This window comes from Microcaecilia unicolor, chromosome 11 (assembly GCF_901765095.1).
Source record: "Microcaecilia unicolor chromosome 11, aMicUni1.1, whole genome shotgun sequence".
NCBI classification, from domain to species: Eukaryota; Metazoa; Chordata; class Amphibia; order Gymnophiona; family Siphonopidae; genus Microcaecilia; species Microcaecilia unicolor.
The window spans coordinates 93,634,786-93,923,143 of record NC_044041.1 but is presented as its reverse complement, the minus strand read 5'-3'; the positions used below and the strand labels follow the sequence as shown (position 1 = coordinate 93,923,143).

Genomic DNA, 288,358 nt, shown 5'->3' with positions numbered 1-288,358 from the left:
TGAGACCTTACCGCTAAGTCAATGGGTGGCGGTAAGGTCTCAAGTTGAAAATGGATTCAGGCTGGATTTAATTTTGCTGCATGTCCATTTTCAGCCACAAAAAAGGCCTTTTTTCCAGGCGTGTCCAAAACACGCGCCTACACCAGCACAGGCCACTTTTCGGCGCACCTTAGTAAAAGGGTCCCTTAATTCTTCCATGGAAACACTGGAAAACTCACTCCAGGAGCGATCAGCTGGCCAACCTTCTTTATAATCGAGAATGTAATTTTTTTCTATCATTGTTAACATTATGATTATGCAAAACGACAAAAAGAGTCTCAATCTTCATTTTAAAATAATCAGACAACCGATCAGCACTGGGTGATAGCTCTTCAGGCTTTTCATGAATATGTGATACATCAACTAGACTATTTACTACCTGGAACAATTTGCTCGTATTAGAGATATCTCTAATAGTAACAGTAGAATAATACTCCTTCTTTGCAAAGGCTGTGGTCTTCTTCTACCTATTTATTGCCTAACTCCACTGAACCTTGTTCAAAATTGATTTTTCCTTCCTCCATATTCTCTCCAATAATCTACATCATCCCAGACCCCCCCCCCCCCCCCAGGCCTATCTTACAATACCTGGCAGTCTAGTGGTGTAGTTGGGGCAGGAGTGATCTCCAGTTACTCCTGCCCATTCCGCCTGTACTCTCAAAATGGCTGCCGCAACTGAGTCATCACTCCTGCCCCGACTACACCACTAGACCACCAGGGATTGTAAGGTAGTCCTGTGTGCAGGGCCGGTCAAACAGGGCTCCACACTCCTAGGGGCCTTGCATCTCTGGCTTGTCTGTCCTCCCGTCTCGGAATACCTCCCTGCTCTGTACCTTAATGTGCATCTCCATTTCAGTAGAGAGTGACAGACAGCGGCAGCAATTTTCACATCCCGTCAGCTGCCGAGCCCAGAGCCTCCTCATTGCTGCGTTCCGCCCCCTTTTGATGTCACTTCCTGCTTCCTCAAGGGCAGAACTCAGCAGCAAGGAGGCTGTGGGCTCAACAGCTGATAGGATATGAAAATCACTGCTGCTGTCTGTCGCTCTCTACTGATACATGGTGGATGCACATCAAGGTATGGGGTGAGGTGGGGTTCCGAGAGTTCTAAACCTCCTTGTACATTTTGATAAATTATGGCTTACGGTGGCGGGCAGGGCAGAGGGGCCCACTGAACTGGTCTCCACAGAGCCCCGCAATTGTTAAGACCGGCCCTGCCTGTGTGTGTGTGTGTGGTGGAGGTGGTGGGGAACTACTCTTTGTATTCTTTTTCTTGTTCTGCGATTGCAAGTAATGCAGTTATGATCTTGCACAATAGTTTATATGGTAAACAGAGTGCTCCAAATAAATGCTTTTGATACAAAATTTTAGCTGGAATTTAAGTCTGTAAATTCAGGATAAGTTCTTAGGAATTAGCCTCTCTGTGGAGTTATGCCATCAGCTGTCACTCCGAGTGTGGCGCAAAGTCAGTTTTTATTAACTGTGATCCGTATGTATGGAGGCTATTTTACTTAAATGTAAAATACGGTATTTCATTATTTAAATTATCATATTCTGGCTTGGATATTGTAAGTTAAGCAAAGGGATACAAACTGAAGCTCTGAAAATCCCCAGCAGCGCTCACAGTTCACATTCACACATCCAAATTTGAGGTTTCGGTTTTGGCTTCGGCTTCAGCAAAAACCAGACAATGAGTTTTGGCTGAAGTTTTGGTTTCGGCCTAAAGCTTTCAGGCAGTTTTAGTGGCAGTTTTGGTTTCAGCTGAAACTGAAAAAAAGCAGTTTCAGATGGCCTCTGTCTAGAAGGCAAAGAATTTACAGGTCAGCTATTTCCAGCTCTGACTGAACATAACATTATGCACCAAAGGTGAGTGGGGTTAAATGGGCAGTATTCACAATGGAGAAGGGTAGTTAGTGGGGTTCCTCAGGGGTCTGTGCTAGGACCGCTGCTTTTTAATATATTTATAAATGATTTAGAGATGGGAGTAACTAGCGAGGTAATTAAATTTGCTGATGACACAAAGTTATTCAAAGTCGTTAACTCGCGACAGGATTGTGAAAAATTACAGAAGGACCTTACAAGACTGGGAGACTGGGCGGCTAGATAGCAGATGACGTGTAATGTGAGCAAGTGCAAGGTGATGCATGTGGGAAAAAAGAACCCAAATTATAGCTATGTCATGCAAGGTTCCACGTTAGAAGTTACGGACCAAGAAAGGGATCTGGGTGTCGTTGTCGATAATACACTGAAACCTTCTGCTCAGTGTGCTGCTGCAGCTCGGAAAGTGAATAGAATGTTGGGTATTATTAGGAAAGGTATGGAAAACAGGTGTGAGGATGTTATAATGCCGTTATATCGCTCCATGGTGCGACCGCACCTTGAGTATTGTGTTCAATTCTGGTCGCCGCATCTCAAGAAAAATATAGTGGAACTGGAAAAGGTGCAGCGAAGGGCGACTAAAATGATAGCGGGGATGGGACGACTTCCCTATGAAGAAAGACTAAGGAGGCTAGGGCTTTTCAGCTTGGAGAAGAGACGGCTGAGGGGAGACATGATAGAGGTATATAAAATAATGAGTGGAGTGGAACAGGTGGATGTGAAGTGTCTGTTCACGCTTTCCAAAAATACTAGGACTAGGGGGCATGCGATGAAACTACAGTGTAGTAAATTTAAAACAAATCGGAGAAAATATTTCTTCACCCAACGTGTAATTAAACTCTGGAATTCGTTGCCGGAGAACGTGGTGAAGGCGGTTAGCTTGGCAGAGTTTAAAAAGGGGTTAGACGGTTTTTTAAAGGACAAGTCCATAAACCACTACTAAATGGACTTGGGAAAAATCCACAATTCCAGGAATAACATGTATAGAATGTTTGTACATTTGGGAAGCTTGCCAGGTGCCCTTGGCCTGGATTGGCCGCTGTCGTGGAAAGGATGCTGGGCTCGATGGACCCTTGGTCTTTTCCCAGTGTGGCATTACTTATGTACTTATGTGAGCCTTGGCCCCTCACTGGGTCTGGATTTCCCAGCCGAATGGATTCCCTGCTAGCTGCAATACCTTTTAACCAAGGATGCCAAAGACTGAGCAGATGTATAATATAGAAAAGTTTTTTTTCTCGCGCCTTTTTTTTGTTTATAATGCTTTGCAGCACCAGGCAACTCAGTTTTGCCATTCAAAATATTTCGCTGTAAGTGTGCAGTACAACGAGATACATGAGCAAGCTTGCTCCTACAACACTCTTTTTAAAGGTAAAACAGTTTTGTTTTCTAAGTGTTATCTACGTTTTCAGACATTGCTGCCTTTTATTGATTTGCAGTTGCTTTTATGCATTCCTGCCCACCCTCTGTAACAGTTGACTTGTAAGTTTTTTTAAAACAGTTCCTGCTTTTTTCAGCTCCACTTTTGCTTTGTGCCAACTCTCAAATATACCACCTTTGTGTTTTTTTTATTCAGTAGGACATTATAATTTATTTTTTCTTATTTTTTGCTTCTGATACCTGTACAATACTGGGGTGTTCTTTCGAATGCTCTATCAGTTCATTTTGGTTTTCCTTCGTGGAATCTTTTTTAGGTTCCTTTTTCATGGTTTCAGATTGTTTAAACAACATGGTTTGTCTAACATTTTTTCACTATACTTGGGACACACTCTCTGTAACAGATTTTTAAGCAAACGATTTTTCATTAATATCTCTCTATATAAAACGCACCTCCAACGTTCTAATGAAGCCTCAAATCTCCAAACATTCTAAATTTGTAGTTGTATAGATCGCTGTTCCTCCATGAGTGTCAGCCCCGCCCTCACGTCACAATGTGATGACGTCGAGGGCGGAGCAATGACACTCAATGAATCGGATCGCCCACCCGTTGCTACGCGACAAAACCTGATGTCAGACGCATCACGAACCTATGTGAATGACCTACAAGAAAGAAGGGAGGACTACCATCGCCCCGAGCCAGCCTGAACGTGCGAGGGAGGGACGGAGGGAGACAGGCAGGCAGCCTGAACGTCAGAGGGTGGGAGGGAGGGAGCGAGCCAGCCAGCCAGCCAGCCTGAACGTGGGTGGGAGGAAGGGAGGAAGGGAGCCAGCCTGAACATGGGAGAGGGAGGGAGTGAGGCCCACGACCCTGAAAGGCGGAGGGATGGGGGACCATAACCCTGAAGCTGGGAGGGGGGGGCCTCTGCCGCACACATTCATTCTTTCTCACACACACACTCTCAATCTCACACACACACTCTCACACAGACAGCCTCACTCTATGTCACACACACACACACTCGCACATTCACTCTGTCTGTCTCTCTCTCACACAGTCACTCTCACACACACTCTCTCAAACATACACACTCCGAAGAAAACCTTGCTAGCGCCCGTTTCATTTGTTACGGAAACGGGCCTTTTTTACTAGTTTTATATAAAATTCATTATATTTTACTTATTTGAAGTCAAATTATTACCTTATTTTTCAATCAGACCATCTTTTCCTGAAGATTTTGCCATCATTACTCGTTCAGAAGTCTGCAGATAAGGTCAGTGCCATTATATCCACAATTATTCATTTACACACTAACATTACTCTGCCTCATACATAATAACTTTTTCACCCATTACGTTTGCCATTTAGTGTTGTCTTTTGCTATGGTTTTCAGTTATTTTACAATTAAACTACTCTAATATGTGTACATACATGTTTTGTATTTTCAAAAGTATATATTAGTATAAAACCAATACAGAGGGGATCCAAGATGGCGGTCGGGAAGGACGTGTGAGCAGCAGCTCCCGACCAGCTAATGATCTCTGCGAGTGAGAAACTTCTCCATTTTTAGTATGGGGAAGCGAAAAGGGAAGCCTAATTTGCCTACCTCCACAGGCAAGGTTAATCCCTCTTCCACCCGACAGTTGACCTTAGTAGAGTCGGGTATGCTGCCTCCGGGGATTCGAGTCGACGCTTCGAGGGGTCCTCTGGAAACATCAGACCTCAGCGTAGAGGGGGTGACATTGAGTCCCCCTTCGATGATAACACCTCCAAGACCGGGAGGAGACACGATGGCTCGGTGGGAACAGCCGGTTGTGAAACCCGGAAGTGGAGCTCCAGCGGCTGTGCGTGGAGACCCCGTAGCTACATCGTCGCCTACAGAAACATCAAACCGGGCAAGTACGGTGATACCATCTCCCATACCTGTGAGAAGTCGGGGTGAACCTTCTGTGAGTCTTGGAGAAATTTTAAGACCATCAGTTATCACTATGGAAAGTATTTGGGACGCGATTCAGGGTTTAAATGCCACATTACAACAAGTTGCAGGCTCTTTGCATGGAGAAGTGGTCGAGCTAACACAGGCCCATAACGTTCTATCGGGAAAAGTGACGGAGCAGATTACCAGGATGGACTCCATAGAACATGAGGTATTATGAGTTAAAACTTCCACGGTTGCTGTTATTAAGGATAATAACTTCCAAAAAAGGAAAATGGAGTATATGGAGAATCAAATAAGAAGGTGTAACTTACGTTTTTTGAACTTTCCCAAATCTCCCCTTGTCTCAGCCAGAGAAATGTTAAAGAAATATTTTGTTAAGATTTTGGGTTTATCCTCAGATAATTTTCCTCCATTAACTAAAGTGTTATATATTACAAGAGCAGGAGTGGGAAGAACAATTCAAACAATTCAACCTGATTTAAATCTAACACAATTCCTTGAGAGTTCACTGGAAGCTATTACCGAAAGGACAACATTGCTGGTATCTTTTGCTCTCGAGCTGGACAGAAACAATATATTTAGACTTTTTTTCCGCCATATTGATACCCCTTTCCTTGGATCTAAAATACAAGTTTTTCCCGATCTCTCTAGAGATACTCAGAAACGAAGAAAAGAGTTCTTAGCTTTGAAAGGAAGGCTCCTCCATTTGGGAGGGACCTTTATACTTAAGTTCCCCTGTAAATGTTATATTTCTTTGGAATCTAATAATTATTTATTTTTTGATCCAGGAAAGTTGCTTGAACTTATTGTTAGTAAAGAGTAATTGGGCATTAACCCTGGTCTATACGCTATATCGGCTGTGTCAACCCTAATTCCTTCCATCCCTTAGTATAATTTTGTTCTTTTACACAAAAGTAATTGTGTTATAAATACTTTAAATTCCTAGCTCTTGGATCTCTTATAATGTGGACTAATTGAAATTATATAAATTGCCTAGTTAAATATATTGTTCTCATATTTTTTTTTTCTGTAAATTCTAGGATTTATGTATTTTGCATAAATGTAAATTTAAAATTTATAAATAAAGAAAATATAAAAAAAAAAAAAAAAAACCAATACAGAGATACACATTTTATTTAAAATTTCCTTTGCATATGCACACCATTATTTTGCTTTTGTTGTTTTTAATTATTTTTTAATGTACGTAATGTTGCCGCAATAAATTTTATATGTATTTATATGCATTTAAATATTCTGCTTTTGGTTTTTAACTCTGTTATTTTCTATATATGTTTTAAAATTAAAATATAATGTTTTTTTATTATGTTATTATTACACTTTAGATACACCTTACTATATATTTTAGCATATGTATGTTATTTATTAGTGTATTGTTTTTATAATTTTCATTTATTTACATTTGATCATAGACTCCTGATGCAGGCCTAACTGCCGAAACACAATGTTGTTTCGCGTCTTTTCATTTTAATAAACTTTTCTATATTATACATCTTCTCAGTCTTTGGCATCCTTGGTCGTCCTCCCACTTTTATTTTATATTGTTGTTTTATGTGGGGTGTCTTGAGTTCTCCGTCTTTTGGCGGATTTGTTTCTTATACTGTAACCAGGTGCCCCTAGGTGCAGCCAAGGATAGAACAATCTCCTCCAGCCACAGGCTCCCGGCACAATGAAGAAATATATGTCCATGAGTAACTTCAATCTTAAGGACTTTTATTCCATGCAGGTTTCTAGTACACAGTTCCAACAGCAGCATAGCACACACCAGGATTCAATACAGGCTTACAGGCTTCAGTCTGGGCTCTTTATCCAGTGCACAATAAACAGTAATTCAATTCCCAAGACAAACAGTTCTTTCAGTTCATCATCACAGTTCAGTCACCAAGCAGCATTTTCTACCTTCTATCCTCTTTACCTTCAGGAGAGTTCAATATTTTAGGGACTTCCCCTGCATCAGCTTCACAGTGAATTCAATACTTTTGGGACTTCTTCTTACCCCAGGATTTTCAGACTGCAGATACTTCCCAGACTTCAGTACTTTAGGGACCTCCCTGCCCAAGGGTTTTCAGCCTGCAACTGCCTCTCAGACTTCAGCTCCTCTCTCCTGAACTGAACTGGTGGGACTCCTTCCCACCTGCCTAATCAATCCCTGGCTTCAGCTACCACAACCAATCATTCTCCTTCCATTAGCTTCCTCACACCCAAACCAGCTGAGTTAAGCATTAGACTGAGACCAATGATGAGCTCCTGCACACAGGGTTTCCTAACTCTCTTTCCGCCTAGTGGCAGCCACTCTACACAACCTGCCAGCTTATACCCATGCCTTCCCTGATTGCAGCTAGTCCAGTCCGGGTTCTTCATCTCCCCCTCTGGCTCCTGCAATGCCTTCTGGGACTTGTATTTCAGACTGAAACTGCCTTAACCCAACTATCCTGGAGGTGACTTTATCACAATACCTTTTAACCAGCCAGTGAAAGAATCCTCCAGACTGCTAACTCCAAACTCCGTTCCTTTTATCTTGCTGCACCATATGCCTGGAATAGACTTCCTGAGCCAGTACGTCAAGCTCCATCTCTGGCCGTCTTCAAATCTAAGCTAAAAGCCCACCTTTTTGATGCTGCTTTTAACTCCTAACCCTTATTCACTTGTTCAGAACCCTTATTTTATCATCCTCACCTTAATATTCTCTTATCTCTTGTTTGTCCTGTTTGTCTGTCCTAATTAGATTGTAAGCTCTATCGAGCAGAGACTGTCTCTTCGTGTTCAAGTGTACAGCACTGCGTACGTCTAGTAGCGCTATAGAAATGATAAGTAGTAGTAGTAGATAGGATGAGGTCCCCGGGACCTCATCACTCTCCTTCTTTACAAGTTGTAAAGGCTGTTACAGCCTCAGACGCTCAGGAACCTCATCCTCTTTGAATGGTTCTTACATTGGTCAATTAAAAGATATTACAGGAGCCTGGTTCCCTCAGAACTCTGTTCTATGTGATTGTGCTGCTGATTGCCCATGTAAGTGGAAAGGGACCTGAGGGTACTGATTTGCAATATGGAAACTGGTTTTTGTTTTGCCAAATGTCTTTCAGCATCATTAGAAGCAGTACAATGTTGTTGTCTATGGGCTAGCAACAGAGAGTGTTCCTATATGACATGTTTATTGCATACATATTTGGCATTTTTAATTTCTTATATGCTGCCCGCAAGCCCAAAAGCCTTCACAGTAATGTACATTCTGATATAGTAGGCATTTTTCTGTCCCTGAAGGGCTCACAATTTTAATTTGAACCTGATGCAATGGTGGGTTAAGTGATTTGCCCAAGACCACAGAGAGCTGTAGTGGGAATTGAACTGACACCCCCTGGTTCTCAGCCCCCTGCTTTAACAATTAGGCTTCTCTTCCAGCATGGCAGTGCCTGTTAATTGATGCCAAGAAGCATCCTTTCTATGCAAAGCTTTTGCTCAGGATCTTAGGACCCTGCATGTTAAGGGCTAAGCAGTAGAAATATGTTTATATGCATGCAAGAGGGCAAGGAGAGTTGGCCCAGAGGCTGGAACTCATTCCAAGAAGGGAACCCATTTTGTTTAAACAATATCCTACTTTTAGCAGCATGGCGCTGTGGCTTCAGCATGAGGAGAAATTAATTTACTCTCGTTCAAGGTTTGAAGTAGCAGTTCTGCAGAGTGAAAGGCTGTTTAAAGAATAGCAACCAATGCCACAAGAACCATCTGGCTCATGTTTCCATGTTTTGGCTTCTTCTCTCCTGAGGGGCCTTCAACAAGCTGTGTTGAAGGCCCACCTTTCTCCCCCCCCTCTCAATTTATGTAAGGAGGGTCCTGGTCCAAGAGAACCCCCCTCCCCCGGCTGATCAAGTTTTTAGGTTTCCATATTTTTTTTTTGTTACATTTGTACCCCGCGCTTTCCCATTCATGGCAGGCTCAATACGGCTTAGGTACTTATTTTGTACCTGGGGCAATGGAGGGTTAAGTGACTTGCCCAGAGTCACAAGGAGCTGCCTGTGCCTGAAGTGGGAATCAAACTCAGTTCCTCATTTCCCCAGGACCAAAGTCCACCACCCTAACCACTAGGCCACCACCCTAACCACTAGGCCACTCCTCCACTGTGTATGCCTGTGGTATATTTGCATATTGCAACAGGGGGTCTTAGACCCACCATATGCAATTACGACTCAAACATACGATAGAGAAGCTGGAAAATACTTCAACTGAGATGCTCCCATGGACTGGGTCAAGAACCACTGTACTAGATGGACAGCGTTTGCTGTAGAAGGAGAAGAGGCTGGGGGGGGGGGGAATGATAACTTTTAACAATGGTAAGTAAACGTTAAAGGGTCACCTAAGTCTTTGCCCTGGACCTGCCTGGCTTCATCAGGGCCAGCATAAGCATTAGGCAAGATTAGGTGGCTGCCTAGGGTGGCAGCTTCTGAGAAGCAGTAAATAGCAGCAATAGTCAAAGCAAAACACCGGATCCTGATAGTGACATAAGACCATCAACAGGTTCTTTTGCCTGTAGGAAGAGTGGGCAATTTTCAAATAGCCTGTTTACCAGGGTAAATGATTTTTGGGAAATTGCCCTCATTACACATACAAACCAAAGTTTAATATTTAAAGTGTGAAGTCCAATTAAGCATTTTTACAGGAATGTTGTGGGAAAGGTGGCGTTAGAATGATCATGATTGTTGAGTTTAATTATCAAATTCGGTGGGAAGGGGGGAAGAGGGGAGCTCGACAGTTAATGGAAGGTTGGGGGTAAGACTGAACTGAAAAGTTAATTAAGGGGGGGGGGTTAAGGCTGCAGGTTTGCCTAGGGTGTCCAATACCTTGGCAAGATATAGTGGAATTAGAAAAGATGCAGAGAAGGGCGACGAAAATGATAAAGGGGGTGGGACAACTTCCTTATGAGGAAAGGCTAAAGTGGCTAGGGCTCTTCAGCTTGGAGAAAAGGCGGCTGAGGGGAGATATGATAGAGGTCTATAAAATAATGAGTGGAGTTGAACGGGTAGATGTGAAGCGTCTGTTCAAGCTTTCCAAAAATACTAGGACTAGAGGGCGTGCGATGAAGCTACAATGTAGTAAATTTAAAACGAATCGGAGAAAATGTTTCTTCACTCAACGTGTAATTAAACTCTGGAATTCGTTGCCAGAGAATGTGGTAAAGGCGGTTAACTTAGCAGAGTTTTAAAAAGGTTTGGACGGCTTCCTAAAGGAAAAGTCCATAGACCGTTATTAAATGGACTTGGGGAAAATCCACCATTTCTGGGATAAGCAGTACAAAATATTTTGTACTTTTTGGGGATCTTGCCAGGTATTTGCCATCTGGATTGGCCACTGTTGGAAACAGGATGCTGGGCTTGATGGACCTTTGGTCTTTCCCAGTATGGCAATACTTATGTACTTATGTACACTGTGTTAATACACTTGTTTGTGTCTTGTTTGAAGGCCCTCTACTGTTTAATTGATGCTGGGTATTTTATTATGATTACCAGTAAAAAAAAAAAAGGCCCGTTTCTGACAGAGAGACAGAGTGTCTGTGTGTGTGAGACTGTGTTTGTGTGACAGAGAGATAGAGTGTGATAGAGTGTGTCAGAGAGTGTATGTGAGAGACAGTGAGTGAGTGTGTGCCCCACCCCCCTCTTGCAGGGCCCCCCTCCCCACCCCCACCTCTCTGGTCTCAGGACCCCATCCCCACCTCCCTCTCCCCTGCCCCCCTCCAGCCATCCATGTCCAGCGACCCTCCCCTTCCCCTGCCCCCCTCCAGCCACCCATGTCCAGCAACCCTCCCCCCCTGCGCATGAAACCCCCTCGCCACCCACAGCTGCCACTGGTAACGCTGTCCGGCCGCTGCTGCTTCTCCTGTTGAGCAGCAGCGGCCGCTACAAAAAGAAAAAAAAAACCTTAAATGCTTTTTTTGTTTTTTAAATATGCAAAAACGTGTGTACAAAAATATATATATAATTAAATTCTTCGCTTTTGAACGCCCAAACTGACAGCAAGAATTCAAATCACTTATCTTAGCCTGCTGTCCAGTTCAAATGAAGGGTGGTACTTCCTTGCTTCCAGAAAAACTGTCATGCAGCCCCCAACACAAGGGCAAAATGTGCACCATGCCAAAAAACGAAGTTTTAATTCAAACTAACGTCACTACAAAAAGGTGTCTAACATCCAAATGCTGGAAGGTTAACTTCCCACTGCCTTCCGGGACTGCATGACAGTTTTTCTGGAAGCAAGGAAGTACCACCCTTCATTTGAACTGGACAGCAGGCTAAGAAGTGATTTGAATTCTTGCTGTCAGTTTGGGCATTCAAAAGCGAAGAATTTAATTATATATATATTTTTGTACACATTTTTTTGCATATTTAAAAAAACTAAAAAAGCATTTAAGGGGGTTTTTATGTCTATGATTACTTTTTGAGCTGTGTGCACCTGAAAAGTGAGAGTGTTGCCACAGGAGTGTATGACACATTTTCCCCATTTTTTGAGAAGTCACATATTTTGGTCTTCACTGGCGGACATTGGGTCACTGATGAGAGCCAGGTAGGAAGGAAGGAACGAATGAAGAGGGAGACCACTCATGATGTTTTATTGCAGAGAGACCATGTACGATGACTATCCAATGAGATCTATAAGGATTAAAAGGAGAATAACCATGATGAGTCCCTGTAAAGAGCCAGATGGCAATAAGTAAGAAGACACCAACTCAAGATAAACTCTCTAATGAGAGCTTAACAGCCATGAGTAAAGACAGACATTACTCTTAATGGTTCCCTGATGAGGGCCTGATGGATGAAAGTTAAGAGACTACTTATGATGAGAGCCAGATGGGAAGCAGAAGAGATGAATCTCACGAGTTTCCTGGGAAAAGCCAGATGCAAAGGAACAGGAACAGATGACTCCCTGATAAAAGCCAAATAGAAAAGAACAAGAAAAGGGGCAAACCATATGAGATGACTCCTTGTTGACAGCCAAGGGGCTAAGCAGCAAAGGCTCAGAAGGGCAGAGAGCTGAGAGAGTTTCACAGGAGGTAAACCTTTGCTTGTTGCAGAACTGTCTTACGTAAAGAAAGACTGAGGAATCTGTGAAGGGCTGGGAATAAACGAAACAGACAGTAAGCAGCGGATACACCAGTGCAAAGTAAATCATGATCTGGCCAAGCCCCGGAATGACATCCCTGCCCCCAGGATCCGTAGGGAGAACAATTAGTTATTTATTTAATCCATTTTTGAGTCACCCTTTCTGAGAAAATCAAGGCGGCGTGCAGAACAACCATATATCATGATTACAATTAAACATTAAAACAGTACAGTTAAGACATCACAAAAATAAAACTAGCCCATGATTAACAGACTATAAAAACACTATCACCACATGAAAATAATCCGTCTCCAAGAATTCATCTACCCAAAATCTTCTCAAAGGATGAAAAATTATTTGGGGTGGGGGAGCCAGTTTTGAAAAGGAGTTCTAGTGGCTAGCAAATTTATAACTCCTTAAGCCATTAATTTTTCAAAGGCACTACACAGATAGTGGCAGTGAAAACTGCTATAATCACTGTGGAACTATCAGAATAGGAACAGGATGGATTTTCGGTAGAGTGAGGATGGGAACCTAGAAATATATTTATATATTTGGCAATATTTAGCTGTGGGCAAAACTGAAATAAGTTACTTTAAGGGCAGCAAAACTCCTTGTAAGGAAAGTAAATGAAAGTAATAGGAGGAAAAGGCTACTTTTGTTCTCAAAAATAGTAGTTGAAAAGGTAAGGAAAAAGAGGTCAGCCTTCATAAACCACAAGAGATCGCAGAAAGAGGAAGACAGGTTGAAAATATCTGGAAAAGCAGAGAAGCTGGTAAAGTAGTCAGGAAAGCAAAGATGCAAATAGAAGAAGAAAAAAAAACAACAACAATACAGCAAAATGGAGGACAAGACATTTTTTTTAGATAAATTAGTGTTAGGAGGAAGTGCAAAAGCGGCAGTGTGAGACTCAAGGGTGAGGTGAAGGAATATGTAGAAGTTGATAAGGATAAAGTGGAATTGCTTAAATAGAAGCAGGGCTTTTGGTGCCACAGTTTAATTGCTGCTATTTGAGTGCAGTCCTTTGAGCACCTATACTTTGTGGCACCAGACATTTGGGCACAGAAATGGCAGGTGTCTAAAAGTCCTCTCTCAAGTTATTCTCCTCTCCCCTGCACCAACCTATGAGCAGGCAGGATTCCTGGCCCATCACTCAGGTGGCAGTCCTTGGAGCTTAACCTCAGGAGAAGGCGGGGGCTACGCCAAGGAGCAAACTGGAAAAAGGAGGTGATGATGCCCCTGTAGAAGACTCTTGTGAGACCTCAGTTAGAATATTGTGTACAGTTCTGGAGATTGTACCTTCAAAAAGATATAAATAGGATGGATTCAGTCCAGAAGGCAGCTACTAAAATGGTCAGTGATCTTTGTCATAAAGCATATGGAGACAGACTTAAAGATCTCAATATGTATACTTTGGAAGAAAGGTAGAAGAGGGGAGATATGATAGAGACATTTAAATACCTACGTGGCATAAATGCAGAGGAGGTGAGTCTCAATTGAAAAGAAGCTCTGGAATGAGCGGGGTAGGATGAAGGTGAAAGGGATAGACTCAGAAGTAACCTGAGGAAATACTTCTTCATGGAAAGGGTGGTGAATTTGTAGAACGGCCTCCTGGTGGAAGTGGTGGAGATGAAAACCGTATCTGAATTCAGAAGAGCTTGTGACATGTACATAGGATTTCTAAGGGAGTGCTAGGGAGAGTAGATTGTATGGATGGGCAGACTGGATAGGCCATATGATCTTTATCTGCCTTCATTTTTCAGTGTTCCTATGTTTATAACCTGCCTATCTAATCATCCTTTTAAATTGGGTACAATGAAACATAAATATTCACACCATTGCAAGTCCCAAATCAAATCAGAGCTTTTAACCTAGAAAAGGCCTGTTAAATATTAGCTTCTTTAAGAAGCCTTCTTATCTGTCATTCATTTTTTGACAGAATTTAAACCAGTGACGTGGCCAGAAAGCAATTTCTAGGTGGGCCCATGGGTGGAATGGATGGGCACATGCGTTTTTCAACCCCCCCCCCCCCCCCCCAGGGTTACCATATGGCTCCAGAAAAAGAAGGACACATTGATCCAGTCCGAGTTTTGCTTCCATTGAAAGCAATGGGAGTAAAACCCAGACTGGCTCAATCTGTCCTCCTTTTTCTGGAGCCATATGGTAACCGTACCCCCCCCCCCCCCCCCTCACAAGTGTAAAAAATTTGTACTTTGTCAGCAGCTGAAGACATCCTCCATTGTAACACTGTGGTTGTCGGCGACCATGCTCCCAGCCACCAGCGTCGGCCCTCCATGCATGCTCGGTTCTCATGCAACCAAAGAACGTAAAGGACATTACCTGACTCTTCTTCCCCCACCCCCCTCCCTCTAAGTTTCCCCCAGTTGTACCTACCATAGATATACCTTATTTACTACAATATCACCTTGTATTCATTCATACCATGTATTTGTTCAGACCGGAATTGGCTAACGCCGTTAACGGTAATATGTAAGCCACATTGAGCCTGCAAAAAGGTGGGAAAATGTGGGATACAAATGCAACAAATAAAATATACTGAGCATGCACAGGGTGTTGGTTTTAGTCGCTGGGAACAGGGCCGTTGACTGCCACGGTATACTGACAGCCTGGGAGCTCCAGCAGAGGATGTCTTCAGCTGGTGGGGCTTGGGGATCCCTGCAAGTTATACCGATGATGCACGTCACTGCTGGGTGGGACTGAGCTGAAAGTAGACAGGCCCAGGCCAGCTCAGGCTCATCTGTAGCTTCGCCCCTAAGCTAAATCTTGTGCCAATCAGGATAAATTTTCTGCTTGCAGTATGCGAAGGTCACATATAGTAATATTCATCATCTCGCACCACAAGCAATTTAACCGGGCAGGAGCCTTTCCTCCCATTTAAATCGCTTTGCATTGGATGGTTGGAGTCTAATCTCATCAGACAGACAGGAATGATGATGTTCATTATGTGCTAGAAGGGAGTCAATTTTGTAAGTTGCATATATGTATCAAATTTTCATATAACTTGCAATTTGTGTTCTTTAATAAATGTCTTATTTAGATGAAAAAAAAAAATAAAGGCATATAGCGCAGCACTGAAATTTACAATACAGCATTGCAAATAAAGCAATCACTGACAAAACCATTAACACTCCTCCCCTTCCCAGATCCCTCAAAACTCCCTAACCCCCCCCCCCCCATCCCCTCCTAACAGAGAGAATGCAAAACCAAGGAGATTTAATAAAACAAACAATCGAAACCTCACAAGTTTGCTATTGTTTTCAATAGCGTTTGCTATTAATTTGGACATACCAAAATAGCGGCAAGCTCCTCCCACTGCCTTCTGGCCAGATAATGGGCCAGATAGGTTCATGCTGTCTCCTGTCATTAATCCTCCTTGGTTCCTAGTGATTGAAAACATAATATTGAAGTACCACCTCCCAACTTGCTGCAATTTAGTTGAAGGACACCCACTCAGCTTAGAGGGAGCAGTGCTCACAGGTTTAAGCACACACTGTCACAAAGTTACAAGAGGCTAATTTTCTAACAGGGCAACTAGCACATAGCCCTTTTACTAAAGTGCAGCGCTAGCATTCAGCATGTGCTGAATCCGTCAAATCCGCCCCTTTCTTTCCGAGCACTCTACCAAAACCCTCATCCACACCCTTGTCACCTCTCGTTTAGACTACTGCAATCTGCTTCTTGCTGGCCTCCCACTTAGTCACCTCTCCCCTCTCCAATCGGTTCAAAACTCTGCTGCCCGTCTCATCTTCCGCCAGGGTCGCTTTACTCATACTACCCCTCTCCTCAAGTCGCTTCACTGGCTCCCTATCCGTTTTCGCATCCTGTTCAAACTTCTTCTACTAACCTATAAATGTACTCACTCCCCAGTATCTCTCCACACTCGTCCTTCCCTACACCCCTTCCCGTGCACTCCGCTCCATGGATAAATCCTTCTTATCTGTTCCCTTCTCCACTACTGCCAACTCCAGACTTCGCGCCTTCCGTCTCGCTGCACCCTACGCCTGGAATAAACTTCCTGAGCCCCTAGTCTTGCCCCATCCTTGGCCACCTTTAAATCTAGACTGAAAGCCCACCTCTTTAACATTGCTTTTGACTCGTAACCACTTGTAACCACTCGCCTCCACCTACCCTCCTCTCCTCCTTCCTGTAAACATTAATTGATTTGATTTGCTTACTTTATTTTTTGTCTATTAGATTGTAAGCTCTTTGAGCAGGGACTGTCTTTCTTCTATGTTAGTGCAGCGCTGCGTATGCCTTGTAGCGCTATAGAAATGCTAAATAGTAGTAGTAGTAGTAGTATGTGCTAATTGCATTAGCACTTGCTAAACTTTAGTAAAAGGGCCCCATATGTTGCATAATTGCCCCAGGTTCACACGTTTACACCTGCTCAAAGGCAGGGTTAATGTGCGTGTTTGGGGGGGAGGGGTGAAATGCTATTCGATGTGCTGGTCCCTTATTAAGTAACCCCCCCTCAAAATAGTTCTATAACCAGTGCTTACATTTATGCACGTGAATGTTTAAAATGTTAGCATATATTCACATACATGCTAGTTATTCTGCAAATACTAACTTAATTTGCATAGTAATCGAGGAGTCCGAACTTGGCGGATTGAGACCTTCAGGGTGGCAGCCCGAGGGGAGTGTGGAGTTGCTGGAGGCCTGGCCCAGATGGTGTTGAGGTACATCGGGGGTGTGAAGTTCTCTCTGGGTTCTGACAGAGTTGCAGGGCAGTCATGAGGGTTAAGCATGAGTATTAGCCCAGATATGTATTATTGCTTATGATAATCTGGAGAGCAATACTAATTACAATTGAGTGTAAGAAGACCAATACAGTGGAAACTATCAGTTAATAAATGTTCCAGTTATTTTAATCCTCTGAGTATCGTGTGGTTCCTGAGTGAATGAGCTGACGGAACCAGAGTGAGTAAGTGAAAATATCATGCAGTGCCTCTCGAGCTAGCAGGACCAGGTTACACTCTGTAGGGAGATTGTGGGCTGAAGAAATGTTCTGCACTTCTACGACACTTCACAGTGTCTTGTCTTGTACATTTGCTGTTTTGTTCCCGGAAATCTCACAGGTACTTTATTCTGTTCTTTCCTAGGTTCAGACTGTAAGCCCTGCTGTCGGGAGTTTGGTAGTATTCCAAACTGCATCACACCAGACACCATCTCTCCCACGTTAATCCCCGAAGATGAAGTCTTTTTCTCCCTGGCTGAGGAAAAGGCAAGTGTTATAGCAGGAGAATTTCCTGTTCTGGGTTGCAAAATAGGGTGGGGGGAGGGGGGATGGAGGTACATTTGATGACGGCTGGGGGGACTGGGGGAGGGGCTGGGGAGCTGGAGTGTATGAGAGGAGAAGCAAGCAAATCACAACTTCTTTTGCCATACTGAACATTCATTAGAACATGGGTTTGTGTTATGGTAAATCTGGAATCTATACAGGCTGTGATACCTGATTTTAGAGCAAGACCTAGCCAGAAATGATGGTCAGTGGTTATCCATGTTCAGGCCTCCACAAAGCATGAAAGTCTGCCTCCAACTGAAATTGGATCCAGCATCAAAATCCAGATGTAGGCTTTGTGGTTGAGGAGGAGGGCTGTTTCTGTTGCTTCTTTTCTTTCATGCATGGTCATTGGTGGTAGGTCTTAAAATACTGCTGCAACCATTCCCTTGAAGAGTTCTAGCATCTGCTTTTTCAGAACCCTTCCAGCCATTACAGTTCAGCAGACTCAGACCTTCCAAGTCTCCCGCATTCAGTGGGAGACTCCCGCTGATGCAGGTCATCTCCTGCACGCCCAGTGGGGAGCAAAGAACTCCTGCTGAGCAGCCTCCCCTTCCATCAGCTGCAGGAGATACATTAATAAAACATCATCTCCAGCTGCCACAAGACCAGTCTTGTGATAAGAACTGCAAAATCTCACAGCTCTCATTGTAAGACTAGTCCCGTGGCAGCAGGAGATGACGTTTTATTAAGGCATCTCCTACTGCCCACAGGGAAAATGAGTTGTCCTGCCACTTCTGAGGTCTGTCAGGGGGTGGAGCCAGGAGGTGGAGTGGGCAGGTCTAGGGGAGTGACTAAGCAGAGTGGGGCAGAGCTGTGGACATGGCTGGGCAGTGGCTTAAAATCTACCTCTTAAAGGTCAGGCGCCCTTGGCTGCTCTGCAGACTGGTTTTTCAGCACAGCACAGCACAAAGCAAATGTCCCACTGTTCAAATTTCAGTTTCTGTTTGGATAAGGAGGATCAGTCAGCTACATGTAGGTGATGTCATCCAGTGGTGCCATGGATGGAAGCATTCTCCCAGAGCTCAGGAAGACCTTTTGAAATGTCCCTCTGAGCATATATGCATAGGCTGTCTCCTGAAGCCCACCCACTTCCTCCCTCAGTCTTTCTTGTCTGCATTGCTTAAAGATGGACCTCATCTCCCCCAAGCTTACCTGCAAGAAAATCTCCAGTTTCCATTGGGTTGACTCACTTGAATCTTTCAAGGCATCTGCATTGAAAAAAAAAATCAATGGGGAGCTCTTTAAGCATGTTGGATCCAAAACTGGGCAACAAAAAAATGCTCAGGTTGCTACAACAACCAAACCACAGAAGTGGGAAGCACAACAATGTCCTATGAAAAGTTACAGTAACAGGAGAAGAGTGGGAACAGAATCAGGCTCTTCAAACAACAGAATAAAGATGTCCAACGTAGATATACAATTTATTAAAGGATGGCTGAACATGGTACCATTATCTGGCACTGAAAGTGGAGGAGTAGCCTAGTGGTTAGTGCAGCAGACATTGAACCTGGGGAACTGGGTTTGATTCCCACTGCAGCTCCTCATGACTCTGGGCAAGTCACTTAACCCTCCATTGCCCCTGGTACAAAATAAGTGCCTGAATATATGTAAACTGCTTTGAATGTAGTTGCAAAAAATACCACAGAAAGGTGGTATATCAAGTCCCATTTCCCTTTCTTCAGGAAGACACATTTACCAAAACTCCTGAAGAAGGCACTTTCAGTGTCAAAACATGCTACCGTGTTGAGTCATCCTGTAATAAATTTTATATCTACATTAGACATCTTTGGTCTGTTTTTTGAGGACCCTGATTCTGTTCCCACTTTTCTCCTGATCCAGGGTTGCTACAGCGCATGAGCTCATCTGACTCTCATCAGCTCTGCCTGGTCCTGCACGTCACAGATGCCTGTTCCCACTGCAAGCGCATGTTGCAACAGATGAGGAGACACGGAAAGCAGGAGGACTGTGGCCCTTCTGACTGCCGTGGCCTCCCCCAGCCTTGCTTTTGACCAGGCCAATCCCGGCACCCAGCTGGTACGGCTTGGCTTGGCTCATTAATTTCCATGTCGCCAAGATGGAGGGGCAGCCCTTCCCAATGACAGCGATTGTAGCACAGACCTTGACTCCGCCCCTTGGGGCTGGGGAAACTTTACTTGCTCTGTCCCATCTTGTCAGTACAGCCAGCTCTGCCCTGAAATCCTTCGTGGCACTGACTGTGCCCTGCAGCTCCCATGCTTCCTGTAGCAGATTGCAGCAGGAAGAATGTGAGGTATTCCACAGAGCAATCTGCCTCTAGCCTCCTCTGCCACAAAAAGAAGAGTGCCAAGCATATAAGGCCCTCAAACTCCTCCTTCTTTTTCTCTTCATCAGTCTGTCCCAGACTACAATCCATTTCTCCAGCATCCCCTGTGCCTGCCTGTAAAACGCCAAAGTAAGTAAGGGTCAGTGGTGGCATTTTGCTCACAAGCCCTTTCAATGCTGTATTAGTGGATACATTCTTTGCCTCACTGTCTCTTATTCATATCTGTGGCTGAAACTATTTCTTTGACTCCTAAAGCAAGCGCATGTGGCACCGAAAGGCAGGTCTGTGTTGAGTGACTCTTAGCCAATATCTACAACTAAACCACTTGCTTTGGAACAACATTGGTCTACCTTCTTCTTCTTTTTGTCGTTTGTACTGTGGTTTAAAGTTTTCACATAATAGATTGTAAAACATTTTTGAGAAAAGGGACAGCGTATTGAATGTTTTGGAAAATGTTTTGTATATATTAGATATAAAAGTCTCCTCTTAAATTAGCAATTTATTGAGTCATGAAGAAGCTGCTCAGCGATAAGCCTGAAGATGCTCAATGATGTTTATAGGTAAGAGATAAACCTTGATATTTTGAGCTTCTGAAGTATTTTCCACCTACTTAAATAGATTAAAGTCTGAAAACATTGAAAAATAAGCAATCTTGATATTTTGAAGTAATTCCTTTATGACTGGGTTTGTTCATAAGAGTAATAGCTTGCACTGAGTTTGTTGGAAGATTTTCAGTAGAGCAAGTTTAAATAGACATTTTTGATTAGCAGTCTTTTGAGTTTACGTTTCAACATTTTTTGTTGAATAATGATTAGTCATCATCAAGTTTGTAACAAACTTTATCCCAAACCCAACCTCCCACCACCTGACCCCACTAGCAGCCATCCTCAAAGACCCCCCTCCCCATCCTAGCCTCTGATAGCCTAAACCCACCCTTAAGACAACAAAGGCCGGGAGACCTGGTTTCTTCTAGTCTCCCGAACCCTGAAAGGCGTAAGAAAGCCCCAAACCTTACTCCCATACTGCCCCCCATAGGACACCCAAACTCTTACTCTCTTCGCTAACCTTTTAGGAGTGCAATTTATTAAGCAACGGACCTCTGCCCACAGAGGACTCCCAAATAAGCAAGTATCTCTGCAAATGCAGATGGGAAGAGGAGGCATCCGAAGCCTCCCGTAGGGCCAGAGCAAGTACCTGATTCCTCCATCCTCAAAAGGAAGGAGCATCTGAAGAAACCCAAACCTGCAACACACACTTAAGAACTACCAGCCTCAACTTTCGGAATATAAGAAACTTCCCTTTCCCTCCCAAGGTCCTAGCTTCCACTGCACCCGACAGATAGAGATGAAAAAACAATGCAATTCCCCCCCCCCCCAAAAAAAAAAAAAAAAAAAATTCTAGACCTTCGCACAGCTCCATACAGAGTTAAAAAAGGAATTTTCTGCTACAAAGCACTTAGGGCATTGCGCAGAAGGCAGAAACTCCGACCGATACAGTTGCAACTGAGAGATATAAGCCCTGTGTAAATGTCTAAATGCGCTTCCTGCAAAACAGTCATTACTACAATTTGGAGTGTCTTTTTCAACGCTAATAGTGCTCCCAACTACTTTCAGCTTATTCAAATCCTTCATCCCCATGCGTTCACTATGACCATCTTTTGAGTTTAATTATCAAAATTTGATAAATGTAATAGAAGGGGATCCAAGGCTGAAGGCTGACCTTGAGTACCGCTATCGTTACATGGAAGCTGGCTTTGTCATAAATGGCAGAATTGGATGGGCCGAATTCTTGACCCACTCAACATCAGCAATTTGGGAATGCTGGGGGCAGCAGAGGTATTTGGTCTTCCCAAGCAAAAAGGTGTTTTACTGCACCTGTCTGACTTGGTCTTTCCTTCTCTTTACACTGCCTCTTTGAATTCCACATGGATTCTGGGGAAAACCTCATGCTTTTTAATTTTTTTATAAATTGCCTAAGTAGTGGAGAATAACAAGTGAGAAATAATAAGTTAAAGCTGATAACAAAATGACAAAAAACATACAAATATCAAAATACAAACATTACATAGAACAAAAAAAGGGTGACATCAAAGAACAATGAACAAAAAAGTGAGAACTGCTTTTGTTGTACTTTCCTCCTTCTGTTTGTTTTCCTGTTTGACATCAAAGAACACTGGGACAAAAAGAATCTGCAGACGTTGGCACCCACTGGAATTAAAAACCTTGAAAGACTGTTTCCCTCTGTTCACTGTACATGTCAGTATGGCCCAGTAGCAAAGTGCACAAGAAGTGAGGAAGGAGCAGCTTGACAGTGCACTCAAATAGAAACCAAGAGCAAAAGCATCCCTCAGTGCTTGTGATTTTCATTTTGAGGGAGCAGAAGCACCAGAGCTGGATAGGTTTCGCATGAACAAGGCTGGGGAGAGAAGACCACCTCAATGGTATGTAACTGCTTTCTGGAGCTCAGTCTTTCTAATGGTGTGAGAGATCACTTCTGTCCAGAAAACAAATGAAGCCCCCTCCCTAAGGATTTCCAGCTAGGGAACTGGGCTCTTGATTTCTCCTGCAATCTTAGCCATAGTCTACCTGCATGCCCTGCATGCCCATAGTTAGAAGTTCTCAAAGAAGATTTGGTAAGAGCAGGAAGCAGATTGCATTAGCTCCCACTGGAATGTCCACAAGAATTTTGTCATTAAACTTGAGGAAGCCCTAAGCTCCATGTTAAGTATGCAATCTTGAGGCGCTTTGGGAAAATGTTTATGGAAACGATGCAGAAATGTTTGGTAACCCTGGTTGATTCCACTGCTCAGGGCCAGTGAAAGGTTATTAGGTACCTACGCAAACCTTCAACTTTGAACTCCCTCCAATAAACTTTTAGGCCCCTTGATGCTCCAACAATCATGATCAACCAACACGACCCTTCCCAGAATAATCTGGGTTGAGCAGCATATGAAGAGATTACCTGTGCTGCAGTCAGACCCGTGTGGGGGACTCTACCAGAGCTGCTTATCTGCCTTCATTTTTCTATGGGCTTTAAAGACCATATGCCCTATCCCATCTGCCCAACCATGCCATCTACTCTCCCTTTCACTCTCTTAGAGATCCTATGTACTCGTCCCAAGCTCTCTTGAATTCAGATACTGTTTTCATCTCCACCACTTCCACCAGGAGACCATTCCACAAATTCACCACCCTTTCCTTGAAGAAGTATTTCCTCAGGTTACTTCTGAGTCTATCCCCTTTCACCTTCATCCTATGCCCTCTCATTCCAGAGTTTACTTTCAATTGAAAGAGACTTGCCTCCTGTGCATTTATGCCGCATAGGTATTTAAATGTCTCTATGACAGGGCCGTGCCAACACGGTAAGCGAGGTAAGCATGGCAGGGGGCGCCTCCCTCTGGGGGCGCCGCCGCACCATGCTCACCTCGCTCGCTCTCCCGCTCCCATTGTTCAACTTCCCGCCCTCTTCTCCCCCCCAACATCCCTTTTCTTTTTTTTTCTTTTTAAATTTACCTCCGTGGCGGTCCAGCAGCGCAGCATCAGTGAAGGAGGTGGCGCTCCTGATGTCTCTAGCCTTCCCTTCGCTGTGTTCCGCCTTCTTCTGACGTCAAGGAAATGACGTCAGAAGAAGGCGGAACACAGCGAAGGGAAGGCTAGAGACATCGGGAGCGCCGCCTCCTTCACTGACGCTGCGCTGCTGGACCGCCACGGAGGTAAATTTAAAAAGAAAAAAAAGAAAAGGGATGTTGGGGGGAGAGAAGAGGGCGGGCAGTTAAACAATGGGAGCGGGAGGGCAGGGGAGAGACGAGAGCATGGATGCAAAGGGGGAGGGGAGAAGAGTGCGGGCCAGGCCAGGCCAACTGGGACATGATGGGACATGGGAGCGAGAGGAGCATGGATGCGAGGGGAGGGGTCATGGAAGGGAGAGCGGGGAATTGCTGGATAGGGATTAATGGAGGGTGACAGAGGAGCATGGATGGGAGGGGCAGGGCTCAGGGAGAGAGGGGAATTGCTGGAAAAGGATGAATGGAGGGGGCAGGGGACAGAGGAGCATGGATGGGCATGGATTGGGAGGACAGGGCTCAGGGAGAGAGGGGAATTGCTGGAAAGGGATGAATGGAGGGGGCAGGTGACAGAGGAGCATGGATAGGCATGGATTGGGAGGGCAGGGCTCAGGGAGAGAGGGGAATTGCTGGATATGGATGAATGGAGGGGACAGATGGGCATGGATGGATATGGATTGCAGGGAAGGCTCAGGGAGAGAGGGGAATTGCTGGATAGAGATGAATGGAGGGGGCAGGGGACAGAGGAGCATGGATGGGAGGGCAGGGCTCAGGGAGAGAGGAGAAATTGCTGGACATAGAGGGGAGGGAAGAGAGATGAAGGAGATGAAATGAGGGAAAAGGAAGAGAGGAGAAAAACTGCACATGGATGAAGAAAATAGGCAGAAGCTGAGGACCAGAAATGAAGAAGAAAGGAGGAAAGGAAAGAAATAAATGGAAAGGAAGCCCTGGAAACAGAGTTAAGAGGACAGATAGCAGCAGAATCAGATACTGGGCCAGCATGATCAGAAAAAGAAAGTCACCAGACAACAAAGGTAGAAAAAAATCATTTTATTTTCATTTTAGTGTTTGGAATATGTCCACTTTGAGAATTTACATCTGCTATCTTATTTTGCAATGTATAGCAGTTTGTTTCTAAGAATATTGCTGACAATTCCTGTCAGTGTGGCAAGTGGTGAGCGATCATTTTCACGGGGGGGGGGGGGGGGGGGGGGGAGGGCCGCCGCCGCCGCCGCCAACTGATAGTCTGCAGGGGGGGCGCCAACTGTTAGTCTGCAGGGGGGGCGCCAGAGACCCTAGGCACGGCCCTGCTCTATGATATCTCCTCTCTCCCACCTTTCTTCCAAAGTATACATATTAAGATTTTTAAGTCTGTCCCTCATACGCTTTATGACAAAGACCACTGACCATTTTAGTAGTCACTCTCTGGACCGACTCCATCCTGTTTATATCTTTTTGAAGGTGAGGTCTTCGGAATTGTACACAATATTCTAAATGAGGTCTCACCAGAGTCCTATACAGGGGCATCATCAACGTCTTTTTCCTACTGGCCCATTCCTCTCCCTTTGCACACAAACATCCTTCTAGCTTGCGCAGTTGTCTTTTCTATCTGTTTGGCCACCTTAAGATCACCACATATGATCGTACTCAAGACCTGCTCCTCTTTTGTGCACAAAAATTCTTCACCCCCTAAACTATACTGTTCCTTTGGGTTTTTTTTTTTTTTGTTACATTTGTACCCTGTGCTTTCCCACTCATGGCAGGCTCAATGCGGCTTACATGGGGCAATGGAGGGTTAAGTGACTTGCCCAGAGTCACAAGGAGCTGCCTGTGCCTGAAGTGGGAATTGAACTCAGGTCCTCAGATCCCCAGGACCAAAGTCCACCACCCTGACCACTAGGCCACTTTTTGCAGCCCAAAATGCATGAATCGTATTTTTAGCATTAAATCTTAGCTGCCAAACTCCGAACTATTCCTCAAGCTTCACTAGGTCCTTCCTTATGTTTTCCACACTTTCAGGGGTGTCTACCTTATTGTAGATTTTGGTATCATCCACAAAGATGCAAATATTACTAGACAGCTCTTCAGCAATATCGTTTACAAAAATGTTAAAAAGAACTGGCCCAAGAACTGAAACTTGCAGCACACCACTGGTAACATCCTTTTCCTCAAAATGAGCTCCACTTACCATAAGGGAAATTGAAGGGGGCAGGGTTCTGGCGTTCAGTTTTAGGTGCCTTTTCTTTCCTGGGCTGAAGATCCATGTGGTTTAGAAGAGGAAAGTACAGTTCCCAGACAGCTCCAGGTCATTGGGAGGGCAGAAAGCATGTACAGCACTGCAAAAAAAAAAAAATGCATTGAGACAAAAATCATAAATACATGGCCAGATTTCAGCTGCCACCTGCTTCAAGGTTTAAAAAAACCCAAAACAATAAATAAAAAAAATATCCTATATAATAAAACTCACCCTCAACGTTCTGAGAACACTGACGTCACTGTCAGGTCCTCCGGGCACTTCCTTCCGGTTCGAAGCCTTCGTGGTGGTGAAGCCACCGAAAACACTGTGTTGGGGCCCCGCCCTCGCGTCAAACGTGATGATGTCGAGGGCAGAGCAATGGCATCAGTGGCTTCACAACCAACGATGCTGCAGATTGAAGGTGGCGTGCCGAGGTCCGCAACAATGGCGGCCAGTGCCATCAGAACGCTGAAAGGGGTGAGTAGGGAGGGGGGGGAGGTTCGGAAGGAAACCGTGCTAGCGCCCGTTTCATTAACGCAAGAAACGGGCATGTTTTACTAATATAAACATAAAGCACATGTAGTAGCTATGAAGATCACCGAACCATCAAATAATTCTACAAAGATTTCTCTGTCTCTATTAAGGCAGACTTTAAGACATTAATGTTGCTCACCATCTACTCTTTGTTTAAAAAAAAAAATATTCAACCCTTGATGCATGTGGTAGCCGAAACATGACAGTGTTGGGTTTTATGTGGAATTTGTTTTAAATTGTAGCCTGCCTATTTGTCCTGATGTTGCCCAAGGAGAAGGGAGGTTGGTGTCTGTTAGATCTTAGACTTTATAATCTGGCGCTCAGCACGTGACTGGATTAAATGTACATCTTGTTACAGCCCAGGTAGATTGGAAATGTTTATATTTTCTCCCCTTTCTGGTATTTATTTACTACATGCTAGTTTGTTGCTTTTGGGAGAAGGATTAGCTAGTCATGTGGTTTGGGTGTATATTTGAGGTATTTGGAAAAAATTGTGCCATGCCTTGCGCTGTAATCCATTAGTCACAACACTACTCTCTTTGGTGGAGAATTTAACTTTTAGACCAGTCATGGACAGTGCTGTTTTCTTATGTTGAAAGGTTCAGGGTCTTTGTTGGGTAGGCCATTTCTGTGATGCTCGGGGGAATCTTCTTCCCTTTGAGACATTATGAGACCTTTTTGAGCTATCTGCATGTGATTTATTTGCATTTCTTCAGGCACGCCATTACATTAGGAGTCTAATGGTAGAGGGCTTGAGGGCATTTTTGGCACAGGCTCTTCATCAGTGTTTGGGCCTGGAGTAGGATAGAAAGTTGTTGGCATATTTCTGGAGGGAGGGAGGTGGAGACGGGAATGCTGGATCTCCTCCCTGATCTGGCCCTAGACCACTTGGCACGGACCTAGTCAGGAGAACTTGGGGGTGTGGTGACAGGGGACCTGCTTATACGTAATTTACAGGATATTCTGCTTTTGTCTATCAATATGCTAATTTGGGAAATAGCCTACAAATTTGATCTTCGTACCCACATTTCCCACGGAGGGCCTTCCAATGTGGGATGAATACTGATGATAATTGCCCTAAGTGCCTTGGGCCATCATATGTTCTGGCAATGCTTGCTGGTGTCATGACCATGGCCTGCACCCTGGCTCATTTCCTGTCTTGGCGATCCTCTGTTGTGCCTTGGGGGCCCTATCTGCAGCGTGCCATGTCACCTGCACCATTGCCTTGGGTGCACTGGGATGTGCTTCTCTGCTCTCCTGTGCGGGCTGATGCTGGGAGCACCTAGGCATGTGTGCGCGCCGGAAGCCCCTCCTTTTAAGATCCAGCAGTAAGAAACTCCAGGGGATGCTTTCCTGCTTTGTCTGCAGCTGAGCCCTATATAAGGGCATCTGTATCTCTACTTCAGGGCCTTCGCAAGAGGTTTTCTGGAGCTGTGCTTTGCCTCGTGTGTCTTCAGCCCTATCTTGTTCCAGCTTAGCCTTGTCTTCAGCATCTGCCCAACCTTATCTCCAGTTCCAGTCCTGCCTTAACTCCAGTTCAAACCCAGCCTTGTCTCCAGTTCCAGTCCTGTCTGGACTCCAATTCCAGCCCAACCTTATCTGCAGCGTCTGTCCAGCCTTGACTCTAGTTCCACCCCAGCATTGTCTTCAGCATCTGGCCAGCCTTGTTTCCAGTTCCAGTCTTGCCTTCTCACCTAGTTCCTGCCATGCCTTGCGTCTTAGTTCCTGTCTGGTTGTGTCCTCTGTTCTTACCTTATTTGCCTAGTCATGTCTGGATCCAGTTCTAGCCTTGTTTGCTTTGCCTTGTCTGGGTCCAGATCTATTCCTGCTTGCCTTGCTTTGCCTTGTTGGATTCAGGTATAGCCTTGTTCGTCTTGCCCAGTATAGCCTTGTCTGTCTTGTCCTGTCTAGCTTTGTCTTGCCTAGCTTTGTCTTGCCTTGTCTTCAGTAAAGTCCTACCTGCCTTGTTTCTGCCAAGCCTTACCTAGTATTTTGCCTAGTGCCCTGACAGCTGATTCAACATGTTTGGAAGCAACTGATTGATTTTCTTGTTACAAAACTAGGCACTAGTTTTTCTTTCACACCTGAGGGTATACTCTTTCTGGGTGGTGATGTTCTTACTCTTTTGACTGAGGATGGGGGGGGGGGGGGGGTGGGGATTTTCCTCTGCAAGACCTTGACAATGAGGAAGAAAGCTATTTTATTTTGTTGGAGGGATTCTCAAGCCCTACTCTTGTCCACTGGCATCATATTTTATTTGAGTTAGCTTTGCTGGAACATTGAGATCCTGGCAATATATGACAGACTTGATCGACCTACCAACCAACCAACCAAAAACACAACCGCATCAGCTCGAAAGTACCTAAACCTCAACTTTCCAAGCTGCAAAGGACTAAAATACAAATCTATTTACGCATCCAGTTTTTCCTATATCAGCACACAACTGTGAACCGCTCTACCAAAAGCCGTGAAAACCATGTACGATCACCTCCAATTCAGGAAAAAACTAAAAACTCACCTGTTTCAAAAGGCATACCCTCCTGACCCAACATAAATGCCTGAACTACGTGACACCACAACACTACAGTTCGTAATGATCACCAAACAATTCCTTCTGTTCTTGTTCTCCTTCATGTGGTTCCCACCTCATGAACCCTTATGTGGTTCCCACCACATGAACCTTTTCCTACCATAACTTAACCTAGTATTTGTTTACTCCGGAGTCTACCAACACCTCTCCGACACCATGTAAGCCACATTGAGCCTGCAAACAGGTGGGAAAATGTGGGGTACAAATGTAACAAATAAAATGAGTATTCATTGTAGATTTCCTAAAAGCTTGACTGACTGTGTGTGTCCTGAGAATCACTGACCTAATGAAAGCTCTATTCATTTTTAGGGCGGCAGGGCTACCATCTCATCCCAGGGTTAGCCAAACAGGCAAATCCAGTCCTGGTTCTGCCTCCATTGTGTAATCTGTTGGGTTGGTCGTGAGCCCTTGGGTCCTGGCCGAGGCCAGTGGGATGCCGACCCAGGCCAAGGGGAGACCGACCCACCACCACACACCCCAGCTACACAATACCCCTAAGCTACCCCTCCCCGCAGTCCCTCAGGAAGAAGGGAAATAGGCAAACAGGCGGGCCTCGTGGCCGAACCAGAACTCACGCACTCAGAGCCACTCGTGTGGGCCTCACGGCCGAACAGGAACCCAGACACACACAGGGGGGGGTGAAAGAACCCAGAGGGCCCCCCCGGGACCCCAAAATGTCAGATACGCGCTGAATACCAGCGATAGGGCAGAGGGAGAAACAAAAGAACCAGAGTGGCCCACGCCCACCCCGGGGACTAGCGCAGGGCAGGGGAACTAACACATCAACCCCCAAAAGGGTTAGGAAGCCCCAGGCAGAAGCCAGAGGAACCAGACACAAAAGGAAGGCAAAAGGCCTTTGCCCCAAACCCACAGCAGACAGAGGCAACCAGAACACAAAGGGTTAAGCTTGTACAGCCAGCAGGCACACCAGAGAGAGAGAGAGAGCTCCCTAAATCAACAAACAAACAGAGAGAACAGGACGATAGAACAAACACACTGTCAGAGACAGGGACACAAAACACACAGTACACAAAGGGTTAAACTCACTGAGCCAGCAGGCCGGGACACTGGGAAGAGAAATCCTTAGAGTAAACAAACAACCAGAGAGGACGCTCTCAGACAAGTAGCCTAGCTGAGACGAAAGTTGAACAAAGCCCAGTCCCCACTGAGGAAAGAAATCCCTGAACAGGGAACTCAGATCAAAGTCAGAGCACAGAGCACGTTCTGACCAAGAGCTGCGGCTTTCAAGTCACCACAAGAGTGTGAGTAACGCCAAAGCAAGGCTGGGAGTAACACGCAGGCTTAAGTAGACTCACAGATGTCAGCACAAACCCTGGCAGCCAATCAGAAGAGACGCCCCCCCCCCCCTCTCTCCCTGCCAAGCCGGCAGAATCATAACACATTGCATGTAGAGAATTGTAGTTCTGACTTTATCCCCCACTGACAATACTAAGAAAATTCAAACTATAAATTCCTTCATGCAGTGGGGGCAAAATCAGGTTTACAGCAACCTGTTTGATTGATGTGGGGTGAGATAGGCTGCAACCCTAAGTGGGGCCTGGGAATCAGAATTTGTGCTCAGGATGTTGTTGTAATTCAGCTACAACAGAGTCATCCCTCTTTTTGGTCAACTGGTGTCAACACAGTCTTCAGGAACCAACTGGCCTGTTGGGTTTTCAGGATATCCTCAATGAATATGCATTTACTACAAAATTACAGGGGTATATCTGCAATAATTAGCCAAACCAAATCTTACGTATCCTACTAAATTGAGTAATATACCATTTTTACCTCTTTTTCAATAATAAACTTCACATATACTTTGTTCAACTATTCAATTTGCATATTTTATCATTCAACTTTTTCAAACAATAAATACAATAAATACCAATACAAAAAAAATATACAGAAAATACAAACTCCAAAAAATACCAAACAGATAATGTCCGACGTTGTCCTCTTTATCAGATTGATTAAATCAGTTGTAGTATAAATCCTTCCGTCTTTTGCACAATTAGGTTAAACATTTAACCATAATAATAAGTCATTCCAAAGTCCTTCTGTGCAAGAACCATGTAGCATAAATTAAAAATTTCACTTGTAGCTTGATCGAAAACACTCTGTTCCCAGCTTCAAATTGTTCACAGCTGAATCGGAAGTCCAGATTCAAACAATTCTATCACTGTCGCACATCATATGAAAGGTGTTCCAAACATTCACATCATATGAAAGGTGTTCTCATGAATATGCATGAGAGATATTTGCATGCAATGGAGGCAGTGCTTGCTAATACATCTCATGTAAATTCATTGTGGATATCCTGAAAAAAAACAACTGGCCAGATGGTCCCCGAGGACTGGGTTGAAGACCACTGGTCTAGACCAGGAGTTCTCAACTCAGTCCTCTGGACATACCAAGCCACTCTGGTTTTCAGGATACCCATAATAATTATGCATAAGATAGATTTGCATAGAATGAAGGCAGTGCATGCAAATTTATGTCATGCATATTCACTGTGGATATTTTGAAAATCAGACTGGCTTGATGTGTCCTGAGGATTGGGTTGAGAATCCCTGGTCTCTAGACACTTTGAAACACCAGTGTCTTCACTTAACTAGTTCAGCAAAAATTTGGCAAGTTCTGGTTTTGTGTCCCACTGCATGCATATGGGAGTTGGGAAGGGATATTGAACTTGGATTGTCCCGTCCTAAAAGCATGGGAGCAGCTGGTAACTATCTGATATGTCAAACTGGTATACCTCCCTATCCCAAACCTTCTGGACCCTGGTTATATTAGCGATATGAACATTCATTGTGGAGATCCTGAAAACTTGATTGGCTATTGGGGAAGGGGTGCAGGTATCACCAGGACAGGTTTGGAAAGTTGTACACTACATGGTCAAGAGTCGCTCTAAGAAGCTCCAAATCTCAAGGATGAACTCAAGCCACGCCCACTCTCCAGGTGCTTTCCTAACAGGCGGAGCTTAAGAGACCCTTTTACTAAACCTTAGAAAGCGTTAATGTAATTAATATGTGCTACATGCTAAGAAACCCATATTATACCTATGGACTTCTTAGCATTTAGCACACACTAATTCCGTTAGCACGTGTTAAGCTTTAGTAAAAAGGGCCCCTAAGTAAAAATTTGCATACAATTAAAATGATCAGGAAACATTTTAAGCAGTGACAAGTTAAGCAGATATTTTTGGTTGGAGTCCAGAGTCTCCCTGCTTTGAGCCTTTAAACAATAGCCATGATCACAGGCCCAAGAAGAAGGTGGCCCTCCCTTTATTCTGAACATTCTTAACATTAAAAAAACAAACAAACCTGAAAGTCTTTACAAGCTATATAAAGACTGAAAGCCCAGCTGCTCGGCAGATTTCACAGTTCACCACTTCCTAAATGACGTTTCACCATTACATTGCAATTATCAATTCCCCCAAGACCTGCCTTTTCTCACTTCTCACTATGAGTATCTTTCCTGTTTCTCTGTCCAACCTCCAACTTAATGGTTTTGGGGACATTTGTAAAATTCATAACTATATTCCCAAATCTTACTCCTGCAATTTCAGGTCTTGATGATAACGATCGTGCCTTGTCTGGTAGAATGTTGATAACAGTCAGAACTTGCGGACCTTTATGCTTGTAGAAATGCCAGTTCATTAGGGGGTGGGCTGAGCCAGTCCTAGTTTTAGTGCTACTCAAGCAGAGGTTTTCAACCCAGTCCTTAGGGTACAACCAAGTAAGTTAGGCTTTTCAGGATAGATATCCTGCAAACCCCGACTGGCTGGATGTGCCCTGAAGTCTGGATTGAAAACCCCTGCGCTAGTGCATTAATGGGTTTGCAATTCTGATTTCTGTAAGAAAATTAGGAAATGTCAAAGGTCATGGATGCACTAAGGCAGGGGTAGGCATACCCAGTGTATGTGAATGTAACTCCCCTTGAGCTACTACTGAAAAAGGTGTGAGCAAAATCCAAATAAATAAATGAATAAACCTCGGTCCTTGAGAGCCACAACCCAGTTGGGTTTTCAGGATTTCTCCAATGAATATGCATGAGATCTATTTGCATACAATGAAGGTAGTGCATGCAAATAGGATCTCATACATATTCATTGAAAATATACCTCCGGGATTAAAACTATTCAAGAATAGTGTAAAGTATCAAACCAATTACAATCTGACTAAATTCAATATTAATAATATATAGAAACCTCCTATCCATTCAATATAAATGCATTCTATAACTAACAAGATTTGTATTTAATAGTGCTGGTGCTCAGTATATAAGTACATAAGTGTGCCATACTGGGACAGACCGAAGGTCCAGTATCCTGTTTCCAACAGCAGCCAATCCAGGTCACAAGTACCTGGTAAGATTCCAGAACAGTAAAACAGATTTTATGCTGCTTATCCTAGGAATAAGCAGGTGATTTTCCCAAGTCCATCCTAATAATGGCTTATGGACTTTTCATTTAGGAAATTAGCCAAACATATATTAACCCTGCATTCCCACGTTCTCCTCCCTCAGAGATATCGTGATAAACAATGACAATCATTGCACCTGGGTCTAATGCTTTGTTCTCAAAATTATTCAAATATAATAAAATGGAAAAAACGTATCTTTATGTATCAGCTCCAACATTGTGACTCACAATATTATGTCATATTTCTGAGGGTTGCAAAATATTCCCCTGTGTTGAAATGCTCCTGATGGAACTGGAAAATAACCTTTAAACTCCTGAAGATTAGCAAAAAAATGCTAACTGCAAAATGTCCAATCTATGTCTTCCTGTAAGAGTCTCTCAATAAATCAATCATTCTCCTTGTAGTCCAAATCTGTTCCATATATATCCCAGCAAAAACCAAAACTATTAAATTCACCAACTGTACCTGTTCAGATTGCTCTTCCAATAATTTTCATATTTCCATTCCAGCAAAAGAGCTTCCTGAAAGTTTAAAAAATCCCCTTCACTTTACTCAATCTTGACATGGATCCACGTTTCGCTAATAGTGTCATCAGAAGACCAAACTGAAAAGAACAAAGTAACAATTTTTCTACTCTGAAATATGTAGTTGAAACCATACTTAATGGTTGCTCCACAGGATAGGAACCCTTAGCCAACAAACATATGGTGCATTTCTGTGAGAACGCCTTCACATGCGCAGTTTAAATCACTGGGTTTCTTAAAGGGTTAATCCCACAAACATAAATTCTATCAATCAGTCAGTAATTGATTCCATTCTACTTCCTTATTAAACCCTGCTGGGATAACTGTATTCTAAGAATATATAAGATGTTGCTCCTTGTGTATCAATAGTTTCATTACATCCCCTCCCCGTATTGAAGATTTTTTATATCAGCACTACAAACTGCAAATCTTTCACAGAATGTGAGGCTTGACACCAATGTGAGGCTCGAAACTAGAGGGGTTGCCTCCCGCTGTAAGCTAATATTGCTGAGATGTTGTACAATTCCCTGTTTAATTTTCTGTGTGGTCTCTCCTATATACCATAAGTGGCACTGGCATTGAATCTCATATACCACCTACTGGGATTCAGAGTTTATGACACAATGATGACATTGATCATGTTCTCCCTGCTGTTGAGGAATATCTCTGAAAGCTCTTTGAACAGGCATCAGTTCTCCCAAATTTTGACCGCTAGTAAATGCAAAGCCGGGCATATCCTCAAAACTTTGATGCAGGGATAAAATGGGCTAATGCTTGCATATAATCTGACAAATTTTGTGAACAGAGGAAGAATACACGTGATCCCTTGATGTTCATGTGTTTCTGGTTTCTTCAGCATCCAACACCATTTGTCATTCTTAGCTTTTTTTAATATTTATTTAATCACTTTCAGGCTTATTTTCAAAAGAGAAGGGCGCCTATCTTCCGACACAAATCGGGAGATGGGTGTCCTTCTCTCAGGGTCGCCCAAATCGGCATAACCGAAAGCCGATTTTGGGTGTCCTCAACTGCTTTCCATTGCAGGGACGGCCAAAGTTCACGGGGGCGTGTCAGCACCATAGCAAAGGTGGGACTGGGGCGTGCTTAACAGATTGGCGTCCTCGGCCGATAATGGAAAAAAGAAGGGCGTCCCTGACGAGCACTTGGCCGACTTTACTTGGTCCATTTTTTCTTACTCCCCCAGTGGTCACCAACACCCTCCCACCCTAAAAATAAATAAATAAATAAATAAAACAAAAAAAGTTTTTTTGCCAGCCTCAAATGTCATACTCAGCTCCATCACAGCAGTATGCAGGTCCCTGGAGTAGTTTTAGTGGGTGCAGTGTACTTCAGGCAGGCGAACCCAGGCCCATCCCCCCGTACCTGTTACACTTGTGGTGGTAAATGTGAACCCTCCAAAACCCACCCAAAACCCACTGTACCCACATGTAGGTGCCCCCCTTCACCTCTTAGGGCTATGATAGTGGTGTACAGTTGTGTGGCATGGGTTTTGGGGGGCTCAGCACCCAAGATAAGGGAGCTATGCACCTGGGAGCAATTTGTGAAGTCCACTGCAGTGCCCCCTAGGGTGCCCAGTTGCTGTCCTGGCATGTCATGGGGACCAGTGCACTAGAAATTCTGGCTCCTCCCATGACCAAAGGGCTTGGATTTGGTCATTTTTGAGATGGGCGTCCTCAGTTTCTATTATGGCTGAAAACCGGGGACAAACATCTCTAAGGTCGACCATCTCAACATTTAGGTTGACCATCTCTAAGGTCAACCATCTCAACATTTAGGTCGACCATCTCTAAGGTCGACCATCTCAACATTTAGGTCGACCATCTCTAAGGTCAACCTAAATGTTGAGATTTGGGCGTCCCCAACCGTATTATCGAAACGAAAGATGGACGCCCATCTTGTTTCGATAATACAGGTTTCCCTGCCCCTTCGCGGGGCCATCCTGCGAGGATGCCCTCAGGAAAACTTGGGTGCCCCGTTCAATTATGCCCCTCTTTGTGTGGATACCATCTCTGTTTGAACCTCTGCCACATAGTTCTGGTTTATTGTTCAAACTGTTGAATATGGGGAAAGAGGGAAGGGAATGGGACTTATATACCACCTTTCTGTGGTTTTTCCAACTACATTCAAAGCGGTTTACATATTATATACAGGTACTTATTTGTACCTGGGACAATGGAGGGTTAAGTGACTTGCCCAGAGTCACAAAGAGCCGCAGTGGGAATCAAATCCAGTTCCCCAGGATCAGAGTCTGCTGCACTAACCACTAGGCTACTCCTATGGGTAAACAATCTTTTTACCAGAAGGAATTGTCCTGTGGGAATGCTCTTCAACTTTCTGGGATGATGGCTATTATAGTGCAATATATATGTTTATTTCTTAGGATTTATTTACCACCTTTTTGAAGGAATTCACTCAAGGAGATGTACTATAAGAATAAATCAAACATGAGCAATAGACAATTACACAAAATATATAGAAATAGGGAAAATGCAAATTTACAATTATACCTCTTAATTACCAATCACAATCATGAGATATAAGCTGATTTGTTAACTATATACATACCACTTTAACTTAAATAAAATTAAAGTATAAACTAATACTGATAAAATTGATGTTTTGGTGGCCACCCTTTTGTATGAATCTGCATTTGAGTTTGCTTAATTTATAGGTACATGGTTAGGGGAGAACTTAGCACGTCTCCTATGACTGAGAACGCCAAAGTGTGATGATGGTTCTCTACTCAGCCAGTCACTTTATTTATGACTGACGTGTGAACTGAGCACTTTTCAAAAATTGAAAAGAGAAAAAAAAATTCTTTGTTAGTATTAGTATATACTTTAATTTTATTTAAGTTAAAGTGGTATGTATATAGTTAACAAATCAGCTTATATCTCATGATTGTGATCAATAGACAATTACAGCAGTAAAAAATATTCAAACAACAATACAAAATACGGCATAGTATAAAAAGTAAGGTGACTAATTTTTAAAAAGTTGCACATGAGGTCAGAGAGATGGTTAATATATAGATAAGTAAGAGAATAAGAGGAGTTAGAAAGTAAGGAGATTAATTTAAAGAAAGATGCACATGGGTCAGAGAGATGGCAGTGGCGTTCCTAGGGGGGCTGACACCTGGGGCGGATCGCCGATGCGTCTCGCCCCCCGGGTGCAGCGCCCCCCCGGCAAAAGGACACCCCCCCTGGTGAAGGAAACCCCCCCCGGGTGCACGCTGCTGGGGGGGGCGTGCCGCGCGCCTGTCCGCTTCGGTTGTTTATATGCTCCCTCTGCCCCGGAACAGGAAGTAACCTGGGGCAGAGGGAGCACAGAACGAACGTAGCGGACAGGCGCGCGGCACCCCCCCAGCGGTGTGCACCTGGGGCGGACCGCACCCACCGCCCCCCCCCCCCAGAAACTCCACTGAGAGATGGTTAAATATTATCTCAGCTAGGGTAGGAGCTGATAAATGTGGAGGGGCATAATCGAACGTAAACGTCTATCTCCATGGGCGTTTATCTCCAAGAACGGGTTCGTGAAGGGGCGGACCGAACCGTATTTTGGGGAAAAATAGACGTCCATGTTTTATTCGACAATTTGTGAGCTGGGCATTTTTGTTTTTCAGCGATAATGGAAAATGAAAGCGCCCAGCTCAAAAACGAATAAATCCAAGGCATTTGTTCGTGGGAGGGGCCAGGAGTCGTAGTGCACTGGTCCCCCTCACATGCCAGGACACCAACCGGGCACCCTAGGGGGCACTTTAAAAAAAAAAAAAAAAAAAAGGTAAAAGAGCTCCCAGGTGCATAGCACCCTTCCCTTGTGTGTTGAGCCCCCCAAATCCCCCTCAAAACCCACCACCCACAAGTCTACACCATTACTATAGCCCTAAGGGGTGAAGGGGGGCACCTACATGTGGGTACAGTGGGTTTGGGGGCGGTGTGGAGGGCTCCCATTTACCAGCACAAGTGTAACAGGTGGGGGGGGGGATGGGCCTGGGTCTACTTGCCTGACGTCCACTGCACCCCCTAATAACTGCTCCAGTGACCTGCATACTGCTGCCAGGGAGGTGGGTATGACATTTGAGGGTGAACATAAAAAGTTGTGAAACGGCATATTTTTGTGGTGGGAGGGGGTTTGTGACCACTGGGGGAGTCAGGGGAGGTCATCCCCGACTCCCTCCAGTGGTCATCTGGTCATTTAGGGCACTTTTTGGGGCCCTATTCGTGGAAAAACAGGGTCCAGGAAAAGTGCCCTAAATTCTCGCTAAAAACACATATTTTTTTCCATTATCGGCGAAAGGCGCCTATCTCTGATTGGCCGATAACCACGCCCCAGTTCCGCCTTCACCACGCCTTTGACACGCCCCCATCAACTTTGTCCGCATCCGCGACGGAGTGCAGTTGAAAACGTCCAAATTCGGCTTTCGATTATACCGCTTTATTCGTTTTTGTGAGATAAACGTCTATCTCCCGATTTGGGTCGCAATATAGGCGTTTTTCTTTTTCAATTATAAGCTGGATAGTGCTTCTGTCCATAGGCTTACGGTAAGCTTTTGTAAAAAACAAAACAAAAAAAAACTGTTCATCACTATAATATATTTGAATATCCAAAAATTCCACCAGATTGCCTCCTACTATGGATATAAATTTGATGTTGGGATCACATAATAATAATTTATCCAAATATTAAAAACATTCCTTTTAAAGATTCCTCCTTCTCCATCCAAACAAGAAAAACATTGTCAACGAATTTTTTCCATAAAATAATAGAGCCTTGGAATCTAGAATGGTAAGCATATTTATTCTCAAAGTCGGCCATGTATAAATAGGCCGCAGTTGATGCCACTGTAGCCCCCATGGCCACTCCCTTGACCTGTAAAAAATGTTTATCCTGAAATAATTCTTAGTTATGACTAACTGTGCCATATCATTCAACAACTTTCTATGGCCCACTGATGTTTGTAACCCCTCAATTTTAGAAGCTATTAATTTTAAAGCCACTGTTTGTGGGACATTAGTATACAGGGCCACTATAATAGTCTGGGTACAAGGGAGTCTCGGTTGTTCTAATTCCAATATTCAGTGTGAGGAATCAGTGATCCAAGTATGGTGAAAGGGGCTCAAATAAAGAGCCCCTACCAGTCACTCACGTTTTCAGGACATCCCCAATGAATATTGGAATTATTGGAACAGCAATCTTGACGGGTACAATTGTTTAATTAAATCATTTTGGTCTTTGCTGGGATATATTTGATTCAAGATTAAACAGAACAGATTTGGACAACAAGGAGAATGATTTATTGAGAAACTCTTACAGCAAGATGTAGACTATATATGTATGGACATTTTGCAGTTTGCAGGGGTTTTTTTTGCTAATCTTCAGGAGTTTAAAGGACATTTTCCAGTTCCATCAGGAACAATTGAACACAGGGGATTATTTTGCAACCCTCAGAGATATGACATAATATTGGGAAGCTCCATGGAGCCGATACACAATGATACGTTTTTCCATTTTATTATCTCTCTATATAAAACGCACCTCCAACATTCTATGAAGCCTCCATAACTCCCAACGTTCTAAATGCATGGTGGTGAAACCCACATCTCCTGAATTGACATCACCTACTTCCGGGTTCGTCACAAGCAGAAGTGACCAACCACACGAGGTTTCTGGGCTTCAGAATGTTGCAGGTGCATTCTATTAAACTAGTAAAAAAGGCCCGTTTCTGACACAAATGAAACGGGCGCCAGCAAGGTTTTCCTCGGAGTGTGTATGTTTGGGAGAGTGTATGTGAGAGTGACTGTTTGAGAGTCAGAGTGAAAGTGTGAGTGTGTGAGAGAGAGAGTGAGTCTCTCCCTGAGCCCTGCCCTCCCAATCCATGGCCATCCATGTTTCTCTGTCACCTGCCCCCTCCATTCATCCCTATCCTGCATTTCCCCTCTCTGCCTGAGGCCTGCCCTGCAATCCATATCCATCCATGCCCATCTGTCCCCTCCATTCATCCCTATCCAGCAATTCCCCTCTCCCTGAGTCCTGCCCTTCCAATCCATGCCCATCCATGCTCCTCTGTCACCTGGCCCCTCCATTCATCACTATCCAGCAATTGTCCTCTCTCCCTTAGGCCTGCTCTGCAATCCATATCCATCCATGCCCATCTGTCCCCTCTATTCATCCCTATCCAGCAATTTCCCTCTCTCCCTGAGTCCTGCCCTCCCAATCCATGCCCATCCATGCTCCTCTGTCCCCTGCCCCCTCCATTCATCCATTTCCAGCAATTCCCCTCTCTCCATGGGCACTGCCCCCTCCATTCATCCCTATCCAGCATTTCCCGTCTCTGCCTGAGGCCTGCCCTGCAATCCATATCCATCCATGCCCATCTGTCCCCTCCATTCATCCCTATCCAGCAAGTCCCCTCTCCCTGAGTCCTGCCCTTCCAATCCATGCCCATCCATGCTCCTCTGTCACCTGGCCCCTCCATTCATCCCTATCCAGCAATTGTCCTCTCTGCCTGAGGCCTGCCCTGCAATCCATATCCATCCATGCCCATCTGTCCCCTCTATTCATCCCTATCCAGCAATTTCCCTCTCTCCCTGAGTCCTGCCCTCCCAATCCATGCCCATCCATGCTCCTCTGTCCCTTGCCCCCTCCATTCATCCCTTTTCAGCAATTTCCCTCTTTCCCTGAGCCCTGCCCTCCCAATCCATGCTCCTCTGTCCCCTGCTGCCTCCATTCATCCTTTTCCAGCAAGTCCCCTCTCTCCCTTCCATGGCCCCCCCTCGCATCCATGCTCCTCTCTCTCCCATGTCCCAGCCTGGCCCGCCCTCTTCTCCCCCCCCCCTTCGCATCCATGCCCCCCCCCCCCTTCGCATCCATGCATCCCTTTTTTGTTTTTTTTATTCTTTTTAACTTTACCTCCGTGGCGTTTCCGGCAGCGAAGCGTCAGGGAAGGAGGCGGCGCTCCCAACGTCTAGCTTTCCCTTCGCTGTGTTCCGCCTTCAAAAAAAGGCTAGACGTCGGGAGCGCCGCCTCCTTCCCTGACGCTTCGCTTCCGGATTTGTTTGTTTAGACGCGAGGGCGGGGCAGAGACGGCTGGGTGGCTTCACACCACAAACGCCACGAACCCTACAGCCAGGGAGTGACGTCAGATGGCTTCAGAACGTTGTCCTCATTAGAACGTTCACGGTGCGTTTTATTATATTAGATAGGATTGGTCAGTTCCTTGAAGCACAGCCAGAGCTCAGTGTCCTGCACAGTAACACTCAGACACCAGAGAGAGAGAAGGGGGGAGGGGGCTGAAACAAGAGAGAGGGAGAAAGGGAGGGGGGGCCTGACACCAGAGAGGGGGGGGGGGAGAGTTATCTCTGTCACACATACACTCTCTCTCTCACAGTCAATGTCTTTCTCTCACTCTCACACACTCTATGTCTCACACTGTATCACATTCACTCTCTATGTGTCACACAGTCACTCACACACTCTCTTGGTCTCATACACTCAGTCTCACAGAGTCTGTGTCTCACACACACTCTCTCTCTCGCACACACTGTATCTGTGTGAAACACACTCTTTCTCACACTGTGTCTCACATACGCACTTGCACACACTCTCATTCTCACGCACACACTCTCATTCTCACACACACACTGTCTCTCTCACAGACACACTCGCATATTCACTCTCTCTCACACACAGTCACTCTCACATACACTCTCTCAAACATACACAATCCAAGGAAAACCTTGCTAGCGCCCATTTCATTTGTGTCAGAAACGGGCCTTTTTTACTAGTATTTGAATAATTTTGAGAACAAAGTATTAGGCCCAGGTGCAATGATTGTCATCGTTTACCATGTTATCTCTGAGGGAGAATGTGGGGATGAACTGAGCACCAGCACTATTAAATAAAAATATTTTTAGTTATAGAATGCATTTATATTGTGTAGATACAGAGTTTCTAGATATTATTAATATTGAATTTAGTTCAGATAATCAAATTATAATTGGTTTGATACATATTCATTGTGGAAATCCTGGCTTGTGTGACAGGCCTCTGGTGGCCACGGGCCCGCTCCACACAATTTTCTCTCACTCGGGGTTCTGTCTGGAATCTATTAATCAATAGCTCCAAGGACTCCTGTAATATTAACTAGAACCAGTCCTCAATGTGTAGCCCTTAGCATTCAAAGGCCCACTCCTCCTGATCTCTGTGAACACTGCCTAGGTATCTACAGCTAATACCTCTACAGCTACCGTAACAGCTTAAATCAGCAGCCCTCCACCAATAGGCATTCAAGCTTTGCCTCTATGAAAAAGAGCTCCAAGGAAACTCTTATGTGTTGATGCCCCCTTGTGGTGTTTATCTTGTATCATTGACTCACTACCTAGGTTCACAAAAGCTTTACCTCTAAAAAAAAACTCAAAGACAATTCTATACAGTTTTCTGTAGTCTGTGTCTCAACCTTTGGGCTCCTCTTTACCTTTAGGGTGACCTCCCTCCACACCCTGCTTCTTAGGGTACGCTCTCTCTCTTCCCACTGGTAAGCAATGCCTCTGTGTCTCTTTCCTTATTCAGGTTTGTTTGATGGGGAAAACATTCCTATTTAGAGAGTTCTGGAGTATATGCAAATTAGACACATTATCATACTCAGCCCCATGCACAATGCTTTACCAACAACTTTGGATACATGCCAATATAAAGTCTTTCACACCCTCTTTTCCAGGTCTCTCACAGTCAGTGGTTGGACTGAGCCCCTCTTCATAGTGCACAGGGGTCTCAGTCTAACAGCCTCCTCCCCTGGACATGACTTTTAATTATCACCCTGATTTTACAGTCCTGTCCTCCACCCCAAGGCTGTTAGTCCAGTTTAACTAGCATTCAGTTCCATCAGGCCCAATGTTCTTCACATTTTGGCATCCTTAGCAACATATCAAGGTAAGCACCTTCTTGCTCCTGCTTAATACAGGTGCCTTTTCTTTCTGTGCTGGTTCCCTTCAATTCTGTGGACCCTTAGCCAGATTTCTTCTGCAACTCCTCCTCCTGAAGGTCTCTTTCTGTTCAGGTCCCTCTCCTGTCTGGAGGTGCTCTTTATATAGGGCTGCTAATAATCCTTCTCATCTATTTAGGCCCCTCCCCAGAAAAGTTCAGTACCTTCTTCCAGTGCCTTTTCTTAAAGGGGAAACCTCTGCTATGGGTCATCTCCGGCCCCTATGTTCCTGGCCTTGGCTGGAGCTCCCTCTAATTTTTATTTATTTTTTATTTTTGTTACATTTGTACCCTGCGCTTTCTCACTCATGGCAGGCTCAATGCGGCAGGCAATGTAGGGTTAAGTGACTTGCCCAGAGTCACAAGGAGCTGCCTGTGCCGGGAATTGAACTCAGTTCCCCAGGAACTAGGACCACTCCTTCAGGTCATTACCCTGGTGTCCCATTGGAGTTTTCTCTAGTGACATGACATTTTCCAGTATTTTCTCTAGGAGAGTGCTCTCTGGCGGCCTTCTCAGGGTACGGTAGTCCTGTGTTTATCACACTGGGTTATGACCCTCAAGGACCAAGGTTGCCCACCCCTGCACTAAGACAAAACCAGGCATGGAAGAGTGGCTTAACAGAGCAGGGGTTCTCAGCCCAGTCCTCGGGATACACCTAGCCAGTCAGGTTTTCAGGATATCCACAATATGCATGTGATGGATTTGCATACAATGGAAGTAGGGCATGCAAATCTATCTCATCCATATTCACTGTGAATATCCTGAAACTCTAACTGGCTAAGTGTATCTTGAAGACTGGGTTGAGAACTAGTGGGTTAGAGCAGTGGGTTACAAGTTGTGAAGCTCCCGGCCACTGGGTGATTCTGAAATGCAGCCCTCTGCTGGCAGGGGTCTCACTTGCCAGTCTCCTTGGAGTTCCCTTGGCTCCCAAGCCAAGCTATGTATTGCACTTGGCCAGGCAAACTGCTCAGCCACAGGCAGTTCCCATCAAAGCAGTTCCAAACCAGCAGTAGTAAATCCCGGGTAACTCCAGCAAGCCCAACACAGAAGCAAACAGTTAAAAACAAAGTGGTTTCCTTAACCAGCTGTGTTTTATCCAACCACGTATGTCTGGATATTCAGTGCTGGTGCCTGGACATGGTCCGGCTTTGAATATCTGTGCATAAAGCCGGCAGTGGGGAAAAAAAACGCTGACTGCCACGGTTGAATATCTACTCCTTAAAATATTTGTATTCTGTCAACCCCCCCCCCCCCCCCATGGTTCCACATCGATAACAGATTAGAGAATGACATGGGGATAAAATTTGTCTCTGTCTCCGTCCCATCCCCATGAGCTCTGTCTCCGTCCCCATCCCATCCCCGCAGGCTCTGTCCTCATCTGTATAAGCCTCGAACACTTATGATTTTATATTTAAATCTTTTTATTAAAGTATAAAAAGGAACAAAATTCTGTACAACTGTTGTTTATATATCATAAATAGAAAACAAGGATAACAACGAGCAACTATAATACCCCCCCCCCCCCCGCCATCTTCTATCCTTTCAACCCCAATGATAGCTGACTTTTATTACCCCAAGGAACCCTAATTCACTCTCTTAAAATTTCCAGGGGTACAAAATACAACCTGCTCTGTATGCCTAGTGGGGGAGAAATTTGCCCTTTGAAGCACTGTTCTGATATTTTAATCTGTGGATGAATAATGCGTCATCAACACAACAGGATTCAGTCTTCCACAATCCTTCCCACTAGAAAATGTCCTCTCAGAAGATGTTCTGGTAGCAGGAATGCACAGGATCCCCCATGCAAGTTATGCCAGTTTTGGCCAGCACTTTTGCTTGTTTTTCCAAAAAATCAAAACATCGTTGTCTGCATTAGAGAATGACAAGGGGATGGGGCCAAAGTTTGTCCCCATCCCTGCGGGCTCTGTCTCAATCCCCGCCCCGCCCCCACAAGCTCTGTTCCTATCCCCATCCCCATGTCATTCTCTATAACAGATCATACATGATACCTTCAGAGAAATCCTGTTCCATTTACTAAAGTCTCTGGAGTTAGACATAATGAGATATCATGTGATAGAGCTTGTGATTCTTATGGGAAATAACCACACTGCATCATAAGGTAACTGATGACACTGCTACTTAGGACACTGGATGCCACAGGAATTAATTTCTGGTTAAGAAATGTAACTAATCGGATACTCCATTTTTCCAAACCCCCTCCCCAGCACACACACACTAAGCAGCTGCTCCCCTCTCCCACCATTTCCTGTTTGACTTCTTTGTAAAATGATCAGACACACAACAGGTTATGTTTGTGTTAATAGGGGTTTGCTGTCAAGATTTTTTTTCAGGGATAGAACTGCTGATTGATTGATGGGTAGAGAAAAGGTCAGGCCCCCTACTAATGTTTGGTGAGTGAGACCACCCACATATAGTGATGAGATATGCTTCTACTATTTAGCCACGCCTACTGTTCTGAATCTTGGGTTAGTCAGGGTCTTGTGTAGGGCAACCAAGAATTCCAAGACTTGAGGGACACACTGATCGTCTTATTCCGTTACAATGCATAAGGATGTTGTGCGGCTTTTGATAAAAATCACAGTTGTGAATCCTTGCATGCCATTGGGTAAACTCAGAAAGGATTAACCTGTCCCTTTTGACACAGATTTTTCATGTCTGAAGTGGAATACATACCAGGACATTAAATCAAGCACCATGGGCCCCTTTAAAACTCATTCTAGGGAGTGGTGGATCAGCATGGAGGTTTTAATGATGAATAGCTTAGTGGGTGGAATGAAAGGGTAGAACCACAAGATCTTCCCAATTCCAAGACATTCAGGCCAGCCAGTGGGAGATGGTTCCAAAAGTGGCTGAGCTGATATGATATAATCTGTGTCTACTCATTGAACAGCTTTTCTTTCCATTCCTGCTGGCTTGGGTGCAGTTAGGGAACTATCTTCTGAATAAAGGTAAGGCGACTTCAGTATTACCATAGCGTTTGAGGGAACTCATCCAATAGTGGACCAGGATTGAAAAGGTGTACCTAGACTCACTCAGCAACTGCTGGAGCTCCACAGATTGGGTTCCTGGAGTTCTGTCAGCTACCTTGGTTTCCATGGGAATAAATACATTAATATGTATAACAAATACCTTCACGACAGCTTCCGTCCATGGAAGATTTATTGCCCAGAATAGCAACATCTCCCTCTAATGTGCTGTTGGTGTAGGCAGGTGATCGTGGAAGTTGTGTCTCCTCCCTCCCCTCCCCCCCCCCCCCCCCCCCCACCAACCCTAGATCTTGCCCTGGGGTGAACTAACAACCTAAAGATTGGCTGCTGGTTTTGCATCTATGGACTTGTAGATTTCCTCTAAGACAAGTTGGACTACAATCCTATAGAAATTACCAGGTTAATACAATCACCTTCCTTAATTGCTAGAACACTTAAAGTCACCACTGGGAGCCATCTGATAACCCCCATATTGGCTGCTGTATTAATGAACTCTTTACTAAACCGATCTTCCCTCAGCAGGATGATTCTTCAGTGGATCTGGATGAAAGCACTGTGGATCTGATAAGCAGCAGTGAGGACATCACTTCCCTTGACCCCCTTCTGCAGGGAAGCGAGTATTATAAAGACTTGGGCCTTCTAAATGTACCTCAAACCATCACATCGCAAGGGATGACTACAGGGCTCTCCTCAGGCTTCAGTTCATCAGTGGATGAGCACAATGCGAGCTTAGAAAAGAAGGGGGTTGATTTAACCTACCGCTCAGTTTTCAGTTGTCCAGAGAATTATGGGAAAGATAGCTGTCCTTTACTGTCCCCCTGTCGTACTGTGCCCCAGGATAATGGCAGCAACAACGCAGGTCTGCCTAGCCCAGGAAAGCAAGAAGAAATAGACAAAGACCAGGAGATGTTTCCCATCCTGGTGAGATCTATGTATCCAAGGAGATACAGCTGGGAGAGTGCAATGTCCCCTACGGAGAACATACGTCGGTAAGTACCTGTGTGGCAGTAGCAATCAAGAAAGCAAATAAAATGTTAAGTAAAAATAGAAAATAAAACAGGAAATAATATAATGCCTCTGTACTGAGCTGTGGTCTGACCGTATCATAATCATTATGTGCCATTTTGGTCAATCCAACTTAAAAAAAAAAAAGACAAAAAAGCTGTGAAAGATAAAGAGTGAGGCCGCAAAATGATAAAGGGAATAGAATGGTCCCCTATGAAAAAAGTCTAAACAGATTCAGACTGAGGAAGAGAGAGCTGGGAAGGGGTAAAGCAGAGGTTTATAAAATCAGATGGAATGGTCCCCTGAGAGAAAGCTGGGAAGTTTTATGAAGTCAGGAGTGGGATGGAATGGCACCTTTCAAATGCTACTAGAAGGGAGAGGGGGACTGGACCATACCATACCATCAGGGATCTTATATTCCGCATTATTTCACAGGATTCTACCTGGATAATAAAAGAATAAACCTAAACAGTAGAGGGAAATTACAAAATATAGTAATACACCATTAATAAAACATACTTAACGTCATTTAGAATAGAGATATGTTTCGAGAAATTTCTGAAATAGGAAATAGATAGGTAATACTCTAACCTGCCAAGGGAAACTATTCCATAATCTAGCTCACTGAAAGGGAAAAGACAGTTCAACCTGTTTCTTGTATTCGATTCCTTTAAGGGAAGGGAAACTGAGTTTCATTTTGTGAATCCTGTGTACTATTAACTGATTACTAGAGAAGTGTAATATCTTAGTAACACCTTCAGAATTCAATCCGTAAAATGATTTAAAAATCAAACAGCCTATTTTAAAAGCTATTCATGCATTAACTGGAAGCCAACGTAAAGAACCTAACAAGGGGTGTAATTCTGTCAAATCTACCCAGACTAAAAATGAGCCTAGCTGCCATATTCTGCAAAAGCTGCAGCTTTCTCTGCAACTTTGATGACAGAGTACAGTACAAAGAATTGCAATAATCCATCTGAGGAAGGAGTATAGATTGTGTAATAATTTTAAAGCTTTCCTTATTCAAGGATGGTCTGATAGCTCTGGGGCAGTTTTAAAAAGAACTTTGTAGTAAGGTGGTTAATTTTGGATTCAAAAGTCAATTTAGAATCTAAAATAGCCCCCAAACTCTTGCTTCTTTTTCAAAATGTAATATTTCTCCTGTGTCCAAAATTAATTCTCAGGTTGGCAACGAGTCAAAATTACCAAACCATAAAATTTTAGTCTTCATTTGGTCTTCATGAAACTAACAGCTAGCAGATTTAAAACAAATTGGAAAAAGTATTTTTTTCCACTCAATGTCATGTCCCCTACCTCAACGCAAGCGGCGTCCTCAGGCTATGCGGGGTCCCGTCGACACGCACACTTGACTGGCACTGCCTGAGCTATGTGTGTGTAGTCCTTCTCTGGGTTTGTTCAGAGAGCGGTGGTTGCAGGCTCCTTAATTGCTTTGCTTTCATGCACCTGTTTCTGTTCTCTCTCTGCCTGGCTTCCAGGCTCCTTGATTGCTTTGCTTCCATCTACCTGGGTATGCTCTCCCTCTGCCTGGTTCCCTTGCTTCTCTCCTATTGGTCTTCTGGTTCCTCCTTCCCCTGCTCTTGTCCTATGGCTGTGCCTCTTCTCCCTGCTGGTCCCTGCTGATGTCAGACGCCAGCACTTTATCAGCTGAGTTCTCCCTGGACTCGATGCTTCAGCTTCTACTTTGGTAGGTGTTACTTGCTCAGTAGTGTGCTTCTCCTCTACTTTGTTCTTCGTTGCTGACTTTGCCTATACCTGGATTACTCTCGTGTCTGCTGCCTGCCTACTGACCCTGCCTGTACCTGGATTACTCTCGTGTGTGCTGCCTGCCTACTGACTCTGCCTGTACCTGGATTACTCTCTTGCCGGCTGCCTGCCTATTGACTCTGCCTGTACCTGAATTACTCTCTTGACCTGCTGCCTGCCTTCTGACTTTGCCTGTACCTGGATTACTCTTTTGCCTGCTGCCTGTCTGGCCGTCATGTTCATCACCCCGCTTCCTGCTCCATCTCGTAAGCCCTGCAGGCCGCCCGCACCTAGGGACTCAACCTCTGGGGATTGGCTGTCAGCGCAGGTGAAATCTGGGGTTTTCCAGCCGCCAAGCAGAACCTGGTCTGAGTACTAGGCTCGGCAGTGCTCTACTTGGTACAAGAACTCACAAGTCTGACACTCGATGAACAATCAAGCTGTGGAATTTATTTCCAGAAGATGGTCAGTGCATCCAGAAAAGGGATTTGGACAAGTTCCTAGAGGAAAAGTCCATAAATAATTATTATGCAGGTAGACTTGGAAAGCCAACCCTTATCCCTAGGCGTAGGAGCCAACTTTTCAAAATTATTGGGGGTGCTAAACCAAGTGGAAATAACCACTCCCTGGACACATACAAGGAATTTTCTCAATATTGGAGGTGCTCGTGCTCAAGCACCCACAGAGCCGGCTCCTATGTCCCTAGGTGTGAGCTGCAAGGAACAAATATTTGGGGTCTGCCATCATTTCCTAGTAACAACAAGGGCCACTGTGAAAGACAAGATGCTGGACTCAGTGGTCTGATCCTTTATGACACATGTTCTTAGGTCTATGAAGGCTTATAAGTAATGGCATCTAGTTAGATTAAACTGTGAAAATAAGTCAAACAGCTGGATCCATATGGCAGGCTGCATAGATCATTTGTTTGGATCTTTATGTGGTGATGATGGTGGGGAGTGTGGCACATTAGGAAAGAGGGATTAAATGTGGGGTGGTGGGACTACGGCACAGAGTGAGACAGGAGAGCTGACTGTGAGACATGTGGATAAGTTGTTAAACAAAAATAAAATATAGTCAAACTACGAGGTAAGACAAGATATTAATAATTATCACCAAGGTGTGGAAATGTTCCCTGTGGAAACAGCTGGATAGTTCTCTCTTCCAAGAACATCGTAAACTGTATATTAGAAAAAAAAATCCTGCAGTCTCTTTTGGCAGCCAGAAGAGATGAGTGATTAGCCTGTGTGACTTAGGCTGTACTATGTCTTCCAAATTGCTGCACGGACCTGCCAGCAAGACCAGAACTTCAGATCCAAAAGGCCAGCTTTCCTCTCTCCCTCCTTATAGGGTGTCCGCTGAGATGATGAAAGGCCGGCTAGGATTCTGGCTCATCCTCAGCAGGCAGCGGCTTCACTTCTCTGAGCTATTAATAATTCTGCCTTTATGCTGAGGATTCTTATTAGTTTGTGTGGAGTATGGGGCATGAAGACAGGCAGAATAAAACCCAGGTCAGGGTGCCAGAACCGGACTAATGCTGGATAACAGTGGATATAGGCAGCTATAAGGGATGGGAGAACCTAGGAGGCTCTGAATGGTGTGATTACCATTTTTTAATGAAATGTTCCTGATTGACAGCTCTAAAAAAAACTCAAACATTCTGGACTTTGGGGTTGATATTCAAAGCAATTTAAGTGGCCAGAAACAGTGGAGTGGAGGCCAACTGAATATCGGTTAGGTTCAGTATCAAAACCAACCTGAAAGCCATTATTCAGTCTTGTTTTGATTTCGGCTGAATATGCCTGTGTCTTTTCAGCTGAAACCAAAACTTAATGCTGTGTCCCCTGCTCATTCCCTAGAACAGGGCCAGCCCCTGCTCCCTCTATCCCCCTCTCCAAACAGAAATAGCCCCTCTCTCTCTTCCTCCCAAACAGAGGTAGCCCCCCCGGTCTTCCTTACTGGTGGTCCAGTGGCATAGTTGGGGCAGGAGTGATCCCTAGTCGTTCCTGCCCATGCCAGCTCTGCTGTCAAAATGGCTGCTATGACCTCCAGTGGCAGTCTTGCAAAACTGCCACTAGAGGTCACAGCAGCCATTTTGAGATTAGAGCCGCCATGGGCAGGAGCAATCCCCAGTCACATGAAGAGTCCTAGGAGTAGTCCAATGGTTAATGCAGTGGCCTGAGAACTTGGGGGACTGAGTTGAATTCCCACTGCAGCTCCTTGTGAACCTGGGCAAGTCACTTAACCCTCTATCACCCCACATACAAAATTTAAATTATGAGCCCACTAGGAAGCACCTGCATATACTATATATAAAGCACTTTGGTTGTATCACAGAACAGTGGCATATCAAATTCACGACCCTATATCTCTTTACTACCACTGGATTGAAAGATAGATCCGGGGGAAGGAGGGCTATGTGTGGAAGAGAGGCACTGGTAGGGGGGTCCAGGAGGGGGCCACTCCCATTCATGAGCCAAGACTGAAACTCTGTAGGGGCTGTAGTGGCTAGTTTCAGGTTTGGCTTCAGTTTGGGCTAAAACTGAGCAACGTATTTTGGTCGCAGATTTGGTTTGGCTGAAACAGAAAAAAGTGGTTTTGGTCACCCTCTACCCCTGACCTTTCTAGCCCTCTGTATCCCTCCAAGCTCTGTATCCATATGTCCATCCCCTGAGCCCTCCAGCCCTAGAGGTAATATATTCTGTATCCTTGAATCCATCCCCTGAGCACTCCAGTCTAGAGTTGACAGGTTCTTTATCTTTGTGTCCATTCTTGTACCCCTGTGCCTATTCCTCAGGGGTCCTGAGCCTTCTAATATTAGAGGTGACAGTCTCTTTATTCCTGTGCCTATCCCCTGTGTCCTCCAGTCCTAGAGATGTTACTGTATCCCTTTGTCCAATCAGAAGTCCTCTAGTCCTAAAGGTGATAGGCTCAGCACCCCACACCCCCACACCGATCTCCTGAGCCCTGCATTCCTAGGAGATGAATTGCTCTATATTACTGTATTAATCCTGTGAGAAGGTCCTGAAGGTGGCAAAGAGGCATATTTTCAAAGCACTTTGGGAGGCTAAGTTCCATAGGTTTCTATGGAACTTTGGGAGGCTAAGTGCTTTGAAAATGAGGGAGACCTAGACAAATTGGCAATCTTGTGTCTCTGGGGACTGAGCAGGTTTGGGAACAAATTCACGAGCCATGTCCTCCATCCATGAGATGGCCACCTGTACGATAGTGTAAAGCACTTGGTTATTCTGATTAAATAGAAAGGGGCTGCATAAATTCATTTCTCACTCTGCTTGCCTTTTAATCCCTTTCCTAAGGTTAAGCCTGGATGCCTCAGAGATGGACAGTGACGGGGAGGATGGCAGTGAGCGGCCACCTGGTCTTTGCCCCACTCAGTCTCTGAATTTGCCAAAAGGTGCATTTGAAGCCTGGAAAGAGTGTGAAAGAACCCGGAGTGTGGAAATAGCTACCATTAGTACTGATCTGCATCAAGTAGACGCTGGTGGTGACCGGGAGAATAAGGTAACACCATCGATGGTCCAGTGACATCTTGCAATAATAATCCCAGTTAACAGAGTCACCAATTATAAAGATAGGGGCCAATAGTCAGACCATGAGAGTTAGACTGGCTAACTCCCGTGGTTGGTGCTAAGCCTGTATATTCAATGTTGGGCTGTTTCCGGTGATCGGCATTGATTTGGTTTATTTTTTTTGCTGGTTTAAAGATAACTGGCTAAGTCGGTATTCAGAAATAGCCAGTTACCTTTAAACTGGCCAAAGATATACTAGGGGGGGCCCTTTTACTAAGCCGCATAGGTACGCGCACCCACCACTTGTCAATTTTGAGTTACCGCCCAGCTACCGCATGGCCCTTGCGGTAATTTCATTTTTGACGCGCGTCTGCTACGCACGCTGGAAAATATTTTTATTTTCTGGTGCACGGGCGGTAATCGGCATTTTACACAGATAGACCATTACCGCCCGGTTACCGCGTGAGACCTTACCGCTAGGTCAATGGCTGGCGGTAAGGTCTCAGACCCAAAATGGACGTGCAGCAATTTTCATTTTGCTGCACGTCCATTTTTGGCAAAAATTTTAAAAAGACATTTTTTACAGGTGCACTGAAAAATGATTCTGCGCGCGCCCAAAACATGCGTCTACACTACTGCAGGCCATTTTTCAGTGCGCCTTTGTAAAAGGGCCCCTAGGTTTTCACGCGGCTATTTACCTGCATATATTGCTCTGGAACAAAACTTTTTCCACCGTTTTGGCCAGAAATATGTGTAAGCCCCTTTTTTGGAAGTGCCTAGGCAAACGCCTAGACACTGCCCGAAAGGTGGGAGAAGGGGCACATAAGTTATTTATTTGGTGGGACCAGGGCCGGGGCCAATCTTAAGGCTGGAAGGCTAAGCAAGCAAGGTATCAGACTGTCCATCGACACAAAACTCCAGACCACATCATGAGCTAACTTAAAACTGGAAACTTTACTGTACTGTCATTTGATGAAGCACAGGAATAATGAAAACAAAAGTCAAACCAAACACCAAATTATTTACAGCGAATATCCATTTATCCTGCTCACACTTCTTATATGCTAAGGCTACGTCAGGTAGGCTGATGATATTCAGGGAGTTGACAGCACAGTTCAGTGAGATTTACATTTTAAAACAAGTTGATGACCACATGCATTACTTAAATACCTTTTTGCTGCTGTAGCCTGTTACATAAGTACATAAGTATTGCCATACTGGGACAGACCGAAAGTCCATCAAGCCCAGCATCCTGTTTCCAGCAGTGGCCAATCCAGGTTACAAGTACCTGGCAAGATCCCAAAACAGTAAAATACATTTTATGCTGCTTATCCTAGAAATAAACAGTGGAATTTCCCCAAATCCATTTTAATAATGGCTTATGGACTTTTCTTTTAGGAAGCTATCCAAACTTTTTTTAGACCCCGCTAAGTTAACTGCTTTTACTACATTCTATGGCAACGAATTCTGGAATTTACATGTTGAGTGAAGAAATATTTTCTCAGATTTGCTTTAAATTTACTACTTTGTAGCTTCATTGAGTAACCTCTAGGCCCAGTATTTTTGGAAAGAGTAAACAAGCAATTCACATCTACCCGTTCCACTCCACTCATTATTTTATAGACCTCTATCATATCTCCCCTCAGCCATCTTTTCTCCCTAGCCACTTTAGCTTTTCTTCATAGCGAAGTCATCCCATCCCCTTTATCATTTTTGTTGCCCTTCACTGTACCTTTTCTTATTCCACTTTATCTTTTTTGAGATACAGTGACCAGAATTGCATACAATATTTGAGCTGCAGTCGCACCATGGAGCGATATAAAGGCATTATAACATCCTCATTTATGTTTTCCATTCCTTTCCTAATAATATCTAACATTCTACTTGCTTTCTTAGCTGACGCTGCACACTGAGCAGAGGGTTTCAACAGATCAACGATGACGCATAGATCCTTTTCCTGGTCAGTGACTCCTAATGTGGAACCTTGCATTACGTAGCTATAATTTGAGTTCCTCTTTTCCACATGCATTACTTTGCACTTGCTCACATTAAACGTCATCTGCCATTTGGATGCCCAGTCTCCCAGCCTCATAAGGTCCTCTTGTAATTTTTCACAATCCTCTTGCGATTTAACAACTTTGAATAACTTTGTGTCGTCAGCAAATTTAATTACCTCACTAGTTACTCCCATCTCTAGATCATTTATAAATATGTTAAAAAGCAACGGTCCCAGCACAGACCCCTGGGGAACTCCATTATCTACCCTTCTCCATTGAGAGCACTGACCATTTAACCCTACTCTCTGTTTTCTATCTTTTAACCAGATTTTATCCACAATAGGACACTACCTCCTATCCCATGACTCTCCAATTTCCTCTGGAGTCTTTCATGAGGTACTTTGTCAAACGCCTTTTGAAAATCCAGATACACAATATCAACCAGGGAAAGGAGTAGCCTAGTGGTTAGTGCAGTGGACTTTGATCCTGGGGAACTGAGTTGGATTCCCACTGCAGCTCCTTGTGACTCTGGGCAAGTCACTTAACCCTCCATTGCCCCTGGTATAAAATAAGTACCTGAATATGTAAACCACTTTGAATGCAGTTGCAAAAACCTCAGAAAGGCAGTATATCAAGTCCCATTTCCCTTTCCCCTTTATCCACATGTTTGTTCACCCCTTCAAAGATGTTTTATTATCTTAAACTTCCTCCACTCTGCCACAGATGTAGTGTCCGATAGGTGTATGGGTTGTCTGGGTGGGGAGGCTGAATGTCCAGAGACTCCCCTTACTTCTTCCACAAGAGAGTATGGAGTGGGAAGCAGTGGCGTTCCTAGGGGGGCTGACATCCAGGGCGGATCGCCGATGCGCCCCGCCCCCCCGGGTGCAGCGCCCCCCCCGGATGCAGCGCGACCCCCCTGCGAAAGGACACCCCCCCCCGCGAAAGAACCCCCCGCCTGGGTGCACGCTGCTGGGGGGTGCCGCGCGCGCCTGTCCGTCGTTCATTCCATGCTCCCTCTGCCCCAGAACAGGAAGTAACCTGTTCCGGGGCAGAAGGCGCATGGAACGAACGGCGGACAGGCACGCGCGGCACCCCCCCCAGCGGCGTGCACCCAGGGCAGACCGCCCCCACCGCCCTCCCCCCCCCAGGAACGCCACTGGTGGGAAGGGTCCCCAAACCTCTTCACTATAGCAAGCCAGCACCAGATTTCAGATCCCGTCACTTGCCCCAGTCTCTGAACCCTTGCTCTTTGCAAGTTCTAATCGGCTGGGTATAGACAGGGTCAGCTGCAGGCACTGGCAGGAATGGGGCTGTCACTTGACAGGTATGATCAGTGGCAGGAGAGGTTCCAAAGATAGGCTTTTGGTGGCAAAGTCAGAGTTTAAATCTTCCTTGGGGGAGTATACTACTGCCACTAGCAACACCCATTCAAAAGGTTCAACTCCTCCCCTGCGTCTAGGCTTCCTTTTCAGAAACTGCTCTAATCCACTGGCTGGATCTGGTACCATAAGGTCTGAGTATCCCTGCACTAGAACAGGTGCAGTAAGCACATAGGAAAAAACAGCAGGTCAGAAGTGTAGCCTGGAGACCCAGATGGCTAAAAAATAAAATAAAAATAAAAAAACAACAACAACAAAACACAAGCACCAACCATTTACTCTTATGGGCTGGCAAAAAAGAAGGCTGCCAGCCACCATTTAGATACAGCCACTGATGCACTGTTAGGAACAGCAAAGGGGAAAATACATACAGCTATATATTGTATATTTTCCCTTACTGTTATATACATAAATACATAAGTGCATAAGTATTGCCATACTGGGAAAGACCAAAGGTCCATCAAGCCCAGCATCCTGTTTCCAACAGTGGCCAGTCCAGCGTGGACTTTCTCTGAGCCTTAAGGAAGTACAGTTTTTTTAAAACACTTTTAGAAAGAAACCAAAAACATGCTTATTCCCCATGGGGTAGGTACAGGGATACGTTTGGCTGTGTTTAAGTGGACAAAACTGAAAACTAAATACTGTTTTAACAGTATGTACAAACCACACCGAACAGATATTCATTTGTAAGAGTGGTGCAGAAATTGTATAAGAAATAAATTAGTGTGCCTTCAAAACTGTAGGGTATGCAAAATCAATTTAATACATATTAACCTACAAACTAATGCACATACAATGAATTTGTGAGTGATTAAAAGTTCTAATGCATGTCAAAAGATTTGTATTAAAGAGAAGGTGTGAAACAAACCAAAGATAACTCCTGCAAATCTGGAAAAAGTCGGAAAATCCAATAAGGAGCCAAAACTTTTTTTTTGCTAGTGCCTGTCACTTCAAAGCATTTATTTTTAGTGGCAGTTAAAGGAGGTGATGCCAAGGTATGTGGGAAACAACATGTCACAGTGCTTTGCTCTGTTTTCAACCCTCAGTTAAAGCAGGTACTTTATTTTCCATGTATCAAATCATTTTTAAAGAGAAGCTACTCTGGTATTTTCTTTGTGGAAAAATGCTACAATATATATGTGTACAAAAGTACCCTCAAAACATTTAGCTCGTTTTCTGGTCCTTGTAAGAACCTCTGGCACCAGTTATCCACTGCTAACAAGCAATGCCAGCTGGTGAGATATCCCCTAGAACAGAGATAGGCAACTCCAATCCTCGAGAGCCCCAGGTGTCAGGTTTTCAAGATATCAACAATGAATATGCAAGAAACAGATTTGCAAACCAAGGAGGCAAGACATGCCAATCTATCTCCTGCATATTCATTGTGGATATCCTAAAAACCTGATGCCTGGGAGGGATTCTTGAGGACCAGAGTTGCCTACCCCTGCCCTAGAATCCCAGAGACACCAAGGGTGGCCCATCCCAAAGCTGGAGATTTACCAGTGCAATGCTGGAGATGTAAAACCAATGAGCGAGATTTCTGTCGTGGACCCCTGCATGTCTTAAACCAGCTCTAGCATATGTACATGCCAAAAACTGACATATTCTAATCAATAAATAGAAAATAACATTTGTTTCTGCCTTTGTTGTCTGGTAATTTTACTTTTCTAATTGTGTTGGTCCCTGTCTCTGCTTTCTGCCTCTATCTTCTCTTAACTGTCTTGCCAGGGTCTCTTTGTTCGGCACTTCTTTTCTCTCCATGTCCACCATCCATCTTCTCTCTCTGTATCCCTATCCACCCTACGCGGCATCACCTCTGTGTCCTTGCCCCTATCTTGCCACCATGTTGAGCATCTCCCCTCTCTGTGTCTCTATTCTTGCCCTGTCAAACAGAACTCTTCTGTGTCCCTATGCCTGTTCCCCTCCCCAACATACCAGCATCTCTTCCTCTCCCTCCTGTCCCCCGTCAGGCCAGCATCTCTCCTTCTCTTCTTTTGCACCCCCACTCCCCAGGGGTCCAGCAATTGTTCCTCTCTCTTCCCTCACTCTTGTTCCATCTTCCCTTTGGAGGTCCGGCATCTCTCTTCCTTCTCTCCCCACCATCCTGGCATCTCTTCTTCTCTCCCCCCCCCTCCCTATAACTATCCTGGCATCTCTTCTTCTCTCCCCCCTCCCTCCCCATCACCATCCTGGCATCTCTTCTTCTCTCGCCCCTCCCTCTCCATCACCATCCTGACATCTCTTCTTCTCTCACCACTCCCCCTGACACTCTCTCCCTTTTCTTCCCCTACTCCTGCAGCCTGGCCCAACATCTGACTTTCCTCGCTGAGGCTCCCGAGGTCTGCCAAACTTTCTTGAAGCCGCCACCGGTAGCGCTGAACAGATGCTTCTTCTGGCCAATGCAGGGGCCTTTCTTCTGCCACTCCCGCCTCTTCTGACAGTACTTCTGGTTTCTGGAGGCAGGAGAGTCAGAAGAAAGGCCCCTGCATTAACTGGAAGCAGCATCTCTTCAGTGCTACCAGCGATGACCTTAAGCAAGTTTGGCAGACTGCGGGAGCCTCAACCAGAAAATTGATAGATGCTGGACCAGCCTGCTGGAGTGGGGGCAGGAAAAGCAGAGGCCGACAATGTGTGAGATTCACACACTTATGTGCTTGATCTGGAGGCAGGGTTCAGATGTGGGTATCATATGCCAAATGCGTGTGACTTGTTATATGTAGAATCCCATACTGGAGGGCACACTGCAGAAAGCATAGGGAAAAGGCTTGAGGCAATCCTGAAGAAGGCTTCCAACTGGTGTGGACTCTGTACCAAAAGTTATATGAGTACACTAGAGCAGGGATTCTCAACTCAGGAGACACCTAGCTAGTCAGGATACCTACAATGAATATGCATGAGACAGATTTGCAAACAATGGAGGCAGTGCATGCAAATTTATCTCATGTATATTCATTATGGATATCTTGAAAAAACAGACTGGCTTGATGTGTCCCAAGGACTGGATTGAGAATCTCTGTTCTAGAGCTGTGCTTTTCAACCCTGTCCTAGAGGCACAGCTGGCCAGTGGAGACTTCAGGATTACCACAATGAATATGCATGAGATGGGTTTCTAGTATATGTAAATTTCTCATGCATAGCCATTGTGGTAACCCTGAAAACCCGACTGGAAAAAGTTAAGATGCACTGCTCTAATGGAGAAGAGAGTTAGGGGAAAGGGGATATGATGGAGACATTCAAAAATCTCAGAGGTAGAAATTGATTCCCCACTGGGCTCAAACATCAATCAAGCATCCCAGTGGTGTGTGGGAGAGTAAACCATAACCCCCATAAACCAAAGAGAAGGCAAAAGTGCAAGAGGTCAAACACCTACATAACAGTACTTAAAAGATCACCTCATTGCCACACCAAAACTACCCCCAGACCACCCTTGGGAACTATAGGACTGGTGAATGCCAGATCAGCTGCAAAGAAATCCTCGGTGATCCACGATGCCATAAATTAACAGCATCTTGATATCCTAGAAATAAGTGAAACCTGGCTAGATGAAAGTGGGGGTTTACCACTGGCTGAACTATGCCCAAGAGGTTTCAACATCCAACATCAACCAAGACCAGGAAGACGGGGTGGAGGGGTAGCAGTCTTGGTTCGAGATACAATCAAACTGCGCAGAATATCCATCCCCCAGCTACATGAATCTGAAACTCTTTTAATACAACTTGAAGACGAGAAACCAATCTGGCTGCTCATGGTTTACAGAGCACCTCGTAATAACACATTATCTGTGCAAGAACTCCTAGACTTGATTACTCAAGTGACCCTGAATTACCCTAGGCTGGTGATCATGGGAGACTTCAATCTACACATCACCTTGTATTCATTCGTACCATGTATTTGTTCAGACCGGAATCGGCTAACGCTGTTAAAGGCAATATGTAAGCCACATTGAGCCTGCAAAAAGGTGGGAAAATGTGGGATACAAATGCAACAAATAAATAAATCAAAACCACAGATACCACCACAGCTGCCTTCTTGGACACGATGACAGCACTAGGATTCTCCAACCCACAAAAAGGGTCACATACTAGACTTGGTATTCTACAAAGGGGTGGATATTTTCTGGAATAACAGTATTGAAATAACACCCCTATCATGGTCAGACCATTTTCTAATTAAATTCTCCATAAGTGGACACCTAAAACAAATGGCACCTCCCAGAGTTTGGAAGGAGATCAGAGACAAAAAAAAGCTGACTGCTGAGAATTTCCTAGAGGCTTTGGACTAGCCACATGTGGATGAAAAGACAACAACAGTGTCAGAACAAGTTGACATCTGGAATACACACTTAGCCAAGACCTTAGAGAAAACAGCACCACTAAAAAAGGTCTTATGCCCCGTCTTATGCCCCACTTACAAACGCTCACCTTGGTTTTCTCCAGAACTTCGGATCCTTAAATGCGAAGGATGGAAACTGGAAAGGAGATGGTGCAAATCTCGCCTGGATGAAGACAGACTAAACTGTAGGAAGCACATGGCAAAGTACCAACAAGCATTAACAGCTACCAAAAAACAGTATTTCTCGCAATGCATTGCACAGGCTGCCAATTCAACCGAGCAGTTGTTCAGTATAATAAACAGCCTACTGCAGCCCCCACAACAGAACCAGCCTGCCCAGTCTAAACTGAATTGCAATGATTTTGCTGCATACTTTGCCAACAATATTAAAAGTCTCCACCAGGATTCACTGACAATCTCACCCAGTCCCCAACCAGTCAACCAGGGGTGCACAAACTCACCGCCCCCCCCCCCCTGACAGAGACAGATGGGACACTTTTAACCCAATGACAGAGGAGAGCCTTGACAAAATCTTAAGAGACCTTCGACCAACTACCTGCTCCCTTGATCCCTGCCCATCAAAAATAGTGCAGCAGGCAAGTATGGGCCTCATAGAAGGCGCTACAAAAATTGTGAACACCTCTCTTTCTAATGGGCAGCTACCAACAGCATTAAAAAGGGCAGTGGTCCACCCTCTGCTAAAGAAAAACAACCTTGATCAGGACAAACTTGAAAATTACAGGCCAGTATCCAACACCCCGTTTCTAGGGAAACTCATAGAACAAACAGTCTGTGTTCAACATATGACTGGTTAGAAAAGAGAAACTGCCTAGATCCATGTCAATCTGGATTCAGACCTGGTTATGGTACAGAAACGGTCCTTGTATTCCTACTAGATGATCTTCACAGAAACCGAGACAAGGGATTCACCTCAATGTTAGTATTGCTTGATTTCTCTGCAGCTTTTGACACCATGGATCATGATATCATGCTTGCACGACTGACAGAAACAGGTATCAATGGAATAGTACTTGCTTGGTTCAGGTCCTACCTATCAGACAGGCAACAATCCATAATGTTTGGCAGCAACATCACCACCATTGACACTGACAAGGATCGATACTGTCACCTATTCTGTTCAATATCTACCTCAAACCACTAGCTGAGCTGATTTGGTCAATGGACACTCAGTTCTACATCTATGCGGATGATGTGCAGCTACTCATACCCATTGAACCTGACTTACCTACAGCCTTGAATAAACTGATTACCTGTCTAACGTCAATTCAAGAATGGGCTAAACACAACAAACTTTCCCTGAACCCAAATAAAACCGAGCTTCTCTGGGTCCAGTCCCTAATACAAGTGGATACATACCTGACATCAAAATCCCTTTTGGGAAGTATGAACTTCCCCTCAAAACACAAGTCAGAAACCTTGGAATACAAAAGAAATGGCCCTGAGTACCTGAAAAATAGGATGATCTCCACATACCGCCAAGGACACTAAGGTCCTCCCAAGGACTTTCAGTAACCACACCCTCTCCAAAAGACATTACACAATGTGATACCCGCAAGCGAGCCTTCTCTGGAGTAGTCCCCACACTCTGGAATGCACTGCCTGAAAGGCTGCGCTTAACACAAGACTATCTCTACTTCAGGAAGCAGGTGAAAGCTTTGCTCTTCAACCAGGCCTTTACTGGAAGAAGTAACTAACTCGTTAGTCTCACTCACACACACAAGGAGTACTCAGGCTACATATACTGCAGCAGGACATGTTTATCCACTCCTACTCTAACTGAGATAACATTTAACCATTTCTCTGACCTCATGTGCAACTTTCTTTAAATCAATCACCTTACTTTCTAACTCTTCCTACTTTCTTACCCATCTATAAGTTACAACTTTGCCTTACCCTTCACTACCAATTATAATGTTCTATTACGTATTGTGTAGTCATTGCAAGTAGTATACCATGCCATACTTTGTATCGTTTTTGAATATTTTTACTGCTGTAATTGTCTATTGCTCATGCTTGATCTATTCTTACTGTACACCGCCTTGAGTGAATTCCTTCAAAAAGGCGGTAAATAAATCCTAATAAATAAAATAATAATAATAATATATACACGTCTAATCTAAGAGTAAGTAGGAGACGGTGGAATCGGATCAGATAGATCTGATTCCCATTCAAATGGAATCTTCTAATAAACAACCAAACCAGCTCACTATGGACAGATTAGAGCAGGTTGCTTTTAAAATGCTTTTTTAATCTTTTTGACTCACGGGAGATTCCCACATCTGTTTGGGGCATGGCTGGAGAGCATGTTTAAATGCTGTAAATGAGTTTGGACCTGCAACAGTCCATGCAAACATGACTCGGCCTAGATTTGAAAATGCTAATATACTGCTAAATATGTCCATTTTCAAACTACGTGCATCGCTGTAAAGTTCACAGCATTTTTAACAGATGAAGTTTGCACCAGTTTTCATCGTGAATGTCCACAGATTCTATTCTATTCTCAGCATTTCTAGCCCACCTTATCCCAAATGGTCCAAGGTAGATTATAGAGAGAGACCAGACGATAACTAGGAAATTGCAGTTAAATTACATTTTTAATATACAAATTAGGTCAACATTATTTAAACATTTTTCCAAATTAAATACTTTTGAAAAAGAAAAGCCTTTAATTGTCTACAAAAAAGAAAACTAATTAGATTGCTGTTTAATATGACAGATGCTCTCTTTTTGAAAATTACTGAAGAGAAAAGTGCCTGCAGACATTTGCAATGTCCTTGTCTGTTTATTTATTTACATATTTTGTGCATGTACTTTTTCTGAGTAAAAATAGGATGCCTGTTTTGAAAATTAAGAAATGTGTGTCTTTCCAACTCCAGTGACGCCATATACAGGGTGGGAAACTTTCAGAAAGGCTATTTCCAAGGGTAAAGCATTGACTGTGAATTGCTGTTTTGTATGGGGGGGGGGGGGTTCCTGCTGAAAGAGTTGATGAACCTAGAAAGATACAGGGACGATCAGATTGCGTAATGTGTATTTCTATGTGTGTGTTTGTATGCATGAGTTGATAGTCCATAGATGTTAAAAATACCAAAGTTTCTTTTATGGGTTTTTGTTTCTGTTCCCTCTTGGATTTTTCTTTTGCCGTGGTTAGGAGTGTGATAGCAGTGGGAAACGACTGCGATCCAAATCGGTCCCCTCGACACTGAATAAGATTTCCACAGGTGAAGTCTCCCATTCGCTGGCCTCCTCCTGCCCTGTGGCTGAAGGTGCGTGTTTTTGTAATTTTAAGCCACAGCTCTGTCAATAAATTTTGTAAATATTCACCAGTAGGCTGACCACCTAACTTTAAATGGATAAGGAAATCAGCTTAAAGTTACTTAGCTTTTCAATGATGTAAAACATACAAGCTGGTGTCAAATATCCACCTATAACACCATGTGGATCTCATGTCCATTTACCATTATATCTGACTAGTGGAGCCAAGCCCGTTCGTCAACAATGAAACGGGCCCTAGGAAGGCTCTCGAGTAAGCGTTTTTTTCTCTTTCCCCTGTCCTCCCCTCCATGTCCAGCGACTCTTCTCTCCCCTCCCATCCCAGCCCATGCCCTCCATGTCTAGCGATTCTCCTCTTCCCTGCCCTCCCATCCGTGTCCCATGATTCTCTCCTCTCCTCCCATCCATGTCCATCGATTGCCCTGCCCTGCCCTCCCCTTAATGTCCCGTGATTCTCTTCTCCCCTCCATGTCCAGCGATTTGTACCTCAACGTTCTCTGGCTGGCTGGCTTCCATTCCGTTCGTAACATCCTGACGTCCAGCATTCCCTTCCCTCTCACTGTTCCACTCTCCTCTGACATCATTACGTCTTTACGCAAGGACAGGACAGTGAGAGGGAAGGGAACGCTGGAGGCTTGCTGACGTCAGGAGATGTTATGAGCCCAAACAGCCAGCCAGCCAGAGAACGTTGGAGGTACAAATTATTATATAGGATATGTGTTCAGAACTGGACACATAAGTTATGGGAGGAGGAGTGACCTAATGGTTAGTGCAGTAAGCAAGTTCAATTTACTTGGGCAAGTCACTTAACCCTCCATTGCCTCAGGTGGGACAGGGAAACTAGCTGCATATAATGTGTACAGCACTGCATACCATCTAGTAGTGCTATAGAAATGATTATTAGTAGTAGCCATAACATTTATTTATTTATTTATTTGTTGCATTTGTATCCCACATTTTCCCACCTATCCGCAGGCCCAATGTGGCTTACATAGTGCAGTAGTGGCAGTCGCCAATACCGGCAAGAACAGATACAAAGTGAGGTTAAGACAGGCTAATGATCAGATTTGATAGACATATTGGGGGTCAAGGGGAAGAATAGGTTAGGTTATGCCCAACATAAACATTTATATTGATGTATTGATGTACTGCGGGGTTAGGCATTTAGGTTGAGTCGTTGGAGTATGCCTTTTTGAACAAGTAAGTCTTTGGGAGTTTCCGGAAGATTAGGTGGTCGTATGTTGTTTTCACAGCGGTCGGAAGCGCATTCCATAGTTGTGTGCTAATATAAGAGAAGCTGGATGCATAGGTTGACTTATATTTATGTCCTCTGCAGCTTGGGTAGTGGAGATTTAGGTATGCTCGAGTAGATTTTGTTGTGTTTCTGGTTGGTAGGTCTGTAAGGTCTCTCATGTAAGCCGGGGCATTGCCGTAGATGATCTTGTGAACCAGAGTGCATATTTTGAACGCAATACATTCTTTGATTGGGAGCCAGTGCAGTTTTTCTCGTAAAGGTTTGGCGCTTTCGAATCTTGTTTTTCCGAATATAAGCCTGGCTGCTGTGTTTTGAGCAGTTTGGAGTTTCTTTATGATTTGTTCTTTACATCCCGCATAGATTCCGTTGCAGTAATCTAGATGGCTTAGTACCATGGATTGCACTAAGTTGCGAAGTATTTCCCTTGGTTTCACTCGTTTGAGCTTCCACATTGAGTTAAATATTTTCTTTGTTGTGGCTTTCACTTGGCTCTCCAGTGTAAGATTTCAGTCAATTTTAACTCTGAGAATTTTCAGGCTGTCTGAGATAGGGAGGGTGTGGTCTGGGGTGTTTATGTTGGTGGGTTTGATTGTGTTATAATGGGATGTGAGGATGAGACAGTGTGTCTTTTCAGTGTTGAGTTTTAGTTGAAATGTATTCGCCCAAGAGTTCATGATGTTCAAGCTGAGTTTGATTTCTTCGGTAATTTCCATTATATCATTTTTGTAAGGGATGTACAATGTGACATCGTCCTCATATATGAAAGGGTTAAGGCCTTGATTGGATAGGGACTTGGCTAGTGGGGTCATCATTAGGTTGAATAAGAGCGGTGATAGTGGTGATCCTTGAGGTACCCCGCAGTCTGCTTTCCATGGTGATGAAATGGTCGATTTCGATTTCACTTGATAGGTTCTGGTCGTTAGGAAGCCCTTGATCCAGTTAAGTACACTTCCAATAATCCTGAAATATTCTAGCATGTTTGGTAGTATGTTATGGTTCACCATGTTGAATGTGCTAGACATGTCGAATTGTAGGAGAAGTATGCTATTGCCTATAGCGATTTCTTGTTTGAATTTGGCTAGAAGGGTAATTAGTACTGTTTCAGTGCTGTGGTTGGAACGGAATCCTGATTGAGATTCGTGTAGTATTGAGAAGTTGTTTGTGTAGTCAGTGAGTTGTTTGGTAACCACGCTTTCCATCAGTTTGATTACCAGTGGGATTGAAGCTACTGGGCGGTAGTTGGTGATATCGGCTGTTTTTTTCTTGGTATCTTTCGGTATTGGGGTGAGTAGGATGTTGCCTTTTTCCTTGGGGAAAAGCCCATGTTGAAGCATGTAGTTTAAGTGGGATGTGAGGTCTGCTATGAAGCGGTGGGGAGCAGATTTTAAAAGGTAGCTAGGGCAAGCATCCAGTTTACAGTGTTTTTAGAGAACCTATTAAGTGCTTGATTGACTGTTTTGACAGTAAGGGGGGCGAAGCTTGACCAAAGTCTGTCTGCTGGGTATTCGCCGGGGGTTGGGTCAAGACATTTAGGACTAAATTCTATATATGGTGCCTAAAAAATCAGCACAAAAAAAAAAACAAACACCTAAATTTCAGCACAGTTTCTAGAATATGCCAAGTGCCTGTCCATATGACTACATTTAGTTGCAGGCAGTTAAGCAAAGTAAAATGTCGACACCTAAATTAGGCGCAGACCAGGTATATTCTATAACAACATGCATAGATTTTAGAAACACCCACAACTTGCCCATGCCATGGCCCCTTTTCAACTATGCAACATAGAATTTACACGCATCATGTTACAGAATACGCTTAGGGCCCTGTTTACTAAGCTGCATTATAGGTGTGTTAACATTTTTAACGTGCGTTAACCATGTACACGTGTTAACTGTGTATGCACCTACAATATCCATATAGGCGCCTACATGGTTAGTGCGCACGTTAATTGTAGGCATGTTAAAAATGCTAATGCACCTTAGTAAACAGGGCCCTTAGACTGTTGTGCGCATAAATTCTAATTAATGCCAATTAGTGTCAATAATTGCTTAAGTGGCAATTATCGGCACTGATTGGCTTAACTAATTAAGTTGCATGCTCAAATACAGAATACAACCAAATTTGTGCACACAACTTAAGTCACATTATACGGAATCAGGGGGTCAGTGGTTAAATTTCACCCCTAAAACCACACCTCTTTTTGGCCTTTTAGGGAACTTTTACTAAGCTGTGTAAGACACTAATGCATACCTAACGCAGGATGTGTTAATGACATTTGCATGTGCTAAGCATGCAGTATTTAAATTGTTTGTAATTTTTTTGCACAGGGTGTGTCAGGGGCAAGAATGGGCAGAGAGTGTGGAAGCGGTAATCCAGTTAGCGCATACATATTACCATAGGGTTAACTCAGGAGCCCTTATCACTTCCTAAATAGAAGATGGTGAGGGCTCCCATGTTAATTTTTTTTTTAATGGCCACATGCTACTTTACATAAGTGTTACCATACTGGGACAGACCGAAGTTCCATCAAGCCCAGCATCCTGTTTCCAACAGAGGCCAAAACAGGTTACAAGTACCTGGCAAGATTCCAAAACAGTACAATATATTTTATTCTGCTTATCCTAGAAATAAGCAGTGGATTTTCCCCCTGGTCCATCTTAATAATGGCTTATGGACTTTTCTTTTAGGAAGCTATCCAAACCTTTTTTTTTAAAACCCTGCTAAGCTAACTGCTTTTACCACATTCTCTGGCAATGAATTCCAGAGCTTAATTACACGTTGAGTGAAGAAATATTTTCTCTGATTTGTTTTATTTATATTTATTTATAGCATTTATACCCCGCTCTTTCCCACTTGATAGCAGGTTCAGTGTGGCTTACAGGGTATGGTACAAAGTATCACAGAGATAATACAAAGTATCACAAGGATAACCCAGTTATAGAGATGCGTGGGGGAGAGGATTGGAGTATGGGTGGTGCTATTGGTGTGGATTAGGTTTGAGATTTAAGTTGGGTTGTTGGGGTAGGCTTGTTTGAAGAGGTAAGTTTTCAGCAGCTTTCGGAAGGGTAGATGTTCATTGGTTGTTCGGATGTGTTGGGGTATTGCGTTCCAGAGTTTGCTGCCTATAACGGAGAAGTTGGATGCTTAATAGGTTTTGTATTTTGAGGCCTTTGCAATTGGGAAGATGAAGATTGAGATATGTTTGAGAAGATTTGGACCCGTTCCTGGCTTGTAGGTCTATCAAGTCGGCCATGTAGCTTGGATATTCGCCATGGAGGATCTTGTGGATCATTGTGTGGGCTTTGAAGTTTATGCGTTCCTTGATAGGGAGCCAGTGAAGTTTTTCACGTAGTGGTGTTGCACTTTCAAATCATGATTCGCCAAAAATGTACTACTTTGTAGTTTCATTGCAAGCCCCCTATCTTAGTATTTTTGGAAAGAGTAAACAAGTAATTCACGTCATTTTTTAATAGATCTCTATCATATCTCCCCTCAGTCGTCTTTTCTCCAAGCTGAAGAGCCCTAGCTGCTTCCAAAATCATAAACAACATGAATACAGTGGAATTCTGGGCATCAGCCTTCAAGCTGAAACTAAATAGGGGGAAAAAACACACTGCCTGATACTCTCATCCCCACACAATACTGTCTATTTCACAACCATCCACGTCTTGGGAATGCCCTTCCCCATTTCTGACAAACTGAAAATTCTAGGAATTACCATAGACCGATGCTTATCCTTTCAAAACCAGGCTGCAGCAACTACAAAGAAAATGTTCCACTCAATGTGGAAACTTAAACATACAAAACAGTACCTGCTAAGAGATGTCTTCCGTATTCTGGTCCAAACCATGGTCCTTGCCCATGCGGACTACTGCAATTAAATCTACTCTGGGTGCAAGGACAAATCCTAAAGAGGGTAAGGATCCGCAAGATCCTACCTTACCCTCCACTTCCCTAGATGCCAAGGCCTCAAATAAAAATCAGCATATGCCACCAGTTTCCCATACAGTTCCCAAGCTCTGGAACACACTACCAAAGTCCTAAAATTGATAGACACCTACCTGACCTTCTGAAAACATCTGAAAGCCCATCTATTCAGAAGATTCCTTCCCACTTACCCAACGTAACCAAAGCAGACCAACGGAAATCAATACATATATTTGACAATGACAGAACTAAACTAAACTTCTGGTACTCCAAACGACCCCACACACCTTAACCTTGACTTCCACATGGCAAACCGTTTGCAAGAAACATACAACTGCCAAACCCTAAACGAACGTAAACCTCATTGTTCTATACAAGTTACAACCACTGTTCTACTAAGTTACAACCAATGTATCCGGACGAACGTCAGCCACATTGAACCTACCATTAGGTGGGAAAACATGGGATATAAATGCAGAAATAATAATAATAATAAGTGGTGTCTTGATTTAGGTGTGGTATACAGAATACGCTTAGTTGATTTCCTAGCGTTTAAAACTAAATGTGGTGTAAATCTTGGCACATAGATTTAGGCACAGAGGGCCATATTCTATCACAATGCACGTAAATTTTGGAATGCCCACAAAATGCCCATTTCCCTGCCCATAACCAATGCCCCTTTTTGCCTGCATGCATTAGAAGTTAGGCGCAGTGTGTTACAGAATACGCTTAGTGAGTTGTGCGTGTAAATTCTAATTACTGCCAATTAGTACTCATTATTGCTTAAGTGCTGTTATCAACACTAATTAGCTTATTAAGCCAATTAATTTACACATGTTGTTATAGAATACACCTAGGTGCACTATATAGAATCTGGGGATAATTTACCAAAGTTATGCATTCACCTGGCACTGATTTAACACAACAAAACAGGCTTCGGTGTTTCTAACTGTCAAGATCCTTAGCACCAGGAATCTTTATGGATCTTTGTGACTCATTTTGGAAGGGGAAGTGATTAGATTAGTAGATTTGGGAATAAAGTAGAGGGGGCCCACCTGGATGTCAATAAATCCTTTGACACTGTTTTCTCATGGACTGGTGCACAAGAGTGACGTGCCAGAACTTTTCTGGGGGTGTCTGGTGAGACCTCTTGAATACTGCCTTCAGTTCTAGAAACCATATCTCCAAAAGGACATTAACAAGGTAGAGGCAGTTCAAATGTTCCCCCCCCCCCCCCCACCCCGACCTGTAGTATAAACCACAGACTCAGGAAAAGGTCACCCCTCACTACAGTTCTAGTAGTGACACCATGGCTGAAGATCAAATGTGATGGAAAGAGGGAGGGAGGGAGAAAACTGCAGATGAAGTACAATCTGTGGCAGCCCAGCAGCAGGCAGGCACAAAGGCGCAGATTGGGTGGAGTGGACCAGGGGCTTCTAATCTGCTGACATCCTCTGTGTTTGCATGTTTTCACACTCACGTCAGTGCCTGTTAAGTTTGTTTTATCAAATTATATATTGATTTTTTTCAGAGCACAGCATGCTGGCGTGTCTCATTTTTGTACCCAGACTAGTATTACATAACATCAAGACAGGACCAAACAGAAAGATATTTGTATGTTGGTTTTAACGGCTGTCCTTCCGAAGTACCTTTTATTTATTTATTTATTTTTCAACAGGTATAGAGCCTCCTGCACTGGTAAAAGCTGATAGAGATCATGTGGAACCCAGGCACTTGTAAGGATAATTATCACTTTCATTAAGGCTGTCTGAACATTGTCAAAAATGCTAGACAGAAGATAAACAGCTTTGGTGTACTGTTCCCTGTTTTAAGCCCTTTCATTCCTCTTTGCTGTTCCTATTGCTTTTTCAACTATTTTCTGTGTGAAAAGTGGAATATTTTAAAGGCTGCTTCGTGGAAGGCTTCCATTGCTAATACTGGTTGAGAGCTGTGGTGCAAATCAAAAGAAAGGCAACTCAGCAGGATGAATTTAGTCTGTCGCTTCTATTTACCTATCGTAATTGTCAGTTCCCACCAAAGTGTCCCTTTAAGAGCTGAGGAAAGGTGGAAGTAGCATGTTATCATCCCATGGCACCACCTAGTGGGAGGCTTAAAGAATGCATGTTTTCCTTCCTAATATATACATCCTGCTTCCGTCCTCCAAGAGCTGTGCTAACAAGGATTCATATTATGGGGTCCTTGTACTAAGCCGTGGAAAGTGCTAGTGCATGCTTTTCTTACTGTGGGGTGTGCAAAGGCATCCTGCAGCAAAATCACAATATATGTTTGCAAACCATGGGCTAAAAAAGATTTCTGAATTTTTCTTCGAGGGGGTGTGTCTGGGGGGCAGAGTGGGAGTGACAGTATAAGTCAACGCAGCCACATTACCATGCAGTGATTAGTGCAGGATTAGTGTGCAAGCCCTTACCACAGTTGGCGGTAAGGGTTCATGCGCTAATTTTTATTAATGGCCATGTGCGAATGACAACATTAGCTCATGGCCATTAATTGGGAAAATGGAAAAATCAGCCATTTTCCAGCTATGGTAAAAATGGCCTTAGCATGAAGGAAAAACCCACATAAGGATGCATTAAGGTCACTTTTTACTGCAGGTTAGTAAAAGGACCCCTATATTTTGTAGGCCCCACATACAATTTTATATTAGCAATTACTAGTAGAATGCATCAAGTCATAAGAAAATCAGACTGGCTGAGTCCAACTTTAATAACATTCATTTTTTTTAAAATTGTTATTATTGCTTTTTCTTTAAATAATAAAGCCGGGTTTGGTTTGTTTCAAGCAATATTCTTTTTCTGTTAATAGCAGTCAAATTATCAATTTGGAGCCTATCTCAGTCCTTATAGTTAGCAGCGTTTCTACCTTATATGGTGCCCAGGGTGGAGCACACACATCCCCTCCCCCAGGTGGAGGGTGCACCCCCTTGGGCAGTGCACACACACACACACACAGTACACCCCCCTCCTCCATGCAACGAGGGGGCAGAGCAAGCGCATGGCTGTCGGCTCTGCTGGTCCTTCACCCTCTGGCATCAACTTCCTGTTCTGGGACAGAAGATTGGCAGAGCCGACAGCAGCATACCTGCTCTTTGCACCCCCTTGTTACCGGTACCCAGAGCCTCATCCTAGGTGCGCTTGAAGTTCATATCACATGCTTATAGCCACCCTGGTTGTAGTACCTTGTGAAAGCTAATATAATTGGAACTGCCACGGTTTTATATATTGTATTTGGGGCACACTGACTGGCATCCTGATCCACAGTCAGAGCTGGGAAGCCCAAGACTGGCTGGGCCTGGAAAGTGGATCCCATAGCGCAGCTCTTAGAGAACAGAGTTCAGACATCTTCATCATGCAGTGGGAAATCATCATGTCTGCCTATCTCTCACAATGGATATTACTGTATCTACGCAAAGTACCGCTCTTATAAATTAATTATTATGTTTTACATTTCTTTGCCAGATTAATGGTGCAACAGGTCCTCCAGGAATTAAAACAATATCATGGGTATGTCTTTTTTTTAACTTGGGAAGGTAAATGGTTAAAAGCACGTACATGTAGATTAAATTAAAATGTAGAAAATTCAGAACATTCCTTTGGAGGGAGGGGGCTGAATCATGGCTTTAAAAGTGGCTCTGCAGGTAATGGAGGATGGCTTGTTGAATGGTGTCTTGAACTTACTGCCAAGGATGGACAAAATGCAGAATCCAGGCTGATGGCAGGGTCAACTCTGTCACATTGGGTTGTGATGGTGGTGGTGCCCCTTTCCAACCACACCATCCCAAGACAGAGGGTGCGAGTAGTGTAGGTTGAAGGATGAGCGGCCCTCCACATTTAAAAGCACTTTGGAATCCCAGTTGTATTCCTTGTTGCATGGCATTCTGGGTGACTGCACTGCTTGCCCTACCTTAAAGCCACTCCTCTTTTCTGCTAGCTGTTGGCAACTCAACGCACATTGGACATATTTGGGAGATTAGGCAGTGGAATGGGGAAGGAGCCATTGGGCTTGTGACTTGCCAGTATTATTCTCAACACAGTATCAGCAACTAAGAGCTTGGGAGCAGGGATGGAGATTGATTTGTTTAGCCTCTCTTACTACGAAGGTGTTCTGCTGCCCCTGATGCAGTGGGATAAAGCAGATAGAGCTCCAAAGATTGCAGTGTGGTGCTTTGTTATCCAGTGCCGAGTTCTGGCAGCCACCTCATTCCTAGAGAAAACAGAACCCTCTGCAGTCGGTGATTTCTTTTATTGGACAGATATAGGCTATCTCAGATGTGGCTCCTAACACCTTCAGCAAGAGTCTTACTTAAGAAACTGCTTGGGAAGAAGCTATGAGGAAAAAATATTCAGCACCAGGTCATACCCAGATACTGGTTCTGAAGATCTGGCTACACCCGGAATATCAGTCAGTGCTACTTAATAACTAAATATCTGGCCTGGTCAGTGGGAGTAATATGGGTAGGAGCTGCTATGACCTGGATAGCTCCCTCTAAATATTAACCCCATAATTTTTACTTCTGTGCATTCAAGTGCACTAATATAGCAACCAATGTATTTCTGTGAATTGTTTTTTTATTATTAATGGGTTATAAATGCTGTAAATAAACAAACAAATGGCATTAGTTTAATCATACTCTAAGGGGCCCTTTTTTCTTCATTTTATAGCAAGGTGCATCGCCACGCAGTGCCCGGTTACTGATGGGTTACCGCAGAAGCCCTTACTGCCATCTCAGTGGGTGGCAGTAAGTGTTCTCCCCTCCCCCCCCCCCCCCCCCCCGGCATGACCACGCAGTAAGAATAATCTTACTGCACGGCTATTTTTTAAGGGGCTTTTTACCCACTACGGTAAAAAGGGTCCTGGCATGGGGGAGGGGGGGAGGTTTGGGGGGATAGGGGGGAAGGGATGGGGTAATGGTTAAACTTTCGGTTGATGACAGCTTGGCCATTTTAGTGTCATTTTGACTGCCTCGCGAATGTTATATCTTTGTTTTTGTATTTGACTTTGTTTGTCATCAATAAAAATTGTTGAAATATAAAAGCCAAAAAAAAAAGGGCCCTGGCACAAGGGAAAAATAGCCTCCGCTGCTACCACAGGGCTCTTTTTCCTGTAATTTAATAAAAGGACCCCTAAATGCATAATGGGACCAGTAGTGCTGATTTCAACGGGTGGAATCAGGGACTACAAATCCCACACTGCACTGGGGATGTGAGTTAAAAACTAGGACTAGCCTAAAATGTTTCTGCTGGAACTGATTAAATAGGCAGGTCTAAATGTGGGATGTTGCATGTTTCAATAAGAACGTTTTTAGAGCCCCCATAGTTCTATAAGGTTTACCACAAGGCTCAGTGACGGGTACTTGCTTGCCTTCAGCTCCCATCCTTTTGGCTTACTGTGACAGATATCAGCTGGGAAGTTTTTTGAGGATTCTTTAATTATAGGTTTGCCCTAGAAAAGAATAACTCCTATCAGTATCCCTCATCAAATCCATTTCTCTCCACAGAGCGAAGCAACGAGTCCTTTCACAGGAAGGCACTGAGGAGTCCAAGCAGAACCTGACCTGGTTTGAGTTCCTCTCAGACGAGTGAGTGAGCACACCTGCTGCCAGCTGGGTTAGGCTGATCTGGGTCAGGCTGCCAGCTCACCTGGATGATCACAGAGAGGAGGCTGATCTTGGTTCTGATCTTGCACCATCATATGCAAGAAGAAGTAGATCCTACTCAGCCTCTGCATTCACAAGGGAGCTGACTACTACAGCCGCCTCTCTGGGGTCACTGGTAGGGTGAGCTGGCAACACCAGTTCCAGGGTAATATGAAGGATGGGCAGACCATGTTGGGGTGCTGATGACGGGGGGAGGAAATCAGAGATGAATGGGAACAGACACCTTATGGTTGAAGGTAAGTAAAATATTGTCAGTTTGCAACTTTGTTGGATTTTTGGTTTAATCAAGTATTGACAATGAATGTGACTATGCTGCAAACAAAATTATAAAACCAAGATTGCGGTATCAAATATAACTGCCTCTAAGTGGCTAGCATTATGGCAGAACATAAGAGTCACCATACTGGGACAGACTGAAGGTCCTTTAAGCCCAGTATCTCGTTTCCAACATGGCTAATCTGGATCACAAGCACTTGGCAAGATCCCAGAACAGTAAAACAGATTTTATGCTTCTTATCCTAGAAATAAGCAGTGGATTTTCCCAAGCCCATCTTAATTATGGCTTATGGACTTTTCTTTTAAGAAATTATCCAAACCTTTTTTAAACCCTGCTAAGCTAATTGCTTTTGCCACATTCTCTAGCAACGAATTCCAGAGTTTAATTACACATTGAGTGAAGAAATATTTTCTCCAGTTTGCTTGAAATTTACTACTTAGTAGCTTCATTGCACGCCCCCTAGTCCTAGTATTTTTGGAAAGAGTAAACATGAGATTCACGTCTATCTGTTGCACTCCACTCAGTATTTTTATAGACCTCTATCACATTTTCCCCTCTATCTACTGATTTGAGTCCTTATGATTTGGATCAGATCTGAATAGTTATGTATGTTTATGCATGAGGAGGCTCATTTTCAAAGCACATAGACTTATGAAGGTCTTTTCCAAAGGCACGCTAATGTTTTTAGTGCAAACTAATGATTAACGTGCACTGCATGCTAGAGACGCCCATAAGAATAAATGGGCATCTCTAGCATTTAACGCACGCATGTTTAACACACACACTAAAAACGCTAGCGCACCTTTGGAAAAGGGAGCCCTATGTGCTTTGAAAATGAACACCTTAATATCTCATTTTAACTCATCTTTGCTCTAAGAGGGTCACTTAAGTTACAGCATGCAGCTGATAGGAATAAACAAGGTACTGCAGCAGCTAACACATGCTAACCATTAGTAAAAGACCCTCTAAGACATGTGGAAGGGCATTTTCGATAAAATGTCTTAGTCCAATTTTGGATGTTTTGCTAAAAACAGCTAAAAATCAAGTGGCAAACATAGCCAATTTCGAATCGAAAACATTTATCTTTTTGATTCAAAAATTGCCTTTTTCTAGAGATTTTGTGCTCAGTGCATTTTTCTTTTGGAACCATTTGGGGGGGGGGGGGGGGGGAAGAAAACCTACAAGAGAAAATGCCCCAAAATCAGCCATTGGGATGTCTGGGGGGGCCATCATTCTTATGAAACTGGCCACACAGACATCCCGGCAGAGCACAGGGCACTGCAGTGGACTTCATATAAAAGGTCCCAGGTACATATCTCACCATAACTCCCTTATATTGTATGGTGAACCCTCCAGAAACAGAGAAAAACCTACTATACACCACTACAATAACCCTCAAGCTTGCAGGTGTCACCTATGTAGGTACAGTAGATATTTAGTGGGTTTTGGAGGGTTCACATATTCCACCACAAGTGTACCAGTTATAGTGGGATATGTGCCTGGGTCCCCTTCTCTATAGTCCACTGCATCAACCACTAGGCTACTCCTGGGACTTACCTACTGATCTAATAGGAATGGTCATCATATCTGAAGCTGTCATAGAGCCTGGTATGCACTGTCACTATCATATCTTAGGGATGGGCGGGGGTCTATGACCACTAGGGAAGTAAGGGGAGGATTATGGCTTAATCCCTCCAGTGGCCATTTAAAGAACCTTTTGGTCACTTATTTGTGGTTGAAACAGGTCTAGCCAAAAACATCTTCATTTTGGCCCTACGCGTTATCATTTTGCCCCATTGTTGCTGAAAAACATCTTATCTTTTTGTGCCATCCGGGGTACCCCCAAAACACACCCTTGACACGCTCCCTTGAAATTTGGATGAACTGTGGAGAAAAATGTCAAAAATCGGAGTGTCGAAAATTGCAACTTGGACATTTTTGAGAGAAAAATGTCCATCTGCTACCTTATAAAATTTTTAAAAACATTTTTTTGTTTTGAAAATGAACCCCATTATATAATTACAGCATATAGTATAAATACATTCCGCATGATATTCAATGCTATTTAACTGGCCAGGAACGGGTCCTAGCAGGTTAAATAGCGCTTAACCAGCTATCTATGAATGTTCAGTGGGAGATAGCTGGTTATCTCCTGCTTGAATATTCGTGGTAAGCACTTAGCAGATAACTGGCTATAATGTGCGATATAGCTGGCTATCCACTAAAATTCAGCACATTGTTGGCTACGTTTGGCGGCCACATTGGGCCGCCAAAGTTAAAGGCCAACTTAACCAGCTAGCGCTGAATATTGACTTGAACCATTAAGTTGGCCTGGCATTGACTATCTGGCCTCAGTGCCGACCATTGGAGTCAGCCCAACTAACTCCTTGCGGTCTGAATATCGGCCCTGTGTAGATATATTTTAAAACCCAACCATAAATAGAAATGTCAGATAATAAAACATTCCATAAAGGACAGCTGAAAAATTCCAAGAGTCTGATATTCAGTTTGTGATGGTAAGTGGCTTGTATCCCATGAGCTGAAATAACCCTGGCTATTCAATGCCAGGGCATGTCCAGCTTCCAGCACTGAGGGGCCCTTTTACTAAGCCGCGTAAGCACTTATGCACGCCCAACGCACGCCAATTCTGAGTTACTGCCTGGCTACCGCGTGGCCCGGGCAGTAATTTCATTTTTATGCGCGTCCACTATGCACACCAGAAAATAATTCTTGGTCTTGGCTATCGAGATCATTAGCAAGGTACCCACATCATTTGTCCTCATTGTCTGTTGAAGGCATTTCCCAAGTCCATTAAGAATTGCTCGCTCTTGGTTTGTTTCAGAACGGAAGGCAATGAGAAGATCTACAAAGCTGAAAAAGGGACAAAAGTGAAGAGGAGGTTAAGTTCGCTGAAGAATCGAATGACGGGGTCCTGGCAGAAAGATAAGGTGAGAGGCTAAATGGGAATTACTGGATGTGAAGAGGAGTATTCTACCACCAAAGGATGTTAAAATGTCAGAACACAAAACAGGCTGTACACAGCAGCATTAAAAAGTACATTTCTCCATCCACCACGCACACCAGGTCAGGTTTTCAGGATTTCCTCCATGAATATACATGAGATCTATTTGCATACAATGGAGGCAGTGCATGCATATAGATCTCATATATATTCACGAGGGAACATCTGACTGGATTGCAGCCCTCAAGGACCGAGGTTGGACAACTCTGGTTTAAGCCATCCAAAAAAGAGCAAGACGTTTAACCTTGTCAATTAAGAATGAGCTGTTCAGATATACAGCTAGAGTTATTAAAGGGAACGGAACTTCGATATACTTCCTTTCTGTGGTTGTCAATTAAGAACTAGCTATTCAGTTATACAGCTAGAGTTATTAAGGAGGAAAGGGAATGGGACTTGATATACACCTTTCTGTGTTTTTTGTAATTTACATGGTATATACAGGTACTTATTTGTACCTGGGGCAATGGAGAGTGACTTGCCCAGAGTCACAAGGAGCTGCAGTGGGAATCAAACCCAGTTCCCCAGGATCAAAATCCACTGCACTAACCACTAGGCAACTCCTCCAACATGTACTGCTGTGTTAGTACATGCTAAGACACACAATAGCATACTTTGAAGGGTAACGTAATAATAGGGTGGCTGACTTTTAGGGGACATCTTGTTCTAACTGCATACACTGAGATATATATATATATATATAGATATAGATAGATATGTAGATAGATAGATAGATAGATAGATATAGATATCACAGAAAATTAATTAGTGTACTTCAACTTTTTTTAAAAGCTATCTGGCCAATATTCAGCTGGCAACGGTTAGAGTTTTTATGTCTGTCACCAGCTGTATTCCCAGATATTCAATTCAGCATTGAATATTCAGTTGTAGATTGGCCGCTAAAAACTTATGTGGTTAAGTGCAATATTCAGCCCTTAACAGCATCAGATGAACCACATAAGATAGGACTGCTTTTTATGTGGCCTAATTTATATGATTATCTTATGCTATTAAAGGCTATGTATCAGCACTTAACTGTGCTGATTCCACCCCCGGAATGCCCGCAAGTTATTTATTTATTACATTTGTATCCCACATTTTCCCACCTATTTGTAGGCTCAATGTGGCTTACATAGTACTGGAGAAGCCTTTGCAGGCTCTGGTGTGAACAAATACAAGGTGATGTTGTGGTAAGATCAAGTTCATGTGGTACAGCCATATTAGGGAATCGGAGAACGGAAGAGTTGTGTTATGTCCATTACGTGCTTTAGTTTGGTTGTGTTGCAGACATTAGGCATTTAAGTTGGATCGGTAGGGTATGCCTTTTTAAACAGGTTGGTTTTTAGTGATCTCCGGAGGTTTAGGTGGTCGTACGTCGTTTTCAAGGCTTTTGGTAATGCGTTCCACACTTGTGTGCTTGTGTAGGAAAAACTAGATGCGTAAGTTGTTTTGTATTTAAGTTAGTTGGCAGGGGTGGACTGACCATTGTGACCAAGGGTCCAGAGGCTCTAGGGGCCCAGAGGCTTTCCCCCCCACCCCACCGCCACTGCACACTATAGCCCCCCCCCCCGAGTCTCATTGGGCCCTCTCCCGTCCCACCTTGAAGAGCCATGGTGGTCTAGTGGCCTCTGCTAGGGCAGGAAAGAACACTCTTTCCTGCCCACTACCACTATTCTGCCCAGCGTGTCCATGTTTTACAAATGGCTTCCAAGATACATTGTGGAAGTCTCGTGAGACTGTCAAGACCCATTGGAAGTCTTAGCACCTATTTTGAAAACACAGCAGAGCCAGGCAGAATAGCGGTGGTGTCAGTACATAGATTTGCCATGCGTCTTTTACCACAGCGGGTTAAAGGCTTTTTTTTTTAAAGGGAAATGGCCCTGTGGCAAATGAACCACTTGCTGTATGTCCATTTCCCATGGGAGCCCTTATGACCACCCATTTAGAAGGTGGTAAGGGCTCCCACACTACCCCAGTGGTAATGCTCGATTATCATCAGATAAGCCCCTGGCACTAGAAAATAAAAATGCATTTTCTAGCACACAAGGGCCGGGACTACCGCCAGGCTCCTGCAGTAGCCCAGCAGTAGGCCTGACTTGCTGTGTGCCAACGCGGCGGTAGCCCTACCACCCTTAAGTGAAAGGGCCCCTTTCACATAAATAATGTACACCAAGGGTATCCCAGTGCCGAAAAACCTTATTTTCCATGCCAGGGCTAAACATTGCATTACCTTGAATGGGAAGTAAATCGGAAGTTTCAGCTGGGATTGCCCAATACGTTCTAAGATCACACCAGATGTCACGCAAAGGATGGACTAGAATACTATGTGGAGTGGAGGAGTGGTCTTGCAATCAGGAGGTGGCCAGTTCAAATCCCTCTACTGCTCCTTGTGATCTTGGGCAAGTCACTTAACCCTCCATTGCCGCAGGTACAGACTTAGATTGTGAGCCCTCCTGGGACAGAGAAATATCCAGTGTACCTGAATGTAACTCACCTTGAGCTACTACTGAAAATGGTGTGAGCAAAATCTACATAAATAAATATGTTTGATATGCAGTGGAAGCTTATGTGTAGGTATTTGGAGCAAATAAGTGAAATGCCATGGTTGAAAATAACATTGTTCCAAAAGCAAAGTGTAAACCTGCCACTCCAGAATCTAGTCAGCCAAATGATAGAGCAAACAGGCTTGATTACATTTTGTAAGATCAGGTAATCCCAACCCATCTGTATGCCAAGAACCGATTAATAATCAAAAGGGGGAGGTTGGTTTCGAGCCTTCCCAACAAAACTTAGTAAGGAGCTTTTGCAAAACCCTAAGGTCTTTTTTCAAAAGTCTTAAAGGCAATATCTGTAATGTGTATAGCCATCTCAGAATTGCCATCATTTGCAATAGCTGGATCCTGCCATGAAGATTAAGAGGAAGGTGCCTCCAGTCTAACAGCATGCCAGATATGGTCTGAAGTAGTTTATCCACATTTAACTGATAAATCTGTGAAGTATGAACAGTCAATTGTATGCCAAGATATCGGTAAGCCCCATTAGCCCATTTCAGTGGAAAAGAACCAGGCCATGAGGTTCTGTGTTGATCCTGAGAGGCCAACACCAGTAACTTGGTAAAGTTCAGCTTGAAGCCCGAGTAGTCCCCATATTCCTCAAATGTTTCCGTTAAGGTGGGCGGAGATTGGTGAAATCTTAAAGTGAACACCATTATTTGGAATCCCTTGTATCTCCAGGTGCAATTTTTATATCTATAATTAGAGAGTCTAAGGTGAGCACAAATAAAAGAGGAGATGGGGACAACCCTGTCTAGTACCCCTATGAATTAAAAAGGGAGAGAAGCAAATACCATTAACATTGTGAGTAGCCTGGGGATTAGAGTATAAGACCTTTGTCACATCCAGAAAAAGACTGTAGAAACCATAAGTGTCCAAAACTGTAAACAAAAAGTTCCAGGAGGCTCGATTAAATGCATCAAAACTGATAAGCAGAAAAGGCGTACTATGTCTCTAAACCTGCTCCAATGAGGCTCTAATAATTTTGGCAGCAGTGTGGCCTCGCACAAAGCCAAGCTGGGACTCAGCAACCAGCATTGGCAGGAGCCTAGCAAAGTGATTTGCCAAGATTTTGACCAGTAATTTGGTTTTGTAATTTAAAAGAGAACTAGGTTGATATGATGAAGGATTTAAGGGGTCCCTACCAGGCTTAGGTAAAACAATCTGTGCTTTTTGTAATGAATCTAGCATCTGCTGGGTCTGAGTAATAGCGGTATACATCAGTAACCAACAAGGAGCCTATGGCAGCCGACAATATTTTGTAGAATTCGGCTCTAAATCTGTTGGGTCCCGGTGCTTTACCCAATGCACTAGTTTGAACTGGAAATTGGACCTCTTCCAAAGTAATAGGTGCATTCAAGAGTGTATGCTGCAATGAAGTCATGGCACGTAAGTCTAAGTTAGTCAACTAAAGAGATCCAGGCACGTGGTCTACTTGGACCGTAAAGGTTCTCAAAATATTCTCGAAAAATGGCATTAATTTCTACATCAGAATGTGTGGTCAGACCAGTTGCCCTATTAAGTTGTAACACTTCTTAGGCTCCATCTGAGCATGAATCATTTCATTTATTTAGATTTTGCTGACACCTTTTTCAGTAGTAGCTCAAGGTGAGTTATATTCAGGTACACTGGATATTTCTCTGTCCCAGGAGGGCTCACAATCTAAGTTTGTACCTGAGGCAATGGAGGGCTAAGTGACTTGCCCAAGATCACAAGGAGCAGCAGCAGGATTTGAACCAGCCACCAAATGAAACATAAGCCGCCCACACTTATTCTCATAGAGATACAACTAATATTTGTAATAAGCTATGGACTTAATCGTCCTTTGATGTTTCATGTGTTTTATTTAAGGTTTTAGATAGTGCTTGTCCTGAATATTTACCTTCTCATATTCAATTTGTTACTCTCATTAGGATTAGATGAACTATTATTTATTTATTTATTAGGATTTATTTACTGCCTTTTTGAAAGAATTCACTCAAAGCAGTATCCAGTAAGAATAAATCAAACAAGCAATAGATAATTACAGCAGTAAAAATATTCAAACAACAATACAAAGTATGGCATAGTACACTACTTACAATGTCAACACAGTATATAATAGAGCATTTTAATAGACAGCATAGGGTATAAGCAAAGAAGGAACATATTGATAGGTAAGAGTAAGAGGAGATAGAAAATAAGGTGACTAATTTAAAGGAAGTTGCACGAGCCAAGAGAGATAATAAAATGTTATCTCAGCTAGGGTAGAAGTGGATAAATATGTCCTGCTGCAGTATGTGCAGCCTGTGTCATTCCTTGTGTATGTGAGTGAGACTAACAAGTTATTAATATTCTCCTTTTGCCTCTCCTTCTGTTAAAGGTTGGAAGAGATTTAAGATATCTGACATGTTGCTTATTTATCAGGCTCCTAAACTCTCACAAGAGATCTCTGTATGGTTTGATCAATTTTATTCTTATCAGGTTTCAGAAGAAATATGGTTTAGGAAATGTTTTGGGTTAATAGTTATTTCATATTGTATTTTTTTCTGTAATTCCCAGGAGTATGTAAGGTATTTCTTGGATTTGTGAACTGCTTAGAGCTATATGGTAGTAGCAGTATACAAGATGTTATGTTATCATAACCAGTTTTGCAATTCTGTATCACCCTTTTGGGAATCTGCCCTACAGTACTAATGAATTTAGTTTAGGGTTAGAACATTTCAATCTCAAATTTTTGATGACCCAAGCAGATTAGTTGGTACTGAAATAGCATGAGTTTTGAGAAACCAGTAGAAATATTGAGCAATCATCAGGTATTCATAAAATACACTGGCTTTTGTGAAATACTTCTAAGCTCTTTATGGATTTGAAAAAGAAGACATTTGCCACAAACCTGGCTTTTCATGTAGACAAAACTACCCATCAAGCTGTCCCTACTATCATACTCCTTATCTTGACTCCACATGATGCCCAGCTGTTCCCAAAGGTAAAATTATGTATCATACCTGATAATTTTCTTTCCATTAATCATAGCTGATCAATCCATAGACTGGTGGGTTGTGTCCATCTACCAGCAGGTGGAGATAGAGAGCAATCCTTTTGCCTCCCTATATGTGGTCATGTGCTGCCGGAAACTCCTCAGTATGTCGATATCAAAGCTCCATCCGCAGGACTCAGCACTTAGAGAATTACACCCACAAAGGGACACTCTGCCCAGCTCACCACCGCCGAAACGGGGGAGGGGAATTAACCCAGCTCATCCCCACACAAGTGGGGGAGGGGAATCCGTCCAGCTCATCCCCGCGGAGCAGGGGAGGGACACCACTCCGCCAATGCGGGGGGATCTGGCTTATCCTGCAACTGCGGGAGGAGCTGACTGACTCTAACACCGCCGAAGCGGGAGGGGTACAAAGCTGCCCTACAGCCGCACGAAGTGGGAGGGAGCGCCGGCAGAATTTAGGTCCCAATCCAGCCCCGAAAAACGGAGGGGAGAGGAATGCAGCAGCTCACTGTAACACAAAATCGTCTCAACTCCTGAAGAATCCAATTGAAAAAACTTGAACACTAAGTCCTCCTGAACAGGAACTGAAGACTAAACTTGAACCTAAAATGCAACCAGAATAAAAACAGTACCGATATCTGGGAGGGGCTGTGGATTGATCAGCTATGATTAATGGAAAAAAAATTATCAGGTATGATACATAATTTTACCTTCCATATCATCATGCTGATCAATCCATAGACTGATGGGATGTACCGAAGCAGTACTCACCCAGGGCGGGACATAGAAATCCCTGACCGCAACACTGAAGCTCCAAACCGGGCCTCCGCCCGAGCAGCCACAGTCAAGCGGTAATGCCTGGAGAAGGTATGAGCCGATGCCCAAGTTGCCGCCTTACAAATCTCTTCCAAGGAGACGGACCCGGCCTCTGTCATCGAGGCCGCCTGAGCTCTAGTGGAGTGAGCCTTCAGCCGGATAGGCGGCACCTTCCCCGCAGCCACATAAGCCGCTGCAATGGCTTCCTTGATCCATCTTTCCACTGTAGGCTTAGCAGCCTGCAGACCCTTATGAGGACCTGCAAACAGGACAAACAGATGATCCGACTTCCGGAAATCATTGGTCACTTCCAAGTATCTGATGATGACTCGTCTCACATCTAGATATTTGAGAGCAGAGTACTCCTCTGGGTAGTCCTCCCTACGAAAGGATGGGAGACAGAGCTGCTGATTCACATGGAAGCGAGAAACAATCTTGGGCAGGAAGGAAGGCACTGTGCGAATAGACACTCCTGCCTCAGTGAACTGCAGAAAGGGCTCTCGACATGATAGCGCCTGGAGCTCGGAAACTCTTCTGGCTGAAGTGATAGCCACCAAAAAGACTGCTTTCAACGTCAGGTCTTTCAGAGATGCCCTCGACAAGGGTTCAAAAGGCGGCTTCTGCAAGGCTCTTAGCACTAGATTGAGATTCCACGCAGGTACCACTGAGTGCAGAGGAGGGCGCAGGTGATTAACTCCCTTGAGAAAGCGCACCACATCTGGCTGCGAAGCCAGGGAAGCACCCTTCAGGCGGCCCCTGAAGCAAGCCAGAGCCGCTACCTGGACTTTAAGGGAACTGAGCGACAGGCCTTTCTCCAGACCTTCTTGCAGGAACGCCAACACTGAAGAAATTGGAGCAGTGAAGGGAGAAAGTGAGCCTGCCTCACACCACGATGCAAAGGTACGCCAAACCCTGGCGTAAGCAGTAGAAGTAGAGCACTTCCTCGCTCTCAGCATAGTGGCGATGACCTTGTCTGAGAAGCCCTTCTTCCTCAGACGCTGCCGCTCAATAGCCAGGCCGTAAGACCAAAGGGGGAGGGATACTCCATCACCACGGGACCCTGATGCAACATACTGAGGAGTTTCTGGCAGCACATGACCACATATAGGGAGGCAAAAGGATTGCTCTCTATCTCCACCTGCTGGTAGATGGACACAACCCACCAGTCTATGGATTGATCAGCATGATGATATGGAATCACTGCTGATGACATTAGGGATACTGAGGGCTCCTGCAACCAACTAGTAGTTATGTGACTGAAAGCTTAAAAAAGCTTCACAGTTAGTTATAAGTGATGTGATAACTGAAACAGTCTGTGGATTAGCGGCTGCTGAAGAGAGCACAGGCAACTGGGAGAGCTGTTCTACTGGTTGGAGACAGCCAGAAAGAGCAAAGGTAGTTAGGAGAGCTCTTCTAATTGCCAAAGGCTGTGGGAGGGAGCACAGGTAGCTGGAAGAGCTTTTCTATTGGTCAGAGGCTGTGGGAGGGAGCACGGGCAACTAGGAGAACTGTTCTATTGATCAGAGGTCACAGAAGAGAGGAAGGCACAAGTAGCTGTGGCCAGGAGAACTCTGCTATAGGTTGAACCTAGCCCTGTTTTCCATAACATCAGCAAGAAGGGAAAAACATAGCTCATCAAAACTAAGTCCAGAATGATTATATTTGTTCTGCTAAACCTCAAACTCATTAAGTCACAGTTTCATAACATTTTATCAGAACAATTCCTACTGTCTTAAATGGCAAGAGCCACAGGAGTATAAAGTAAACCTCTTCAGAGAGAGTTCTTTAATTTTATGCTCATAAGACTTAAGTCTGTCTTTTGTCTGCTTTTTTCCTTCCTTCTTTCCCCTCCCCTCTTTAGGGTAAGAACAAAGAGCCACAAAGAGAAAAAGAAAAGGAAAAAGAACCGAGGGGGAGCTGGGACTCTGCACATGGCCACAAGCTGGTGCCAGGAACGTTTTCAAGCAGCAGCCAGTGCACGCTTTGTGGCAAATCTCTGCTGAGTAAAAATGGGCTGCAGTGCTTGTGTGAGTACCCACCCATCACCAGACCATCACCCCTTCCCCCTGCATGCCCTTCCCAACCTATGTCCCAGCCATAATCCTTCCAACATTCCCTCCAAGCCACACAGGATCCCTCCACTGGTGCTCCTGTTCAGTGGCGTAGGAAGGGGGGGGGGGCGGTGGGGCAGTCCGCCCCGGGTGCACGCTGCTGGGGAGGTGTCCGCTCCGTTGGTTCCTTGCTCCCTCTGCCCCGGAACAGGTTACTTCCTGTTCCGGGGCAGAGAGAGCAAGGAACCAATGGAGCCAACGCAGCTCCCAGCGACGTAGACTCGGGGGGCGGATCGGCCCTCCCGCCTGCCTCTTGCTTTTAAATCAATTAAAAATGCGCTCTGGGGGGGAGGGTGCGCTCCGAAGGGGTGGTGCGCGCCAAGTGGGGGGGGGGGCGCCGTGCTGCACCCAGGGGGGTGCGCAGCGACGACCCGCCCCGGGTGTCAGCTGCCCTCACTCCGGCACTGCTCCTGTTGGCAGAAGCAGTTCTCCATTATCATGTTATCAATTGCAAAGGTTGAGCAGGTCCTTTAGGAGTCCGGCAGAACTTGCCTGCCCCTTGTGACTGAAAACATGACATTGAAGAACCGCTTCTGCCAGCTGGAACGTGGGCAGAAGACTCCTGCGTAGTTTGCAGGGAATGTTGTATCTTTCAGCTTCAAACTCCAGTGGACCCTGGCTGAACCCATTCTGCATGGCTTAACAAGGCTTTCCACAGTGAGCACTGCTTTCTTTACAGGTTTGTAGATTTGGTTGCTATAATTAAAGACTATCAATCATTAACATTCCCCTACAGAATACAGTAACAAACAGAATGAACTAGAATGTGACAACAGGGAGGACCCTTGTCCCTATCTAGTGCCACAGTACACAACACAGTCTATTACTGGCAAAAAGCAGGAGGTTTCTGTATGGAACAATGAGACTCAAGGCTATGTTTCTGTAGCTGATCTGTACCTTCTGGGCCATATATGTTCAGTAAGAGCAGAATGAAAGAGAGATGTTTTTGTTTCCCCCTTAGCTTACTGCAGGAGAAGTGATTCTCAAGGCTGGATGCGAGGGAGGTAAAGCCATCACATTTGTATTAGGGCCCCACTTTCAAACTTAGAAGTTCCTATTTAAAACAAATAAATGCACACATATTATAATTACCAACTGTGGCAATGTCTATGCCAGTATACATATATGGGGTACCTCCAGAAGCAGATTTGGATGCGTAATGAATGATAATGTATGTGACCATCTCTGGAAAAAGGAGACTAAAGTCTCCAAAAACAAAAAATGAAGTTTTAATGAATTCTCTTAGAGCAAACTCTTTGTAATACAACAGTTCAAACCCCATCCTTTATGTGGAAAAAAAAAGTTAAAGAAGTTCAAACATGTAACTTCTTCAGTTCAGACTGCTTATGGACCCATGATATGAAAAATTGGGCATTCTCAATATCTTGAATCCACTTTAGTCACCTTTTCCAGATACAGTCACATATAGAGGGGTAGTTTCGCTATGATCTCTAAATCTAGTTTTGGATGTTTTGGGAAGGATGTCTAAAAATCTGGTAGCAAACAGCCATTTTCAAACCAGAAAAATGTCCAGATTTTGATTTGAAAATGGCTATTTGCTAGCTGTTTTTGTGCTCATAGTGTATTTTTAGGACCATTAAAAAAAAGGTCCAAGGGAAAAACACAAAGCCATTGGAATGTATGGGGACCAGCATTCTTAGTAGACTGGCCACACAGACATCCCAACAGAGTAGTGGGGCACCCTAGGGGGCACTGCAGTGGACTTCACATAAAAGCTCCCAGGTAGATATCTCACCATTGTTACCCCCTTATAATGTATGGTGAGCCCTCCAAAACCCACCAAAAACCTACTGTACCCAACTGTACACCACTACAATAGTCCTTATTCCTGCAGGTGTCACCTACATATGGGCCCAATAAGTTTTTGGTGGGTTTTGGAGGGCTCACACTTTCCACCACAAGTGTAACAGGTAGAGTGAGATGTGGGCCTGGGTCCCCTTCTCTACAGTGCACTTCACTGACCATTAGGCTACTCTAGGGACTTGCTTGTTGCTCTAATAGGACTGGCTATGACATCTGAAGCTGTCATAGAGGCTAGTATATACGCTTTCTTTTACATCTTTGGTGGGTGGAAGGGAGTCAGTGATTACTGGGGGAGTAAGTGACGTGGGGTCATGCCTCAACCCCTCCTCCAGTGGTCATTTAGGGCACCTTTTTGTGACTTAGGAGTGATTGAAACAGGTCTAGACCAAAATCTCTAATTTTTAGCTGTGGATGTTTTCACTTTGTTCCAGTGTGGAAGAAAAATGTCCAAGTTTTGGGAACACCGATATCCCCTCCCCAACATGCCCCCTTGTGATTTGCATGCAATTCAGAGAAAAACGTCTTAAATCCGAGTTTCGAAAATCGTGGATGTGGTTGTTTTTCAGAGAAAAATGTCCAAATGTTACTTAATGCCGTTTTTGAGATGTTTTCTCTTTTGAAAATGAGCCCCTATAAGTCTCTAGTTATCTGGCAAGCGATAGCTGTATAACAGCATCTGGGCGCCAAAGTTCTGTTATAGAATAGCAGCATAAGTTGACATCAATATGTCTATATTTTGGCACGCCCACTTACGCTGCGTCAGTAGCAGGAATAAATATATTTCTCCAAGGACAAGCAGGCTGCTTGTTCTCACGACTGGGTTGACGTCCACGGCAGCCCCCACCAACCGGAACAAAACTTTGCGGGCGGTCCCGCACGCAGGGCACGTCCACCGCGCATGTGCGGCCGTTTTCCCGCCTGTGCGCGACCGTTCCCGCTCAGTCTTTTCTTTTCCGCGCTGGAGAGAGCCGCGTTCGTCTCTCTCTCTGTCAGCCCCGGAAACCGGATCGCGCTTTTTCCGCGAGATTTTTCTTCGTTGTTTTTTCTTCTTCGTTGCTTTCTCTGTTTTATTTTGTTTAAAAAAAAAAAAAAAACGAGAAAACTTTGTTTCCCTCATCTTTTTAGCGGGGGTGTCTCGTTGCGGCCTTGTGGCCGCGCGGTCGATTTATTTTTCGAGGTGTGAATTTTACCGCCACCATCGACGACTTTGACTTCTCCGACGCGATTTTTCCGTCGATGTCCTCGAAGGTCCCGAGTGGATTTAAGAAGTGTGGTCGGTGCGGCCGGCATATCTCGCAGACCGACACTCACGCTTGGTGACTCCAGTGCCTCGGGCCAGAGCACGATACCAAGACGTGCACCTTGTGTCTCGGTTTACGGAAACGGACACAGGTGGCGAGGCAAGTTCTACGGGACCGTCTTTTTGGAACTTGCGCCGGCCCCTCGACGTCGACTTCGACGGCATCGGTATCGATGGCCGGTTCTTCGGTACCGGTATCAATGTCCACGAAATCGGCACCGATGGCATCGACCCCAGGAGCACAGGTCCCGTTGGCCCGCCGGTCTTCCGGAGACGGCAGGGGTGAGCGGCCGCGTGGGCAATCGGCCCCGGTCACTCCCTCTACCCAGGGCCCTTGGGACCGAACCCTGTCGGACCTGATCCCTCGAGGCCGAGGGGGATCTACCTCCTCCTCTTCAGTACCGCCGAGCGCCGATGACGGGCACCGGAAAAAGACAAAAAAGCACCATCATCGGTCGCCCATGGCGCACGTGGCTCCCGGCTCCAGAGACGATTCGACTCCGAGGAAGCGGCAGCGCCGGGAGGAGCGGTCCCCCTCTGTGGTAGAGGTATCGTTACGTCAGGGTGCCAGCACTTCGGTGCCGTCTCCTGGACCCGAACACCTTCCGGCACCAACACCTCTACCGGCCCCCTCGCCTTTCCCGACAGCGGGCCTGGACGAGTGCCTCCGAGCCATCCTTCCGGGGATCCTGGAAGGGCTGATGCGCCAGACTGTGCCGGCGCCGGGGGTGCTTGCGCCCTCGGCGCCGTTGATGGAGGCGCCGGCGTGCTTTAGCCCGGTGCCGAGGCCTTCGACGCCAACGCCGCTTGCGGTGCCGGTCTTGACCGCCACGCAGGTGGAGTCCCCGTCGACGTCGATGGAGGGAGCTTCATCCCCGCCGGCGCGGGAGTCCACCGCTCGACGCCGCCACCGAGGACTCGGTGCCTCGAAGTCGAGCCGGGCCCGGTTGAGGTCTGAGCTACAGGAGCTCATGTCCGACACTGAGGAAGAGGCCTCGTGGGGGGAGGAGGAGACCCCACTCCTTCACCAGAGAGAAAGCTCTCGCCACCTGAGAGCCTCTCCTTTGCCTCCTTTGTCAGGGACATGTCGATTTGCATTCCCTTCCCCGTGGTCTCTGTGGATGAGCCGAGGGCTGAGATGCTCGAGGTCCTCGACTATCCATCACCACCTAGAGATTCCTCCACGGTACCGTTGCACAATGTCCTCAAAGAGACACTGCTTCGGAACTGGTTGAGACCTTTATCTAATCTCACCATCCCCAAGAAAGCGGAGTCCCAATACAGGATCCACTCAGACCAAGAGTTAATGCGGCCTCAATTGCCTCATGACTCGGCGGTCATGGACTCTGCTCTCAAGAGGGCACGGAGTTCGAGGGATACCGCCTCGGTGCCCCCGGGGCGGGAGTCTCGCACTCTGGACTCGTTTGGGAGGAAGGCCTACCAATCTTCAATGTTCGTGACCCACATCCAGTCCTACCAGCTCTACACGAGCATACACATGCGGAATAATGTGAAGCAACTGGCGGACCTGGTCGACAGGCTCCCCCCGGAGCAGTCCAGGCCTTTTCAGGAGCTGGTCAGGCAGCTGAAGGCGTGCAGAAAGTTCCTGTCCAGGGGTATATATGACACCTGTGATGTGGCATCTCGTGCTGCGGCCCAAGGTATAGTGATGCGCAGGCTCTCATGGCTGCGTGCCTCTGACCTGGACAACCGCACCCAGCAGAGGCTGGCCGATGTCCCTTGCCGGGGGGATAATATTTTTGGTGAGAAGGTCGAGCAGTTGGTGGACCAACTTCATCAGTGGGAAACCGCTCTCGACAAACTCTCCCACCGGGCGCCTTCAGCATCCACTTCAGCAGGTGGACGTTTTTTCCGGGCCAGGCAGGCTGCGCTCTACGCCTACAACAAGCGTAGGTACACCCAGCCGGCCCGAAGGCCTCCTCAGGCACAGGGACAGTCCCAGCGTGCTCGTTCCCGTCAACAGCGTGCGCCTAAGCAGCCCCCTGCGCCTTCACAGCAAAAGCCGGGGACGGGTTTTTGACTGGATCCACGGGAACATAGCCACCATCAAAGTGTCTGTGCCGGACGATCTGCCAGTCGGGGGGAGGTTAAAACTTTTTCACCAAAGGTGGCCTCTAATAACCTCCGACCAGTGGGTTCTCCAAATAGTGCGGTGCGGATACGCCCTGAATTTGGCCTCCCCTCCACCAAATTGTCCTCCGGGAGCCCAATCCTTCAGCTCCCAGCACAAGCAGGTACTTGCAGAGGAACTCTCCACCCTTCTCAGCGCCAATGCGGTCGAGCCCGTACCACCCGGGCAGGAAGGGCAGGGATTCTATTCCAGGTATTTCCTTGTGGAAAAGAAAACAGGGGGGATGCGCCCCATCCTAGACCTGAGAGGCCTGAACAAATACCTGGTCAAAGAGAAGTTCAGGATGCTTTCCTTGGGCACCCTTCTACCAATGATTCAGAAAAACGATTGGCTATGTTCCCTGGATTTAAAGGACGCATACACTCACATCCTGATACTGCCAGCTCACAGACAGTATCTCAGATTCCGCCTGGGCACATGGCACTTTCAGTATTGTGTGCTGCTCTTTGGGCTCGCCTCTGCCCCACGGGTGTTCACGAAGTGCCTCGTGGTGGTCGCGGCGTATCTGCGCAAGCTGGGAGTGCACGTGTTCCCATATCTCGACGATTGGCTGGTCAAGAACACCTTGGAGGCAGGAGCTCTCCGGTCCATGCAGTGCACTATTCACCTCTTGGAGCTGCTGGGGTTTGTGATAAATTACCCAAAGTCCCATCTCCAGCCAGTCCAATCTCTGGAATTCATAGGAGCTCTGCTGAATTCACAGACGGCTCAGGCCTTTCTTCCCGAAGCGAGGGCCCACAACCTCCTGTCCCTCGCTTCCCAGACCAGAGCGTCTCAGCAGGTCACAGCTCGGCAGATGTTGAGACTCCTAGGTCATATGGCCTCCACAGTTCATGTGACTCCCATGGCCCGCCTTCACATGAGATCTGCTCAATGGACCCTAGCTTCCCAGTGGTGCCAAGCCACCGGGAATTTAGAAGATGTCATCCGCCACTCCATCAGTTGCCGCACTTCACTGCACTGGTGGACCATTCGGACCAATTTGACCCTGGGACGCCCATTCCAAATTCCACAGCCCACGAAAGTGCTAACGACGGATGCATCTCGCCTGGGGTGGGGAGCTCATGTTGATGGGCTTCACACCCAGGGACTGTGGTCCCTCCAGGAAAAAGATCTTCAGATCAACCTCCTGGAGCTCCGAGCGGTCTGGAACGCACTGAAGGCACTGATTGGCTGTCCTGTCAAATTATCCAAATTTGGACAGACAATCAGGTTGCAATGTATTACATCAACAAGCAGGGGGGCACCGGATCTCGTCCCCTGTGTCAGGAAGCCGTCAGGATGTGGCGTTGGGCTTGCCAGTTCGGCATGCTTCTCCAAGCCACATACCTGGCAGGTGTAAACAACAGTCTGGCCGACAGACTGAGCAGAGTCATGCAACCGCACGAGTGGTCGCTCCATTCCAGAGTGGTACGCAAGATCTTCCGAGAGTGGGGCACTCCCTCGGTGGACCTTTTCGCCTCTCAGACCAACCACAAGCTGCCTCTGTTCTGTTCCAGACTCCAGGCACACGGCAGACTAGCGTCGGATGCCTTTCTCCTCCATTGGGGGACCGGCCTCCTGTATGCTTATCCTCCCATACCTTTGGTGGGGAAGACCTTACTGAAGCTCAAGCAAGACCACGGCACCATGATTCTGATAGCGCCCTTTTGGCCCCGTCAGATCTGGTTCCCTCTACTTCTGGAGTTGTCCTCCGAAGAACCGTGGAGATTGGAGTGTTTTCCGACCCTCATTTCGCAGAACGACGGAGCGCTTCTGCACCCCAACCTTCAGTCTCTGGCTCTCACGGCCTGGATGTTGAGGGCGTAGACTTCGCTTTGTTGGGTCTGTCTGAGGGGGTCTCCCGTGTCTTGCTTGCCTCTAGGAAGAATTCCACTAAAAATAGTTACTTTTCAAGTGGAGGAGGTTTGTCGTTTGGTGTGAGAGCAAGGCCCTAGAACCTCGTTCTTGTCCTGCACAGAACCTGCTTGAATACCTTCTGCACTTATCAGAGTCTGGTCTCAAGACCAACTCAGTAAGGAATCACCTTAGTGTGATTAGTGCTTACCATCTTCGTGTAGAGGGTAAAGCCATCTCTGGAGAGCCTTTAGTCGTTCGATTCATGAGAGGCTTGCTTTTGTCAAGGCCCCCTGTCAAGCCTCCTGCAGTGTCATGGGATCTCAACGTCGTCCTCACCCAGCTGATGAAACCTCCTTTTGAGCCACTGAATTCTTGCCATCTGAAGTACTTGACCTGGAAGGTCATTTTCTTGGTGGCAGTTACTTCAGCTCGTAGGGTCAGTGAGCTTCAAGCCCTGGTAGCTCATGCTCCATATACTAAATTTCATCATAACAGAGTAGTCCTCCGCACTCACCCTAAGTTCCTGCCAAAGGTGGTGTCGGAGTTCCATCTTAACCAGTCAATTGTCTTGCCAACATTTTTTCCCAGACCGCATACCCGCCCTGCTGAACGTCAGTTGCACACATTAGACTGCAAGCGAGCGTTGGCCTTCTATTTGGAGCGGACACAGCCCCACAGACAGTCCGCCCAATTGTTTGTTTCTTTCGACCCCAATAGGAAAGGGGTCGCTGTCGGGAAACGCACCATCTCCAATTGGCTAGCAGATTGCATTTCCTTCACTTACGCCCACGCTGGGCTGACTCTTGAGGGTCATGTCACGGCTCATAGTGTCAGAGCCATGGAAGCGTCGGTGGCTCACTTGAAGTCAGCCACTATTGAAGAGATTTGCAAGGCTACGACGTGGTCATCTGTCCACACATTCACATCGCATTACTGCCTCCAGCAGGATACCCGACGCGACAGTCGGTTTGGGCAGTCGGTGCTGCAGAATCTGTTTGGGGTTTAAATCCAACTCCACCCTCCAGGACCCAAATTTATTCTGGTCAGGCTGCACTCTCAGTTAGTTGTTCTTCGTAGGTCAATTTCTGTTATACCCTCGCCGTTGCGAGGTTCAATTGACCTGGGTTCTTGTTTTGAGTGAGCCTGAGAGCTAGGGATACCCCAGTCGTGAGAACAAGCAGCCTGCTTGTCCTCGGAGAAAGCGAATGATACATACCTGTAGCAGGTGTTCTCCAAGGACAGCAGGCTGATTGTTCTCGCCTACCCTCCCTCCTCCCCTTTGGAGTTGCGTTTTTACTCAATTTTGCTTGTCATTCAACTGAGCGGGAACGGTCGCGCACTGGTGGGAAGATGGCCGCGCATGCGCGGTGGGCGTGCCCTGCGTGCGGGACCGCCCGCAAAGTTTTGTTCCGGTTGGTGGGGGCTGCCGTGGACGTCAATCCAGTCATGACAACAATCAGCCTGCTGTCCTCGGAGAACACCTGCTACAGGTATGTATCATTCGCTGTACCTATATGTGTAACTAAAACAACAACAACAATAGATTTATATACACTGTGCTGTTAGTTCAAGATTTGCTCGATATTCAGCGCTATTAAATGGCCCAGGAATGGCTTATGGCCGGTTAAATAGTTCTTAAATAGCTATCTGGGAATATTCAGCAGAATAGCCACAGTCAGTGCTTTGCGGATAACCGGCTATAATTACTACTACTACTTATCATGTCTAAAGCGCTACTAGACGTACGCAGCGCTGTACACTTGAACATGAAGAGACAGTCCCTGTTCGACAGAGCTTACAATCTAATTAGGACAGACAAATAGGACAAACAAGAGGTAAGGGAATATTAAAGTGAGGATGATAAAATAAGGGTTCTGAACAAGTGAATAAGGGTTAGGAGTTAAAAGCAGCATCAAAAAGGTGGGCGTGATATAGCCTGTTATCCGTGAATATTCGGCACATTGCAGGCTACATTTGGTGGCCAAATTGAACCACTGAAATAGCAGGCCTATCTTTGCCCAGTTTAAACTTAACCAGCCAACAAAATCAACTTGGCCAGTTAAGTTTAAACTGGCCAAATATAAACCAGAAATCCAATGCCGGTTACTGGAAATGGCCCCAGCATTGAACAGACAAACACAGAAGAACAAATGACCCTCGCACAGGTCAAAGCAAGCAGGCAAACACAGCGACGGTGACAACAAAGATGACAAAAAAAATCCAGTGGACTCGGTGAGTTCACATCAGAAGTTTAATTCACAAAATGTAATGGACTCGACATGAATCGTGTTTCGGCCACAGAGGCCTGCTTCAGGAGTCCCTGTAGTATGCAAGTATTACATTTCTGAGCGTTGTATAGCGTCTGAGGATAACAAACCAAATAATAGATGTGAAAAACAGGGACGTTCACAGTCAGAGTCGCCACAAATGCACAGCACAGGCTTTGACTGTGAACATTCTTGTTTTTCACATCTATTATTTGGTTTGCTATCCTCAGACACTATAGAACGCTCAGAAATTTAATACTTGACTACTACAGGGACTCCTGAAGCAGGCCTCTGTGGCCAAAACACAATTCGTGTTGTGTCCATTATAATTTGTGAATTAAACTTCTGATGTGAGCTCACTGAGTCTGTTGGATTTTTTGTCATCATCTTTTTTGTCACCTTCGCTGTGTTTGCCTCCCAGCATTGATCAGGGTCAGTGCCGAACGTGGCACTTATGGGGTCTGCCTCCCGCCTTTATGTGAAATACATACAGTATATAGTGAATAAAAATATTTAATAGAACCCAGAAATAGAGTTTACAATTAGTTGCATACAACAAGAATATAAGATTATTCCAAATACTTAACAACCAAGGTATTCAGTATTCAATATTCTGTAAGTCATATGGGTAAATGTTGGTCCTGACCATGATTCGCCCCTGTGAATGCCCCTCTTCCATTTACATATTGAGTTGTGCACATCATGTCCAATATTCAGCCAGCAGAGATCAGCGGGCCATGTCTGGGCTCCAGCATTGAATTTCCGGGTATATGGAACCAGCCAAATTATAACCAGTTAAATGGGATATTTGGCACTTAACTGGCTATAAAGAACCACATAAAGATAGGACTGCCTTTTATGCGGTCCTATTTATGTGATTTACTTTAACCAGTTAAGTGCCGACTCTGCCTTTTGAACAGCCCCAAAGTAGCTTGTTTTGACTTGGGCACTAACCGTGCATTTTCAGTGGCACTATCCAGTTAAATGTTGCTGAAAATGCCCGCTTAGCTCCCAACGGGTGATTTAAACAGCCATTTAAATCATTTTGAATACCAGCCCTGTCATTTCTAGAATAGTCCTGAGTGCTCCCTTAGCATTAGGAACATAAGAATATTAGAATAGCCATACTGGGTGAGACCAATAATCCATATAGTCCCGTATCCTGTTTCCAACCGTGGCCAATCCAGGTCACAAGTACCTGGCAGAAACCCAATTAGCAGCAACATTTCATGCTACCAATCCCAGGGCAAGCAGTGGTTTCCCCCTGTCTCTCTCAATAGCAGACTATGGACTTTTCCTCCAGGAACTTGTTCAAACCTTTTTTAAAACCCAGATACACTAACCGCTGTTACCATATCCTCTGGCAACTAGTTCCAGAGCTTAACTATTGCTTGAGTGAAAAAATATTTTCTTCTATTTGTTTTAAAAGTATTTCCATGTAACTTCACCGAGTGTCCCCTATTCTTTGTACTTTTTGAAACAGTAAAAAAATTAAAAATAAATTTACATTTACCCATTCTACACCACTCGGGATTTTGTAAACCTCAATCATATCCCCCCCCCCCCCCCTCAGCCGTCTCTATACACGCAGAAGTATACACTGACCTCTGCGCTTATATTCTACAAATTTAAGCACACATTAAGTGTGCCAAGCAACAGAATGAGGGGTTAAAAGCGTAAGCAAGTCAGGGTCAAAGCTAGAAATACTTTTCTAAAAAGCAGTCATATGGTTTGCATTCAGATATTAAATGGAAGGGGAAGGGCAACGTACCAAAATGTCATTTTATCCTCAGTGTGCTGAAGCTGCACCAGCAATAGTAAAATCCTGTCCACCAGGACAAAAGCTCAGCCTGACTATTGGAAGACAGAACATGGCTCACAGATTTCACTTAAGCATTGAACTGTCCTTCTTAGTGTCTGGTCTTTGGAAAGCTATTTGGTGGACTCCTCACTTGTTTCAAATTATCAGCCTATCTTGAATTTCTCCTTTTCATCCAAGCTACTTGAAAAGCGTGTTTTTCTGCAACTATCGCAAAATATAGAGGCTTTGAATATCCTTTACCCCTAACAATCAGGCTTTTTTATTATTGCATTCAATTCTGTCCTATTTAAACAGTCGCCATTTTGAGCCGTGTGTTCGCATTGATTTAAATGAAAAACAGACAGTTGTTATTTTGAATTTCTCCTGATGAAGTAGCGAAACAGATGGGTTCCTATAGCTGTTGAGAAATCAAGAAATCATAGATATATATGCTGGACTGTGAATGATTTGACAGAAGATTTATATGTCCGGTTGAGTTTTTGAGTGGACTGAAGATTATAAACTTGTTCGGGTTCCACATGATCGAGAGCAACAGTGGGTTTGGTGCTGTTTACACTTCCACTGAAAGGCTAAGTAAAAGAAGTGTTTGTTCCCGTTCTGAGATTTTCATGACACTATAGCATTCATATTAGTTTTTCAATTTCAGATTTAAAGTTCGAGTGTGAAATGAAGGTTGGCTTTTGAGCACTTAGATCAAAATTGGTCATATTTAAAACCTCCCCTTCCCTTTTTCACTGCAGACTTTTTCTCCCAATGATACATGGTTCTGGGAGTTTTTACTCTGCAGGTGTTTTCGGAAGGTAGAGGAGCCAATGATGTTAGCCACTATAGTTGGTGTCCAAAATATATGGTACCCTGGGCTTATGAGGCTATATTAATTTAAGAAACAATTTAATGACTGTGAGTATAAGTGCCAAAACAGCAACCTATATCCAGAGTATTTGGCAAATTATTAGTTTCTAATTTAATTACTCTGTGCAGTATTTTTTGATTTTTGAGATTCAATTCTGTTTGCCATATCTCAAAAAAGATATAGTAGAATTTAGAAAAGGTATAAAAAGAGCGACTAGAATGATAAAGGGGATGGAACTCTTCCTGTATGAGAAAAGGAGAAGAGGTTAGGACTCTTCAGCTTGGAAAAGAGACGGCTGAGGGAGGAATATGACTGAGGTCTATAAAATCCTGAGTGATACAGAATGTTTAAAAGTGAATCAAGTTTTCACTCTTTCAAAAAGTATAAAGACCAGGGGATACTCAATGAAATTACATGGAAATATTTTTTACTCAAAGAATAGTTAACCTTTAGAACTTGCTACCAGAGAATGTGGTAAAAGCAATTAGTGTATCCAGGTTTTTAAAAGATTTGGACAAGTTCTTAAAGGAAAAGTCCATAGTCTGTATAATCTTGCAAGGGTACTGTCATGTGCTGAAGGCCCTCGTGGCTCTTAGCCAGCATCATATGCTTACAACCAGGGCTCACTAGTACTTTGCCTTAGAGACAAGTCTCTTCTATGGATGCCTGTAATCCTAGTCTCAATGTTTGGGCTCCTCTTTCAACTCAGGGTGACTCCGGGGCATAGCCAGACTACAGATTTTGGGTGGGCCTAGGCAAGAAGTGGGTGGGCACCAAGTGCTCTCTCCCACCCCGCCCCCACCACTAAAAAAATATCTCAGCAGGTGAGAAAACGCTCATTTCTACTTTTTCAGTCTGCAGCAGGCATGTGCAGAAAACTGAACATGAGCAGGTGCCGGTATCGTGGAGAGTACTGTTTTCGTTACCATCAAGGGGAAATCTTCAGCTGGCTACCACCAAACATGTGCTACTGTTGCGTGGGCCTGAGCCCTAAGTGGGTGGGCCCTGGCCCACCCAGGCCCACCTGTGGCTACGCCACTGGGGTGACTGTTCCTCATTTATCATCATTTCTTAGACGCCTTCTTTGATGTATCCTTGGGTAACAGATCACCTTTCTAGTACACCTGATGTGCCCCCCTGACCCCTTCCTTGGGAATATAACCTTGGTTTCTCAGCATAAAGCATAAAATACAGATAATCAAGCAATAAAATAGCCATTTTACAGAGAACAGAAATGCTGCTGTCACTGCATCAGAGCATTCCTCACACGAAAGCTTCTACAACCGAGTTTTTAAGAGCTGCTTAAATTGCACTATACTGGCATATTGAAAAGGCAGCAGTTTGACATCATATCGTATGTTAACAATCCCATTCAAAGATAGGCACATTGCAGTCTCTGACCTTGAACATCTATTGGGTTGATACACAGTAAAACATTCTTTCATTTTTCAGTATTAGTGTTCTTAAATGATTTTCTTCCTTCCTCACAAATTGATTTAGGCAAGAGATTAATAGGACTTTCCTAATTTACCATTAAACTTGACTGTAGCCTATATGACTAGTGCTATCCAATAAAGTATACTTTTTTTGTGGAAATCTCAGTGAAGTGGGCTAGCTCTTAAACTCATTCAAGATGATCACCAAAACATTATAAAAGCTTTGCTCTTGAGGAAAAAAAACTCAAAACAGCTTGTAACTATAATTGCTCGTGCCTTCAGACTTAGGTATAGGGGGTCCTCCTACCACTCAGAGTGGCAGGTCCTCAACAGCCATCCTGTTCCTGACCCCCCCCCCCTCCTTTTGACACTTCCCTTAGAAACAGGTTGCAGTCTGGGTGGCACACCCTCATGGCACCTTTTCTGGGGGACACATTGTACTAGCAGGCGTCACCAAAATTTGCAAATTAGCCACTTCTTAGGCAAATTATACTTTTCTTAATATTCCTTCATCATGTAAGCAGGGAATTCTTTTAGCAAACAGTTCATCAAACAGTCTTCAACTGAGCCCACTTTATAGGGGACCTGGGTCTCAGTTTAGAACAGCCATCACCCCTTGGACAGGACTTTTTTTTCACTCTTACTTTACAGTTGTTTCCTCCTCCCCTAGCTGTTAGTTCGACTACTACTGAGAATACAATATTGTTTCCATACTTTATACAGGCTAAGTCATTATAACGTTAAGTTATGCACCTTATTTGTCCTTTAGGAATTCTTTTTCTATGGGCACTGCACCTTGGGGTTTTCTGTCCACGTTTGTCTTTTTTTTTTTTTTTTTTATCTCAGGTGTTCTTTTTATTTATGGACTTTCTCTTTGGGTTCAAATTCCTAGGGTCTGCTCATGAGTCACTTGGCATTCTTCTTATTTTCTGGAGGTCCCCTTTTCTTCTCTTCTGTTCCTCTTGGAAGGTGCCTTTTATAGGACTGCTAATATTGCTAATCTTTTCTGTTCTGGACTCCTTTTCCAAGTTCCAGAAAGGTCCAGGACCAGAACTTTCTCCACCTTTTTCTATCTTTTAAAAGGGACAGCCCTTGTTCCCTAGGTATCTGGAACTGGCTTGTCAGTTCAAGGGTTCCCCCTTGGTGGCCCCTTTCAGGGCAGGGCATGTCACATCCTTATCATATGGAGCTCCCTCCTGTGGTCCCTTTATAGTATTTTACACTGGTGTCCCCATTGGAGCTCCCTCTAGTGCCCAGATCATGGCAGGGCATGTCTTATACTTATCACATACCCCTGTCCTTAAGATATTGCTGCTTCCTCAAATAGATGTTAGTCTTTCTTCTTTGAGGCGCAGCAATTCCTGTCCCCCTTAAACTAATCCCCTGGGTCAGTTTCAGTAACTCCTCCCTATCTCTTAAGAGGGTCTTTTCCCTTTTGGCAGCAGGGATAGGGATTCTCAGGAAGGATTTATACCCTGTTGTCTTCCCTAATGTAAAGGATCTTATCCTTTCTAGAGGACCTGTTTCTGTAACCCCTAGAAACTCAACGATCCTTTGTCCTTTCTTTTTTCGCCTCCCTAGCCCTCGGCGTCTAATTTCTTCTCGCAATTTAATGATCCACAGCTTCCTTCCTTTAGCAACTATGGGTTTCTTTTGGACCTTACCCACTGCTCTTTGCTTAATATCCTCAGAGTTTTTACTTCGGAACTTCCCTTGCCTACCAGTATGAGTTTTACTTTTCCTACTGGGTCCTGAGTATTTCGGGTTTGGATATAGAGTCCTATGCCTCTTTTTCCCTGGGACACCTGGTCGTCTCCTATCCCTCCCTTTTGGTACAGGATACCCTCTTTTGGTACAAAACTACCCCAGCCTCTGGGTAACTTAGTGTCCTCCTGGCGGTCTCCCTGAGCCTGTGTCCACCACTCAGGAACTCTTTCTTTAACCGACTCTATAGTGCGGTATCTGTGACCTAGGATCAACCCTCCCTTAAGAGGTCTTAGCCTTCCCCTCCACTGGGCAGCCTTTTCTCTTTTCTGCTTGTTTCTCCGGAGTCTCGCAAACCCTATAAACATCGCACCACCACTCTCTGTGGTTTTGACAGGGCCCTCTCCTTTCTCCCTATTATGATCCCTACCCATGGACAGGAGTTTACTTAACCTAACCCCTCCTATGTGTTCCTTTCCCTTGAACTTTTTCTGGAGGTCTACAATGCAGGATTTTGGTTCCTGGAGCTCCTTTAATCTTCTCTGCCCATCCTGGAAGAGGACATCTACGGCTAGGGCCAACACCCTGCACTTCTCTTCCAGGGCCACCCTGCTTCTTTCTGCTCTTGCTGTTGCTTCCTTGGCCTGCTGTCTCTATACGGCCCACTCAGCTGCCACCTGAGCTTGAACTTGTTGCAACTCATCTAGCTGAGTTTCCAACTCCAGCTTACTCTGGGTCAGCTATCCAACCTTTACCTGGGCTTCCTGCATCTCTTTAACTAGCCCCTCTATCTTTTGGGTGTATACCTTGTGCAGGTCCTCTATTTGGACTACCTTCTCCCTATTAAGCTTTGCCAGGTCCCTAACCTCAGCTTGAGTCCGCTGCAGTGCCATGGTTAACTGTGTCACGGCTTTAGCATACTCCTGCTCTACTTCACTCAGCTGGATTTCCTGTTGGACTTTTAATTCTCCCAGCCAAAGCTTTACCTTGGTCAAACACCCCTTCAGCTCTCTGGTGGCTGTTTGATGTCATTTGCCCATCTCCTTAAACATTCCCTTCATCTTGGCCAAATCCACTTCCTTTTGCTTCACCTCCTGTCTGGCCTTTTCCAATTCTGCCCTTACAGCGATGACAAGCTTATTCTCTATTTGCTTCTGGAGTAAAGCCAAGGCTTGCTGTTCCCTTAAACTTTCCTTTAGGACCTCCTGCTCTTTTTTGCCATTCTTGGCGAACATTCTGGAGCTCGGCTTTAACTAGGGTTACCTTTCTCTCATGGCCCTGTTACAACTTGTCTGTAAGATCCCTTATCTCTTGCTCACGTGTGGACTGTTGCTCTGCTAATTGGGTCTCTTTCAGGGTAGCTGTAAGATGGGCTACTTCTGCTTCCCTTTCCTCCCATAGCTTACATTCTGTGAGCAGCTCAGCCCTAACCGTGGCTAGCAGTGCCTCACAGATTTCCCTCTGCTTAAGGGACTCTGCCTGTTTGGCCTCCAAGGCATGCACTGAAGCAGGCATTTCTTTCCTACATGCTGACTCGAATAGGACCCATTTCTGTCCCGTCTCCCTAAGACTATTTTCCATTACCTTGCGGGACTCCTCTTGCTGCCATATATTGTACACTAATGCTAACATCAGCCCCTTATTTAGTTCCAGGACCTCCCCCAGACGTCGCTCCAGGTGCCTATATGGTTTCCCAGGTTTACGTAGGGCCTGTAACTCGCATTCTACCTGCCCAATACTTTCTTTAAGGGATTTCAACAGCGGATTCTCATTCTCCTTTTGAGATTCCTCCTGGAGATTCCCACCAAACTCATGGCCATCTTTGGGAAATTCCTTTAATCCCCTTTCCAGGGTGATAGGTTTACCTCCCTCTACTTCCTGGGTTTCCCAGTATTTCTCCCTTGGGGCAACTCTCCCTGGTTCCCCACCACTTGGAAATACTGCCAGTTCCTCACCGTAGCATGGGCAGCCTACTTTTTTTTCCAGCTGTCTCACCCCCATGCTCTCAGTAATCCTTGGGAAATACCTTTACTTCCCCTTTCTTGGGTTCTCTTTCTAAACAATCAGAACCACTTTCCATCCTTTCACCCGGGAAGTCCTCATTTGGGCCTACACCCTCTTTCACCTTCCTTGAGGTTTTACCCTTCTTCCCACTCTTACCAGGACTACTACTGTCCTGCAGCTGGGGGGTGTCTTCCTTTTCCGGGCACCCATCCTCCCTCCCACCTGTTGTGTAACAGGGCAGAATGTGTGTTTGTGTGTGTGTGTGTGAGACAGAGAGAGGAGAGAGAGAGAGAGAAGGGAGTTTGCTCTGCTGTTGCCTGTGCTGCACCTGTTGTGTAACAGGGCAGAATGTGTGTTCATGGGTGTGTGTGTGAGACAGAGAGAGGAGAGAGAGAGAGAGAGAGAGAGAGAAGGGAGTGTATTATGTTGTTGCCTGTGCTGCACCTGTTGTGTAACAGGGCAGAATGTGTGTTCATGTGTGTGTGTGTGTGAGACAGAGAGAGAGAGAGAGAATGTTGTGTAACAGGACAGAATGTGTGTTCGTGTGTGTGTGTGTGAGAGAGAGAGAGAGAGAGAGAAGGGAGTGTTTTATGTTGTTGCCTGTGCTGCATCTGTTGTGTAACAGGGCAGAATGTGTGTTCATGTGTGTGTGTGTGTGTGTGTAAGAGAGAGAGAGAGAGAGAAGGGAGTTTGCTCTGCTGTTGCCTGTGCTGCACCTGTTGTGTAACAGGGCAGAATGTGTGTTCATGGGGAGGGGGGTGAGAGAGAGAGAGAAGGGAGTTTGCTCTGCTGTTGCCTGTGCTGTACCTGTTGCAGAGGTGTAGCCACACACCCAATTTTTGGTGGGCCTGGGCCAAAGATGGGTGGGCAGAAGAACACCATCTTGTCCCACAAGCGATTTGATCTGTCCCCCTCTCACCTGCATGCCATATGGTCTCTCAAACATCCTCCCTCCCCCACATACCTTTTAAATAGCAGATTTTCACTGGCAGCTAGCAGCAAGTAATACACACTGCTTATGTTAGCCCCACAGCCTTCCCTCTGATGCAATTTCTTGTTTCCGCATAGGCAGGAATACATCAGAGGGAGGGCTTTGAGGCCAGTGCAAACAGTATGTATCAGTCGCTGCTTACTGCAGGCGAACATATGCTATTTACAAGGTATGCAGGAGGGAGAGTAGTTGGGAGTTTTGGGCTGGTGGGGCTTGGGGATCCCTGCCAGCCACATCATAGGTATGCTGCTACTGGGTGGGCCTGAACCCAAAGTGGGTGGGCCTGGGCCCACCCTTGGCTATGCCACTGACCTGTTGTGTAACAGGGTAGAATGTGTGTTCATGGGTGTGTGTGTATGTTTGTGTATGTTTGTGAGGAGAAGGGAGTTTGCTCTGTTGTTGCCTGGGCTGGGGATAAATGGATGGCTTCAATACCAAGAGTCTGGCACCTTTCATAAAGATTATAAGACCAAAAAAACTACTATTGATTTGTCTTGTCAGGAAGGAATTTGAGTTTGTGCTGTTGAATATTAATGTGGTGGCTTTCAGTTGTTCCTAGCTAAAAGCTGGTCAGCTTTTCCTCTTAATTCTACTAATGAAAGCACCAAGTTTAGAAAGGAAGTCTTCACCAGTGATAAGAAACATTGATAAAGTTGTCTCTACACAGGATTTTTTTTCTTTTCTGGGGGGGGGGGGGGGGGGGGTGGCATTTCCACACATCATGCTCATCTGAAGAGCATGGCCTCCTGCTTTTAAACAGGCTAGAAAGACATTTTCGCACAAATGCTATAAATGGCGCCTTAACTTCTGCACGCAAATTTGGCCACACAGCCAAATTACGCACACAACTTAATTGATTAACAAGCCAATCAGCGCCGATAATTAGTTCTTAACAACCAATTAGCAGCACTAATTGGCTTTAATTAGAATGTACATGCACAACTTTCCAGGCATTTTCTACAGCACGGTGCGCATAAATTCTAATGTGCGCAGTCAAAGGGGGCATGGCCATGGGCAGGTTGTGGGAGTTTCAAACAACTATGGGGGTATTTTACTAAGGCAAGCTCACATTTTTTAGCATGCGCTAAAAACATGAGCATGCCTTAGTAAAAGACCCCCTATGCGCACTAATATTTTATTTTATTTTATTTTATTTGTGACATTTATATCCCACATTATCCCAAACAAGTTTGAGTTCAAAACAATATATGGAATACACCCAAGGTATTTTAGGCCTGGTCTTAGGTGGCTTAAATGGGTGCGCCTAAATTTTAGCCGCAAGAATGGCGTGTGAGCATATTCTATAAAGTATGCCTAACTTTAGGTGTAGTTTATAGAATCATGCTAACCATGTGGTTTTTCAGCACTGATTTTTAAGGTGCTATTTATAGAATTTGGCCCAATGTAAAAATGTCCTATGGCCCAAAGTGAAATTGCATCTTCCGTGCAATTAAAAACACCCCAGCTGGTTTCAACCACCCTGTGAAATTACAATTAAAATGATTTTCATGCCATCATTACACCAGTTCCTCTGTATGGATAGCGGAGTAAAATCTGAACTTAAGTCTATATAGGAAGGGACAGAATCTCAATATAAACAGCTAGGGTTGCCAACTAGATCCAGATTTGCCTGACAGGGTTTATCCAATCCTGAGCTTACCCCAATGCATGCAGGGAATCCAAGGGGGAAATCAGAACCACAAGTCCCTGCATGCAATGGGGTAAGCCCAGGACTGGATCAACCTGTCGTGCGAATCTGGATCTAGTTGGCAACCCTAAAACAGACCTAAGACTTTCCCCTTGCAACTCACGATACAAAATATGGTGTTTATTTGTGAAGCAACATTTGTATGCATAAACCGGCATAGTTACTGACATGTGCTACCCTTAATATATGTTATTTTACCACTAACTATTTTAGTAAAGGTCCCATTTTATACAATGAGATCTAATTACTGTACTAGTAACAAATTCTGGTGCTACCTTATTAACAGCAACACATTCACTTTTCACTGCCATTTTGTGAAGCAACACAAAACCCAACAAAAAGAACACTCAGAACCTATGTAGGCAACCTGTTATACCACAACAGCACTAACACAGGACTCAGACAGCAACAACCTAACCCGGGAAAGGGCAATACTCCCAAAAGAACACTAATACATATCCTACTGGAAAAAACAGAACAAGCCAAACTGCTACAGATCCATACACAAAAACTACACACTAGCACAGCGGTGGGCATCCTTGGTCCTCCAGGGCCACAACCCAGTTGGGTTTTCAGGATTTCTGCAATGATTTCTAGGTTACTGGGGCCACACTCCCAGTGATCCCACAGTTCCCAGAAAGCACTCACAGACCCAACACATAAACCACCAGGATTCTTGATCAGTCCATACAGAAGAGGCAATAAACTAAATAGTGTTTATTGTCTTAAAAAATATTGAACAATGAACATAAAAAGTGCAGCAAACAATAACAGAAATATGGATCAATTATAACACTAAATAAACATTTGTTTACTTTCTAAAAAGTACCTGGGAAGATCAGGACATATAACTGTTCACAGAGCCTCAGCAAAGAGATCCTACTCTCTTTTCTACCTGGCTAAGACTGGGAAAAAAAGCCAGTAAAATCCAAATGAAATGAGCTCCTGGGCCAATCAGAGCCCAGAACAACATTTCCTTTATCTGTGTTAACTAAAGAAGGAAAAATCAGTTCTTTGTAACAGCTTAAAACATAACATGCACCACCTGCTGACTAAACTAGAGAAATACACTTCAAGAAAAGGCAGTTTTACTGGCTTAAAACACAGTATTCAGTCACACACATGTTGAATATAAATCCTAAATCCAGTTTTCTTTGTAAGCCATCAATCCTCAAAAGCCACAGGCTTATAATATAAGCTGCAATGAAGTGCTCTGATGTACTGTGGTAGCTAAAGCGGGCTAGCATGTTTTAATAAACTATAAACTTTATTGAGTTGGTCTTAGTCTTTGTTTTTGGTTTTCTCCTAAGTTCTTTTCCAGAGTCTTCTTGCCATGTTACTCAGTCCTCTCTTCTTCCTTTACTTCCCTACATCTCTCAGACATTGATCTTTTCCTTTCATCTTTTTTGCTCCTTTCTTTCTCCTCTGACTCTCTACCAAGTCATAACTAAAATGTCATCCCTCCTCCCCTTCTAACCCTTCAGTCCTTTTTCTCCCTCTTTTCACCTCTCACCTACCTATCAGATTTCCATACCCCACTCTCATTACCCTCTGTCTTTCACTCCCCTCTCAGCCTTCTATTACTCTCTGTCTTTCACACACTCCCTATTTCCCCATTTCCACCCTCTGTGGGGCAAGATAGGACAGATTCAAAACATGCACTTCAATAGCATAAATACATTACAATGCAAATTTTAATTACCTCCATTGTAAAAATATAAAATCTTATATACCTGTATTGTGAACAGGCTGACCTAAGATCAGAGTTAAATATTAGCAGCTGAAGAAAAGATGCATTTGAACTGAATAATGCAAATGAAAACAACCCCTCCCCCACCCCACAAAAAAGGATTTTTAAAATCTGTAACACTACTACTACTACTTATCACTTCCATAGCGCTACAAGGGATACGCAGCACTGTACACCATACATGGAAAGACAGTCCCTGCTCAAAGAGCTTACAATCTAAATAGGACAGGCAAACAGTCAGAACAACTAGAAGGGTAAAAGGGTATAGGGCAAGTGAGTAGTGGTTAGGAGTCAAAAACAGCATTAAAGAGGTGGGCTTTCAGTCCGGACTTGAAAACACGACATCCAGAAAGTCACAAGAGTTTAAAATTGATTATGTATCTTATCATCAGAAGAGGATTATAGGGGAGCTGGTTTCAGCATGGGCATGCAGAGTTAAGAACCAAATGCACTTTGAGACACCCTGCAAAAGGCTTTTAATTTTGCTGAACGCTGCTTTTGATTTATGCAAGACCAATTCTTCTGCATGTGCACCTGGGCAGTTTAATCTTTGGTTGTTGCTGTTTCCTGATTTAAGGAAAAAAAAAACACGAGAAAATTCTGTTTTGTTTTTTATTCGGATCCTCTTGAATGCACACATAGGCTGTAACTGGCAGAACAACTATACACGCTGATGTGCTGAGCACTCACAAAAGAATCAAATCAAACCAAATCCATATTCCAGCAGCAAGTTTTCCACACATGTGGAAGTTGCAAGCCCTGGTTCTTTTTCTTTTTCACCCTGTGCTTGACATCCAGCGGACATGGTTCACATAAGAGTCAGAGGTCAGTGAATGGGTTTCAATGTGCTCCTCAGGCCAAAGCTGCAGTCAGGGCCCTTGAGTCACAAGCAGGCACTATAAGAGCATGGATGATGGATGGGCAGACTAGATAGGCCATACGGTCTTTATCTGCCATCATTTTCTATGTTTAAGGTGCTGCCTCATCAGTTTTACTACAGGGATGCCAAGGTACCCAGTTCCAAGCTGGAGATCTTGGAACAGTGTTGGATTTCTAACCACCCTATCCTAGTGCATCATGGGACTTGCAGCACTGATTTCAATGGGCAGAATCAAGCACTGCTACTCCCACATTGCTTTGGGATGTAAGTTCAAAAGCAGGACTGGCCAAAAAGTCTCCAGCCTGGAACTGGGTAACTTAGTGTCTCTATTACAAGAGGGAGATGTTTGCAGACTTGTTTAAAAGTCACATTTTTTTCAGTGTCAGAGTGTTTCCTGTTGGCTGTATGCACAGATAAAATCAATTGTATTCACAGAATCTGCAGAACCAATATTATAGATGTTTCCAGCTATTACCTTGATGCAGGGCTTTTTTTGAGGGGGTACTGAATACCGGCACCTTTTCCATTGTCTGCTACAATTGACCCATGGTCCCCAAGTTTTAATGAAAGAGCCCAGGCTCTACATACCAATTCTGCCTTGTCATAGATTCTGTGACTAGTTGCAGGGGGTCTGGCTATTGTGGGGTGGGTCCCTCAGTGATCATCTCACCCCTGAAAAGTGGCCTGTCATTTGAGTACTGGCACCTTTTTCGCTAGAAATAACGCACTGCCTTGATGCAGCATGAGTTCAGAGGGCAATAGCTCTGTTTATACCATTTAAGCAGAAATCCACTTCCCTCCACGAATACTTGTCTGCAAAGCAAAACAAACCTGGAATTTTCTAGGTGTGTGTGCATTAGAGACCTGCACGGGAACGGGATTCCCGCAGGGACAGAAGCAGTTCTGCGGGGATCCCGTGGGGATGGAAGTAGGTCCTGCGGGGTTCCCATGGGGACGGAAGCAGTTCCTGCGGGGTTCCCGTGGGGACAAAAGCAGTTCTTCTGGGGTTCTCGTGGAAGTGTACGCTGCACTTGCGCCAGCCTCTCACCTACCAAGTACCAAGTTCTTTGAGTGCTGCTCCTCCTCCTCCTCCTCCTTGTTTTAACAGCACAGATGTGGAAAGTTTCCATTAAGGAGGTGGTAGAGACACAAATGGTGATGAAATTCAAAAAGGCATGGCATGAATACAGAGAATCTCCAATTAGAAAATGGAAGTTATAAAAAACCTAAACTTAAATGGCTGCTTGCGTGTGGATATGTTGAGTGACACTTAGATGGCGACTCTGGCTGTGATGAACTATGGCCAATACAGGAGACCTGTACGGTCTGTGTCTCATATATGGCAATCTGGTTTAGGATGGGCTTGAAAGTGTTTAGAAAGCTACTTTAGTGGCTGGAACATGAGTACAGTGCTGGACAGACTTTTACGATCTGTGTCCCGCAAATGAGAAGATGAATAGGCTGGAGTGGGCTTCGAGGGCAACTCCAGCAGTTGGAACATAAGGATAGGGCCAGGCAGACTTCTATGGTCTATGTCCCAGAAACGCCACAGAAAGACCATAATCAAGTAGATATTACATTTGTTGTTGATTTAATCCTGAATTGATAATGATTATGATTACTGGGCAGACTGGATGGACCGTTCTGGTTTTTATCTGCTGTCATTTACTATGTTACTATTAATCCTCTCTGCTCCTGGGCTGTTGCACAGACCTCAGCTCTAACATAGGCACGAGCATCAGATGTCACCTGACCTACTGCCGCGTGCATGTGACAATGTCTTAGCACATAGTGCCAGTGAATCAGAGAAGTCTTACATGTGCACACCAGAGTGTTCCAACTTCTGTTCTTTCCTTGCCTGCAGTGCTGCAGCTCAAACCCAGAGAGAGACTGAGAGCCAACAGCAATTTTTTTAATGTACCATTAAATTCTTGTGGGAGTGGGTGAGGACAGGTTAAATTCTTGCGGGGACGGGTGGGGTTGGGTTAGATTCCCAGTGGGGAGGGGCGGGGATGGGTTAGATTCCCCAAGGGGACGGACGGGGATGGGTTACATTCCCTACGGGGATGAATGGGGACGGGTTGGATTCCAGTGGGGATGGGCGGGGATGGGTTGGATTTCTGTCCCCGTGCAACTCTCTAGTGTGCATATTACCATTATGTGGCCAAGAGACCTCTGTTCTGTATCAAAGACATGATCTGTGGCCCACTGTACTATATGACTTGTGATGCTTTGGAGTCATTACCTGGAAGCGACATGCAAAGCCGCCAAAGAGAGTACTGATTACATGACAAGAGACTTCCTCTCACAAGGTCAGTACTGCTGTACATTCAGAAAAGCTCTTCACATGGTACTCTGTATTGTCTGCTGATCTTCTGGCTCAGCATTTACTTCCAAGAAGATTGGTTATATGGGGCATGTCAGCTTGGAATGTTTATTTCACCCATGTACGCCATTTTGTGAGTACAGGGCTGCCTTGGATGGCGTTCAGAATCAAGACTGTGTGTAAGAAGCTGGCGGTGACACGTCTGATTTTTGGCTGCCATCACAACACAGAGTCACACTTTATTTGTAGCAGCATCACCAAAATAGTAGGGATAGGCACCTGGAATTTTTAGGTTTTTTTTTTCAAGGTGAAAAGGAACATAAGAATAACCATACTGGTCAGACCAGTGGTCCATCTAGCCCAGTATCGTGCTTCCAACAAAGCGTAGGGAACAGTCAGAGCAGCTACATAATCAGGTGTTCCATCATGTACTGCCTTGAAGTCCAAAGTAAAGGGGGTCTTTTACTAAGGCGCGCTCATGTTTTTAGCATGCGCTAAAATTGGGTGCGTGCTAAACATTAGAGATGCCCATAAGAATGCATCGGCATCTCTAACGCTAAAAACATGAGCGCGCCTTCATAAAATGGGGGGGGGGGGGGTCTAAGGATCTTAAGCTGTATCTGGAATTTAACAGAGAGCCAGTGCAACTTCAAAAGCAGAGGGGTCGCATGCTCTTGATGCTTCGCTCGACAAAGAAAGCGAACTGCTGTATTCTGCAAAGATTGTAGGCATTCAAGACTACTCTGAGAAGCCCTTACATAGATCACATTGCAGTAATCCAAACAGGTGGTCAGATGAGCATGATAAAGTGTGCGTAAATGCTCCACATCTATGAACCTACGAAAACTACACAGTTGTCGCATATTCATTGTGCATATCCTGAAAACCTGGCTGGCAAGGTGTGTCCTGAGGACTGGGTTGAGAACTCCAGTACTAAGGTATTTGATAGGCTGAAGTGACTTTTTTTCACTGTCTTAAGGAAAGTGGGCTTTCCCGAGGACTTCTTGAGGTGGATTCTGGTGCTCTGTTCTTCCCCATGAGCCCGGGTTCTAATTAATGGGCTGCTCTGAGAATCCTTCCCTATTCGTTGCAGGATGTGCCAGGGCTGCCCATTGTCCCCAACATTATTCAACCTCACCATTAAAACAGAAGGGGTTGAACATAAAATATCAATTTAATTTTTCTGAGTTAACTGGACGCATCAGGATGGGCTATGATGAAGTTGCTGAAGGAATTCTGTGAGTTGGCTGGCCATCATATTAATTTGGAAAAGTCTGATATATATCAGGCTCTTGCGGCATACTACCTCGACTTCTTCAGCAGTTTCAGAGAGTGATGTAGTTCCCTTTCCGAAGGGATAAAGATCCTCACCAGATCTGTCTAGAGGAAGATCGTTCGCAAATGTTTTTTTATAGCAGAACCAACGATGTGGAATGATCTCCCTCTAGAAATTCCCTTGGGGTCTGGAAGCATGGTAAGTAGAAAGTACTCCTTCATCTCTATGATATGATATGTACTTGTATTCTGCCAGCTCCTAAAATATGGTTCAAATCGCTGATATTTAAGCACCAATCTCTATCCTGTCATGTTATTGGAGCTCTTTTCAGTTGATGCATATCCCTATTATATCTGTATGTACTCCGCCTTGATGGATTTTTTTCTTTGGGCGGTTAATCAAATGTAATAAACCTGAACATCAGATAACTTCTTTGTTCATGTTTAAGAGGCAGCTAAAAAACATATTTGTTCCATGAGGCATTTTCTGATGAAATTCACTGAAAGAAGTGAGTAGACAAATGTATGATGTTATCTTGCAGGAGGTAATGATTGTCTATTTTATGATGTTGTATGAGTCAGGGTATTTTATTTGTTTTTATGATTTATGCATGTTCTTTTGTAATCCACTTAGGTAAAATTTGATAAATAAATAAATTATGTGCTCATTCCCCATAGGATCCAGGCAGGTTTGTTTATGTTTATTGTAGTTTTAATATGCCACCTTTGCTGACAAACAGATCAAAACAGTTTACAAACAAAATATCAAATTATAGAAAGGAACACCAGTATTAAAAACAAGAAAGAATGTATTGTTCCATTAATTGCTGGTGCAGCTATGGGTGGATATACTGATTGTATGGGGAGGGAGGGGGCAAAATGTTATTATAGTTTATTCAGAATTTGTTATATGCCATTAGCTAACTAGCAGATTACAGTGGTGCACAGACTCAAAACATAACGGAGCTACAATGGTTGATAGGAAAGCAAAAACACACCCAAAACACGAGAAAAATAAAGGAGTGGGGAAGGAAGGGTTAGCCTGAGGAAGAGGGAGTTGTAGGAGTAACAATGATAGATTGAAGGGAAGTCTCAAGTAGAGTCAAACACTTGGATGAAATAACCAAGTTTTTAAAGAGCTTAGAATTTCTTAAAAGAAAGTTCAGCACGGAGTAGAAATGGCATAGAGTTCCAGAGAGAAGGGATCGTGAAGAAAAGGCACAGTGGCGGGTAGATTCAAGTTGGGCAAAATGAGGAATGGGAACACAGACGATGATCGTTGATTGAGCACAGAAAATGCGGAAGAGAGTATGGGCTAGTGAGACTGGATAAATAGAGGGGCTGTCCTAATCTGAAGGCTTTAAAGGTACATTTTAAAGTCTTTAAAATGATCCATTTATCGACTGGGAGCCAGTGAGATCTGAGAGAGGAGAGACATGGTCGTATTTCTGAGTGTGATGTAATTAATAGCTGTATTTTGGAGAGACTAACTTGTGACCTGGCTTGGCCACTTTTGGAAATAGGATACTGGACTAGATGGACTATTGGTTTGACCCAGCATGGCTACTCTTATGTTCTTATGATCTAGATCAACCAAGATAGGCTATATTGCAGTAGTCAATTCTGGTAACAAGGGAAGTATAAGGGAGTGGAAGGTATCATGATCAAAGAACCTACAGACCGAACAAAGTTGCCGGTGAATAAAGGACGTTTTACAGAGACCAGAAATCTGGTGTGTAAAAGAAAGTGGAGAATCCAGAATTACACTGAGATAGCAGAAGGAGGCAATCAGAGAAACAGTATTACCAAGGAGATTCAAGGACAGTGAGGGAGGACGTAGGCTACTGTTTTTTTTCCTTGTTGAGGACTAATCTATGTGAATTAAGCCAGTCTGAAATGAGTGTAAGGCAATCTTGTAGTGGACTAATGGATGGCTGAAATGGGCTAGTGGGATAGATTAACAAGGCAATCAGCATAGAACTGAAAAGAGACCCCAGTGGATTGAATTACATTTGCCAAAGGACTCAGAAAGAGAGATGAGAGTTTAGGAACCAAGAGGCTAAAGAAAGAAAGGACACAGGAGAGAGGGCAAAAAGAGGGAGTGTGAGGTGGTGTTGAGTCTTGGAATGTGGGCAATGGGGGGGGGGGGTACAGATAGGAGAGTTTAGGGTAGAAAGAGGGGAAGACACATAGGGTTAGGGAAGGACAGGATGGAAAGAAAGAAGGGGGTGTGAGGTAAAAAGAGGAGGAGGAGTGGTGGTGAGCAGAGTGAGGAAAGTTCAGGGCACAAGAAGGGACAGAGTAAAGGGATAAAAACAGAGAGGAGAGTGTGAGGTGGAGTTAGGATAGGAAGCGAGGGGGTATGGCAACAAGAGGTGAAGAGAAGATAAGTGAGAGTGAGAGGGTTGGGGGAAAGAGGAGGTAATGGACAGTAGAATAAGGCAAAGTGGACTGTGGCTGAAAGGTTGGGAGACAAGAGTGAGGGAACGTACAAAGGATAAGAGAGACAAAGAGAAGAAGACTCTGTTTGGTACAGTTTATAGAGAACTGGGAAGTGATACCAGTGTGTTTGTTGGGGTCATTGAGTCTACTACTACTTATCATTTCTGTAGTGCTACAAGACGTATGCAGCGCTATCTCCACTGGGGGTGGGAATGGTTAAGGCCACCAAGCCCCTCTTGTGTTTTATTGGAGTGGGAGATGTTAGGTTGGGCCCTCAAAGCCCCTCTTTGTGTTCTTGCCAAAGTAGGATGTATGGTGTTAGGGCTACCGAACCCCTCTTATTGTTTTTCTGAGAGAGGGAGGTGCTCTGTTGGTGCTGTGAAGCCCCTCTTATTGTCTGGCATATTTACTGAATCCACTGCCTCCGTTATCAGCAAGAGATGCGTTAATAAGGTGTCATCTCCTGCTGTCATGGAACCAATCTCACAGCAAGAGCTGCAAAATCTCATAACTCTTTATCACGAGACTGGTCCAATGACAGGAGATGGCATTCCATTAAGGCACCTCTTGCTTGTTAGTGCCGTGGCCGAGATCTGTCAGGGTAGAGCCAGGAAGTGGGAGTGGGCAGGTTAGGCTTAACAGAGTGAGGTGGAGCTAGGGGCATGGTTTAAATCTCCCTCTCAAAGATTGGGTCCCCTTGGCAGCTCCAAACAGTGGCATAGAAAGGGTGAGCCCGGGTGGCCCAGGCCCACCCAGTATCAGCACACCTATGATGTGGCTGTCAGGGATCCCCAAGCCCCACCAGCCGAAAACTCTCAACTACTCTCCCTCCTGCACACCTTATAAATAACATATCTTCGCCTGCAGTAAGCAGTGACTAATACATACTATTCGCACCGGCCTCACAGCCTTCCCTCTGACGTATTCCCGCCTATGCGGAAACAGGAAGTTGCATCAGTGGGAAGGCTGTGGGGCCATCATGAGCAGTGTGTATTAGTTGCTGCTCGCTGCTGGTGAAAATCTGCTATTTAAAAGATATGCAGTAGAGGGGGGATGTTTGAGACCATATGGCATGTAGGTGAGAGGAGAGACCAAATCACCTGTGGGATGGGGAGGGGTTCTTTTGCCCACCCAAAATGGTGTCTGGCTACGCCCCTGGCTCCGCAGCTTCTTGGGCTACACTAGGCCTCTAGAATAGCTACAGCATGTCATGCCTTCCAACAAAGGCATGTCCTCTGCCTGTCACAGCAGCTGGTATCAAATTTTAAGCACTTGTGTGTTCCAGCCCCATAATTTGTATCTTCTATTTATTAATGAAGCAGGTAATACCATCTCTTGATTTAAATGAAATGCAGATGATCATTCCCCATGGTTATTGTACCTATTCCAACACTTGCCATGCTCATTCCCTCAGTTGATTTAGGGATTCTTAATGGCAAACGTTTAAGTTTCATCCGGTGTCACATGTCTAGGCCTAAAGTGGAAGGTGGGGGATCCTGCTGGGCCGGCCCGGGAGGGAGCACAGAGCTGCCAAGTTACCCATTTCTAGGAGGGAGACTTTCTGACCAGTCCTGGTTTACACTTCCACCCCAAAGCAGTGTGGGATTTGTAGTGCCTAATTCTACCCATAGACAGTGCTGCAGGTCCCATGATGTATCAGAATGAGGTTAGCTGAAATCCAGGACTGGTCTACAATCTCCCTCCTGGAACTGGATAACTTGGAAGCTCTGGGAGCATCGGGCTGCAGTTTTGTGGCCCAATGCTCCCGAATAGTGACATAACCCCAGCATAAAATGGGTTACTTTACTGTGATTTTGTGGCCCTAGTGCAACTTGTGGTGTAGCACTGCAAGTTGCATTAGGGTATTTGCATAATAATGAGATGCAAAACATGCATTTGCGTGTTCTGCATCTCATTACTATGTAACCTGTGGTGACTTCAGGCTGCATTAAGGTATTTTAAGTCAAATTAAAGGACAAATAATGCAACTTAAAAGCCCAAACACAGCTTGATAACTTCCCCCCTAAGTGGTGGACTAGAGTGGCAACAATAGCTGCTGTCAGAGCAAAACAATAGGTCCTGACAGCTGCACAGACTCAACCAACCAGCTGTTTATACTTTTACCAGCGGAGAAGGTGGTCAGTTTTCAAATAGCCCATTTATCTGGGTAAAAACGTATCTACCTCGGTAAGTGGACTTTGGAAATTGACCTCATTATGCATAGATTTAAATGAAACAGGATGTAATATTTTGAAGTATGATACCCCCAATTCTGTTTTACAAGATCGTATGGTGATAGGGTGGTCATGACTGTTGTAATAAAACTTTATGGGAGAGGGTCGCGGAGACCTAAAGTTAATTGAGGGAGGGTGCAAGGCTTAAGGTTGCTTAGGGCATCATCTAATACCCTCGCACCCGCTGGCTCAGATCGAAGCTAGGCAGACTAGACATGGACAAATGTGGTCTTTTTTTCGGCTTTCCAATGTTGTGTAGTCCCTTATGAAGTCAAATGCTCTTATACGTGCAATTCAAGTATTGGACACAAGAGGGCAGCCTTGTACGGTACCTGAGCCAGGGATTTCAGTCAGGACAAAAGTCATTTTATGCCACACTGAGCCCCTGCCCCCCTCCCTCCCCTTCATCTCTCAAGTTGCAGCCGCTGATTACTTTGCGACGAAGTAAACAGGGCAGGCTACTTCTCTTATCCGTTCATCTCCTAATGCAGAAACCACAACCACTTCCCCAATTCCCCTTTCCTTCCCTTACTGCCATACCCGAGGTAGTTTTTCCCATCCCCAGCAGCCCCTGCATTTCCAAACACCAATCCATCTGAGTTTCTCGGGGGAAGGAAGGAAGGAGAATTTGCTTCTTTGCACGGGATGACCACTGAGCCGAGAGAGTTCCGCTCCGCCTTTGCAGGATCGCTCCCCTCCCCTTACCTGCTGCTGGCCCAGCCCCGGAGCACAGCAGGGATCGCTGAGTCTGACTTCCTGCTTTGACTCTGTCACCTCGGCCTGATCCTGTTTCCTGTGGGTCTTTGCCAGTCCTGCCAGCCCCTGCCCCTTTCCTGGGTAGCCATTCGGATTTTTGTGACTCCTGGATCCGACTGAATCTAACGCTGTGGTAAGGCGCAAGTGTCCGGCTGGGTTTTTCTTGAACTGGGTGGGGGGAGGGAGTGGGAGTTTTTTTTTTAATCGCTGATATTGTAAATGCTGATCTCTACCTCCGTCCTGCCCCTCCACCCTCAGCCAGCTTTTAGGATCATATGTCAGGGTTTTTTTTTTTGGGGGGGGGGTATCAGGTGGGGGTTGATCTAGTCCTGCCTTTGCCCCCATTAAATAGATCGACAGTTTTTTTAACAACCTTGTATTACACTAGGACAAAACCAGGACTGGATCAGATTCACACAAGTGCAGGGTTACCCTGGCTAGTCTTTTGATACATATTGGACAGTGGGTAAGGAGTGATGGATTTTATATACTGCTTTTCTGGGGTACAACCAAAGCAGTTTACATATATGACATGTTGGTACTTTCTGTGCCCCTAGCGGGCTCATAATCTAAATATTGTACTTTATTTATTTAATCATAACCTAGTTTTGGTGGTTTATAAAGTATTATTTTTGTAGATTTGAGTTTAAATAGCTTGCCTGTTCAAAATCTGAGTTGCAGGCGAATTAATAAGCAGGTACACAATTTATTGCCCTGTCCAAAGTGACAGATTTTAAGTTTGACCTGTGGAGGGTGAAGTGACACTGTACTAACCACTAAGCTATTCCTCCACTTTTTAAAAAGCCAAACCTTGGCCATGGGTTACAAGCTATCCAAGTAGAAATATTTATGTAATGAGTTTGAATATATAGTGTACGAGGTTTCATTTTGTATGTTGTAAATTGCCATGAGAAAAGGATATTAATGCCCAAATAGGAGAATTGTACAATTAATTTATTACTAGCACCAAAGGACGCAAGAAAAAAATTATAAAACTCCATCTGTTGTTTGTTTGTATGTATGTATTAATTGATTTATCTTTATTAATTGTTTTATAAAGAGATTCACCCAAAGGGTATATAGCAGGTACAGTTTTAAGTAAAACTTACAGTTTTGTTAACAGCATAACAATAGTAAAATGACCAAATATAAACAAAATAGTCAATGAAGTGAACTTGGAAACAGCACATTGAAAACTAGTAATGGGACTAATATGATACAGTATCAGAAATATATACAGAACACATTTAATAGAACAAGATATGATAAATGTCAGTGCAGTACAACTGATACCATAGTAGACAGCATGGAAGAACATTCATATAACATAGATATATGATGCTACTACTACTACTTAGCATTTCTATAGCGCTACAAGGGTTACGCAGCGCTGTACAAGTTAAAACATGGGGAAGGACAGTCCCTGCTCAAGAGAGCTTACAATCTAAAGGTAACAAGCTATGTAGTCAGTGTAGGTATCATGAATGGGGAAGGTGGTTAGGCGCCAAAAGTGTAATACCAATGGAACACCTCATAAGCGCACATTAAAACATTTTAATACTACAGATATGATATGACACTAGCCCACTCCTCGAGTCACTTCACTGGCTCCCCGTCCGCTTCTGCATACAATTCAAACTTCTCTTACTGACCTTTAAGTGCATCCATTCTGCAGCTCCCCATTACCTCTCCACTCTCATCTCTCCCTACATTCCTCCCCGTGATCTCCGCTCACTGGACAAATCTCTCTTGTAGTCCCTCTCTTCTCCTCCACTGCTAACTCGAGGCTTCGTTCCTTTTCCCTAGCGGCTCCTTATGCCTGGAATAAGCTTCCTGAGCCTGTACGTCTAGCTCCATCTTTACCTGTTTTCAAATCTATGCTGAAAACCCACCTTTTCACCGCTGCTTTTGGCTCCTAGCCACTACTCAATTGCCTCCCCTTGTTCCTTCTCACCCAGTACTCCCTCGCCCTTAATTGTCTTGTCTGTCTGTATTATTTTAGATTGTAAGCTCTATTGAGCAGGGACTGTCTCTCTATGTCAGGTGTTCAGCGCTGCGTGCATCTGGTAGCGCTATACAAATGTTAATAATAATAATATGATTTATTTATTGAGAATTATTAACTGCCTTTATTAAGAGATTCACCCAAGGCAGTGTACAGCACGTACAGTTTAATGTAAAGCTTAAAAAATTTGTTAACAGTATAACAATTATAGGACTACAATGAAACAGTATCAAAAATATACACAAGTAACAGCACTGAAATTCAGATAACATAGATATAATACGGTGTCAGCATAATACTAATGAAACGCCTAATAAGCATGCATTAGAACATTCAAATAACAGAGATATGATGCTAATGCTTTTCTACAATACAGCTTATCATGTACTGTAACAATAGCTAACCTCGTTGATGATACGTTGAAACCTTCCGCTCAGTGTGCTGCTGCGGCTAAGAAAGCAAATAGAATGTTAGGTATTATTAGGAAAGGAATGGAAAACAAAATTGAGGATGTTATAATGCCTTTGTATCACTCCATGGGTTGACCGCACCATGGAGCGATACATTGTGTTCAATTCTGGTCGCCGTATCTCAAAAAAGATATAGTGGAATTACAAAAGGTGCAGAGAAGGGCGACGAAAATGATAAAGGGGATGGGACGACTTCCCTATGAGGAAAGGCTAAAGTGGCTAGGGCTCTTCAGCTTGGAGAAAAGGCGGCTGAGGGGAGATATGATAGAGGTCTATAAAATAATGAGTGGAGTTGAATGGGTAGATGTGAAGCGTCTGTTTACGCTTTCCAAAAATACTAGGACTAGGGGGCATGCAATGAAGCTACAATGTAGTAAATTTAAAATGAATTGGAGAAAATTATTCTTCACTCAACGTGTAATTAAACTCTGGAATTCGTTGCCAGAGAATGTGGTAAAAGGCGGTTAGCTTAGCGGAGTTTAAAAAAGGTTTGGATGGCTTCCTAATGGAAAAGTCCATAGACCATTATTAAATGGACTTGGGGAAAATCCACTATTTCTGGGATAAGCAGTATTGATCTTTTTTGGGATCTTGCCAGGTATTTGTGACCTGGATTGGCCACTGTTAGAAATAGGATGCTGGGCTTGATGGACCTTTGGTCTTTCCCAGTACGGCAATACTTATGTAGCTGAGGGGCCAAGTGCAGATATATAGATGGGGACAACAGGGTGATAATAGAGTAAGTTGGGATAAATAGATAAGTGGATAAACTCAAGGCAAGTTCTTTGTATAGTTAAACAAGATATAAGGAACTGGTCTAAGGTATGTGTTTAGCAAGCTAGTCCAGGGGCAGTATGGTGTATAGTCAGTCACCCTATGTATTAAAGGTTTGGAGAAGAGCCAGGCTTTCACCTGCTTCCTTAAGTAGAACTAGTCTCAAGTTATAGCCCCTCTGGGAGTAAATTCCAGAGCTGAGGGCTACTCCTGAGAAGGCTTGCTGGCAGGTATCACATTGTACAATTTCTTTTGATGAGGGTACAGATAGTAATGCTCCTTGAGAGGTCTAAGGGTGTGTAAAGAGCTAACTTTTCTTTAAGTACTCTGGCCCATTTTGCTGTTGTTGAAGAGAACTGATTGTTGCCGGCTGACAAAGAGGATTTCAACCACGTAAATACTATGCCACTGATACCTGTTTCTGCCAGCCTTGTAAGCATGATATTATGATCCAGAGAGTCAAATGCTGCTGAGAAATCCAGCAACACTAGTTATCGAGGCAGATCCCCTGTTACGGTTTCTGTGCAGATCATTAAGATGAGACACAAGAACTGTGTCTGTTTCATAGCCAGATTTGCAGTCGGATTGACATGGGTCTAGCTAATTACTTTCAATTAGGCAGTCGTTGAGTTGAATGCAGTAGAGAATGGCACGGAGATGGGGATCCACAGTAACCGTGGGGATGGGGACAGACCCCATGGGACGGGGATGGAGACAGAGCCCATGGGGACGGGGACCATTTTCTATTTTGAAGCCTGTTAATGAACTGGGCTGTTATTTATGTTTGAGTGATACAGACAACAATATTTTGATTTTTTGGAAAAACAATTGAACATGCTGCTGGCCATTAACTAGCAAAATTTGCATGGGGGATCCTGTACATCCTGCTACCAGCACATCTTCTAAGAAGATATCTTTATTGCCAGAAGGATTGTAGAAGACAGGGGAGCTAGACTGAATCCTGAGATTGTTGATAACTTCTTATTCATCCACAGATTTAAAAAATCATCAGTGCTTCATAGGGCATATTTCTCCCCTCTAGGGCATACAGAACGGGTTGTATTTTGTACCCCTGGACATTTTAACAGAGTGGATTAGGATTCCTTGGGGTAGTGGAAATTAGCTATTGTTGGGGTTGGAAGGGTAGAGGGTGATGGTGAGGAGGGTTATTATAGCTGCTTGCTATTATTGTTTTCTATTTGTAATTTATATATAATATTTACACAGATTTAAATATAAAATCATAATTGTTCGAGGCTTCTGCAGATGAGGACAGAGCCCATGGGGACGGGGTGGGGATGGAGACAGGGCCTGTGGGGATGGGGACGGGGTGGGAATAGAGACAGAATGCATGGGGGTGGGGACAGATTTTGTCCCCATGTCATTCTCTAAATCAGACTGTCTGTTCTATAAGTTTTGCCAAGAAAGGAATGTTAGAGACTGGTCTGTAGTTTTCGAGTTTCTCCTGGTCCAGGGAGCTCTTTTTCAGTAGGGGGGGGGACACACCACAGCTCTTTTTAGTGTTGTTTGCAGCTGCCCTTTCACAAGAGAGGAGTTAACAATTGTAATGGCCCCTTCAATGAGGCCTATGCTAGTTTGTTGTATTATCTTTGCTGGGCAGGGGTCAAGAGGGTAGATTGTAGGCTGTAGAGTAGACCTTTCTTGTCAAGAGCTTCCTCTGTGACCTGGTTGAATGAGTCCCAGGTGGCTTTGCATGGTGGGGGTGTGGGAGTGTTCCCTTCATTAGCTGGTGGGAGCTTTGAAGGGACTGTCTGTAGGTCCTGATGGAGACCTTTAATTTTGTTGGCAAAGTATGTGGCAAAATCATTGCTGGTGAGTTGTGACTGGGAAGGCTGGTTCTGTTGTGGGGTTTGCAGTAGGCTGTTTACTATTTTAAATAGTTGATTGGTTGAATTAGCAGTTTGTTCAACGTGTGGAAAGGAATATTGTCTTTTTTTGGCTGCTGTTAAGGCCATATGTTTCTTACAGTTGAGCCTGTCTTCTTCTAGGTGAGATTTTTGCCATTTTCTTTCAAGTTGACCTCCTTGACACTTAAGGACCTGTAGTTCCGGGGAGAACCAAGGGGAACATTTGTTTGTAGAGCATAGGACCTTCTTTAGACGGGTCATTTTTTCTAATGCCAATTGCTAAGCATGTATTCCAGATATCATCCTGTTCTGACACTATCATCATCTTTTCATCCACATGGGGGTAGGACAAGGCCTCCAGGAAATTATCAGCAGGCAGATTTCTTATGGCTCAGATCTCCTCTTATGGCTCAGATTTCCTTCCAAACTTTGATTGGGTCCGTCTCTTTGATGTAGCCCTTAATAGAAGGTTTGATTAGAAATCCATGATAGGGGTGTTCAAAGATGTTGACTCCTTTGCAGAACACCAAGTCTAGTATTTGGCCCTTTTTCATAGGTTGGAGGTTTGATGACTTGAGTAAATCCTAGAGGTGCCATCATATCAAGGAAGGCAGCAATGGTGTCTGGAGTTTCAATTTGTAGATTAAAGTCTCCCATGACCAGTAACCTAGGGTAGCTCAAGGTTACGTTAGTCACCAGATTTAGCAGTTCTTGCACAGATGATGTGTTGTTGCGAGGTGCTTTGTAGGCCATGAGCAGTCACATTGGTTCCTTATTTCTACTACTACTACTCTTTATCATTTCTGTAGCGCTACTAGACGTACGCAGCGCTGTACACTTGAACATGAAGAGACAGTCCCTGCTCGACAGAGCTTACAATCTAATTAGGACAGACAAACAGGACAAATAAGAGATAAGGGAATATTAAGTGAGGATGATAAAATAAGGGTTCTGAACAAGTGAATAAGGGTTAGGAGTTTAAAGCAGCATCAAAAAGGTGGGCTAAGGTGGACTTTTAGCTTAGATTTGAAGATGGCAAGAGATGGAGCTTTGTGTACTGGCTCAGGAGGTCTATTCCAGGCATATGGTGCAGCAAGATAAAAGGAACAGAGTCTGGAGTTAGCGGTGGAGGAGAAGGGTGCAGATAAGAGAGATTTACCCAGTGAACAGAGTTCCTGGGCAGGAGTGTAGGGAGAGATGAGAGTGGAGAGGTACTGAGGAGCTACAGAGTGAATGCACTTATAAGTCAATAAGAGGTGTTTGAACTGTATGCAGAAACGGATAGGGAGCCAGTGAAGTGACTTGAGGAGAGGGCTAATATGAGCATAGCAACATTGGCGGAATATTAGTTGTGCAGCAGAATTTTGAACAGATTGAAGAGGAGAGAGATGGCTAAGTGGGAGACCTGTGAGAAGCAAGTTGCAATAGTCTAAGCGAGAGGTGATAAGAGTGTGGATGAGGGTTCTGGTAGTGTGCTCAGAAAGGAAAGGGCGAATTTTGCTGATATTATAGAGAAAGAAAGACAGGTTTTAGCAGTCTGCTGAATATGTGCAGAGAAGGAGAGGGAGGAGTCGAAGAATACCCCAAGGTTACGAGCTGATGAGACAGGAAGGATGAGAGTGTTATCCACAGAAATAGAGAATGGGGGAAGAGGAGAGGTTGGTTTAGGTGGAAAGATAAGAAGCTCAGTCTTGGTCATGTTTAGTTTCAGCTGGATTAGGAGGCATTCTGACTCAGGTGGGGGATGGAGACCCTGTTGATCTTAATGCTGTTCCTACAATATAATGAAAGAGCTAAGACTTAGGCTGGAAGGGAGCAGAAATACCAAGGGACATCTTTAATTTCTGTTTGATGCATGGCCGTGTTGGACTTTTAATTCTTTATGTATTTATTATTTTAGTGGTGAACATGATGTTTGCACATCTTGGAAGGTTTTTTTTTTAATTTAGATCTACTGCTTTTTTTTCCAACATTAGTGCACGGCCATTAAATAAATAGAAATTTGGGATTTTTATGGATACAATAAAAATGGCTTTGGTTCGCAGGTATGACCTGCATAACAGTGTGCTAAGGCATTTTGTTCCACAGCTTAGTGAAGGGACCCCTTAATTGTTAGTCCTCGAATCCTACGTTTAAGGTAGCCCCGAAGATACGTCCCCTCGCCCCCGATATTCAGCACTATTTAACCAGCCAGAATGGGTGCTGACCGGTTAAATAGTGCTTAACTGGCTATCCACTAATGTTCAGCGGGGGATAACAAGCTATCCCCCCCGCTGAATATCCCCGGTTAGCAGCTAGCAGATAGCTGATTATGTCAGCCAATATAACTGGCTGTCTGCTGATTTTTAAACCCGTTTTAGCGGCCGTATTTGCCTGCATGAAAGCATGAGATATCTTTGGCCAGTTTAAAGATAATTGGCTAAGTCCACTTAACCAGGTATTTTTAAACCAGCCAAAAGTAAACCAGATATTCAATGCCAGTCACTGGAAACAGCCCAGCATTGAATATCCAGATTCAGCGCTGACCGTAGGAGTTAGCAGCCCCGTGGTGTTTTTGCAGGCCTATCCCGATTTTAATTTCATTATCTCAACCTTGTGGACTCTTAGGGGGTCTTTTACTAAGCCGCGGTAGTGTTTTTAGCTCACGGTAGAAATCATCTGGTAGGAATATAATGGGCATCTTGGTGTTTACTGCCAGCTGATTTCTTAGTAAAACACCCTCTTAGACAACTAGTCTTTGGTTCATGTGGTCTCTACCCACTCCTCTTGTGTCTTCCATTGTATTTTTATTTATTCAGCTGGAACTTATTTTTGCTGTATTTTCCTTTTATGTTGCAGCCTGTGAGTCTCATTATTTATAGTTTCTATTGTCCTGGGACCTCCGTTTTATATTTGAGTTTATTTTTTGTGTTGTTCTGGACCTCCATTTTATACTCTGGGTTTCTAAAGTGCCTTAATGCCGATTGGTGATTGTGTGGTATAACAATTGATCTAAATAAATACACACATGTACAACTCCTGTGTAAAACACAAGGAAAGGTGCAAACAAAAGTAGATGGGGAGCTTCTTACTGTATTTTAAAACAATTTTTATTGCCGATTAAGTATGAGACATAAAGTAAATGCATTCCAAGTACAAAAGGAAAACACATACCCTGGGATTCTATATATGGCGCCTTAATATCTGCGTGGAAATTGAAGCGTATTCTGTAACAATTTGCGCAACTTAATTGGTTAATCAGCACTCTCAATTGGATGTTAACAAGCAATTAGCACTAATTGGCATTAAAATGTATGCACACAACTCGCTAAGCGTATTCTATAACATGGTCCGCCTAAATTCTAAGTCGCACAATTGAAAAGGAGGCATAGCCATGGATGGGGCGTGGTCGTTTCAAAAATCTATGCGCATTGTTATAGAATATACCCGCGAGATTTACACCAAGTAAAACATGGCATAAATAGTCATGACTACATTTAGTCACATGGAGAGGCACTCGGAAATTTAAGCCTATTCTATAAAGTTTAGGTGCACTTTACAGAATATGCCTGGGCGTATTTTTCCCCCACATAGAATTTTCAGGTGCCATATATATACTTCTTTATCGCCCCACCTCCTTACCTATCCCTATCCATTCTCTCACATCTCTTCTATTCCATTTACTCCTTGTCCATTTGTCCTATCACATACCCCTTTGTTGATTCTGTTACTATTGATTGTATTCTGTTGTTACTATTTAAGCCGCATTGAGCCTGCGATGAGCGGGAAAGTGCGGGGTACAAATGTCATAAATAAATATATAGAATCTAGCCCATAACGCCCTGATCAACAAAAAACATAAATATTAAAGCTCAGCTCACCTTTTTGTATATGCCAACCCCCCTCCCCAATACCAAACAGAACTATCACCTCCAGTCTGGTTTCTTATGGCTTCCAGTGATCAAAAGTGGAGCTTCTGATTGTAATGTGAAAATAATTCAAGAATGACAATAAAAGTCAAAACTGAATAGCTTTCTTGTGTGCCATTGGATGATCTTCTTAGATAAATATGTCGCTCTTTATTTTTGTATCTGTCATCTTTGGTAACTTTTGATTAGGGGCATAATCTTTCTAATATGGGGTCCTGTTTACTAAGCTGCACTGTATGTTTTTAGCACATGCTAACACTACAGACACCCATAGGAATATATGGGTTTCTCTAACGTTACCTCACCTTAGTAAACAGGGTCCTTTCATTTTGCCTGATTTTTTTTTTCTCTTTCATTAAATCAGGCCCTTTTTTTTTTCCATTTTGTGTTTTGCTTTTTGGTGGCTCCTTTTCATTGGCAGCGTTCTTTAATGGGATTACATGGGTCGCTGGTTCTGTAGATATATATTTCTTGATCCATTAAAGAATAGCAACTGTTTTAAAATAAGCTTCCACAAACAGCAGATGGGTCCATAAGCAGTCTGAAAAAATGACGTTAGAATTTCTGTAACTTTTAAAGCATTTTTTAACATAAAAGGATGGGGTTTGGACTGTTGTATTACAAATTGTTTGCTCTAACAGAATTCATTAAAGTCTCATTTTTTTTTTTGTTTCTGGTGACTTTAGTCACTTTTTCTCAGAAATGGTCGCATATTATGTCCAAGTCCTCTGCTACTCTTTACCTGTGGTGTTTAAAAATGAGTGCAAAGTAATTGATTAAGTTCACTGAAAATTACTGGGAATGGAGGACATAGGAATTTGTACCTGCTTTGTCTGTAAATACCTTTAGCATTGAAAAAAATACCTATAGACTTGAAAATGCCATTTGAACAGGGGCACAGGATAATGGCATTTGATATACTGCCTTTCTGTGGTACAGTCAGGGGTTCTTTTACTAAGCCGTGGCCTGCGGTAGTATGGGTGTGTGTTTTTGGCGAGTGCCAGGCCAGTTTTTACCGCATCTTGGAAAAAGGGCTTTTTTTTGATGGGCTGGGAAAAGGGCCTGCGATAATATTGAAACCAGCAGACACCTATTTACGGCCTGAACCCTTAACATCACCCATTGATCTAGCGGTAAGGCCTTACGCACTACACGCATGGTGACCAGTCGGCATGCGCCAACCACACACAGTAGGAAATTAAAAATTAATTTGTCCTGGTGGTATTGACATGCCTAAATCTGAAATTACCGCCGGGGGCCATGCTAGCCTGGCGGTAGTCTCATTTTGGCATGCGTGTAGAGCCTACTGTGTCTTTGTAAAAGGGCCTCTCGGAGAGGTTTACATTTATTCTATGTAGGTACTATCTCTGTCCCTAGTGGGCTCACAGTCTGTTTTTTTTTTGTCTCTGCCACTGACTAAAATGATAAAGGGGCTAGAACTGCTCTCATATGAGGAAAGGCTAAAGAAGTTAGGGCTCTTCAGCTTGGAAAAAGAGATGGATGAGGGGAGATATGACGGAGGTCTATAAAACCCTGAGTGATGTGGAGCGGGAAGAGGTGAATTGATTTTTCACTCATTCCAAAAGTAAAAAGACCAGAGGACACTCAATGAAATTGCATTGAAATACTTTTAAAACAAATAGGAGGAAATATTTTTTCACTCAAAAAAATAGGTAAGCGCTGGAACTCATTGCCAGAGGATGTGATAACGTCGGTTAGCATATCTGGCTTTAAAAAAGGTTTGGATAATGGAGGAAACGTTCATAGTCTGCTATTGAAATAGATTTGGGAAAAGCCACTGCTTGTCCTGGGATTGAAAGCATGGAATGGTGCTACTAATTGGATTTCTGTTGGCCACTATTAGAAGCAGGATACTGGGCTAGATGGATCAGTATGTTCTTATGATGGGAATTCTTTACCTCCTCTGGAGCCCTCTCTGGAAATGCTGCTTCCTACAATTAAAAAATGAATCCATATCTTTAGAATGTACTTCCACCTGTTTTTCAGCGTAATCCATGGGCTTTTTTACTATCTTTTCTTATCTGTTGTTGTTTTAAATGATACCAATATGCTAATAACCAACTACTACAATGTTTAATTATACTTTCTGAACCGTAGCCTACCCTGTGGTTTTGTGTAAGCCACATTGAGCCTGCAACTGGTGGGAAAATATGGGGTATAAATGTATTAAATAAATAAATAATGGCAGGTTAAGGGTGGGTAGTTTTCAGAAAGATCTTTTGTCTGAGTAAGTAGCTTTTGAAGCTTTAATTTAGGTTGTGTCTGAAAGCAGCAAGGCTATGTACCTTATTAGCCAAGAAGGCTTTTGTAAACATGCAGTTAGATATGTCTTTTGGGAATATTTTTAATGGATAGGCTTCAATTCAGATTGGCCAAGACTGGGCTGAAGGCCACCTGCACATCGGTTAGGGGCCAGAATGTGTGCCCTGCTGGGCAGAACTGGGTCTGAGAGCTAGAATGTCTGTTTTTTGTTTGCCAATAACAGTGCGCCCTGTTTTGAAAACGGGCACATGCTCTTTTCCCAGTAGTGGATTTCCCAGTGACCTGGATCGGCCACTGTTGGAAACAGGATGTTGGGCTTGATGGACCTTTGGTCTGTCCCAGTGTGGCAATACTTATGTACTTACTAATAGAACCATGCCCGTTTCCTCAACAATGAAACAGGCCCTAGGAAGGCTGTCATGTAAGCTTTTTTTTCTCTCTCCTCTGCCCTCCCCTCCATGTCCAGCTATTCCCCTCTTCCCTGCCCTCCCATCCGTGTCCCGCAATTCTCTCCTCTACTGTCCTCCCATCCCATCCATGTCCATCAATTCTCCTCTGCTCTCCCCTTCCTCCCTCCCTTTGATGTCCCACGATTCTCTCCTCCCCTCGATTTGTACCTGAACGTTCTCTGGCTGGCTGGTGCTGGCTTCCGTTTCATTCCTAACATCTCCTGACGTCAGCCAGCCTCCAGCGTTCCATTCCCTCTCACTGTTCCGCCCTCTGATGTCATTATGTCTTGACGCGAGGGCGGAACAGTGAGGGGGAATGGAACGTTGGAGGCTGGCTGATGTCAGGAGATGTTACGAACCCAGGCAGCCAGACGTGGAACGTTGGAGGTGCAAATTATTATAGGATAGTGTTGCCATTACGCATGCAGAAACCACTGTGCACATGTGAACAGTGTGTATATGCTATATGGGAAAGGGTGTGCCCTATTTCCAAATAGGGCACACGTTAAAAAAGAGTGCACATTCCACCGGATTCTATATATCGTGCCTAGCATTCCACGCTGAAATCCAATCTAACAATGCGCGTAACTTAATTAGCTTAACAAGCCAATCAGCGCTTTTAACAGCACTTAACAAGCAATAATGGGCACTAATTTGCAATAATTATAATTTATACACATAACTGGCTAAGCGTATTCTGTAACGCACAGCACCTGAATTTCAATGCATGGAGCCAAAAAGGGGTGTGGTTATGGGCAGGGAAATGGTGTTTTGTGGGCGTTCCAAAATTTATGAACATTCTTATAGAATATGCCCCTCTGCACCTAAATCTACACACCGGTATTTTCGCCACATTTCCCTTGGTGTAAATGGATGCACGTAACTTTAAGTGCTGTGATATCAACTGAGCGTATTCTATATACTGCGCCTAAATATAGGCGCTGTTTACAAAATATGCTTAGGTGGAAATTTATTCTGCGCCGATTTTTAATGCGCCTTATATAGAATCTAGTCCATTATGGGCTGGATTCTGTAAACAGCACTCAAAACTGGGTGCTGGAAAAGATTGTCACTAAGTGTGATTCTATAAAGGGCACGCATCCTTTATTGAATCGCAATTAGCGTCGATTCCCACGCATAATTTTAGGTGCCAGACTTACACCTGCTGAAAATGCTGACGTGCGCTGACCCATTATTCTGTAACAACGCACACAACATTTTGGAATACCCCTCCCATGGCTGTGCCATTTTGAAATACATACTATAGAATGTAGACGACCAGCGTTATAGAATAGCACACAGCTAGATGTTAATTGACAGCAGTTAGGATTTGTGCACACAGTAATTGGTTATTAGCACCTAATTATTGATGGTTAAGAACTCATTAGCCAAGTTGCACACGGATCTCAGGAGTGCATCCAGATCTGGGCACCATATTTATTTATTTGTTACATTTGTATCCCACATTTTCCCACCTATTTGCAGGCTCAATGTGACTTACATAGTACTGGAGAGGCGTTTGCAGACTCCAGTGTAAACAAATACAGATTGATGTTGTGGTAAGAATAAAGTTCATGTGGTACAGCCACATAAGAGAATCGTACAACGGAAGGGGTGCGTTATGGATGTCCATTACGTATTTTAGTTTTGTTGAGTAGCAGAGATCAGGCATTTATGTTGGATTGGTAGGGTGTGCCTTTTTGAACAGGTAAGTTTTTAGTTTTCTCCGGAAGTGTAGATGGTCGTACGAGGTTTTCAAGGCTTTTGGTAGTGCGTTCCACAATTGTGTTCTTATGTAGGAAAAACTAGATGTGTAGGTTGATTTGTATTTGGGTCCTTTGCAACTTGGGTAGTGCAGGTTTAGGTACGTTTGTGTTGATTTGGATGTGTTTCTAGTTGGTAGGTCGATCAAGTCTGTCATGTATCCCGGGGCTTCACCGTAGATTATTTTGTGAACCAGAGGTAAAATCCAGAGGTAAAAGACTTGGCTCCCGTGATGAAAAACTGGCCAAAACAAGCATTTTCACAAACAACAAGAAATTAAGGGGCCCTTTTATTAAGGCGTAGGCACCTATGCACATACAGTACGCGCCAAATTAAAACTACAGCTTGGCTACCGCGTGCCCTGGGCAGTAATTCTAATTTTTACACACATCAGATACGCGTGCCAGAAAATATTTTTTATTTTTCGGCACATGGCACTAACCGGGCAGTAATCAGCAGTGTACGCGCGCTGATGATTACCGCCCGATTAACGCTAAGTCAGTGGGTGGCGGTAAGGTCTCAGACCCAAAATGGACGTGCACCAATTTTTATTTTGCCATTGGCCATTTTTCAACACACCTTAGTAAAATGACCCCCTAAACTTTTCTGGCCACCCTGTTGAGAAAGCAATAAATCCTGACTGATTGAAGGTTTGGGATATTAACCCAATGAGGGATTGTCCTGAAGCTGGGAAGCATGGTTAGGTTATGTTAATTTAATCAGCTATGCTGATCTATTAGAAGTTGATCCCATGATATGATTGATTTTACCGTTGTGATGACTCCAGGCTTTAGTGATAAAGAAAATTATCAAACTAAAATAAATATTAGTAAATAGAAAGGAGAAACTATTCAAAAACAAGTTGACTTTGAGGAAGAAGCAAAAGAAAAAAGAACTTATCCTTGTACATTTGAAAACATGATAATTCAGTTTGGTTCAGATATTGGTATGACAGGTTTACATGGGTTGCCAAAGCGATGCATTTAGCAGTTAAGGTAAAAAAAGGAATTACAGTGGATATGAGTAAAGCTTACAGAAATGAGCAGAGGCTTTACTTAATTAGAAAGATCAAGACAAGACAACCCACTATGAAAGTTATTATAACTCAGTGAAAAACAAGGTGTAGATTGGCAAACTCTATTATTAAAGGATCCAGGGATTAGATTTTCAAGAGGTGAAAACATTTAAAGAAGTATCTCAAAATGAAGGGCAAAAAAAATCTAACAATTAACATTCAAAAAATATACTTTCCTTCTACCTCGATTTTGAAAAGGCAATTCACTACTATATCAAGGATTCTAAAATTTAAAAAACAGAGCCTCAATAATCCAGGGAGAAGTAATAAATTTGTAACATAAACCAGAGTGGAGGAGTGGCCTAGTGGTTAGGGTGGTGGACTTTGGTCCTGGGGAAAGGAGTTCGATTCCCACTTCAGGCACAGGCAGCTTCTTGTGACTCTGGGCAAGTCACTTAACCCTCCATTGCCCCATGTAAGCCGCATTGAGCCTGCCATGAGTGGGAAAGCGCGGGGTACAAATCAGAGGCGTAGCCAGACAACAGATTTTGGGTGGGCCTAGGCAAGAAGTGGGTGGGCACTAAGTGTTCCCTTCACCCCCCCCCCCCCCACCCCCACCCAAAAAAATTCTCAGCTGGTGAAAAAACGCTCCTTTCCACCTTGGCAGTCTGTAGCAGGCATGCACTGAAAGCTGAGCACGCGCAGGTGCTGGTATTGTGGACAGTGGCATTTTCGTTACCATCAGGCGGAAGTCTTCAGCTGGCGGAGCCTGGGATCCCCACCAGCTACTGCTAAACGTGTGCTAATGTTGGGTGGGCTTGAGCCCTAAGTGGGTGGGCCCTGGCCCACCCAGGCACACCTGTGGCTACGCCACTGGTACAAATGTAAAAAAAACAAAGAGTAGTAGACAACAGCTCTCAAAACTAAAAAAAGAGAAGGGGAGAAAACTTCTTCTTCCAAAAAAAACTGGGGATGGTCAAAAGATCACAAAAAGTGGTGAGTAACTTATCAAAAAGGGTAATTTAAATTATCAAAAGGGCATAACCAAAACAATTTGGCAGTGCAGCCTTACTGTATGACTGTTTAGCCATATTTTTTATATCAGTAACAGGAGAGTTTGGGGATGCTTCCTGGGGACTCTGAATAGAAAATACATTTAGCCGATAGTATTTTGTTGTTGTTTTTTTTTGTGTGTGTATTTGACAACAGCCTGTAGCAGTGGGCTCAAATGGGTGGGGAAAGCAAGGGAGGAGGGGTAAGGAAGCCAGCGCTGGTGAACTGGCAGCCTTGCTTACAAGGCTTTGAGTATATTTGCTGTGATATTTCCTATGGATTGCTTCGCTTTTATGTAGTTTTAAGATTAAAAAGTTTGGTTTGTACAGATTAGTTTATGGAAGTAAATAGCACATAGGGTTCTGATGTATTTTCTTTTATGTTGTAATTGGTTCGGCGAATTGTCTTCTCATTTTAATTCAGTTGGTTTACTGCTTTGGTTCTCCCTTGTCCAGAGGGCATGTCTGGGCCATCCTCACGAGTCCAGGGGGGATTGGAAGGGGGGGTCCTACGAGGGGCACTCAGTGATGCTCACTGGTCAGCAGGGGCTCTTCCTGGTCCTGCGAGGCACCAGCTTGGAAGTGCACCTAGGCCAAAGTAGCCCTGATGGATGGGGTAGGATTAAAACTCTGATCCCCTACGCTGTACGACCTGAGCTACAAGTCAAGTGAATAAATTAATCACATTAGCCACATTCCACCTGATCTAATTGAGAACATGTGGGATGTAAATAAATATGGAATATGCTTATTTTATTTATTTGGATTTTGCTCACACCTTTTTCAGTAGTAGCTCAAGGTGAGTTACATTCAGGTACTCTGGATATTTCTCTGTTCCAGGAGGGCTCACAAGTTGGTACCTGAGGCAATGGAGGGTTAAGTGACTTGCCCAAGATCACAAGGAGCAGCAGCGGAATTTGAACCGGCCACCTCTGGATTGAAAGACAAGTGCTCTAACCACTAGGACACTCCTCCATTCTATGTCTCGTTAGCGTTCTGAGGCTATTAAAAAAAAAAGAATTTTTTGCACTAAGTTTTTCAAGATTTACAATCATTTAAAAAAGGCGATTTTAAATTTTGAATGAAATTTGTAAAAAATCATAACGAATTGTTATAAGCTCGAGGTCGGTTTGACTGTACGTGTTTTGGTCTTGATTGGTGGCTGTCTCTGCTTGCTCAGAGTACATTTTGGCTGGCTACTACTGCTGGTGGCTTGGAAATCAGTTTTCCATGTGGATGTTTGGAGAGTTGCAGAAGCCGGAACAGCCTGGGCTTTGGAATCAGTGATGGGGGAGGGGATCCCATGTGTTGTGTCGCCGTTCAATGCACGAATTGAAGTTGGAGTTGGATTGTTGCGATTTCCTTGGGGACCTCACTGTAAGAACAGCAGAACTACAACTCCCTGCATGCACGGTGGGTTCGGGGGAAGATCTAGTTCTGAGCCCCTAGGACCGAATCCTCCTTTCTGCTCTGTAGTAGAACTAAGGTCCCCCCCCCCCTCTCTCTCTGGGGGGCGGGGTTTCCGGTGGGGGGATGGGAGGGCTCCGGACGGGCCCAGGTTGGGGCTCGTCGAGCGTTGTTTCCGATGTGCAGGTAGGTACCGATCCTTCCGTGCGTTCAGCCTCCCCCGGGCCGATCACGGTGTACTGCCCTGGGAGGGAGGAGATAGGGATTTGGGGGCAATGTCCTCGGGAGTGCACTTTGCTTTGCTGTCTGCTGGTGGTGTAAGCCTGGCCGGTGTTTTGAATGGACAGAGCCATAAACCGGGTAATAGAAAAGTCGGTTTATTTGTGTCCTGAGGCTCTCTGCCTACGCGTTCCGGCATCTCTCCGTGGAGCTCTCTCCCCACCCCCATCAAAAGCAGTGAGTCGCTGCTACTTCAGCTGCCCCAGGACTGTCCTGCTGCGTCCCGCTTCCTTTGATGCCAGAGCCTGGTGGGTGGGGGTCGGGGAGAGATGCTGGAGTGGACTCCTGGTGTGGATAGGGGAGGGGGAAGGAGAAGAGAAAAAAGAGACTAGATGAGGGGAAGGGGCAGGGAATAGAGGTAGCAAGTGAAATGCTGTCTACAGGTTGGGGGGGCGGGGAGAGAGGGAGGCATGCCAGACATGTATGTGGGTGGGTAGAGAAAGAGAAAGAGAGAGGGATGCCAGATGTGGATGGGGGAGAGGGCAGTAGTGGACAGGGGGAAGGATGTGGAAAGATGCTGGACTCCAGGAGAGGAGGGAAGGGAGAGAGATGCTGTACTAAGGATAGGGGGAAGGAGTAGAGAATGTGGTAAAGGCGGTTAGCTTAGCGAGATTTAAAAAAGGTTTGGATGGCTTACTAAAGGAAAACTCCATGGGTCATTATTAAAATGGACTTGGAGAAAATCCACTGCTTATTTCTGGAATAAGCAGCATAAAATGTTTTGTATTTTTTGGGGACCTTGCCAGGTATTTGTGACCTGGATTGGCCACTGTTGGAAACAGGATGCTGAGCTTGATGAACCTTTGGTCTGTCCCAGTATGGCAATATTTATGTAGAAAAAAAGAGAGAGACTAGACGGAGAAGGGGCAGGGAAGAGGGGGAGGAAAGTGTGATGCTGGCTTCAGGTTGGGGACTGTGGGAGGAAGGGAAGAGAGAAGGGATGGGACAGGGACACAGAGAAAAGATGCTGGACACAGGGGGAGCATAGGGACAGGGACACAGAGGGACAATGCTGGACATAGGAGGAGGGAATGGGACATAGAGGACATATGCTGAACACGGAGTAGGGGATACAAACAGGGACATACAGGGAAGATACTGGACAGGATGGATAAGGGAAACAGAGAAGGTAGATGGTGAACATGGAGAGAGGAGCAGTGTGAATAGGTAGAAGATCCTGGCAAGAGATTTTGGGGCCCTTTTTCTAAGCTCCCTACCCATCTTCAAATCCTTGCTCAGAGCCTACCTCTTCAGTGTTGCTTTCGGCACCCAACCTTTATACCTTTTAGGAAATCTAGACTGCCCCTACTTGACTGACTGTACATTTGTCCTTTAGATTGTAAGCTCTTTGAGCAGGGACTGTCCTTCTATGTAAATTGTACCCTAGTAGTGCTTTAGAAATGTTAAGTAGTAGTAGTAGTAAGCTGTGCTAAAAAGTGGCCAGCATTGTTTGTAGCGCATAGGTTTACACACGTTGTGGCGGTAAAATGGCCGCATTTGTATTTTGTCCAATGATGGCCACCCCCTAGTCATTGTAAGGCAATAGAAGGCTAAGTGGCTTGCCTAGGTCCCAAGGACCCTCTGTGGGATTTGAACTTGGGCTCCCTGCCCTGTACTGGAATTAGTGCTGCTGTATTATAACAGTTTTCTACAGCATACGAGTCTGTAATTACTGGAGTTCTATTTCTGTTATGTAAAGTTTGTGAAATAATTGTAGAAAGTACCTACATGTGGCAGTTTTTTCTTCTGAGATGGCAATCCTAGTGTGGACAGTTGGTTATAGAGGAGTGGGTGGGACACGGGGGCAGGACAAGAGGAGGGGGAGAGGAATGGAGCAGGACAGGTGTCTCATTTTTTGTCAAAAAATTAACAACCCTTTGGCGGTGGCGGTTGTATATTTATTTAGTAAGTTCGTAAACCACCTTGGAATCAGTGAGCAAGCAATAGGAAACTCAGAAGCTGGTGGTGGGGTTTTGGGCATTGCTGGGGATGCCCTAGGGGAAGCTGGTGTGACGGTGATTGGACAGCTGCCTCAGCCACTGGCACTGGGGCAGGCGGAGATGGGAACTGCCAGCCTTACTGTTAAGTAAGGTGGAAAGCAGGAGATCTGGGTTGCTGGGAAAAGAGATGTAGTAGGGTCTGGGGCTGCAGAGAAAGAAAGGCAAGGGAGGTCTCTGAACCCCATGCTTCTCACTTAGCATTTGGACATCAGTATCTAGGCATTATATTTTGACCAGTGCCATGGGACATCTGCTTATGCTGGACCCCAACGTCAGTTTTATATAGGATCTACAACATATACTGTTTATTAAAATGTTTTATTGCATATTATGTTGGTACTATGCCATACCTTGTATTGTTACTTGAATGTTTATTCTGTTTATCAGCCCATTGGCGTTGCTCATTCAATCCTTGGGAATTAGCTCATACTCCTATGCAGATGATTTTTTTTTGATTCATTATGTGAACCCATCAAACATAGATTTAAAGCCAGCGCAGTACTGTCTGGATGAGGTTGCCAGTTGGCTCTCCAAACATCATCTGATATTCAATAAGACAATAGCTTCCTGGGTAACGGGTCATATTCCTGTGCCATCCTTAATACCTACATTGTTTGACAGGCAAATTGTTCCGGTGCAGTCTGTTAAATATCTAGGTGCGATCATAGATTCTGCTCTCTCTTTCAATGATCAAATATCTGATGTAGTAAAAAAGTCTATCACCTGCGGCAGTTACGTTCTATCAGAAATTCTATTGATAGACTCCTTATGTATCTTAGCCTATTCCAAATGATCAATATCCTATCTAGATACTGTAAATCATTCACTCATTATTATTATATTTTCAGACCTCAGAGGTATTTTCCTTGTCAAGTTTATCACTTTGATGTTATTGAACATCTAGTGATTAGACTTATGCGCCTCTCGTCATTGGTCAGTATATCTTTTTTATATGTACTTTAAATTAGCCTATTCCTACATTACAACATGTTTTGATTACTGTAATATTATTTATGCAGGCATTACTAAGTCTAACTTAAAACGTTTACAAACAATTCAGAACACGGCTGCCCGTATTATGTGTTGAGCCTCAAAATATGATAGGGCCAAGCCTCTTTGACGTCATCTTCACTGGATTCCGATAGACTTGAGTAAAATTTAAGGTGGTCATTTTGACATATGTAATGATTAAAGCGCTTCATTTAGCTACTCCATCTTACCTTGCGAGCTTAACTATTCCATACACACTGACACAAATGCTCCGCTCACTCACAGACAATTAACTAGTGATCCCTCCACCCTCAAGGCCTAGAACTGAAACTTAAAAATAGAAAACTTAAATGATGGGGATGAAAGGGTTAAATAGTGGGTAAAGCATTCGATAACTGAGGAACTCTCCTGCTCAGCATCCGTTAGTCGAGGACAGCTTGATCTCAAAGAGATCTTCAAATTCAGATCTTGACTTAACCATAGCTGTCTTATTGGTACATTCTGATGGACCCTATGGTCTTAAAAACCACTGAGTACCACTCTGTTTCTGTGGTTGCGTACTTCCCTGTCATGAGACGGAACTACTCACAAGGGCAGATATTAAGAATGAGTTATCTGGTTATCTTTGGGAGCATGGTCCCTGATGCATGTTAGATATATCTCCAATTACTTAAGCTTCCGGAAAATATTTAAAACGCTCCTTTTCAAAAAGTTCCTCATACAGGAAGATAAAGTCTAATCAGTTGCTGTTTAGAACTATGGTTTTTCCAGGTACAGGGTCTTTCTCTTCTCGCCTTATAAATCTTTACATTTAAATTGATCATTTATTTAATATCTCAACAAGTTACTTGTATGCGATGAGCTCATAACACTTTGATCTTGTCAATTTTTTTTGTTACATTTATACACCGCGCTTTCCCACTCATGGCAGGCTCAATGCGGCTTACATGGGGCAATGGAGGGTTAAGTGACTTGCCTGTGCCTGAAGTGGGAATTGAACTCAGTTCCTCAGTTCCCCAGGATCAAAGTCCACCACCCTAACCACTAGACCACTCCTCCACCTTGTGTCAATTTACTCTTCTTTCCTCTTATATCATTCATTAATGTATTTTAAGCATTCTTGATTGTAAGCCACATTGAACCTGAACTTACTTGGGATTATGTGGGATATAAATGTCAATAAATAAATAAGATGGGAATCCATCTGTGCTTTTAGTCTTTTTCTTTTTGTCCCTTCCACAATCAGTTAGGTTAGAAGAATCGTACCCTCTTTTCCATAAAGCTCTGAAAACTTACCTTTACCAAACTGCTTTTGAAATATAACATTAAGCTGAGTAAGATGACCACACAAGTATGAATAATGCCTTACACTTTACAAGGAGAATTAAATCATTAGATAATTGTGTATGACTGATGTAATGATTGTCTCTGTTATTATCATCAGTACAGAAGTTCTGTCTGTGCTGCCCTGTCATATAATGGATTTCCTAGCTTAAACTACATTGTATGTTATTGTACATTTTTGACGTGTAAACCGTTCTGGCTTGCTATGCAATAAATGACTGTATAGTAAACAAATAAACAATATGTTTGACTTTTTGCTGTCCACCGTTGAAAGAGAATTCCTTTAAAAAGGCGGTAAATAAAGCCTAATAAATACATTAAAAAAAAAAAAAAAAGCTTGACTGCATTTTAAGTGATCCTGCATTATATGACACATACAGTGTAATATGCTTTATGCGGGTTCTATTTTGAAGACTACAATTAAAACTTTGGGGAGGGAATCCAAAATTTCGCCCAACCTTCTGTAGGTATTTTACACCCAGTATAGTCAAATTGGGCCGATTTTATATGTAGAAACAGAATGTGAAGGGATTGCAAAATCCCCCAGGGCACCAAATTACGTTGCTGATGTAGTGCCAGAGACCTTGGTTGATATTATTTGAATTTTGCGCACACCTTTTTCAGTAGTTGCTCAAGGTGAGTTACATCTAGGTACACTATAAGTGCCCTGTCCCTGGAGAGTTTACCATCTAACCTCCCCTTTTACAAAGCCACTTGATAATGCTGGCATTACCGCACCAGCAGCCGCTAACACGGCTTTGTAAGGCGGGGGGGGGGGGGGAGTTTGTACCTGAGGCAATGAAAACTTAAGTTGATTGATTTGTTTATAGTTTTCATATACCACTTAACAAGGCCAAGGTTTTAAAGTGGTTTACAAAAAAATCGTACTTATCTTAAGCCATAGCTGCTTTCAGATATCCCAAGTCTTTAAAGCTTTAACGGATCAGGTCAGACGGTAATGAGTTCCTCTTCCTTGCAGTAGATAGCCCGATATAGAATTTAAAGAACGGAGTTGACGCTAGTACTTTTGAGAAGAGCAGCAGTGGGATTTGAACAGGAATTCCCTGGTTGTCGTCCCAGTGCTCTAACCACTAGGCTACTCCATTCCTGCTTTCCCCATCATAACTATCAATTAATGTACCAGGTTTTTTGTTACCTCTCCTATACTGGTAGGTCATCCCATACATCATCATTCATTCTATGAAGGAATGTTTTCTAATGTTACTTTCTTATTGGGTCCAAATGTGTCTCAGAAATCAGTCCTGAGCTCCTGACCAGGTGATAGTGCCAAAGATAGTCTTGTTACTGGAGAAATATTATTGAATCTCATCTATCATTACACTCGTAGGTGTGTTAACCTTAATATATGTAATTAAAATTAAATCAATGTAATACATATAAGGAATAATACAGTATTACCTAATAGAAAATTCCCATCTATCATGTTTGTATTTGCTAATGTGAAAACCGTCTAAGGGTATTAAACGGGAGAAACAGAATTTCACTCTGATGGTCATAAATACATAAGTATTGCCACACTGGGACAGACTAAATGTCCATCAAGCCCAGTATCCTGTTTCCAACAGTGGCCAATCCAGGTCACAAATACCTGGTAAGCTCCCAGAAAAGCTCAATACATTTTATGATGCTTATCCCAAAAATAAGCAGTGGATTTTCCCAAGTCAATTTAATAATGGTCTATGGACTTTTCCTTTAGGGAGCTGCCAGACCCTATTTAAACCCCGCTAAGCTAACTGCCTTTACCACATTCTCTGGCAACGAATTCCAGAGTTTAATGGTCAGAGCAGTGGGCTAAGAACCAGGGAAGCCAAGTTCAAATCATACTGTGGCGCCTAGTAATCTCAAACAAATCACTTAACTCTCCAGGTACAGCTGTAGACTGTGAACCCTTCAGGGACTGAAAAAATACCTAGCGTACCTGAATGGAACCCACCTTGAGCTACAACTGAAAAAGGTGTGTGGTAAACTCAAACCGCTTTGGTTGTACCACAGAGAGGCAGTATATCGAGACTCTCACAAACAAGCAAAATCCCTTTGCTGAATGTATTGATAACCTTTCTGATGCCTCTTGGATTCAGGATTCTCTTATTTAAGATACTTAAGTGCTTTCTGGAAAGATGGTGATTACCACCTGCTGTTTTCAACCCTTTTGTTTGATCATTACCTTAACATATTGATATTAGCTGGTGGAAATGGTGCTAATTTAGGCTTACATTTTCTTGTTTTATTCAAATGGTGATTTTGATTTGACTGGTTCAGAGGACAACAGTGTTGCATTTCTGTGTGCCTTGTGTCTGCTCTGTAGATGTATCACCTAGGCACATGTATTCACCACATTATTTGCCTAGTCAGACTTTATGGTCAGTACAGGATAACTGCCTCCTATTCTCTTCCCTTGATCTATTTAAGCAGGAGTGAGTCTTTTGTTGGAATGTCTTGCCAAGAGTGTGGGGGGAGGGGGAGTAGATTTTAAAAAGTTTAAAGTTGCTTTAAAGACTTGTTTGTTTACTTAGGTTTTCACAGGCTAATGTTCTTGGGAAGGACTGGTTTGTCACCACTGTTTTACATAATTGTAGTGCTGATAGTCTAGTAAGGAATGATTTGTCTTGAACTGTGTGTTCTCAGGGCTTAGTATTGTGACTGGTTCTTTTCAATGTCTTATCAACTGAATAATTGAAGGGAAAATAAGCTTGTTTGCATCTGCTATAAAAAAAATTCTCTAACAGAGTGGACATATTGTTGGGGAGGGGAATGAGAGGGACTTGAAAACAATTGGAAGAATAGGCAAGGATTGTGAAAATAATCTTCAGTGTTATAAGTGTAAAATCAGGAACTGGTACAACAAAAAGTCATTAACCACACATGGGTTAGAAGGGCAAGACCTGAGGAATAACCATTTATCTTAAGTCCCTCAAGGTAACAGGTCAGTATAAAAAAGCAACGGTGAAAACTAATAGTGTGCTTGGATACCGGCAGCAGGAAACAGAGTTAACATTGCACTTGGATGTATCACTAGTGAGCCCCCGTCTTGAGCAATGTGTTCCGTTCTAGAGGTTGATCATGGAGAAGGCTTGTTGGAATAATGGAAGGTCTGCAACACATACCCTACTCAGAATGTACTCAAGGGAGAAAAGAGGGGGATGTGATAGAATCATAGGTTTCAATAAGGTGTTCAAAGGTGACATTTTTAACAAGGAAATTCCAAGATAGGGTGATCATGATTTGAACTTGCAAGGACAAAAGTACAGAGGAGACGTGACCCCCCCCCCCCAAAAAAAAACCCTGTCATGAGAGGGTGATCAGTGCCTAGAATAGCCATTAGTAGAGGTAGCAACCAAAGCTGTTAACAATTCAAGCATGCTCAGGACAGTTATGGAAGGCGGTTATAGAAACAGGATTAGGAAGTATAGTAGTGTTGCATTCATCTCATCCTTCCATCCCTGGAGAGCAGAAGTAAAGGGTTAGGGAAAGAGGTGATAAGGCCCAGATGAAGGAAGTCCAGCCCATAGGAGCCAATTCAAAATGATTAGGGATGCTAAACCCAATAGAAATTACCCCTCCCTGAACACAGTCAAAGAGTTTGCTCAATATTGGGGGTGCTCAAGCACCCTCAGAGCTGGTTTCTGTGAATGACACTATAGCTCTCCAGAAAGCAAATGGACCAGGTACTGTCCAGCAAGACCAGAGGGACAAGAGAAGCTGCCCTAGTTTTGATAGCTTTTAGATTGTTAAAAAAAAGGGGGGGGGGGGGATGAAGGAAAGGGCCTGTGTGTTAGATTAAGTATGGGAATTGCCAAGATCTTATTGTAATAATGGCAACCCAAAGAGGGACTTAAGATAAATATTGATCCTGGAAGTGGCCGTGTTTATACACTGACAGCTGTGAGGTATCCTTAGACTGATTAAAAAAAATAAGGCAGACTGGATTGCTCAATTGGTCTTTTTCAACTGTCATCTACTGTGGAAGCTGATAGTCAAAAGAATCTAGCTGCTTAACTGGATTTAACCAGTTAAATCCCACAGGGTGAACATTTCACGAAATGACTAGATTTATCCATTCTAAAAGTGGACAGCCCTGGAATTTGGTATAGTGTTGGGGGAGGGAGGTTAATTGGTCACCTAAAAATGTCATAATTGCAAACTGAGGTAGTCAGCTTTTGGCTTGCTAGATATATTAATTTTCAGCCACTGTCTAGCCAGCTGGGTTATGATTGAAAACATGCCTAACTTACCCAAAATTTGCCAGCTAAGTTAGGTTCTTGGCACCATTTTAAATGTCAGTCCCGAAATGATATTCAACAGATGATCAAAAATTCTGTAACCTGGATATACTACTACTAACTAACATTTCTAAAGCGCTACTAGGGTTACGCAGCGCTGTACAATTTAAACATAGAAGGACAGTCCCTGCTCAAAGAGCTTACAATCTAAAAGACAAGAGAACAATCTAAAGACAAGTGTACAATCTAGAGGACGAGTTAATCTGATAGGGTGGATAGATTGGGGCATTCTATATTTCTCAAGCGGTTAGGCGTCGAAGGCAGCATTAAAGAGGTGAGTTTTAAGCAGAGATTTGAAGATGGGTAGGGAGGGGGCAAGGCGTATGGGTAAAGGAAGATTGTTCCAGGCATAGGGTGAGGCAAGGCAGAATGAGCGGAGCCTGGAGTTGGCAGTGGTGGAGAAGGGTACTGAGAGAAGGGCTTTGTCCTGTGAGCAGAGGTTACGGGCGGGAACATAGGGGGAGATGAGGGTGGAGAGGTAGTGAGGAGCCGCAGACTGAGTGCATTTGTAGGTAAGGAGGAGGAGCTTGAATTGTATGCGATATCTGATCGGAAGCCAGTGAAGTGATTTGAGGAGAGGGGTGATATGAGTATATCGGTTCTGGCGGAATATAAGACGTGCAGCAGCGTTCTGAACGGATTGAAGGGGGGATAGATGGCTGAGTGGGAGGCCGGTGAGGAGTAAGTTGCAGTAATCAAGGCGAGAGGTAATGAGAGCATGGACGAGAGTTCTGGTGGTGTGCTCAGAGAGGAAAGGGCGAATTTTGCTGATGTTGAAGAGGAAGAAGCGACATGTCTTGGCAGTCTGTTGGATATGCGCAGCGAAGGAGAGGGAGGAGTCGAAGATGACTCCGAGGTTGCGGGCAGATGGGACGGGGAGGATGAGGGTGTTATCAACTGAGATAGAGAGTGGAGGAAGAGGAGAAGTGGGTTTAGGAGGAAAGACGAGGAGCTCGGTCTTGGACATGTTCAGCTTCAGGTGGCGGTTGGACATCCATGCCGCAATGTCGGATAAACAGGCCGATACCTTGGCCTGGGTCTCCGCGGTGATGTCAGGTGTGGAGGGGTATAGCTGGGTGTCATCAGCATAAAGATGATACTGAAAACCATGAGACGAGATCAGCGAGCCCAGGGAAGAGGTGTAGATTGAGAAGAGAAGGGGTCCAAGGACAGATCCGTGGGGAACTCCAACAGATAATGTTTCGGTTTTAGCTTCGGACCTGGGTACATAAAACAGTCGCTGCTCATTTAGGCCATTCTTACCACATTCTGATCTTCAGTCAAGCTCCAGTCGATCTGGGAGTGGGTTAGTTATCCAGAATAGCGATCTGGGGGTTTGGAAGACACTTTACCAGACAGGATTCCGCCCCACTCTTCAGTCCAGGAACCACTCTGCACTTCGGAAGGTTTTATAAACAACTTAACTTTTTTTCAACTTGGCTGCAACATGCAGTTAGCGACTTGAACTTTAACTCAGTACAATCCAAGTGTTTCCAATTTTCAAATAGTTTTAGTGTCAGGACTATAGATGTCTAGGGGACCCCATGGACCCTGGCCATTTCTCACAGGTATATGTACAAGGAAATCTTATATCGGGCTATTTACATATAGACAAATACTCCTGTCCACGTCCATCTTGGAAAGGTGTCCGTTTTCAAGGGCTATATTTCTCCGACTCCCAATCTCTTCCATCAGTCACAGACCCCTTAGGGCTGTCCTCCTTCCGTGAGTGTACCTCGCTGGGTCACACCCTGGCTTTGAGTAGACCCTTTTCTTCTCTGAGTCCCACTCCTGGATAGGACTCCCCAATCCTACAGAGCTCTTATTCCTTCGCCAGTTATTGTATGAATGGTATTAACTGCTCCTTAATTTTTGCCCAGTTGTAAATGGCGTTCCAGGATCCCCCTTCTCCTTCCTGGTCACTTGGCAGGGGCTTGCAGGCAATCAGAGATCACTAGGTACCCTTAGAGGCAAAACTAAAGACATCGTCCCGCTCAAATCTCCTCTTTCAGGCTCTCTAAACTCCCAATCTGTCACTCCACAGAACATGGGCACTATCTTTCTTCATTTTGTCTCCTAAACACTCCCAGGGGCTGGGCATCCTCCCACCTAAGATAAGGGTATCTTTTAGTAATCTATCTGATAGGGGATTACACCTCTGTCGCCTCAAGAACTCTTCCCCCCCCCCCCCCCCCCCCGAAGAGAGATGCATCTGTGTTTGGCATCTACTACATGTATCATCTTCCCACAAACCCATTTTGCTCCTCAGCCTTTAATGCCCTGTGTGGAATTTTATAGTGAGTTTCCTGTAACCCTCCATTATCGTACCTTAACTGAATGGCACTGAGCAGTTTACCTTTCCAGTGGGCACTAACCGTATCATGTTTTTAGTTAACGTATATTAACTTCCTGCGCATTAACTGTAAGGTCTCATTCCACATTAGCCGTTAATACAAAAATTACAGGCGTTAACTTGTTAGCTCATGTTACTTGCTGCTCTAACAGCTAACACAGTAAATAGGCCGCATAGTATTCTGGGACGTACCCCAATCTTATCCTTCTGAACACAGTTTGGGTAGCTCAGATCCTGCTTTCCTGGAGCAGCAGCTGTGTTCATAAGGGGAAAATGGCTCCCTCCACCTTCTATCAATTTAAGAATCCCTTTTCTTTGATTGGTACTACAGTATTTCTAATTCCTTAGGGATTCAGAATTTTTTAAAGATTGGTTTAGGCAGCAGTTTGAGTTTCTTCTTTGGCCTTGGCCTGTTTTCCAGCCCTTCACGTCACATTTCATGATAACGTTCTTTTTTTTTTGTTGTTGTTGTTCCCTTGCGCTGGCGGAGTGGAGTACCCAGCAAGCAGTAAATTGTCTGGCAGGCGTGGGGTAGGCTCTGCACAGAACACTGTTTATCCTGGCCAAGGATTAGCTTATTTTGAAGGTCTCAGCCAGCACTGGTATGTTTGCTCTGCCTCAAGAGACCAAGAGTTGGGCAGAGTGTTCTGAGGAACTCTCAGACTGGCATCCATCCACAGATCCTGCTTGACAACTTTAATTAATCCAGCTCGGGGCGAGGAGGGAGCAGAACAAGTGAACTCCCAGAATTTGCAGAGCTGCAGCAAGATTCTTTTCACAGTGTACAGGGATTTGGCCTTTCATGTTAGGTGATATTTGCCTGTTTGGTTTCGACCCCATGAAGGGGTTGTAGCCCCCAGAAACTGGTCAAAAAATGTATAGTTTATCCAGGAAAAAAAAAGTATCACCTTATATCTGTAATTTACTTTAATTTCCATGGGTGACAGTACAGAAATTTGGGTGTAACATCTAGATGACCAGGAAGCTAGCGTTGAGAATTAATTTGTCAGAGGATAAGTTTCTGCGAGTCATGGGGAAGGTATGTGTGTGTGTGCGCGCATGCTGGACTTGTATTCTAGATAGGCAGGGGGATATTGCAAAAGATGTGATAACAGAATGTCTTGAGACTAGTACAAATCTAATTTTTGGGTATCAGCAAAGTCAAGCTCCTAACCCGCTTTGCTTTCCTTTCTGTGATGTTCTAGTACGAAATACTTTTCAGGCTTTGCGTTTGCTGTTCGATGACTTTCATCAATCAACGGCCTTCTGTATTCATTCAAGCAGAAAAGGAGCAAGTTGACACGGCCAGAGCGAGCCTGCTTTGCTTTTGGGTTTTGGCAAATGTTGAGAGTGGATTATGAAAATCAGAGGAAGGAGGGAGAGCTCTGGATAATCGGTTAACATAACATTGAAGCTCTGTCAACAATCGCTGTAGCCGTGAATAACTCAATAAAGGAATGAGGCTTTAAATGCATATTCACGGGTAGTTATGCACTAAAATACTCTGTTTTGGCTTTTATGACAGTACTTTAGCATCAAATCAATTAGAAATATCCTCATATACTTCTGAATTCCCTAATGTGATATTGCTAACTCATATGAACTGTTGCAGATTAATGAAGGAAAAGCCTCAACAGATTCCTCCTTACTTGGCCCTCAGGCCTTCAGCTGCCTGGAGCAGTTGCTGTCATCATCGGCATAAAAACCTCCATAGGTCTTTTTAATCTTTTAAAATGTTTTTCGACTTCTTGAATTTATAATTATTGCAAAATACAAAAAAACTTATCTTTGCAATGGCACAGTCTCCTTTCCTACCCACGTCCGACAATGGCCAAGGTTTCGAGTCCTTCAGAGTCCATGGTCTGTGTGACTGTCTATGAAAGAACAACATACGTTTCAGAAAATAACAAACTTGTGGCAAATCACAATGAATGCAGAACTTGGCTATGTGCCTCACTGAACCACTGTAGTGAAGTGAGGCACATAGACAAGTTCTGCATTCATTGTGATTTGCCACAAGTTTGTTATTTTCTGAAACGTATGTTGTTCTTTCATAGACAGTCACACAGACCATGGACTCTGAAGGACTCGAAACCTTGGCCATTGTCGGACGTGTGTAGGAAAGGAGACTGTGCCATTGCAAAGATAAGTTTTTTTTTTTGTATTTTGCAATAATTATAAATTCAAGAAGTCGAAAAACATTTTAAAAGATTAAAAAGACCTATGGAGGTTTTTATGCCGATGGTGACAGCAACTGCTCCAGGCAGCTGAAGGCCTGAGGGCCAAGTAAGGAGGAATCTGTTGAGGCTTTTCCTTCATTAATCTGCAACAGTTCATATGAGTTAGCAATATCACATTAGGGAATTCTGAAGTGTATGAAGATATTTCTAATTGATTTGCTCCATAAGTAGTATTATCCTCCGTGGCTCCTAGATTTGATTGTAGTACTTTAACATCACTCAGGTGGGCCGAATGGATGAGAATAGTGAATGAATATAAGAGATAAACCTGGGCGGGATTGTATAATGCGATTGTTCAAGAGAAATGCAGATATTGAGATGTGTTATGTATGTATGTATATGTGTGTGTATGTGTGTATATATATATATATATATATATATATATATATATATATATATGTGTGTGTGTGTGTGTGTGTGTATGACACAAATTGTATTCTCTGATATGTTAACTTACGAAACAATTGTTATACTGAAAACTGATAAAAATTCAAGTGCAACAAAAAAGAATTTGATATAATTATTAAGGCCATGGCTGAAAGAGACTAGAAAAGTAATATAGTGGATGATGGTAGATAAAAACTAATGTAACCCATCCAGTCTGCCCAGCAAGGTAGTTAGGGTTACTTTCGCCATGCAATGAAGGTTACGTCCCCCATGCCTTTGTTACTAGGGTTGTACCTGTCGCACAGTGCAGGTTACGTCCCCCGTGCCTTTGTTACTAGGGTTGTACCTGTCGCACAGTGCAGGTTACGTCCCCCGTGCCTTTGTTACTAGGGTTGTACTTGTCGCACAGTGCAGGTCACGTCTCCCGTGCCTTTGTTACTAAGGTTGTACTTGTCACACAGTGCAGGTTACGTCCCCCGTGCCTTTACTAGGGTTGTACCTGTCGTACAGTGCAGGTTATGTCCCCCGTGCCTTTGTTACTAGGGTTGTACTTGTCGCACAGTGCAGGTCACGTCCCCCATGCCTTTGCTTTTAGGTTTGTATCCATCGCGCAGTATATGTTACTCCCATCTGCTTTCGCTTTTAGGGTTGTATCCATTGCACAGTGCAGGTTACCTCCCCTATGCTTTCTTAGAATTTCAAAAGTCATTTGAGAGCTGTTTTGAGGTCAGGTGCTCTGGTTTCGATCCTCTTGACCTTTAGAAATCATTTGTGTTTATCCCATACCATTTTACATTCCGGCACCAGTTAATTGGGCTTTGTTATATTGTGTAGGCTCCCTAAATGTGTGTGTGTGTGTAAGGGGGGGGGGGGGGGGGGTTGAGTAATTGATACCACTGTAGTATTTGAGCTATGAATGTGGAACCAATCTGGTCCCAACCCCGAGACAGAGCATCTTTGTGCAAAGTGTGGTGAAGTAGGCATTTCGAACTTTTAATTTTGATCTTGCTCTGTAGCAGGGTAGAGTCCATCCTGTTTTTAAATACTGAAGGCATTTAATTATTAAGAAGGATAAGTACCTTTTATTCTTTTTTAAACTTTTTAAATGTTTAAAAAAACAGATTTAAATTCCTTTAATCTTTTTTCACCGTGGTCTGTTCGTGTCATTATCAGAATTCCTTGTCATTCCTTGGCTCTTTAACAGTAAATTGCAAAACTGCTTGATACATACTTAATTTGTCTGATGAATGTTGATCCCAACATGAATCACAGAGAATCTGTTAAACACATTAGAGGGATCAGATAAGGAACCTGGGTTTACACAGTTTTCTGAACTGACAGAGGGCAATGACTAGATCATAGCCCAGGAAAGTAGCACCTGAATGTAAGAGCAGCATCAAGCCACGCCCAGTTTGGCTTTCTTTCACTCTGCTCACTTCACTGTGTGCTATAGAAACAATCCAGTGCCTGTCCTGTAACTCCCATTTTAGAACCAATTATGATGCAGCTGCATCACATTTTGCTTATTTTTTTCCCCTAGCTATGGCCATTGTATTTTTTCACCCTACAATGACGCATTGCTTTTTCAGACTACCTTAACCCTTTAGAGTGTCTTAACATGATTTCTTCCACGGAAAAAAACTTGTACACTTGACTGCTTAATTTACTTTATTATGTACGAACTTTAATACCACTATGTATTTCTTGATCCGGAATTGGCGATCGCCATTACGGTACAATGTAAGCCACATTGAACCTGCAAATAGGTGGGATAATGTGGGATACAAATGCAACAAAATAAATAAATAAATAAATAATGATTGGCTCTAAAAATTGAGGGGTTGCATTTCGAGCAGAGAAATACTGGCGACTGGTGAACACGTAACCCTCTATTCATATATTTTTAGTTGTGTTACAAATAGTGACAGGCTGAAAATACGTCTAACTGCCCTGCCACTGTCTGTGTACTGGGACAGAATGAGGATAGCACCAAAAAAAGAAGAAGAATCTAGGTCTACTACTGCAGCTACTGGACCTGAGCTTTGGTAGCCCAACACAATGCTAGTTATTTTTAGATGTGTAGTGACATTCTTCACCTGTGGATGTTTGTTTGGATGTTCGTTATTCAGGGCACGCATTTCCGTGGATTAATATGTTCAGTGTACACCCTTCCATGTTACAGGAAAGTTTGAGCTTCAGTAAAATAGCAGCCAGAACGTGCCTTAAAAAGGTAACATCGAATTACCATTTAGTTAATGTGCACTTAGATGACCTGGCATGGGTGATTTAACATTTGTAGAAGTCTGTTTTGTCCTTCACTATGTACACTTTCATATGACTTGAACAAAACTCCACTCACTGCTGTTTGACTTGTGGGCCAGGCTTGTTGAGCACACCCTTGTTCCATACCTCATAGAAAGGTTTGAAAGGGGGAGGGAACCTTACAGGTAGAATAAAGGATTTTACTCTTTTATGCATTTACTTATATTTATCATTTATATTCAAGCTGACAGAAAAAGACCAGAGGGGTCAATTTTCAGTGAGGATGCCATAGTCTAACTTTTAGAGTTATCAATTTAAAGTCATATGTATTTTCAGTGACATAAAACTTGTGCCATCGCTGAAAATTCATGTCTGACTTTAAATATTTAACTCTATACCTGCCGTTTACCTGTGAGCACTACAGTCGTCAAGGGCAGTTCATTTCTAACTTTAAATATTTAACTCTGTTTCTGCTGTTTACCTGTGAGCACACATAGAAAACAGTGAAGGTGACTCAAAAACAAGTAGATGATGCAGTGGTCTAAAAGGTTTATTGTCCAACAACAAAGACTTGACACGGCCGTGTTTCGGCCTACTGGCCTGCCTCAGCAGTCTATATGTAAAGAACATTTAAAACAACAACAAAATAACATAATTGGAATTAAAATCACCTATTATGTAAAAAATATATAGAAGACATTGTTAAAACGTTTGCAATACTAATAATAACTCAGTTATACGGACAAAAATCCAAAGAAGATACGTAAAGTGACACAGTAAAAAAGGAAATCTTGTTGCTAATACAATATATAATATCTGTAGATACTAAAAGACGTCGCCCAAGTCATTGAGGGCTATAACCCAGTCAAGTTTTCGAGATTTCCACAATGATTATGCAGAGATCTGTGGAAGCAGTACGTGCAAATCAACCTCATGCATATTCATTGTGGAAGTCTTGAAAACCCAACTGGGTTGTGGCCCTCGAGGACCGTGGTTGCCCACCCCTATTTTAGTAGCTGTTTTCTGCCTCTGAACATATAGGTTTCTTGCCAGTCTTTGCTGTGCCTCAAAATACTCCCCTTATTTCAACAAATAGCTTTGGCCATTATGCATATAGATGGGGTCCAGATTTAAAGAAAAGGAGTTATGTAGTTGGTCTTGTGGCTGACCGCATAGGGTGTTTTTGAATATTGATCAGGTATAGTTCCAAACTGGTGCATGTTCACTTGGAGGTTGTATTAACCAGCAGGATTTCCCACGGGTTAGCAGTCTCTTTGTGGTAAAGTTTGCTGTGGGTTCAAATGTACATTGTACTAAATTTACCTATGAAAATTTGCTACAGGGAAGCTTGCAAATAAAGATAACTACACCTCGCTGAAGGCTTGTTTGCTAAAATCTAAATTGAAGAACTGCTTTGCATACTTTTTGCATTGAAGTGGCTTGTTAATTGTTGAAGTTAAACTTTTGGGCATAACAGATTATGCTGGAAAGTTTATTACTTGTGAAGGCCAAAACATGCTTATGTTTTAATGAATGAGACTTTGAATGAAAAAGACACACATGACCCTGAAATGCCAACACATTTTTTTAGATTTAGCTCATGACTTTTCAGTAGAAATTCAAGGCGTAACACTCAAGAACAATAGATATTTCCTTGTCTCCGAAGGGCTTACAATCTAATTTAGTACATAAGGCAATGGAGTGATTTTCTAGAGGTCCAAAGGAGGGTGAGTAGGAGAAGCAGGATTTGAACTGTTTTTCCTTGATTTTTCAGTCTGCTGCTGTAACTGCTAACTTGCTCCTCTAATTTTATACAATGTCCTGTTTATGAAAAGAAACATGCAGGTTACTGTATTGTTACCTTAGTGATTTTCCTAATTGATCTTGGGGCTCAGCAGGTGGAAATGGTGAGCTTTTGTCTTACGTGGTTTCAACGCTTCAGTGGCACATCATAGAGTGGACCTGTTTTGCTAGAGTTCTGTAGAAAGGTTATGATACCTTCTTTCCTCAATCAACCTTAAAAAATAGGTTGTAGTACATGGGCTTTTGATACCAGATAAGGCCATCCTTTGGATAATGTAGCACATTAGCTGGTGGGAAGTTCCATTTTGTCTGTGAAGCACATTAGATCCATATAGAAATCCTGTAGTAAAAACATTTCCACCACATGAGAACTCTTTTGGCTGTGCAGTGAGCATTTGGGTGGCACCGCGATTATTGGGTGTTCCAATGCTGCGCGGGGAGTGCCTGTTCTACCACAGCGTCTGGACGCCTTGAATGGAGGAGTGGCCTAGCAGTTGATGTAGTGGGTTGCGGAACTGGGTTCGATTCCTGCTGCTGCCTGATGGTCAGCAGTGGGTTGAGATCCTGGGGAACCAGGTTTAATTCCCAGCTCCGTGAGACCCTGGGCAAGTCACTTAACCCTCTGTTGCCTCAGGTACTATTTAGATTGTGAGTTCACTAGGGACAGGCCCAGTACCTGTAAAATGAAACCGTAAACCGCTTAGGTCTAAGCGGTATATAAATACATGAATGAATGAATAAATTCCATTCTAGAATACCCGTAAACCTGCACTGACATGCTTCAGTGTAGGCGTGCCCATTTATGCCAGGTCAACGGCAGGCGTGAATGGGCGCACCTAAGTGTGGCTTGCAGTGTGTAAGTAGCAGCCCTGCGCATGCCCTCCACCCTGCCCGTGCTCCAGGTATGTGTGGCCCTTTACAGTTATATGCAAGTCCTTTACAGAATAATGCGTAGTGTACTTTTTTCTCTGCAGTTATAGAATTGTCTTTCATGAGTGCTGACGCATGTAGATGTAGCATTCCTAGACACAGACCTTAACAAAACCCAGTGGGAATCCAGGAAAGCTGTGTGGTTGTATGTGTGAATGAAGATGCTTAGAGCAGCCACATATCCTGAATATTTTTCCAAGAAACGAGCTAAAAGTTTTCCTGCTTTTAGCAGTGTATGTTGGATCGGAGTGGTGACAGTTCCAAGGCTATTGCTTATGTGATGGCATCATGTTTGCCCCGTGGGAATAATGCCTCTATTGCTCCATGGTGCTACCTCACCTTGAGTATTGTGTTCTGTTCTGGTCGCCGTATCGCAAAAAAGATATAGCGTAATTAGAAAAGGTTCAAAGAAGAGTGACCAAAATGACAAAGGGAATGGAATACCTTCCATATGAGGAAAGGTTAAAGAGGTTGGAACTCTTCAGTTTGGAAAACAGGCAGCTGAGGGGGATATGATTGAGGTCTATAGAATCTTGATTGGTGTAGAACAGGTGAGAAGTGAATTGATTTTTCACTCTCTTCAAAAAATACAAAGACCAGGAGACACACAATAAAATTACATGGGAATACTTTTAAAACAAATAGGAGGAAATATTTTTTCACTCAACGAATAGTTAAGCTCTGGAACTCGTTTCCGGAGGATATGGTAACAGTGATTAGTGTATCTGGGTTTAAAAAAGGTTTGGACAAGTTCTTGGAGGAGAAGTCCATAGTCTGCTGTTGAGAATGACATGGGGAAGCCAAGGCTTGGCCACTGTTGGAAATAGGATACTGGGCTAGATGGACCATTGGTTTGATCCAGTATGGCTATTCTTATGTTGTTACGGGGAGCTGAAGCTAAGATGGTGGCTCAGTTGGCCCCTTGGTAATCTCAGCATGAACTTTGGAGATTCTGATAGAGGTGCGGGCTGCAGTGGAAGCTGCGTTGGATGCAAAACTGCAGCAGTTACATGACAGAACTGAGACCGCTCATGAACGTTTGTATAATATGGATTTGGAATTAGATGTCCAGCAACATCGTGTTGGATTATTGGAGGACAGTTCTCAGAGTGCAGTGCATGATATGGATCAGCTCCGGCTCCATGTCCAACAGATGGAGTGCAAACTAGAAGATATGGAGGGCAGAATTAGGCAAAATAATCTGCGTCTGGTGGGGCTTTCTGAGTCCTTGAAGGATACAGATCATGTGATGACCTAGGAGAAATGGCTCATAGTCTTTTAATTTAGAATCTGTGGAGATTCCTTAAAAATTGAGTGGGCCTGTAGAATGGGCCCCTTGGACTGGTGGTTTTGCACGTCTTCATGTGGTTGTATTTCATGTTTTACATCTAGCATATAAGCAAGCTATCCTGCAAGCTGGGAGAAACTGAAAGAAGCCAAGAGGGAGATACATCTAGCTAAAGCAGTGGCAGAAGAGCAAATGGCTAAAAATGCAAGGAAGAGAGGCAAAAAAATTTTTCATGTATATTAGTGAAAGAAGGAAGGCTATAAATGGAATTGTGAGACTAAAAGATGCTGTGGACTGCTAGTGTAGAGTGATGAAGAAAAAGCAAACGTGGAACTTCCCACCAGCAAAAAGAAAACCCTGGAGAAAGGACCATGATCAGTTGGTAAAGGTACATGTAAGAAGGGGGTGGATATCGCACTGGTCACAGAAGAAAGTGTTTATGAACATTTTGAAAAATTAAAGGTGGTGAAAGACACGGGACCGGATGGGATTCATCCCAGGACATTGAGGGAGCCTAGAGAGATTCTGGCAAGTCATCTTAAAGATTTGTTTAATAAATTCTTGAAGACAGGAGAGGTTCTGTGGGATTGGAAAAGAGAGGATGTGGTCACAAAAGAAAGAGATGACGGAGAAGAAGTGGGAAATTACATGCCTGTAAGCCTCACTTTGGTTATTGGAAAAGTAATGGAAGCTTTGCTGAAGGAAAGGATAGTGAATTTCCTGGAATCCAATGAGTTACAAGATCCGAGGCAACATGGTTTTACCAAAGATAAATCGTGCCAAACGATTGTGATTCAATTCTTTGAGTGACCAGAGAATTGGATCAAGAACATACGCTAGATGTAATCTACTTGGATTTCAGCAAAGCCTTTGACACGGTTCCTAATAGAGGGTTCTTGAATAAACTTGAAAGGCTGGAGTTAAGACCAAAAGTGGTGGATTAGAAACTGGTTGATGGTCAGACGCCAGAGGGTGGTGGTCAGTGGAATACACTTGGAGGAAGGAAAGGTGAGTAGCGGCGTGCCTCACAGTGTTGGTTCCGATTCTGTTCAATATATTTGTGAGCGGCATTGCCGAAGGATTAAAAGGTAAGGTATGACGTTTTTCGGATGATACCAAGATTTGTAACAGTGAGGATACCCCAGAGGGAGTGGAAAACATGACAAGGGATCTGCAAAAGTTAGAAGAATGGTGTAATGTTTGGCAATTAAAATTTAATTAAAAAAAGATTAAAGTGATGCATTTGTGGAGTATAAACCCAAGGAAGCTATATGTCCTAGGAGGTGAGAGGTTAATATGCACAGACAGGGAGAGGGACCTTGGGGTGATGGTGTCTGAGGATCTTAAAACAAAAAAAAAACAGTTTGACAAAGCGGTGGCCGTAGCCAGAGGGATGTTAGGCTGCATCAAGAGAGGAGTAACCAGCAGAAGAAAGGAGGTGTTGATGCCCTTGTACAAGTCACCGGTGAAGCCCTACCTGGAGTATCGTGTTCAGTTTTGGAGGCAGTATCTTGTTAAGGATGTAAAAAGACTAGAAGCGGTCCAGAGGAAGGTGACAAAAATGATATGGGGCTTGCGCTATAAGACGTATGAGAAGAGTGAAAGACTTAATATGTGTAGCCTAGCAGGAAGAAGGGACAGGGGAGATATGATACAGATGTTTAAATACTTGAAAGGTATTAATATAGAAACAAATCTCTTCCAGAGAAGGGGAAATGATAAAACTAGAGGACATGAGCTAAGGTTGTGAGGTGGTAGACTTAGGAGTAATGTTAGGAAATTCTTTTTCACGGAGAGGGTGGTCAGTGCCTGGCATGCCCTCCCAAGGGTAGAGATAAAAATGGTGATGGAATTGAAAAGGTGTGGGATGAACACAAAGGAACTCTATTTAGAAAATGGCTGCAGGGGGTTGATGTGTGAGTGACGCTTGGACGGCTACTCCGGCTGTAAAGAACTAAGGCTGGTGTCAGGCAGACTTTGTAGGTCTGTGTCTGTATATGGCAATCCGATTTAGGATAAGCTGGAAAGGGCTTCAATGACAACTTCAGTAGCTAGAACCGAGGACAGTGTTGAATAGACTTCTATGGTCTGGATCCCGCAAATGAAAAAACGGATTTGGTAGGCTGGAATGGGCTTTGAGGGCAGCTCCAGTAGGTGAAACATAAGGATAGAGCCGGGTGGATTTATACATGTGTCCCAGAAAGGCCATAGAAAGACTTGTGATAAAGTATATAATTGTTGATTTGATAACGAGTGTGAGAGTTGAGCAGACTGGATGGACCGTTCAGGTCTTTATCTGCCATCACTTACTATGTTACTGTGTATGCATAGTGGGAAGTGTTTGGATTATTGTGTTTCCAAGACAATACAACTAAAATGCATACTCAATGAAAAGCTTTCATACCCTTATGCACTGATCTCCATACATGGAAGATTCCAAGTGCCTTATGCCTTATGTTACCCAGCTTGACTTTGGGTCATGTATGATGGACAAACACACTTTTTCACAACTGTGGAGGCAGCAAAAACTTTTAATCAAACTCTCCCAGCCAGTGTGGGAACTTAGGCAGTTACCTCTGTGAGTTTTGGATTTGTAGGCAGTTTTAGTTGGTTGGGATATCTCTAGGTGTCCTTTGGTTCACATATTTTGCATGAGAATAACAGGAAGATTGAACCGTATTTAACGCTATGAGATTGTTTTAGTATGGTGGGGATCTATGGCTCAATATTCTGTTTTTAAGGTACTTTGAGTTTGGCTGTGGTAAGGTGGGGGTAGGTGGGGGGCGTACACGTGATAGTTCCCATGAAGTTTGGGACTGTACTTCAGGTTTGGGTAGGGGTATGGGCATGGGATTGGGCGGGGGGATGTGTTAAGGGGGTGGGGGAGAAAAAATGGAGATATGCTCGACTATTTGTTTTATTTAAAAAAAAAATTTTTTTAGCATTCTCTGTTTTATGTTCTCTGTTGTGTACACTTGGATGCTTTATGGTCTGTTGTATTGGATGTAATAAAACAGATTTAAACATAAAACTTGTCCAGAAATGTTCAAAGCATGTGTATGTAGAATAATAATCTTCTCTGATCTATTCAGTCTAGAATGCAACCAAATTTTCAGGATAGACAGATTTATACCAGTGTTTCCTCAAACCCAAGGCACACCTACTTTTTCAAAAATTCTTGGCACACCTACTTCTGCTGAGCAGGCAAGGGAGACATGGGAGAGGACTCATGGCCAAAAGACATACTAGTGAAGTGCTGAAAGCTGCAGAAGAGGAGGTACCAGCTGCTGTTGTGTGTGGCGTAAAGAAGAACATAAGAATAGCCATACTGGGTCAGACCAGTGGTCCATCTAGCCCACTGTCCTGCTTCCAGCAGTGACTAATCCAGGTCACAAGTACCTGGCAGAAACTCAGTTAGTAGCACCATTCCATGCGACCAGTTCCAGAGCAAGCAGTAGTTTACCTCATAACAGACTATAGACTTTTCCTCCAAGAACTTGTCCAACCCTTTTTTAAACCCAGAGGCGCTAATTGCTGTTAGCACATCCTTTGGCAACGAGTTCCAGAGTTTAACTATTCTTTGAGTGAAAAATTATTTCCTCCTATTTGTTTTAAAAGTATTTCTATGTATTTTCATTGAGTGCCATCTGGTCTTTGTACTTTTTGAAAAAGTGAAAAATCGATTCACTTTTACCCATTCTGCACATTCATAATTTTGTAGACCTCAATCATATCGCCCCTCAGCCTCTCTGTCTGTGTCTTATATGCTACCTGTTAATTCCTACACTCGATGGTTCATGATATATATATACTAGTAAAAAAAGGCCCGTTTCTGGAGTCAATGAAACGGGCACTAGCAAGGCTTTCCTGTGGCCCCCCCCCCACCCGTCGTCGATGTTGGTGAATTGCTCCACCTCCGCCCTCAACGTCATAACGTTTGAAACGAGGGCGGTGAATTGCTCCGCCTCCGCCCTCAACGTCATAACGTTTGACGCCATGGCGGGGCCCAGACACTGTGATTTTCGAGGCTTCAGAGCTTCGAACATACGAACCTTGGCTTCAGTGACGTCAGAAGCCAATAGAACGTTGAGCGTGAGTTTTATATATATAGATAGGTAATGCGAGAGGCATGTGTGACTACACATATGATCAGAAAAATGCTCCTGCATATTTAAGAGCCACTGCTGGTATTTTGTTGTTACTGCAAGGCACTGATTTGGACCTGAGCATCTGGAGTGGTGACTCTTCTGTGGCACACCTGATCAGATTGGAAAATACAACAGGTTGGAAACAATGATCAATGTAATAGCTAAACACTGGAATAACATTTAGGTATCTGTCTAAATTATTGTGAAGGTTAGGGGAGGGCAAAAAATGTTTTTCAACTGCAGTACTAGTACTGGCCAAAAGGTGGAAGTATCCTATTATTTAATAGAGTGTAGTGACATCTTGTGGCCATAGTAATTACTGAAGTTTGGTCTAGTAGATAAACCAACAGAAGTTCTCAAGAAATCATAGTGCTATATAAAGATAAAGTACTTTGGAAAATTCCTCTGTAGTTTCTTTCCTTGCTTGTCATTTAGTGTTCTCAGAGAAGCAACTTCCTCTTTTTGAAAATGTGCAAGTTGACCAAAACCACATTTTTCCTTTTGGCTCTACTTAAGTGTGTGTTTTAGGCTACAAATAAAAAACTAATTGCACCTTTTATTCTTTCTGCTTACAGATTGTGCTGTTAATGTTCATAAGACCTGTAAGTCTCTTTTGACGGACTGTGGCGGCAGCAACAAACTCAAGGTAGGTTATTCCTTACCTTTTTATTTATTTATTTATTTATTTATTGACTTCCAAAAATGGAAAGTCTTTCTAATTATTTTGCAATTTTGTCCTGAAGGGTAGACTTTTAGCAGATAATGTACCATGAATGTTACTGAATGCTGGTTAAAAAAGCACTAATGGAGGAGATTGTTGTACTGGTTGACTCTCGGGTGCTTTTATTTTTTTTGTATTTAATGGTAATAGAAAAGAGGCAGACAAAAAAAAAACTATAGTACACCAGTGCATAATCGTTAAATCATGTAGGCCATTATAAATCTTACAGCAGGCTGGAAAACTAAGAACATTACTGTATGTATCTACACGGGTGATGAATTTCAAAAAAGCAATTGTTCTCGGCAATTCTGTATTTGCTAAAGTACCCCTAGTTCAGAGTAAGCAGGATGTTCCCTCTGTGCTCTCTGATGTGTGCTTGAGTGTGAGCAGGAATCTTCTTGTAGAGTAATGTGCGGCCTCTGAGCACTCTTGCATGTGTCTGCTGGCCAACAGCTTTGCAGCCTGGCTTTTCTCTTTCCCTTTTTCCACAAGTTCCCTCTCTTGTCAGAGCTGTGGAGTCAGTACACCAACTCCGACTCCTGTATTTTTCTACTGTCTGACCCAGCTCCATCTCTGACTCCTACTATGTATAATAAATCTAAGAGAAATATGATTAATTACAGCACATAAGAATAACCACCATACTGGGTCAGAGCAAAGATCCATCAAGCCCAGTGTCCTGTATCCAGCAGTGGCTAATCCAGGTCACAAGTACCTGGTGATATACCAAAAGAACAACATAAGATCATTTTTTATGTACAAAATTAGGACTAATAGACCTCAAAATTTATTTATTTGAAGTTTGAATAAAGAATTACCATATGCTATAATGCTGTAAGTTTCTGTTTTGAAGATGGAGTCTGACGTCACCCAAAATTACTTCCTACTCCACAGCCCTATTTCTCGCCCCTGTTCCTTTGCATTAAGAGATCTGTAGATGAAAGAACGTGTAGAAGTAGGGGGAGGGGTAGCAACGTGTGAGAGCTGTGCCAGGAGGCTGGATCTGGATGAAACTGGGTCTAATTGATTGGAGGGACATTGGGAACATTGTCTGTCTTGAAAGCATGATATGCTGAAGATCCTAGAGTATCAGGAGGAACCTAAAAATGTGATGTACAGACTGTGGTAAGGCCTACCTGGGTTCTCTATACTGAATGCAGTCATTTATTTAAATATTTTTATAGTTCGTGACTTGCTGGTTGCAAACTGGTGAACAAAGTTGTGTTATGATTTTTTTTGGGGGTGGGGAGGGGGAGAGAGTTTGTGCTGATATTTCTTTTTTTATTCTTTCATAGCAGAAAGATTTGCAGTATCGACCTAGTGGATCACCTCAAAGTTCCTCAAACTGTTACTACCAAGGTTTGTGCAGCTACAGTTCATTTGTTTTCTAACTTTGTTCAGAAGTCATTTGTTCTCATTTTGAATGGTTTCTAGAACACGGCCCAAGGGCCAGAACCCGGCCCACCAAGTTCTTTTCTTTGGCCCTCGGAAGCTTGGTAATTCTTGTGGTGCTCACAGCAGGATTCCTGCTTCCCCACCTTGACTTGGCTCTCTGTGGCTCAAACTTATGGAGAGCCAGGTCATGGTGGGGAAGCAAGAATTCCGCCATTTTTTTCTGCAGCTGAAGCCAGGTGAAGGAAAATAAACTGGGTGAAGGGTGTGTGTCTGTGGGGGGGGGGGGGGGGGGGGTTGTTACACAGTGAAAACGAGACTGAGTGAATGCTGGGGAGGGGATGATGCACTGTCTTATTTTGCCACTATTTGGCAATACATGCAGCAAAATACAGTGGTACGTATTTTGGCCCTCTGAATGTTACAAAGTATAAAATGTGGCCCTCGATAGAAAAGGTTGGACAAGCCTATTCTAGAATGTTATCAAAGCCCTTTATATCCTCCTCTTCCCCACCTTCTCTAATGTGTTTAAATTAGGGCTGCATTCTGATTAAAATTTTAATCACGATTAATCACACAATTAAAGGTATTTCATTTTTTTTATGTTTTATTTATTTCCCACTGCTGCTGCTTATAATTCTGAGCAAGTCACTTAACCCTCCATTGTTCCAAGTACAAAATAAGTACCTGTATATAATAATATGTAAGCCACTTTTGATTGCAACCACAGAAAGGTCCCGTCCTCCTTCCCTTCCCTAAAGGACTGATAATCTCTCTCCCTCCCTCCCTCCCACCTCCAGGTTCAACTACTCCCCTTTCCTTTTCCTTCTGTCCCTCTCTCTTCCCCTTTCTCTTCCTTCTGTCCCTCTCCTCCTCCCCCAGGTCCGTTACATTTCTTTCTTTCCTGAGGTCCATTATCTCTCCCCTTTCTCTCCCTCCCTTCCCATGAGCAGCGACACAAACTTGGTGGTGAGCAGTACTAACCTCTTCTCATGACTCCTGAAGCTCATTGCCTCAGCCATTGCTTCTACCGGTGGCCCCTCCAGTTCTACTTGCAGGTCTGCAGCTCACTCCCCTCCCTCCACTTGGGATTCAGCATCTGTCCCCCTCTAAATTCTTCTCCCCCCCCCCCCCCCCCACACACTGGTCTACCTTAAAGGTGGTCTTTGGCAGTGTTGCTCATATGCTGCCTGCAGCCTGCAACAAAGCTTTCCCTCTGGCCTGTCCCACCTCCTCCATCCAGCATCACTTCCTGTTTCTGCATGGACGGCACAGATCAGTGGGAAAGTTTTGCACCAGGTTGCAAGCAGCATATCTGTAATGCTGCTGTTGACGGGGACCAACAGAAGACCACCTTTAAGGTAGACCAGCGCCAGGGGGGAGGGGAGTGATGGGTGATGTTCAATCACAGGTGGGGAGAAAGATGCCAAATCGCACCAAGGACAGGGGCTGGGAATGGAAGAGAGGAGAAGAGATGTTTGGAGGAGACAGGAGATGTTGCAACGCAATTAATTTTTTTTAATCGTAATTAATGCATTAATTGCAGAGTTAACTGTGATTAACTTGCAGCCCTTCTTTAAATGGGTGTCCCTTGCCTTATCAGTCTCTTTTTCCAATGATACTGGTTTGCCTTTGGATGGGAAATACATTCTTGGAGGACTGAAGCCTAGGCAGGGCTGCCGAGAGAAATAGCCAGGCCCGGGGAAGAACTGGACCGCCGCAAGCCGCCCCCCCCCCCCCCCAACTCGCACCGCTGCTCTCACCCACCCGTCTGTCCCCTTATCATTCTGTGTTTTCCTGTAAGGGAGGGCCTGGGCCTGGTGCCGGCAAGCTGCTTCCTGCTCCCTCGGTCCCTGTCCTCTCCTGCACTTCTCCGTGTCGGGAGTCAGGACCTGGATGATTTCATTAACACGATATTGTGCTAATGCAATCATCCGTGGCTTGGGCAGCACACAGGAGCAGGGGAGGACAGACCCGGAAGCAGGCAGCAAGAAGAAACGTGCCGGGCCCGGGGAAGTTTGTGCCCCCTGTCCCCCGTCCCCCCCCCCTTGGCGGCCCTGAGCCTAGGAAGTTACCTAGTTTGGCATTCTGTGGTCCTTTATCCAGTGGTTATATTTCTGCCAGGTCACACCAGGTTGCCAACTTGAAACATTTTTTTTAACTTACTTTCTTTGCTCCATTGTGATCGAAGTGAAGACCTGTACTTGTCTTTTTATTTATTTAATTTTTTATAAAATTATGTCAGCTTACAAGAAAGAGTCTCAGAGGACAGCAGTAAAAAAGTAATCAGAAGCCTGTGATGATAAGTTTTGAGATAGAGAGATTTTATTTTGCTTGGGTAAGAGAACAAAACGGAAGGGGTGGGGGGAGGGAGAGAGAGAAGGGGCCAATGAATGTACATGAAGGGAGGGAAGTTACAATGAGAACGGTGGACATTTTTGTCTCTCGCTGAGGAAGAAAGGTGAAGAAGCGATGTGCTAATAGCAGGGGGAGAAGATTTAGGTCAGATGATACAGAAGGTGTTTTCTAACAATAGCTGAGCACTGAACACATTACCCAGAGGGGAGATGCAATCTCTTTATCGTTGGAGGTGTTTAAGGACAAATGATTAATTAAACACAAACGTGTCTTATCTTTGATAAAATACTGATGGAGTGGGACCTGCAAGAGGGCTGGATCACATTAACTCTGGACATTGAGGGTACCTTCTATTCCTCATCGTTTTCTGAATATATGAAAAATAATTTGGCATATGCAGATCACCTTTTAGTTTTGTTTTAGCACTAGAGAATTAAACAGTATAGATAACAGATTATCAGTTCCAGGAGGACATCCCATGTGCAGCAGGTGTTGGCTACGTGTCTCAGTGACCTTTGCACCCAAGTGGTTCATATTTGGCCAGCAGTTCAAGTTAAGAGATGAGGTCAATAACACAATTATAAAGCAAAGTAATTCTGAATGTTAGTTTTCTACTTGTGGAGGGTTCCAAGCTAGGTTTTCTTGCTGCTCAGGCAATGTTCAATCTTCTCATGTCTGCTAGGATAAAGCACCCCTTTCCCTAGTGTAAGAGAGCCTTCATGGAGGATTATATGTGCTTAAATCTAAATGGGCTGCTCTATTCTGGGGGTAAATGTGTAAAGCGTCTTCCCTGTTTTTCACATAGAAAATGGCTTCTTAAAATTGCACCTGCTGTTACAGGATGAGCCCATAGGCATTCCCAGGGGTGCAGTTTTGGCAGTACTGGGGTAGATTGCAATGTAGGGGCCTGTTTTATAAAATGTGTTAAGCTCTGAAACTTGTTTCCGGAGAATACGGTAACAGCGATTAGTGTATCTGGGTTTAAAAAAGGTTTGGACAGGTTCCTGGAGGAAAAGACCATAGTTTGTTATTGAGATGGAAATGGGGGCAGCCACTGCTTACTCTGGGATTGGTAGCATGGAATGTTGCTGCTAGTTGGGATTCTTTCAGTTACTTGTGATCTGGATTGGCCATTGTTGGAAACAGGATACTGGGCTAAATGGACCATTGGTCTGACCCAGTATTGCTATTCTTATGTTCTTACCCCATTTTGACTATTCTGTCATTTAACCAGCCATTGGTGGGAGGAGGAGGGGAGCTTCAGACTATGGCTCTTTCTGCTTATGGGCACCCTCTCCTCTCTTTTTTTTTACCGGTGGGGGGGGGGGGGGGGGAGAGGAATGTGATTATGGTTACTGTAACATCTCTGACCCCAGCCCAGATGGGGAGTGGAAGCCGGTTTTGGGTATCAAATGCCAAGTCTCCATGTGACAGCATGGTGCTGGTACTAAGCTGTTGATTCCAGTAAGGCCAATGGATTTTACATTTAATTACTCAGGCAGCAGTATTCAGTCCACTGCAGTTCATTGGCCACTGTGGTCTGAATTAGACCCTGATGGTTCAGTTTCAGCTCATATCCGGGTCTTCAGCAGCTCCCGGAAGTTACCTAGGTGTTGCTGATACTCAGTTGCCGGTACCTAGATAGATATCTGGACATGTTAGGATCGAATTGTCCAGGTAACAGCACTGAATGTTGGAAATGCCCGGATAACATCCAGCCCTACCTCTGTTCTGCTCCTGGACCACCCTGACACTCACTGGATATCTCGTATGTGTGACATTCAGCAGCACTATCCAGTTAATTGGAGCTGAATATCATGTGAGGAGTCAGCGGGAGCCATTCCTGTCTGGTTAACTCTCATCAATCCCTCAGTTTTCCAGACTCATGATTGAGTTAGTTACAATTCAGGCACAGTATGTAGGGCTTACAGTTTTAACAGGCCGATTCTCAAAACCTACCTCCAATAATGTGTTGGATCGATTACCTAAATAGTGGGCGTTAGTATGGAATATTATTTTCGCAATGTTAATTTGCAGATTCTATTTAATTATTTTGTAATTTTCATACTTGTGTATTATCACTCATAAGTAAATATTATGAATGTTAAAATTGATAAATAATTAAAAAAAAAAACCTACCTCCAATGGTAAGGCCAGTTAGCGCGGGAATAGTGCACATTTTAATCTGTGCAGAACGGTCAGAGGGCTTTACCACAGGAAATGACGTGTGCACCAGATACGGCCGCAAATTTTATTTAAGTGTAGTCAATTGTATGAGAATGACGTTGTTGGCTATGCCTTCCCAATGCTCAGAGAACAGCACTCAAACAAACCCTGCTCTTACTGCTGGAAAAATAACACCAGTTTGGAGCTGGCAGCGGGTTTGCCTGGCACATGCGCACAATACCTGCACTTACCGTGAAACTCCTCTGTGCGTGCATCAAGCATGTTCCTCCCCCTTGCTTTCGCTTTGACGGTGTGCATATAATTTTGAATGTCATTTCCTTTGAGCATTGGCAAGCTAGTTTTCTGCGCTGTTCCAGCGGTATGGCATCTGCGCTGTTGGCTTTACCGGAGGAGTTCTGAGAATCGGCTTGTGAGTACCTAGGACAATGGACAGCAAAGTAATTTGCTCAAGTTCACAAGGAGAGTCTGGGAGAAGAAAGATTTGAATCACAGATTTCCTGGTTCTCAGCCTTCTGCTGTGACTGTTAGCTCATGCCTCCATTAGTCCAGCACTCATAAAATATTCTTACCAAGCTCTCTGAAATGGCAGAGGAGAGCAGATTTCTCAGCAATCCTTTAGACTAGAGAATGACATTGGGGCGGGGACAGAGCCCACGGGGATGGGGACAAACGTTTTCTTGTGTCATTTTCTCCTTTGAAGCTTGTTAATAAACTGCACTGTTATTTCTGTTTGAGTGATGCAGTCAACAATATTTTGATCTTTTCGAAAAACAAGCAAACATGCTGGCCACAACTAGCAAAAATTTTTTCATGGGGGGTCCTGTACATCCTACTTACCAGCACATCTTCTAATATAATAAAACGCACCGTGAACGTTCTGAAGTCACTCAAACACTCCCTGAAGGGTTCGTGGATTCATGGTGTGAAGCCACCCAGCCGTCTCTGCCCCGCCCTCGCGTCAAACGTCATGACATCGAGGGCGGAAAAAATACAAACAAACGGATCGCACCCACGCACGGTGCGTTTTATTATATTAGATTTACCTCCGTGGTAGCGGTTCCGGCAGCGTCAGGGAAGGAGGCGGCGCTCCCGACGTCTCTAGCCTTCCCTTCGCTGTGTTCCGCCTTCTTCTGACGTCAAGGATGACGTCAGAAGAAGGCGGAACACAGCGAAGGGAAGGCTAGACGGGAGCGCCGCCTCCTTCCCTGACGCTGCGCTGCCGGAACCGCCACGGAGGTAAATTTAAAAAAAAAAAAAAAAAAGGGATGTTGGGGGGAGAGAAGAGGGTGGGCAGTAAAGTTGAACAATGGGAGCGGGAGGGCAGGGGAGAAACGACAGCACGGATGCGAAGGGGGGGGGGCATGGATGCGAAGGGGGGGGGGGAGAAGAGGGCGGCCCAGGCTGGGACATGGATGCGAAGGGGGGGGGGAGAAGAGGGCGGCCCAGGCTGGGACATGGGAGAGAAAGGAGCATGGATGCAAGGGGGGGGGTCATGGAAGGGAGAGAGGGGAATTGCTGGAAAAGGATGAATGGAGGGGGCAGGGGACAGAGGAGCATGGATGGGCATGGATTGGGAGGGCAGGGCTCAGGGAGAGAGGGGAATTGCTGGATAGGGATGAATGGAGGGGGCAGATGGGCATGGATGGGTATGGATTGCAGGACAGGGCTCAGGGAGAGAGGGGAATTGCTGGATAGGGATGAATGGAGGGGGCAGGTGACAGAGGAGCATGGATGGGCATGGATTGGGAGGGCAGGGCTCAGGGAGAGAGGGGAATTGCTGGATAGGGATGAATGGAGGGGGCAGGGGACAGATGGGCATGGATTGGGAGGGCAGGGCTCACACTCTCTCTCTCATATACAATGTCTTTCTGACTCTCACTCTCACACACTCTGTCTCACACTGTATCACATTCACTCTCTATGTGCCACACAGTCACTCACACACTCGCTTGGTCTCATACACTCAGTCTCACAGAGAATCTGTGTCTCACACACACTCTCTCTCTCTCTCGCACACACACACATACACTCTCTCTCATACTGTGTCTCACATACACACTTGCACACACACTCATTCTCACATACACACTCTCTCACAAACACACTCACACCCAGACTCACTCTCTCTCTCACACACTCACACTTTCACTCTGTCTCTCACACAGTCACTCTCACATACATTCTCCCAAACATACACACGCCGAGGAAAACCTTGCTAGCGCCCGTTTCATTTGTGTCAGAAACGGGCCTTTTTTACTAGTCTTTTAAGAAGACATCTTCTTTTGCAGGAAGTGACTGTGGAAGACAGGAGAGCTAGACAGAATCCTGAGATTGTTGATGACTTCTTATTCATCCACAGATTAAAAATCATCAGTGCTTCATAGGGCATATTTCTCCCCTCTAGGGCATACAGAACGGGTTGTATTTCGTATCCCTGTACGTTTTAACAGGGTGAATTAGGATTCCTTAGGGTAGTAGAAGTCGGCTATTGTTGGGGTTGGAACGGTAGAGGGTGGTGGTGAGGAGGGCTATTATAGTTGCTCGCTGTTATTATTTTCTATTTGTAATTTATACACAATAGTTGCACAACATATTCCTTTTTATACTTTTTAAGATTTACATATAAAATCGTAATTGTTTGAGGCGTCTGCAGATGAGGACAGAGCCCATGGGAACACTACTACTGAAATGGCATTTCTATAGCGCTACTAGACGTACGCAGCACTGTACACTTGAACATAAAGAGACATGTTGACAGAGCTTACAGAGTGGGGATGGGGTGGGGACAGAGACAGGGCCTTCGGGGACGTGGCGGGGACTGAGACAAACTTTGTCCCCGTGTCATTCTCTACTTTAGACCAGGCATGGCAGTCGAGGCTTTCAGTTAAATAAAACCATGGCATACCTATTTCAATAGTCTAAACTTGAATCAGTGGAGGCACTGAATATAAACTCAAAATAAGCCCATCAACTCAATCAATATGAGCAGGTCCTTTAATATTTCAAACTAAGTAGCTTTTATTATAAATAATAAAGTATGATTTTTGTTTTTTTGTAAGAACGATTAAAGTTTAATAATTGACCAGTGACGATATCAGTGAATCACTAGGCTTTGACCTAGTGTGAAAAGAGTCACTTCCAAGGTCACATTAACTTATATTTCTCTGCTTATATTGATTGAGGTGCTGGGCTTATTTTGAGTACCTTTTTCACCAGCATTTAGTGTCTCTCATCAGAGGCTGTGATCATTCAGCACTTTCTGTAATCAATCTACAATGTGAAAATTTCTCAGTATGTTTTTTTTCTTTGCTTTTGAAAATATGGTTCAGGTGAAAATAGGGACCTCTGAAAAATTCTGGTGTCATTTCAGTCACACGGTTGTTGGAGAGGGAAAGATATGGCAAAAGTGAAATTAATGGTGAGGGTCTGAAACCAGAAAAAGCAGGTGCAAGAAATCTTTACCCCACCTTTCAATGATAATACCCCATGTACCTGAATATAACTCACCTTGAGCTACTATTGAAAAGGTGTGAGTAAAAATCTAAAAAAAATAATGATCCTCTTTTGATACGCAAACTACCTTTCTTCCATAATTAGGTTTCATCTGTAATTTTTTTTTCCTCTGTCGCCGCTGTCTCCTCTCCCTCCTCTTCACTGGCAGTTTCTAGTAAATTCTAGAAACTTGAACACTATCTTAAAAAATGAATAATTGAGAGGAAAAAAAAGCAAACTTTGAGGCAAAGCTTTTGGAGTCGGAGTTCACAGTTCCAGTCTTGACAGAAACCTGAAAATGGACAGAATAGGTTACCAGCAGGGGATTATTGATCTTCCTCTCGCCTGTCATTTTTTGTTCCTTGTTCAGAACAGAAAGACACAAGCCAGATGAAATAGAAACGCAGGACAGCAGAACCCAAAGAGAAGGGCAGCCTGGTGGCTCTGTGGTAGACCTGGGGTCGGTTTCTGGCTGGGGTCGTTTTTTTGGTCACCCCTAAAAGTATGCTGGTGGAAGCCTGATTGGCGTGAATACTTTACAAGCAAACATAAATATCAGCAGGGATTGAAGCGGTCAAACAAACCAGTCTCCAGCCCCACCCTGAGCTCTGTATTTGCCAGTGCTCTCTTGGACAAAATATTGGTCTTGTCGGGGCCCCAGTAACCCACCCCATTCTTATGTTAACACCCATCATCTAAGCGCTATTTCTGCAGGGTTTGTGATTGGATTTTATAGGAAGGGTGGTATATTAAATTTTAAGTAAATTAAACTAAATTAATAGGGCAGAAAGTACAGTGTTAAAAAAAAAATTACCTCCTCTTCTATAAAGAAAAGTAGGAGCCTCCCTTCTTTTGTAGAATATTAGTGTAATGGGGCATGGTATGTGCACAGTAAATAGGCTTGACCACTTGTATCAGCTATAAAGCTGGGGTAACTACAGGTACGTAAATGCCAAAGACTTGCATGTACGCTCCTCTTGAAAATACATGCCATGGTTTATTAAAATTTCATATACCGCCTTTCCTGAGCGCATCACAAAATATGATGTAAAAGAAAGGAACGCCACTGTAAAACAGGAAAGAACCACTCACATGACACACGCAAACAACGGTCCAAAAAACATATTTTTTTAAAAATGTGGTTTATAAAAATGAAGTAGAACCATTCAGGATTTTACAGAATAGCACTTAAGTGAAAATTTGGCATGTACAGGTCAGGGCTGTGGAGTTGGTACACCAAACCTTCCACTCTGACACCTCTGTTTTTCTACTGTCCAACTCTGACTGCTACTGATATTAGGCTTTACATTTTTTGTTCTGGATCTGAAGTACTGGTAAATATCATTTTAGATCCAGGACATATATGTGTTTGTAAGTATAAAATGATAAAAATCAACCCTTTATATTATAATGGTTTTTTTGTTGTTGTTGTTGTGAAGTTGGAGTGGGTACATTTTTACTGACTCCACCCAAAATTGCTTCCAACTCCACAACTTCGACTCAGCTGTAGAGCCCTGGTACAGATGTGAATGTAGGGGGGGGGGGGGATTCTATATACGGCGCCTAAAAAATCCGCACGGAAAACATTTTCGCCTAAGCGTATTCTATAAGTAGCACCTAGATTTAGGCGCAGTGTATAGAGAATATGCTTAGTTGATATCCTAGTGCCTAGAACTACATGCATCCATTTACACCAATGAAAACATGGCGTAAGTCCATGCATGTAGAATTAGGTGCAGAGGGCCATATTCTATAATTATGCATGTAAATTTTGAAGCTGTCATTTCCCTGCCCATAACCATGTTTTTTTTTGGCTGCACACATTAGAATTTAGGCACTCTATGTTACAGAATACACTTAGGGCCCTGTTTACTAAGGTGCGCTAGCGTTTTTAGCGCAGGCACAAAATTAGCGCACGCTAACTGTGTAGGTGCCTACACAGCGCAAGCTAAAAGCACTAACGTGCCTCTAGCGTGGCTTAGTAAACAGGGCCCTTAGTGATTTGTTCACATAAATTCTAATCATTGCCAATTAGTGCTCATCATTGCTCGTTAAGTGCTGTTATCAACGCTGATTAGCTTGTTAAGCCAATTGAGTTGCGTGTGTTGTTATAGAAACCGCCTGGATTTCAGCGCAGAACACTAGGTGCGATGTATAGAATCCGGGGGATAATGTTAGCACTTGTTTTATAAAATTGCCGTCTTAGGGGAATATTCTCAAAATGGCACCTAAAGTTAGGCGCTAATTCTGAGCCCAAATTTTAGCATGGAAATGCAGTCCAACGGATGCAAGGGGTTGAAACGGCAGATCAGCATGGAAATACACTTACACACCCAGTTATAAGATAGCGCCTAAGTGTATCCGCACGTGACTGCAAAGGGGATGTGGGTCATGGGTGTTCTGGAAAATTGCTTGCAGTATTATATACTGTGGCTTGTGCGTACCACGATTTACAGCTGGTTTCAGTTGGTGTAAGTCCTCATGCCCAAAGTTGAGCACGGAATTTGGTGCCCAGTGGTATTCTGTAAAGTTCATTTGTCCCGGAGCACCATTTACTGAGTCTGGCCCCTAAAAATGTAGGCACAGCCAGCCAGCTAGGCTGATATTTGGTAAATCGCGATTCGAAAGTGCCAAACCCCTCCGAGAAAAACTGCACTGGCTTCCAATCAAAGAACGTTTTACCTTCAAAATCTGCACCCTGGTCCACAAAATTATCTACGGCCAAGTCCCGGGATACACGACAAACCTCGTAGACCTACCAATCAGAAATACAACCACATCATCTTGAACATACCTAAACCACTATTCCTGGGACAAGCAGTACAAAATGCTTTGCTCCGTGGATCTTGTCGGGTGATTGTGACCTAGATGGGCCACTGTCGGAGACAGGATGCTGGGCTAGATGGACCTTTGGTCTGTCCCAGTATGGCGATGCTTATGTCTTATGTCTCCATTACCCAAACTCCAAAGGCCTTAAATACAAAGCAACCTATGCATCCAGCTTCTCCTATATAAGCACACAACTATGGAACGCATTGCCAAAAGCTGTGAAAACAACCCACGACCACCTAAACTTCAGGAAATCACTAAAAACCAACCTGTTCAAAAAGGCATACCCCACCGACCCAACATAAATACCTACACTCTGCAACACAGCAAAACCAAAGCTCGCAATGGACACTATATAACCTTCCCCCTCCCTGACCCCCATTGTACCTGAAACACTTCTACCTTTACTCGACTCACCTTGTATCTGTTTCTCTACCGGACCTTGCAAATGCCTTATGGTATTATGTAAGCCACATTGAGCCTGCAAATAGGTGGGAAAATGTGGGATACAAATGTAACAAATAAAATAAGTATATAGAATACGCTTAGTTTATATCCCAGCACCTAAAACTACGTGCCTCCTTTTACACCAACGAAAAAATGGCATAAATCCTGGCACAGAGGGCCATATTCAATAACAGTGCATGTAGATTTTGGAACGCCCACTTTCTCACCCGTAACCACACCCCTTTTTGCCTGCATGCATTAAAATTGAGGCGCTCTGTGTTATAGAATACGCTTAGTGATTTGAGTGTGTAAATTCTAATTATTGCTTGTAAGTGCTGTTACAACGCTGATTGGCTTTTTAAGCTAATTAAGTTACGCATGCTGTTATAGAGTTTGCTTGGATTTTGGCGCAGAACGCTAGGTGCGCTTTATAGAATCCGGGAGTTAATGTCCAAACAGTACTCTGTTTTGAGCATCCTGGAAAATGGGTTAAGAAAATAATTGGAGGGAAAAAAAAAACTATGAAAATGTTGAACCCTTCTTCCCAAGTTACCCAAGTTAGTTAGTTGCTAATACTGAGATGAGTTTTCACAGGTCTGCAAAGCTCTCTTCCCCCCCCCCCCCCCCCCCCCCCAGATTTGCACCACTTCTGAAAGTGCAAACATGCCTTTCCCTTTTAGAACTGACGGGGGGGGGGGGGGGGGGGGGGGATACTTGCAGAGATTTTTCTTTTCTTCTTTCATAATCATGTGTGTGGTTCTTAAAATGTAACACTGTAAACATCGCAGCCTCTCCTGACTTACTCCTACTTCCGAGCCCACTTTTTCACAGGTGAAAGTATGTACGTTTTTGATCCCTGGCCTTGATTTTACCCCACAGAATGACGGGGAAATTATCAGATAACCAGCTTACCTGGGCTAAAGACTCCCCGAAAAGCTTGTGACACCGCAGTCTAATAGAGGCTGTTCTGAATTAGCTTGGAAGCCCAAAGGATTAGGTGCAAACTGCCAGTCAAGAGCAAACAAAAATTCGTTTCTTCCCTCCCTTCAAGCGGATTGTAGTTCTCAAGGACCAGGTTTGGGTATCCTCACTTTAAAGTAAGTATCTTTGTTAAATCCGAAAAGGGAGAAATATGGTTTTGTGCTCAGTGGCAGCTGTTTATTTTGACGGCCAGACCAGCACAAGTGAAACAGAGCAGGCAATGATAGGGGAAGGGGGCCTGCCAGTATTGAGCATTCCCCACCCCCACCGTAGTGAGGGGGGGGGGGGCATAGGCTAACTGCTAGTAATCTGAACTCCCAGCAGGGCACAGACTGGTGCAAATTACATAGAAGGCCTGGCTTTCTCCAGCCACTTCCTGCTGGAATCTTTAACTCTTTGGGGCTTGGATGAAGGGCCTTGTTAGGAAATTATTCATTCCTTTTTGTTTTTAGGGGATCTTCCTTTATAGACATTAAAACATCAGCAGCTGATACCTTGGGGATATGTCACTCTTTTATGATTTGCAGTAGTAGTAGTAGTAGTAACTTGGTCTCTCTGTGAGCTGTGCCCCCTTTATAATTCAAGATGACATCCAAAGAAGGGGCCTGTATGCTCTCAGACAACCCCTGTATATCACCTTTGGACAATTTTTTGATTCAGTGACAGGTTATTGGTTACTGGTTCCGTATGCTAAATACAAGGAGCAACTTTATGCCAGGATATCTATGTGGAAAGTTCAATAAGTAAACTGTATTTATAAAGGCAACATTAGTTCCCATGTGACTTTAGATGTCTACAATAACCCCAATAGTGCACAAATTTGCATATCCTCTTAAGAAAATGTAAAACATATTCTATAAAATAGGCGTGCACGTCACAATTCTGCTTCTACTCTGCCCAAGCTACTCCCCCTGGAATTTATACATGTGATCTTGTAGACATGCTTACTTACATGCGTGTACATGGCCATGCAATTTTGTGAAAACCCTTTTCCGCACTTAATTGTCTTTACACATATTTGGTTTGTATTTTTCCTCTGTTGGTTATGGACAGTGCATTTTTTCTAGCGAAAAAGTGCCGGTACTCAAATTCCAGGCCACCCTTCAGTGATGGGGTGATCATTGAGGGACACACCCAACAATAGCCAGCTATCTTGCAACCAGTCACAGAACCTATGACAAGGCAGAATTGGTGTGTAGGGCTTCAGCTCTTTCATTAAACCTTGGGGACTATGGGTCAATTTTAGTAGACAATGGAAAAGGTGCCGGTACTCAGTACCCCCAAGTTAGGGTTACCATATTTTGTCCTCTCAAAAAGAGGACACGTCCCACCCCCTGCCCCCTCCCCCCGTCCCCTCCCCTTACTTACTATCTACTGCCATGGTGGTCTAGTGACCTCTTCGGGGCATGAAAGAGCCCCTTCTTTCCTGCCCGGAGCGCTGCCCTCACCCTGCATCCTGTTGCTGTCTCGGGAGTCAACTCTCAGCGGCCATTTTGAATCCCGAGACCGTCACAGCAACAGGATGTAGGGCAAGGGCAGCGCTCCGGGCAGGAAAGAGGGGGCTCTTTCCTGCCCCGAAGAGGTCACTAGACCACCAGGGCAATAGATAATAAGCAAGGGGAGGCTAGGATAGGCCCGTCGCCCGCCTGTCCAGAAATCCGGACAAACGGACGGACTGGCAAAACCCGTCCGGATGCCCGAACATGTCCTCAAAAAGAGGACATGTCCGGGTAAATCCGGACTTATGGTAACCCTACCACAAGTACCCCTCAAAAAAAGCCCTGGTTATACTTTTGCTTGGGAAATACTAACAAAGATATTCAAATGTGTGGCAGGAATGTGTGTAAGTTACGCTGATTTTTTTTAAAGGGACAGTACCTGCACATATTTACCTTCTCGAGCATGCTGTTTGATTTTATCTACTTATGCATGGATTTTGCAAAATATGCATGTTTTGTGCCCCTGCTCAGGTCAGAGAAGCACATGTCTGTCTAGGACTTACATATAGAGGTTTACATGCATATGCCCCGGGCACTTCTATGACCAGCCATTTCTACATGTGAAATGCTGTTTTGAATGTAGAAATTACCTCTGTGGAGACTACCCAATAATACACCGAAGAGCAAACTAGACTTTCCAGCGTTTGTTTGTTTTTTAGTGAGTTGTTGGGTTATGTAAGAGACTGTGGGTGAGTTGTTTGCAGTAATTGAGTGGACCCAGCTAACCTGGAAGCCAGTGTAGAAAGTAGAAAAGGAAAGTGTCAACTGAGCTGAAAACAAGCAAACTAATAATACAACTCCCCACCCCCTCCTGTGTATACTATTTGTTATTAAGGAATAAAGTGGTCAATTTTTAAAACCCTGCATTTGGTGTTTAATGCTGCTTGTGGCATTTAAGCTTATTTCCATATATTCAGTGCCAGCTGATATCTAGGCCTGCTGCAAACCGCTGGCGTTCTCTGGATAATGGTGATATTTGACACCACTGTCTAGACAGCTGCACATTTACTTGCTGTGCCCTGGACTGCGCTGGAGCCGTCTGTAACAATTTTCAGCAGCATTATGTGGATAAAGCTGAAAATTGCTGACTGGCCCAGGTTAGTGGCACTTAGGGGCCCTTTTAACTAAAACGTTGCTGTGTGGCAACCCGTAACTACCGCCAGCCCAATGTGGCCGCCGGTGGTAGTTGTGCCTCAAATGTGCGCCGTTTTTGGCGCTACAGAAAATAATTCTGTAATTTCTAGCGTGGTGCTAACCTGGTGGTAATTGGGCAGTGCTGCCCTGTTACCACGGGAGCCCTTACCTCCACCTCAGTGGGTTCTCCGCCCCCCTCCCGCCCAATATGACCCTGCAGTAAGAATAATCTTAGTGCATGGCCATGTCTTTTTTAGGGACTTTTTACCTACTGTGGTAAAAAGGGCCCTGGCGTGCGGCAAAACAGCCCCCGCAGCTACCACAGGGCCCTTTTTACCTCAGCTTGATAAAAGGAACCCTTAGTGTTGACTATCAGGCCAAAAGATGTTTTAATGAAATATTTGGGCACACTACACTTTGAACGGTGATCATGTCGGACAGTGTCAGGCTGTGATTATGTAAGTTTGCAAATGTTTGAACACTGCAATGCAGAATTTCATTTTGACTGTCACCCTGCCACTCCTGGCCGGGTCTGGTACATAGCAGCATGGATTTTGTTAGTGGAACTTTCTGAGATCTCTCTACAGTTTCGGGAAGCATCTTGCATTCCTTGCGGATAAAGTGCTCCTCAACTGATAGGTGGCAGCAAGGACCTGTCTGTGTTGTTTATTTTCTGAAGAAAGAGCTTAATGAGCTCACAGCAGGGATCAAGGTCTAGGTTTGTCATACCTGCTGATTTAGCCAATACAGTGCATTAAGTGGCAGCCCAGAAGCAATTCTAGAAAGATCGTAAGGTAGCAGATATATATATATATATGAAAGAGAGTGTCCATTTTCTGCAGACAGCATTCGGGTCATTCAAATGTGCAGACTTGGGAGAGCCAACTAGTAACCAATGGGAAATGTGAAAAGCAATACAAAAGATGGCCCAGTGCCATCTCCGACTAAATTCTCCTTTTACCAGTCGTTCTCCAGGAAGTGGGATAGACATGTGGTTTTGGAGAATGAGCTGCTAACCTTTAAGATCTTCTCTGTGCTGCGCCAGAACGCCCAAGCCCGGCTGGTAGCTGGGTCCCACCGGCCTCCTGCCCATGTTCTCAGCACCAATTCTGCTGTTTTTGCCTCCATAGCGCTGCCTACGAAGGAGCAGTTCCGTGTTGCTTTGCCAGGAACTGATGGCACCCCAGGCCTGTCCCGGACCTTCGGCATGACCGTCTCCCAGAGAGGATTCTCGCAACTTGGACTAAATACAACCATAAGCATGAACAGATCCGGGTAAGATGGATCCTCCCTCTTCACCCTTAAACAGTGATTCTCAACCCAGTTCTTGAGACACACCTAGCCTGCTGGGTTATCAGAATATACAATGAATATGCATGAGACAAATTTGCATTCACTACTTCCATTGTATGCAGATCTCTCTCATGCATATTCATTGTGGAGATTGTGAAATCTTTGCTGGCTAGTTGTATCCCTAGCATGGGTTGAGAACCAGTGCTCCAAAACAAACCTATATTTCATTTTACTGCTGTTTGCCTGTGACATCTACAGCATTTCTTGTATATGGCTTTTTTTGTTGTTGTTGGGGGGGGGGGGGGGGGGGGGGGTTGGTGAATAATGTTTTCTTGAGATGGCCCTGTGATGGATTCAAGACATAGCTCTACTTCCAGTTTATGGGGTTGAGTAGGGGATGTGTGCTTTATCTCCAGAAGGAAGGGTGGGTAAAAGACTATCAGCACTGTGGTAACCCTTTGAAGGTGCAAGAATGGTGCTGAGGGTAAACACTGGAGAGAGGCATCTATAGCTCTCTGACTGCCAGGATGTTCAGTTGGCCTCAGGCACACACCATCTGTGGTAGGAGAGTTATAAAATGGGAATGGAAGAAACTTTGTAAACTAAGAATGAATAATCATGGTGATCTCCTTGTTAGATATATTGGAATGTTTTGGTAGTGTCCCACTGGCCATTTCAGGCCTATGTCTGATTTCTTTTGTCTCACAAGATATGTCCTTTAGATCTTGTGGCCATAGCCTTTCTCTGTCTAAATTTAAGCTGTGGGAAACTGAGTGGCTGACTGAGAGGGTCACGCTTCAGGTGATGGAGGTGATTAGAATCTGGATCTGCAGCTTTTCACAGTGCCAACCATTTGGCTACTCTGCTAGTACACTTCAGTTATTTTGATATTCTGCTGATACTAGATAAGGAAAGCACAGCAGTACCAGCAATCTGACATCTTGTGCACGGTTCAGGGCTGGTGTTAAACATGCTGGGTCCCAGGGCAGATGTTTAAGACGGGGGCCCCAAAGCCCACAGCAAGCTGTATTTCCTTCAGATTTAGGCCCCCCCCCCCCCCACTGTATAATGAAGGCCCAGGGCTGTTGCCCTGTTTGCACGCATGTAATGCCGGTCCTGGCACCTGTCTGCCACTATTAATATTTTTGTTTTGTTTTCCCATAGGAATAAGGTTGTATTATTGGGTGCAATGCAGCTGCTGATTGAGTTGTACTAATTTATCTGCCTGCTATATTTTAAGGTGGGTTTTCCGAGGACAAGCAGACGTAATATTCTCACATGTGGGTGACACATGGATCCCGGTGCAGACTGCCATAGTGCACTGTCACTTTAAACTTTAAGACGATGCTCCTACCATGCATGCGCGGGTGCCTTCCCTTGCAACGCTTGAGCATGGGACCAGCAGTTTAGTGTTTTCTGTGGAGCAGAGGTTGAGTTTCTAATCTCTCTCCTCAGTGTGTCAGACGTTTTCTTTTTGGTGCCTTCCCTTTTTCAGGATTTTTTTTGTCATATTTTTCTTTTCTGTTTATTAATTTTGTTCAATTTATTGATTTTTACAATTGTTTTTCTTTTTTCGGCCTTGAGGCCTCTGAGCCCTTTTTGTGGCTGGGGAGTATCAACCATTTTTGGGTAAGGAACTACTCGAGCTCCCCAGGCTTTGCTCTCTAGATTTAAAGAAGGCATGCACTCACTTATTCTCTCGGCCCATGGGAAGTTCCTCCGCTTATTATCAGTACAAGGTCTTACTATTCGGCTTGGCTTCAGCTTCTCAAGCTTTCACAAAATGCCTGATAGTGATAGCTGCAACGCTCCGCAACTGGGCTATACACGTCTTCCCTTACCTCGATGACTAGTTATTCAAGGCAGCCTCCTGAGAGGTGGCACAGATTTAAACTCTGTCCATAGTATGTCTCCTAGAACTCCTCAGGTTTGTGATAAATTATCCCAAATCGCATCTTCAGCCAGTCCAGACCTTACAGTTCATCGGGACTCTTCTGGACACTGCTCAGGGTTGAGCCTTTCTCTGTCAACTGTGAGCAGATGACATAATGCATCTCTCTGCCCAGATATCTGGGCCTACCTGAACCAAATGCAGAAAGAAAGTAAGTACATATTCATTCAGAGCATAGACTGCTTAAAGGTTGAATTTGCATCCAGGAAGCTTAATCTGTAACATACCTACCAAAATCATCATGTTGAATAGGCGTAACTACTACTACTACTTAACACCTCGCACAACAGCGATTTCCTAATAAGCACCGCCACTCCAGCTTTATGCCGTGGGGAGGAGAAATAATAACCTCCCCTCCTCCCCCACACACACCTACACCCAGCCTCTACTAAGTTTTTGGTGTTCAATATCATTGAATTTAGTTTCTTGCAAGCAAATGGTATCTGACTGGTATCAATTTAGTTGCCGATGTATGCACAGAAGAACAAAAACCTTGCAGACTTGCAATCACACAGGAAACAGTGAAGGTGACTCAAAAGAGGAGGATTGGACAGTGCTGTTAAATATAGAGTTTATTGGTCAATCAACAGACTCGACACGGCCGAAAGGGCCTGCCTCAGGAGTCTTTAATTGCTGCAGTTGTTGCCTATATCTCAACTTGGGATAATTAAGTTGAAATCGGTAATTGCTGATGGGAAGATGAAAAACCGCCGTTGCTATTAAGTCTGGGATACTCAGAAGTTGGATCTCTGGACTAACGCTACTGCATCTATGGTCTGGAAAGAAAAAACAAGATAATTCTGTTGGGCCAAGATTTTGTTGCACTTGATTGGTGAGGTTATACCTGAAACATGCCAATGTAGAACTCCTAATCCATGTTTAGTGGCCACTAAGGTAAAAGGATTCTAGCAATTTGTTTATACAATATATTATAATAGAGCCCCCTGGGGGTTCCAGATACAGACATTTTGCTGCATAATAGTACAATGTGATGCATTGTTTGAGGGGAAAAAAATCCCGCCACCCAAATCCCATGCCCACTCTCCAGACCCCATACATATACACCCAAATCCACATCCCATATTCTGTCGAGTAGGGATGTAGTGGAGCACGCTACTGATGCCTTCTGGGGCTCCACTGTAACAAAGACAGTCCATTTGGAAAAAACTGAACTGCTGTTAACCCAGCATAAGTCCAACACAATACAATCCGCGCCCAGAATCCATAGATCCATTGTATTCTCAAGTGTTAGACGATGTGCCAGGTGTATCCAAGGTATTAACAAAGTCTTTGGCTTCCATATAAGTAGAATGTGTGCGCCATTTACCCTTATAATTAATTTTCAAGATAGCAGGATATATGAACACAAAATGGATTTGGTGGGCCGCAAATGTGGCGCATAATGGATGGAATTGCTTCTGTTTTTCAGCCAAGGCTGCGGAAAAGTCTTGAAAGATCCTCACAGAATGGTCATCATACTTAAGGTTGTCTCTATATAATTTATACTTCTCTCAAAGTTTCCACCTTACATACATAATTGTGAAATTTCACAATTACTATTTGGGGGTGCGGTTCTCTGGGCATTTTTCTCCCAATGCGGTGAGCATGTTCTAGATGGGCAGGGCCCATGTTAATGCAGAGGGGCAAACATTTTTCAAACCAGAGAACTGCGAATTCTGCGGAACTCCAGCTGGGCAGTCTCAAAAATCGAGCCCCTGGCTTCATCTTGTCCTAGTCGTGTCCCCAGAGCACTACTGAGCATGCGCGGAAAAACACATATGCCCCAGGAACATGCCTGGCTGCCCCGGCCCTGGGAAACCTCATTCCCAGGCCAGGCAGCATCACGGATGGTTGTGTTTTTCATGGGCTCCACCTTCAGACCCCAGGGACACCCCCTTGAACCAGCAGGAGTTCAACGCTGGCTGCCAATGAAATCTTCTGGTCAACCGGACCCTGAAAAGGTCCAAAAATAGCCCAAAACGGACCCGGACCCGGACCCGGACCCACAGACCCTCATGGGATAAACACCCCCCTAGGTAAAAAAATGTTAACCCCTTTGGGGGAGGGGTTACACTAGGAATTAAATGGGCTTCCTCTCGCTTGCCACACAGGAATCGCTAGCAAGGCTTTGTAAAAGAAGCCCTTAGCCTTTCCAATATATAAGAGGGCACATGGACAAATATTAATGTAAATTACCTGTGACGTGTTACAATCTGAATCATGTTTTAAAACATATTGTTTTTGTGTCTGTGGATGTATAAATACTGAGATGTTCATGGAATGAATGCAGACAGTGCATTTCCCACAACTGTGATATCCTAAATGTTGTCTCTCATTACGTACTATTGGTAATTCTGGTAATGCCAATTGAACCAGTAGGCATTACTCTATTTACCATTAATTTCTCTTTACTTTATGTACAATTTCTCATTCGTAATAGATTTTCTAAATGTTAAACATCCATAGCTGTCCCAATATGTTTATGATATTGTATTGTAAAATTGGATTCTTACAACATATTACTTTCTTATGCATTATTCTTTGTTATGTATCCTATACTGTTTACTGTAAGCCACATTGAACTCAAGACTTGTTTGGGATAATGTGGGATATAAATGTCACAAATAAATAAATTTATCCACCCAAATATCTGCATATCAGATGCTCCGTCTACTCGGCCACAAGGCTTCAATAGTCCACTTCCGAATACCTCAGTGGGTTCTCTCCTCTTGGTGGTCTCGAGCCACGGGGGTTTCTCTCAACCCGTATTCGAGTTATTCCACAGCTTTGTTAGTCTACAGTGGTGGATGGTTCTCCAGAATCTTATCCGGGGACTTCTATTTCAGCCCCTTCTACATCACAAAGTCTTCACCACAGTTGCCTCCATGGTAAGTTGGGGGCTCATCTCGATGGCCTCCATACACAAGGTTCTCAGTGCCCACAGGGAAAACGACATCATATCAATCTTCTGGAATTGCAAGCAGTCTGGAATGTCCTCAGAACTTTCCAAGACCGCATCCTCAATCAGATAATTCTCGTTTGCATGGACAGCCAGGTTGCGATGCATTACCTGACCAAACATAGAGGAACAGGTTTTACCACCTCTGTCAACAAGCAATCCAGATATAGACTTGTGCATCTTCTCAAAACACCTCTATAAGAGTTGTTTATCTAGCCGGCAGACAAATTGAGCAGAGTTCTTCAACCTCACGAATGGTCCCTCAGCATGCCTGTGGCTCGTTGAATATTCCAACAGTGGGGGACCACAGCAATAGACCTGTTCACTTCTCTGAGCAACAAGCTTCCCTGCTTTTGTTCCAGAATCTCTGCTCCAAACCATGTAGCTCCAGATGCCTTCCTGCTGCACTGGGGAACAGATCTTCTATATGTCTTTCCCTCACTACCCTCATTGGGAAAACTCTTCTCAAGCTACGTTGAGACCAAGGGACCATGATTCTAATTTGTCCCTACTGATCACATCAAATCTGGTGCTCTCTTCTCCTAGAGTTGTCGTGCAAGGAACCATTGAGGTTAGATCTTTTTCCAACCCTAATAACACAGAACAAGGGGTCCCCTCTCTATCCAGATCCTCGCTGTCTAGCCCTGATGACATAGATTTACATTCCTTAAATCTTCCAGACGATGTCTCTAGGATACTCCTAGGCTCTAGGAAACCACCTCTGCAGAAAATGTTACCGTTTCAAGTGGAGAAGTTTTTTCATCTGGTGTACAGCCAGAGCACTCGACCCTGCTAAGGGCTCTCTTCCTACTCTTATGGAGTACCTCCTCCATCTTTCTGATTCTGGACTCAAAATTAACTCAAGAGTACACCTGAGTACTGTTAGCACTTTTCACTCTGGAGTTTATAATAAGCCAGTTTTTATTCATCCCTTGACAGATTCATGAAAGTTTTATTTCATACCAAACCTCCTATCAAACCACCTCTCCTGTGTGTCATCTTGTTCTTCTGTCTTTTCCTGTTTGGTTCTGTCCAGGAAGTTCTATAACCTCCCCTCCCCTTGGCACCCCATCACCCACTTTATGGCATCCTGGTCTATACTTCAGCCTTTCTTTTGTATGCCATCAAAAACACAGAGGCCTATGGGAGAATTCCAAAAAGGTCACTTATTTATAAAGGTCCATCGTACTCAATCATGGAGTGTAGAAAACAAATTTATTGTTTTACTCAAGACCTCAGTGGTGCTACTTAATGTGTAAAATTTATCACATCAAGATTTAAGCACCATCATCTTCACTGGTCTTTTCAAGCCATAAAGTTTGTCTTTTTTTTTTTTTAACCTATCATCATGGGCGAATCTCATAAAGGTGGTTAATAAATCCAAATAAATAAAATCATAAATTATTTATCAAATTTAATAATGCACTTATCTTGTGTCGGCTCGGGGGTAAATCATTTGACATGAATCATATTTCGCAACTTGCTTTATCGCGGATATAACCCCCTCACACTAAACCGGATCCATCTTTACACATCAAGTAGCACGATTGAGTACTGTGGATAATTTTGTGGCCAAGTTTTCATCCATTGGTGAAAAACTGATTTATAAGGCAGCATAGGTGCCTTTGTGCTTTTAGAAAATGTCTCTTTGAACCAGCTCTAGTAGCGAGCAAATGCTTATACAAATTTTCACCTGTTTCAAAGCAGACGTGTGTGCACTCACATAGATTATGTTAAAATGATTTTTATTCTGGATCACAATAATAATACAGTTGGACAACTTGCATCAAACAACAGATAATCTGTAAAACTTTATGAAATACACGAACATGCCTAAATTCCAAATGGGTAAATTATGATACCCTTTTTTATGAAAGTAACCTCTCTCCCCCCCCCCCCCCCAATCAGTACCCTTATCACACCAGAAAGTGTTACATCGTCTATCTTTCTCACCCCTGCAGTAAAATAAAACACGTACATTCAGCAGCCTGCTGTGCATTATGGAGTCTTCATTGCAAAAAGTGGTCTTTTCAATCAATGAGTAATTTACCTTCCCAATAAGATCTCCCCACCCTCCCTCCCCCAAAATAAGTGTTTAAGATGGACTGCTCACAACGAATATAAAATACACAGGTCCATCATATCATATCTAACCTATTCAACTAAGCATACTACAATAATCCATCCTAAATACCACTTAATCAAAATTTTAGACCGAAATCTTCACTAAACATAATTTTGTACTTCCCAATTGTCCATACTAATCAACAAGATTGAAGTTTAATATTTCTGATTGTCCAAGTTAATCTATCACGATTGACGTTAATCCAACATCTCTTATTTCTGATTATGAAAATGATCTTTCTGTAACTGTATTCCTAATCCTCTCTGTCTCCTTCACCTTAAATATGTATTTCTTTTCCGGAATTGGTGATCACCATTATGGAAAATGTAAGCCACATTGAGCCTGCAAATAGGTGGGAAAATTTGGGATACAAATGCTACAAACAAATATCACCACCCCTAGAAACGCCTACACGTGGTTTGTGTATCAGTGTATGTCATCTTGTTAGTGTGTGTACTTAAAACACTGTAGGACAGTTTTATAAAAAGCCTTTTTCTGCACACGTGGGGCAATCTTTATAAAATTACCCCTTAATGTCAGCCTCTTTACCACTAAGACGCAGGCTAATTAACCCAGAAGGATAAGTGGTGGTCTCGGCCATGCCAGAATTTGAACCTGTGCGGTTACAGGCAGACGCCCTTATTGAGTGAGCCGTCATCCCTAGCATATTATTTAAAAAATTAAAAAATGCTGCTATTGGAAAGAAATCCAGAAACATATGGTGTGTGATTTTCTTGCTTTATATATATTTTTTTTCTAGACAAACCATGGGCGAAATGGATGAAACGGATTCCATCTCTGGTTTTGCCCGACCCAGGCAGACGTCGGACGATAGCCTCTCGCTTGCCTCTTCGACCACAGAGACTGTTTTTGTGGAAGGTAAGAAGCACCCAGACATTTGGGATCTGGTGCCGAAGGCTTGGGGGGGGGGGGGGGGAGGTTATTCCTCATTTTCTATGAATTTGAGACTGCTGTGCATGTTTAGATAGGCACTGTATTAATAAATACAACGGATATGCTAGTCTTCCACTTAATTAATGATGCATACAATCGGCCAACAATTTGAGGCATCCTACAGATTCCCGGGGGCCTTCAACTGATAGATCTTTAACTTAAGATGCATATAGGGACACTAGGGGCTCACCCAAATGTCGGAAACTTTTCCTACTTGTATGGGATTCTTATTTTCGGACTCAGCCCACGGGGGCATAGTTTGCTTCTTAACATTGTAGAAGCCATGTGACTTTTTTTTTTTTTTCAAGGAGGCTGTAGTTTTATGTATTAGTTATCTCTTGTACTAACCACCCATCGAGGGAGGATTGCTGTTTGGGGTCTTCTCATTTACTGCTTGTTGCTCAGGGGTGCATCAGACCACAGGTCTTCTGTAGCTCTGGGTGTTGTATTATGTTGAACTAGAGGAGAGGGGTTTCAGAGGGTTGATCTTCAGTACTCAAAGTTGTTTGTGTATGGGGGGGGGGGAGGTTGAGGGAGGGGAGGGTTTTGGTAAGTGCCTGCAAATATGGGAGAAAAACATTTATGCGTCACACTGTTTTTTAACCACTTGCTTTATTTTCAGTAAAAATGTTTAAAAATAACTTAAGATGTATATTTTCGTTATAGTGGTAAGAATCTGTGTCATCTTTTTAAACTTTTCTTTTAAACTTTTTTTCTCCTTAAATAAATAAAATTTAGATTCACATTATGCCTCTCTGAGAAATGAACTAGAAACAGATGCCCAGGACTTTGAGGCTGAATCATGGAGCATTACAGTGGAACCACCGTACGCCAAGAAACAGAAGAAGGAAGTTATAAAAAGGCAAGACGTTATATACGGTAAGAAATGTCCTCTTATGATCTGTAATGTAGTGTTAGGAGAAAAGGGGAGAAGAAGCATTTGGGACACAGTCCACAGACTGTCTGCACACACTTTAAGAAATGTTTAAGAAAAGGACAGGTTTTTTTTTTCTGAACTCCACTTGCACGTCTTTTTCTCCCTACTTCTGCAATGGCCCTTTTTTTTTAATCAAAATTTGTTTCTGAATGTTTACCTCTTGCTGATTGTAAGGTTTCTTTCTTTAATTCTATAGTTATGAAAAAGGGGTAATAAAATTATATCAGACTATGTGAGCCAGTAGGAGAAGCACACCAAAAAAAAGTATAAAACAATCCTATGTGTAAAGCCAAAACAAAAGAAAGTAGGGATAGACAATCAGCCTGCCAGTGAAATCCAGGAAGAGGCACACAGAAATTAGTAGATAAACGTGTCCCTACTTTCTTTTAGCCAATAGGAGAAACCATAATGTGTCCATAGGTATGCAACAGTTTGGGTTTCCTGTGTTATGTGTTCCCTTGTGGGAGAAGGCAGGGACAGGATCACGTGTCTCTGTATGTTGACATTGGAGTGGAGCATACTGTGCCATACCTTGTATTGTTTGAATATTTTTACTGTTGTAATTGTCTATTGCCTATGTTTGAGTTATTTTTGCTGTACACCGCCTTGAGGGGGCCCTTTTACTAAAGCTTTAAAAACTCATTTATTTTTTTCAGGCCTTTGGTTCTCTTCATGTGTGATATTATTTTATACTACACAAATCTAAACTGTTGTATGTTTTATTGTTGAAGTAATAAGTTTTGTTTTGTCCTTTTATACTTTGTATGCACCTTGTTCCCCGCTTAGACTCTTGCAGATATAGCGGGTTATGAATAAAGTTTTATTGTTATTATTAAAGGGTTGCTGGGCGGCAATCAAGAACTACTGCTGGCCCAACGTGGCCTCCGACGGTAGTTCCACCTCTAGTGAGCATTATTTCCAGAGCAACAAAAAATATTCTTGTAATTTTTACCATGGCGCTAACCTGGTGATAGGTGCTGCCCGGTTACCTCAGAAGCCCTTACCGCCACCTCAGTGGGTGGCGGTAAGTACCCCCACTGTATGGCCATGCAGTAGGAGTAATCTTACCACATGACCATTTTTAAAAAAGACATTTTTACCACAGCTTGGTAATAGGACCCTTGCGTGAATTCCTAATAAATAAATAATAAATGTATGTGTGTTCATCCCTCACCTTCAGTACAGTAGCGCTTGTGTTTAGTGTCTAGTTCATGCCACATTTTCAGTACATATCAGGGGCGTAAGGGTATCCTGGCTGGGGAAAATTTCTTCTTTCTTTTCTTTTTTTTGTTAGCCACATATGTGTTCTGAAAAGTAAGGCCTAGTAGTTCCGCATGGAACTTCAGCTGTCTCCTCTTGACCATACTTTCAGGCAGAGTACTGCAGCAACCTCTTGTGACTGAGAGGAGGGAATGCATCTCCTGCCTGCGGACTTCATTTTTAAAATGTTATATTTACAAGCATGCAACAAACTTAGCATTAGACCACTAATAAAGTAGGGGGCGACGTTCAAAGAGATTTAACTGGCCAGAAACGGCTCCTGGCTGGTTAAATCACTTGTCTGGGGCTATCGGCTGATATTCAGCGGCACTTAATTGGTTAGTGCCACTGAATATCACCACAGACTGCTAAACTGAAAGCTGGCTATTTTGTGGGAGGAGTTGGCACTTATGCCAGTATTTATCACTAATCCACTAAGTTTAGCTGTTAAATCAGACCATATAAATGTTAGTCCTATCTTTCTGCAGTGTCACTTAGGCAGTTAAGTGCTGAATCTTGCACTTAACCACATAGAAGATAGCCAGCCGCACAAATCCAGATTTTCAATAAGAACATAAGTATTGCCATACTGGGACAGACCAAAGGTCCATCAAGCCCAGAACCCTGTTTCCAACAGTGGCCAATCCAGGTTACAAGTACCTGGCAAGATCCCAGAACAGTAAAACAGATTTTATGCTGCTTATCCTAGAAATAAGCAGTGGATCTTCCCCAAGTCCATTTTAATAACGGCTTATGGACTTTTCTTTTAGGATGCTATCCAAACCCTTTTTAAACCCTGCTAATTTCCAGAGTTTAATTACATGTTGAGTGAAGAAATATTTTCTCCGATTTGTTTTAAATTTACTATTTTGTAGCTTCGTTGTGTGCCCCCTAGTCCTAATATTTTTGGAAAGAGTAAACAAGCAGTTCACATCTACCCGTTCCACTCCACTATCATATCTCCCCTCAGCCGTCTTTTCTCCAAGCTGAAGAGCCCTAGCCGCTTTAGCCTTTCCTCATAGGGAAGTTGTCACATCCCCTTTATCATTTTTGTCGCCCTTCTCTGTACCTTTTCTAATTCCACTATATCTTTTTTGAGATGCGTTGACCAGAATTGCACACAATATTCGAGGTGCGGTCGCACCATGGAGCGATACAAAACCAGTGGCCCGGCATTGAATATTCAAGAATAACGCCGGTGGCAGCTAAATATCGACCCTCACCTTTTTAAACTAACTGTTTAATGTTATATAGTTATTCCCTCCCCAGAAAAAAAACTGCAGCTCGGGTAGTAGAAGAGGATTTCCAGAACGTAGGTCTTTGCCAGTGCAGTGATTCTTAGGACAGTGCTGCTATTCATGTCAGCTTTCGAAGCGGGAGTCTTTGCAAAGTAGCACAGAGTACTGAACATTAGACAGAACAAAAATATTAACTGTGGGGGATGCAGCACAAACTCTTTGTAGATTACCCCCAAGTCCTTGGTGCTCATTGAAATCACTGTGGTTTTTGTCTGAGCATGCAATATGATCAGCTAGTGAACCAGAAGCCAGCTTCTTCAGGTTAACTTTTCTCTGATGACTCTACACATTGTATGATAAAAATTCATTCTGGATTCTGGACACCTAAAATAATTCCCTCCACCTACAAATTCATGGTTTTTTTTTTTTTTTTTTTTTGTGGGGGGGGGGGGGTTAACGCATGTGAGATGTCCATTTGGGGAGAAAGCTGTTTACTGAGGGCCCTGTTTACTAGACCGCGCACCCAGTTTTTAGCGCACGCTAATGATTAGCACTTGCTAAATGCTAAGTCGCCCATAGGAATATATGGGCGACTGGCGTTTAGCGCGCGCTTAAAATGCTAGCGCACCTTCGTAAACAGAGCCCTTAGGCTAGTATCTAATTCTGACTGCGTTCGCAGATGTTTTAACAGATTCCCAACATTATCTGACCTCCATTGCTTAGAATTTAATATCCACTATCCTCCTCCTTTGGCACCTCTTGATCCTGGTGCTGTTAAGACCAGGTGGGTCAAATATAATAATGTAGTTATTTCCAACCTGTGTTTGCTCTCCTGACACCTTTAAGTGGGAATTTTCCTAGCCTAAGATTTCTAGTCACCACCCTGCCTCTGCAGAGCTACCAAGTTACCCAGTTCCAGGAGGGAGACTGCTTGGTCAAAACAGTGTGGCATTTGTAATTGTTGATTCTACAGATTGAAATCAATACTACAGGTCCCATAATGCACCAGGAGTAGCCTAAAATCTCCCTACTGGAACTGGGTAACCCGGCAACTTTGCCTCCTATGCAGCCCATCGCTTGCATGTTACCATAGTATTTTTGATGTAAGCTGCTGGAATGTTCTTGGCTAACGACCTGCTTCTTTAATATGAAACACAATATCAGGAAACTTATGTGCCTATTTTAAGAAAAGTGGGAGGGATGGGAAACACCCTTCTTTGGTTATCCTGTTTGTTAGTCATGCAAATGTTTTTGCAATACCCCCCAAAAATAAAACCTGTAGTAGAGAGAATGCAATTGCTCAATATTCCTGATACCAAAGTCAAGGCAATGGTAGAGAATTATTGTCTATCTTTTCAAGGAATTGCACATCTGATGTATGGATTTACAGTGCTGTTATGATCATGAAACTGTGTTTTGACACCATAGTCATGTGATGCTGCTTAAGGAATTCACGCAAGTTTCCCCCGCCCTGCAGAATTTATCATCCTCTCATAATTGCTGTCAATGTATAATTACAGCTACTTAGGCTGAGGCACATGGAGGTAAAATGATCTAACCCAAGGTCACTTTGGGGCTTGCTCTAAACTTGTTCATCCAGTGAGTTCTCCTGGCATCCTCCCCCCACTCTTTTCTCTTCAAACCATTGGAGCACATCTACCTGATGCTCTACTTTCTGTTGGGTATTGATAGTGGTGTCCACTAAGCAGTGCTTTTTTTGTAGAAAAAAAGGTGCCGGTACTCATTGTGGGCGGGGTCATCACACATGGCACCGCCCCTATTATAGCCACACCCACATTAGTCACACCCCTTGTACCAGCCATGGCGCATATAAACAGACATCATTGAAAATATTATACTAGTATAGGAGAAAAAATAATTGATTTTTTTTCATTATAAATAATTTCTGTAAGCTGTTACAGCTCCAGTATACCCAGTGCAAAATAAGACAAATTCCAACACTAAAATGAAAATAAAATGATTTTTTCTACCTTTGTTGTCTGGTGACTTTGTTTTTCTATCCATATTGGTCCCAGGCTCTGATTCTGCTGCTATCTGTTCTCTTAACTCCATTTCCAGGGCTTCCTTTCCATTTATTTCTTTACTTTCTTCCTTTCTTCTTCTTTTGTTGCCCTGCATCCATAAGTAAAAGCTGGGTCCTCCTCCATGGAATTGACTGGAGGAGGTATAACATGGATCCAGCTTTTGCCTATTTTCTCCATCCATGTGCAGTTTTTCTCCTCTTCCCTTTCCCTCATCTCCATCCATGTGCATCTTCTTTTTTCTTTCCTCCCCTCCATTCATGTCCAGCACTTCTCCTCTCTCCTAGCCAACTCCTCCATCCATCATGTCCAGCAATTCTCCTCTATCTCCTGCTCTCCTCTCCATCCATTTCTAGCATTTCTCCTCTCTCCCCTCTCATCCATGTCCAGCAATTCTCACTTCCCTGTCCTCCCCTCCCTGTCCAGCGATTCTCCTCTCTCCCCTCCATGTCCAGCAATTCTCTCTTCCCTGTCCTCCCCTCCCCATCCAGCGATTCACCTCTCTCCCCTCCATGTCCAGCAATTCTCTCTTCCCTGCCCTTCCCATGTCCAGCAATTCTCTCTCCCCTGCCCTTCCCTCCCATCCCATGTCCAGCAATTCTCTCTCCCCTGCCCATCCCATGTCCAGCAATTCTCTCTCCCATGCCCTTCCCTCCCATCCCATGTCCAGCATTCTCTCTCCCCTGCCCTTCCATGTCCAGCAATCCTCTCTCCCTTGCCCTTCCCTCCCATCCCATGTCCAGCAATTCTCTCTCCCCTGCCCTTCCCATGTCCAGCAATCCTCTCTCCCTTGCCCTTCCCTCCCATCCCATGTCCAGCAATTCTCTCTCCCCTGCCCTTCCCATGTCCAGCAATTCTCTCTCCCCTGCCCTTCCCTCCCATCCCATGTCCAGCAATTCTCTCTCCCTTGCCCTTCCCTCCCATCCCATATCCAGCAATTCTCTCTCCCCTGCCCTTCCCATGTCCAGCAGTTCTCTCTCCCCTGCCCTTCCCTCCCATGTCCAGCAATTCTCTCTCTCTTGCCCTTCCCTCCCATCCCATGTCCAGCAATTCTCTCTCCCTGCCCTTCCCTCCCATCCCATGTCCAGCAATTCTCTCTCCCCTGCCCTTCCCTCCCATCCCATGTCCAGCAATTCTCTCTCTCTTGCCCTTCCCTCCCATCCATGTCCAGCAATTCTCTCTCCCCTGCCCTTCCCTCCCATATCATGTCCAGCAATTCTCTCTCCCCTGCCCTTCCAATGTCCAGCAATTCTCTATCCCTTGCCCTTCCCTCCCATCCCATGTCCAGCAATTCTCTCTCCCCTGCCCTTCTCTCCCATCCCATGTCCTGCAATTCTCTCTCCCCTGCCCTTCTCTCCCATCCCATGTCCTGCAATTCTCTCTCCCCTCCCATCCCATCTCCAGCAATTCTCTCTCTCTTGCCCTTCCCTCCCATGTCCAGCAATTCTCTCTCTTGCCCTTCCCTCCCATCCCATGTCCAGCAATTCTCTCTCCCCTGCCCTTCCCATGTCCAGCAATTCTCTATCCCTGCCCTTCCCTCCCATCCCATCCCAAGTCCAGCAATTCTCTCTCCCCTGCCCTTCTCTCCCATCCATGCCCTGCAATTCTCTCTCCCCTGCCCTTCCCATGTCCAGCATTCTCTCTCCCTGCCCTTCTCTCCCATCCCATGTCCTGCAATTCTCTCTCCCCTGCCCTTCTCTCCCATCCCATGTCCTGCAATTCTCTCTCCCCTCCCATCCCATGTCCAGCAATTCTCTCTCTCTTGCCCTTCCCTCCCATCCTATGTCCAGCAATTCTCTCTCTTGCCCTTCCCTCCCATCCTATGTCCAGCAATTCTCTCTCCCTTGCCCTTCCCTCCCATCCCATCCTATGTCCAGCAATTCTCTCTCTTGCCCTTCCCTCCCATCCCATGTCCAGCAATTCTCTCTCCCCTGCCCTTCCCATGTCCAGCAATTCTCTCTCCCTTGCCCTTCCCTCCCATCCCATCCATGCCAGCAATTCTCTCTCCCCTGCCCTTCCCTCCCATGTCCCAGCAATTCTCTCTTCCCCTGCCCTTCCCATGTCCAGCAATTCTCTCTCCCTTGCCCTTCCTCCCTTCCCATGTCCAGCAATTCTCTCTCCCCTGCCCTTCCCTCCCATTATTTCCAGCGATTCTCCGCCTCTTTCCTGCCCTCCCATCGACGTGCAGCGATTTTTCCGTCCCTCCCCTGCCCTCACCTCTCCCATTTCCAGCGATTCTTCGTCCCCAGCCGTCCTCCTTCACTGCCTGCCAGCCAGCGTCGGAGTCAGAAGCGAACGGTGCAGCAGCGATTGGCTGGCAGCGTCGTAGCTTCCCTCTGCAAGTCCCGCCTATGCGTAACAGGAAGTTGTAGGCGGGACTTGCAGAGGGAAGCTACGACGCTGCCAGCCAATCCTGCTGCCACCGTTCGCTTCTGACTCCGACGCTGGCTGGCAGGCAGTGAAGGAGGACGGCTGGGGGACGAAGAATCGCTAGGAAATGGGAGAGGTGAGGGCAGGGAGGGACCGAAAAATCGCTGCACGTCGATGGGAGGGCAGGAAAGAGGCGGAGAATCGCTGGAAATAATGGGAGGGGAGGGGAGGAGGAGAAAAAGGTGCCGGTACGCCGTACCGTTGCGTACCGGCACAAAAAAGCACTGCCACTAAGTCAACATCTTAGGGTCTCTGTTTCTGCAGTTGCCAAAATTTTAATGTTTGCATTTATCTGAAAGTGTAAGAAGGATACTGCTTTAAACCCACCAAAACTATATTAATTTTGGGAAAACCATCAGTGTAGCTGTGTAGAGCAAACTTCTTTAGAACATCGTTATGGATGTGAGTGTTTTGGTCCACTGAGGTTCTCCTTGCCTTCGGAAGAGACGATAGTACAGAAGCTTTTTAGAAATTTCCTTTCTAGCCAATTATCTTATTGGCTTTCTAGTAAACAAAGTTTATAATTCTCCAAGAAGAGGCAGTTGTTTTCAGGGATGGATTAGTTTCTGTTCCACAGCTGGACTTTAGAAGGTGACCTGTGTGGTACTTTATCACGCATCAACATCTCTGCTTAAGCCTCTGTCCTGTACGTTTTGCTAAAAATTACCAAAGGATCGTATGACCCATGAGTGGATGAAACCTGCTTTAACCCATTAGTGCCCAATGTTCCCATATGTGAGAACAATATGGGAACATTGGGCCCTAGTTGGGTTAAAGATGGTACCCACAGGTTTGAGAAGGGGGATCTCTGCTGGTTTTTTGCTATGGACCAAGGTTTAAAGAAAATTCATATTATTTAGATTTGTCTCGCTCCTTTTTCAGTAGTAGCTCCCAATGAGTTACAATCGGTTACACAAGGTATTTCCAGCTCCCCAGAATAAGAAGTCCATTTATGCCTGTGGGCTTCTTAGCATTTAGCCCTTGCTAAGATTTAGTTAAGGGCCCCTAAGTATACCTGAGGCTGTGGAGGATTAAGTGACTTGCCCAAGATCACAAGGAGCAACAGGAGGCTTTGAGCTCGGCTTTTGCTGGTTGTCAGCCTTCTGCTGAAACCTCTAGGCTACTCCTCCATTCCAATTTAAGACTGAATGTCAAAGTGGAAAACTTAGAAAATTGCCAGAGAAGATAGCTTTTGCATATACTTAACTTTCTTCGCAGTTTTGTGATTTTTGCACATAAGATATTTGAAAAATATTTGCTGGAGATGTTGAACTTCATAATTGAGACATTGCCATTTATTAGAGGCCAACCAAAACTGCTTTATTCAGTTTCAACTGAAACTGTCCCCGAAACTGTCTAAACATTTTTGGCCGAAACTTCTGCAGAAACTTATCAGCTGGTTTCAGCTAAAACCAAAAACTAAAGTTTGGTTGTGTGAATATGAACCAATAAAGCCCAATGGGATTGTCTGAGTTTGCAGTCGGCAGCCTTATGCTAAACCCATAGATTATTGCCCTCTAGTCCCAGGAACTGGAAGCACGGATAACAACTGGAAGAGGCCATTTAACAGGACTTTCAACAAGTCTGGTACGTTTAGGTTCCCAAGTCAAATGCAGATGTAGTCAAATATCCTCTGAGAAAGTAACTTTGTGAAAACATTTAAAAAGAAATCATGATTACTGCTTTTATGCTTATCCAAACTGTGCACAAGTAACAAGAGAAAGTAGCATTGAGAGGTTTCCCATTTTTCATTTTTAGTTATAAAACTGATTAAGGACAAGCATGATGTAGAGTCTCCCTAAAATAGAGTAAAGCACACTGGTCTAACGCTCTGGACATTATATCAGCCTGATGCACAATCCAGAATAAAAAAAAAAAAAACGCATTGAGTGCGCTGAATGTTAGGACTGTATGCTCTGAAAAATTACATTCAAGAGAAACACAAATTATTTCTCTGTTTCAAAAATTTTTATTGATGACACAACAGAACAAAAGATAAACACAACTGCAAAATATACAAGATTCCAAAATCCCCAACAAACTGAACAAAGGGCTGTTTTCATCCCCAACCCAAGTAGAACACATTAAAACCTGTAATTCTCCTGAATCAAGCCCCCCCCCCACTACTTCCCCCAACAAACTGCCAGATACCATCAAAAGTCCGAGGGCCCTTATTCTTGTGGCCCAAGGGTCTGAGCAAGAAAGAGAAACCCACCTCAACCCCTCCCCCCACCCACAACACCCCAATGCCCTACTCCAAACAAACAGACATTCCTTTTAGTGTATTCCATGTCCTAGCAATTAAACAAAATGTAGTCACGTAGAAGGAATTGACCGCAACCTCTCGTACTCAAACTAGTGCAAGTAGGCATCTCTCACCACCATAAAAAGGTCTCCTTCCTTTTCAAAGACCCTCTCGCCGCTCATGCTTCCCACGTGGCAATTGACGCATTTGATTTCTTCAATGCCAGAATGATTGCGGGTCTGAGGATGTCCAATGGTGATGAATACATTTTCTAGGTACCAGGCACAACATACACAGTAACAAGATTTTTCCTCTTAGGACAGCCTTTTTTCTGTTAGTTTGGAAGTTTTCTCTGTCATTGTAAATGGAAAATTCAATAAATATAAAATAAAGGATGGCGCCCACCATGCTCATCGACTGTGATGGCAGATACGAGCCTTAAGACTCATATAAGCTTCCTTTAGCCATGCTGGAGATGGAAGATGATCTCTGGTTTCCCTTGGCATCTGTGCCTCCCCCCCTTGTCCTAGGACTGTCATTAAAGGGGTTGGCTTAGGTATGTTTGGAGGAGATTTAAACAATAAGAGGAAAATTAACGTGAATGAAAGCTCATACCACCACAGCGTAACAGAGGCCGGTTCTGATGAAAGCAGAAGTCCAAAGAAGCAAGAGGAAGCTGCCGGAATGAGAAAAACAAAACAGACTCAAAATATAGCTGAGGCGAAGACACAAGAAGGTCAGTATGCCCAAGGGTAACGTAATAGGACCTTTGAAATGTTGTGACTTTTTTTTTCTTCTTAAAGTGTGAACCATTGTCTGTCTCGCATCTGTTCAGGAAGTCTAGTAGTCTACAATGTTAACGTTATTTGCTAACATGGGTAACTCTTCTTTCTATTGTTCTCTGCTATAAAAAGAGGGATTAAATTAAAACTCATTCATCTAGTCCGCTAATGGAGCAAGATGATAATTTCTTGCCATGTTTTCTGGACCCTTTCAGACATATTAATACCAAATAGCATTGACATGGTCCTTATTTGTTGGAGGAATGGAGATGTTAATAATGGGGTTTGCCTGGGAGAGAAATATCTACTCATTTCTTTCTATTCTGCAATACAACATATTGTCTGTGCCGTGGCAGTACCCTAATACAAAGAGTTACCTTTGGAAACCCCCCTGTTCAAAATAATTGAATGCACAAGCATTTTGGGGCTGATATTCAGCTGATGGCGATCAGCGTTTTGCAGACCACTGCTGGCATTAAACCTAGAAATTCAGAGCCAGGCCGTGTCTGGGCACCAGCATTGAATTTCTAGGTTTCAAGAGCCAGCTAATTTATAGCCAGTTAGGTGGCTATGGGTTACTGCATAAAGATAGGGCTGATTTTTATGCGGTTAACCTGAATATCGGCACTTAACTGGCCAAGCGCCAACTCCACCCTCCAGAACGCCCCCAAATAGCCGGTTTTCAGTTCGGCACTAACCGATTAAGTGCCACTGAAAATAACCGGTTAGTGCCGAACAGGCAATTTAACCATCTAAGAGTTATTTCTGGCTGGTTTAAATTGTAACCCCTTTGTTTTTTTTTTTCCTTTACCTTGCTTAATGCCTAGACTGTTGAACTGGTTTTGGAGCTCTTCAAAGTGGCACAAGAATGTCCATTTTTTTTGTGTGACTTGGGGATTGGGGGAGGCTTGTTCCAAAGTTTCATCATGTTCGGGCAGGTCTGAAGCCAGCAACTTTTAAAGTACAGGGGGAACAGGAGGCTTTGAGGCTTATTTTCAAAGCACTTAGCCTCCCAAAGTTCCATAGAAACCTATGGAACTTAGCCTCCCAAAGTGCTTTGAAAATATGCCTCTTTGTCTTTGAGAGTCTTCTGAAAACAAGTTTAGTTGGGTTATGGGTCATATGCTTGAACTTTGACCTGCAGCTTGCTGTTTGCCTCGCGGAGTTTGCTGCGTGTGTGTGACGTGGTGGCCAATGTACGAAGGAGTGGATACCTCTAGATCAGGGATGTCCAACCTTGGCCCTCGCCAGATCAGGTATTCAGGATTTCTGTAATGAATAAGCATGAGATCTGTTTGCATACAGTGAAGGCGTATTCATTGGGGAAATCCTGAAAACCCGACTGGATTGTGGCCCTCAAGGACCAAGGTTGGATTAGATGCGTAAAGAAACCCTCAATTTGTTCCCCACACTCAAAGTTGGATTTCACTATTTTGCAAGGCTTTTAGAGCCATCTTTTGGTTTTTTTTTCTGTCCCTTCTGATTTATTTAGTCTGTTGCAAGGTTTGCAAACAGGCACTCTTTTTAAGCTTTCCTTAGTATCACTTCTGAAAACCCAGACTCGCTCTTCCACAACATGTTCTTTTAGTTCTTGCTGCTGACGATGTACAGAACATCCTGAACACACACATACTATTTTGAAATCTAACTGAGTTAAAACACTTAGGAACTGGGGCACTGCATCTTGTAAATGGGATGATTGAAGGACATGGTTATAGCTCATAATTCACTACCGTTCGTTTCTTTCAGAGTTGATTAAGACTGAAATGCATCACATCCGAACCCTAAAAATCATGCTGAAAGTGTACGCGAAAGCCATGAGGGAGGAGTTACAGTTCCAAAGTGCTGATATTAAGAGGCTTTTCCCTTGTGGGGAGGAATTACTGGATGTGCACGGACATTTCCTCTCTCAATTAAAAGAAAGGCGGAAAGAGTCTCTTGAAGAAGGAAGCGACCGGAATTATGTCATCCGTCGAATTGGAGACCTTCTTGTACAACAGGTTTGAGCTGGACCTTTAGGGAAAAATAGGTCATGCATTTGATATACAATACAGCCTTTCTGTGGCACAACCAAAGTGGTTTACATATTATATGTAGGTACTTTCTCTCTCTGTCCCTAGTGGGCTCACAATATAAGCTTTTTATACCTGGAGTAATGGAGGGTTAAGTGCCTTACCCAGGGTCACAAGGAGCTGCGGAAGGAGGAGTGGAGGAGTGGCCTAGTGGTTATGGTGGTGGACTTTGGTCCTGGGGAACTGAGTTCAATTCCCAGCACAGGCAGCTCCTTGTGACTCTGGGCAAGTCACTTAACCCTCCATTGCCCCATGTAAGCCGCATTGAGCCTGCCATGAGTGGGAAAGTGCGGGTACAAATGTAACAAAAAAAAAAATCAAACCCGGTTCCAACCTGCAGTAACCATTAGGCTACTATTCCATATATGGAGGGGGAGAGATTGCATCTGGTATCTTACTGATTCCCATGAAGACAAGGTGAATGATTCCAAGCAAATTTTGAACTATAAGCATGTCTTTTTTTTTTTTTTTTTTTAATTTTAAATTTTGTTTTTAACACTCCGACCTACAGCATTCACCCCTAGAATCTATATAGTGCGCCAAAATCCAAGTGGATTCTGTAACGCCTATCCTATATAATAATTCTCACCTCCAACAGGATGTGCTTGGGACCATGCCTGCCGGAAGTGGTCTGCTAGACAGGCACACACTGACCTCAGTGACATCAATGACAGACAATTTGGCAAAGCAAAACAATCTGAGTGCTGGCCATTAGGACACAGGGTTGATAGGAGAGTTTTAAAAGACTGAAGGAACCGAAAGTGTTAATGGGGGGAGGGGGGAGTTCTGAACGACTGAAAGACATGAACATTTGGAAAGGAAAACAATCTGAATGCTGGCCATTAGGACACAGGGTAGATAGGAGAGTTTTAAAAGACTGAAGGAAACGAAAGTGTTAAACTGGAGAAGGGGTGGGGGGAGTTGTGAATGACTGAAAGACATGCAAATTTACGAGAGGAACACAATCTGAATGCTGGGCATTTGTACACAGGGTAGATAGAACACTTTTTAAAAAAAATGAAAGACATGAAAGTATTACATCTTGGGGGAGGGGTGAGGAGGAAATCGGTGGGGTATCCGATATTGGGCGTTAGGGCCACGGGGGTACATAGACTTTTGAAAGCCTTAAAGAACCCAAAGTGGGGGAAGGGGAGGAAAAGGAGGGGAGGGAACGGGGTGAGGGGCATTAGGAACAGGTGAGGGGGCCCTGTCACACACTCTCATTCTCACACACACACTGTCACACAGGCACTCTCACTCTGTCACACACCCGCACATTCACTCTGGCTCTCTCTCTCAAACATACACACTCCCAGGAAAACCTTGCTAGCGCCCGTTTCATTCGTTCCAGAAACGGGCCTTTTTTACTAGTAATTAATAAGCTAATGAGCACTGATAATAGCACTTAACAAACCATAATGAGCACTAATTGGCAATAATTAAAATTCACCGCGCACAACTCGCTAAGCGTATTCTATAATGAAGTGCAGGCAAAAAGGGGCATGTTTATGGGTGAAAAAGTGGGCGTTCTGAAATTTCCGCACATAGTTATAGAATGTGGCCCAGTGCATATAAATCTGCATGCTGGGATTTACTCCACGTTTTCATTGGTGTGAATGAATGCGCATAGTTTTAGGCGCTAAGATATCAACTTTGCATATTCTATATACCGCACCTAAATCTAGGTTCTGCTTATAGAATGCGCTTCGTTGGCACTGATTTCAGCACCAATTTTTTTTTCTAAGGCTCCGTATATAGAATCTAGTCCTAAGTGTGATTCTAATGGTATGATGTATTCTGATCACACAGCGTCATATTGGCCACTTGACATCTGGTGGTCTGGGCCTGTTTCCATACAGAGCCAGTCGCGTATTTAAATAATGTATTTTGCAAAGGGCACTCCTGTAATCTCGGCTTTTTCTCTCTGAGGAGCTTGTATGGGCCTGAGCCCTGCCGCCCCCCCCCCCCCCCCCCCCCCCCCAGACAGAAGACTTTAGCCCAGAGTTGCCAAAGACCATGGGGATGTGTCATGCTTTTCTTTTGGGCTTTGGCGCCAGTTCCTGCTCCTTCCTTCACTCCTACCAGCTCACACTTTTTTTTTTACATATTTTTGGGGCTGTTATTAGCCAACAGCATTAGTGTTTTGCCACCTTCACAAGCATTAATGCACAAAAATCGTGTCGAGCCATGTCTGGGACTCTGGCATTGTGGTTAGTGTAGCTGGGTTGAAAAAAGGTTTGACAAGTTCCTGGAGGAAAAGTCCATAGTCTGTTATTGAGATGGACATGTGGGGAATCCACGGCTTGACCTGGGATGTGGTAGCATGGAGTGGTACTACTAATTAGATTTCTGCCAGGAACTTGTGACCTGGATTGGCCACTGCGGAAGCAGGATATTGGGTAGATGGACCATTGATCTGACCCAGTTAGGACTATTCTTATGTTCTTAACATGTTGCCATATCTGAGCCACAAGTCGGACACCGTTTGATTTTTCAGCAGCCTTCAACCCATATTTCCAAACTAAATTATCCGTAATCCCCCTAAAGGTGATATTTATCAGGGAAGCTTTTTTCCAGTTGTGAAATATCCTTTGAAGGGCAATTGCCAATAATAGATCAAAAAGCTGGCATGTACTGGACTCAGTCCTTTAAGCAACAAAGATCTGAAAACAGCAATATCAGAGAGAGATTGCATGTCCAGGGCAAGATGTTGGCATGTTGTATATGTTTGCAGACATCGGATGAAAAAGGCTGCAAGCATGACATTCAAATATATGAGCAAGGGTACCTAGTTGTGTGAAGGGCATTTCTATAACTGGCTGCTCATGTTTATGAGCTATTTGCATGAGTAAATGTAGGGGTCAATATTCAATGTATTTGTTTACACCGGAGTCTGTAACGCCTCTCCAGTACTAGGTAATGTGGGATATAAATGTAACAAAATAAATAAATGTCATTTAACCAGCCAGAGATGACTTGTGGCCAGTTAATTTGCGTATTTGGAGCTAACCAGTTACTTTCAGCAGCAATTAATTGGTTAGCGCTGAACTATAAACAGCTATTTTGGGGGTTCAGGGGTGGAGTCAGCACTTGGCCAGTTAAGTGCCGATATTCAGCACTTAACCGGCCAAGGTAACTGCATAAATAGGACCACCTAAAATTCAGACCTATGTTTATGTGATGCCCATAACCGCTTAAGTCAGTGGTGTGCTGGAGCAGGCTCTCACAGGCTCGCAAGAGCCGGTTGTTAAGTTTTTAAGAATTTTGGGAGCCGGTTGTTAAAGAAGGCCCTCCATGGCTACTTTAACAACTGGCTCCCAAAATATGGGCTTTGGCCCCCTGCTGAATTCTCTTTTACTTTGCTGGTGGGGATGCTGAGCCCTGCCAGCCAAGTAAATAGACTGCTGCTGCTCCCAGCTCCTTGTTTCCAGCTCTGAGCATAAGGCTGGGACTTCAACAGCATGTGTGAGAAGTTCCAGCATGCTGCTCAGAGCAAGACGTTGGAGTGGTGCAGTCTATTTATTGGTTGCCAGCAAAGGTATGCCTAGAGTACCCGCACGAAGGGAGGGAGGAGAGAGAGGCAAGTGTTGCTCCTCCCCCCAGCCACCCCTGGCCCTTCCAACTGCAGAGCTGGCTACGTCTGGAGAAAGAGCCTGTTGTTAAAAATTTACCAGCACACCCCTGGCTTAAGTACTGAATATTGTACTTAACTGGGCAGTGGTTTCGCTGGCTTGTATACCCAGAAGTTCAATGCCGAAGCCTGGACATGGCCTGGCATTGAATTTCCAGGTATAATGCCAGCGGGCTGAATATCGAGCACATAGAGAATATTTGCACTTTTGCGGCAGCAAAGCGACTAAGCGCTGTTCTGTAAGGGCTTGAGTAAGCGGTTGTAGTGTGTAAATGCAAGGGGGATGTTCACGTGGGTGATGCTGCTACGTATGCGCAGAAATCACAGTATACCTATAAGCTACACATGACCTTTTCCACATTTATGGGCCCGCAGTTATGCTAGGGCTATGGCTGGTGCAATTACGGGTGTGTAAATGTTAGGTGCGCCAATGCTAGGTTACAGTAGTATTCTGTAACGGAATCTGGTAAGATTAGGTGTTGTGAAACGCGTAGCACCCACCTGAGGCTAACCTTGCAGCCACCTGGGTCTATCCCAGTACTGCTCCCAGCTGCCTGCACCTGAGCATGTTCTCTACACTGGCCTACCCTCCACCCCCCCCCCCCCCCCACATTGTTTTCTCTTGCCTCTGGTGAGTCTCCCACCCGCTAGTTAATTCCCTGGTGGTTTCTAAGGACATGAGCCACAATCCCAGGGGTCCCACAGTTCCTAGAAAACACCCACAGACCAAGAACACAAACCACAAGGATTCTTACTCCATGATAACACAGCTAATAAACTAATAGGTTAATTATCAGAAAAGTGGAACAGTGAGCGGTGAAAAAGGTGTAAACAGCAAACAATAACATGTAAATTAACAGATGTCAACATTAAAACTAACTAGACAATTTCTTACTACCTGAGTAGTACCTGGGGAGTTCTGGAAATAACTGCTCACAGGTTTTGAACAGGGTCTCAGTGCAGAGATCTTTACTCTTCACACTCCCTCTCTGAGAAAAGTCCATTGAACATTATTAAATATATATATATATATATTTTTTTTTTTTTTTTTTTTTGGGGGGGGGGGGTCCGGGTTCTTGAAGCCTGGGTTGGCCGCTGTCGGAGACAGGATGCTGGGCTTTATGGACCCTTGGTCTTTTCCCAGTATGATGGTGCTTATGTGCTTATGAGACTGGGGATTTCCAGCACTTACTGGATTTTGAACTTCAGAGCCCAGAACATTAACACTGAGGGGTATTTGTCTAATAGCAATGCAGATTACTTGCCCTTAGGGCTTAAGCTGAAATGAAAACAGTCACCTCTTCAACAGATTTAAAGCAGAGTCCTCCAGCTGCACTTCTGTCTGTGGAGGGCACTGCTTCAACATTGTGTCTTCAATTGATAAGGACAGGCAGGTTCCCTGGAGTCCTGCAGAGCTTGCCTGTCCCTCACTGTTGACAATGTGATAGTGAAACAGCACTACCCACTGGCAGGACTGTACATGGAGAACTCCCACTCAGCTTAGAGGGAACAGTGTTTACTAACCGGCATCCGGGCACTTCAAGGAGGCACCCATTTTCAGAATTATCCCCTGAGTGCCCTCTGATTCATACCTTTTCTTTCAATGGCAAAAAGTTGGGGACTGTTTTTGCCTAAGAACATAAGAGTTGCTGTAATGGGTTAGACTAAGGATCCATCTAGCCCAGTATGGCCAGTCCAGGTTACAAGAACCCTGTAGAGTCCCAAAAAGTGGCTGCTTAACCTCAGAGATAAGCAATGGCTTTCCACAGTGAGACTCCTTTTTAAAAATTTTGAACACCTTCTCTCCGCTTTTTATTTTTTGTAGCCAATATTGCCTCAAACAATATGATATGACCTGCACTTTGGAGAGACAAAGATTTCTAACCGCCTGTAATCCTCCACGTGTTTCCTGTTCTGGTGAGGTTGCTGGTTGCCTGTGGCGCCCGTGATATAAATGCTATCATTTCTCTTGTTTCTGCTCCAGTTTTCAGGTGAAATGGGCACGAGAATGGTAAGGTACTTCGGTGAATTCTGCAGCCACCATAGCGAAGCTGTGCAGTATTACAAAGACCTCCTTCAGCAGAATAAGAAATTCCAGAGCATGATCAAGGTGAGAGGGACAGCCAATTCGGGGCTTTCCTAGTCGCTAGGCCGTGATCCTTCAGTTTCAGAACTCTGCAGCTATTGTTAGGTTTTGGCCTATCAAGTAAAAGCAGAATCGGATGAACGTATGCCTTTTCTGTCATTCTGCTGGGGTGCTCACAGGGAGGTGATCGCTGAAGAAGGATGGAAATATGGCCTTCCTCCAATCTGATGTTCTGCTAAGCTAAAAAACAATAACTTAGTGATGACAGCTGAAGAGGACCAGTCAACTCATCCAGTCTTCCCAGTCCTCATCTGCTATTCCACCGCTTTGGGTGGATGAACCTATAAGTTCCTGTACTTAAAACAACACCCACTGCCCCCTCAACCCTGTTCCTGCCACCGCCCTGTTTCTATAACAGAGCACCTGGTAAGAACTTCTGTAAAATAGACGCCTACTTTCCTTTAGAAAACACTCTATCTATCTATCTATCTATCTATCTATATATATGCCTAAGTGGCAGACATGCATGCAACAGTATTGTGCAAGTTAAATGCATAAGTGGAAGTCCTGCCCATGTGTCCTTCCCCCCCCCCCCCCCCCCCCCAAATATATGCTATATGTTAAGTGGGTATTGGCAGAATAGCACTGAAGCAGAATTATGATATATACACACGTGTACATATGCACATGTAAATGGCATTATTCTAAACACATAATTGTTACTGAATGCGTTATAGAATTGCCTTCTATATCTATAATTGCTGGTGAAAACTTACACCAGCAGAATTAACATTAGAATTTACCTGTTCCTACAGACTTTTTAAAATGTGTGTGTCTAAATGATGACTTGAAGGCTTTCCCAGAATTGTATTAGATAAAAATTTTATGTTTAAATAATTGTATTGAAAATAAAATAGTATAAACAAGCAAAGCTAGCAAATTGTTGTATTTTTAAATACAAAATACCTTCCTCCCATATCCTCCCATGGCACCTGTTTATAGCTATTTCCAAATAAGGTTATACATCTAAAAATCTCTCTCCCCCCTTCCCTCATATCCAAAAGAAGGTCAGCAAATTCGGCTACAGAGGGTCTTGTTCTTAAGCCCTCCGAGTCTTATCCACCAGTTAATGGGGGAAGGAACTCAGTCTGTATCCCTTCTCCTCCCAAGCCCCCAATTGAAAAGGTGTTTGGCATAGTTAGCAGGCTCTACGCTAATGATTGACCTCTCTGTATGGTATTAAGTAGCAGACTACACCCTCCTGGGCTAAGTTTCTGAAAGTAAGAGTCCCACACCAGCGCAAAACTGTTTTTTGCATTTTGGGAGAATCCCTAGCGTCTCTAGCCTCCCACATTGGCAACAGGTGCAGCTGATTCCTCCAGTACCAATATGCCGAGGGCTCAGAGAGCGTCCAGTAGTGTAAGATGCATTTGCTCACCACCAAACACATTTTGCAGAATAAATAGGTTCCACCTTTATCTTTCTCTCAAAATTTCCCCGGTTTATCAAACACTACTTGGTCTACAATCCCAATCAACCCCCCCTCCCAACAACATACTTATGTATCTGGTTAGTTTGGCCCAAACTCTTTGCTTCACTGGGCAAGACCAGAAAGAATGAAAAAAGAAGCTGAATTCTTGTCCACATTTAAGGCAAAGAGGTGAAGCCATCCCTTCCAAATGATGTAATTGTTGTTGAGTAAAGTGGAAATGGATTATGAAGCTCTACCTGTGTTCTCCTTTTGTCGTTCTACAGAAAATAGGTAACTTATCTGTTGTCCGGCGACATGGAATTCAGGAATGCATTCTCCTGGTGACTCAGCGTATTACTAAATACCCTGTACTAGTGGATCGAATTATTCAGAACACTGAAGGTGAGGTGTCTTTTCTTTTTCTTTTGTTTTAACTGTTTAAAACTTTTTAAATTCTTTTTTAAGATCTAAGGTGTCTCTGGATCAGTCATGGGATGCGCTGTGGTGGGAGGGCTCTTGAGATTCAGCCTCTGGTTTTACAGATGTGTAACAAAAGGCCACACTTTTGGGACCTCCCTTGAGAGGGACGTAAGGCTTCCTTCTCTCCCACTTTGTGCAAAGCAACTGAGGACTGCTTAAGAATATTTCCCCCCAAATGACTTTGAGGCATATTTTCAAGCACTTTGGGAGGCTAAGTTCCATAGGTTTCTATGGAACTTTGGGAGGCTAAGTGCTTGAAAATGAGCCTCTTTATCACCCAGCAGCTGACCTGCAGAGTTGAGTGATATAGAGTGGGGAGGGGAAAAATAAGATCTAGAATGTTTGCTTTTATTTCACTCCCAGTCTTTTCCCCACTATTGATATGCCGCAGTGCAAGTCTGGTACAGTTACTGAAACACTGCTGTGCTAAAGCACTCGCTCCCCTGTCTCCTTAAAATCTAGCTCTGGTTTCTCACCTTCTCTCTCTCCTCTGTTCAAAAAGCTCTGCCAAGGCACTAAGGCGAATCCTCATCCCTGTTCTTATTTTCAGCTGATACTGAGGAGTACGAGGGTCTCACCCAGGCTTTGGTTTACATAAAGGGACACAATCACGCAAGTTGATGCCACAGTGAACGAAAGTGTGAAGGTGCAACGCCTCAGGGAGATTGGAACAAGATGGAATTGAAGTCATCAGGGAAGCTAAAAAACGGACTTATTTTCCGGAAGGAAAATGTAGCACGCCGGCAGCTCTCCATGATGGGGTGTTATCCTGGAAGGCTGCTTCTGGGCGTCTTAAAGGTACCTGTGGTGGCAGTTTCATGTCTCAGGCTCTAAAGGAAACTGACCTTGTAAGATCATCATGTCGGACTTGCTGCTCCCCCTGATTATTAAGTAGATGTAAAAAAAAAAAAAAAGCCACAACAAGCCCACAATGTAATTAAACATTACATTTTTGTTACTTTCTTTTCTTCGCCTCCCTTACATTATACAAATATTAATGTCCACACAAGGATAATCACCACCACATCACACATAATAATTCATCCAACCCATGACTCTGAGGCTGAATTTTAGTCCTTAATGAAAATGAAATTTACAATTGTAGCCGCAATAAAAGTTCTCATATTTTTGCTGCTTTTATCTATTTAATGTAAATATATCAAGTGCAGCAGGTTTATATAGTCACAAAGTCGCGATAATTTTGATGGTGTTCTGGAGCATTATTTTGTTGTGTGGGGGGAGGGGGTGAATATACAGCCAGTGATTTACCTGGGTAAATCGTGTCTTGAAAATTTCCCCTTTTTACAAGTTTCTCATTTTAAACTTGCAAACAAACAAAAAAAAAAAAACCCTTACTTTCCTCTCCAGTTCAGTAGGACTTCCTGCTGTTTTCATGTGTGTCTATAATAAATAAGTCAGGCTGTGTGCAAGGAGACAGCTTTCACTGTGGCTGTAAAGTAGGCTTGTGCAAGTTCCTTGAAGGAAAAGCAGGTTTTCAGTTATTCCCTAATGAATATGCATGAGAGAGATTTGCATACAGTGGAGGTAATAGGAATGCATATTTTGTTTCTTGCATATTCATTAGGGGTAGCCTAAAGACCTGGCCTGTTTGTGGCCCTCAAGGATTGAACTTGGACATGCCCGCTTTAGAGTATTACATCTGCAGAATTGGTGCTTTTGGCTTTGGATAATCAGACTTTCTTTGTGTGTTTTTCTTTGCATGGACAGAGGTCCTTGCCGTTCTGTTGACGGATGTTCTGCTGCTGTTGCAAGAAAAGGACCAAAAATATGTTTTTGCCTCTGTGGTGAGTACCCGCCCTTCCACATAGGGTCACAGCTTTAGCCGTGTCTTGGTTTGCCACCCAGCACATGTAGGATTCAGAAGACACTGAAAATCATATTCACAAAGATGTTCCCTCATTTTGTGCTGACAGGTTGGCCCAAGACATCTCTAGCGTCCCAAGAGTTGTACCCTGAGGGGGGGGGGGGGGGACATTTTCTATAAGTGGTTGCCTCCTTTTAGGCATGCTGATGCCAGCGTGGGGAGCACCTGTTCTGTAATGGCATCGGGGCACCTAAACTTTATGGGCCTTATATTCACACCATGAGAGATAGCTGGGCTGCCTCCCGCGATCACTGCTGACCCTGGATATTCAATGCCGGGCCATTTCTACTGACCGGCATTGAATATCTGAGTGTTTTTTGACCAGTTTAAATTTAACCAGCCAAGCCAGTATTCAGCACTGGTCAGTTAAGTTTAAACAGGCCAAAAATATTTTAGCAGCCTAATTTGGCCAACAAAGTTAGCCGGTGATGTGCTGAATATCTGTGGATAGCTGGTTATATCGCGTGATATAACCGAATATCCACTAAGCATTAATCAGCGATATTCAGCAGAAGAGCGCCAGCTACCTCCTCCTGAATATTGTTGGATAGCCAGTAAATACCGTTAACTGGCCAGGAGCCGTTCCCGGCTGGTTAAATGATTTAAAAAATTGGCCAGTATGTTGTCTGCAGTTCACTAGCCATAAACCTAGTCTAATTGCAGATGGGGTAAACGAGGCAAGGGTGTGCGTAAGTTCCAGTATTCTGTAAGTAAGTGAAAGACATGTCCCGCCCGTGTCCTCCCCCCTTCAGTTATGCATTATAACACTTCCATGTGCCTTTACAGAATGGCGCTTAGGGTATGTGTAAATGCAGATGTGTATTTCTAGAATTGCCATTTAGGTGATCTGTTGTTACCTCCTGCAGTTCTACACTTTTTTTTTTTTAACCCTGATTTAAGCTTCCAGTATTATGTCCGTGTAGATTTAGTCAGGGATTATAGTTTCGTGGAGCACCACCAGAGTCACTGAGCCTTCCTGGTGGACAGAAACTTTAACAAACACTTCCATTTAAACTTCTTCAGGTTCTGCTTTGAAATTGCCATATTGTAATTGGCTTAATAAGCCAATCAGCATTTTTAACAGCACTTAAGCAATAATGAGCATGCGCACAACTTGCTAAGCGTATTCTGTAACGTAGTACGCCTAAGTTCTAATGCATGCAGGGAAAATGGGGGGTGGTGGTTATGGGCTTTGAAGAAACTGTGTGTTTTAAGTCTATATAATGTATTGGATATTTTCCTGCATTGATTATGTTCTGAAGTGTATTTCTCCTATTTGACCAGCAGATGGTGCATGTTTATGCTTAAAGCTGTTACAGAGGACTGATTTCTCTTTCTTTTAGTTGGCACACAGATAATCGGAAGTGCCTGTAGTGATGTAACCAGTTTTTATTTGAAACTTGACTTTCCTGGGCTCTGTTTGGCCTGGAATTTGAAATTACCAGCAGATGCTGGCTGTTGCTTCAGTTTCAGCCTGGGAGAAGAGAGAGACAGAGAGAGCTCTTTATTGAAGCTCTGTGAACAGATATATGCCCTGATCTCCCCAGGTACTTTCTAGGAAGTATGCAGATGTTTAATTAGTTTTCTAATCTATTTTTCAGTTGTTACAATTTTTTTTTTTGTCCACTGTTCCAAATTCTGAGAATAAACACATTTGTTTGTTCATTTGCCTGTCTGGATTGATAAGAATCTGTTGTGTTTTGGGTCTGTGAGTGCTTTCTGGGAACTGTGGGTCCACTGGGACTGTGGCTCCAGTAACCTAGAATCACGGGGGATAATTTGAGAGCGGGAGACCCGCCCAGAGGTGGTTGTGACCCAGTTGGTGGGAGGAGAGTGCTAGTGTAGTGCACAAACGGCAGGTGCAGGCGTACCTGAGCTGTGCTGGGGATAGACCCTCTAAGTGGCCACGTGGTAACCCCGGGCAGGTGGCTACGCGTCTCTTGACATGGGCGTCGAATAGTTATTGAAAAATGCCCCACTGCACGTAATCTATGTGCAGCGATTTAAGTGCTTTTGTTGGCCTAAATGGATGTGTGTAGTTTTAGGCACTATAATATCACTAAATGTATGCTACAGTGGTGGAAATAAGTATTTGATCCCTTGCTGATTTTGTAAGTTTGCCCACTGACAAAGACCTGAGCAGCCCATAATTGAAGGGTAGGTTATTAGTAACAGTGAGAGATAGCACATCACAAATTAAATCCGGAAAATCACATTGTGGAAAGTATATGAATTTATTTGCATTCTGCAGAGGGAAATAAGTATTTAATCCCTCTGGCAAACAAGACCTAATACTTGGTGGCAAAACCCTTGTTGGCAAGCACAGCGGTCAGACGTCTTCTGTAGTTGATGATGAGTTTTGCACACATGTCAGGAGGAATTTGGTCCACTCCTCTTTGCAGATCATCTCTAAATCATTAAGAGTTCTGGGCTGTCGCTTGGCAACTCGCAGCTTCAGCTCCCTCCATAAGTTTTCAATGGGATTAAGGTCTGGTGACTGGCTAGGCCACTCCATGACCCTAATGTGCTTCTTCCTGAGCCACTCCTTCGTTGCCTTGGCTGTATGTTTTGGGTCATGTCGTGCTGGAAGACCCAGCCACGACCCATTTTTAAGGCCCTGGCGGAGGGAAGGAGGTTGTCACTCAGAATTGTACGGTACATGGCCCCATCCATTCTCCCATTGATGCGGTGAAGTAGTCCTGTTGCCCTTAGCAGAGAAACACCCCCAAAACATAACATTTCCACCTCTATGCTTGACAGTGGGGACGGTTGTCTTTGGGTCATAGGCAGCATTTCTCTTCCTCCAAACACGGCGAGTTGAGTTCATGTCCAAAGAGCTCAATTTTTGTCTCATCTGACCACAGCACCTTCTCCCAATCACTCTCGGGCATCATCCAGGTGTTCACTGGCAAACTTCAGACGGGCCGTCACATGTGCCTTCCGGAGCAGGGGGACCTTGCGGGCACTGCAGGATTGCAATCCGTTATGTCGTAATGTGTTACCAATGGTTTTCGTGGTGACAGTGGTCCCAGCTGCCTTGAGATCATTGACAAGTTCCCCCCTTGTAGTTGTAGGCTGATTTCTAACCTTCCTCATGATCAAGGATACCCCACGAGGTGAGATTTTGCGTGGAGCCCCAGATCTTTGTCGATTGACAGTCATTTTGTACTTCTTCCATTTTCTTACTATGGCACCAACAGTTGTCTCCTTCTCGCCCAGCGTCTTACTGATGGTTTTTGTAGCCCATTCCAGCCTTGTGCAGGTGTATGATATTGTCCCTGACATCCTTAGACAGCTCCTTGCTCTTGGCCATTTTTGTAGAGGTTAGAGTCTGACTGATTCACTGAGTCTGTGGACGGTGTCTTTCATACAGGTGGACCATTGCCGACAGCTGTCTGTCATGCAGGTAACGAGTTGATTTGGAGCATCTACCTGGTCTGTAGGGGCCAGATCTCTTACTGGTTGGTGGGGGATCAAATACTTATTTCCCTCTGCAGAATGCAAATAAATTCATATACTTTCCACAATGTGATTTTCCGGATTTAATTTGTGATGTGCTATCTCTCACTGTTACCAATAACCTACCCTTCAATTATGGGCTTGCTCATGTCTTTGTCAGTGGGCAAACTTACAAAATCAGCAAGGGAATCAAATACTTATTTCCACCACTGTATATACTGCGCCTACATTTAGGCACAGCTTATAGAATACACTTAGGTGTAATTGTTTTCCGTGTGGATTTTTTTTAGACGCCATATATATAGAATCTGACCCTAAGAGTATTCTACTAGCTTATTCCAGGCACATAGCGCACAGCTTCCTACATGTGGAAGGGAATGGGTGGGCCCCGTGCTAGGGGGTAACTTATAGGAATACTATAAGCTACATGCCTGCATTTACCACCTGCCTTTTACATGGCATAAGTGATAGCGCCTAAGTATTGGCATTCAAATGGGCATCCAGATGTCATTACAGAATTCACGCTTGGTGCCCAGATTTGGGCAACCTTTATAAAATTGTCCTTCCAGTGCTCAAGCCCAGCACATCCTCAATGAATGGAATGGCACAACAGCTCTGATTTTTTTTTCTCTGATTTTGTTTACAGGATTCAAAGCCTCCCGTTATCCCATTGCAAAAGTTGATTGTAAGAGAGGTGGCCAACGAGGAGAAAGCAATGTTCCTTATTAGTGCCTCGTTAAAAGGGCCAGAGATGTACGAATTCATACCAGCTCTAAAGAAGACCGAAACCTGTGGATGGGTTATATCCGGGATGCTGTGGAAAGGTATCGTGACAACTCAAATTTTACACATCCAATAATGTCCTACTATCTTTATGACTTAATTTATAGATTGTAGACATTTTGTTGCCTATGGACACGTATCAAAAGGTAGGGCGTGCTTATATGTGCATGTTTGCTTTAATTGCATAAGTTTTATATTTGTTAATCTTGAATTGCTAATGAATATGACTGTTGGGCAGACTGGATGAACCATTCAGGTTTTTATCTGCTGTTACTGTGTTATGTATTATTTTGTTGTAAATCTTACATTGGAATGAGATGTTTTGATTGTTACGATAAGAGGGCTATATAGTTCTTTAATTTGGAGAGTTAAATCATTGCAATACAAGTTTGCACTAGCCCACACTGACACACTGCTAGTCTATAGAAAGTTTATTAAGGATCTGCTATACAAATTCTGTGGCTTCAGCCTTCAGGCACCAAATATGTCATGTCAGCTTACAGCTTAGTTGTGACTTGGGAATGGAAAAGTTTGTGCAAGCGTGCATCGATGCCCAAACGCAGGGGTTGATTCAGTTGACTTTTTCAGCTTGTTTGGTTTGCTTTAGGATCAGATGCTCTAGAATTCAGTTATATGGCTTTTGCCTGACTGACTATCAAGGTTCTTTTGTCTTGTGAATTCCTAGATTTTTTTTTTTTTTTTGCTAGGTGTCCTGATGAAGAGGAAGGCACACTGGGTGAACTCGATGAGGAGAGGAGACTGGCAGATGCACGTTTTGTTAAGTTGAAAGAACTGCAAGGTGAGAGAGAAGCTGAAAAGCTGCATAGGATGGATTATGACCTGTAAGGATCATTTCCAAAAAGGTGAAATCACAGATATGACCTGGCTAAGGTCCAAAGAGCTGAGATTCCAATTTCTCCCTCTTTTTTTTTCCCCTCAGAACGTTTAAGTGCCAAAGACGGCCTGATCGCACAGACTCTCAATGAAAAGCTGCAGATCTATTTGGAGATGTCGGAACTACATGGGTATGAAGAGCCTTTGCAAGAGATGGCACGATCAAAGCTCCTCCTCAGAGGGGAACTGGAGAATGCGCAAGGCGAGCAGATTCTGAAATCTGCAATGATGCAAGGTGAGGCACAGACCAAAGATGTGTCGGTGTGTGGGGTGAGGAAAAGCACCACGGTTCGTACCAGGAGGCTGCTATTATTTTAGGAGGAAGTCTATACAAAAAAAGTGTCTGTGTTATGCGGAATTTTCCCCAGGAGTGTAGTAATACTGCACCATAATGACTGAGTTTGTACTGTAATTTATCTGTGTTATTGTATTGGGTGTTCTTGTATTGTTATAACGGGTTTTTACTGTGAGAATCGCTTTGGGTCTGATTGATAAATGGAAGAAGATAAACTATCCATGGACTCTGAGGGGAGCTCTGAGCTACAGGACGGGTGCAACTTCTTTTACCTACCAGTTCTTAGAACGGTGCAGCTGGGGTCCTGGTCACTGCTAACAAATTGTGGAAAGAAGCTGGTGCTACCTGGAGACTCTTTTGTGCGTCATGGGATTGCTAGATGTAAGTCCTTGAAAGTTAGAACTCTAACCAGAAATGCAGGTGGCCTCTTTCTCCTTTCTACAAATAAGAGAAGAACCAGAAGAAGTCCCACAAAACACTGAAACAGGAAAACGCACACAGTGGGAATGACTGTACATTTGTCCTTTAGATTGTAAGCTCCTTCAGCAGGGACTGTCCTTCTATGTTAAACTGTACAGCGCTGCGTAACCCTAGTAGCGCTTTAGAAATGTTAAGTAGTAGTAGTAGTAGTTGAGCCGGGTGATCCAATTTTAATGTTCTTATTAATTAAGCAAAATACAAGTGGTTGAAGCTACAAAGATCTTAGGGGGCTTTTTACTAAAGGTTAGCTTGAGTTAACTGCAGCAGTTCCCATTTTATTCCTATGGGCCCTGCTGCAGATAACTCGAGCTAATCTTTAGTAAAAGACCCCCTTAGAATTTGCATAGCAATGGACGCAAGCTCTCAAAATTTGCATATCAATGAACTCGACATGGGCTGTGTTTCGGCATGAGTATCTTCGTCAGGAGTCCACAAGCACTTTTGCATGATTCTGAGTGTGCATATTTTGTGCATACTCTTGAATCTTCTACCGTAGGACCTGGAGACTGGTGGTTACAAGTCATGTAGATATCAGATGCTAAATGTAGGTTGTGTCCCCAACACGCTGGTATGTCCCACCTCCAACGCATTATCTCCTTTTTCCTCAGCTTGGACCCCCCCCCCAGTACATTCCTTGACTCTGTCTCCCCCAGCTTATGTCTCCTAACATATCCCTCTTCCCTCAGCCCCCTCACACTCGCTGTTGGTCTTCACCAGTCCCCTCCTCCTAGATCTGCTATTTCCATTAATGTCACTGCTACTTTTCTGTATTTCGCTCGAAACCAGACGAGAACAGGAAAAATGACTTGTTTCCTAAATAACTAAGGGCCCAGTGTTTAAATCGGCTGTCCCGGACCAGTTAGCGCCCAATGCGAAACTGGCTATTTGGGGGGCAAACCGGGGCAGAATCAGTCCTTGGCCAGTTAAGTGCCAATATTCAGCACTTAACCATCCAAAGTAACTGCATAAATAGGTCAGTCCTATCTTTATGCAGGTCACTGTAACCTATGTTTTCAAGGGCCCTGTATACCCAGAAATTCATTGCCAGAGCCCGGACATGGCTTGGCATTGAATTTCCAGGGATAGCGCCAACGGTCAGCAAAATGCTACCAGCTGAATATCGGGCCCTAAATCTTTATCCAAATTTAGGAAAGCAAAATTCAGTAAAGCAGAGGCGTAGCCAGACTACAGATTTTGGGTGGGCCTAGGCAAGAAGTGGGTGGGCACCAAGTGCTCCCCCCCCCCCCCCCCCAACCACCACCAACAAAAATATCTCAGCTGGCGGGGAAATGCTTCTTTCCACCATGGCAGTCTGCAGTACGCATGCGCTGAAAACTGAGCATGCGCAGGTGCTGGTATCATGGAGAGTAGTGTTTTCGCTACCATTAGGGGGAAGTCTTCAGCTGGCTGAGCTTGGGATCCCCACCAGCTGCCACTAAACGTGTGGTACTGTTGGGTGGGCCTGAGCCCTAAGTGGGTGGGCCCAGGCCCACATGTGGCTACGCCACTGCAGTAAAGACCCATTGTAACAAACCGTACATATATTAATGAGACAGCGTTTGGGTTCTTATTCAAGCAGTAGCAATCATGAGGGTGGAACGATTATATTTTGGGTTAAAGTAAAAAAAAAAAAAAAAGTAAGACTGCAAAAAAACAATGTTAATTTTATTGCATGGGTTTAATCAAACGTAGAGCATTCTGCATGAAATATTGTAAGTTGGTGGATATGGAGATGACAGGCAAGTCCAACCATTTGGCAAAATTAGACAGTCACCTAGAGCAGAAGCTTCTGGGGAAGCAGCAAAGAGAAGCTGCAGTCAAGCAAAACAGTAGTTCCATTATGTAGCTTCCCACTATTCCAGAATCTGTGGAATAGTTGTGTCCATCAACCAGCATGTGGAGATAGAAAACTGAAAACGGAGCTGAGACATATCTCTCTTGGCATCCAGTCCAGCTGTTCAGTATTTTCTATCTCCAGAAGGTGGCTGGACAAACTTTGTACTGCAATGGTTCCCAAACCTGGTCCTGGAGGCACCCCAGCCAGTCAGGTTTTCAGGATATCCACAAATTGGCCTATTTGGTGGATGCTATTTATGACATGTAACAGATTAAGGCCCCCAGTATGTCTGGCTGTCACAGCTCGTCGACAACTCTGGTTGTGGCATTGGACAGTGGAAGCAACTTCAAAGTCGCATCTAGTTAAACTGCCCTTTCAGGGCAAGTGGCTATTTGGAGAAGATCTCAGTAACTTGGTGAAAGAATTGGGAGAAACTAAACCACAGCTGTTGCTGGAGAATAAGCCAAAGGCCTTTGCTCAACCATCTTCAGAGGGCTTTCAATTTCGAGACAGTAGGTGTTACTGGCCTGGTTGTCAGCAATATGGTCAGTGATGCAGGCTAGAGGGGGTGTAAGGCTGAAGGTTCATCTAGGGGCATACACTACCCTTGGCTCTGCTGTTAGTTCCTCTCTTATCTTTTCTTTCCAGTTCAGTTAGAACCAGCGCTGAGATAGTGGTACCATTTGCATTTACCTGGGGTTTCCCCCCTAATTAATAGACTCTCTATCCCCCTGTTACTGAGGCCCAGGAGCCAGGTACCATGGGCTCCCTCCAGGATTAGCATCTTGGGCTTTAAACCTGACCAACAGGTATCGTCCTTAAAGATGACAATGGTCACAACTTCCTCCTCTCACATCCTATCAAGGAACACTGCTGACCCAGAGAGCCGAGGACCAGGGCCGTCTGTATGGAAGTGCATGGTGTCTGCTATCTTTACAGAACAGTACCACAGCCCATTGGAGTCCTGCACAAAAACTCACTCTGTTGCTTAAGAGAGTTATATTGAGATTTTTATGATGGGGGAGGGTGCGCAATGTTAATGATTTGCTTCAAGCTAAATTTCACCTGTAATGTCAGCCTCGCAGAGTTAGTCAAAGGGATGGGAATCCCTGTCTCCTTCCTAAAATAGCATCTTATTTGTATCAGATTTTGGTGCTTGTTTCTTCCTAGGCTGGTCTCACCACTGCACTGTACCTATTAATAAAATATTTCCCTCTTCCAGTTGAGGAGCTGCAGAGCCTACTGTGTTCCCAGCTGGGCAACCTGAGTGATCGTACAGAAGAGAGCCCTGGGAATCCTGTGCTGCTGCGGAGGGCAGAGACTTTCGGAGGGCTACGACAGTAACACAACAAATCCAAACAAAAGTAAGATGAAGTGGAGTTTGTGGAATGCTGCAATGCCTTTGATCCACAGCTAGATGCGAAGGAGGCAGAACAGTGATCTGTCAAGCCAAGCATCCCATCTTTGGCAGGGGTTAGTCTGAATCACAGAGAAGAACCCAGCAGTTCCTCAAGAGGTAGTCTATCCAATATAGCTCACTCCCAGAAGAACAAATGCCCAAGTCTGTCTGGTTAATAATTTTGTTTATGGGCTGCCCCTCCAGAAATATGTCTTAAATCTTGCTGAAACTATACTCTTGTACATGGCCACCTTCTTCATCTACCAGAGTGACTCTTGTTAACAGTAGCATGGTGTACCAGGAGAGGTTTCTTTTGGATCCCTCAGGCAGCAAGGAGAGCTGGTTCACCCAGGCATTCATCCTGGAAAGGTAAATCAGAGAAAATAAAGGGTTGGGTTGGATAGATACTCCGATTTCAGGGTAATGTTCTGTTTCCCATGTGTGGTATCTAGATAGGGTGGTTGGCATGTGGTGAGACCTCATTGGGAGCCTCTTGTCTGACTCTAGAGGCCATGTACACTCTTGACCCAGCCAGTAGGAATTGCCGTTAGGCAGTGGCTGGGTCTTACAAAGGCCATGTACACTCTTGACCCAGCCAGTAGGAATTGCCGTTAGGCAGTGGCTGGGTCTTACAATGCTGACTTGTAGCAGTAGCCTAATGAGCTTCTCCTGGATGTACACCCTTCAGGTTTTCAGGATTACCACAGTAAATATGCATGAGATACATTTGTATATGTTAGATTTGCATACCAAGGATCTCCATCTCATAAACCTGAGTGGTTGTGTTTGCCTCCATGAGCGGATCGAGAAGCACAGACGTAAAGGATTTTGTCAGGAAACCGTTGGCCTCTGCCAGTAGCGCTGTAGCTGAGTGTATGTCCAGTTGTCAAGATGTACACATTTCATTGCCTGGAGGCTATCGCTCTTCTGGTGCATCAGGAACCCTAGAGTCATGACATACCCAGAAAAAGTCCTTGCAAGATCAAGAAAAGAACTAAATTCTGTGCACCATAAACAGATATGTGGATTGTGTGGGCAGATAAATAGAAGTTGGTCTGCTTAGTTGGGCACATTTCTATCTGCTACTGTGCTGCCACTGGTCTTATTCAGTCTGACATCCTCTCCTTCTCTAAGGACTCTTTGGGGTGAATGTTCAGCTGTGGACAGAGCAGACAACTTTAGCTAGTTAACTTGGTCTGACTATTCAAGTGCGTTTCATGGGTTGAGTGAGCCCTGAATATCTGCTTAAACCCAAGCACACAAAACTCATGTGGGTAAGTTTAGGATAGCCATTTGTGTGGGCAGAGTGAATAGCGCCCTAATCTGACCTTGTCCTTTTGTTGTGGATGCAAAATGTAGCCAAACAGCATGGAAAAAATAAGTATCCATTAGATTTGTGCAGTTAGAAAGCTAGCCATGTGAATTTGTTGAATGTTGGCCATTGTGTGGTTACATTCTGCTATTCTGTTAGCTGCTTTCACCTTCACTGCAAGTCTGTTCCAGGTATTCACCACCCTCTTAGTCCAAAGTGTACTTGCATATTCTTTGGGAGATTCCCTCCCTCCTTCAACTTCATATTTATGTGCCTTTATCGTGAGATTTTTGACCTTATGAAACACGTTGTCATGTTGGTGTCAAATATTTCCTTTTGTTGGATTTTTTATGTGATCTTTTTTTCAGGTGGAAGTTTCAAGAAGAAAGTATACAGTGGTGACCAGAGACCGAGAGAGAGGCGATCGGCCCCTGCTAGCTGTAACTCCCAGCTGCCGGAAATTTCAGCCAACAAAGGCGAAGGATCTCAAATGGTAGCATTGTGTCGTTTGTGCTTTTTGCAAATAGTTTGTTTCAACAATTTTTATTGATGAAGCAACATTTGCAATACAACTTTTAAATTCAACTGAAACCACACTGAAAAAAAACATGTCAAATTCACAGAAGAAAAACCTTCCCTTGTATCATCAGTATTTTTTTTTGTGTAACATCCCACCCTCTCCCAACCAACAACTATGCCCACCCACCATAAGCGGTCCTACCCCCCCCCCCCCCACACACACACACATTAGAAATCCCCCCTCCCTCCCCCCACCCACCCCCCCCACCCCGCTAAGGAGATTTTGCAAATAGTTTAAATGAGAGGATCATGCTGAGCAGGAGAAGGGGAAGAGATTTTGGATTTAAGTCATGTTGTTTTTAGTTCTAACTCACAAGCAAGTTACATTCAGGTGTATAGTAGGTATACTCTTGAGGGTTCACAGACTAAATTTGTACCTGAAGCAATGGAGGGTTAAGGCTCAGATGCTTAAAACTCCAGCGCTGGAAAAATACTGCCACAGCAACACAGCTCCCTAATGCGCAGTGCTAATGTATTTGTATTGTTGTTTGAATATTTTTACTGCTGTAATTGTCTATTCCTTATGTTTGACTTATTCTTGCTGTAAACCGCCTTGAGCCAATTCCTTCAAAAAGGCGGTAAATAAATAATGACATGCAAATTTAGGCATGCTGTCAGCACTGAGCATTAGAGACTTGTTTCGAAGTTAGGGGAAGGATGACGCCTGGCGCCTGCGCTGAAGAAGAATTGTACGTCAAGTACAGCTCTTCAGTGTATACCCAGAACGCCAGAGGGGGGAGGAGGAATGGGAGCTGTGGTTTGCTGTGTTTGCTGCGGGGCGACCCCACTGCCCTGCAGGGCAGCAAGAGGATGTGATGATAGACAGGAGGAGGGGAAGAAGAGCGGCACCACTGCTGCTTTCCTGTCCCAAGATCGGGGCGGACAGTGCCTGCCCCTCTCCCCCTCCCCTAGCTGGAACCCAGGTCCTAGATAAGCCATGAGTGGCACTGTTCCTGCTTTCCTCTAGATTAAAAAAGGCTAATTTTACGTAACACTTTGTTGGACTGTCTGCCTCTTGACATCTCAACACCGCCACTTCTCCCTTCTTAACCCTAATGCAAGCTCTGAGCTGGCGTAGGGTTTATAGCGTTAGGAGCATCCGAGTTCACAGCACTGTTGTTCTGAGCATGAGGGGGAATAGGAAAGGAGCTCATTTTAATCTCATTTAAATGCCATCTGCAGTATCCCTTGGCGTGCTCATCCCACGTGCTAGAGTCCTCTGAGCATTTTGTACAGGTAAATGCAGGCACTAGTCCGGCTCTGATGGCCTATAGCACCCAAATTTACCTTTGAGTATCAAGGCCTAAGTGACTTGCCCAAGATCACAAGAAGCTGCGGGCTTCCCTGGTTCTGAACCGCTGTCCTAGTCATTAGGCAGTGGAGAGATACAACCATCCTCGGGAAGAGTGAGGAATGGAGGGTCATGCAAGGTTAATCCTCGTGCTAGAAAGATTGGGAGAGCTGGAAAATGTGCTGTGAAATAGAAAAGGCTTAGTATCCTGGGGGTACTCTTTACATTACATTACTGCTCCATTTATATTCTGCATTCACCTATAAGATTCAATGCGGATTACAATAAAATAATCCAGCTCAAGTTAGACACTGGGAACATCCATAGCCAGAAATATACAGTTAAATTTTAATTATTGAAATACCACTTAAATAGAAAAGTTTTTAAGCATTTCTTAAATATTTCACTATTTCCAGCCTAATTTCTGTTGGAAAAACATTCCAAATCTTTGCAGATTGGTAAGGGATCATTAGAGAAAGGACACATTTGTATCTAATACCATCAATACATGGGTAATTTAATTTTAACTGATCATTTGAATGAAGACTTTTCCCGAAGGAAGAAAATGACAGAATCAGTGTGAATGGCAAAGGTGCTGAACCATGAATAATATTGAATATTAAAATACATAACTTAAACAGCGTTCGTGCTTCTGATAAGAGCTTGCATCAGATTATTAAGTTAACCCTTTGTATGTCCCCACACTTGTTCTCTGACAAAGTGGTGGAGATGAACACTGTTTCTGATTTTGGGAATGTTTGGGATGGATGTGGAGAGCAGTGGTAGGACAAAGGTTGACGAGTCGGACAAAAGACAAAATGGGGGTGGAGGGAATTGGTGATGGGTTGCATAAGAGAAGTTATGTGACTGTCTACCCCAAAATGAGTGAAAATAACAGGGTGGCCTGTATAGCCCAATTATTTATTTTCCATTTAACTGTTGTAACCGATGTTGTAACCGTTTAATGATTGAGGCTGCTTGTATATATTTTCTGTATTTTGTTCATCACTTAGAGCTTTTTTGAGTATGCCAGTTTATAAATTTGAATGCATAAATAGTTAGTACATAAGTGATTCTAGAGCATCATGTAACAGGGCCAGGCTGATCTAACCCTGGTTGTATCTCGTGGTGGATGCTGTATGGGCTGGTCTGCCAGTATTGAGTCTTAGAGGCCCTCTTCATTTCTGTCTTTCAGAGGGATGCATCATGTATGGAAAACACCCATATTGCATCCTCCCTGGAACCAGAGGTAATTGATCCCAGTTCTGAAACAACAACATATCTTTGTGAAACAGGACACAAAATTTGGCACATTCCCTCTTGGCCCCAGTTTGAATTTTTATAGTTCTTGCCCTGAGTTCAGTTTAGGATGTGGCAGTCCACTTTTCACCATTGGGAGAGCTGCCCTTAGTTTGAAAAGAACGGCTCTATGTCCTCCGTCTCTTTCATGCGAGACTGACCAAAGATGTTGAGGAAAGCTTTCAATAAAAGGGAGATCTTATGTTTTCCCCATTTTAAGTTAAAGGACCATCTTTCCCCTTCCTTTCAATAGTCCATTGTGTAAATAGGTGTTGGCAACTCCATTCCCGAAAGGCAACCAGTCAGGATTGCAGGATATCATGAAAGAGATCTGTGTACTGTTGAGGTAGCTTGCATAGAGGATCTATCTCCTATCTCTTTACATGTTCATGAGGGATATTCTGCAACCTAACTGATTGTGGCCCTCAAAGATCGACGTAATCCAACTCTGCAAGAGAGAATGTATTAATGAGTTGTCTTCCAATTTGTCGTGATGATTCTCAGCCATTACTTGCAAACCCATTTAATTTAGGTATTCCAGTAAAAGAGTGTCTTGTAAAAAACTACATCAACATAATTTATTTCCTGAAATCTAAATGTGTTTTTTTTTTTCTCCAGCTTTTCCAGCGGGTACAGACCCTGTTACAGTTCCTTTTCGACCTCCAGGTAAGACTCCCTATAGTTCCCTCTTGAAGATGTATCCAGATGGTGGTTTCGTTATGTTGATAGTTGATGATGTAGCGCTGTTTAAAAAAAAAGAATACAGAATTTTGAAATTGTTTTACTCACAAGCACATGGAAACAGTAGGGAGAGTTTGTCTTAAAAAGGAATGTGTCACATCTCAAGTGGATTTCTCTTTCAGGCAGTGATAACCCAACAGGACAGTTACATTGAAATGCAGAGAGTGCTACCCTTGGACTGGGAGAAACAACATCGGCTTCAGCCTTCACGTGGGAACTGGCTCCTGGAGCAGGAGAAGCAGCGAAACTTTGAGAAGCAGAGGGAGGAGGTGGCCAACGTGCAGAAGCTGCAAAACCAGCTGCGGCAAGAGCAGCAGCGCTGGGAGCGGGAACGGAGAGACATCAGAGGGAGCACGAGTTCACAGATGCACAGCTGCGGAAGCGGAGGAGGAAGCCCAGCGGCTGCAGGAGCGCCTTGGCCAGGAAAGAGAGGAGCTGGATGCCCAGCGGGAAGCCTACCAGCACGACCTGGAAAGGCTGAGAGAGGCCAGCGGGCAGTCGAGAAGGACCGGGAGCGCCTTGAACAAATTAAAAAGCTCAAAAAGGCGAGTGCAGTAGCGGGCACAGTTTCACCTGATATGGTGCAGGTTAGAATTGAAGCAGATCAATGTTTTACAGTTGTACTGAATTGCTCATTATTGGGTCTCTGGGCAGGCTAATACTCCATGCTGTGTCTAGGATGTGTTTATAAACCATACAGATTCATTATGCCTAGGGATTTTTGGTGATAAGCTAAGGTAGTGAACCAAACCTACAGTGTTTCTAGCCTGCATCCTTCCGGATTATAAATGGAAATACTGCAGATTGACTGTAAGCCACACAAGTCTAAAGACATTAAAAATGTTCCATTTTAAATCTTGTTTTATTTTCCATTTTAACTTACAATTAAAATCAACGAGCCCAAACCACTCACTTTGCTGAAGGAGCCATCTATTCTGCCCCGCCATGTGTGGTTCTGTGATCTGGCTTTTTATGTATAATGGGCCAGAACTGCGAGCTCGACGGCTGAAGGGGACCACTTTGTGGCAGCAGTCCTGTACCAAGATAGATCCATTAAGGGAACAAGACCTATTTAAGCCAAGAAAGGAACATGGCTTAATTTTTCTCCTTTTCTACAGGGGTGCAGGAGAGGAAATTGACTCTTCCAGAGGCATTTATGATTATTTATACAACATTTTAAATTGTGTTGAATGCTTTCAGAACCAAATATGTTCATAGATTTAATGTCTTAGGTAATAAAACATTTAGTGTGCTTGCAAGGAAAATATCTTTCTGATCTAATAATAATTTAATTTGTTACTCTTTGATTAAATGTCTTCAGATTGTACAATATGATCTCACCCCGTGATTTGGGCTAGTTCTGACAGCCTGTTTTATAAAGACACATAGGTGCCTTTTATAAGTGCCCAGTTATCTATAGCACATCAAGCAGACTTCCTAAGTGAGTCCCTAATAAACTACATAGTGGCATAGTAAATGACAGCAGAGAAAGACCAATATGGCTCATCCAGTTTGCCCAGGAAGATTGTTGGGGTTGTATCGGCTGCACAGGTTACTTTCCCATACTTGAGTCGTCAGGGGTTGTACCTGCCACGCAGGGCAGGTACTTTCCCGTACTTGAGTCATCGGGGGTAGTACCTGCCACATGGGGCAGGTTACTTTTCCAGTGCTTGTGTCGTTGGGGGCTGTACCTGCTGCGCGGGGCAGGTTACTTTTCACGTGCTTGTGTCGTTGGGGGCTGTATCTACTACGCGGGGAGGTTACTTTCCAAGTACAAAAGTCATTTCCCAGGTGTTTTGAGATGTCATGCTCTGTGCTTGGTTTATATCTTCTTGCCTTTTAGGGATCCACTATGTATATCCCACTTCTTTTTGAAGTCCAGCTCCGTTTTTGCTTCTACCACCTCAAGTTCTAGAACTACTTCTCATTTACAAAACGCTTATTTGTTCAGTAATTGCTCTCAAGTTTTTAAAGGTGCATATCGTGTCCTCTCCTCCTCTTCTCTTCTAGGGTATACATAGTTAGGACCTCTACTCTCTTCTCATATGTATTCTGATTTAGACCTCTTACCATTTCTCCTCTGTATGTCCTTGGTGAGAAGCAGCCTCCAGAACTGAACACAGTACTCAAGTGAGGCCTCCTTTTTGTTTGTTATGCTCTTCACTATGTAGGCTAGCATCTTCCTAGCTTGGCCAGTACCTTGTCGTGTTTCACCGCGTTGAGATCCTCGGATGCAGTCACCACAGGGCCTGACTCCTGCACTCTGCTCATCGGCCTCTCTCCTGCTATTGCATTAGGATTCTTTGGGTTTTTGCACCCCAAGTGCATCACTCTGCACTTGTTTGCATTAAAGGTTTTTGTAGCTCACTTCTTATTTTGTCTGCTCCTGCTGGGGTGTGCACTCTCTGTTGCAGATCTTTGCGTCATCTGCAAAAAGGCAAATATTTCCTTCTAACCCGTAGAAATATCACTCACAAAAACGTTGAACAGAATTGGCCCTAGAACTGACCCTTGAGAAATTCCCAGTACTTACCTTTCTTTCTTTGAATGCATGGCATTCGTCTCTGTCGTCTCATCAGTGAACCAATTTTTTATTCAGTTGACCATTCTGGGACCCATCCCTAGGCTGGTCAGTTTGTTTAGAAGCTTCCAATGAGGATCCATATCAAAGGCTTTCTCTGAGGATGAGCAGTGCATAGTTTCTCACATGTGGGTAATGTCACAGATGGAACCCCGGTTCAGACGCCCGGTGTTCTGTAGTTTCTAGAAGCCTTTGGCAGGCTCCCCCCCCCCCCCCCCCCCCCCCCCCCAGTTCTTTACTTTACTTTTCTGTAGCTGGGACATCTTTAAAAAAAAATCCTTTATGATTGATCCATTTGATGATTGATCCATTTGATTTTGCTGTGGCTATTTTTCCTGTGATGTCCGGAAAACCTGTCAGTGGGTTTAAGCTCTTTGAGCAGGGACTGTCTTTCTTCTATGTTTGTGCAGCGCTGCGTGCACCTTGTAGCGCTATAGAAATGCTAAATAGTAGTAGTAAGTGGTGCACAGACTGAGTTAGGACCACATCTATGCCTTCATCATAAGTCCTCTAATTATTCTCTTTGTGCCCTGCTGCGCTGTTTTACTAAGCCACACTTTGAATGGGCTGTGTCGGTATTGCCGAGCGGCAGTCGCTAGCATGGCTTAGTAAACGGGGGGGGGGGGGGTTAGTGGTTGTTATTTCAATTTGATTAATAAAAAGATTTAAATATAAGTTTACAGACATTAAACAATACATCATTCTTAATCCACTTCACTCTTCTATTATTTAAATTAGTCTTGTCTGAAAATATTGAGGTTGAAGGTTTTTACACCCTGGTAAAGTGATCATGACTGCTCAGTCTGCCCAGTTAAAATTGGATTGTTGGACATGCTGAAGAACATTGTTGATTGCATTTCTCTCTCTTTATTATTAACGTAAAGGTATTATTTCGTTCTCTTACGAACGGGAGGTTCTGTGCTGCACCTTAACCTTAACCCTCATCCCCTCTCCCTAACTTCCCCCTCAGTGGCGTAGCCAGGGGGTCTGGACCCCCATAGATTTGGCCCTGGACCCCCCTGCCGACGACCCTCTCAACCGCCCCCCCTCCACCGCCAAGTCGCCGTCGCCTGCCTTTGCTGGCGGGGGACCCCAACCCCCGCCAGCCGAGGTCCTCTTCTTCGTGCAAAAGGCTTCCTTCTGTTTCTGACGTCGGAAGCCTTTTGCGAGAAGAAGAGGACCTCGGCTGGCGGGGGTTGGGGTCCCCTGCCAGCAAAGGTAGGCGACAGCGGGTTGGCGGCGGGAGGGGGGGTCGAGAGGGTCGTCGGCGGGGGGGGGGGGCAAAGTTGGTGGCGGGGGTGGGGTCGACAGTGGCGGCGGGGGTGGGTTGCGGCAGGGGGTTGGCGGCACCGGGGGGGGGGGGGCTAAAATGTGCCCCCTCACCTCGGGCTCTGGACCCCCCCTCCCGCCGAGGTCTGGCTACGCCCCTGTTCCCCCTATGTATCTACCAAACACGATCCCCCTACCATCAATAACACCTGTATTTGTTCACACCGCAACTGGCGAACGCCGTAACGGTACCATGTAAGCCACATTTAGCCTGCAAATAGGTGGGAAAATGTGGGATACAAATGAAACAAATAAATAAATGACATTCTATATTGGTTTGTGCATCTTTGTCTTGGTTTAATAGCACTGTTTGGATCACTGATTCATTTGGAATTTTAAAATGGACACACGGTAACTTTCCTTGCTGTGTCTTAACCCTTTAGTATTTGGGGCATGGCATGCACAGTCAAACCAGCCACGTGTGTCGCTGACTAGCAGTTTGCTCAGTTTAATTTCAGCATGAGGCTTGTGGGTCAGGATTCTTTCATCATTGCCAAATCACACGTAATCTGAAAACAAAGCAGCTGATCTTGCTTGGTATACGGTATTGCCTTGGTCAGCTCCAGGCAGTGGAAATTTTCAGCTAGTAATAATGTCAGCCACAGGAAAGCCTGCCTTTTGAAATGGCCCTGTTCTTCTGTTAACACCTATCCTTCTTCCCAAAGAGTGAAAATGCCTAGTTCAATTAATTTATTTTGTGTCTTTATCTCAGAGTCTAACTCATTCGGCAAGCTTCAATGGCGAGGGAATGCCAGGTGTGGAAGGGTCGCTCCAGCATACACCAAAGCCCTCCGGGAGGGCCGGCTTCTTCCATATTGGGACAGGACTATGCAGAGCGGCCAGAGGTGACCCGCCGGGACAGTGCTGGCCTGGAGAGCCGCCCAACCATGAAGAATGAAGTGCCAATACACCTGCTGAGTGCAACCAACCAAATCCAGAAGCAGGCAGCTGTGCAACAGCAGATTCCCACAAAGCTGGCAACTTTTACTAAAGGTGGGGCCAAAGAGAAGAGTGGGAAAGGCAAAGCCTCACACAGGACTGAGAGCTCAGGTTAGCATTTGCCGCTTACTGTACTCAATCCCAACTTACTGCTTAACCAACCCCTTCTAATGTGTCTTGTTTTTTTTATTTTGTATTTCTTGGGTCCCATGGCATAAGCACCCAGTGTACCCACTAGGGGATATAAGATAATATTCTAGTATCTAGCTGGCTTCCAAAAAGCACAGCAAAGTGGGGGAAGAGGTTGGGGGAAGAGGGGTTGGTGGTTGGGAGGCGAGGATAGTGGATGGCAGACTTATACGGTCTATGCCCTGAAAAAGGCAGGTACAAATCAAGGTAAGGTATACACATATGAGTTTATCTTGTTGGGCAGACTGGATGGACCATGCAGGTCTTTTTCTGCCGTCATCTACTATGTTACAAAGTGGCAGCAAAAGCTCAAGGGCACAAGAGGTCATGATATGAAACTGAAGGAAGTGTGAGGAAATATTTTTTTACTGGGACAGCAGTGGGTAACTGGAATCACGGACCTGCAGGTGTGTCCATCCGAAAGTGCTTAGGGGAAAGGGAAATGATAGGAGTTCAGGTAAGCTCTGCATTGATACCAAGGAGAGGGGGAAAGAGTTTACTGGGTGTCCTGCAGGGTTGCCAGGTGGAAAATATTTTTCCCACCCAATCCAGCCTAAAAACAGCCCAAAACCTGCCCAAACTCGAACCCCGCCCCTGACACCCCCCACCCCCGCGTCATCACCCCCGCCGTCACCGGCCCCGCCTCCCTCGTCATCGGCCCCGCCCAGAACATCACTAACCCCGCCCAAAATGTCACTAACCCCGCCCCCCGCGGCTGAAAAAAAACACCTGAAAACCGCCCAAAAGAAAAAAAGAAGCCCAAAAAGCCGCAACCCACCGCGGGCAAAAGTTTCCCGCGGCGGGTCGCGGAAAACCGCCCAATTGGGCGGTAAAACCGCCCACCTGGCAACACTGGTGTCCTGGGATGTGCTTACCTGTTGACTGCTAAGTTACTGTTTTCATCAGTAGTATAAACATTACTCAGGCAACACTGCAGTGTGTGTGTGTGTGGGGGGGGGGGGGGATATAAGAAAAGGGCAGCTGCTTTGGATCTTCTCTGGAACCCCCCTCCCCCTCAACCCTTTGGGGGTGATTGATTAGTTATGCACCCAAGAACTTGTGTATAAGGTAAGTGCTAGGTGTGCATCAATCCCAGTAACCCAAAATCCAGTGGGGGTTCCCTATAAAACCAGCACTGTGTGTGCTGTCTGTGATGGTAAAAAGCCAGAATTTCTGCCTTTAGTGAGGAGGAAAATTTGGAAACATTCCCCTTTACCGCTTTACTTCTCAAGGTTGTCTCTACTGTGAGCTGACTTGGTCCCAGCCACATTTCTTATACCCAGAATTCAGGGTTGATACCTATTCCCCACCGATACCAGAAAGAAGAGGGGCAACTAACTGAGCCTTTCTGGTGTAGTAGAGCTGAGGCGAGTTCTGGAAAGGTTCCAGCACTGAAGGGCTGACGTCATTTGCCGAGGATCATAGAATTCTCCATATTAACAAGAAACTCAACCCATTCCAGATTTCTGTGGGGTTTTTTTGTTAGCATCAATTCTGTTTTGAGGCTGTATGAGAGGGTTGTCTGATAGGCTCCAGGTTTCCAGGGCTATGTTGATCTGGTCCTGGTTTTATCAAATTGTCAAAAAAAAGCAGATCAAACGAAGAAGGTCCGTAAAATAATCTATTCATCACAACATTAAATAAATAACTAAAAGCCCATCACAACATCCCAACTTGTACTTGAGTAGTACCAAAAGGCTGCTGCGAGAGGTCACAGCAGCCATTTTCCTGGGATGCCAGATAGGCCCAGGGGGGAGAGGGGGAGAGGTTGTGTCTCACGTGGGCTAGAATGAGGGGGACTTTTTCAGGGGCCGGGAGGGAAATTGGGGGCTTAAAAGACCATATCAAGGTTATGCTGGTCCCTTGCCAGGACCAACATCCCCTAACCCGGCCAAGTTAGGACAGATTTTGAGCTGTCCTAATTTGGCTGAGTTAGCTGTGCAGGTCCCGGCACTGAATATAGGCGGCACCCGCACAACCGCTGGTTTCTGTCCGGTGGCACCGCTTGTACCACCCCTGACCTGCCTTCTTTTAACTTGGGCAGTCAGAAACAATATTCAGCAGCAGTGCCCGGTTTAGTGCTGCTGAATATCGGCTCACCGTGATTTTAAGCAGGCTGGAACCTCTCCTGTTAGCTTAAATCGCTTTGAATATCAGGCCCTATATAAACAGTCCTATGCAAATATATATGTTGTGGGGCCAAGTCGCCTTCTAGTATTGTACATACAAAACGATAATCTGAAAGCAAATCCAGGACATGGTTGTTTGGGAGGGTGGAGGGGGGGAAGTGATTAAAAAACAGGTGCATTGACTGTGTGTATGGGGAATAGCATTATGAAAGATGTCAGGATATCTGTGTTATTATTTTTTTTTAATCATGATGCAATTGATTTATCTATATAGATGTACAATGTAGAGGTGGGGGAGGGGCTTTTATAGCCTGCTGGGTAGCCACTGGGGCTCATCAGAAGTGGGTCAGACTTTCCAAACATCTGGCTGCCTTTCAGCCTAGCGCAGCATGTAAGCGTGTATGTTAACATCTGTAGTGAGGTTGCCAGCCGGTAGTAAATTCACATCCTACATAACAGAAAGAATGGAATCGTGGTCAAGACGCCAGCAACAAATGGGGGGGAAAATATGTTCAAAGCACCAGCACTGTAATGTTGGCTGTACAGTCTATTTTTAGTAGCTGAAAGGAGGAGAATTTTACACTAGAATAGCAGGGTCCCAATCAAAGAAACCAAAGGCTGGAAAGCCATGATTTACAAACCACAGAGAACAGAACTGTATTTTAGGTATATACTGAGCTTAAATTATATCAAGCTTGACTCCTACTGTGCATCCGTGGCTTTGTGGCTGGCTCTGTTACTATTTTCAGGCTTGAATCTGCCTTAGGCACCCTTCCCAGTTTGTTTAGTTCATTTACATGCTCAGGCAGCATTTTTTGAAACTCCCATAATACGTGGTAAGTTTCCCTGTAGAGATGACAAGGGCACTCACATTTTAAGAGTTCCCAAATCTTGTGAATGGTTGGATGAGCATATATGGGATAGTATGGCAACTACAACCATCAGACCTGACTAACATCCAGGATATTTGCAACGTCTGTAATCGTAAACCCTCTTCTGTTATAGTAAGGATTATATTTCTGTAGCTGTGCTTTGTGTTTGGCAGAAAACTCAGTTAATAGCTTGAATAGTTATTTTTTGTAGCAAGGTTGGAACTTTAGTGCACTTAAAGGCCCTTTCCATATTGTCCTTACCAGACTAGTCCAGACCTGTGTTGTTGTGTCCAGTGGCGTAGCGGGGGTGGCTGCCACCCGGGGCGGATCGCCGCTGCACCCCCCCCCCCCCCGGGTGCAGACCAAACACGACACCCCCCCCCCCCCACCGGCGTCGAAACCCCCCCCGGCATAGCGCCACCCGACACGGTCCCCATCTGCCTACGAGCTCCATCCATCTGCAGCACTGCTGTAAAGAAGAAATCGCTTCGTCAGCCCTTCCCTCACTCACTGTCTCCCGCCCTTGAGGAAATAGGAAGTTACGTCAGAGGGCGGGAGACAGTGAGTGAGGGAAGGGCCGACGAAGCGATTTCTTCTTTACAGCAGCGCTGCAGATGGATGGAGCTCGTAGGCAGGTGAGGACCGTGTCGGGGGGGAGGCACTGCGCCGGGGGGGGGGGGGGGGACGGATGCACCCCCCCCCCCCCCACCCGTTGACACCCGGGGCGGACCGCCCCCACCGCCCCGCCCTTGCTACGCCACTGGTTGTGTCTGTCTGCTAGTGGATGAAGACAGAGAAACAAAGTAGTTCCTCATAATTTGCCCTCTAAGGGCACCGTGCAGTCACATGAATTCAGTATTTTCTCTGTCGCTTAGTGGATGTCACACCATGCAGATTTAGGCTGGATTGCTCTGTCGGAGCTGCTGAACTAGTTTTCCGGTCGTGTTGAGCTAATCCTTTAAAAATAAAAAGAGGAAATACTTGGATGGTTCTGATTCCCATTCCTTGCTGTTTCTACTCTCCCTCCTTTTCCTGGACAAGGTTTTCAGAGCTAGAAAGATTCTGTGGAGTGGAGGAGTGGCCTAGTGGTTAAAGCACTGGTCTTGATATCCAGAGGTGGCCGGTTCAAATCCCACTGCTGCTCCTTGTGATCTTGGGCAAGTCACTTAACCCTCCATTGCCTCAGGTACAAACTTAGATTGTGAGCCCTCCTGGGACAGAGATATATGAATGTAACTCACCTTCAGCTACTACTGAAAAAGGTGTGAGCAAAGTATAAGTATAAAAATTACCTGTGCTCCTTGGCCTTCAGGGGCAGAGTCTTACCTGTATTGTCTACCATGGCCTGCATTACATTGCCTCCCATTAAAGGGACATGTATGCACTGCATTACCTACAAGGGCAAGGGCTTACATGTTTGCATTGCCTGCCCAAGGGCTTTTCTGCACTATATGGCCATTCCATGGCAAGGGCTGGATGGCTCTGCTTTGCCTGCCATTGCAAAGGCTTGCTTGCACTTTGTTGACTGCCAGGACAAATGGCTTCTCTACACTGCGTTCCTACCATGGCGAAAGGATGTTGATTCTACAAGCCCGCCATGCCATGGAATTGCTAGCAAAACATTGACTTCAGTGACAATGATTTGTCTGAACTCTGTAACATTCAGTGACAAGGTCACATCTGTTTTATCTTTTTCTGCCATGTCTAAGACTTCCCTACATGACATTGTCTTTGGTGGAAGAAGTCTGCACTTGATTGTATTCTGGGGCAGGGGTGTGCCTTCCTTCCATTGCCTACCATGGCTGGTTGCTGGTGCTCCATTACTTTCAGTAGCTATGGCCGACCAGCATCATGCTGTCTTCAAACTCTATTCTTCCGGCACTGTATTGCTAGCACTGTTAGGACGCTGCCTGTGCTACGTTATTTCCTCTGGCATAGTCATCTCAGCAGTACGTTGTCTTCGATATCAGGACCTGCCTGCACTGGGTTGTCTTCAGTTAAAAGGTTTCTCTGCATTTCAATCAGTCACAAGGAGGTTCTCGCAGGGCGTGAATTGCAGTAGTAGTGCATTAAAGTGCCTTTTCAGGTCTTGTGTTAGATGTAAGTGCCTTTTTTGCCCATGCTGGAGAATTTCCAGTGCTCAAGAGTTTTGCCATTTTTCCTGGTTTTTTCTTCGCAAGAGCACCAGTTTAGATGTTAACATCTCCTTCACCTTGACAGTTCAGAATACATCTATAGAATTTTCTGGGTTTTTCTTCGCAAGAGCACCAGTTTAGTTCTACCCTTGTACTTCTGATTTGCTTTTCCAGTTTCGTCTTTTTGGATAAAGGAATGATATCCTAGGTTATCTACATTATGTATGCCTCTTATTAAGAATGAGAACACTGCTTTGTCAAGTGAAATACTGAATTCCTATGCCTGCATGGTGCACATTCACTCTCTCTCACACACACACTCGCACATTCACTCTCTCAAACATACACACTCCAAGGAAAACCTTGCTAGCGCCCATTTCATTTGTGTCAGTAACGGGCCTTTTTTACTAGTTTTCTTATAACCATTAACTCCCCTCCTTGACACCCGCTCCTTCCTGTTGTACCCTTTCCCACAACAAAGAAGTAAGTAAACTATTTCAGAATGCCTGTGTTCTTTTGACCTCTTGAGAATCCTGAAAAGGAAGAACAAAAAAGGGGGGGGGGGGGGGGTAAACCACATCAAGGAAACTTGCAGTTTAATATGAAAAGAATTCTACTGGGCTCAGTTGCAGAGGAGGGTTTGGAATGCAGTTCAATTTGGAATTTATACATTATAGAAAAAAAATCTATTTTCTTTTACTTGTTTTGTCTCTCTGCTATCAAACGAGATCCTTGTATACTGAAATGTTTATGATTTGTTTTTCCTGCAAAGTACATTCGGTATAATTTTTGTTCTGATCTTTAAAGCTGTGCTTTCCCAGTCTTTTTGTGGCTGTGACCCCATGATTTTGGCTAAATAAAATTGTGTGATCTCCCCGGAGATGCAGAGTAATGATGCACCATGGAGAGCCCACCTAGATTTTGATCCTATTTGGGGTCCTGATCCACAGATTGGGAAGCTCTGCTTTAAAGGTTTAAGTCAGGGTGGTGTGATATTGACTGTAATACCAAACTCGTGAAGTTATATTGTATTTTCTAAGTCCAGCAGTCACTGGATGGCTTAATGCATGAAGCATCTTGTCTCTTACAGCTTCTGTTGACCAGAGGCAGCTGCTTCCATCCCGACTGGCTGTAAAGGATGAGAACCTCTCGAGGAGTAGAAGGTCGATCAGCCCGGTCCTGCTGAGCAATCAGAACATGCCTGTTCTATCAGGTTAGCTGTGCAGAAGGTGGCCTGGAAACCAGTTCAACAAATAATTGTCTTGTAGCTTCTGTTTTCAATTTGGTTTTGTTTGGTTCATTTCTGTATGTTTGTTTTGTAGAATCTCCTGGTCAAACAGATTCCCGGCCTGAAGCACTTCTCTCCCCATCTTCACACCTATGTGTTCCTAGTAGTGCTCAAGTTGTGACAATTCCGGTTCCCCCACCACCACTGCAGTCCAGTACTGAAGATGAGACTGGGAAAGAGGCGGTCATATTTTTCTGATATACTAGTTCCAGAGAGAATTCTTACAAAGAGCCAAAGCTTCTTGGGGTGGGAGTGTCACTCAAGGCCTTCTAGTGACACAGTAGGACAAGAGTGCTGGAATAGGGTTGGACTGTTCTGTGGTCCACTTCAGAACATAACCACAAGAAGAGGGTGCTTTTGTTGTCCTAAAGATCATCTTTGTCCTTGGGACATGACTCATTCTATGTATTTTCAAAGTACAAAATCAGAGGGACAGATATATTTGTTTTTTCTTTTTTTGTCTTTTTTTTTTCTTTACTGATTTGCATTCAGTGGTAGCTCTTGGCATGTAAAATGTTTATTTTTCTACTTTTTGTTTTTGTTTATGAGAATTTTCTGTGAGAAGATGCTTCTGTCAGATTTTTAAGCTACATTTTAAACACTAGGACCCAACTTGCTTATCAGATTCTCTGGCACTGTGGTCCTGTTCTTTTAATGTATTCTAGTGTCCGTGTTTCTACAGTGTCAAAGTAGACCCAGGACTTTAGCGTAGCTGCCGGGCCAGTGGCTGAATAAGTCTTTATATTCTCTTGACTTGATATTCTGGCAACCAGTTTAACCCTTTGTAGTTCCTGGATACCAAAGAAAATGAAGGATGTTGGCACGCTTGTGTCTCTTGCTCTGTCTTTTCCCATTTGTGTGACTATCCGATACCATTGGAAGACTGAAAACTTCAGATGACCTTAGCTGGACGTGGGTTTACCCCTAAATATTCATAAAATATGAAACCAAAATGATTATTCTATAATAGGTATGGGGAGTTAGAACACCAGCAAGTGCCAAGACATGCCAGAGACAATGAAAATGTGGTAGAGAGACAAAGTCCAGGTTGTCACAGGCCTGTTTATAAATAACTTCCAACCACACCTTGATATATATTGTACCCTAGCAGGTCCAGAAGATGGCTCACTTTGGCACAATGCAAATATGAAGAGCGTTGGCACTAAATTTCAGATTGAGATTGTACCTGGTTTGAGTGAGATTCATGCTGTCATGGTGGGCACAAAATGGAGAAGTGACCCCCATGAGAGAGAATTTTTGCTTTTGGTGCTTGGGAAAAATGTCATGGAGAGTGTCCTGAAACATTGCATAAAAGTTCTGCATGGGGTTGTGTTGCAGTCCATGATATGTTAACAGTAATGCGACAGGTCATTCCTGTCTGCACCATCAGCAGAAATAGAAGCAAAACCAGTTTCTTAACACTCAGGCTCACAGGGAAAGAGTTGTGGTGTTACTTGTGGATGCTGGAAAGGTTCCAATATTCATAACTCAGTTAATCTATCAAAAGACTACTTTACAAGCAATGAAAAAAAAAATCCTGTCATTCTTCAGATCTATCAGTAACTGCATAGCTGCTTATATATTTTTTTTAATTGGCGTATTTTTAAGATGGGGAGTGCTAAGATCGGAAGATGTGACCCATCTCTTTAAGAATACAAGGTGCAAAAGAAGAAACAGATCAAATCTTTATGTAGAGTATGTTGACTCAATGTGTTTTCTGTGTTCAAGGTACAGTTCCTCTTCCATTTCTGTTCCATTGTATACATGAGCTGGTACTTCTGATTTTGCTAAGAAAAGGGGGGTGAAGTGTGTGTGTGTTTGTGTGTGGAGGGAGAAGGACTAGAAATCCTTGTGTATGAGACAATTCTATAAGTGGGTGCCCAGTGAGAGCCTGTTCTGTAACAGTAGTAGTAAGTAGTAGTAGCATCTGGGGCCCCAGCTTCTAGCTATAGAATACCAGCGTAACCCACCATTGGAACACATAACAGAAGCCATAGACCGGCATGATATTTATTAAAAATGTAACATACCACCTACCAATAAAGGAATCTAGGCTGTTCACAATTAGAAAAGAACTGCAGTACATGATAGGAAAGACCTGTAACATTCAAACCAAGATCATATCCTATACACATATAAAAAATTTCAGATTAATTTACGTGCTGGATCAGTGTTTATAAGGGCACTAATATAATGGCCTTCATCCTCCATCCAATATCAAACGCTAAATTAAAATAGAAATAAGTAAGGCACGTAAAAGTGTGGATAGGGCCTTCTCATTACTGCAGTTGTAGAAGTGCAGCAAGAGTGCATGTTAACTTACAGTATTGTAAATTTAGAAACCACAAGAGGGAGCTCTGCCTATGCTCTGCCCTTGTGTACTTATGCTTCCTAGCATTTGTGAACTGTCTCACACGCCTCCTTACAGAATCTTACACACACACATGCTTGTATTTTGTAAATTTATGTGCACAAGTGGTGAGTAAATGGTGCCCTGTTAGAATTTCCCTTATGATGGGGGTAAATCCAAGACTGGATTCACCTGCTTTAGGAAAATGGGTTAGTTGACAGCTCTATCTCTGAGGCTGGTGGAAACTAAAGTTATATATTCAAGCCAATATTTACCTTATTGCTGAAGAAGCAGTTGCAATAATATTGTAACATTCATTTTAGGTCCTGTAAGTTAGGTACATGTACAATGTTTTATTTGAATTTAGAGGATATGCTCTCTCTTATCTTTTGGGTGGTAGGGGAGGGGGGAGAGATTGGCAGTCTGCTGATATGGGTGGGACAAGGTGCTTAGCAGACAGGCAGCCTCTGATTCTGATGACCTAATGACCTTGCTTTTTACCCCATCCAATATGTATTTTACTGATTTTCTTTGAATAGTTGGAAGGATAGATGGATGTAGTGAGGCAGAATCAGGATGTCCATCTTGTCTGTTCTGATCTGGTGCCATCTGGTAATTCCAGCACCAAAACATGGACCTGACAGGGACAAGTAAGTGGAACACGTTACTCAAAAGAGAGCAAGACTGAGAAAAACCCATGTTAAGACAGCCAACTCTTAAGTGCTGACGCAGGATGGAAAAATAACAGCTGGCGGTTTCAAGCTTACGCCCCTTAATTTGTAATGCAGATATTTCCCTATTGGGGTGAGGTTTATAGTTTATTAGTATTTGCTATACCACCTGGACAGATTGGGCAGGTTGTGGCAGTTTACAGTAATCTAACTTTTTTTAAAAAAGGAAAAGAAGTACAATAAATTGACAGTAAAGAGAGGCACGTACGCATTCACAAATAACTGGAAGTGGATTAGGACGGAGGGAGACACATGCAGGGAGGTTCAGTGTATCAAGAGCCCAAGAAAGCTGTGAACAAAGCCAAAGCCTCCAGTTGGGCCAACATGCCAGGTCGTATGCAGACACCCCAGCTTTCAGTCACAGATGGGGTTCATGGTTGCTAACCATTACTTGAGGTGGGGGGTCGGAAGAAGAGGAAAGCCATTTGTGATAGCACTGGCTTGAAACCTTGCTCCGGCACAGACTGAAATGTGTGAAAAAATACCATCTAATTAAATGGTAGACAGGAATTAAAATTATGCCTGACGAGTATTCCTCGAGAGAATAAAATTTGCATTGATCATATGCAATATTATTTATATAAATATATTTATGCAGTACATATAAATATGTATGTATATATACCTAGATGGAGAGGCATCCTTGTAATTTGTATGTTTTAGAAGTCTTGGAACATCAATCCTACATTCTCAAAGATTTCTATTGTATTGCTTCAGCTTGTCATGAGTATGTTCCAAATGCAATTTACTAAGGGCTGCCAGCCGTTAGGTGTTAAAGGTCTGGTGTACTTTCTGGCCAGTGCATCTGCAATATGAGATGCTACTGATTATCAAGCATTTTGGTACTAAAATAAAAGCTCCGGAAGCACAAAACATTGAAAAGGATCTGATAAGGGTCGAAAGGGAAATAAAATGTTTGCATGCACATGCACAGTCAATAATCTTCTAGAAGAACGGATGTTTCTGTTGCAAACTTTTTGTTCAGTTTTTGGTATTTCATAAGGCATGACATGTCAAATATGAATTCCTGGGCCACAGAGGAAGTATTCTCTTGGGTGGTCTCACACTGTTTGCCCTATGATTTTAGAAAAATAACACATAGGGACCAGTTTTCTAAGTGGTGCTAGGCTTCCCGATTTGGCCTTCTATATTTAGTTAATTTTCAGTTGCAACCCAGCCATACGTTTGGCAGTGGCATCTGATGGAAGTTTCACTGCTATATTCTAGGCGTTGCTCTCAAAACTAATGACCAACTTTCCAAGAGGGGAAAAAAAAAAGAACTCTGACTGATTGGCAATAGTTTATGCCGTGATTTTCGTACATTTGGTCATCTTACTATTGGTATGCTGTTAACACAATGTAAGTTGTTTACATCAAGCTATACCTGCTGTACACCACCTTGAGTGAATCTCTTCAAAAAGGCGGTTAAATAAATCCCAATAAATAAAATGTACAGAGTGAACCAGCTGGTGTGGGTGCCGCGCTGCCAGGCTCAACTTTAGAAGCTCGCTTCCCTGCTGGGATAGAAGTCAAAAATAGAGAAATTAGATGTGGCTATCAGAAGCAGGTTTGTGTCAGAGTTTACACCTGGCATTATAGGAGCTCTTTAGATAGTGGTGTCTGTTCCATGAATTCTTAAAAGATCTCTCATACAAACTGTATGTAGTTTACAATAACCCACAATGCACTGCAATGAAGCCTTTTAGCATCAGTAGGCCCGGGCCTGACCAATGGTTCAAAGAGTCAATACTGAGCTGGTTTAGCTATGCTGTGTACCGGAAAAAAAGGGTCATAGGCAAGAATAGCAAAAAAATTGTTGCCTCTTTTAGAGATTAAAAAGTAAAGATTTAAGAGATTTGTGTTGTGAGAACACAGTAGTTGGTCTTAGGAGAAGGAATATCTGGGAGAGCTAATCAGCAGGTTATAGATAACAGGACTTCTGATCATGGTTAGTACCTTGTCTGGCAAGACTATATGAAATCGGGATTCAACTCCTGCATAAGGAGGATAATCTTGGTGCCACAGTATGCAGCCGATAAACTAGTGTACAACCAGCTGTCCCTGCTGCCTCTTGGAGCAGAACCGCACGATCTCTGCCTCACAGAAGAGCCTGAGAGAAAGGAAGTGTGAACGTCTCCGCAGTACAGATTCTGGCAGTAGCCATATTTTCTTCATAGTGATGCGGTACCAAACGTGAATTTCAATTGTGCTATGTCTGTAATTGGTGCTTTATATAGAGTGTATGTGTATAAACATTATATTTTTATTCTTTTTACTGAAAAGCATTGAAGCACTTTAAAAAAGTTTACTTAAAATGAAAGTCTGATACAAAAGCTGCAAAAGTTGACATTACCTTTGGTGGGTGTAAGCATCTACTGCAAGAGTTTTCAGCCTTGCCTTTAAGTTTCTTTAACACCCCTCCTTCCTTGGGTTTTCAGGATACCCTCAATGAATAAACATACAAGAGTGAGATTTGCATACACTCTCTGTTGTATGTTGATCTATCATTTGCATATTCGTTGTGGCTATCTTGAGAATCACACTGGCAGTGAGATTGCTTAGTGACAGCATTGAAAACATCTGATCTATGAGAAAAAAAAAATTGTAGAATATTCCTGTCCTGCCACATGTCCGTCAGCTTCCATTCTGCCATAAAAGTGTGAAAACTGATCACAAAATAATCAACAAGTTTACATAAGAATAGCCATACTGGGCCAGACCAGTGGTCCATGTAGCCCAGTAACCTGCACCCAATCCAGGTCAAAAGTACCTGGCAGAAACCCAATTAGTAGCAACATTCCATGCTTCCAATCCCAGTGCAAGCAGTCCTCAAAGTAGGACTGGAGCTGGACAGCAGAAATTGATTCAAGGATTCCCTTCATTTTTATGTAACATTCTCAACACCTCCTTCACAGGCAGAGGATTTTTTTTTTTTTTTTGTTACATTTGTACCCCGCGCTTTCCCACTCATGGCAGGCTCAATGCGGCTTACATGGGGCAATGGAGGGTTAAGTGACTTGCCCAGAGTCACAAGGAGCTGCCTGTGCCTGAAGTGGGAATTGAACTCAGTTCCCCAGGACAAAAGTCCACCACCCTAACCACTAGGCCACTCCTCCACCCTCCATCAAAAGCCCTGCACTGTTCCAAACAGCGCAGGGCGCTACTAGACCTATGATCAAAGATAATGCATGCAAATGTAAGCAGCGCAATTATCTCTGATTATGGGGTAGAAGTGCGGGAGAATTGTGCCTGAGCATGCGCTCAGTACACTCCTCCCGCACTTGTGTCTAGGCTGGAGACCAATGAAAAGAGACAGACGCCCATCTTTAAATCAGAAGATGGACGTCCTCAACTGCCCTGTTGCAGGGACGGCCAAATTTCAAGGGGGTGTCGAAGGTATAGCGGCGGGGCAGTTGAGGATGTCCAAATTTTGGACGTTTCTGTAATGGGCTGTTAAGGACGTCTGAAATTGGATGTTTCTATGTCTTTCTCATGGAAACATCCAATTTTGGATGTCTTTAACTGCCCATTACAGAAACTTCCAAAATTTGGATGTCCTCAACTGCCTCGTCACAGAACCATCCAAATTTTGGACGTCCTCAACCGCCTTCGCTGGCAGGTTTGCTATAGGGGGGAATGGGGGCCTGCTAGCATGCAAATGCATGCTGGACAGGGCTCACCATTCCTCCCCAATGATCTGCAAACCCTAACGCCAGCTCAGAGCTGGTGTAGGGTTTGTCGCGGCCAGCGACCCAATCTTTGGCGCGCTGGTCGCTGATCATTGGGGATGAATGCGTTAAGCGCTGATTAGCATGCATTTGCAAGCTACTTGCGCTAAGAGCCCTCAAGCGCGTTGTTTCACGCACTCGAGGGCTCTGATCATGGGGCGGTAGCAAACACCGGTGCTAGTATGATGCTAACAGCCTCTAGCGCGAGCATTTGCTTTTGATCATCTGCCAGTGTTGCTGTCAGTTTCTCGAGAAAGGGAAAAGGGACGTGATATACCGCCTTTCTGTGGTTTTTGCAACTACATTCAAAGCGGTTTACCTATTATATCCAAGTACTTGTTTGTACCTGGGGCAATGGAGGGTTAAGTGACTTGTCCAGAATTACAGGGACCTGCAGTGGGAATCGAACCCAGTTCCCCAGGATCAAGGTCCACTGCACTAACCACTAGGCTATTCCTCCACTTTTGCCTCCCCCCCCCCCCCAAAAAAAAAAAAACCCATCAACTTTGCACAATTCATAGCTGAATATTTAAAAAAAAAAAAAGTATTGCACCCTGCCAAAAATCCAATTTTAGGGCAATTAACCAGGAATCTCCAGTGTATTACAATTAATCAGTTTCATTTTTTTACTGCAGTGAAACCAGTTTGTACAAATAGCTTTTCTTGAAAAGAGTTCTCCAGATTCTCAGCTATCCGGTGCTAAGTTTGTATAGTTTTCTTTTAATATAATGGATTTTCAGAGTACTATTACTTCTCTCACTGTTGAACATGTTGATGTTAGTGGATGAAGCTCACACATAAAATAAAACCATGTACCATAATTCCAATTGAGAGGTTTTCCAAATGTGATTGGGAAAATTATAACTACAACCACAACTGCAGCTGTTTTACATAGGTTATGTTAAAATAATTGTTAAAGGGCTTAATAGCTGTCTAACATCACAAGCCATGTGTTGCTGGTGCAGTTAACATCACAGGAGGGTGACCATTAAATGATTTCAAAGTAGTCTGTGGTGAGTGCATTGTGATTCTTAATTAATATCTTAAAAACTGAAAGGGCTGTGGACTGTGACTTGTTTTAAAAAGCCTTTCTGAGTGCAGTGTGGTGGTGGAGTTGTACCATGAAGTCACTGAGCACTGCCAAGGCTTCCTTTTCATTATGCCCTATGGGTTGGCTGGGGGCTTTGATGTGCTGATCCCCAGTGGTGGAAGAGGTATGAGTGGTGAGGGTAAAATGGATAGAAGATGATTTAATTTAGCCTGTAGTCATGGATGGGTTAGGCCTTGCTTATTTAAGGGCCAGGGTCTTAATGGACCAAATTCTTATAACTGATGACCATAGCTTTGGGAGTTACATGTTTGTCCATGTGAAACAGGTGGGAAATCAGGAGACGAAAGGCAAATTTTGGTTCCAAACAAGGCAACTTTATTGCTAGCAAGTGAACAGCACCGAGTAGCCTCGGGACACTGTGTGTCATAAATCATCTGACACTTACATTTATACTTCCCTTCTGGGCCTGCGCAATTGGCCCCTTACACGTCACAACTATCATGCGCAGTAAACATTTGTAGTTCTTACAGTACAAAATTGTAGTCCCAGTACGTACACACGTCATAACACTGAAATGATACTGGCAAGAAAAACGAAACTTAGCAGCTTATTCTGTACACACAATACTCCTTTCTAGCACAGGAGATAAGGTGCGGCTCAGGAATGCAGGGGGGTGTCAGCACCCTCCAAGGTCGCCTATTCAGATGGCGTTGCTACGTGCAAGCTGGTCTTGTATAGGCCTTGCAAACTACTGTTACAAGATATATATCTAATAGCCCTGCATTCTGTCTGCACATTAGTAAACAGCAAACTTGTCTTGTTAGTAAACAGTAAAACTGGATAAGGCACAAATGTCCAGTGCAGTAATAAGGTGTGGCCAAACAGCCAAAAGCAGAGGTAGAGTGCATAAGTAAAAGTCCATCAGTAGGCACAAAACATGAGGTTGTCCTGTTGCTCAGTAGTATTCAGGTAGTACCGGCGTTCCACTCCTTCATTCCCCCCTTTTGATACTTGAACATCCATTCTGGTGGAGAGTATCACCTCCATGAACCCTGAAACGGAAAGAAAGGACAAGGATAGTTAGCGAGGGAGGCAACAAGCGAGCCCTAAGCCCTTGCGCAGCCGTTGGTTGCTTCGCCGGGGTTGAGACGGAGGGCCCCTAGTGGAATCCCCCCCCCTTTGTAGCCGGTCTTTTGCTGGCACAAGGGTGATGGCCCATTGAGTGACTCAAGGGGTTCAAAGTACACGTCAGCCACAAGGTGCTTCATCGTCAGCTTCATCAGACTGGGGAATGGGGGAGTACATCTGGAGAGCCATAAGTTGGGCAGCAGCACGGCGATCAGCGATGCTTTCCATGGTGGAGCGGAGGCACCTGAAAACTAAGGGAAGAGACAAGGGGATTAATAGGCAGGACAGCAAAAACAGGCCACCCATGACGAGGAGGCCTCGCAGGCTCCCGGAGGTTGGGAGCCAGCTGGTGAGGGAGGAAGTCCAATCCCACGCGCTGTTCCAGGTCTGGACGGGGACGTGGGCCAGTTTGACCATCCGGTCAGTTATCTCCCTGATGACATGGCTCTGGTCATCAATCTGTAAGCAGCAATTACTGAGGTTAAACTTGCCACACACCCCGCCCTCCTGGGCTAAGAGGTAGTCAAGGGCCAAGCGATTTTGGTAGACGGCGGTAATGAGCTTAGTGTTTTGTCGAGCTAGGATATTGAGGGCCAGGGCAGAATCGTTAGTGAGGATTTCGAGTACGGCCTGTAGGCGAATAATGCGATTTAGCATGTAGATAGGGGTGCGGTACCCCCATGTACCATCTTCAGCCCACGTGGCCGGTCCATAGTAATGAATGATGCGTTCAGGCGGCCACTCATTGTCTTTCCAGTCTCCAATTTGGACCTTGGGCTTGACGGGTGGGAAAGACCGTCGTCGTCGGGTAGGATTATCAGGCCCCTTTTCCACGTAAAGGGGGATACCCAAAGTTTCGCCGACTTGTATGGGCAGAAGGAAAAAACTAGGTCGGACCGTGCCCAAGAGGCAGGTACCGTACCAGCGGGTCGGGAGCTGTTCATAGGCCCTGCGTCCGCAGATATAGTAGTAGCCCGCCGGGGCTACCCACTTGAGGGAAGCGTTCCCTCCGTAGGTCCATGTCATGTTCAAGGTGGGTTCTGTCCAGATAGGCTCCGGGGCGGGCAGGTTGTCCGTTTGCCACCAGGTCGTCCGGCTGCCATTGTAGTGAAGAACCCCCGTACAAGCAGAGTCTCCCACTGGTACAGAGTAACGCTTCGATGGCGCTCGACTAGCGCAGAGGGTACCTATGATATTTGTTCTCAGGGCCCATTCGTACGGCTTCGGCCGTTGGGGAAAGGTAATGTTAGTGGTGTTGAGTGCATCCCATGTGTGTTGTCGGATCTCTCTCGCTTCCCAGGGCCATTGTTCACCCATGTCGGTGCCTCCACAGACGAAACAGTTGGCAATTCCGAGGGAGAGGGCGATGTTTTCAGCCAAATTGAGGAACATATTTCGGGCTTCTGGGGAAATGGGGAATTTAGTCTCGGTCTGCTCAGCACGAGCAATTTCATCAAATACGTCTTGGTAGCCGACAACAGTAGTCTGGTAGTGCGTAGGAGGCTTCGTTTCGAGACTCTGATATATGGTAATATATGTCAACGGATCCATTCCTCCGCCGTCAATGCCGAGGCCCCACGTTCCTCTCCAGGGCATGTCGTGTCCTCGGATGGGCCAGTCTAGGGACACATAGTTACCAGAACCTCGACGAAATTCACCCAGGCCGGCGCATCCGGCATATCCTCCTCCCGTATAAGCACATACTCGGTCCCAGCCGGAGGCTCGAGTGTCGCCGGCGCATGGGAGCCACACCCACGGGGAGCAGCATCTCATGTCCGGACTGAAGGGGCAGACATACTTGTGGTCCTTAACGTATGCCTCTCGCCAACTCTGGCTACCACACTTGCGAGACCAAGGGTGCTTGTCCATGGCGGCACAGACGTCGAAGGTGAGGGTTGCCACAGTTTGGATGCCACCGACAAGGATACGAGTGGAATTAATGTAATACAGGATGCCATCTCCCTCGACTCCCGGAGGTCCGGCCACATACGCAGGGAGTCCTACGCTGAGGGTGACATTGTAGTATCTTGGTTTGGTAGGGCTGTGGCAGATAGTGAGATTTCCTTGGAGGCATCTGTGGAACTGTTGGAGGCCATTCGGAGTGATGAGGGCACAAGTCGGGAGAAACTGGCAATCGCCTTCTGGGGGCTGCGTCTGGTGAATGAGGGTAGTGACTAGGTGATATCCTTTCTCTATACGGTGGCGCACGAGGCGCAAACATTCAGTACAGTTCTGGCTCAAGGGGTAAGAGCTCGGGACTGAGCAAAAGAGGAGTAGTAGGCTAAGCATCATATATGCGGTGGAAGGTATCCGAGCCTTTGCAGCAAGAAGATGATAAGGCCCACGATTATGGCTGCGATAAAGAGAGAGCCAAAAACGCAGTGGGTCCAGAAACTGAGTTCCTGTTGCTGGGCAGGCATGAATCTGGTGGTTCACGTCTTTCTTAGAGTCAGCCGTAATGGAGCGTCAGGATGTTGGTGCGCAGTCCAACGCTTCAGGGAGCTGCTAGTGGGAGCAGCAGGCTTCAATCGGGTCCAATGTATCCACACTGGGCTTCCTGCAATTTTAACAGCGGTGGAGGTCGTTAGGAGAACAAGGGAGGGCCCCTTCCATTTTGGCTTTAGGCAGTCAGATTCATCCCACTCTTTTACCCATACCTCGTCTCCCACCCTGAACCTGTGCGTCGGATTGGTGAGGACCAAGGGAGCTACTCTTTCAGTGTACTGCTGGATGTCTTGCACTACCTGGTGTAAGGCTCTCATCTGTTTTACTAAGGAACTCTCACCCTGTATCTGCAAGGAGTCGGGAAAGGAGGGCAGTGGTGGTGGCCTAGCGTACATCATCTCGTAAGGAGTAAGGCCTGTAGCCTTGGGGGTACACCTAAGATGCAGCAAGGCCAGTGGAAGCAGGTCGGGCCACTTGGCTTTTGCTTCTTGGCATAGCTTGGCAAGCTGGTTCTTCAGGGATCGGTTAGCCCTCTCTACTACTCCACTGCTTTGGGGTCTCCAGGCACAATGCAACTTCCAATCGAGGCCCAGTCTGGTACTGAGCTGTTGTGTTACTTCACTGGCGAAGGCGGGGCCGTTGTCAGAATTTATTTGCTTGGGGAGGCCGTATCTGGGTAGGATTTGATGAAGCAGTAGGGAGGTAACTTCTTTAGCCATTTCCGTTCTAGTGGGCTGGGCTTCAATCCATCCGGTGTAGGTACACACGGCGACGATGATAGCTTTGTAACCGCGCGCCGGGGGCATGTGTGTGAAGTCAATCTGGCACACGTGGAAAGGGCTGGTGCCTCGGAGAACATGTCCTGGCATAGGGCCGGGCCCCGTTCGAGGGTTGTTCCGGGCACAAGTCGCGCATCGGCTGGAAGCGTTTTTGGTCCACAGGGATAGTTTGTTGATGTAGTAGGTCTTCTCAAGTAAGCGCCCCAGGGCGTCCCTTCCCAGGTGGGTGCGGTCGTGAGCCTCCTTGGCCACCGTCCAGGCCAAGGCTTCGGGTATCCATATGCGCCCATCCTGTAGTATCCACCAGCCATTGCGTGACTGTAGACCCTCTTGTTGGGCCCATTCCGTTTCTTGGGGGGTGTAAATAGGGGTCTCCGTAGGGAGCTGGACGACGAGTACGGGGTCAGGAGGGTGAGAGGAGTAGGGGAGCTGACTTGCCCTTTTGCAGCGTCGTCTGCCCGCTGATTTCCCCGGGCGATAGGGTCCGTTCTTCCAGTGTGGGCCCTGCAGTGCATCACAGCCACCTTCTTCGGCTTCCATACCGACTCGAGTAATTGGCAGATTTCAGCGGCATTTGCAAGTCCTTTCCCTTCAGCTGTCAGAAATCCCCTCTCCTTGTACAAGGCTCCGTGCACCTGGAGGGTGAGGAAAGCGTATTTGGAGTCGGTGTAAATGTTGACAACTTTCCCTTCAGCCCACAGGAGGGCTCTGGTGAGGGCGATTAGCTCCGCTTTCTGGGCTGATGTTCCGGGTGTCAGAGCCATGGCCTCGATCACATGGTCCTCAGACACCACCGCATAGCCAGCTCTTCGAATTCCCTCTATCACCTGGCTGCTTCCATCGGTAAAAAGGGTGATGCCCCCTTGCCAGGGTTGATCCTTCAGGTCAGGTCTGCTCGAGTGCACAGTGGCCATGACCTCTTCACAGTCGTGGAGTGGTGGTTCAGGGGCCGGAAGGAGGGTGGCAGGATTGAGGTTGGTCGTGTCCAAGATCCGCACCTCCGGATTTTCGCACAGGAGGGCTTGGTATTTGACCAATCGGGAGTTGGTCATCCATCTGGGTCCGTGGCTCTCGAGTAGGCCGCGGATGGTGTGGGGTGTGGTCACAAAAAGTGTTTGACCAAACGTGAGTTTATTGGCCTCGTGTATCAGGAGACAGGCCGCTGCAATGCTTCGGAGACAGCCCGGCCATCCTCGTGCCACGTTGTCCATGCTCTTGGAGAGGTATGCTACAGGGCGTTGCCAGGTGCCGACCAGTTGGGTGAGAACTCCAAGTGCCAATCCCTTCTTTTCGTCGATGAACAAGTAGAACGGCTTAGTCACATCTGGCAGTCCGAGCGCTGGTGGGGCCACAAGGGCCTCCTTGAGGTCCTGAAGGGCTTTCAGTTCGTGTTTCTCCCACTGGAGATTTTGGCCCTCGAGTTCAGGTCCTTTCAGTTTGGCGTACAAACTGTGGGTCAGGATGGCAAAATTGATAATCCAAATGCGGCAATATCCAGCGGCTCCGAGGAGTGCCCGTAGTTCCTTCTTATTTGCAGGAGTGGGTTGGTTGCGGATGGCTTGGGTTCGGGGGATACCGAGCCGTCGGGTTCCTTCTCGGAGGCGAAACCCCAGATACTCGACTTCGATCTCGCATATCTGCGCCTTCTTGCGACTGGCCCGGTACCCCTGGGCTTCCAGGGTTTTCAAGAGGTAAAGGGTGGCTTCTGCACAGTCCGTGTACGTCTCACGGGCCACCAACAGGTCATCCACGTATTGGACGACCGGCCCGTACTCGTCTTGGTACGTTTTCAGGTCCTGGGCAAGCTGGTCACCAAAGAGGGTGGGGGAGTTCTTGAACCCCTGGGGAAGCCGGGTCCATGTATATTGCTGCTTGGTTCCCGTCTGTAAGTCTTCCCACGTGAAGGCAAACAACTTTTGGCTGTCAACAGCAAGAGGGATGGAGAAGAAGGCGTCCTTCAAATCAATGACACTGTACCACTTGGTCTGAGAGGGCACTTGGGCTAGGATGGAGTATGGGTTCGGTACGAGGGCAACGATGTCGGCTACCTGGTTGTTGACTTTCCTCAGGTCCTGGACGGGTCTGTACTCAGATGTTCCTGGCTTCTTAACGGGCAACAATGGGGTGTTCCATGCGGATCTGATTGGCTTAAGGACTCCCTGTTGAAGGAGTTTCTGTAGATGTATGTGCATACTATGCCGGGCTGCATAGGGGATGTGGTATTGTCCTTGGTTAACAACTTGAGCATTCGGTTTGAGCTCAATCCAGATGGGGATAGCGTTTACGGCCAGTCCGCCGGGGTTCAATTCCGCCCATACATCAGGCACTTCATCCATTATGGCCCGCCTCTGCTGGGCGAAAGGGGTATTCTGGTCGTAACGGCAGTCGCCGGGTCCCACAGTTGGGGGAGCGTGTAGTCTCCATTCTTCTCTTACTGGACAGATAAGTGTTACTGGCCGATCTTCAAAGCGAGCTTCCACTTCACCCGTAGTCTTGAACTTCAGGGTGGCCTGGAGCTTACAGAGTAGGTCTCGACCAATCAAGGGGACCGGGCATCCAGGGATGTGTATGAACTGATGGGACACCATCGTCCCTCCGATCTGGACTTGGCGCTCTTTGAGGAGGGGGGCCGCAAGGGATTTCCCGGAGGCTCCCACAATTGGTATAGTTTCTTTCGTGGCTGGGGCTATGGCAGTGGTGATAACAGATCGCTGGGCCCCTGTGTCTAGTAAGGCCTTCATAGATTCTGTCCCCACCCGAATTTCCACCAGAGGGTCAGTGGGGACTTTGCCCTCCCGGTTTCTTCATGCTGTGCCGTCTCGGGTAGCGTCCACAGCCATCTGCCATTCCCTCCGGTCATCCCGTCCTCTCTCTCTTCGGCCCCTTCCACGGCCTCGCCTAGGGGCCCCCGTGCGGTCGCCGGTCTCCTCCTCTCTCTGCCGGTCCCATGATTCCTCTTCTCTCGGGTTGTCCCGTATCTCCTCTGGACAATCAGCCCACCAGTGTCCTTCTTGTCGGCAATTTGCACACTGGTTACGCCCTATGGGGGACGGCGTTCCTCTTGTTCTCCTGCCCCTCCCCTTTGGTCTAGACCTCATTCGTTCTTCCAGCACCGTGGCCAACACATCTGCCTTCTCCCGCATCCGTCTGGTCGATTCCTTCCGGGCCTCCACCTTCTCCTCCTGGTCTCGATATCCGAATACACGATCAGCTATAGCTTTCAGTTGGCTTAGGCTCATCCCTTCGAACCCCTCCGTTCTCTGTAGCTTTCTTCGTATATCCGGTGCTGACTGGCTAACAAAACTCATAACCACGGTTGGGAGGTTCTTAGGGTCCTCGGGATTTATCGGGCTGTGTCTCCTAAATGCTTCCATAAGTCGTTCAAGGAAGTCCCCTGGACTCTCCTCCTTTTGTTGGACTACACTGTGGATTTTTCCCATGTTGGTAACCTTCTGCTTCCCCTTCTTTAAGGCGGCCAGGTACGCCTGTTGGTATCGGCGGATAAAGGTTTGGCCTTCGGCGGTTCGGTAATCCCACGTGGGGGCAGCGATGGGTGCCTCCGTTTCTAGTAGGTTCTGTAAATTGGCATGGGCCGGATTCGCATCCCGAATGGCTTGCTCCATATTTTGTTGTAAAAGGCGGCGTTCTTCAGAGGTCAGGATGTGGGCGCTCAACTGCCTAAGGTCTGCCCACGTTGGATTATAACTGTATATAATACCTTCCACCAGCTCTATCAGCTGCTCGGGTTTCTGGTCGTAGGACGGCCCATGGAATTTCCAGTTATACAAATCGGCGCTTGAGAAGGGAACGTGGCTATAGACGGTTGATTCGATGGGCTGGCCCCCCCCTTCCGCCGGGTTAGGGGTATAGGTGGTGGACTGTCGAACTGGGAATAAGTGGGAGGTTCCCTCTTTTCGGCTGGACGGAAGGGCCTGTTGCGGACTCGATTGGGGGAACCGAGTAATGTTCTTCACAACCCGTTTACTCTTCCGTGTGGTTGCGGGGCCAGGTGACTCAGGTGAGGCTGGACGGGACGTCTCCCCGGCATCCGACTCTGACCCGGAAGTCCCGGCATCAGCGGGGCCTTCTGCTAGGCCCGTAAGGTCAGGGTACATAGGAGCATAGGGCGGCGGCGCGATGTCGTCTTCGTATGCTTCCGCCGTAGCAAGTATCGGGGCTTTTGGAAGCTTCTTCTCGGCCAAACCCTGAACTTTCCCTGCGGTTTTCTTTGGGGGTTTTTTCCTAGAAAGTGTGTTGGTAGTACTGGGCGTAGTTCCTGCTTTCACCCTGGTAGCAGGGGGCGTGGTCTCAGTGGCTTCAGTGCTAGGGGCGGTAGGCCGTATGGGGGCGGTCCCTGCGGCCTTCGGGACGGCAGCGGTTGCCGAGCTTTGGAGAGCGAAGGCGTGGGTCGGCAGGGTTCTAAGTTTGGTTTTCCGGCCTTTCCTCTGCTTTACCAACATAAGGGCGGCCTTTTCTACCTTCCGTTGGGCCCAGGCCGGCGGATCCCGGACTACATCCAACCACGCTTCTATGTATGGAATGTCCTCTGGACAGCCTGGGTTCCCCTCAATTATAACAATATTCATGACCGCCGCCACTTTCTCATACTCGAATGACCCTTCCGGGGGCCATCCAGCAATTCCTAGCCCTGGCCACATAAATTGACATCTCTGTATCATCCCGGCCCTGCTACATTTATCTAGGTCGAACACTTCGCTGAAGTGTTCCGTCATTAAATCTAACGGTGAAGACCCACCCCCGCCCATCCTAACCTGAGTGCCAAAGGACAGGTGACGGACAAAGGGGGAAAAGGGAGGTGGAGGAGTAAGGGGTCTCGTTCCACCAGACACAGAAGGGTCAACACTCGGCCTGACCAGGACGCGGTCGCCCGGCCTGGAACTGCAAGCCCACTCACACACTTTCATACGCCACAAGAAACCCCCCCTCGTTCGTTCGCCGCTCGGTTTCGTCGCCGGAGCCTAGTGAGTTTCGGGACCTAGTCGGATACCAATAGTCCGTATTAGTCACTGGCTAAAAGAGGGTGATCACGCCTCTTCTTCGGTCCTTACTGGGCCGGTCACTACGTAGAGTATACTCGCCTGTCCGCCGGGGTCGCAGGCCGCGCCGTCGTGCGCTTCTCCCTGAAATGGAAAAAGGTGCCTTGTCGGAACCACACAGCCCCCCTCTACAGTCAGGCGGAGTGGATCGGCCCTCCTCCGGGAGATGGACGCTGAAATCAGCGGTGGCCACTCACCACCTCCTCGGGTGGGAATCGATGACCCGATCCGACTGCAGTGGGGGAGGGGAAGAATATAATCCGATTCCCCTTTCTACTTCTGTCCCATCTGGGTCGCCAATGAAACAGGTGGGAAATCAGGAGACGAAAGGCAAATTTTGGTTCCAAACAAGGCAACTTTATTGCTAGCAAGTGAACAGCACCGAGTAGCCTCGGGACACTGTGTGTCATAAATCATCTGACACTTACATTTATACTTCCCTTCTGGGCCTGCGCAATTGGCCCCTTACACGTCACAACTATCATGCGCAGTAAACATTTGTAGTTCTTACAGTACAAAATTGTAGTCCCAGTACGTACACACGTCATAACACTGAAATGATACTGGCAAGAAAAACGAAACTTAGCAGCTTATTCTGTACACACAATACTCCTTTCTAGCACAGGAGATAAGGTGCGGCTCAGGAATGCAGGGGGGTGTCAGCACCCTCCAAGGTCGCCTATTCAGATGGCGTTGCTACGTGCAAGCTGGTCTTGTATAGGCCTTGCAAACTACTGTTACAAGATATATATCTAATAGCCCTGCATTCTGTCTGCACATTAGTAAACAGCAAACTTGTCTTGTTAGTAAACAGTAAAACTGGATAAGGCACAAATGTCCAGTGCAGTAATAAGGTGTGGCCAAACAGCCAAAAGCAGAGGTAGAGTGCATAAGTAAAAGTCCATCAGTAGGCACAAAACATGAGGTTGTCCTGTTGCTCAGTAGTATTCAGGTAGTACCGGCGTTCCACTCCTTCACATGTAGGATGGATGGCAGGACTCCGTGCAGCCTGTTGGATATTAAAATCATTTGTTCACCGTTATCACTGCAGTTTATTCATCTGCATCAGGTTTGGTAATGTCTCTTTTTAGTGCAGTTGGATTAAGCTTTTGCTCCCCCCCCCCCCCCCCCCCCCCCCCCCACCTAGTCCTTTCTCTTTCCTTTTTCAGTTTAGTTAGAACAAGCACTAAGATCCTGGATCCACAAGCTTTCATTTGCAGTTACCAAAGGTTTTTTTTACTCCCTATTTTAATAGACCCTCCCTCACCACTATTACTAGTCAGGACATAGCAACAAAGGTCCTGAGGCCTGGACTTCCTCTTCCCTAACCCTCTTGCGAATCAAACCCAGGGACCTTTTGTGTTATGGTGTACAGCAATGCCACAGAGGCAACACCTCGTCCAACATGTAAAACATGATTTTTGACCGTCGGGGGCCAGAAATATACTTGACTAAGAAACACTATGGTTCTGTTGATGATGGTATGGTAAGACAAGTGACAATGCTGGCAGCTACTTGAGCTGTATCCTTGGTCAGCTGTGGTGTTTCTGTCATCTTTGAGAAAATACTAGTCTCCCTTTGAAATGGACAACTCCTTCCTCAGTAGTAAATATCGAAGTTGCCTTGAATATTTATCTTGGGGGGAGGGGCAGTTAGTAAAATGACTGTGTACAGTGTAAATAATATGGTACAGAAATATTCCTGTACTGCCAAACAATAGCACATTCTTTTGGGGGAGCACTATTTTATTTGTAACATTTGTGGGTTAATCATTGATAACATGCTGTTGACCTATATGCACTTCTGTTTTGTGAATTGTAAACAGGATCCCAGGACACCAAGCCAATTACTTTTTTTTTAAACAGTGATTATATTTTTCATATTTTATTCACTGCAGGATTATCAAAACTGCCTTAGATCAAATCCTGTCTTGCAATAAAAATAACAAAAATCTATCTTGTACTTTTGTATTCCAGAATTTGTATTTTCAGGGTGGAAATCTGCCAGTCCCTGTCAGATTTACAGATTAGCAGGTTTGGTTATGCACTGAAACTTGGTGCGGTGGGGGGAAGCAGGGGATCTGATGGGGCTGGTTGAGCTTGGACTTTCCACCAGGGTGGGGCACTGGTACTTGGAGAGAGAGGAGAAAGACTGCTGCAGGGATGATCCCTGCCAGCCAAATATTCATAGCAAGGGGCTGCATAACAGGAGCCCATTAGCTGGGTGAGGATCTTCAGAGGGTACCAGGGCACCTTAGCTAAGGACGGGATATGGCCATGAAAGGGGCAAAAAGACACAACCAACCTGTTGAAACTTGGGTTATCTTGCTGGAAGAGGGAATATGGTGAGCAATTTTAAAACAACATTCAAAAGTCAGTCTTCATTATTGTGCTTCCTGTGCTTGAAAATATTTAGTATATATATTTAGTGTATATATATTAGGGGTGGGCAACAAGCAATTTTAATGGTGATTAATCGTGATTAAAAATTTTAATTTTGTAATTACTCCTGCTTTACCATGGCGTGCATTTTGGGCCATAATGTGTAATTCAAACCATTTTCTGATCTAAGAAGTTTAATACATCACCTCTTACGAACAAGCATAAGTGGTGTATATCCAAAAACCCTTTCCCTGAAAGTCCTGGCACTTCTCTCCCCTCCCCACCCCCAGCACAGCTCCAGCCATACCCCTCTCCCTCTTTTTCCCTCCCTCTCCACAGTCCCAGCCCTCTCTCTTGCAGCACAGCTCCAGCACTCTTTTTCTCTCCCTCCCTCCCTCCCAAAACAGCTCCAGCACTCTTTTTCTCTCCCTCCCTCCCTCCCAAAACAGCTCTAGCACTCTTTTTCTCTCCCTCTCTCCAAGCAAAGCTCTAGCACTATCCCTCCCTCCCAAAACAGCTCTAGCACTCTTCCACCCAGCACAGCTTCATCCTTCTGCCTCCCATCATAGGCCGTACATAAATCAAAAAAAAATTTTTTTTTATTTTGCTCACACCTTTTCCAGAAGTAGCTGAAGATGAGTTACATTCAGGTACACTGGATATTTCTCTGTCCCAGGAGGGCTCACAATCTAAGGTTGCACCTGAGGCAATGGAGGGTTAAGTGACTTGCCCAAGATCACAAGGAGCAGCAGTGGGATTTAAACCAGCCACCTCTGGATTGCAAGACCAGGGCTCTAACCACTAGGCCACTCCTCCACTTAAATGTGCTGCTTACAAAATATAGTACAGTAGAAGTACAAAATTCCAGGCTACCAGAGAATCCACAAGTCTAAAAATAGCGATTTCTGGATCACCTGAGAATCTAGATTGCACATTCTCTCGCCTCCCCCCTCCTTAAACACAGTCCAGCATCTCTTCCTCCATTCCCAGCCATGCTCGCTTGTTTGCTCATTCACTCTCTCTCTCTCAAGGCCCCCGTGGGTCCGCCTCTCCCCTCCCAGCACAGTCCGGTATCTTTTTCCTCCTCACCCAGCCCTGCCAGCAGCTCTGTTCTTAATCTCTGTTCTGAAGTGTTCGGCGCTCCAGTGCCAGCCTTACTCACAGGCTGCCTCCGGCATGTATCATGGGTCATGGCTTTCACTCTAACCAGTCCCACCCTTCTGACAACAGGAAGTTGCATAAGAAGGGGTGGGACAAGCCCTGTGCATGCCAGAGGCAGCCTATGAATAAGGCTGCCCACCAGGGTTGCCAGATGGGCGGTTTTCCGCAACCCGCCATGGGAAACTTTTGCCCATGGCGGGTTGCGGTTTTTTGGGCTTTTTTTTTTTTTTTGCGCGGGTTTTGGGTGGTTTTTCGGCAGGCGGGGGGTGGGGCTAATGGCGACAGAGGCGGGGTTTGGTGACGTATTGGGCGAGGTGAGGTGACGTATTGGGCGGGGCGATGACGGCGGGGGCGGGGCTGATGACGGAAGGGATGGGGCTGATGACGGAAGGGGCGGGGTTGATGGCGGGGGCGGGGGTGATGACGGAAGGGGCGGGGTGATAACGTCGGGGGTGGGGTGTGCGGGTTTTGGGTGGGAATTTTTTTTTTATATGGCAACACTGCTGCCCACCAGTGGCATTGCAGCACTAAAGCCTTAAGAACAGGTATGAGAAAGAGAGAGCCATGGGCAGATGTGATGATCTTGATTATAACAATGGCAGAGGTACAGAAATCACATAAGAAAGAATTACAGTAGAACTAATAATTTATTTTTTTTGGATTTTTGCTTGCACCTTTTTTTCAGTAGCTCAAGAGGAGTTACATTCAAGTATACTGGGTATTAATAATATAACTACATGTTCTCCTATGCAAAATAAAAGACATTTTAATATTGCAAAACAAATACAGAATTCGTTACCCTAGAGTCCTAATACAATACATTAAAAGAAAAGACTTAGGAGTGGCCCAGATGTTGTATTTGACCCCTCATTTTCTTTATACACTACACCCCCACGAGGTAACATTGATAAACAGGTTTTTCAATTGGGCCAATTGTGGAAAAGGAGGTCCACAACAGACAATACTCCAGTAGAAAATCTAAGAAACTTTACAAATCACAGAGAGAAAGGACAGGGGCGAGGGAGAGGAAGAGGGAACTTTCAGCAATACATCTGCCATTTGGATGCTCAGTCTTCCATTTTCCTAAGGTCTTCCTACTATTTTGACAGTCCTCATGTGTTTTGCGTCATCTGCAAATTTACCCCCCCCCCATTTACAAAGCCACAGTAGTGGCTGCCAGTGTGCTAATGCTGACACGGTCCATTCATTTTGAATGGGCTGTGTCGGCATTGCCGCGCAGCAGCCGCTAGCTCAACTTTGTAAACGGTGGTTAATCACCTCACTTGTCATTCGGATTGCCAAATCATTTATAAATGTTATATAGCACTGGTCCCTGTATAGATCCCTGCAGCACTCCACTATTCACCTTCCTCCATTGAGAAAAATGGCCATTTAATCCTACCCTGTTTTCTGTCCAATAATCAATTTATAATCCACGACCTCAACAGAATATTGCCTCCTATCCCATGATTCTAATTTTCTCATGAGGAACTTTGGCAAAAGCTTTCTGAAAATCTAGATACATTACATCAACCGGGTCACCTTTATCCACGTTTATTCACACCTTCAAAGAAATGATGCAAATTGGTAAGGCAAGACTTCCCTTGGCAGAATATATGCTGACTCTGTCCCATTAAACAACGTTTGTCTAAGTATTCAGTAATTTTATTCTTTATAATAGTTTCCACTATTTTGCCAGGCACTGAAGTCAGGTTTACCGGTCTGTAATTTCCCCGATCACCCCTTAGACCCTTTTTAAAAATTGGTGTTACTTTGGCCACCCTCCAATCTTCAGGTAGTTTGGTTTAGTTTATTGGGTCTTTATATCCCACCTTTTGTAAAATCAAAGCCACCCTTCAATCTTCAGGTGCTGTGGACAATTTTAACAACATGTTACAGATCACTGACAGCAGAACAGCAATTTCATGTTTGAGTTCTTTCAGTACCTAGGGTGCATGTCATCTGGTCCAGGTGATTTATTACTCTTTAATTTGTCAATTTGGTTCAGTACATCTTCCACCAAGATTTCTTCAGTTCCTTCACATCATCACCCTTGAAAACCATTTGTGGTACAGGTAGATCTTTTTTTATATCTTCTTCCATAAAGACTGAATCAAAGAATTAATTCAGTCTCTCCGTATTGGCCTTATCCTCCCTGAGTGCCCCTTTTGCTTCTTCATGATCTTATGGTCCCACGGATTCCCTCATAAGCTTTCTGCTTCAAGTGTACCTGAAAAAGTTGTCACTGTGAGTTTTTGCCGCTGTGGTAAGTTTATCTTCATATTCTCTTTTAGCCTTCTTTATCATTGCTTTGCATCTAACTTGCCAGTGCTTATGTCACTCCTCATTTTCTTTGTTCGGGTCCTTCTTTGAAGGATGTTCTTTTGGCTCTAATAGCCTCTTTCACTTCACCTTTTAACCAGCAGTTGTTTATCTAGATGTAATAAACAGCTGCTTCTTAGAGCAACTGGTCCAGGAACCAACAAGAGGGGGAACCATTTTGGATCTGGTCCTTGGCGGCATGCAGAGCATAGTGCGAGAGGTGGTGGTGTTGGGTCCCCTGGGCAATAGTGATCATAACATGATCAAGTTGAGCTACCATCTGGGATGAACCTGCAAAGGAAATCTACTTTATCTGCATTTAGTTTTTGAAATGACGGCTATCATAAAATGAGGAAAATGGTAAAAAAGAAGCTAAAAGGATCAGCCACTAAGGTTAGGACATTAAATCAGGTATGAACATTATTCAAAAATACCATCTTGGAAGCCCAGACCAGATGCATCCCACGTATTTACAAAGGTGGAAAGAAGAGAAAATGACAGCCAGCATAGTTAAAAGGTGAAGTAAAAGATTGTCCTTTAAAGAATGGAAAAAAGACCCAAGTGAAGAAAATAAGAAGCAATATAAGCACTGGCAAGTCAGATGCAAAGTGTTAATAAAGAAGGCTAAAAGAGAATATGAAGAGAAACTTGCCACAGAGGCTAAAACTCACAGTAGCAAACCCTGCTTGGTCTCTGGAAATCCACAGATCCAAAAAAGAAAGATGGTGATAGTGAAAACTGAACTTTAAATTGATATCACAATCATTCACCCAAACAAAAAAAAAAAAAGACTGTAAACTTTGTACATCCCCTTTCCATATCAGGAACACATCATCAATAAAGCACTTCCAGAATACAATCTGGACGTGGAAAGGAGAGGTGGCTACAAAATTTTTCTCAAAGGCCCTCACATATAAATTGGCAATGACTGGGGCGACAGCAATGCCCATTGCGGTCCCTTTAACCTGGAAAAAATGTCTGTCCCAAAACATACTTTTTTTTTTTTGTCAGGACTAAAGGTATCAACTCTATGAAAAATGATGAAGGTGGATCATGCATTTCTAAAACATCATAAATCACTTCCAGGCTGGCCACGGGGTATATTAGTATTAGTCACCATGTTGTCTTTAAATGTTAGGAGGTGCATCTTCCCGTACTTTTAAGACTCCGCGTCTTTTTGACAGTTGCCGCTTGAGCGTTGCAGCTTGAAGTTATAAGTACTGTAAGCCCAGTGGTTTCATTATGTTTAATACGCTGCTTTTGCGCATTAGTGGTGACATACAATTCTTGTTAATATTTTGGATATTTCTGTTCTCAATCATTTTTTCATTCCCCTTTTATTGTGTTTTAGTTTTCAGTGACCTGGTTCAAATTACCCCAGAAGCAGGTTCTGTGGAACTGAAATACCATGCTCACTTTGTAGTGGATGTCAGGAGCGCTGCTTGTTTTCAGCGCTATGCCAGTTTGGTGTCAGTTAAGTATTGGGGTTGCTGATTTTGGATTTTAAATGAATGTGTAAAATTGCTTATTATAAAAATAAAAAAATTAGAAGGTTTATTACAGCGCAGGAGGCAGATGATTAGTGTGTACAAAGTTCTGCAGATCTGGAATAGCTTTGTGCTATAGGAGATCACATAGACGATCTAATTGCTTTGTGATGTCTCCAAGCTGTATTCACTTTAGAAAGTTTTGTAGGGTAGCTTTGTTTGCATAGTCCTATATGATTTTCACCACTTTTGCATGGTTTTGACTCTTCATTTTTTTCCACTATTTGTGTTTCTGACAGGTGCTTGTGATCTGGATTAGCCACAGTTAGAAGCAGGATACTGGGTTAGATGGACTGTTGGTCTGACCCAGTATGGCTATTCTTATGTTCTTAACTAGCATAAGGGTTGAATGCTTCTTTTGTAGTCCTAAGCATTGCCACAGTAGGACAGGTCAAAGGTCCATTAAGCCCAGCATCCTGTCTCCAACAGTGGCCAATCCAAGTCAGATGTACCTGGCAAGATCCCAGAACAGCATAACAGATTTTATGCTGCTTATCCTAGAATATGGGGTGGATTTTTCCAAACCCATCTTAATAATGGCTTAGGGACTTTTCGTTTAGGAAACTAGACAAACCTTTTTTTAAACCCTGCTGAGCTAACTGCCTTCACCACATTCTCTGGAAATTAATTCCAGAGTCCAATTACTTGTTGAGTGAAGAAATATTTTCTCTGATTCATTTTAAATTTACTACTTTGTAGCTTCTTTGTGTGCCCCCTGCTCCTAGTACTTTTGGAAAGAGTAAACAAGCAATTCCCATCTACCTGTTCCACTCCACTCAGCTTTTTATATATCTCTATCATACCTCCCCTCAGCCATCTCTTCTCCAAGCTGAAGACCTTTAGCCATTTTAGCCTTTCCTCATAGGGAAGTTGTCCCAGTGCCTTCACAGAGATACTTCACACATTTATTACCAAAGTGGCTAAAAGTGTATATATTTGGCTCTGTAGGGGTTCAGGAAGGGTTACCATAAGCATAGAAACCAGCTCTATGAGTGCCAGAAATTGCTGAGCACTCCCAATATTGAGCAAGGTCCTTCACTGTGTCCAGGGAGGGATAATTTGTATTGTGTTTGGCACCTCCAATCTTTTTGAAATGTTGGTGCCTATGTCCATAATTCCTGCTTGCATGAGGATAATCCCAGCTTTGAGTTCTACAGCTGGTCTTTCTGCTGAGTAGCTGAATATTCCTGTAGGTGCCAGTGCTGGTCTTAGTTACCAATTTCTCAGATAATTAGAGAATAGAAAGACAGTTCCCTTGAGCGGTTCCTGTTTGTGCTGCTGTAGCTCAGTTTGGCCATACATGGGGCAGCCAAATACTTTTTTAGCTGAAGGGGACAAATAAACTTATCTATGGTCCTGCTCCCGAGTTTTCTACTTGCTGATGCTGTTGGCAGGGCCGCTGCTAGACAAGATGAGGCCCAGGACAGACGCTAGGGAGGGGGACCCATAGCTTGCTTGCAGATTGCCCCTCTTTCAACTTTAGGCCCCCAATGACATGCCCTGTTTGCCCACCCCTAAAGCTGGCCCTGTCTGTTGGGCAAAATCATTGTATGGCCCAGCCCATTCTGCTGCCAATGTCATAGCAGGTTGGTGTTGACTTCTTAGACGTCTCTTTCCCTAGAGCAGGGGTCTTCTACGTGTGTAAAACAACTGGAAGAAAGTAGTACAAGTTGGTGAAAAGTCAAGATGCTCCCACAGTCATTCCCTCCCCTCCCCACACACACCATCCCAAAGCCCTCTCAGTAATAACTCCAGTGTCCCAGTTATTGGTCTGGTTCAAAAAAGCATGGCTGTTGGGCTGCGGTCCTGTTTTGGGCGCTAGTGCAGTTCTGTCTCTGATCAATGTGCCACATTGAAGTATCCACTGATTGACCACCCAGCAGGCACTACACAGTGTGCTCTACCCCTCCCCCATTCCTCCACATTAACATTTTGTCCATTAATATTCCATGGTCCCTTGATTCCTTTAATGATCAGGTGTAGCAGCATTTTCTTTTATCAGTTATCTTTAGCTGTGGAAGGAGGGAGAAAACCTAAGTCAGGGCCAGCCCTACCATTGAGTCAGTGTTCTTTTTGCACACAGCCCAACTATAGTACTGAAACGGTTCTGGTTACGGCCCTGTCAGATTTTAAATGGGAAATTTCTACTGGAAAAAAAGTATTACTGATGCAGTTTGATATGTACAGTGCGTTCGACATGGTGGACCACAACATCTTACTACATCTATTGGACACCTTAGGCATCGGACGGAACGTGTTGCATTGGTTTCAGGGCTTTCTGTCAACAAGAACATACCAGGTCAAAGGCACTCCAGATCATTCTGCGCCCTGGAAAGCTACTTGTGGGGTCCCCCAAGGTTCGCCTCTTTCATCAACGCTATTCAACATCATGCTGTTTCCCCTTGCAACAGCACTAGCAAAACTAGGCTTGAATCCATTTATCTACGCAGATGATATAACCATCTCTATTCCCTTCCATTCCTCATTGGATGAAATGAAAGATCTGATTGAAGCGAGTTTTTCCATCATGGATCATTGGGCTGAGGTATTTCGGTTTAAGTTAAAGATAAAACTCAGTGTCTGGTGCTCTCGTCCATCCATACCAGATTTTCATCCAGCTAGCTTGTCATTAAAGACCAGACTCTCCCTATTTCAAAGAGCCTAAGACTTCTAGGTGTTGAGCTGGACCCTTACTTTCAACTGGATTTGCAAGTGCGAGCGGTCACCAAGCGGATGTTCTATGCAATGTGGAGACTGCGGCGCATTAGGTTTTGTCTCACCAGAGAGCTCTTCTGCACACTTGTTCACTGGTTAGTTCTCTCTCACCTTGTCTACTGCAGCGGGATTTACGCAGGCTGCCAGGAGCAACTACTGCGAAAGTTCCAGACTGCCCAGAACACTGCTGCGCAAGACTCATCTTGGGCAAATCGCGCATGGTTCCCACGCAACCTCTACATCTCAATCTACACTGGCTCCCAGTTAGAGAGCGAATCGCTTTCAAGCTCTGCACCTTAACGCATAAAATTATTTATGGTCTAGCTCCGGAATACATGATTCCTTTAATAGACCTCCCACCTAGAAATGCCATCAACACAGCCACCACCTATCTCCAACTTCATTATCCGTCTTGCCGGGGTGTCAAATACAAGCTTCTTTTTGCCTCTACTTTTCACTACTCCAGCCCGAAGACTTGGAATGCTTTACCTCTGAACCTAAAATCTCAATCTGACCATCACCTTTTCAAGAAGATGTTGAAAACGTTCCTTTTTGAAAAAACTTACTCCATTAGTAATTCTGCTTATTAGTCACCCTAATTGTTGTTAGTGTTCTCTCCTTATTCTGCTGTAAAATTCATGTGTTGTACTTCTCTACTTTTGTAATTAATGTAAGCCACATTGTGCCTGCATTTGTGGGAAACTGGGGGGTATAAATGAACCATAAATAAATAAATATTTTGCCCTCCTTTTCTGCTCCTACTGATGTAAGCAGCTAAGGACCTGCGATGAGTCTCTGCACATGATGCCACATCCCCCATAGGCCACTCTGGCTGGTTTCCGTTCATGCACCATTTCATAGTGTTCTGAAACTGGCCCAAAGGTGATCAGTGTGATAATGGGGTGGGGAGCATTTCTTAAGCACATACCATCCTCCACCCACCTCCTCCAAGCAACACATTCCTTTTCTACTCACTGAAACAACCAAAACCAGCCTGACAGCCAAGCTCACTTTCTTCTCTGCTATGCTGTAACCACAAGCAATTTCCAATCTCCTAACTCACACTTCCTGCTTGTTAATCTTGCCAGATCAGCAGCAGCAGTAAACCTTGGCCAGGACATTAAGACTGCAGCAGCAGAGAAACTGAGGTATGTGTTGCACAGGGCTTTGAGGGAGTACTGAGTACTGGCACCTTTTCCATTGTTAATTAACATTGACCCATGGACCCCAAGTTTTAATGAAAGAGCTCAGTCTGCCTTATCATAGATTCTGTGACTGGTTGTAGGGGGCCTGAGATTGTAAAAAAAACTCAACAATCATTGTTATCCTAATACTACCCATTCTAGAACAATCGATTTAAAATTCACAGAAGATGGGCATCACACTTTCAAATATTAAATTTTGGGTTTTTTTTAGGTAATGAGGGCAGTTTCTAAAAGCCATTTACCCAGGTCAATGTTCTATTTGAAAATTATCCACCCTCTCTGATGATTCTGTGAGTTGGTTTGGCTCTAAGGACATATTGTTGTTCTTCGCTTACAGATGTTCTTTGCCACCCCTCAGATCACTGCCATCCTAGGAGTCTGCCTGGTCTGCCTAATGGTTAAGTCAGCCTGGAACACATTTGGTTATTCTATTAGAGTTAATTGCTTGAAACAAACTGTTCTTGCTAATGTTTCCTGAGCCTTCTGGGTATAATAGTTCATTTATTACAAGCTATTCATTGAGATCACAAAGCATGGTACAACCTATATATAAAGTGAACCTATACAAAAATGGTAGGGCTGTATCCATTAACACACACGTACACCTCCTCCAAGGTTGTCCTCCCCTTTATATGGAAGAAACATTCAAGTGCTGGTAAGACAGGCATGCAGGATGCAATTTCTCCAGTCCCTAGCTATGAGAAATGTTATTAAGGCATTCTGGTAACAGAAACTGAGACTCTGACAGTCTCTGCAAAATGTGGCTAGTGGCAGAGCACATTGAGGACTGGAACCAGTTCTGCTGCTACAGGTGCCAAAAGGCATTAACTGTGACAATGTGATGGGGGAATTGGAGGTGTCCATTCAAAGCAATATACTTTGATTTCTTTGGCAGTGAAGCAGAGGGAAGTGCTGATACAGTGATCCATTTTTTCATATCTCTGCCCTCCATCCTCCACTGTACCTCTTTCTTGAAGAGAAGGGGTTTGATGCAGCCTTGTGTTAAGGAGGTGCTTTTGTATGAATCAAAATAGGTGGGGGTGGGGGGGAATATTCAGCTCTAGTTAACTGGGTAAGAGAAGCTCCTATTCGATTCCTATTTATTAACCGCTAAATCAGTGCACAAACAAAATAATCAGCATAATCTAAGGCTAAATGTAATTATAAAATCAAATTCAGAGCTTTTAAGTATTTTCAAAATAACAATGAAGAAGGTTGTTGTTTACCAACCAGCAAAAGATTATTCTGCACTAAGGGAATCTTTTAGTAAAGTGTGGCATGTGCTAATTCCGTTAGTATGTGCTAAATGCTGAAAATCCCATTTTAAACATATGGGCTTCTTAGCATTTAGCATACGCTAAGCTTTAGTAAAAGGGCCCCTGAAACAGCTTGTACAAAAAAAGAACCTGGTTAACTCCTACCTGGTTAACTAATGCTGACTGAATCCCTATTGGGATATTCAGTGTCACATAACTGGATAGCACTGCTGAATATCTTATCTGACCACTGCGGCACTACCTAGTTACTGCAGAGCAGGGGCATAGATACGGATGGTCCTGGATGGGCAGAGATGCCTCACTCCCCTCTCCTCCTCCAGCAGTTCAGTGTCTCCCCCCTCTCTGAATCCCCCTGTCTCTCCCCTGGTACATCAGAGGCATCCCAGCTCCTGCAGGCTTCCCTCTGCTATGTCCCACCAGTGAAGAAACAGGAAGTGATGTCAGCGAGAATGGGGACACAGCAGAGGGAAGCCTGCCGCCGGCGGGACTGGCACAGGTAGTGAAGATAAATTGCTGCAGCAGCAGGGACGCCTCTGTCTCTGAAGTGCATTGGGGAGGGATGGGGGGATTTATAGAGGGGGCATATGCCATTCTATAGGGTGGGGGCCTCCCTTGGAAGGGACCACCCAAGTAAACTGTAGGCCCACCCAAAATAGTAGGTCTGGTTGCATCACTGCTGGAGGAGCATTTTGGGACAGAATCAGGGCAGATCTGGGATTAGCATCAGTACCCAAATCACTATGGCACAGCAAAAAGGCTGTCGTAATTTTAACCAAATAGCTATCCAGGTACTGCTTCTGAATATTATTGGCGGTACCCAGGTAACTCCCAGGGGCTGCCCTAGACCCAGATGTTCATTGCCAGTTCCCGGATAGGGGCCGGCATTTAATATCCAGGTCTAATTTAGCTGCCAAGCATTTGAAGAAGGGCTAATCGCTGTTAGCAGATAGACTGTCATTTACTATGTGACTAAGAATATTGGCCCTGTAATTTCAAATGAAATGTCCTGTTTTGTTCCAATTAATGTCCAAAATTGCATGGAAAAAAAAAAGCTAAAAGGAAAATTTCACCCATTCATGTTAATTTTGTTTTCAAACCTGACCTAGCCAAAAATATTTGCACCTTTTAGATTAAAAAAAAAAAGCATCACCATTTTACTTTTTTTCCTCTTCGGGTTCTGGAGATGTTGAGCTGGTGCTTCAGCTGGTCTTCCACCATGGCTGGGTATGCTGTGGAAGGAGCCCTGATGCTTGGCTCAGTCTCAGGACCGTCACTGCAATGATCAGGCTAGGAACAGTGGAGAGTATATTCATCTACGGCAGGGGTTCTCAACCCAGTCCTCTGGACACACCTAGCCAGTCAAGTTTTCAGGATACCCAGAATTAATATCAGTGGCATTCCTAGGGTGGCTGACACCTGGGGCGGATCGCTGATGCGCCCCCCCCCCCCCCCCGGGTGCATTTTTACCTGTTGGGGGGGGTGCCGCGCGTCTGTCAGCTTTGCTCGTTCCATGGAACGAGCGGAGCCGACAGGCGTGCGGTACCCCCCCCCCCCCCAGCGGCATGCACCCAGGGCGGACCGCCCCCACCTTGGTATGCCACTGATTAATATGCATGAGATAGATTTACATGCCCTACCTTCATTCTATTCAGATTTATCTCTTGCAGATTTATCTCATGCATATTCATTGTAGATATCTTGAAAATCTGACTGGCTAGGTGTGTCCTGAGGACTGGGTTGAGAACCCCTGATATAGGGGGAAATCCCCAGGTGTGTGTGAATGAAGGATCATGGTGCCAGGTCCCAGCCCTGGTTCCACTTAAGCTGGAAGAAAAAATAACAACCACTAGAGAGAAAAAAAATCCTCAGGTTTTCCTACAGCGAGTGTACATCTCAAATTTCTTTCCTGTCTCCAAATATGTTAAATGAATTCATCTGAAGGAGAAGACCTGTGTGTCCCTGGAAGCTAAGAAATCATAATATCTATATTACGTTTCTAGATCCCGATTTAATAGAATAAAGACCACCTTTTAACACATTGTACTTTCCTGGAACCAGTGTGGTGACAAATATTTTAATCCATAGCTCATAAACTCCTTTGATCTCTTGTCATGAACAACATCTGGCACAGAGGCAACTGTGGCTGCGGTTCATGTTCTGTTTGAGGCCTTTATCCCCTAAAGTCTTAATTGGCTTTCCCTAATTCACCTCCCTTTCCCTTCTACTTGGTCGCTAGAACTTCTGAGATAATTAGGCCTGAGAGGGAAACCTTCACCTGTAGGAAGCTATCAAGCCTGGTCACCTAAGGCTCTCCACTAACCCCAGGACACAAAGGTTTTGGGAGAATGTGAAAATTACACAGCTTAACTTTTAGTTACAGGATTCTTGCCAACAATGGCACTCAAGTAACATTGCTATCCAAGTGCTTATTACGGTACTTGGATATTTTTACTTAGAGATCTTAGACAAAGCAAAAGAATAAGGATGAGAAAGCTTGGCTTCCTTCTCACAAGTTTCTCTCCCTGTGATGGTTAAAGAAATAAAAAGATGCTTTTGGCATGTATAGAATGAACCAACACCCAAAGCAGAACAAATAAGAAAGACGAGGAGAAGCAGAAATTTTACTGAGAGAAATTTAAAAAATGCTTTCCTGTTTGTATTTCTCTCATAGTTTATGACACAAGGGCCTTCCCAGGGTACAGATCAGCCTAGGCCTTAGGACATGTTGGCTGCCGTACATAACTTTCTAGGTCAAGGAGAGAGCCAGTTGCAAGATTGTCATGTCATTATTGAAAACTGAGGTAAGCCAGGATAGACCTGAACGCCATGCAGGAGTGACAATCTCAGAGATGCCAATTTTCTTGCCTTTCCAAGAGGAAGATTTAAGGCCAGCCCTGGATTTCTATCACTATCCTGATGGATTATGGGACCTGAATCAGCAATTTCAATGGGTAGAATCAGGAGCTACAAATACCACAATGCTTTGGGTTGAAAGTTCAAAACTAGGACTGGCCAAAATGCCTCTCTCCTGGAATTGAGTAACATGGCAGCTCTGAAATTTGGGTGGGCCTCTGACCAGTTATGCTCATTTTCATTTGATGCAGTCTGGCAGGGGACAGAGGAGGTATAATAATGTAATTTTTGCTTTCCCAATTTCTAAAGGAAAAAGGTCAATTGCATTATTTCGTAATTCTTTTGCATATCAAGCTGTGAAAATTTGGCAACAAGTCCCTAGAGATTTACAACTAATGTCAGATTATTTAATCTTTCGAAGATTAGTTAAAACCTTGTTGCTTCATAAAATGTTTTTAGATTAATGTATAAGCTAATTAACTATTATTCCTGGTGGTGTTCCAGCTCTTTTTGTTGTGATCCACTTTGAACTTTGTGGCAGTGGTGTATCTAGGTAGGCTGCCACCTGGGGCGGGTCGCTGCTACGTCCCTCCCGGCGCATCACCCCCTCCCCCGAAGCGCATTGCTCACCTCCCCCCCCGAAGAGGATCACCCCCATCCCCCCCCCCAAAGCGTATCACCCACCTCCCCCCCCCCCCCCCGAAGTGCATCATCCTCACCACCTGGAGGTGCGTGGAGCAGCTGCGTGCCTGTCGGCTCTGCCGGTCCCCTGCCCCAGAACAGGAAATAACGTCAGAGGGGGCAGGTAACTGGCAGAGCCAACAACCGTGCGACTGCTCTGTGCACCCCCTTGCTGCCTGCACCCGGAGTGGACCGCCCCCACCACCTCACCCTTGGTATGCTAGAGCTTTGTGGTATTAGCAGAATATGCAATTCTAATGTTAAGTTATGAGACTAGTTCTGATATTTTGATGAGGAAGTGGTAGCACAGAGCTCTGAATGAGTGACTGATGGGGATTAAGAGGAGCAATGCATCCTCTATCACTGGCACCTTCATGATCAAAAGCCCCACGCTGTTGCGAGAGTTCTGGAAGAGGAGAAGAAACTTGACATAACAATTTCCTCCCCTTTTTCTTTCAGTTTGGTTGGAACTAGGTCTGGGATCTAACACCATAAGCTTCCATTCACAACTGCTTGGGGCCAGAGGTGTAGCCAGATCTCAATTTGGGAGGGAGCATGAGCCCAAAGTGGGAGGGGGCACATTTTGCCCCTCCTCCCCGCCGCTCCCGACCCCCATATACCTGGACTGGTGGGGGTTCCCAAGCCCCACCAGAAGAAACTTTCCTGTGGTGATATTTGCCGCCATGCTGCCTGGCCCTGCTTTCCCACCTTGGTGCGCATGCTCACGGGGGAGGGTGAAAACAGAGCAGGCAGCATGGTGGCAAATATCACCATAGAAAAACTTCTGCTGGCAGAGCTTGGGGACCCCCACCAGCCAAGCCAGCAGACCGTTGGGGCCCCAAACCCAAATTGGGGGGGGCCTAGGCCCCCAAGGCCCCCCATGGCTACGCCACTGCTTGGGTCATTTTTCTGCTATACAGTAGCCCTCTTCCCCCACAGGCATATATAGTCAGCAGCATCAGATTTAGGATAGAGCAAGCAGGGTGTTCACCTGAGGTGCTATGTGACAAGGTGGATTAGTGCTAGGGAATGGAGGAGATAAATAAGAATATGCATTAACTGGGAGTGGAAATCCCTTCACTCCACAGTGATCTCACACTCACCATCAGCGTGAAACAAGTACATGCCTCAAAATAGCTCACAGCCTCTCCTGCCTTGCAATAGCTACTCCAGGTCCTTTTGGGCCACAACTACCACCTGCCCCCCCCAAAAGGTGGTGAACAAGCTGGAAAGAACATCTCTTACCTCCAGAAGTGGAAAACAGCGGGGGAGGAGGTGTTCAATAGTTATTTGAAACTAAGTATGTCAAATTATTCATTATGTATTTTTACAAGATTATTTTGGGATGGTTGATGTTGAGGTATTCTTAACTGTTGAGTTTAATTAGCAAAATCTCAGCTGGGGAAGGGGGGGGGGGGTTAGGTGCTGAAAAATAATTGAGGGGGGAGGGAACTGAAGGTTTTCTTTGGGTGCTTTATACTCTTGCACTGGCCATGTGCTTGGTATGGCCACTGAAGTGATGCTCCATGCCTGGGAACCCTAACATTATTGACCCTGAATCCAGCCACTAGGTTTCATCATTGAGCAGTGATCACAACTTCCCCTCTCTTCCATTGTGGGCATTGAATACTGGCCCTGTAGCACCCCCCGCCTCAGTGGGCCCTGGGAACAGAAGACCTGACATGTGCTGCACTTGCCATATGAGTCATTGGTTTGGTCCCTTTGTTTTCTTGATTAATGTTTATTACACTATTTCTCACATAAATTTCATCAAAAGACGTTGGAAAGCTCAAGCTTGAGAGACCAGGGGGAAAAGAAAATGAAAAGAATAATCCCTCCACTTAATAATATCTTGCAGTATTTTCCAATACTTTCTGAAATGAGAACATTTGAACATCTGTCACGGCACAAACATCCAAATGTTATTTTAGTCTGAAGAATCATTTCGCAACCATTTTAAGTAACAAATGAAATAACATCAATTAAGAATGCCTCTCTGCAAACTAATTCCAGTTTCCCTCCCTGCCTTCTCTCAGTTTTGTTTATAAAGGGTAGGTGATACTTCAGGAGGAGTGGCCTAGTGGTTTGAGCACCAGTCCTGTAATCCAGAGGTGACCTGTTCAAATCCCGCTGCTGCTCCTTGTGATCTTGGGCAAGTCACTTAACCCTCTATTGCCTCAGGTACAAACTTAGATTGTGAGCCCTCCTGGGACAGAGAAATATCCAGAGTACCTGAATGTAACTCACCTTGAGCTACTACTGAAAAAAGTGTGAGCAAAAGCTAAATAAATAAATAATGAGATCCAAAGGTTGTCAGCATATATGTACAGGACGTGCATGCAGGACATCAGGAGTCAGGACTCACAGAAACAGATCTGCAAACGCGCCGGAGACCGGTGCTGAAGAAGACTTTGGCCAGCGGGGTTTGGGGATCCCCGCTGGCAAAGGTACCTGGCGGCAACGGCAGGAGGGGGGGGGGGGTCGAAAGTGGTGGGGGGGGGGGTCAGCGGCTGGGGAGGCGAGCTAAAATGTGCCCCCACCTTGGGCTTTGGACCCCCCTCCCACTGAGGGCTGCCTATGCCCCTGGTCTAGATTTGAAGACCTGGAGCCAGGGGCGTAGCCAGACAACAGATTTTGAGTGGGCCTAGGTAAGAAGTGGGTGGGCACCAAATTTTCTCCCCACCACCACCACCACCACCAAAAAAATATCTCAGCTGGCAGGAAAATGCTTCTTTCCACCTTGGCAGTCTGCAGCAGGCATGCGCTGAAAACTGAGCATGCGCAGGTGCCAGTATTGTGGAGAGTAGAATTTTGTTACTATCTGGGGAAAGTCTTCAGCTGGCAGAGCTTGGCATCTCCACCAGCTACCGCTAAACATGTGCTACTGTTGGGTGGGCCTGAGCCCTAACTAGGTGGGCCCAGGCCCACCCAGGCCCACCTGTGACTACGCCACTGCCTGGAGCTTGACCTATTGACTCAGGAAGTCTATTCCAGGTGTATTGGCAGGAAGATGAAAGAAACGGAGTCTGGAGTTAGCAGTGGAAGAGAAGGGTACAGACAAGAGAGATTTACCCAATGAACAGAGTTCCCGGGGAGGAGTGTAGGGAGAGATGAGTGGAGAGGTACTGAGGAGCTGCAGAGTGAATGCATTTGTAAGTCAATAAGAGGAGTTTGAACTGAATGTGGAAACAGATAGGGAGCCAGTGAAGTGACTTGAGGAGAGGGCTAACATGAACATAGTGACACTGGCGGAATATAAGTCGTGCAGTGCATCCCATGGTAAACCCTTTTAAGCTGCAGTAAACACACACTAGTGCTCATCACAGCTTACTAAAAGGACCCCTAAGAGCATTAATTATCTACATTTCCATGTTCTGAGCTGCTTTATGCAGTGTGCTGAATTACATTTCTAGTACAGTAGGTAATTAACTGCCCTGGAGTGCCTTCAATTTAAGTTTTGTACTTGAGACAACAAAGGCTGAAGTGACTTTCCCAGGTCTGTGGGAGAATTGAGATTGGAACCTTGGTTTTTCTGATGCTTGGCTTCTGCACTAACTACTAGGCTAGGCCTCTCCTCCCTCCCTTATCTCCTTTCCACCTGCCACCACTAAGAAAGCTCTGAATTGCAGTTTTATGACCATTATCTCATTGAACCTGTAATGAGGCGACTGCTGTTGCTAGGGCAAGTTAAACAGTGCAGCTCAGATTATTTTTCATTGTCTTTCAGAACAACTATTAAAATGCCAAGTTGATAAACACCAAAGCAAACAACCTCCTCCGCACTTCTAGTTAGACATTATAACCAGCGGAAGGGATAAATGAAGTTGGTGCACTGTAGGGAATTTATTCTGTTTGTTGGCTGTGATCTCTATCTGCAATACTTCAAAGTAATGGATAAAATTTATAAAAATCAAGGGTATTCCACACCCATGAGCCCGTTTTCATCTTGTCATATTATACCATGTGCATATATATGGGAAGGGGAAAAGGGAGAGGGAAGGGATTCTGGATTTAGCTATGCCTTTTCCTAGTTATAGCAAAAGGTAAAAGTTATGTTCAGGTACAGTGGATATTTTCCTATATGGATATATAGACGAGAGAGAGATGTTTATCAGATAGGTGATGTATTACACAACTTGAATTGTAAGTCCTCTTGGGTAGAGGCCTATCTATTGAGCTCTGATTGGAAAAGCAAGGAATTAAATCTAAAATCAAAACCCAGATCCTAATAAAAATAGCAGATTCTTTATGATATGAATAATCACAGTAGTAAAAACACAACAAAGGAGGAAAAAAACCCCAAACCTATGTGTGGTGCAATATGTAGGATTCAGAAAGGAAGATATTGAAGGACCATCATGATTGCTACTTTGCCACATGCTTTTGTGTGGTTATAGACTGTCTATGTTCATATGTGGCATGGAGTATCAGGGTTAACGGTCACTGGCAGGGTTACACACAGGTAGCTTATCTCCCTATAGCTGGAGCTGATGGCACTGGGTTGGGGGTCAATGTTGCAAACTCATGATCATTCCACAGTTGTCTTTGCAGACCACTGAGCCAAGAAATGGTCATAACATACCCTCCAAGTTGCCATTTTTATTCTGCAATCTTCAGTTTTTCTGTGTCCCATCTCTCCTGTATTTGCTGGTCCTACTGCCACTTAAAATTGCTGGCCCCACATGTCTTCTGGCTGTGCCCCCAGACTTCCCCAGCACTGCTTAGCTTTACCACTGTGTAACACTGTTGGCCAGCATGGGAAAATATTAAGCGGCTCTCCTTTAGCTCATTTTGTTCCAAAGTGGTGCTGACTTAAAAATTAGTGAAGACCACTGGTTTATGGACTTCTCTTTTAAGAACTTGTCCAAACCTTTTTTAAACCCTGGCCCGAGAGTGTCTGAATACATTACAGGCACTGTGTGGTTAAATACCACAGAAAATCTGAGGACAGCCCGTTCAGCACAGTTTGGGTGGGCTGAGTCCCTTCCCAGAGCTGCCAAGGTGGCCCAAATTTTGAAAGTAAGATTTTAGGGCATGCCCTCAGTTCCGTCCCACTCCATCCAGTCCCACCTACTCTACCACCTGGACCATTTTCAAAAATGTGCCCAGGGCCCTATGAAAGTGATCTTGACACTGATACAAAGTCAGAGAGCTACCGCAGCTTGTGTGATATCTTAATTGAAAGGGAGAGGGGTACAAACTGATGTTTTGCAAATTGTGGGCCAAGGCCTAGTCTGTTTGTAGAGACAACACCAGTGCAATTTTTCTAGCAAAAAAGGTGCCGGAACTCAAATGCCAGGCCACCCTTCAGGGGTGGAGTGATCACTGAGGGACTCACCCCACAATAGCCAGGGCCCCTGCAACCAGTCACAGAATCTGTGACTAGGCAGAATTGGTGTGTTGAGCCTGAGCTCTTTCATTAAAACTTGGGGTCCATGGGTCAATTTTAGCAGACACTGGAAAGGTACCGGTACTCAGTACCCCTGAGTACCCCCTCAAAAAAAGCCCTGGACAACATTGACTGTGGGAAAAGATCAAGAGAATACATATTGCTGTCAAACAAACTTAGCCTGAGGTGCCCATGTTTCCATCACTTTAATAGTCATTATTATTGAGGTTGTCTCTATGATCCAGTTCATTAAGGAGTGGTAAATGATTGTTTTTGCAGCAAAGGGTTGAGATCAAGGTCCAGCAAGGCTCCCACTCTTAATTCTTGACAGAAACTTGGCAGTGTGTAAGAACCAACAAAATCTGTATTTGCTAAACACCTTGGAGCATTTGGTGCCAGGAAATGATCCGTCTTGTCAGCAAGTCTTAAAAGGAGACTGTACATAGGAACCTCCATAAACCTTATGCTTATCTCTTTTCTCTCCGTTTGAAGTCCCTGGTGCAGGAAGCTTGCAGCCAACCTCTTGGTTAACCTGTTCAAGCTTTGATAATTGCTATAGTGAGAGAGTGATTATTCCACTCTCCCTCCTGCCAAACAACCTGCTGTTCAATTGTCTAGATTGCAAAATATCCTGGCCCAGTGCCCTTTGTCAAAGCTGATAAAGAACTGAGAGGTTTCATTCATAAATCAGTCCTGGTGTGCATGAGCTTGGCTTCAATGCAAGGTGTAGCATCTAGATGCACAGATGTGATCCCTGTTCCTAAAATGGGAGCAATGGTTTAGATTCCCAATCTTCTTCCCTCACCCCCCCCCCCCCACCTCCTCCACATACAACCTATAGTGGGCCCTGTAAGTCTCAGAGTGTTGTTTTGAGATGGAGCAGAAGAAAATATGGAACCCAGCACCTGCCTTATGCCAGCTTAAACTGGCATTTTGATTCTATTCTGAACTTCTCAAGGGCACAGAAACATAATGGTTTGTTGGCTCCCAGCCAACTCTCTCCCCCTCCCTTGATGTAATTGGGAAACCAAGTCAATAAATCAATTAATCCAATCAACAGAGCAAATTGGTAGTTAATTAAACTGAGAAGATTAATGTCGCCAGCTAGGGACTGTGCAGCTGAAAGGTGAGCATGTACAGTACACATGTATGGGGTTACATGTTTTTTTCTTTAATTTTCCGTTAAATTAAAGTATGAATACATTTGCACCAACATCCTGGATCAAGATAATATACATTAAATGAGTGAGGTGAAACTAGAAAGACGGGTAGCAGTCTCTAAGTAACCCCTGTTCTCTGACTATCATTGGTTTTATATGGATGTCATCCCTGGTCACTTTGGGCTGGATGTAGAGCCTCAGCATCTGTGAATAAACAGATCTAATGGTTTTTTTTGGTTATCATATGTGGATGAATGTTGTCAGTGTCTGTAGGTTCTTTAATGTAGCATGTACGAAAGGAGTTGGAATTTTTCCTTGTATCCCAGAATTCTATGTGGTTCTGATATTGTATAAGAATTATTTGAAGATCTTGTATGAGAGCTTCTCATGCATTGGTTTCAGGTTTGTTAGAATTTTATATATCACCCTTGAGAGGGGTCTTTAAGAGCGGTTTACATAGTTTAAAATTTTTATTTTAGCTACAGTTGTACCCCGCACTTTCCCACTCATGGCAGGCTCAATGCAGCTTACATGGGGCAATGGAGGGTTAAGTGACTTGCCCAGAGTCACAAGGAGCTGCCTGTGCCTGAAGTGGGAATTGAACTCAGTTCCTCAGGACCAAAGTCCACCACCCTAACCACGAGGCCACTCCTCCAAGCCATATAAATTCAAAATCATATAAAACAGAGAGATAGTCGAGAGGACAACGTCAATTTTTTTCACTCAATGAAAAGCTTTGGAACTAGTTACCAGAGGATGTGGTAACAGAGATTAGTGTATCTGGGTTTAAACAAAGGTTTGAGCAAGTTCCTGGAAGAAAAGTCCATAGTCTGCTATTGAGATAGACGTGGGGAAGCTACTGCTCGCCCTGAGATCAGTAGCATGAATCTTGCTACTATTTGGGATTTTGTCAAGAACTTGTGACCTTGTGTGGTCACTGCTGGAAGCAGCATACTGGGCTAGATGGACCATCGGTCTGCCCCAATATGGCTATTCTTATGTTCTTATGTAATGTTAGAGAGGAACTACATTATCAGACAGTGCAGTAGGAAAGTTCTAGCAGAGGAAGATTTATAGTTTTGTCCCCTGTGGTTCAGACAGCCCAGATCTCACTACAGAAGTATTCATAACCTTCATTATGATCCAAATGCATCATAAAATAAAAAGGGTTTTAGATCAGTATGGAAGGTTTTGTGTGATCTTTCTGATCTGAGGGGAAGGGAAGTGCATTCCAAAGGATGAGTCAAATCATGCTGAAGGCTTTAGAGATGGCAGAAAGAGGGGATGACCAAAGTGTTTGAGAAGATTGGAGAGTACTAGCAGATTTATAGGGAATTATATGTCATGAAAGGTATAATGTCATGCCAGGGTTATGAACTTTGTAAACCATGGTAAGAATTTTAAAGGTAATTTGGTGAGTAATAGGAAGCCAATATTTATAACAAAGAAATGGGATTACGTGGTCATATTTCTTGAGCCCAAGTAGTGATTTTATTCTGAGACCTCACAGGTCTTTACTTCAGAGGAAAAAAACTATGTGCTTTCAGAAACTCATGAATGTTGCTACTCTATTCCTATTCACATATCTTAATTTAGGATGATGTTGTCACGATATAAAACCAGCAGGGCCAGGGCAAGCATGTTAGATGTCCCAAGCCTGGATGAATTTTCAGCTTTGTGACCTCCCTTGATTAACTTTGAGGCCCCCTAGGCTCTCAGCTGAGATTTTGATAATTAAATTCAACAATCATGATTACCCCAATGCAACTCCTTCCAGAACAATCTTGTAAAAATACAACTGGACATCATACTCTTAAATATTAAACTTTGTTTCTGTGGATCCCAAACCTAGTCCTGGAGGCACCCCAGCCAGTTAGGTTTTCAGGATATTCACAATGAATATTCGTAAGAGAGATCTGCATGCACTGCCTCCACTGCATGCAAATCTCTCTCATTAATATTAATTGTGGATATCCTGAAAACCTGACTGGCTGGGGTGCCTCCAGGATCAGGTTTGGGAGTGGAGTAGTGGCCTAGTGGTTAGGGTGGTGGACTTTGGTCCTGAGGAACTGAGTTCGATTCCCAGCATAGGCAGCTCCTTGTGACTCTGGGCAAGTCACTTAACCCTCCATTGCCTGCCACATTGAGCCTGCCATGAGTGGGAAAGCGTGGGGTACAAATGTAATAAAAAAAAAACACTCTCGTATACTTATTGAGATCAGTTTCCAAAAGCCATTACTCAGGTAAATAGATAAAGGAGCTATTTCAGAATTGCCCACCCATCCTATTGTTTTGCTTGATTGCCGCTGTTCTTTGCTGCCCCCTCCTCCAGAAGCTGCCACCTAGTGACAGCCTAGGCAACCTAATGGTTAAGCTGGCCCTGAAAACAAGTCCACAGTACAGGGAATGAATCACTCTCTGAAGCTCAGAATGGGATTGAGGTCTCTTTATGGGAGAGTCTGGGGAATTTTCTGTCAATACTGGTTTTTGTTTTGTTTTTATGTTTTTTTTGTGTGTGTATGTGTGTGTGGGGGGGGGGGGGTGGTTGTGTGTGTGTGTGGGAAAACCAAAGACCTCAGTGACAAGTAACCAGGGCTTTTTAGCAAATCACAGAGACCGAGGCCTAGGTCTGGTCAGTGCGAATTAGAAGGCCCCAAATTCCTGGAACTCATAATTACAAAAATTAAAGCAGATTTTTAGCTAATATTATACCAAATCTTATTTTAATAGCTCTTACTGTGTTACAAAGACATTCACGCACAAAAAGCAAAGTGAATACATTCTGCCTAGCCAAATTAATTTAATGTTCAGTTAAAAAACAAACAGTAAACAAATGTTTCCAAACAGAGGCTCTCTTTTTTATGTGCAGTCCAGGTCAAATGCCCCTCCTGGCTCTCCCCCCCTCCCCCTCGCCACACACATTTCTGATAAGCCCTTCTAGTAACACATTCCTTCAACACTATACCATAACACTGTAGTCCTTGGTTAGGTAAGGTCCATTTGGTCCAGCATGCCCCTGCCTATACTATTCTAGTTCTGGTCAGACTGGATGGAACTTATATGTTACTCTGTCACCCTTCTGTTCCTTTATCACCAGCCTCTGTGCTAAAGAAGATTGGCCAGTTGTTTGATGCACAAGCTTGCCCAGTGCCCACCTGCAATAATTCATTCCTTGGCCTTCTTTTGACATTAGCAAAACCATCTTGCTGTCCATTCTAGTCAACCTGTCACCTCTCCCCACTTACCCCTGATGGTGTACCAAAGCCCACAGCTGCTCTGAGCTAGTCACATCTTGCTGCCTCTCCCTGGAAGCCTGATGAAGCTGTACCATTATTGCTTGAAAGTAGACCTGTGGTGTTCCCTTTTCATCCTTCTAGCATCCAAACAGAGGAGCACATGTTTTCCATATTTAAAGCAAGATCTAAACCCCTGCCTGACCCCTCATTTCTTAAGCCTACTTCTCCCCTCTGTCTCTGCCCTTACCACTTCCCTCTATTCCTGTCACAACCATGCTTGGATTCCATCATGGTCTCAGTTTGGTGCATCCACTAACCTCCCAGGAACTAAGTACTTCCTCTGAGCTTCTATCCCTCTGGCCTTGCTTTATTTTAGCTTCTATAAAATGAAAATGAGCAATAATCGACAGAGGCTTGGGGGAGAGAGGGTGGGAGTCAGCAAGAATGTCTTATATTGGAGATCAAGAAAATAACTGCTTGTTACATTATTTGTTCTGTCCGGCAAACATGAATCTAATTATGAGTTCTTTCTTAATCTTCGTAAAACATGTGAAGAATGTTCTTAACCATAGGGCAGGTTTTAATCACTGTCTGGCAGGAAGCAAACAAAACGGATTAAACATTAAAATCAAATGTTTTCTAAAGCTCTGCAGGGACGGGGTGAACTTCCTTCCTGGGATCTGTTTACTTAGGTGTTGCCAGTGCACATGATGAAATGTATCTAAAAGAGCACAAGGATTTTTCCCCCTTTTGATCATATGATGAGGAAATCAGTAGGGCTGCATTTCTGAAGTAGGCTATGAAAACTGAAGGCTGTTTATAGCTATTCTGAATGGTGTTTTAGATTTTTTTAATTTGTAACATCAATTTGTATTTCTTATCTTTTCATTACTTTTTACTGTTTAATTGATTTAGGGCTGCATTTTGATTACAAATTTGAAATCATGATTAATCGCACGATTAAAGGTATGTTATTTAGTTATTTATTCTCACTGCAGCTCCTTGTGACTCTGGGCGATGGAGGGTTAAGTGACTTCCCAGATTCACAAGGATCTAAAAAAACAAACAAACATACCTTTACTTACATAGTAACATAGTAAATGACAGCAGATAAAGACCTGTAAGATCCATCCAGTCTGCCCAACAAGATAAACTAATTTTACATGGTATACAATACTTTATATGTATACCCGAGTTTGATTTGTCCTTGCCATTCTCAGGGCATAGACTGTAGAAGTCTGCTCAGCACTGTTCTTGTACTAAAAGTTCTGAAGCTAACGTCGAAGTCCCTTAAAATTTACACTCCAGCTCATCCATATCTATTCAATTACAATCAGGGTGTAGACCGTAGAAGTCTGCCCAGCACTGGTTTTGCTTCCCAATTACCAGCGCTGCCACCCAATCTCCGCTAAGATTCCTTGGATCTAATCCTTCTAAACAGGATTCCTTTGTGTTTATCCCACGCATGTTTGAATTCCATTACCGTTTTCATCTCCACCACCTCCCGTGGGAGGGCATTCCATGTATCCACCACCCTTTCCTGATTAAAATTGTAATCGAAATGCAGACGTAGAAAGAAGTGGTGGTGGTGGGACGGGACAGTAGGCTTTCCTGAGTTCATGCTAGACATGTGCATGGGATGGGGTCAATAGGAAACCTGTGAAAATCTGTGGGAATCCATGGTGTTGGTAACAAAACAGTCATTAATACTGCTGGGATGGGAGGGGATGGATTGGAAGTGAATGGGGACTGGAGGAGGTATAGACCAGACTATATGCCTGTGCATACCTCCATTCAGAAACTAGAAACATCAAACCTTGGTTAAATTAATTAATTAATTAAAAAGCAGTCCATGTGTTATAGGTCATATTTTATGTTTTCTTTGAATTTACAAGATTTTTTAAACGAAGGTTGGGAGAGTCACGTGACGCTATGGTCGTGGGAGGACGTTAGTTCGAGCTCCTCCGGCTACCCAGCCTAATCCCCTAAGTTTAACAAGGCGCCAGACCTCAGAAAAACTTCATTCTCTGGCTCATAAAAACGAGCGGAACAAAGTTGGGCTCCGACTGAGGCGTAATCATACACATGGCGGCGAGGGCGGCGCACAAAGAGAAGACGAGAGCAGTGTTGCCAGGTACTCGGCCCCGAAACCCGCCCAAAAAGTTCACACCCCCACCCCCGCCGTCATCAACCCCACCCCTGCCGTCATCAACCCCGCCTCTTCCGTCACCGGCCCCGCCTCCTCCGTCACCAGCCCCGCCCCCTCCGTCACGGCCCTGCCCAAAATGTCACTAGCCCCGCCCAAAATGTCACTAGCCCCGTCCAAACCGGCCCAAAAAACCACACAAAAACCACCGAAGAACCCCAAAAACCAGCCCAAAAAACCGCGACCCGTGGCGGGCAAAAATTTCCCGCTACAGGTTGTGGAAAACTGCCCAATTGGGCAGGAAAACCGCCCAATTGGTAACCTTGACAGTGTTGTCAGGTACTCGGCCCCAAAACCCGCCCAAAAAGTTCACACCCCCCCCCCCGCCGACATCAACCCCGCCCCCGCCGTTATCAACCCCGCCCCCGCCGTCATCGACTCCGCCTCCGCTGTCATCGACCCCGCCTCCGCTGTCATCGACCCCGCCTCTTCCATCACCGGCCCCGCCTCCTCCGTCACCGTCCCCGCCTTCTCCATCACCGGCCCCACCCAAAATGTCGCTAGCCCCGCCCAAAACGTCACTAGCCCCACCCAAAACATAGCTAGCCCCGCCCAAACCGGCCCGAAGAACCGCACAAAAACCACCGAAGAACCCCAAAAACCAGCCCAAAAAACCGCGGGCAAAAATTTTCCGCCGCGGGTTGCAGAAAACCGCCGAATTGGCAACCTTGGACGAGAGGCAGAGTGGTGGAAGAAAAATGGCGGCGCCCGTGAGTCCAGCGGCCCCCACAATATCATCAGCCTGGGTGGCAGAAATCACATCCAAGATGACGGTAGTTCTGGAAGAGCTGCTAGAAAGGCGATTGTCACCTATTGGTTCCAAGCTTGAAAGATTACAAAATCAGTTAAGCTATTTGTCCAAAGAGTGTGTGGTGTTACAGTCAAGAATGAGTGCAGTGGAGGACCGGGTAACTGTTGTTGAAGAGGCCCAGGGAACTATGCATAAAAAGATATTAATGCTAGAAGCTAAGATAGAAGACCTAGAGAATAGATCATGTAGAAATAATCTACGTTTGGTGGGTCTCCCTGAAACTATTTTAGACAGAAACCTGGTGGCCTTCCTAGAGCAGTGGTTTGTTAAGGAGCTCCAACTACTGGATATTAGAGGGCCATTACGAATTGAATGAGCTCACAGGCTGGGGCAGAGGCAATCAGGGTTACAGAGACCCAGAGTGGTCATTCTCCATGTGCTGAATTTTGTCCATAAACAGGCAATATTGCAAGCTCTCCGTATGGGAAAAGCACTGCACTATAAAAACCAAAAAGTGCTCTGTTTTCAGGATTATTCTGCTGGAGAGGCGGCGCAGAGGAGGGTGTTCGCTCCCATCTGCTCAAAACGTTTTGCTTTGAAAGTAATGTTCGCGCTGATTTACCCTGCCATTCTTAGAGTCACACATGATGGCTCAGTCAGATCGTATGCTACGGCGGAGGAGGCGAGGGAATTCCTCACCCGACTGGAGGGAGCTGCAGCAGAAAGCAAGGGGGACTCTGGTTGAAAGCCTGTGCTGAGAGTGTACTTATTGGCTGATGTGAATCAGGCTAACAGCGGGAAGTTAGTGAGGTGCTGAAGTTACGGAGTTGGTATGACAAAGCAAGAGATGGAATGAGATCGAATAGCATTTATTAAGGGGACACTTCAGGTGTGGACGGTGTGAAGCAAAGTTCTTTTTTTTTTCCTCCTGGTCCTCCATACCAAGAGTGCAGAGAAGAGACGACACTGTTGGAGAGACTGTGAGAACTAAGGGCCAGATGCACTAAACTTTAACGACCCTCTAACAACCCTTTAACGAAGGAAATTCCTAACCGTTGCATGCATTAAAGGCCTTTTTCCGACAAAGCAAGCAGCTAACGAAAACGGAATACAAAAGAGTAACTACCATTGTAATGTGGATGATTCAGGATGCACTAACCATACCGACGATTGCACCGAATCATTTACCGCGATATATTTTACGTGTAATCAGAGCTGTCCTTAAGGCCTGAGCTGTCAGACACACCGCTACTCCCCGCTCTCCCCTGCAGCATACAAATCCAAGCTTTTAAAAGTGAGATTAAATAAAAACGCTACCGCAGTACTTCCAAGGCTTCCCCGTGCATCCATAGAAAACTAAAAACAAAAATCGAAATAGGATCGGGAGGGGGCAAGGGCGCTCGTCAGGAGCGTCCTGTATGGACGGCCTTGCCCCTCCCCCGCTGCTCCCCGCTTCCCGCCGCTTCCCCCTGCACGAAAAATCAAAATTTTAGCAGCCCCGGTCCCCCTCCTTTCCTGTTCCTTTCTCTCTTCTCTGCCAAAGCTCCGCCTCCCATCATCCTCCGCCCCGTGCCCTGCCCCCGCCACCCCCCCTGAGGTCGTCGCCGCTGCTCCCCCCTCCACCGAGACCCCCCTCCGCATTACCGGGTCCGCGCAGCGCCTCTCACCTCTGTCTGAAGGCGCTGCACGGGCAGGAAGAAGATCTGTTCATCGCCGAGTCTGCATGACGTCTCTCCTTCCTTGACCTGGGCCCGCCCCCGTCTTCCTGCCCGTGCAGCGCCTTCAGACAGAGGTGAGAGGTGCTGCGCGGGCCTGGTAATGCGGAGGGGGGTCCCAGTGGAGGGGGGGAGTGGCGGCGACAACTTCAGGGTGGGTGGGGGCGGGGCATGGGGGCGGAGGATGACAGGAGGCGGAGCTTTGGCAGAGAAGAGAGAAAAGAACAGGAAGGGAGGGGGACCAGGGCTGCAATGGGAGGAGGATTCAGGGGTGCCTTTGGGGACCTGGGATGTTGCTGCCATGCTCCGAAGTTTACCCCAGTTGGCTACGGATGCGAGACTAAGAGAGTATGGTTATAGGGTGGTATTAAGATCATATATGACAAGATCCCAATTGGCTCATGTAGGGGGTACGGGGGACTCCGGGTGTCTTAAATGTGGCCATTCTCATCATATTCTGTTCCATGCCTTTTGGGCGTATCCTAGAGTTCAGTGCTTTTGGGAGAAAGTGAGAGGATTTTTATCTCGCTTAGTAGATCGTGAAATTAGTGGATCAGTGAAACAATTTTTGCTGGACGTACAGGGAGCGTATCTCCCATTGTCCAGACGGGCTAGCCTGTTGTGCCATAAATTGAGTTTAGTGGCTAAGAAAGTCATACTACAATATTGGACTTCACCGGAATCCCCGGAGTACTGGCACTGGAGGAATCAGGTGCATCTTTTGGCCTCTTGGGAGGCTAGAGAAGTAAAAGGGTCTGTTAGGAGGAGGAAATTATTTCTGCAGGTTTGGAATCCATAAATACGAAATTTGGGGCCTAAGGGACGTAGTCTTCTAGTGAACATGTTGTAGAGGAGATGGGAGTATATCAGCTCATGTTGCTGGCCTAGTTTAGCAGTATTCGATACATCCAGCTTCTGGGGGGGGGGGGGGGGGGGGGGGGGGATAGACAAGTTACTGTAGATCCGGGGGCTAAAAGAGTCATAGCCCTGGGTGACATATTAAGCCAAGAGGGAGGAAGTGGGGGGGGGGAGGATAGGGGGAGGGTTGGGGGAGAGGGATTGTGATGGGCTCTCTTTATAGTTGGATGGGGGGAGGGGGTGGGTGGGGTTAATTAAAAATTGTAATGGATGGTGTGACATAATGCCAGTGTGAATGCTTGCTATGAGCAATGTTTGGTTGTTACTGTTTCAACTTGTTTGTGTATTTTTCTGATGCCATCAATAAAAACTATTGAAACATAAATGCAGGTTGTGTACAGGAATGGGAAAGAAACCTGTGGAGTTGGGGTGGGGATGGAAAAGAATTGACCGGGGACCAGGTTATGTTCCCTGTCTACACCTCTAGTTCACGCCCAAATACCATGATTTGAAGCAGAAGATGAATGGATTCTCAGGCACGCCAATCTGGTGTTTACCCCCAGGACACACAGGAAAATGGAGGCTTGATTTTTTCTCCTTCCCTATGAAAATTGTAGAGTTACAGATTCATGCATGATAGAGCTAACCCTATGTCTCCAACGGGCTTTATCTCGATAGTCAAGTCATAGAAATGATGTCAAATGGAATTAAAGAGGGAAACAGAAGTCAAAACACTAAAAACAAACAAACAAACAAACAAATAAATAAAAAAAAGAGTTGACATTCTTTCCAGTAATACCTGTCTCCCCCCTGATCTGCATTGCCTTGAGAAATGGGGTTGCCCAAATAGGCAGAGCCAGTCCTGGTTTTGCTCCCAGTGCATGCTGGAAATTGTAGTTATGTCCCATTAATTTCCCTTAGATAATCAGGGCTACAACTTCTTGTGAGCAAATGGGGCAAAGCCAGGATTGGATCGGCCTGTGAGTTAGCAACAGTAGTAAGATGGCAACTACAGGCCTTGATCTGAGGATCACTTTTTGGATTCTACAGGCGGTATTTAGAGGGACTTCTCCTGCCACCACCTCTATCTCCTTGTTAGGTTGCTATCCCTACAGTCTTCAGCAGGGGGCTGTATTTACATGGGGCCACCTGCATGCATTCTTTCTTGATCATGTGAGATCTTGGTCAGATGCCAGCAGTTATGGTGGGAAAACCATCAAGCTTTGGTAACTAAGAAAATAACAATAAATACACTTAACATGGAGATATGCCCTTTAAATCTCACCTGGACGGAGAGATGTTTTAACATTCAGGCAGAACAAGAAACATCATCCCAGTGTTATTGGGGAGGGACAGTTTTGATGACTTCTAAGTCTGTGTTGTTAGGTTAGTGCCCTTACACAGTCATATATTATACAACAGATCAAACAGATTGCAGCTCTCATCCATCAGCCTTCAACCACTTATTAATGTGTATAAAAGAATGTGAAATAAACAGTCCTGTGGGTGGAGGAGCTGAGCTGGCATTTTCCCTAAGCTTACATTTATATGGGACAAAATAATATTTAGTATTTATAGAGGGCTGTGCAAGCCAGTCACACAGTTGCAGTGTCCTACTTTTGAGCATGAGTTGGTTAAGGGTGACAGCAGGACTGCCAGCAAGCCCCATATTGCTAACACAGGGATTTGAACCAGACCTGGTTTTGCTATGTTGCCTCCATGGACATGTAGTTCCAGTGTCTCTAAGAAAGACTCAGAGATGCAGCAGGGGTAAAACCAGTAATGGATCACCTTTGCCTGATGATCTGGAACTGGAACCTGAGTCTTGAGGCTTTGAAACTCCAGAGTAGTCCTGGATGGATTAACTGGGGTGATTCCCCTGAACCACACACTGAGAGATGTCAAGTTACCTAGTTCCAGGCTGGAGATTTTGGGCAGTCCTGGATTTCTGCCCACCCCATCACGGTGCATTATGGGACTTGCAGCTCTGATTTCCATTGATAGAATCAGGACTACAAATCCCACACTGCTTTAAGATGTATACGTTCAAAACCAGAACTGGCCAAAAGGTCTCCAGCCTGGGACTAGGTAACTTGGCATCTCTGTACACCTCCACTGCAAGCTAACATGTCATGGCAGCTCCACTCTCAGTGCCTGACACCATTTAAGAGTGCTGACATGGAAAGGTTCAAATCCCGCTTCTCCCACTAATGCTCCTTGTGATGGGAGGCAAGTTATTTCACCCCTCCATAATTACCTCAGGTGTAAAGTTAGACAGGAAGCCCCTGGGGCAGGAAACTACCTGGTGAACCTGAATGTAATTGTCTTGAGCTCAGGAATGGAAAAAAAAAAAAAAAGAGTAAATTAATCCAGAATCTGAATTGGTGCTTAGCCAGAAGTGGTTCACACATGCTGCAGGGATGCCCAGTTGCCCAGTTACCCAGTTCCAGGCTTCTGATTTTGTTCAGTCTTGGTTCTGTGAACTTACATCCAAAAGCAGTGTGGGATTTCTAGTGCCTGATCCTGCCCTTTGAAATCAGTGCAGCAAGTCCCATACTGCACCCAGATGGGGTGTCAGAAATCTAGGACTGTCCCAAAATCTCCAACCTGTAACTGGGGAACTTGACATCTCTGATGTTGGAAATTTCCGTACCAGACCAACAGATACAGTACCCCTTCTCCATCCACCCTCTTGAATAGCTCAGAAATGGGAATGAGCTCTTGCTGTATAACATGGACCCATCCCAAGGTCAGCCCTGCCTCTTTGCCCTCTCCCCTTGTGCCACATTACCAACTTCCTGTGATCCTCTATTTTTTATAATTGGTCTTTAGTCTTCCTTGGGCTTGGGCCTTGCCTGCAAGCATGTGGATCTAGTACTTTTAATAATAAATCAAATATATTTCATTAAAGGTTCCAGGGACATGGACCATCCCTTCTGGTTGCCCCTTATCCCTCCTCCCCCGGCAACAGCTTAACCAATGTAATTATAACTTCCTGATTCAGTATGATAGTAGGAGGAAAAAACTGATTGACGTTTTCAGGAAAAAAACTAATCATGCTGGCTACCAAATCCCATAAAAGCCATCCTGCTGCCAGGCTAGTTAATGATTGGACATGGTGGTGCTGCTTTCCTGGGGTGCCTTTAATTGCAGAGCTCCAGCATAACCTTGGTAAAGGTCAACGGAGCTTAGCTGGCAGCCGCAGAGCTGCAACTGGTGGTCAGTCCAGCTGCTCAGCAGTTCCCTTCTCCATCACTTGTTTTCAGCTGCTGGGTTGAGGCATGCAGCTTACTTTGATTCAAGACCCAATTTGTGGTAAGCTCGTTAGCATTTTTTGGGAATGACCTGCTGACAGCACCTAATTTTGTCTCCATGTTCATAATGGTGGGGGAAGGGAGACATCTGACATGATGCCTCCAGCAAGATCTGTTTAGCATTCCAAAGCATATCCTTTCCTGTCTGAGAACCACTTATATACACTCCAATGTAAGGTTAACTTCTCTACATCTGATTTTGCCTTAGAATGAACATGGTTCAGCTTGTGTAACACAAGCAGGCAAGGGGATCATAAAAAGTCCTTGTGTAAATCTCTTCTTAATTGTGAAGCAGTCAGGCATGCACCAGAGATTAGCTGGGCTTCAACTTCATGTAATGATGGCCGCCTTATAAGATTTCTTTGTAGGGCCCGTGGAACAAATGTATTTGCCATGTTTAGAAGCTTGCTTCAGAACTTTATGGATTTGATGTGTTTCCATTTAATTTGCGTTCTTTTGTTCTCTCCTGTTGGGAACCAAGAATATTTGTGATCACTTGAGGTAATCTCCAAGTTGCCTTTGTCCCTTCTACATCCTCTTATCTATAGAACAGCTCTTCCTTCCAGTTACCCACAGTGCTTCCTCTGATAGCCTCTGACCAATAGAAAAACTCTCCCAGTCACCTGTGCAATGCTCTCTCCCACAGCCTTTACCAATAGAAAGCTTTCCCAGCTGCCTGTGCTCTCTCCCACAGCCTCTGACCAATAGAAAGCTTGCCCAGCTGCCTGTACTCTCTCCCACAGCCTCTGACCAGTAGAAGATCTCTCCCAGCTACCCGTGCTTCCTCTCACAGCCTCTGACCAATAGAAAAGCTCTCCCAGTTGCCTCTACTCCCTCCCATAGCATATAATCAATAGAAGAGCTCTCTCCTGTCTGTCCAAGCCAGAGGTTTTCAACCCAGTCCTCCGGCCATGGCTGGGTGTGCCCCAAAGACTGGGTGAAACCTCTGGTCTATGTTTTCTGTCACAGCCACTGGCCCAGCAGTTCTCCTTAAGGCCTCCAAACAGGGCTTGCTTTTCAGGATGTCCACAATAATTATATATTTGATCTAATAACCATGTAAATTTGCATGTTTTATTTATTTATTCTGCCAAATCTAGGTGGATTACATAATTGCATGCTCAATAACAAGATCATAAAACAACAACTACAAAAATATAAATATAACCCACAGACATTAGAGGCATAGCTCAAGCTCAATTCACATCATAGTAAAAAACTTACATTGTTGGTTAACATTTCCATTTTAGCTGTTTGGAAACTTGTGCTGGAAGATTTGAAGACCAGATTTGAGAACCACTGGTCTACTCAAACTCAATGACAGCTAGATACATACCCTTGTATTTCTAGAATTATTCTGCACCCTCCAGCCAGAGCTATTCTGAGGGCCGGGCGAGCTGCAGGCACAAGGGAAATGGGGACACCAAGATTTCTCCCTGTCCATTGTCTCCTCTTCTTGGCTGTGGTGCACTGGGCATGGCAGGGGTGCCAGGGCATGTGTCACACAGGGCGCAATTCTGGCTCAATGTGCTGCTGTCTCCAGCATTTTTAGCAACTCGGTGTCCGTGTGCTATTCCCACATCATCAGAAAATTCATCAGATCTCCTCAAGTTCTTGAAAATGTTTCCAGCAAAGTTCTAAAAAAAAACCACCTCCCATTTCCAGGTCCAGAATATTTATTTATTTATTTATTTGCTGCATTTGTATCCCACATTTTCCCACCTATTTGCAGGCTCAATGTGGCTTACATTAGGCCACAATGGCAATCGCTATTAACGGAATGAAAAGTTCAGATTATTTATACAATTAAGGTACATAAAAATATCAGATGAATTGGGAATAAATGAATAAATAATACAAATCAGGTATATGATATCAAGAACAAGGTATAACATACAGTAATAATAATGTGATTAAAGTAACCTAATAATAAGAGTTCAGTATTGGTTAGTTCTGGTGTAGTTTTGAAGTTAAGTCATTTATGAAGGATTCATTTCGTAAGTCTCTTTAAACAGACTAGTTTTCAGTATCTTCCGGAAGGTTGTCAGATCATGCGTTGTTTTTATGACATTCGGTAATGCATTCCATTTTTGCGTGCCGATGTAAGAGAAGCTAGATGCATGTATTGCTTTATATTTAAGTCCTCTACAGTTGGGATAGTGGAGGTTTAAGAAAGTGTGTGATGAACTTATTGTATTTCTTGCTGGTAGATCTACTAGGTCTGACATATATGATGAGGCCTCTCCATGAATTTTTTAAATTTTATTTATCATTTTACTTAATTACATTCACATTTATCACATAAATGTAAGGAAAAACAGAAATTAATATAAAGGAACAAGAAAACATGTTCTCTCATCAATATATATTGTATAATTATCCACAATTGGGAGATCCAAGATCAGGAAAACAATCTCAAAGAAAATAAGAAAAACTCAAATGGTTAATTTACAATTCACATTTTCTGAGGGAGGAAGGTTAATCAGTAATTGCAGCCGGTACAGTGGTAACTAAAGGAAGTTGCTGCAGAGGGGGGTTCATCTGTTCTTTCAACTCCACAAACTCTTGTAATTTCTTAGGTTCAACAAATAAGTAATAAGGAAATAAAACACTTACAAGGGAATCGCACTAGGAAGGTCCCACCTAGGGCAATGATTCTTGGCTTAAAAGCCAAGAATTCACGCCTCCTAGTCTGCGATTCCCTTGATATGTCAGGAAATACCCAAAAAACTATCAGCCATGTGTCGGAAATACAATTTCAAAACATTGTTCCTATCTAAATAAAAGGCGAAAGTCACTAATAATATAACTCTATCTGTAATTTCTGAATTTTCCAAAATGTCAGTTAAGTTCACATCTCTTTTCTCTGATAAAGAAAATTTTAAGGGAAATATAAATCACTTTAGACACCAGAGGGTGGCTATCAGAAGGTATTTGCAAAATATCAGAGAAATATTTCTTCATCAGTTCAGTAGCTGATATATAGGATG

At 44.5% G+C, this 288,358-nt stretch overlaps 1 protein-coding gene across 1 annotated transcript; it reads left to right on the top strand.

Annotated features, from left to right (window-relative positions):
* The first annotated feature begins 52,048 nt into the window (after window positions 1–52,048).
* On the top strand, window positions 52,049–235,006 carry ARHGEF18 (Rho/Rac guanine nucleotide exchange factor 18). The gene is given in 37 exon segments (XM_030217703.1): window positions 52,049–52,109; window positions 62,998–63,112; window positions 69,980–70,037; window positions 71,778–71,822; window positions 73,817–73,897; window positions 77,095–77,200; window positions 85,484–85,649; window positions 159,192–159,262; window positions 160,633–160,696; window positions 176,787–176,931; window positions 184,745–184,863; window positions 185,677–185,817; window positions 197,622–197,872; window positions 203,560–203,685; window positions 205,417–205,534; window positions 206,163–206,212; window positions 206,214–206,277; window positions 206,280–206,363; window positions 206,366–206,410; window positions 207,341–207,417; window positions 211,603–211,714; window positions 211,717–211,780; window positions 212,447–212,538; window positions 212,680–212,868; window positions 216,468–216,574; window positions 216,576–216,609; window positions 218,325–218,449; window positions 221,022–221,075; window positions 221,744–221,791; window positions 221,989–222,196; window positions 222,199–222,246; window positions 222,249–222,350; window positions 222,353–222,453; window positions 226,489–226,575; window positions 226,577–226,826; window positions 233,131–233,253; window positions 233,363–235,006. Coding segments are annotated over 34 exon segments (3,657 nt in total). The 5' UTR covers window positions 52,049–52,109; window positions 62,998–63,112; window positions 69,980–70,037; window positions 71,778–71,781; the 3' UTR covers window positions 233,527–235,006.
* Window positions 235,007–288,358: the final 53,352 nt, after the last annotated feature.